This window comes from Pelodiscus sinensis, chromosome 29 (assembly GCF_052426305.1).
Source record: "Pelodiscus sinensis isolate ZL-2025 chromosome 29, ASM5242630v1, whole genome shotgun sequence".
Classification (NCBI taxonomy): domain Eukaryota; kingdom Metazoa; phylum Chordata; order Testudines; family Trionychidae; genus Pelodiscus; species Pelodiscus sinensis.
In genome coordinates this window covers 10,876,236-11,156,435 of record NC_143080.1, presented here as the reverse complement: position 1 = coordinate 11,156,435, position 280,200 = coordinate 10,876,236, and the positions used below count along the sequence as shown (strand labels likewise).

The following is a 280,200-nucleotide window of genomic DNA, read 5'->3' as shown; positions in this document are numbered from 1 at the left end:
GGACTGAGCCCCATGGAGGGGGAGGGGCAGGATGGGCCCTGGGGGGACTGAGCCCCATGGAGGTGGAGGGGCAGGATGGGCCCTGGGGGGACTGAGCACCATGGAGGTGGAGGGGCAGGATGGGCCCTGGGGGGACTGAGCCCCATGGAGTGGGAGGGGCAGGATGGGCCCTGGGGGGACTGAGCCCCATGGAGGGGGAGGGGCAGGATGGGCCCTGGGGGGACTGAGCCCCATGGAGGGGGAGGATGGGCCCTGGGGGGACTGAACCCCATGGAGGGGGAGGGGCAGGATGGGCCCTGGGGGGGCTGAGCCTCATGGAGGGGGAGGGGCAGGATGGGCCCTGGGAGGGCTGAGCCTCATGGAGGGGGAGGGGCAGGATGGGCCCTGGGAGGACTGAGCCCCAGAAAGGGGGAGGGGCAGCGTCTGCCCTGAGAAGACTGAGCCCCATGGATGGGGAGGGGCAGGATGAGTCATAGGGGCCCTTATCAGCTCCATGAATGGGGGACATGTTCGGCTCAATGAGGGAGGAAGCGTGTGGGGCGGGATGGGGGCAGGGTCCCTCACCCCAGCTCTGGAGTGGGGCTCGTGTCTGTCTGGTGGGGAGACTGTAGGAGACGCGGGGCCCTCCTGCAACGCCCCTTCCCGTCTGTGCAGGCGGGCAGTGGGGAGCGATGGGAAGGTCGTGTCCGGCGGGAGCCAGTGGTGAGTCCCACGCCGCGCGCTCTCCCTCCGCAGCCTACCACGTGCGCGGCGGCCTGGAGGCCCTGCTCGTCTTCCGGAGCCGGCTGTGCCAGGAGGCGCTGAAGCAGAGATTCCTGTGGTCCCTGCAGGAGGCCCTGAGCCGGGTGGCCTCCGCCCAGCACTGCCGGCTGGTGCTCAGCAAGTCCTCCTGCTTCCCCACCCTGCAGGAGCCCTGGGATGAGTTCAACCTCCAGGTACAATTCCAAGGTAGAAACCCAGAAGGAACCGTGCTGGCAGGGACCTCGGGAAGCGCCGCCTGGCAAGATGTGGCAGGGCCCCAGCCTGGGAGCCGGGACGCCCTGGGTTCTGGCCCCAGCTCTGGGAGAGGAGTGAGGTCTAGTGGGATATGTAGGGGGTACGGGGAGCCAGGACTCCTGGGTTCTTTCCATGGCTCTAGAAGGCGAGTGGGGCCTTGTGGGTTAGGCTGGGAACCAGGATGCTCTTCCTTGCTCTGGATGGGAAGTGGCATCTAGTGGTTAGAGCAGGCAGCGCTGGGAGCCAGGACTCCTGGGTTCTAGCCCCAGCTTCCTGCGCTCAGCAGAGTGTAACTACCCCACGGCACTGAGCAGGTCACAGGTCAGGTACCTCCGAGTTTTATGTGTAAGGGGCTAGTTCTGTGACCGGCTTGTCCTTGGGCTGGCCTGGGCCGCTCTGGCAGCTGGAGACAGTGGCTCAGCCCAGCCTCTGAGCTGCTTCTGGCCATCTCTGTGCTCTAGTCTCCCCCTTTGGGCCAGAGTGGGATAAATCCTGCAACCCCCACAACCAGACAACGGTGATAGACTGTTACCACACAGCCGTCAGGAACAACGTGCTGCAGGTGAGTTGCTGGGAGCAGGGGCAGTGTGGGGTGGTGGACACATACTCCAACCCCCGCCTGGGTGCTGCAGCTCCTGAATGTTACAGTATCCCCCACGGCAACCCCCCAGCAATGGTACCATATCCCCTGCCTGTGACCCCCAGCGATGCTACCCTCCCCTCCCACCTGGGCTCTTCCAGTGACATTACTGTATCTTCCATCTGCCCCCCCCCCCCCCCCCCCGGTGATGTTACTGTATTCCCCTGTCTGGGCCTTCCCCAGCGATGTTACCGCACCCACCACCTGGACCCTGGCAAAGCTACTGTACCCCCCCACCTCCGGGTCCCTCCAACGACATTACCATACTCCCCCCCGGTCCCTCCCCAGTGACATCACTGTACCCCCACCAGGCTGCCCCTGGTGACATCACTGTACCCCCCACCTGGGTGCCCCAGCAGTGTTTCCGTATCCCCCGCCAGGGCGCCCCGGTGACATTACCCTATCCCCCATCAGGGCCCCCACAATAACCTATCCTCTCTCTCTGCCCCCCTCAGTCTTGAAGGTATCCTCCCCAGTCATTACCCTATTCCTCCCCTTGGGTCTCCTCCCAGGGTCTCCTGCAGTCCCCTCACCTGGGCCCCCCGCCAAGCCACTGCCACATGCCCCCAGCTGGACTCCCCCTCACCATCTTCTCTGCTCCCTCTCAGGCCAAGCTCGCCATGACCAGGTTCCTTGGGGAGCACGGGCCCTTCCCCATCACCGGGGCCGGTGCCCCTCGCACCATCTTCACCAACCGCTTCACCAGCTTCCTGAAGATGGAGCGCTGTGCAAGAGGCTACGGGCTGTCCTTGAGGCTGGAGGCGTGTCCTGACTGCTGCAGTGAGCCCTGCAACCCCCCCCCCCCGGGCTGCCCTGCTGCACCCCCCCCCCCCCGGGATTGTCCTATGCCCTTGGCCCCTGTAGGAGCCCCGCTCAGGTTGCTCTTCCATCTGCGGCGCTCACGGGCCTGCTACATGGGGTTAATTCAGTATCTGCAGCTGCCAGGGCTGGGGGGAGGACCACTCAGAGTTCCTGGCACCCCAGGGGTGACCCCTCCTCAGGTACCCGGTGCCTGGCTGCTCTGAAACGCCCTTGTGCTTTCTCGCCCCTCCCAGTCCTGTGCCCACCAGGCACATTCAGCGCACCCCAGAGCAACGAGTGTACCACCTGCCCCGTCGGCACCTTCAACCCGCTCTACGGCATGGCGGCCTGCAGCACGTGCAAGCAGGGCCTGGAGACCAGGGCTGCGGGTGCCACCGCCGCGGGAGACTGTGTGGAGGCCGAGGGTGCGTACTGTATCTGGGCAGGCACTGGGAGGGGAGAGGCTTGGGGGGCTCTCCTCTGACGCCCCAGAGCAGCGCTGCAGTCAGACCTGACTGGCTGAAACCCTTCTCTGCGGATCCCATTCTGCACCCTCCAGGGTTACTGTGGCAACAGGCAACTCCGGTCTCCTCCCCCCCCACACACACACACCCTGGGGGCAGCTGATTCCCCAAGGGGGTCAGGGAACCCCAGCCCCCCTTGCTGTCACTACCCCCGGGTGAGGCCTCTGCTCTTTATTCACCCCCAGGAGCTCCAGTGTGATAACACCAGCCCTGCCCCCCATCTCTACCTGCCCCGTGCCAAGCGGATGAGGGGGCTGGGCTGGCTTGCAGCAGGGGGCTCGTGATGTTACTGTATCCTCTGACTGCTCCCCCTCCCCCCAAAATAGTTCTGGCCACCCCACCGACATTATTCATCCCAATGCTTATGAGTAGCAAAATCCCCCCCAGCTCATAGCATCAGTCAGGGATGAGCTGGTAGGTGCTTGGTCCTGCCGTGAGGGTAAGGGCTGGACTTGATGCCCTCTGGAGGTCCCTTCCCTGCTATGATTCTTTGGCTTTCCCCGCCCCTTCATGTCCCCCTCCCGAACCAGCTATTCTAGCATCACCCTGCACAGTCCCTCCCTCGCCGCCAACGAGCTCTCTTTGTCGCCCCTGCAGTCCCCCTCCCACTCCGGATCCCCGTCATGGTCCTGCTCATCCTCTTGCCTCCGCTCGGCTGCTCCTGCCTCATCATCCTGTGAGTCTGGGCGAGCCGGGGCGCCTTCTCCTGGCCCGTGTTCCCTGGGACAGGCCCAGACGGCCAGGGTGCCCCTCTGCGCAGGAGAGGGGCTGTGGGGCAGGGCCCTCAGCTGCCCCCGGGGGACCCATCTCCCTTTCACAGGGGGTGAGGGATGCTGTTCAGGGCAGAGGCACAGGGGGCCTGTTGGTGAGAAAATCTTGGGAGCTGCCTTGGCCATTGCAAGGGGGGAGGGAGGGAAGGAGAAGACTCTAGGAAGACGCTGCCAAGCCCTGAACCTTCAAGACTCCCTCCCAGCCACTCACCTGGGGCTGCCTCCTGCTGGCTGCCCCCCGCCAGTCCACCCGCTGCCCTGGCATGGCAGCCCATTCAGCCAGCAGCCACTGCAGGAGCGCAAAGCACCTGCATACTGGACCTGGGTCTCGTGGGCAGCCAGCTCAGAGCGGCCTGGGTCCCTGCTCCGTCTCGCTCCCCTGCTCGTGTGTGGGGTGCAGTGCATCGGGTGCTTGGGCGGAGCGTGGCTTGGGGATCCTGGCTCAGCCTGTGAAGCAGGGAGGTGATGTACAGGGGCTGGCCACAGTCTGTGTGCGGCTGGTTCCTTGCATCGTCTCCCCCCTCCCGCCCCCAACACAGTGCCCTGAGCTTCTCCCTCCTCGGAGCAGGGCCTGCTTCTGGTGCCATCGCTGCCGCCAGAAACGGAGACAGTCCCCGCGGGGCTTGGCCAGGACTGGAACTGCCACGGCGACGGCAGCAGCCGCGCGTGCACCCAGAGCCCCCTGTGCAGCCTGGCTCCACAAGGCTGCTGCGGCTGCCAGAAAGGCCTTCCGACGGGCCAGGCCTGCATCGGCTGGAGACGTCCTGCAGGACAGAGCCAGAGGCCCTGACATGGCTGCAGCCCTGGCCGGAAGCCCTTCCTACGTGAACGTGGGCCCTGCCGCTGCAGCACCTGCTGACAACACCTATTCCCTGGCCAGCAACCCATACGAATTGCCTGACAGTGTGGAAACACCCAGAGCTTCCTACATGACGATGGGCCCCGCCGCTGCTGCACCTGCTGGCAAGACCCTCTACCTGGCCAGCAGCCATTCCTATGCAACTGTGGGGCCCCCCACTGCTGCACCTGCTGGCAAGGCCCTCCCCCTGGCCGGAAGCCCTACCTACGTGAACATGGCCCCCAATGCTGCTGCACCTGCTGGCAAGGCCCTCCCCCTGGCCGGAAGCCCTACCTACGTGAACATGGCCCCCAATGCTGCTGCACCTGCTGGCAAGACCCTCCCCCTGGCCCGCAGCCCTTCCTATGCGGCTGTGGCCCCCGACGCTGCTGCCCCTACCAGCAAGACCCTGCCCCTGGCCAGCAGCCCATATGCGAGGCCTGGCAGGGTGGAGACACCCAGAGCTTTCTACACGGCTGCAGCTCCCCACGTTGCTGCATCTGCCAGTTGGCCTCTCCCCCCGGCTGCCATAGCAGGGGCTGGCATGGAGCAGGCACCCGGAGGCTCCTACGCAGCTGGTGCCCCTGACGCTGCAGCTTCCCGCGACACCCTCCCTCTGGGGGCCAGCGCCTCTGCCTTGGCTGGCGTGCTGGGCTCACCCGCCAGAGCCCCTGGCGCCGCAGCTGCCAGTGAGACCATCCCCCTGGGGGCCAGCCTGGAAGATCTTCCTCCTCCTCCCTCCCCTGCAAAGGAGCCCAGCGACCGGGAGTTTGTTTTCCCCTCTCCTCCTGCCTTCTCCCCAGCCGGCTCCAGGGGCAGCATGCGGCTCCCCTCCTGATTGGCTGTCCCAATACATGTCTGTCCCGGCCGATGGGGCTACTCCTGTCTCTTTGACTCCCTGGCTCCTAGGCAAGCTGGGAGATCACGCCTGGGTCAGCACATGCTCCCTGCCATGCAGAGAGCCAGGACCCATCTCCCCCTGCAGCTGGGACCCTGCCATCTCCATCCCACCCCAGCCAGAGGGGGCCAAGCGAGCGGGACACTCAGGTCCGGGGCTGAGGTTCCAGACGATGGGGAATTGGCATGGAAGGTGCAGACGGCTGGATCCCAGTGCCCGGTTTGGCTGAACCGTTCCCCCGGGCCTAGGAGCAGCATCTGAAAGTGAAAGTGTTCTCCAGTGAGGGTGTGAGGTCCAGCACCCCACAGCGTTACCATGGAAACGGGTGTGTCACCCTGCTGGGGCTCCCACAGCCCAGGTGTGAGTGTAGGGCTGTTCTTGAGGGTCAGGCGAGTGCACCTGGCAGGGTCCTTTTCCTGTAGCGAGTGGCACCAAGCAGGTCCTGCCTGCTCCCGTGGCTCTGGGCCCTGCAGCCAGCTCCTGGGGAGGAGGCAGGCCCTCTGGCCAAGACCCAGCTGTTTGGGTTTTCTGCACTGGTTGCAGGGCGGGGACTGGCGAAGGCAGCTAGGCCTTTGCCCTCCCACCGACTCAGCTGTGACAGCGCTCAGAAGGGCTTCCCACCTTCAGCTCTCCCATGAAGAATTCTTGCCTGGAAAGCAAATTCCACGGCCTGGTTCCCTGCAGTTTTCAAAGCGACCAGGAGGGGGCAGCAGATCAGCAGGACGGGACAGGGCTCAGAACAGTGCAAAGTTTGCTCCCAACTAGGGCCACTAAAAGTCAGGCCCTGTAAACACGGTTTGTCCCCACTCCTGCAGACCAAAGCTTCCGCCCCCTGGGAGCTGTGTGTGCTTTGCTGGCTGGAGAGCACTCCTGCTGAGGGAGCCCTGTTCACACTAGCACCTGCGGAGGCAAAGGGGAAGGGGGCTAAGTACCTGTGAAGACAAAATCTTTCTCCCTCAATTGCCGGTGCAGACAAAGTCCCATGCTGAGGTCTGTCTGCACTTGCACTTGATGGACAAAACTTTTGTCCTTCACAGATGCTTTAAAACCCCCATGAACGACACAGTTTTGCCCAAGTGCTAGCGTGAACGCTGCTTTGTTGGCTGACAACGTGAGACCCACCCTCCCGGGGGTGCAAGTGCTGACAAACAGCGTCCAGACAAACGGTTAGCGCCAGGGTCGACACAGCCTCGGCGCTAAGAGCCGTGCAGTGCAGATATACCCCGAGGACGGCAGAGGGCCACCCAGCCAACTTCTGATTTGTAGCAGAGAAGGCCCCAGTCTGCCCTGGGGGTCCAGATCCGAAAGGGGGGCTGGATTCCGTTCCTCTTGGGCGCGAGATTCTGAGGTGGCTCTGGGCAGTGGCTGACGGGTGCTGAGGGTGCAGGGAGGAACGCGGGGCAGGAGGCATGGGCTGGGTTCTGCGTGTGCTGCGTCCTACCCCAGCAATGGTCAGATAAGGAAGCGAGAAGGAGAGGCGCTAACGGGGGAGGGGGAGTGCAGATTAGTGGGAGAGGCTTGGGGGGGTGGAGATGGTGTATGAGGCGAGCTTGGGAGGGGTGTGAGTGTGGGGGAAGGGCTGGATCTGAACCAAAGACCTCTAGCAATTAGACACGTGCTTCCACCAAACACCAATTCCCACCCACATCCCCCGGCCTAACCAACCAAAGATCTGTTGGGTGGAACAAAATGTGGGTGACCTTTGAAGCCCCCCGTCACCGGGCCGTGCCGCACCACTAATGGAAACTCAGCTAACACCCCCTTTGTTCTGCTCGGCCTCGCCTCTCTGCCAGCCAAGGGTCATTTAGTGCAAGGGGGTGGGTGACTGTGAAAGCTGCACAGCTGCTGAGGAATCCCACCCATGCCGTGGCTTTCCCCGTGTGGCGTCTGAGAGCGCCGACACGCCAGCCAGGAGCAATAGGAAGCAAATGGCAGCTGCAGTGGCTCTAGGTCTCTGGCTGCTGGGCAAGCTCTGGAGGGAGCGTAGGAGGCTGAAGCTACACAGGGGCTGCCACCCACAGAGCTGCTGTGCCTGGGGCAGAAGCGCCTTGTCAAAGTTCCCCACCCGCAGGCCCCAGAAGCACAAGCCTGCTCAACCCAGGCGAGAGGCTTCCCTCCCCCGGCCCACCCTCGCCGGAGCTGCCACGGCCGGCAGAGAGGTGCCGCTCACCTGGTCCAGAGCTGCTGTGCTGAGAGAGGACTGGGGGGAGCCCTCATCCTCAGCCCTAGCCCAGATCTTGCACCCCCACTCATAGCCTTCACACCTGCACCCCAACCCTCTGCCCCAGCCCTGAGCCCCATCCAGCACCCCAAACCCCTCATTCTTAGCCCCGCCCCAGAGCCTGCCCCCCAACCCTGAGACCCCTCCCCCACTCCAAACCCCTTAGCCCCACCTCCACCACAGATTGTTCATGTGCAGAATGGAGTTAATTATGTGCACCAATACAGAGGTGCTGTGTCCCACACCAGCTCCATATTGGTGCAGGTAACAAAATTCATCCCACACTAGGGCTTAAAAAATTAGAAGGAAAACTGTAGGGCTATGTCTAGACTGGCATGATTTTCCGGAAATGCTTTTAATGGAAAAGTTTTCTGTTAAAAGCATTTTTGGAACAAAGCGTCTAGATTGGCACGGACGCTTTTCCGCAAAAGCACTTTTTGCAGAAAAGCGTCCGTGGCCAATCTAGATGCGCTTTTACGCAAAAAAAGCCCCAATCGCCATTTTTGCGATCGGGGCCTTTTTGTGCAAAACAAATCTCAGCTGTCTACACTGGCCCTTTTGCGCAAAAGGGACTTTTTCCCGAACGGGAGCAGCATAGTATTTCCGCAAAAGGCACTGATTTCTTACAGTAGGAAGTCAGTGCTTTTGCGGAAATTCAAGCGGCCAGTGTAGACAGCTGGCAAGTTTTTCCGGAAAAGCGGCTGATTTTCTGGAAAAACTGGCCAGTCTAGACACAGCCTAGGAGACCCCAATGGTCAGAAATTGCTGGAGCTGAAAATAACTGGAGATGGGATGGGAGGTTATCAGGGTAGGAAAGAAGCCAGCCTCAGTTCTGCTTTGATTCTCTAGCTCCTGAGGTTCCTGACCCTGAAGGTTGGGATGGGAATTTGCCGGGAGCTCCTGATGTGTATTTTAACTTCCACCATCTCTGTGGGCTGTCAGGGAACTGCTTGTAAGTGGAGTTAGCTGCAAAGAAACTGGAATTGCCAGACCTGAAGAGGCATCAGCGGCCCACTTTACAGATCAGCTGATCTCATTTTAAAATGAAAGTAAGCAAACCCTCCACAAGCCCCAGGGCCTGGGGGCCAATTTCAGCACTTGGACAGCTTCTCCCCACCTTCTGGGGAAGGGAGCGAAATGCCAGGCAGTTTATAGAAAAATTCTTTGGCTGAACTCCTGGGATTCCAGTGGATGAGAAGCTGGATATGAGTCAACAGTGTGCCCTTGGAGCCAAGAAAATTAAGGGCATATTGAGGTGCATTAGGAGAAGCATTGCGAGCAGATCTAGAGAAGTGATTATTCCCCTTTATTTGGCACTGGTGAGGCCACATCTGGAGTGTTGCGTCCAATTCTGGGCCCCGCATTGCAGAAAGGATGTGGACGCATTGGAGAAAGTCCAGTGGAGGGCAATGAAAATGCTCAGAGGGGCTGGAGCACATGACTTATGAGGAGAGGCTGAGGGATTTGAGTGTATTTAGCCTACAGAAGCGAAGAGAGAGGGGGGATTTGATAGCAGCCTTCAGCTACATGAAGGGGGGCTCCAAAGAGGACGGGGAAAGGCTGTTCATAGTAGTGACGGATGGCAGAACAAGGAGCAATGGTCTCAAGTTGCAGTGGGGGAGGTCTAGGTTGGATATTAGGGGAAACTATTTCCCTAGGCGGGTGGTGAAGCCCTGGGATGGTTCCTTAGGGAGGGGTGGAATCTCCATCCCTAGAGGGTTTTAGGTCCCAGCTGGACCAAGCCCTGGCTGGGCTGATTGAGTTGGGGCTGATCCTGCTCTGGGCAGGGGGCTGGACTCAATGACCCCTGAGGTCTGTTCCAGCCCTGGGGTTCTATGAAGTCACTCTGCTGCAGCACAACCATAGCAGCCAGCTGTGTCTCCTGGATTGCTGCACTGGGTGATCAGCTCAGCCAGGGATACCTGCATGTGGTTAGAGGCCACGTAAAGCCAGGCTTAATTTTAAACACACGAGCAGCCCCATTGATTGAAATGGGTTTACTCGCTTGTGGTACTGGATTGGGGCTGAGAGGTAGAAGTTTGCATGGGGGCTCACAGAAGTGGGACATTCATGCAGCTGCAGGGGTGCAATGAGAGAGGCAAAAAGGGTGAGGTAACGTCTTCATTGGTCCCTCCTCTGCTGGGGAGACAGACAAGCTTTCAGGCTCTGCTTCAGATCTGGGGATGGCACTCACTGCATGCAGCTAAATCCCAGATCAAGCAGACAGTCTGAGTCTATTCTAAAGGACCATTCAAGGGGAAGTGAGTGATCCATCAGCCAGCCCCCTGTAGACACGGGACACAGGGGGGTTAGTGGGCTACAGACTGTTGTAATAAACCGTTGACCCAGGGCCTTTATTTTCCCCCATGATGTTTAGTGTCTAGCAAAGCTCCCAGGCTCTGCTTTGGAAAGTGTTGTGTGTCGACTACAGAATTTTATAATGTTTTATGTAATGTGCTTAATGGGTAGTGTGAGAATAAATGTGAAACAATCATAACTCTGCCAGCCCCCTTCTCTGGTGAACGGAGAAGAAAAGCCTTTTAGGCCCTTAATAAAACTGCTGGTGTTTGTGCCTGATGTCAAGAGATCAGAAAGATCCTTGTGATTTGGCATAATCACACTGTTGCTTTTAGAAGTACTTGGAATATGGATTGTGTTATAAAGAAAATATGACAAGTTTGCACTAATAGAAACTGTTGTATATCTTTTGTATGGACAGTTACATCCCTTATCCCAGTGTGAAATAATTGTGTAGTTCGGGGGCGGAGGGGGGAGGGAGGGAGGGAGTGAATGAATGTGGAGTATGATTGTTTGGAGAGATAGCAGCTTGGAGATTCAGCAGTTTTAGTGTCAGGCAGTGGAAGAGGGGAGGGGACCAGAAGACTCAAAGGTGTCAAGGTACCATAAATTGAGGCCGGATACAAAGCAGACCGGCAGAGGGCATACGGATGGCTTTGGAGTGTTAAGGAGCAGGCGCCCTGATACAAAGAAGACAGCCTTGAAATAACACTGGGAAGAAGACACCAACCTACTGATGTCAGATGGCAAAGGAGAACAACTTCCAAATAAATAGATGTTAAAATGGTGATTGATTAAGAGCTGACTTGAGTGGGAGAAGACTCCTATAAAAGTTGAGGTGTCTTGCATTAATCTCTGGGTCTCGTCAACATTGGAGTGTTGGTCCAGACCGAAAAAAGCCCTGCTCTTCCCCATCGCATTTAACTTGTCTGTCTGTCTCTCTCTCTCTCTCTCTCGCTGTGTGTGTGTGTTCTCAATAAATGTGACATGTTGCCTTTTCCTCTGAAAAAGATCCCGTGTGCTTCTGACAAGCATAACACATGCCAGTTTCTTTGGAGGGCCTGGTAAATCAGCTGTAGAGTGATCACTGGGTGACAAGTGAGATGGGAGTTTGTGTCTGAGCTGTGCTTCCCCAAACCTTTTCGCACCCCTGACCACCCCAGGCTGGGGTCACACCTAGGGCTGCCAACTCTCCCAGACCAGATGGACTGGATGCCATTGCTGCTAATGGCCCCGGGTCTGGGAAAGTTGGCAACCCAGAGCCCTGGGCTAGCAGCAGCACCCAGGGCGGCAGTGCAGCCTGCAGGGCTGCTGGCCTGGATCCCATGGACAGCCAGCTGCAGAGCCCACGGGGACGGACGATGAGTGGCAGGACCTCAAGGGATGCTGAAGCTGGTGGAGCCAGTGGGACCCTATGGTCAGGGCCATGCAGAGGCCAACACATGGGGCTGGTAGAGCCCACAACGGAGCCAGCTCCTGGGCACAAGGAAACTGCATGAAAAACCTGCAGCTGCTGCAGCACCCGCCTCTATTTCTGCACCTCTGAGAGCGGAGGGAGTGCCTGGCAGCAGTTGGGGCTTTTGGTGCTCTGGCAGAGGTACAGAGATGCAATGTGTCCCATGTGGTGTCATAGAAATAATCTACAGTGGACCGGAGCTGGATCTAGCACTAGCACTTGCTGTGTACGCTGCCCTGGCCAGCCCACGCAGCTCTGCCATAATTCTGACCCGATGCCCTCTTTTATTAAGCCCATGCAACCTGGGTATAATTTGCCAAAGATTCTAACGGCTTGTGCAGGTGATGGCCACAGTACATGTTGCAGGAGTGAATAAGCACGACCTAACAGGTCTCACTCTATGTGCCCCATGCAGAACCTGCTGGTGAAGACCTAGGGTACGACTACACGGCAGAGCTAAAGTCGGAATAAGCTACGCAACTTCTGCTACGTCAATTGCGTAGCTTATGTCGAAATAGCTTACTTCGGCTTTTGGCCTACACAGCAGGAAGTCAAAGGAAGAGCTCTCTTCCTCCTCCTTCCCTTACTCCCTGTGAAATGAGGGTTACAGGAGTCCATTTGCAAGTGTAGAAATAAAGGCTTGCAGTGTAGACGAGCTCTGTTATTTCAGAATAACACTGCTGTGTAGACGTACCCTAAGGTACCTAGCACACACTGATGGAGACCTGTCTGAAATGGGATTACAGCAACATGAAATCTAAACCAGAATAAATAGGTGTAAATAGGTCAGGAATTTTTCAGCAAAAGTGTTTTTTTCATTGAAAAATGCTAATCTATCCAAAGTGAAACATCTCAGGAAAGGGACTATTTCAATGCATTTTTCACCTTGAAAATCTTCTCGACAAAAGTTGTCTCATTTTGAGATTTTTGAAATGAAAACTGTTGTTTTTCAAGTTCAAGGTGACTTTTTCTTTTAAAATGTAAACATAGGAAAGTATGGCTTTCTAGAGAAAAACAACTAAAAATGGTCAAAATCAATTAACTGATTTCTTTCCAGATATTTTGTTCAAAGAAAAACGTCCATATTTTACCTTTTCATAGGATTTGGGGTGGGGAAAATTTCCAAAATCTCAAAATCTTTCATGGGATGGGAAACCATCTGAAGATTTAAACCAATACAAGCATGTCCACACAGCAGTCTGCACCTGTTCAACTAATCCAGTTTAACGGAAATGGTTTCATGAACCCCTCGCAGGTTGGTGTGTAGAAACAGTCTGATGTGGCTTCCTTACCTCTTGGAATAACTTGGATCTAAGCCAGGGTTCAATTCATTTAAAAGCATCCACACAGGAAATGGATTAAAACCATTTTTAAAGGGGGCAACTTCTCTGTGCTGATAAAGGCCTCTGTCCCCAGCCACAGTCTGGCCATGGGGTTCAAGAATCAGTCCTGGGTGGCATCGATGGCTTCTCTCCCACTCCCCTTGCGTCTGGTCCCATCAGCCTTCAGCTTCTCTGGGAAGCTCATGCCCAGCAGTCCCTCCCAGGGTGGGGTTGACCATTGGTGCTGGGAAGGCTGGTGCAAGGGCTGGGCACTGAATGGAGCAGATCCTTTGGGAGCAGGGCTGTCACCGAGCGGGAGAGGGGAGCTCGCCCTGCCACCCTCTCTGGTGGAAGCTGCCCTCCGCGGGTCCAAAATGTGTTACATTTGGTGGGCACCTGTACAAGCAAATGGGAACCTGTCAGAGCACAAGGGCACCCAGGCAGGCCCCCCCACGCACACAGGCACTTGTGCAAACACATTTTTGGGAACGAGCCAGGAGCTGAATCTCCCTCCCCGTGCAAAGGGCCCGTTGGTTCTTGTTCTACCCAAAATGCATTGCTCCTCCACAGCCGCTGCCTCCTCCAAACCACGCGTTACTACTGCTGCAGGCCACACTGCTGGTGTAGACTGGCCATGCATGCACCCCTCCCCTCAGTGGAGCAAACACCAGACTGCACCAGGGCCAGAGGAACCAGCTGTGTCTCCCAGGGCAGTCTCCCTTCAGCTTTGTCCCCCACCATAGACCCTAGGGTCTCCTTTGGGGACTGCCGGTGGCCGTACAGGCCACATTCTGCTCTCACTTAGCCCATTGTGAATCTGAGGTCATGCCAGTGAAGTCCAAGTTGTTTGTCTGGATTTGTACTGGTGCAGAATCTGGCCCCATGGCACATGCAGGGCCACCAAGGCCACCCGGGGGGGGCAAGTGGGGCAATTTGCCCCGGGCTCCGCAGGGGCCCCCACGAGAATATCTGAAGTCTGAGGTCTGAGACAGGAAGTGCCAGGAAGGGGATCCCGAAATGGCTTTGCCCCAGGCCCCCTGAATCCTCTGGGAGGCCCTGAGGGCCACACACTTACCAATAAGGGTCTCCGCTGCCCAGCGTGGTCTGGCACTCGTGCAGGAAAGGGTGGAGCCCTGCAACAGACTGGCACGGCAGCTCTTCACTCCAGTGCCATGAGTGGTGAGCGCCGCAGAATCAGGTCCAAGATTGCAAGACCACGGGACCCGGGCTTGCCACAGTTCTGTGGAATTCGCCCTCTGCACAGGTGTCAGCGCCAGGCCGATGCTGAATGTTCATTGAGCTGTTCTCAGGGAGTTGAGACATGAGACAGAGGCAGGGGCGGGTGGGGGGGCGGGTGTGGAAATAAAATGGTCTCGTTTAAAAAAAAATAAACCGAGGAGACTGCCCGAGTGTCAAACTACCGTGAGCGGAAAAAGCCGCAGCAGCCTTACCTTGCAGCACAGCTGGCGCGCCGCAAAGCAAAGCCATGGAGCTCACAGAGCCCTCGTTTAGGAGGATTCATAAACTGGTTTTAAGCCTGCTCAATAAAGGAAACCCACTGAGGCCTGGGGGACAGGTTTGCCTGCAGCTGCCGAGAGAGGAAAGATGCTGTAATGGGTAAGGCACGAACCAGGCGCATAGAAGATGTGGGTTAAGTTCCAGCCTCAGCAGCAGATTGGGTAGGTCGGTCAGGCACTTTGTGCCTCTGTTTCTCCATCTGTAAAATGGACCCAATCATACTGTGCTGCCTCTTAGGGGCAGATTACGGGGGGTGCAGATATTCTAGAAACAGGGAGTGGTGTAAGTTCCTTACAGAGCTAGTGCCACCCCGCCCCCCCAGGCTGTGGGGCCAGAGATAACAGCGGCACCTCCCTAGGCTTCAAATTCTCCAGCTGGACAGCTCTGAAAATTTCCTGCTGAACCTGTGTGAACCTCGCCCCCCTCCCCCCCACCCCACACACACACTCAAACATACACATGTAGGCCCCTGTGCAATCAACCTGCCAGCCCTCGGGAGGCAGGTCCCCTGTGAGTCATCCCTCCCAAGCAGGGGCGCCCCATTTATACCCCCCAAGTAGGCATGCCCCCCTACAACACTTGTGCAAGCCCCCCCCAAGCAGGCAGCACTCCCTCGTGTGAGCCCTCCCCAGGCGCAGCCCCCAGGTGAATTTCTCCAGCGACTCTCCGCTCGGGGGGGACCCCGGCCTTGAGGACGTGCCCTGCGCCAGCGCTGGCAGCCCGGCCCTCGCCGAAGGGCTGCTTTTAACGATCCAGACGGGGCTTCGTTAGCGCAGAGCAAACAAGCAGCATCCTTTGAAGCCCGGCTCCATGTCAGGGGGATCGCTGGGCCCCTGCCGCGGCTCATTAGGGTGCTCCTCCAGACACACGATGCACCCCTGGGAGCGCGTGCGGAGGCTGCGCTAATGAGGTAAGTTGCTGCCTGAGCTCCTTTGAGGTTGGTGTCTGAGCTGGTTGGGCCCGGCAGCCTGACATGCATGAAAGACGCTCTCCGGGCCCCTCTTGGAGCACAGCCCCCACCCCTGGTCCCCAGGGAAGGGACAGATTTAAAGGGAGAAAACTAGTGTCTGCTGGCTTGGGCTCGGCGCCTGGCGGGGACAGGCGTTCAGAAGGGCGAGTGGCAGGCGGGTCTGATGGCCAGTGCGGTGAGAACCACACCTCCCCCTGGGAGAGCGGAGGCAGGTGCAGAGGAAAGAAACCCAGAGGCAGGGTGGGGGGACAGGCCCCTTTCCCCTTCCTAAATCTCACCAGGGGGGATTGTTCCAGCTGAGCCTTCAGCCCCATCCTGGTGCCTGAAAGCTGCACAGAAAGGCATGGCTGTGAAATGCAGAGACAGCCAAAGGGAACAATCGGGGCACTCGACATGTGGTTGATCTGTGGAACCCACTGCCTCAAGAGGTCAGACTCGAACACTAGGGCTCTGTGTCGCCACTGCTCCTGCGCCACGAGGCTCGGCACAAGCTGGTGTCAAACGTGACCCTTCTGAGCCGGGAGCATTTCCTACCTACTTGGTCTCGGTGTCTATGACCTCAGAGGGAGCGAGAAAACCCGGTCCTGTGGGTGGGTTTAACAAAAGGCTGGGTCCCTTCAAAACCAGCAAGCCCCCTAGAGCTGTGCTGTGTTTTAGGGCATCTGCAGGACAGCAGGTCAGACACAGGGGCTACGTTTACACTGGCATGTGTCACATTACCGAATTGGAGGGAAGCAGCCAGATCGCTGCTGCACCCCTAGGTGGGGGTGTTGGCCCCAGAAATCTGTATGAAAGGGAGCCATGTGGGGTATTGAATGGGAGCTTGTTGTTTTCTGATCCTGTGTACACTGTTTATGTGAGTATATAATGTCTGTGTGTGTAGATCTGCATGTGGTTAAGCATTGGGCAGGGCCGAGCCTGTGGACATGCTAATTACCTGTGGAACAATGGTTCTCAATGGGCCAAAGACACACCCAAAGAATGGGGGCTGTCCTGAGAGCAGCCAGCAGGGAACACAGAGAGGCTGAGGACCAGGTGACCTGCTACATACTAGAAGAGGCCAGGAAGGAGTATAAAGAGGCCATGTGGTCGATGCCATTTTGTTCTCAGCTCAGCACTTCATCCCAGAGGCAGCACTGCAGGGATTGAAGAGCCCGGAAGACCTGTGAACCCATCCTGATCGTAGGATGTGCAATAAGAACTTTTAAACCAGCAGCTGCAACATCTCTGCTAGAGCCTGCATCGAGTACTGGGAGATTCGGTGCATGTAACGTACTGTACTTTAATAACCTTACTCTCAGGCTTTTCTTTCTTGTAATAATAAACCTTTAGATATAGATTCTAAAGGATTGGCCCAGCGTGATTTGTGGGTAAGGTCCAGAGGGTAAATTGACCAGGGATCTGTGGCTGGTTTCTTGGAACCGGACAGAACTTGTTCGGGGTAGGTGGGATTGGGTGCTAGGACCCCCCACCTGTGTATGAGGCCTGGGACCATCTGGGGCACGGATATTGCTGGGGTGTCGGAGGGGTTTTGCTCGGGAGGCTTCAGGCAGGCAGCTGAAGCGCTCTGTGAGACTGGTTTGTGGCCTATTTGGAGAGGTCACCAGTCGGGGGCTGTAAGTAGCCCCGGATTTGAGCAATTCGCCCTGAGCGGACGCCCTCAGCTGTGCCCAGACACGGCCTGGTCCGTCACAGCATGATTTTCCGGAAATGCTTTTAACGGAAAAGTTTTCCGTTAAAAGCATTTTTGGAAAAGCGCATCTAGATTAGCAGGACGCTTTTCCGGAAAAGCACCTTTTGCGGAAAAGCGTCCGTGGCCAATCTAGACGCGCTTTTCCACAAAAAAGCCCCCATCGCCATTTTCGCCATCGGGGCTTTTTTGCGGAAAACACTACTGTGCTGTCTACATTGGCCCTTTTGCGCAAAAGTCTTTCGGAAAAAGACTTTTGCCTGAACGGGAGCAGCATAGTATTTCCGGAAAAGCACTGACGATCTTACAAGAGATCGTCAGTGTTCTTGCGGAAATTCAAGCGGCCAGTGTAGACAGCTGGCAAGTTTTTCTGGAAAAGCGGCTGATTTTCCGGAAAAACTTGCCAGTCTAGACACAGCCAGGGGGTTCAGCTGGCTACAAAGCAGCCCATTCGAATGCCGAACCTTAACCCTGGCCTCTCACATCCTCCTGTTCTGCCCCTGGGCACAGCTGGGACTCCAGGGCTTGGTGACACCAGGGGTGAGCAGCTGGCAGAAGTCACATGGGGGTGACTGAGTGGCACTCCATGGGGTGGCTTGGGGCTAGCACGGAGCACACTGGCTGGCAGGCTCAGCTGTCTCTTGTGGGCACAAGACAAGAGGTGGGGTGTGATGAGATGGTGCAGGGTGTGAATCCGGCCTGAACTAGTGGGTTTGTCTGGGGCTTGGGCAGTGAGCCCCAAACTCTGGGTGCATGGAGGGATGTTCCAGGGGATGCAGCAGGACCCAGGCCAGACCCCATGGGGGTGGGGAGGAAGCAGCACCTACCCCCCTCTGCCAATACCTTCCCTCCAGCCCCCAGCCCCTGCACTGGCTTCTGGCCTCACTTCCAGCCATGGCCTTGCTCCCGCTGCGGCCCCCAGCCCGCGGCCCCGCTCCCGCCAAGGCCCAGCTCCAGGGCCACCCCACAGCAGCCTGCAGCACTCGGCGCCTCTCCCAGCCCCAACTCCCAACCGTGGCTCCCGGGGAAGAGGAGGGCACAGACAATAAAGTTTGGGGCCCCACTGGGCTAGCGTTACAGATTCACTAAGATCCCTTTAGGGATCACGTCAGTCAATGCGCCGCACCACCCTGTATTGCTAGCGTAGCTGGGTTTCTCAGCCCAAGCTGTCCTGAGAGGCAGTGTGGCTCAGCGGTTAGGTCTCCCCGCACATACATGTTCAGCCTGAGGTTAGGGGTGTGAGCACTGTGCAGGGGACCAGACTCGATGGTCCTGGTGATCCCTGATGTCAGGTGCCGACACACTGGGTGTTGCACACTGTCCTCGCACGGCACGTGCTGGGCCCAGGTGGGGACATGTTACTCTCCCCTCTTTGAAAAGCTCTGCTGACAGAGTCACCCCCCAGGCAGGCCTGAGACAGCGCCAGAGCAAGCAGCCTTCCTGCTTACGCTGCCGAATCCCACCCGGCCACAACAGACGAATTCCAGTGTCATTGGAATCCCTGACGAATTCCTCAGGGATCAGGGAAGCAGCGGTGAAATTGGCAGGAATCTCAGCAGGCTACTGGCTCGGGGAGAGCCGTGAGCAACTGACGAGTTTGGTAATTATCAGTAACTGGCCACCACAGAGAGGTCTCAGCTTTCAGGAGCCCACGTCAGGTAAACAGGACTCACTCCATCAATGGATGGACGCAGGTTCCTCCTCCAGCGGGGGCAGAGAGCTGGGAGGCAGGGGAGGTTCCAGGAGGTAGGAAGGTCCAATGGGTAGAGGACATGGGGCCTTCTCTGTGACTTCACATCAGGGGTGTCACCACCTTGCATGTCATGGCTCTGTCAGCAATTAGAGACGGAGGCTTTTACTGGGCGGCGCCTCGTCCAAGAGAGACTGGATCTTGCCTGGAGCCTCTTGTCTGGCCACCCTGTGGTTTAAATAACCATCGGCTAAAATGAGGTAGAGGTGGGCGGAGAGGAAGTGTGATCCAATGGTTAGGGCAGAGGAGGGGAGATTCTGGAGTCAGACCCATTTGCACAGAGGGTCTGGCTCGGCTTTTGGCCTCAGTGCTCCAACCTGCCACTCTGGTGGAATTAGGGATTTTACACCCGCTGTGCTGAGGAGAGATGCTGCTTCCCACCCTGACGGAGCTCGGGGGAGGCCGGTCCCTGGTCCCAAGTCTGCACAGTGGGGTCCAATGGCGCCCACTTTGCCTCTGTGTAAATGATGGCGCAAGACGCCGGGCCACGGGGAATCCACCCATGGCTGAGCCCTCGGCAAACCCGCTCAGGCCTGCGCCGCCCCCAGCTGCTCCTCACAGCCGGCCCTCACTGCACCTCGGCGCGGGTCGCTCCCCCAATGCCCCAGCCCCACTCGGCCCCTTCCCCCCAATTGGCTGGCACCCTGGGCATGGGCCTTGTTCGCTGGGGGGTCCATGGGGCCACCCAGCCCTGCCGTGAGATGACAAAGGAACGGCAAAGCGCGGGGGCTGTCGACAGCTCTGGCCTTGCCCTCCGCCTGCCCGGCCCCGTGCACCAGCAGCTCCTCTCCCATCCCTGCCCCCAGCCTCAGTCCCTAGCCGGGGTTCCATTCTCGCCCCAGCCCTCAGCCCCCTTCCCTCAGTCCACGCCCCACCCCCGACTGCAGCCCCCTTACCTCAGTGCACGCCCCACCCCCGACTGCAGCCCCCTTACCTCAGTCCACGCCCCACCCCCGACTGCAGCCCCCTTACCTCAGTCCACGCCCCACCCCCGACTGCAGCCCCCTTACCTCAGTCCACGCCCCACCCCCGACTGCAGCCCCCTTACCTCAGTCCACGCCCCACCCCCACTGCAGCCCCCTTACCTCAGTCCACGCTGTGACGGACCGGGCCGTGTCTGGGCACAGCTGCGGGCATCCGCTCAGGGCGAATTGCTCAAATCCGGGGTTCCTTACAGCCCCCGACTGGCGACCTCTCCACACAGGCCACAAACCAGTCTCACAGAGCGCTTCAGCAGCCTGCCTGAAGCCTCCCGAGCAAAACCCCTCCGACACCTCAGCAATATCTGTGCCCCAGATGGCCCCGGGCCTCATACACGGGTGGGGGGTCCTAGCACCCAATCCCACCTACCCCGAACAAGTCCTGTCCGGTTCCAAGAAACCAGCCACAGATCCCTGGTCAATTTACCCTCTGGACCTTACCCACAAATCACGCTGGGCCAATCCTTTAGAATCTATATCTAAAGGTTTATTATTACAAGAAAGAAAAGCATGAGAGTGAGGTTATTAAAGTACAGTACATTACATGCACCAAATCTCCCAGTCCTCGATGCAGGCTCTAGCAGAGATGTTGCAGCTGCTGGTTTAAAAGTTCTTATTGCACATCCTACGATCAGGATGGGTTCACAGGTCTTCCGGGCTCTTCAATCCCTGCAATGCTGCCTCTGGGATGAAGTGCTGAGCTGAGAACAAAATGGCATCGACCACATGGCCTCTTTATACTCCTTCCTGGCCTCTTCTTGCATGCAGCAAGTCACCTGGTCAGAGGCCAATCTCTATGTTTCCTGCTGGCTGCCCTCAGGTGACACATCCCATTCTTTGGGTGTGTCCATAGCCTATTGAGAGCCATTGTTCCACAGGGCTTTGCTACTCAGCCTGTCCATAGCCATGCTTAAGCACATTCAGAGAAATATTCAGCTTCCACACAGATTATAGATTCCTACCTACACACACAGACATTATACACTCACATAAATAGCGTACATAAGATCAACAAACAACAATCTCCCATTCAACACCCCACATGGCTCCCCCCACACCAATTTCTGGGGCCAACACCCACACTTAGGGGTGCAGCAGCGATTTGGCTGCTTCCCTCCAATTCAGCAACGTGACACACGCCCCACCCCGACTGCAGCCCCCTTACCTCAGTCCACGCCCCACCCCCGACTGCAGCCCCCTTACCTCAGTCCACGCCCCACCCCCGACTGCAGCCCCCTTACCTCAGTCCACGCCCCACCCCCGACTGCAGCCCCCTTACCTCAGTCCACGCCCCACCCCGACTGCAGCCCCCTTACCTCAGTCCACGCCCCACCCCCGACTGCAGCCCCCTTACCTCAGTCCACGCCCCACCCCGACTGCAGCCCCCTTACCTCAGTCCACGCCCCACCCCCGACTGCAGCCCCCTTACCTCAGTCCACGCCCCACCCCGACTGCAGCCCCCTTACCTCAGTCCACGCCCCACCCCCGACTGCAGCCCCCTTACCTCAGTCCACGCCCCACCCCCGACTGCAGCCCCCTTACCTCAGTCCACGCCCCACCCCGACTGCAGCCCCCTTACCTCAGTCCACACCCCACCCCCCACTGCAGTCCTAGCCCTCAGCCCCCTTCCCTCAGTCCATGCCCCACCCCCGAATGCAGCCCCCTTACCTCAGTCCACGCCCCACCCCCCACTGCAGTCCTAGCCCTCAGCCCCCTTACCTCAGTCCATGCCCCACCCCCAACTGCAGCCCCCTTACCTCAGTCAATGCCCCCCCCCCCCCCGCTGTCCCCCTACCTCTGTCCACGCCCCACCCCCCATTGCAACCCCAGCTGCAGCCCCCTTACCTTGTCTACACTCCGCTACCCACCTGGTTCAGCTCTGGAGTGGGACACAGACATGGTCAAACGGGGGGCATGGCCATGAAAAGTGTGGGGACCCCTGGTGTGGATGTAGCTAGACCTGTGTTTGCATGTGGTTGGCCAGCCCGGCTGCCTGGATCCCGACCGCATCTGTGTCGGTGGCTCCTGTTCTTCCAGCTGCGCTGCGACCGAAGGCCCGGAGATGGAAAAGCACCTCCCGGGGGTCCCCAGCCCACCCGATCTGGCGGGAGCGGCTGGGCTGCCACCTGGCACGGGGCCGGGCAGGCGGCGGGCAAGGCCAGAGCTGTCGACAGCCTCCGCGCTTTGCCGTTCCTTTGTCATCCCGCCAATTACTGCAGCACTAGGAGGGAGATGTCGCCATTAAAATAACACCTATTCAAGGGAAAACGATCATTGCAGTGGGTTGATTATGCAAATTGGGCAGAGCAAATGACTGCTTAACAACAGCCCCCCCCGCCTCCCAGCTGAGCACTGTCCTCAGCTACCAGTCCCTCCTAGTTCCCAGCTCCCAGCGATGCCTTCTCCCGCCTCCTCTGCGCCTCTCTTCCTCTTCCTCCCCAGACTCTCCCCTGGGGGCTCACGGCGTGCTCAGAGCAGCAGCCAGGCCTGGCCTCTTTGGGTGTGGTTAGCAAATGTGGCTTTAAACATGGCGACCCTCTGGAACTACAAGCAGGAGGCCTGAGCTTGCTGGGAAGCAGGTGCTGACTCATCCACCATCCACACGCGGTCTAGCCGCTGCCGGAGGCAGGGAGCACGCGCCACCCCGGCCAGGAAGGACTGCGTGGCCACGGCAGACGGCTCGGGACAGGCACCTGCCTTCCGCCCGGTCTGTGCCTGTCCAGCTGGGAGGCCAGGGGTGCATGTGTCCATCACTGGGCCAAATCTGGCCCTTGGAAGAACTGGTTCTGCTGAAGCTGAGTCCACACTAGGAGCTGGGGCCTTCTCCTGCTACCGCAGGTCGCGCTGGCGCACTCGATACCGCGCGGGCCGCAGCTAGCAGTGCTGCGGATTAGCCGTGCTGTGGAGACTCACCCGGCCCCCGTGGGTGTGCACGCAGGGCAACCGGCGCGACCACTACGTGTCACTGCCTGCACCGCCGTGGGGCCCCTGCTCTCCTGAGCGTGCAAAGAACTTGTACGAGTCCATCACGTGAGCTGGGAATCAAAGCGCCAGCTGCAAGCGCAGCTATGGCCTAGGTCTTACGGCACTGAGCAGGCGGTGGGGGGAGTTGTCAGGTGGGGCTGGGAATAGACCTGCCTTCTGCTCCCTACTCTGCCACGGGTCTGCAAGTCTCGGTCCCTCTCCGTGCCTCAGTTTCCCTATCTAGCCGGCTCCACGGCCAGGCCGGCAAAGCCATTGAGATGGAATGGTGCTGGACCCTGCAGAGCAATTATGAGTGAGCAGCTACGAGCTCCCGTCATGGGCTAGGCACTGCACAGACACGTGAGAAGACAGGCCCTGCTCTCTTGCTGCCCGGCTTGGGAATGTCTCTGCCCCACACACGTCCACGAGCCAGCTAGGAGCTGCTGCATTGCCTCAGCTGGGTCCTGGGAAAGCTGCTGTAATGACAAGCCGCCAGTTTAAATGAGGCAGCAGATGCTCTGCTTCATGCCATCAGTGAGCGGGTGCTGGCGGGGGAGGTCTGCGGGACAGGCCGACAGGGTAGAACTACACGGCACAGGGGTGTGAAAAGTTCACACCAGGGCGGGACGGAGTTTTACCAACCTGCCCCGGGTGCAGACAGGGGAGTTGGTCCCATCCCCAGAGCATGGCAGGGGCGAATTAACCGACTGGGGGGAGTTAGGGGGGAAAAGCTCTCCCATGAACATAGGCACATCTTCACTAAAGCAACGGCGCTCTCTGGGCCGAGCCAGGTGCGAGAGGCCTGCACGGATTGCAGGCACTTTCCCCTCACTCCCTTAGCGCCCGGGGAACGGGATGAAAAGCCAGCCGCGTCCGGAGCGCACGGCTGCTGAGCCCCCCTCCCGAAATGGCCCCCTTGAGGGGAGACTGCTGCAGTGATGAGGGGAGGCCATGCCCTTTCGGGGGCCTGTCTCCTGCCTCCTGCCAGGCTCTGGGAGGGCTGTGGGGGGCTGGGTGTTGCTGGGGCCCCGTTCAGAGCCTGCCTCGTCTGCCCCGTGAATTCTGCGACTGGCCAGGGGCACAAGGACGTTATGTCCCCTGGAGCATCCCTTGTGGCAGGGAGCTGGGCGGGCGGGGCTGCTCTCCCCCACGTGCGCGCTCCGGGGAGATGGCTGCAGGCCCGCAGGGCTGCCCGTTAGCAGGGCTCTGGGTAATGAGCGGCGCTCGGGTAATGAGCTCGCGGCAGCCTCCACCGCATAACCGGCAGCTCACGTGTGGGAAGTGGGGTCCCCGGCTAAGGAGACAAGCGCGTCTGCGGGGGCTGACTGCCAGCAGCCTGCAGCTTGGCCCGGCTAATAGGCCTGGGGCCATGGGAGAAGGGAGGGATCAGAATAATAAAAATGCATGAGGCCTGATTGCACTTTGCCTTGCCCTGCAGCGGGGCACCACTGGACTGGCACCAGTGGGAGAGCTCCCCCTTCCAGGCCTGATTCCAGCAGGAGCCCCACACCCGTCTGGCTCTTGGGGCAGCTGCTCAGGACCCTGCAGGGACAGGCTGTTAAAACGCCCTTTGTGCTGGGACTGGCATACGATGGGCCCGACTGCCCCCTCTCTCCCTTCGTGTGCCCCTCCCCCAGCCCTCCTGCGTTGCCCCTTGTATCGCCATTCACGCCTCTGCCAAATGGGTGTCTCCTTGTGCCCTTTGGCACAGGACAGCGCCAGGCCCCCAGCTTGGCTCCTAGAACCCTAGGACTGGAAGGGACTTCGAGAGGTCGAATCCAGTCCCCTGCCCTCACGGCAGGACCAAATACTGTCTAGACCATCCCCGATAGACGTCTGTCCTTCCTACTATTAAATATCTCCAGAGATGGAGATTCCACAACCTTCCTTGGCAATTTAGTCCAGTGTTTAACCACCCTGACAGGCAGGAAGTTTTTCCTAATGTCCAACCTAAACCTCCCTTGCTACAGTTTAAGCCCATCGCTGCTTGTCCTGTCCTCAGAGGCCAAGGAGAACAACTTTCCCCCCTCCTCCTTGTAACACCCTTTTGGGCACTTGAAAACTGCAGTCACGTCCCCTCTCAATCTTCTCTTTTCCAAACTAAACAAGCCCAGTTCTTTCCGCCTTCCCTCATAGGCCATGTCTTCGTAAACCGTCGATCATTTTTGTTGCTCTTCTCTGGACCCTCTCCAATTTCTCCACATCTTTCTTGAAATATGGTGCCCAGAACTGGACACAGTACTCCAGAGCCGGTGCAAGGTACTGGCCAACGGGGCTACCGCCTGGGACGCCCCATTGTAGGGGGCGCCGCGCAGGGCTTCCAGGCCAGGCGGAGGTGGCACCACGCATGCTCCGTGCAGCCGGGACAGGGCCGCACATGCACTGGGCGCCCAGGGGCAGGGGGCGCCACGTGCCCGGGGCGGAGCCACACATGCGTTGCACCCCGAGGGGCAGCGCTGCGCTCCCAAGGCCCGGGGCACTCGAATGGCTTGGGCCAGCCCTGCGGAGCAGAGCGGAAGAACGACGTCTCCTGTCTTGCTCCCAACACTCCTGTTAGTAGAACCCAGAATGGCATTTGCTTTTTTTGCAGCAGTGTCACGCGGTTGACGCATATTTAGCTTGTGGGCCAATATGACCCCTAGATCCTTTCTGCAGATACTCACTGCTGCCGCTGCTGGGCTCACCTGGAACTGCATGAAGGACAATCGCGCCCACCCAGCAAACAGACTTTACAATGCAGCGGAAATTGCTCTCCCTGGAGAGTTCATCTGCCTCCCTGCTGCTTCCCTCTCTTACATCTGGGCGTTTAAAGCCAGATTCTGCTCTCTTGCCCTGTAAGTTCTGGAGGTGCTGTACGTGTGATGGTAGGAGAGGGAAAAGAAGAGGAAAATCTGGTCTGAATTCTGTCCCATCCTCCAGCAAGCTGGGCAAGTAAAAATTGTTCCCTGCCCTAAATGCTTGTGTGCTAGACCCAGGCCCAGTGTTCCCAGTAAGCTGAGTACCTGGGTGGCCACCCAGGAGAGATTCAGGTGCTGCCCAGCTGATTAGCAGAGCACCCACAGCCGGCAGGTATTTCTACAGGTGGTGCACATCTGCACATGCATTGGTGCAGATAACAAAAATTATTCCACACGCAGATGGAAAATATTAGAGGGAACACTGCCCAGGTCTAGTTCTAAATCTCGCCTGCTTTTCTAAAGAGCATCCCACAGTCTACCAGGCCCCACCATGCGACTCCTTTTCCCCCCCATGTTCTAGCTACATTCCTTTCCCTCTGTTTAGTCTTGTTCCTGTTAGATACGGGGAAGGTGAGGAGGTGAGGCAGCCTCTCCCAGCAGTAGCTGAAGAGCCAACGGGTCAGATTTTATTTGGAAATCAGCAGATGGAGCAGACAGATGGAGAAATGGAACTATATATATATTTTTATATTACACACAGACACACACACACCAAATAAGCAATAAGACGAAGATGAAGCCAGGTCCCACAATAACTCCGGCGCCGTAGCTATGGTAACATGCACACACGATTCCGGAGAGTTGCTGGAGAAGAAGCCTTTGTGCTCCGCCCGAGCTTTTTTTATCATTAATATTTAACGAAGTGATAATAACTGCGCCAGTGGGTGGATTTTCACCCGCCAAACCTGTGGCTTCCACCTGGCAGTGAAAGGGCAGGGCCAAAGGTTACCACAAGTGGCGGTGGGTGGCCTTCTTCATGGAGGCCTGGAGAGGTGACCCAGATGGTGGGGAGCCAGTGACAAGCCCTTCCAGCCTGGGTCTCACAAACTCATAGACTTTAAGGCCAGAAGGGAGCATCTGGACATCTGGTCTGACCTCCAGCGTGCGCAGGCCCCACTCACACCTGAGCAGGCTAGGAGCGATGGAGTACGACCCTGTGCCTTTGTGTCCTGCTGAATCAGGGCTGCCCCGGCGTGGCTCAGCCCCGGGAGTCGCGCATGCCGGCTTGAGGAGACGTACCCCTGCGAGCTCGGATCGGGAGCAGCATGCCCGGCAGGGGGCCAAGCTGCCCTGAGTGTGGGCCAGTCCACGGTGCTAGTTACAGATGTGGGGCGGCTGCGCTGAATTGGGGCCAAGCCTCCAGGTGCCCAGGCTGCCTGTCAATTTAGCCAGCGTCTTCAGGGCAACAGGAGCTGCTGGCCAGCCTGGGTAGGCAGCCTACCCCCAACCGGACCCATTGGCCTGGCTTGCAAGCAAGCACCACTCCAGTCGGGCTCTGCGTGCAGCTGGGAGGTGGGCTGCGGCCAGCGGTGAAAGTGTCTTCACATTTCTTACAGGTCCCGTCCTATCGAACCCGGGTCCCGCCAGCTCTTTCAATAGCTCCCGGCCAGTTTGCCGCAGCTCAGCCAGCTCTCGCCGGAGCTGGGCACCGGGGTGCCCCCGCCGACCATCACCTCTGCTGAGGCAACATCCAAGCACGAGCCTGGCACGCAGCAAAGACGCATCCACACGTGTCCACCCACATCTCCCACAGAAAACATGGGGAAGAGGGAGAGGGGCGGATAGGGCCCCTCGGGGAGATGGAACTGGGTGGGGAGAGTGGGGGGTTGGAGGTGGGATGGGTGGGGGGCAGTGGGGGCTGGAGGAAGCCGGTGCCTGCGGGTGTTGCCTGCGCAGCAGAAGACAGAGGGCTCCAATCGCTAACCCAGTGGGCGGTGGATCTTCTGAAAGCAAAACGCTTCCACCTGCCTGCCACCTCCCGCTGCCCTGCCCCTGGCTCTCGCCGGAGCCTCCCCAGGTGTAACTGCCCCCAAACCTCCTGGAGTAGGCGCCAGCTCCCCCCTGCCTGCGCCACACCAGAGGGAGGAAACGGCTGAGCCTGGAACAAGGGGGCTGGGCCTGAGTCACTGCTCCTCTGGGGGCTTAGATGTGGGGTACCACCTCCCTCCTCCCCCCCCCCCCGTGGCCCCCCTCAGATTAGTCCCACCGGGCCACGGGGTGGCTGCTGGGGGAGGGGGAGAGTCTAGACATTGGCGCCCTGATGCAGGAGGGGCTGGGCAGGAGCTGCAGTGACTGGGTGGGAGACCCAGGGCTATGCAGCACCTCACGGCCATGCAAGGGGGCTGGGCTCTGCAGGGGCAGCTCCGTGGGGTTCAGAGCCGCAGTCTGTGTTCCCCTGGGGGGCCGGGCTACTCCCCCCACAGACCAGCCCCTGATTTCAGGCTGTGCAACTGGCCCGGCCTGGTCTCCTCCCAGGGACGCTCACCTGTCCCAGGGAGCTCTGGGCAGGGATGTAGCCAGACGGCAGCTTGGCCTCGACGATGGCTGAGCTCTCCCCACTGAACCTGCAAGAGGAGCCTGCGCTGTGGCCGGGGTAGCCCTGGGTACAGACCCCTGGGGGATGGAGGGGCAGGGGAGGCCTCACATCGTCTCTGCCCTGCAAGCGACTCTAGTATCCGCTCTAGGCTGTGAACTCCACGTGTCCCCAGCCAGCCCTGAGCGCCCCAGGCAAAGGGCACCAGCCCCGGGAGCTGGGGGGGGGGGGAGTACAGTCGCCCCTTTGGCCCCAACAGCCTAGCCAATAGTCAGGGCCTAGCAGCGTTGATCCGGTTTGAAGGAGAAACTGAGGATATGCGTCAGGTCTGGGCTTGGGGAGATCGTGTGTGTAGAATGTCCCCAAAGCCCAGTTTCCCTGCATGCTGTGCAAACAGACAGTTAGGGTTGCCAGATGGTTTAACAAAAAATACTGAACACACCCACACACACACAAAAAACACTAGGAAAAAATTCTGTTGAGGGGGGGGAGCAAAAAAAAAAAAATAAGGATCCCAAGACCCCGAAAGTTGTTAAAAAAAACAAACAAAAAACCAGCGTGGCCCCTTTAAGAAACACTTTGCTTTTGAGGCTTTTCAGCCCTAACAAGCTGCCAGTGGCCACACACCATCCTACCTCCCTGCGCCCCTGCGGAACCCAGTAAGCCCCCGGGATGTTCGCCTCCTGGCCGGAAAAAATCAGAAAATCCCAGACTGTCCGGTTCAATACTGGACAGCCCTACACCCAAGCACCTTTGCTAAAGAGCTGCTGGTGCAACACTAACCCAAGCCCTGCTGTCAGACCCGAAGAAGAGCTCTGCGTGTAGCGTGGCTCTTCCCCTGCTCCCTGCCCATAGAAGGGAGCCTGGGTCACAAAGCCTGAGTCCGGCCCAGCTCCATTCCCCATGGCCCGATTACACTGCTCAGAGCGGGCGGGGGTCAGGCCCTGGCTGTGTGGCTACTACGAAAAGCCACCAAGATGGGAACGACGGGGCGGGGAGGGGGGGAGGCAGCAGACCCTGCTCTGCCAAGCAGCTGCCTGCTACCCAAAGCAGAGAGGCAGACCCCAGGGCAATGCAATGGCAGGGCTTGGGGGGCGGCCCCGGGGAACTCTGAACTCAGGCAGCAGGCGTGGGTAGGAAGGTGACTCCTCCATAGCCAGGTCTTTGGGTGGCCCAGTGGGAAGAGGCAGAAATTCTTCCCCAGTCAGTTTTGGCTGAGAGCCCGTGGAAGGCTGAGAGCCCGTGGAAGGCGCCTAAACGCAACCACAAAGCTCCTCAGGCTTCTCTCCCGGACTAAGGCTGCACAATGCGCTTGAACAGCGCTCAGGAGCACGGACAGGGCTCCTCCTCCTCCCCAAGGCGTAACTCCTACGTCAGGTGCAAAGAGACGCAACCAGCTGAGGGCTCCCAGTGCTGATCCTAGCCCCGTTTCCCCGCCACTCCCCCCGCCAGGCTTCTGTCAGGCGCCCAGCCGGAAAAGCAGAAAATACCGGACATTGCACATGTCCGGTATTTTCTGAATTTTTTTACGGGACAGAGGGTGCAAAAAATGGATTGTCTGGTTGAATACCGGACACCTGGCAACCCTACAGACAGAGGCAGGTAGCTTCTTCCTCATTCGGGAATGCCCACGCCTGCCCCTCCCGCGGGCTCTGTGCCCACACAGCCCTTCCTCTCAGGAGCATGCGCACAACACACCCAGCCTGCACCAGATAATCCGGCCCTGAGAAGCCCCTCGGTCCACACAGACCCTCTTTGTAGCCAGAGGTTGTCGCTCACATTGTCTTTACTGAGGCTTGCTTGATCCTTCTGGTGAGCCCGAAAGAGAGCGTGTGGCGACCCTGCAAGTTTTAACGAGGTCTGTGATTGTCAGTGCGTCTAAGTCTCAACTGCAGCAGCCATTAGTGCCTTTCAACCTGCCAGGCCATTGCTGCAAGCTCAGTAGGAGGGCCAAAGAAACGGGACTTGCTAATTGTTTCAAGAAAGCCCTGTAATACCAACACGCCTGAGCGCGCATCGACAGCAGCTTGCCTCAAGTCCAGCGATATTTCCCGATCGATGGTCCCCAGGCCACAGGGGTCGCTGGCTGATGAGCGAGCGGCCGGTTCTCACGCATGAAGCTATGTCCGTCATCAAACAACTGTGACTATTGGCATCAAATTTTAATTGGGAATTGGCAAGGGAGGGAGTGTTACTCACGATGGCCGTGTCCCAAAATAACACCAGGCCCAGCGTGCGTCAGCACCAAGAGCTGGGCACGCACACCATCTGTGGGGGAGGGCAGTCAGTCTGCAGGGAGCTGGACAGACAGACAGACACAAGGGAGAGACACAGAGGCAGCGCGAGGGGAGGGCTCTGGGGCAGGGGGTAGGGAAGTGCCCATTGCAGTAATTTTTAGAGGATGAGAGAGACAAGGCGGGCAAGGTGATAGATCTGTTATCAGACCAGCTTCTGTGGGGGGCACGGACGAGCTTTCAAGCTCCACACAGCTCTTCCCCGTTCGCCCCTTTGGCTCGCTCACATCCTTGGACCCCAAGAGCGACAACTCCGCACACGGCAGGAGAACATGTGTCCTGCGGACCCTTGGCAGAGTAGGGAGCAGAAGGCAGGTCTATTCCCAGCCCCACCTGACAACTCCCCCCACCGCCTGCTCAGTGCCGTAAGACCTAGGCCATAGCTGCGCTTGCAGCTGGCGCTTTGATTCCCAGCTCATGTGATGGACTCGTACAAGTTCTTTGAAAAATCAGAATGGGTGTGGGGTGTAATAGGGTGGGCGTCTGCCCCACATTGGCCCTTTAAGGGTTAAAACCCAGCCAGGGAAAGGGCTGGAGCAGAGGCGCTGGGGGCAGCAGCTGTGGCAGGTACAAGCTAATTAGGGCCCAGCTGAGGGGAGTATAAATACAGGCTCCTGGCGGGGAGGAGCCAGACTTGCTCTAGCTGGGGGTAGGGGTGTGAAATCAGGAAGCCTCCAGCTTCCTGACTTAGGGCAGGGCTGGCGAAGCTCTGGCCAGGTGAGCACCCAGGCTGTAGGGCCTGAAGTTACTAGAGCTTCAAGGAGGCAGCCAGGGCAGGAAAAGGCAGCAGGTCCACACCCCCTTGCCAAGGATGAGTGGCCATGTCAGACTGCAGTGTGCCCTGAGGCAGGGGCTAGATCAAGACTGGCTGTGGCTCACCAAGGCAAAGTGGGCATAGGGGGCTGGGCACCCCCCCGGGGGGGACACCAGGGCTATGTCTACACTGGCGGGTTCTTGTGCAAGAGCACGTCCACGCTACCATGTGCTTTTGCACAAGAGCATCCGTGGCAGTGTGGACACTCTTGAGCAAGCAAGCTCTGATGGGCATTTTATGGCTTTCTTGCACAAGAAACCCCTGCTGCCCGTCGATACTCTCCTCTTGCGCAAGGGAGCTTACACACGTTAGAAGAGAATGTAGCTCTTGTGCAAGAAGCCCTCTTCCCACGCAGGCGTGGCCCGAGGCCGGCTGTGGCAGCTGGCACCCCAGGCGGAAGGCGTAATCGGCGCCCCTTCCTGCATGGCCGTCAATGGCTGTGACATAATCATCGGGCGCCCTGGGCCGGCAGAACCCTAGGTGACTGCCTAGGCTCATGTGCCGCCCCTGTTCCCACGCTTTACTGTACAACTTCCTGCACAAGAGCGGGCGGGCAGTGTGGCTGCTCTGCGGAAGAACGGCCGTTCTTGTGTAAGAACCCACCAGTGTAGACATAGCTCAGAGGTGGAGAAACAGAAATAGGCAAGCATGGGTGAAACACTGGCCAAAAGGGGGCACTCCCGGGCTGAGCGAGCTAATTCCCAGAGTGTTAACTGACTGGCACCTATATAAGATAAAGCCCCAAACATCAGGCCTGTCCCCAATAAACTCCGAACATCTGGTTGCACTAGGAGAGGCAGTATGTCACTCCCTGGCCCCCATCTTGGGGAGAATTTTCTGAACTAGAAGGGGGATGGCATCTGCATCAACCATAGTTCTCAGAGCACTTCATAGAGGAGGGCAGGATCATCATCCCAGAAGGGGAAACTGAGGCACGAGGCAAGGATGTGACTTTCTGGATGCCAGGTCTCCTCTAGGTTCTATCCACTAGGTCACACTACCTCTCTTGAAAGGGAAGCAGCCGTAGTTGCTGGCTCAGGCTGGCACATGCTGGCTTAGGCTTGCACATCCTGGATGAGTGCGGACCCTGCAGCATTGGGGGAGGAAAGCTGAGCAAATAACCTGCTGGCATCTCAGATGCTCCCAGGAGCCCCAGAGGGGAGCATGCTCAGGGTATAACCTGGAGCTGCCCTGCATCACTTACGCCCGAAACACCTCCCGCCCGCCTGATTCCAGCACACGTCCCTCCCGCAGCACAGTGTGGGGGGCAGTGCTCAAGGCCAGTCTGAATTAGAGCTCAGGGGTCCAGCCCTGGATTTCAGTCCCGCTGGAGGCTGGTGCTAGTATCTGTGGGGGACAAGGGTTCAACCCCCGAGAGCCAGGAGCGGATGGAACTGTGCAGGGAGCTCTCTGCTGCAGGACTGCCACTCGCTTGACTTCCCCTTATCTGTGCTGACAGCTCCAGACTCTCCCGGCCTGCCAGTTACTTATTCACAAGCCCCAGTCCTGACTTCAAAGTACCTGGGCTCCTCTGCAGTTGCCCAATGACAAGGGCTGGTGGCATTAGCCATAGAATCACCCACCTGCTAGCTGTCACTTAACCCTTTCAGACCCCTCCTGCTGCAGGAGGCGGAGGCCTAGGCTGGGGGAACAAAACGGCACCTGGTTCTCCTCCCGCTCCCATGGGAACGAATCTGCTGGAGCTAACCCACGTGCACCAGCGCTGCGGCTGGACAAACCGGAGTCTGCAGAGTGTCTCGCCCAGCATCCTCGTGTCTCTGACAGAGACCAGCGCCAGCCGCTGCGGAGGCGGAAGAGCCCTGCAGGAGCAGAGGAGGGATAAGCCGTGTTCTTCCTTAGGCCTTCTCCTGATGATTAAGAGATTGATTTACAAGCTGACAGCCACCGCTGGATCAGGGTAATTTTTGGCAGAAGCATTTTTCTGGCCAAAAAAAAACATTAAAAAAACAAACAAAAAACCCACCAGCCCACAGAATCAGGGACACACACTTTTCGTGGCTCTGGGTCAATTTTGCAGAATTGTTTCAGGACGACACACAGAAAAAAATCAGAAAAAAACCCTGAAATGTTCCATTTTGACACTTTCAAACCAGAACGTTCCCATTGTTTGCTTCAGAATGACTCGATGTTTCCTACTGTCCCTGTAGTTGTATTTGTAAAAAGATCTAACACAGGCTTGGAATTAACAGGCACGGTTTTGGTTTGCAGGAGAGGGGCTGACTTTTCCATTTGAAAAAAAAAAGGTGTTTTCAGCTTGACCTGAAAAGGAGTTTTTTGGTTTTTGGTTTCGAGAATTGAAAACCATCCCTTGAGGGGCTCCATCCTTCCCCCATCCCCACCCCACCGCACTCAGTTAATGAGAAGGTAGGGCCAGGCAATGGAGAATCAGGCCTGGGAAATTTAATTGCCCTCCCCCCTTATTCCTAGAACCGCTGCTCTCTTGCCATGAGGTGCCAATGCCTTGTCAATTACACACACAGCTCTCTGGGGCGAGCAGCACCGGAGGGGGGGCAGCGCGTGGGAGGAAAGACCGCGCGGCAAGGCCAGGAAGTGCCTGGCTCTAAAGTGCCAAGCGCTTGGCTGATCTCACCGGAGCCACATTTATCCCGGCCTGTTGTGGCTGAATTAACAGGGGCGTTGCAGAGCACAGAAATGAGCCCAGGGGAGTCCAGCTCCCCCAGGACTGCAGGGCTCCTGCCCACTTGCAACACACTGAGCCAGCTTCGCTTAAGTGGACCAGAACAGGAAGGTGCCATTCAAAGCTCCGTGGCCCTGCTGGATGCGGAGCCTCGGACATGCTCAGTGCAGCTCTCCCCTCCGGCTGCCCATTCACACGGGCAGCAGGGAGCTGGCACAGGGCCGCTGCCAGGCTGCAATTGCAAACCAGCCGCCTTGAGACAGCCCAATTAGAGAGTCCCAGCTGCAAATTCCCTAGGCATGCTGGTGCCTGGAGCCTCGCCCCTCTCCTTCCCCCTGCCTTCGCGTGGGACACCCCTGCTCCGGCACACGCAGGGAGCCAGCTCTGGGCTCTGGGCTCTGGGCTCAGCTCCACAGGTGGGGCAGATGGGAAAACATGGGGTCTCTTGCCTCTCCCTTTGCAGCACAGCGGGGGCTGCAGCCAAACTGCTCTCCCCGAATCCCTGCATCTCCCCAGCGACCAGCTGGACACACAGAACATGGAAGCCCCATCTCTTGCCCCTCACACCGGCCTGAGGAGGCCCCTGCGCTCGGAGGTCAGGGCCCGGGCAGCTGCAGGTTGGGATAGCCAGGGAGGGACTTGTCGTAGGAGGCTAGTTCAGCAGGTCCCCGGGGCCTTGCTGGATCCTGCGTGTGCTGGCGATGGGGAAAGCTCCAATTCCTCCAACTTGCCAAGACTGTGGCCTTAACTGGAATGTTTTGTCACCAAAACCAGCCTATTGTTGGCAACAGCGAAGGTGCACATGCTACAATGCAACTTTTGTTGGGAAAAACACCCACTTTTAGCAACAAAAAACTTCCTCCCTGTGAAACTTTTGTCTTTTCCCCTCCCTTTATTGTCAACAAAGAGCCAGTGTGGACTCTGTTTGCTTTGTCAAGAAAACTGGCCTCCACCAGTATCCCACAATGGCTGTCCTGGTGGCTCTGCTCAGTGTTTTGTGATCTCTGCTGCCCTGCCGGCATGCACCCCTCCCCTTTCAAAGCTCCAGGAAGTATCTGGCAGCTGAGTGAGCTGCTCCCTCTGGGGAACAAACAAAATGAGCAAATCATTGGAATGCTCCTGTTCTTCCCTGCTAGGAACACAGCGGCAGGCAGGCTGTGGCAGCAGGAGGGCTGGCAAGACGGCTGTGCTTCTTTGAGATGCCTCAGCATGGAGAGTGCCCAGAGCTACTCATGATGCTGCTCCCAGCAGCTGAGGAGGCCATAGGAGAAGTCGGAAAGAATCCCAAGAAGCGCAGGGATCAGCTCCCCCTTCCCACAACACTGCAATGTGGGATGCTTCCCCACAATGCTTTGCTCCATCTGTCGCCAGGGGAGCTAGCAATGTGGCCATGAAATGTGGGCAATGAGAGGCAGAAAAAACAAGTTGGCCAGTTTTCACTTTTCCCAGCTTGTGCAGAGCTCTCTCGGTGAGGCCACATACAGCCCCTAGCCCTGCCATGGGGTGGCCGTGGCCATGTTACTTTCCCTCCACGTGCCTCAGTTTCTCCCTCTGTAAAATCATAAAATCTCTGAATCCTAGAACTCGAAGAGGCCTCGAGAGGTCATTGTGTCTGGTCCCCTGCCCTCACGGCAGGATCAAGTACCATCTAGATCATCCGCAGAAGGAAAGATCCTGGCCTGCTTCACAAAGCACTTGGCCATCCACCGGAGTGAGTGCTGGAGAAGAGGTAAGTATTACTGCTAGGTGGGACTCCCTCGCACCAAGCTCTGCCGCGTCGCTGCAGATCCTAGGGACAGCTGCTCACTGGCAACTCCCACCCCACTGGAGCACGGGGGTCAGCAAGGGCTGGGTTTGTTTAATCCTCATGTGGCTGGCAAGCTGCCCCCCAGGGCTCTGTGCTCTCCATCGGGGGTAGGGAGATCTGGGCTCTACCCCACCCCCTAGGCGGTGAGTGTCCGTGGGACAGAGGTGTCTCTGGCTGGGGACAGGAGTGAGGAGACCCAGCCTGTCTCCCTGTGGGAGTGGGAAGGCTGCTCATGGCACCTTAAATAGAAACCCATTTCCATCTCAATGCACCTGCAGCAGATTATTGTGCTCGGGCCAGGCTGCTCTGTGTAGCGATTTCCTTCCCTCCCACGCTCTGCCTGTCCGATTGTCCCTCCCATGCTCTGCCTGTGTCTAGACTACAATGCTCTATCAGAAAAAGATACGCAAATTGCTTTTCTTCCGAAGGAGGCTTTTCCAACAATTGGCCCATCTACACTGGGCCAAATGTTGGGAAAAAAGCCTCTTTCAGAACATCCCTTCTTCCTTGTAAAACAAGGTTTAGAGGGATGCCAAAAAAACACGTCTGCTTTTCCAAAAAATTTTCGGAAAAGCAGACACATTCCTTGGACGCAGCAGAGCTTCTCCAGGATACTGGAGATATCCCAGAAAAACTCCGCAATCTAGATGTACCCTCTGCCTGTCCGATTGTCCCTCCCACGCTCTGCCTGCCTGTTTGTCCTTCCCACACTCTGCATACCCATTTGTCTCTCCAACACTCTGCCTGTCAGATTGTCCCTCCCCCATGCTCCGAGCCCTGGACTTGCCTTTCCCTGTCTCCTCTCCCCTCGGCTGTGTCTAGACTGGCAAGTTTTTCCACAAAATCAAATGATTTTGCAGAAAAACTTGCCAGCTGTCTACACTGGCCGTTTGTATTTCCGGAAAAGTACTGACCATCTCATGTAAGATCGTCAGTGATTTTCCGGAAAAACTATGCTGCTCCCGTTTGGGCAAAAGTCTTTCGGAAAAAGGGCCAGTGTAGACAGCATAGTAGTGTTTTCCGCAAAAAAGCCCCGATCGCGAGAATGGCGAGTGCTTTTGCGGAAAAGCGTCCTGCCAATCTAGACGTGCTTTTCCGAAAGTGCTTTTAACGGAAAACTTCTCCGTTAAAAGCATTTTCGGAAATTCATGCCAGTGTAGATGTAGCCCTCAGGTTTTCCTTTTGGTCCATCTGTCTCGCACCTTCCCTCCAACTCTCCCTGTCTCTCCCTCTTGTCCGGGGTGATTCCCTGCCCCCGTTGCTCCTTCCTTCCCTGCCCAGGGCCTTATTCTGGAGGCAGGGACTGGAACTGACACTCCAGCATGTGCTGGGGAGCCCAGCGTGGTGGGCAAAAAGCTCCGAGTTCCCGTCTTTTAGTTGCTAAATCTTATCTGCTTGGCTCTGGTACTGTCCAGCCATCTGGCATTTCTCCTCCTGCATCTGGGGAGCATGGGCGCAGCCAGGCAGGGCTTCTGGGCAGCTCCCGGCCTGCGCCAGCACATGCCGAGGCTGAGAAAGGAACTGGAGGATCCGGGGGACAGAGCTGTCAGGCCTGTGAGTTTGGGGAGGGCTTTTGGCTCCTTTGGGCTGTTTGGCTCAGTCCTGAGAGAAAAGATCTGAGCCCCCCTTTTGATTGGGGGTGCTGGGGTGGTGGGACAGTATGGCCTAATGGCTAGAAGCTATGAAACAGGAGTCAAGGCACCAGCGGCTCTTTTAGTGATTCACATTGAGACCTTCACCAGGTCCCTCGACCTTTGTCCCCTCATACCCAATGAGAGAGCGATTGTGGAAAAGAGCCACTGGCAGCCGAGGGTGGCAGCTTTCCACCCTGCCTCACCTCGCAGCTGCACGTGGCTTCCTGGAGACGGGGGCAGAGAAATCTGCCCCTCCTCCCCCCACCTGGATTCCAGGAGAACCTCTGCTGGCTGCCCCCTGTATAGGGGCTCTGACGTGGAGCTGAGCAGTGCTGAGTCCTTCCAGCAGGGGGCAGTAGCCCATGAGTGCACACCAGCCAGCTCCTGGATTTACACCCAGCCCTGTCAGATGCTGGCAGGAAAGGGGGAGGTACAGGGAGCGCGCGGAATAGCTGAGTTGTGAAAGGGAGACAGATGCGCTGTGGGTTGAACTGAGACATCAGCTGTCCCCTTCCCACTGGGAGCAAAGCAGCTTTCTGGCAACTCCCCAGGTGGCGGTGAGCAATATCTCCCATGGAAACCAGAGAGGAGACAGGCTGGAGCTGAGCACGGGAGCGTGGCCTGGGGCTCCGTGCCTGCGTGGGGGGCTCCGCATGTGGCGGCAGCTGTTCTGGATGCCGCTGCGGCCGTACGGCCCCACCCAGCTGCTCTCCCCTCAGACACGCGTCTAGAATCCAGCCTACCCCGGGGAGTGCCCGGCCCTGTTCTGGGTCCTGCGACAGCTCCATTCAAACGGCCCCGGTGAGGCAGCGAGCCTGTCTATCTGCCTCTGATATTATCATTGTTTGTTACAGTGAGGCCTAATGGCCCACCAAGAGTGCGGCCCCACTGTCCTAGGTGCGGGGCAGGCAAAATACAGACCGGATCCCACCCCCCAAACATCTGGATCCGGCCCGCCACATCTTGTAGCCCAGCTTGACCCTCGGGCAGGCTCGCTGCCTGTCCCACCCCCACACACTGCTCAGAGAAGCACTGCGCTCCCCTCCACCCCCAGCACAATCCTCACTGCTCCCATTGGCCGCAAACCAGCCAATAGGAACTGTCTGGGCTGTGCTTGTGGAGCAGGCAGCTCGCAGCACCCTTCCGGCCAAGGGTGTGCAGTACGGAAATGCACATGGCCCCAGCAGCTGGCCTCTTTCAGCAGTGTGGAGGAGGAGGGAGGAGCAGGCTCCCACTGAGCTGCTGGCCAGGAGCCGCCTAGGGTAATGGGAGCTATGAAGCCAATGGGAGCTGAGAGGGTAAGTGCCTCCCAGCCAGAGCCTGCACCTGGCACCCCAGCCCCTCCCACAGCCCAACTTCCTGCCCCAGTCACAACCCAGACCCTCTGCACCCCTGCCCTGGTCACTGTTCCCTCTCAGACCCTGCACCCCCTCCCACACTCCTTCCCCAGATCTGAATCCTCTCCTGCACCAGGTCTCAACCCCCTCCTTCGCCCAACCTCCATCCCACACCCTGCACCCCTCCATTAGTATCATCAAAGCGTGTGGCCCTGGACCACTTACCAGCCCCCCCCCCCATCACAACTTATTGCCCACCTCTGTGCTAGGTGCTGTAGTAGATTGTGTTTCTCTGGCCCCTGTCACCTCCATATCTGAGAGCCTGCCAAGACTTAATGAATTTATTGTCCCATCCTCCTGTTGGGCAGGGTAATGGGGAAACTGAGGCACAGAGTACAGCAAAGTATGAGGCAGGAGCTCGAACCACTACTAGCCCATCCTTCCTGGCTCCTACAATGGACCCCGAGAGAAGACCCGAAATTGGATTTCGGCGCCCAGCCGAGTCAGACTGTCAGGAAGGAAGAGGCTGCATTTCTGTGCCCATTTGGCTCTGGATGGACATAGAGAACCTGTGGCAGCTCTGTGGTTCGTGGGAGGGGTGCCAATCTGCCACCCCACCTCTTTCCGTATCCTCAACTCGTCTGGCTGGCACTTGCCCCTTCGGAGGGTTTGCTCTTCAGTGCCTTTCTCTGGGTCCAGCCAGAGCTTCTGGATTGCCCCTCCCAGAGGACCGTGTGGCACTAGCAAGCAAAGGGAAGAGCATGTCTCAGTGACTGCCAGCCCCCACCTGCAGCCGCCCACTGTCTCTGGTTCCGGTGCCAGCCACGCACACACAGCACATGCCCGCTCTGAACGCCGCCGCCGGGGCAGACGGCAGCAGAGGTGACACACACAGCGCTTGCGTTCCTGACTATCTGTCACACCATGGCTGCTGCTTCCCCGTTGTTCCAGGCTCGGGGCCGGCTGCAAAGGAACGACGTGTATCTCAGTGCCTCTAGCATCCCTCACAGGCAGGGCCGAGTGAACGTCTCTCCTGGTACGTCACCGTGGCATCCTGGGTCTAAGCAGCATGGCTTCTGTGACGGACTGGGCCGTGTCTGGGCACAGCTGAGGGCGTCTGCTCAGGGCGAATTGCTCAAATCCAGGGCTCCTTACAGCCCCCAGACTGGTGACCTCTCCGAACAGGCCACAAACCAGTCCCACAGAGCGCTTCAGCTGCCTGCCTGAAGCCTCACCAGCAAAATCCCTCCGACACCCCAGCAATATCCGTGCCCCAGATGGCCCCGGGCCTATACACAGTGGGGGGTCCTAGCACCCAATCCCACCTACCCCAAACAAGTTCTGTCCAGTTCCAAGAAACCAGCCACAGATCCCTGGTCAATTTACCCTCTGGACCTTACCCACAAATCACACTGGGCCAATTCTTTAGAATCTATATCTAAAGGTTTATTATCACAAGAAAGAAAAGCATGAGAGTAAGGTTGTTAAAGATTAGTACGTTACATGCACCGAATCTCCCAGTTCTCGATGCAGGCTCTAGCAGAGATGTTACAGCTGCTGGTTTAAAAGTCCTTGTTGCACATCCTAGCACCAGGATGGGTTCACAGGTCTTCCGGGCTCTTCGATCCCTGCAGTGCTGCCTCTGGGATGAAGTGCTGAGCTGAGAACAAAATGGCATCGACCACATGGCCTCTTTATACCTCCTTCCTGGCCTCTTCTGGTATGCAGCAGGTCACCTGGCCCTCAGCCTCTCTCTGCTGGCCGCTCTTAGATGTCCGCCCTCATGCTTTAGGTGTGTCCTTGGCCCATTGAGTGCCATTGTCCCACAGGGCCTCGCTAATTAGCATGTCCACAGGCCCGGGCTCTGCCCAATGCTCAACCACATGCAAAGAAATATTCAGTATCCACACAGACTACAGATTCCTAACTACACACACAGACATTATACAATCACATGACTAGGGTACATAGGATTAGCAGACAGTGAGCTTCTATTCAGCACCCCACATGGCCCCCTTTTATACCATTTTCTGGGGCCAACACCCCCACCTATGGGTGCAGCATTGATCTGGCTGCTCCCCTCAAGATCCAGTAATGTGACAGCTACCTGCGGGATGGGAAAATCTTGCCTGAGGGTCCAGCCATAATGGTCCTCCAGAAATGAGAGATGCTAACGGCCCCCCATTGCCAGCCAAAGGCCGGGGCAGGGGCTGGGCGCAGCGAGGCCTTGCTGGCTCGTGTCTCCACCGCCAAGGAGGTTCTGCTGAAGATCGAGTCCCACCTTGAGCTGGTGTAAATTGGCCCTTAATCAAGGGAGCCGCACCGAATTGCATCAGCTGTGGATGCGGCCCGAGGCGACGAATGGTCCAGCAGCCTGGATGTTGTTTCACTGATGAGGCAGACTCAGGGGGTACTCGGACCTCTTGGACTGGACTTGTGGACTCAGTTTCCACCCCATGTCCGCACTGCACTGTAAACCTGGGTTTGAAGTTGCTGGGCCTGCGGAGAGCATGAGGGGTCGCGGGCCCCAAACGCTGTGGGTGGGAGAGGCCAGCCAGCAGCCTGTGTGAGAACTACTGTGGCCAGAGGGCTAGACTCAGCAGCAGAGGTCTGTCTCCCCCCCTCCCAACACACTGGCAATGGCGGGGAACATGGAGCAAGGCGGCCTCAGCTGCTTTGCTCTCCGAGCCATGCTGCCCAGGGAAGGGGGCAGACCCCCCCCCCCCGCCCCAGTGAGAGCAAAGCATCCTTGTTCCACTTCCCCTGCCAGAGAATGGGGGCAGGCCCCTCTGGGTGCATCTTTTGGGGGGACTGGTGGGACAGAGCGGGGCGGGAAGAGGGGCGGTGAGGCAGAGCCAGGTTGTCGCAGCCTTTGCCGGGTTTCCCCTCACCGGTCACCTCTCGGGCTTGGGACTCAGGCTGCGCCTTGCAAGGGCAGGGCCATCGCTGCTGCAGGGGCTCACTGGTGCTCTGGGACCACCTTGCAAGTGGGCTGGGGGGGAGCCCAGCCCTGCTCCCCCTCCCCCCGCAGGAGGTTAGAATGCCAGCGCCCGCTTCCCGCTGCAGGGAGGGGAAGCCCGGCCACCGGATCCGGCATGTGGGGGAAGGGAGCAGATCCACGCGCTGCCACTCCCCTCCCCAACTGAGGGAACTGCAGTGCAGGAAACTGCTCACCTGGAGGCTTTCCCTGCAGCTCCCATTGGCCGGAATCATGGCCAATGGGAGCAGCGGGGGGCAGTGCCTGGAAGCAGTGGGAGGCACGGAGACAGGTAAGCACCTCCCATCCCCCTCGTGTCCAGACTCCATTTCCCCTTCATCCTCATGCACCAACCTCTCATCAACCCCCCCCACCTCCACTCCACTCCTGCACCCAACCTCCCAGCCAGACCCCACCCCCACCCTGCTTCAGCACCTGACCTCCCACCCACACCCTCTACCCTCAGCCTGCTCCTGCACCCAACCTCCCACCCAGACCCCACACCCCCAGCCCACTCCTGCACTCTATCTCCCCCCCAGCCCCCATGTCCACCCCTCCTGCATCCATTTTGTCATCATGAGTGGTTGTCTGGGGGTCCACAGAAAGGTCTACATTGAATGGGGTGGTCTGCGGACCAAAAACTTCCAGAACTGCTGCTCTGTGGAGCCAAACCACCGTCTAGATGCTGTGGCCAGACCAGCAGCAAATGCCCATTGGCTGGAGTGAAATGTCTAAATACCTTTTGAGACGTGGGCCTCAGCCTCGCCTCTGTGGAGAAAGGCTCGTTAGCTGAGCTTTCAGCCCTGAACTAGCCAGCGCGGCTTCCAGGCGTTCCCTTTGCGGACTGGGCCGCTGGGCTGTGTGAAGCAAGCTGGCATTTGAGAGGGGCTCCCCTTGCACCCCATTCTCCAGATGCCTGCTCCCCCAGAGCAGACGTGTAGGAGGAAGACAGAGTTTTGACACATTTTTGAAAGGTGCATTAATAAAATGGAGCCAGAGGCTGCTCTGTTGGCGAACTCAATCTTGTGTGTCAGTCTCGCGTCGGAGGGCGACTGACTGCCACTCGGCACCCAGCTGCTCAGGTGCCTTTGAAATGGCTCCCACCTTCCCTGCCCTACTCAGAGCCTGTGGACTCCATAACATACCGAACAGAGCGGCCAGACTGGGTCAGACCAAAGGTCCATCTTGCCCAGTGTCCTGTCCCCCAACAGTGGCCAATGCTGGATGCCCCAGGGGAATGAACAGAAGAGGGAATCATCACATGATCCCGTTGCCAATTCCCAACTTCTGGCAAACAGAGGCCAGGGACACCATTCCTACCCATCCTGACAAATAGCCATTGATGGACCTAACCTCCGTGAACTTACCTAGCTCTTTTTTTAACCCCATTATAGTCTTGGCCTTCACAACATCCTCTTGCAAGGAGTTCCACAGGTTGTCTGGCATGTGTGAAGAAATACTTCCGTTTGTTTTAAATCTTGCTGCCTATTAATTTCATTCGGTGATCCCTAATGTTTTAATTACGAGGAGAAAGAACATTTCCTTATTTACTGTCTCCATAGCCATCATGATGTATAGACCTCTATCATGTCCTCCCCTTAATTGTCTCTTTTCCAGGTTGAAAAGTCCCAGTCTTATTAAACTCTCCTCCTACGGCTGCCAATCCAAACCCCTCATCATTGTTGTTGCCTTTTTCTGTGTCTTTTCCAGTTCTAATATCTTTTTTGAGCCGGGGTGACCAGAACTGCACTCAGTATTCAAGAAGTGGGAGTACCACGGATTTATGTAGCGGCAATATGATATTATCTGTCTCTTTCTTAATGATTCCCAACATTCGGGTTGCTTTTTTGACTGCCTCTGCGCACTGAGTGGATGTTTTCAGAGAATTATCCACACTGACTCCAAGAGCTCTCTCTAGAGTGGTAACAGCTAATTGAGATCCTAGCATTTTCCATGTCTAGCTGGGATGATGCATCACTTTGCATTTATCAACAGTGAATTCCATCTGCCATCGTGTTGCCCTGTCACCCAGACTCCCCTCCCCCTCCGCCCCCCCCCCCCTTGCTTTCTGCCAGATGTCCTGAGCTAGACTCTGGCCCTGGCACATTGCTTGGCTTGTTGTTCATGAAAGGTTTGTACTCCCACAACCCATCAGAACTGAGGACCACTGCTTCCCCCTGGACCAGGATCATTCTACGCAAGGGGCTGTACAAATGCGGAAGGCAAAGACCGCCCCTCCCCCACAGAGCAGTCAGTCTAAAGGGTACAGTTCTCTGGCATGTAGAGAGCTACAGCTTTGTCTTGCTGAAAACACCAGTGGAGCATGTGTGTGGCTCGGGAGCTGTCTCCAGGGCTGCTCTGGGCTCAAATGCCCAGTGCCCTGCTGTTGCTGGTAGCCTGGACCTGCTCCCTTGGAGAAGACAGGCTGGCTGCCTGGCGGCTGGAGCCCCGAGTCTGTTCCCCAGGGACAGTAGCATGGAGGTGACCCCTAGCTCCACTCCTGCGCTTGCTCCGTGCTGGAGCTAGCCAGCCTGGCAGCCTGCGGGAGGAGGAGTCAGAGCGCAAATGCACCTTGGCCTGGGCTTCCCCCCTGCAGGAAGCCTGCGTCCCCGGCCACATGGGCCGACAGGCATGGGCAAGTGCTGCTCGAGCGAGGATGGTAACAGCAGCAGCCCGGCTGGGAGAGCCTAGACGTGGGCTAGTTGCCTAAGTACACACTTGCCCGGCTTTCTGGGTACATACCAACAGCTAGCCACACACGCACATGTACACACTTACACACATAAACGCAGACACATACTACACACAGCACAGACAGCAGCGTGGGCTAGTTGCCTAAGTACACCCTTGCCTGGCCTCCTGGGTACGTACCACCAGCTAGCCACACACGCACATTTACACACTTACACACATAAACGCAGACACACACTACACACACAGCAGCATGGACTAGTCGCCTAAGTACATGCTTGCCTGGCCTCCCGGGTACGTACCAGCAGCTAGCCACACATGCCTACACACACTTAGGCTACGTCTACACTACAGGCTTCTTGCGCAAGAGTGCGTCCACACTGCATGGACGCTCTCTCGAAAGGACACTCTGATTGCTATTTATAGAATGGCCACCAGGGCGCCTCTGCTTTTTTCGATTGCCTCTTTTTGCGCAAAACCCCCCCGTTCCCTGTCCACACGCACCTTTTTGCGCAAGAGCTCCTTCCTCGTAGGAGGAGGAACACCGACACCGCCAAAAGCCCTCTGTTCTTTCGTTTTACGTGCACAAAAACGTGCTTGAGGTGTGGACGCGCTGCAAGTTTTTGCGCAAAAGCTCTGTAGTGTAGACCTAGCCTATTACACGTGCACATGCCCTGCTACCCCAGCCAAACCCCAACTGCAGCTGTGTCCGTTGAGTTACTGCAGCACAATTGACAAGTGCCGTTCACTCTGGTTAACCACGGCAGGGGAGCCAAGCCCTCAGAAAACCTGGGTTCTAGACTGAACCCTACCCTTCAATGGGTATGGGCAAGCAACTTCAGCAGCTTCCATGAGTCCCCCTCTCCCCCTCACTTATCTTCTCCGTTCAGCCCTTAGCTCTGTCTCTGACTGTTCAGTGTCAGGGCTCTCTCTTGGTTGGGCTCTAGGCCTCGCCTGGTCTGTGAGAGGAAACACAGTAACAGTGGACCGGGCCTGAATTCCCCCGTGGTCCAGTGATGAGTGTGTGGCTAAAGGGCTGGGGAGGAGGAGAATATGGTGCATTGGACACGCAGCTGTAGCTGGTTCTTCGGCACACTTCCTAGTGCCAGGCTGGCTCTTAGCTGTGCAGGGAAGGAGTTGACCATTGGCAAGTAGTCACCGGGCACGTGCTCACTGGGGATGGGAAGCGTGGATAGTCTGCTTGAGGTACTTACCCAAGTGGATTTCTACAGATGCACGTTGCAGCTTTAGCAAACCCCTAACCCATCGCCCACCCCCGGAGGCCTGTCCCCTCAGTTTTACAAAATGCCGGGAGAGACACGACAGTGACATTCAAGAGCTGATGTTTTGCTTCTCCAGTACCCTTTGTCCAAGGAATTTCAAGTCCCTTTGAAAGCATGAATGAATTAGGCCTCAGAATATCCAGGTGAGTTAGGTCAGAATTATTCCCATTGCACAGAGGGAAAAACTGAGGCTCAGAGACGTGAACTGTTGCACAGTAAATTGGCAAGCAGCACAAGGTGGCACCATTAGCATCTCCTGTGGAATACTGGCTGCAGAATTGCCTGGCATTTGCCAGTGCCTATCTCCAGTTTCAGAGAGCGTTAACCCTTTTGTTCCTAGGCTAAGCAGTGGGTTTCAGCCCTTTGACACACAACTCCAACCCTTCTGAGAAGTCAGCACAGCTGCTCCTGCCTCATCTCATCCTCCAGCCCAAGGCTACTCAACACGCTGCCTGAGGGCTGCTTGTGGCCGTTTGTTTGCGGCCCACGGTGCGGTTTGGGTTTACACGGGGCTCAACATGCAGCCCACGGGTGAGATCCTTTGAACCTCCACAGGGGACACGCTCCACAATGGCAAGGCATCTCCCAGGCAGGGTGAGCACTGAAAGACACAAGTGGATGGGCTGGCTGGAACTGACGGGTACAGGGTGTCGGTATTTCTAGCCCCCGGGAGGAGGTGCCGGGGCATTGTGGGAAGTGCTGGCTGCTTAGCCTTGTAGACAGAGCCTGAGAGGTGCTGACTGGCTCGCACTGGCCACGTTTGGGTCCGGTGGCTTAAGACTTTGTATTCATGCCTGTCAGTGTCAAAGAAGCTATGTGCATATATTTGCATATTTATTTGCATGTATATGCAACCACGCTTAAGTTGTGGCCCTCAGCATGTGCTGTGAGTATCATTGTGGCCCCCCAGGGCTTCCAAAGTTGAGTAGCCCCGGTCTACATAATCGCCCTCTTCTCACCAGGGTGCCTGCGTGCTGTTTCCCCCAGCTGCAGGTGGCAACTTCTGCCCCCCTCCCTACTTCTGGCACCACTTCCAGCTCACCCCTGCTAGTGCAGTGAAGGGGCTATGACACTACTTGGACGTCGGCTGTGTGATTCAGCTTGGTGGGAGTGCTGCCAGGCTGGGCAGTGGGCAAGCAGCTGGGAAGCGAAGAGAAGAAGCTACAAGTGTGACAGATTTCAAAGAGAGGAGGAATGCTCCAGGCTTGGTACAACAGGACTGGCTGGCAAATGCTGCAGATTCCGGGAACGGGGGAAGGAGGAGATGCTCTTAGTGTTACACCAGGGGGAAAGCCACCGCAGCTCACGTTTACATAGCCCAGGGACTGTGACCCTCTGGCCTGTCTGGTTGAAGGGAATTAAAGCAGAGTCGTAGAATCCCAGCGCTGGCAGAGACCTCAGAGTCATCGAGTCCAACCCCCTGCCCAAAGCAGAGCCAACCCCAACTCAACATCCCAGCCAGGGCTTTGTCAAGCCGGGACTTAAAAACCTCTAGGGATGGAGATTCCACCCCCTCCCGAGGGAACCCATCCCAGCGCTTCCCCACCCGCCTAGGGAAATAGTTTTTCCTCATATCCAACCTAGACCTTCCCCACTGCAACTTGAGCCCATTGCTCCTTGTTCTTCCATCTGCCACCACTGAAAACAGCCTCTCTCCATCCTCTTTGGAACCTCCCTTCAGGTAGCTGAAGGCTGCTCTCAAATCCCCCCTCACTCTTCACTTCTGCAGACTAAACAAACCCAAATCCCTCAGCCTCTCCTCGTAGGTCATGTGCTCCAGCCCCCGCAACATTTTGTTGCCCTCCGCAGGACCCTCTCCAATGCGTCCACATCCTCTCTATAGTGGACGCATGGGGGCCCAGAACTGGACACAATACTCCAGACGTGGCCTCACCAGAGCCAAATAAAGGGGAATAATCACTTCTCCAGATCTACTGGAAATGCTTCTCCTAATGCACCCCAATATGCCATTAGCTTTCTTGGCTACAAGGGCTCACTGTTGACTCATATCCAGCTTCTCATCCACTGTAATCTCCAGGTTCTTTTCTGCAGAACTGCTACTTAGCCAGCTGGTCCCCAGCCTGTAACAATGCTTGGGATTCTTCTGTCCCAAGTGTAGGACTCTACACTTGTTCTTGTTGAACCTCATCAGATTTCTTTTGGCCTAATCCTCCAATTTGTCTAGGTCACTCTGGACCCTATCCCTGCCCTCCAATGTAGGGATAGGGTCCAGAGCTTAGTGGACCGTATCCCTACATAGGCCCCTAAGCTTAGTGTCATCCACAAACTTGCTGAGGGTGCAATCCATCCCCTCATCAAGGTCATTAATAAAGATGTTGAACAAAACCAGCCCTAGAACCAGTCCTTGGGGCACTCCACTTGAAACCGACTACAAATCAGATATTGAGCCATTGATCACTACCCACTGGGCCCGACAATCTAGCCAGCTTTCTATACACCTTACTGTCCATTTATCCAATCCATACTTCCTTCACTTACTGACAAGAAAACCGTGAGAGACCATATCAAAAGCCAAGCTCTATCATAAAGTCAAGGTATATCACATCCACTGACTTCCCCATATCCACAGAGCCTGTTACCTCATCATAGAAGCTAATCAGATTGGTCAGGCACGACTTGCCCTTCGTGAATTCATGCTGGCTATTCCTGATCACTTTCCCCTCTTCCAAGTGCTTCAAAATGGATTCCTTGAGGATTCCCTCCATGATTTTTCCGGGGACTGAGGTGAGGCTGACTGGTCTGTAGTTCCCTGGATCGTCCTTCTTCCCTTTTTTAATGATGGGCACTACATTTGCCTTTTTCCAATTGCCCAGGACCTCCCCCAATCTCCAGGACCTTTCAAAGATAATGGCCAAAGGCTCTGCAATCACATCCCCCAACTCCCTCAGCACCCCCGGCTGCATTAGATCTGGCTCCATGGTTTTGTGTATGTCCAGCTTTTTAAAAAATATTTTAACCTGTTCTTTCTCCACTGAGGGCTGCCCATCTCCTTCCCATACTGTGTTGCCTAGTGCAGTAGTCTGGGAGCTGACCTTGTCTGCAAAGACAGAGGCAAAAAAGCATTGAGTCCCTCAGCTTTCCCCACGTCTGTCACTAGGTTACCTCCCTCCTCCAGTAAGGGCCCCACATCCTCCCTGATCACCTTCTTATTGCTGACATGCCTGTAGAAATCTTTCTTGTTACCCTTCAAATCCCTTGCTAGCTGCAATTCCAATTGTGCTTTGGCCTTCTCGATTACACCCCTGCGTGCTAAAGCAATAGATTTATACTCCTCCCTAGTCATCTGTCCAAGTTTCCATTTCTTGTCAGCTTCCTTTTTGTGTTTAAGCTCATCAAGGTTTCACTGCTAAGCCAAGCTGGTCGCCTTCCATATTTGCTTTTCTCACTGCGCATTGGGATGGTTTGTTCCTGTGCCTTTAATAAGGCTTCTTTAAAATCCAGCCAGCTCTCCTGGACTCCTTTCCCCTTCATGTTAGCATCGCAGGGGATCCTGCCTGTCAGTTCCCTGAGGGAGTCAAAGGCTGCTTTTCTGAATTCTAGGGTGTGTATTTTGCTGCTCTCCTTTCTTCCTTTGGTCAGGATCCTGAACTCGACCATCTCATGATCACTGCTGCCAGGTTGCCACCCACAGCTACTTCCCCTACGAGTTCCTCCCTGGTTGTGAGCAGCAGGTCAAGCTGAGCATGGCCCCAGGTTGGTTCCTTCAGCACTTGTACCAGGAAATTATCCCCAAATTCTCCAAAAACTTCCTGGATTATCTGTGTCCTGCTGTATTGGACTCCCAGCAGAGGTCAGGGTGTCAACTCCCCCATGCGAACCAGGGCCTGTGATCTGGAAGCTTCTGTTAGTGGCCTGAAGAACGACTCGTCTGCCGAATCCCCCTGAGCTGGTCTATAGCAGACACCCACCACGACATCGCCCCTGTTGCTCCCGCCTCTGCGCTTAACCCAAAGACTCTCAACGGGCTTTTCTCCCGCTTTATACTGGAGCTTGGAGCAATCTTGCTGCTCTCCTATTGGGATGGTTTGCAAGGGGAGGGTAGAGCTGAAAGACATAGGCAACTAGACCCCGCTCTCTGGTCACCTGCCCATTGTGCAGCAGCCAAGTAAACGCTGGGGGTTGCTCTCCTGGGACAGAGCCTGGTCCAGGCCAAGCTGCTGCCGGCAGCTCCCAGGCACAAGGGAAAGGGCTGTTCCCAGAGAGCTGGCCTGCGCACCCTCCCGAGCCACATATCCCCCTTCATTTCCACGTAGCGTGAGCAGACCACTGCTGGGAGGGAGCTAGAAAGAGAGTGCTGGCCACTTAGCCCAGTGCCCGGCTGCGCTCTTCCCACATGCTGTTGGCCAAGCGGCCAGGGAGCATTTATCACAGCCATCTGGTAAAGGGAGGCTTCTCAGAAAAGACGGGCTCTATTACTCAGACTGGAGGGTTGAAGTAAGACACCCACACCCAGCAGGGTGCTACTGGTTCAAGTTCTGGGGCAAGTGACACCTTAACCCATATACACTTGTACGGTTAACTCCGGCCATCCAGCTGCAGGAGAGTGCGCTGGAATATATTCTGGGTCATGCAGCAGCAGACTCGTTACCTCCCATTTCCACTGCCGAGTCTTGCTTGTTCCTAAAGTGTAAGCCAGAAAACCCAGGCATGACTCTCAGCTCCAAGGGCAGTTTGCAGGTCTGACTGTTTGGAAAGGCCTGGATCTGAGTCCTCATTCCCCTACTCCTTGTGCAAGCCGCTACACCAGCATGAAGTAAACGTGAGCACACGACTCTTCTGATTTACTAGCATTTATCCCTGTTTCACGTGGGGTTCGTTCTTGTAGGAGGAGCAGGTCGATGGAAGATCAGGAGCTATTCTAGGAAGCTGAGCAGGAGTCAGCTGAAGACAATAAACAAGGAGAGCCCAACGTGCCATTGCAGTCACTTTCCAGAGAAGAGCTGCACTTGGGACTGGAGTAGCCTGAGAATGGCGCTAGTAACCAAGAAGTGAAAGGCAAACGCAGGGAAGTGGGGGAGAAACCGCAAGCCCCAAGCATGGTGAAAAGCAAAACACCATCGGCAACACCCTTCCATCCCCTGGAAATACACTGAGGCTACGTCTACACTGGCATGATTTTCCGAAAAATGTGAGTGAGAGAGATGCCCAGTGGCTGCTTCTCCCCAGGTAACAATTACAGGCCATCCTCGCTAGAAGTCCAAGATGCGTTCCAAAAAACTTGGACTTCTAGCGAAACAACTTAAAGTGGAAAAAATTTTTCCCGCAGCTGACTTCCATTTAAGCAAATTGGGGGGAGTGTTTCGCACGACTCATAGCGAGGAATGGGAGCATCAGCTCCAGCAAACGTCAACGACCATAGTGTGGAACGGATGTATACCAGGCGACTTATAGTGGGGACGCCCTGTATTTACACTGGGCTTGATAACAAACAAAAGTGATTCAAGTGGTTGCAAGTGAAAACTGTCAGATCAAAGTCAGTTACCAAATTTAAATAAACAGAACATGTTTAGCCCATTCTAATCCACTAAGAAACATGTTGCATGCAAATTCAACAGCTGTTCTTATCTCAGGTAACAGAAGGCAGAGTTGATCTTCATTCTGGCCTGGGTCTGTAGCTTTTCAGAGTTCTCTCTTAGGGTAGGCCAGGCAGTTTCAAAGGCCAACAGAAGACAAAGGCTGATGGCTTCTCACTGCTTAAATAGACCTTCCCGCAGGGTGGGAATCCTTTGTTTGCCATCCACATGGGAAAATACCAGGTTCAAGAGATTCCGCCATGTCTTGCTTCCCCAGGCACTTTGTTAAAATACATAACGAAATGCAGCCAGCGGCACACAGCACGCTGCTTCTCCGTGGGAAAGAAGGAAACATTTGTCAGAGGACCCAGGCGAAACCCATCATCTCACCAGAAGAGGAAGGGAACACTTTGCTGCGCCATGGGTGCGGGACAGCATCTCGGGATGGCCGATACAGTACACGCTCAAAGTCACGACTGCTGTGGGAATAGAGGGTTGTTTGTAACTCCAAGCAAAGCGTTACGCTGGTTCTCTCTAAATTTTGCAACTGCGCATTGACTCAATACAGCTTTGATACTTTACTGTGCAGATGGAAAGTGCTGCTTTTAACCAGCGTCATGGAAATGAAATAGGGACAGAAACAGTTTCCTTACCTCGTCAACCCTTTTTAAACTCTCCCTCTCATTTTTAATAGCTGATGTTCAACACGGGAGGGCTTCGGGGAGGGGCGGGGTTGTTCTCTTTGGTCTCTGCGGCTGCCTGACTGCATAATTCCAGTTCCAAATGAGGTGTGAGGTTGAGCAGTCAGTTCGTAACTGACGTCTATGACTCTGAGGTTCAACTGTATGTATATTTCTGTCCCAAGCTGATCTCATCTGTTCTTGGCCTATTCCAATATGTTCCCTTCTCTCCCCAGATGATCCTATCTGCTCTTGTCCCCTCTCCACCTCCACGCAGCCTAGGCACTAGCAGGGGCATACACAAGAGGCACTCTCGCGGCTCGCAGTTCTAACACCCAGGGATAGGAGTCCAAAGACAGAAGGAATCATTGCAAGGGAGTTCAGACGCAGGCTGGAACACAGCGCAGATGGAATGTTCAGAGAATTTTGCCTCCAGCCTAAATCTCCTATTGAGCATGTGTGAACTGAGATTTTCAGAGGCTATTATCCTATTAAGCTTTGCCAAATGTTGGCTGATTTTCACAGGGTTGGCTAAAAACCAGTCACTAACATCAGGGCAACCTTTGTGCCAAATTTCAGTCTGCTTCAGTGTACTGAGGCAGTAGAGCTATTCAGTGAAATGGCTATGAACCTGTTTTAATACAGGCAAAACCATGGAGTTGGGGAGCCAGGGCTGATCATGAATTTTCCAGCTTCACGGCTTCTGGCAAACAGAGGCTAGGGACATCATCTTTGCCTATTCTGGCTAACAGCTGCCAGTGATGGACCTAGCCTCCATGAACATATCTAATTCTTTCTTGAGCCCTGTTATAGTCTTGACCTTCACAACATCCTCTGGCAAGGAGTTCCACAGGTTGATTGTGCTTTGTGTGAAGAAAAACTCCCTTTTGTTGTGTTTGCAACCTGCTGCCTATTAATTTCATTGGGTGACACCTAGTTCTTATGTTAGCAGAAGGGATAAATAACACTCCCTTATTTACTTTCTCCATGCCAGTCATGACTGTATAGACCTCTATGATACCCCTCCCTTAGCCGTCTCTTTTCCCAGCTGAAAGATCCCAGCTCCACATCTGCACACTATTGTCCTTTAATCAGGAAGCAGAGTGTTTTCAGGACTGTCCTGAGGGAGGGGCCTTTCCTTCCCCATCAGTGATTTCCTGGCAGGCTGCCGGTGCCCTCCATGGAGCAGTAAAGTGTCACTTGCATTTTGCTTCTGGGCACCATCCCTGTGCTGCCGGGGTGTGGGTGGCAATGCAAGCGGCAGGGCAGCATGGTGTGACTCTTGGTGCAGCGAGGGATGCGAGAGGGAGGGAGACGGTTTTGACGACACCAGCGTCCAGCAGGGGGCGAGGAACGGGGCTGCAGGACGTTGCCAATGGGAAAGGGGTACATCCTGCCACGGAGCCCCTCTCCCCCAGCTCCAGAGAGAGCTGGTGGCGGTGCAGACGTTCCTAGCAGCTGCAAGGCAGGGCTGAGGCCGGCCTGGCTGCAGCGGGAACTCATCGAAACCAATTAGTCCATTTTTCAATTATCTGGAAGAAAGAAACCAGCTAATTAAAGCCTAATTACATTTCGCCTGCTTCGTCAGCCATTTTATCCTATTAAACCCACAATCGGAGCCTCCGGGAGGCAGGAGGGATGCACTGACAGCTGCAGAGGGACCTGGAGGGTAGGACACGGATGGGCTTTCCAGAAGGGATGGCCGTGGATTTAACCCTGCGTGCACCTGTGGCAGGACAGCAAGCCAGGGTCCAGCACAGTCCAGCCTGCCCGTGCGGACGTGGCTGATGCAATCCACGCTACAGCCATGGCTACGGAAATCAAGGCGGGAAGGGAAGAGGACTGGAGCCATAGGCATGTACTCTCCAGCAAGAGAGGGCAATCATTTTTAGTAGGGGGGGCACTCTAAGATTTTGGTATGTGGTCAAGGGCTGCACTTCTTGGGAGGGTGCAGAGTCTGGAACAGCTGGTGGGGTGTAGAAGGGAGCTTGGGATAGAGGACTGGGGTGCAGGAGGGAGTGTGGGGTCTGAGAGGGAGTTTGGGTGAAGGAGGGGGTTGTGATCTGGGGCAGAGATTTGGGGTGCAGGGTCCAGGAGGGGTTATGGCTGCAGGAGAGGATTCTGGCCTGGGGGGTTGCAGGGTCTGGGAAGGAGCTGTGACTTGGGAGAAGGGCTGAAAGGGGTGCAGAGAGTTTGCGTGGTGACCTAGTGCAGGGGAATGGGGTGCCGGGTCCAGGAGGAGTTATGGGTGCAGGAGAGGATTCTGGCCTAGGGGAGAGGTGTAGGGGGGGGTGCAGGGTCTGGGCGGGAGTTGTGAGCTGGAGGACATGGGGAGAAGGAATACAGAGGGTTTGGGTGGTAGTCTGGGGCAGGAAGTTGTGGGAAGAAAAAGGGGAGAAGGAGGGGTGCCAGATGCAGGCTTTGGCTAGGTGGTGCTTACCTAGCCTCCTCCCAGCCAGAAGCCTAGCAGGAAGCTGAGATGGGCTCCATTCCTGTCGCCTGGGCTGGCTGCTCCATGTGGCTCTGCTCCAGCACAGGGATGGGGGAGGGAGGGAAGAGGCTTCACCCCTGCCTCCAGCAACATTTCTCAGCTCCTATTGTCCAGAAACTGGCCAATGGGAGCTGAGAGATTTTGCTAGGGGGCAGGAGCAGTGCGCAAAGACTCCTTCCTCTCTCCCCAGCGTCCCGAACAATTAGCAGCCAGCTGTTTAAAGCGGCGGCTTGGAGGACCGGATCTGGCCCGCCAGCCATGTCTTGCCCACACCTGCTCTAGAGCATCTGCAAAGCCTTGGTTGGCAACGGAAGAGCCCAGCTTCGGCAGGAGCTGAGCACCCAAATGCCGGCGGGACTTGAGGACGCTGTGCACCTTGCAGGGTGGTGCGCAGGGTAGTGACAACAATTTGTATAGGCTCTGTCAGTGGCTTTGCCAGGGTCCCCATGGTGCATCCTGAAATGTGGGACTTGTGAGCCCTGTGTCCCACCAACCCGGGCTCCCTGGGACATGCTACAAGCCTCAGCCGCTGGTCCTGCACTGACACAGCCACCCACCGGCAGGGACACACCTAGTGGAGTGACAGGAATGCTTTCCCCGGCAATAGAGAGGCTCTAGCCAGTTCCCCACAGCTACTCCGCCTTACCCCCAGCAGACACTGTCCTGCCCTGCTCAGGGTACGTGTATGCTCCAGTCCATCCCTCCCTCAATGTGGAGAGAGCACACACTAGCCTTTGTACCCTGAGTTCCTTTAAAAAAAGGAATAAGGGATCTTTCGGAAAAGGCTTTATTTTCCGAAAGATCCGCGTCTAGACTGGCATTTTTTGCCGGCAAAGCCCCGAGCCGGAAAAAAGCGGCAGCCATGTTTATGCAAATGAAGCGGGGAAGATTTAAATCCCCGCTTCATTTGCAATTGCGCTGTGTCTAATCTGCATCCCTTTTCCGCAAAAGGGGTGCAGTCTAGACACAGCCCAAAGGTATTGTATTGCTTAAGTTCTAGAAGGGAAATGGGCTTTGAATCAAGCAATGTCTCACTTGGTACAAGCTGAAGCATGGGCCTGGTGCGTGAACAAAGTAAGCAAGAGCTATACTCGGAGAAAGAGACAGGCCGTGTCAAAAGCAGATGTTTGCCGGCAAGTCAGTGTCTCTCGACACTAGAACTGCTGGCACGGATCGAAGCACATGAAGGGTGTAAATACATTCCACCAGGACAGTACAGGACACCCAGCTGAGCACGTGATAAAATAGTTTAAAACAAGAAGAGTAAAAGCAGAACAAGGGGCAGAGACTGCTTTGGAGGAAAGTCCAAGGGAAGGTACCAAACGTCATTAATGCGTAAGATGACACGTACAGTGGGAATCCTAGACTGTCTATAAATTTTGGGGTATTTCAACTTAATTCTTTAGCTAGCCTAGGGGGCGATAGTGAAATCCATACTATCAACTGAGCGTGTCCATTGTCATGGGTACCAATACACTGGGGCTCAAAGGCCATCTGGCTACCGATGGCTATTAATGTACTTCATTGGACAATGAACCTGACTCGGGTGCCTTTGTATCTTGGGGGCTCTCGTGAAGTCTATTATGCTGGCTACCTGCACAGAGCTGGCATGATGTACTGAGGGAAGATACGAAAACACACGCAGCCAAATGTTTATCGCCACTGACGGAGCAGGAGACCTGACACCACACCAGCGAATCCTGAATTTACGGTATCGCTGTCCTGAACTGCTACACAAGCAGTCACAGATCCCCAGCACACAGGATGAAACGCTCCGCTGGCCCGCAGCCAGGCTCCCCAGTCCAAAGTCTTTGTCCTCCAGATGTGTTTCTGGGTGTCGAGTTGTGAGTGGAGCGAGACCAAGGGTATGTCTACACTACAGAGTTTTGTTGGAAAACTGGCCATTTGCCCAACAAAACCTCAGTAACGTCCACACTGCGATTGTGTTCTTTCGAAAGTAAATCGAAAGAACAGAGGGGTTTTTCCGGCGTTGGTAATCCTCTTTCTACGAGGAAGAAGGCTTTTTCCGAAAGCTCTTTTGCAAAAAGGCATGTTTGGACAGGCAAGAGGGAGTTCTTTTGCAGTAAGAGGAAAAAGCACAGGTGCCCTGGTAGCCATTCTATCCATAATAATCACAGGTTAAATGTGAGAGAGAGTCCATTCAGTCTGGACGCTATCTTTTGAAAAAGCAGATCACTTTCTGGATGTGCTTTGGCAGTGTGGACGCTCTTTCCGGAAGATCTCTTCCGAAAGAAGCCTGCAGTCTAGACATAGCCCAAGTGACGATGTCGCCCCACCCCGCCCCTTGATAGTTTCTTCTGGCTTGCTGGGAAGATCTAAGCTTGTGATGGGGGGCAGGGTCCGTCCCATGGGTCACACAGCCTCCATTGTGTGCATGTTGTTTCTGAGATGTCTTAGGGGATGGCTGTTGGGAGAGTGGATTATGTGCTGGCTGCTCCAGTTTTGCACCTGAATGGGGGTTTCCAGCCTCACCACATCGCTAAGTAGCACACATAAGAACATAAGAGCGGCCATGCTGGGTCAGACCAATGGTCCATCCAGACCAGGGTCCTGTCTGCCGACAGTGGCCAATGCCAGATGTCCCCGAGGGAGGGAACACAACAGGGAATCCTCACGTGATCTCTCCCCCGTCTCCCAAAGCGTCAGAACTCCCCGCGCAACGAGACCTCACCCAGCCCAAGCAGGTATTAATGCTCCGCAGACTGAGACTTGGAAGCTGGTACCTCACAAGGCCAAACACGCAGGGATACGACCAGGAGCGGCCCTAGATGAGCTGCCGGCAAACCCCTCAACGGCCATTTAATTTGGCGCCCTTGGCGACCGCCTAGTTCGTGCCTATGGACGGGCTGTCACTGGATACAACAGCCGCCAACAGGGCGGGCCCCGGGTGCTGCTTTGAGGTACCAAGGGCCGCAGTGGTGTGTCATTCTGGCCTGTCAGGGCCATTGCGTGGGGGCATCGCAGGCGGGCGGGGTGGGTTAAGGAAGGATCCTTGCGATCTATGACCCAAGAGGGCACAGCACACAGCAGCAAGTTGGAGAGTTCGAGAAGGAGGAGCAGCAAGAACCCGCTGACATAGGGAGGCATCTGTGTGGGATGGTGGGTCTAAAACTTAATCCTCGTTTGGCGTTCATCCCCCCAGGTATCAGCTATCACCAGCCTGTCCAGGGCTAAATCTTCCCTTTGGCTAAGCTGGGTCCAGCCAGCCCCGAATTTGGCTCCATCACCACCCGCATTGACAGCTCAGGCCGCTCGACTGTTTCTGGTTGACATTTTGGCTTGATTTGTGTGTTTCACCCCTCCCCCACTCCAGGCAAGGTCCGTGTCCAGCCGGCGTCAGGTCGATAATCCCAGCAGCGGCCGAGGCGTGAGGCCCAGTTGGGGCTTCTGGGAAATTCCAGGCCACACCCACTGGATAGCCACTTCCTGGTGCAGCACATGGCGTAACAGCTGAGCCCGTCTCTGCAACACCTGTGCTCACCTTCCCGTATCCCAGCCCTTCAGTGCCTTGTCCTTGTGAAGTGGCCCATCTCTCCTGCGGCTGTGGGGGACACAAGCCACGGTGCCAGCCCAGAACACGGAAAAGGCCACTTTCTTTTTTTCACAACTGCATTCGATCTGGACTGAGGTTACAACCTGGGCAATGCCTCCCTGCCTCGAAAAAATTGCTGTTACCATAACAACCTGAGTCTGTGCTTCATTACCATGGCAATTTGCAGGAATTATGAAATACCGGGTGGCTTTTTTTATGCATGCGCCCTGCTACGTTTCAGTGCCAGACTCCAGCTGAGGTGAGTCCCCCTCCCCTTCATCTAGTTTGTCTCATTGTCTTTTGTTAACCATTTCGTCCCCCCGTCATTTTGTAGCTAGAGATGGGAGGAATTTGAATTTCACCTGCCATTTTGTCAGCCAGTCACCTGGTTTTGTGAGATTTTTGGCCGCCACCGTGCCACGTGCTCCGAGCTGGCTGGGGAAGGAGGGGATGTGGCATGATCCAGGTGGCACTGAGGTCTGGCTGCCTCTAGCCCCGCCCCTCCTGCCTCAGACCCCGCCCCTTATGGGAGCACAGAGCTGCCCTCCCCCACCTTGCCTAGGGACCTGGACAGGCTGTCGGCCCCCTTCTCTTCACAATCTGCTTTGGGCTGAACCATCTTGAGTAATTTTGCATCATCTGCAAAATGTGCCACCTCACTGTTCACCCCCTTTTTCCAATCATTTAAGAATAGCACGGAGCCCACTACAGATCCTTGGGGGACTCTGCTATTTACCTCTTTCCACTCCGGAAACTGACCATCTGTTTTCTCCCCTTTGTTTCCTATCCCCAGGCCCTCCCCCATTATCCCAGGACATCTTAATTTGCTTAAGAGCCTTTGGTGAGGGACCTTGTCAAAGGCTTTCTGAAAGTCCAAGTCCACCGTGTCAACTGGACCACCCTTGTCCACATGATTCTTGGTCCCCTCAAAGAAATCGAATAGCTTGGGGAGGTGCGATTCCTCTATACAAAAGCAGTCTAGTTCCTCCCCAACAAATCCTGTTCATCTATGTGTCTGCTCCTTCTGCTCTTACAGTTTCAACCAAAATGCCTGGCACTGAAGTTGGGCTTCCCAGCCTGTAGGTGCCAGGGTCACCTCTGGGGAGCCTTTTTAAAAACCAAAGTTACATCAGCGGACCTAGTGCAAAGGCTGTTCTGCAATTTCACATTTGAGTTGCTTGAAAACTCTGGCGTGAATCCCATCTGGCCCTTATTACGGTTTAATGTATCGATTTGTTTCAAAACCGCCTCTATTGACACCTCAATCTCGGACATTTCCTCCAATTTGTCACCTAAACAGGGGTGGGCATCTTCCTCACATTCTCTCCAGTGAAGACCGAGGCAAAGAATGAATTTAGCTTCTCTGAAACGGCCTTGTCTTCCTTGAGTGCTCCCTTGATCGGCCCAGACCCCGCTGCCTGTTCAGCAGGCTTCCTGCTTCAGATGCCTTTTTTAAAAACTGATGTTAGTTCTGAGTCTTTTGCTACTTGCTCTTCAAATTCCTTTTTGACTAATTATACTTTTGTTTTGACGTGCCAGAGTTTATTCTCCTTTCTATTTTCCTCATAGGATTTTGCCTCCTATTTTTAAAGGATGCCTTTTTCTCTCTAAAAATAGTTTTTACTTTGCTGTTTTACCATGGTGGCTCTTTTGTTTGTTTGTTTGTTGTTCTTACTGTATTTTTTATTTGGGTGCATATTTAGTCTGGTCCTCTATTATGGTGTTTTTAAACAGTTTCCATGCAGTTTGCAGGCATTTCACCTTTGCAACTGTTCCTTTTAATTTCCATTTAACTAGCTTCCTTCTTTTTGCATAGCTCCCCTGTTTGAAGTCAAGTGCTACTTCCATGAGTTACTTCCATTTTCCCCTGCAAAGATGTTAAATTGAATTACATGACGATTCAGATGCATTTATGTCTTAGATCAGATCCTGTGCACCACATAGGATTAAATCAAGAATTGCCTCTCCCCTTATGGGTTTCAGGACTAGCTTCTCCAAGAAGTTGTCATTAAATGGCATCTAGAAATTTTACCTCTGCATCCCAGTCTGGGGATAGTTGAAATCCTGTTTTATTGCATTTTCTGCCTGTGTTGCCTCACTAATCTTCCGAGGCATTTCGCAGTCACGATTGCCATCTTTTGTCTCTTCCCCTGTTCCCTTGTTGGTTTTGTTCCTAGGACACCAGAGGGAAATGACCCACGAATGCTGGGTTGTATTCCTGGCCCTCCACTGACCAATTTTGGATCAGCCACTTTACTTCCCTTTGTCAGTTCCCCTCCCATGCTCGGTCTGGCAGGTGAGCTCTCTTTGTACAGCACCTAGCACAACGAAACTCGGATCTCCGCTGGGGCCTTCATAGCATATAACAAACAATTAAAACGAATAGAACAATAATCAACTGGCTGGGTTAAAGCAATAGCTAAAAATGTCTTGAAAACAAGCAGCTGCCACTGAGTGTGAATTAAACACAAGGCTGCGAGGTGCGAAAGTCAAGAAAATGAAATAGAGGAAAAAAATAGCAATGGATATTGTTTGGGGAGGGTAACACAGGCCTCAGCCACCCCCCTCCTCTTGCTGTCTCAAAGGTCCCTGCCCCCCACCCACCTCCCCACTGCAGTTTGGAGCAAGATTTCCCCATGCTCAGAACCTTGCGTGGGGCCAGGTTCTCACATCAGTGCCGCAGGGAGGGTCCTGGCAGGGCTGCAATTGTGTCATTAAACACGGGGCTGCGGCGAAACCGAAGGGGACACTGCACCTGCCGCTCACAGCGGTGTCTGTCAATGGGCATCAGGGATCTTCACGACGGGCCCTGCCTGTGTTGAGTTATCTGCCGGGACCCTAGTGTCAGTATTGTACAGGCAGCGCCCACTCCCCGTAGCCCTGAGCTGCCTGTGTCCGTGGGCCTCTCACCCGCTGAGCGCCTGGCCCGGGGAGCCACTCACCGCCGGCAGCATTCACGCTCATTGGGCGTCAGCTAGTCAGAGCTCTGGGATGTGCTGGGAGGAAAGGGGCCTGCAGACGGAGTCGACATGGGTATCGCTTCCCTGTGGCATGCAGCTCCCTCAGCGGGGGCACACGGCCGCTCTGAACGCTCCACAGCCATGGGGGGTTTCAGCCTCCCCCCTCGGGCGGCAGTGTACTGTGGGCAGAGCAGCAGCCTGGAGACTACGGCCACGATCCTCCAAGGGATTTAGGTGCCCAACTCCCACTGAAACCTATCCAGTGGTATCAATGGGAATTAGGAACCCCTGAGGTCTAAGTGACTTGCCCCAGGGTGCACACGGTGTCAGTGGCAGAGCTGCGGATAGGAATCGGGGAGGGTCTGATTCTCTGCTGCCTGCGCCTCGTGTCCTCGCTGCTGCCAAAGCCCAGTGGGTGTAAAACGCTGCCAGGCCGGGGGGAAGAGGGGGGAGGGAGGGGCACTTCATGCTGGCCATGGAATCCCTGGGGGCTTCTGCCCCTGCTGTCATGGCCACTGCAGAGGGCAGAAGCCCTGGGGTATAAGTTCACCCCAGCTACATGTCCTCCTGCCCCGGACATCTCCCCTTCCTCCCCCTGCCCAGAGCACTGTCCGCACCAGAGGACCCGTGGGCCGGGGGAGGGGTGTACACGCCGTGCTGTGAGCCCTTTGCACCAGGGTTTGGAGGCCTGGTTCTCGGATGTGCCAGGTACCTGCACCTCCAGTTGCAGCCTAGCCCTGGGGGTTACTGGAGAGCTGTGCTGTTCCCCTGCCCTCCCCCCAGGCTGCCACCCGCTGCTCCCAGGGAGAGCGCCCCCACCAGCGGAGCACTGGCAGCACCTTGGCTCCAGGGCTGCAGCAGGGATCGGGACAGATCAAGGCCTGAATGAGCCGGAGCAGCTCGGGGGACTCACCTGCCAGCAGCCCTCGGCTGGCTGCTCCTCCCTGCGGCTCGGGGAGAGGCACCCAGGCCTTGCTCGTTACCCGCCCCGCCGATCCCGATCCCCCGCCGAGCCGGCAGCCAAGCGCCTTTCCCAGAATAGCTCTCCTGGGAAGGGGGTGATTAATCTTTCATTGTCAGCCTCGCCGGGGCTTTGTCTGGCGGCGTCTTAAACCGCCGTGAGCAAAACAAGCCCGCGGGGGTCCCCAGTGCCAGTCGCACGCCATGGGGCCTCCTCGGGGGGGGGGGCAGTAATTAAAGGCCAAGGAGAAGGGAGAGCATGGAGGTCAGGCAGACGGCCGCCTCCCCGAAAGCACCGAGGTTCCTGCGAGGGGGCTGTCTCCGCCCCGCCCCGTGGAACTCCTGGAGCCAGGCAGTGGTGTGTGTTTGTCAGAGCACGGAGGATGGAGGAATGAGACTTGGGGTGACTGGTGTACTCCAAACTGCATGGAGCTGTCACTTTAAATTGGGGGGGGGGTCCTAGTCCTGCTCGCAGGCGGGGGAGCTCAATAGGCAGGCATGCAGCCAGGCCCTGCGGCAGCCAGCCCAGAGCAGGGTGGGGTGACAGGAGGGGAGTTTAGCCAGGCAGGATGTAAGCAGGCCTGGTGTGAGGACGCCAGGCTGCCCAGGCGGGGTTAGCAGTCAGTCCTAGAGCAAGGGAGCCAGAGAGAACCACGGGGCTTCAATACAATATCCCCTTGCCACTGTGTGGCGGGCTGCATCTCCTCCCTGCCCAGCCCTGACGGGCCCCGCCCCAGGTCTTGCTAGGAATGGGGGGAGAAAACCAAAGGAGCAGGCTCAGCCGTGAGACGGAACCTGCCCTGGGCTCCCAAACCCGCTGCAGCCCCACTCAATCGCCCTGGCCCAGCTGGAAGCTGGAATGTCACACGACCCCTCGGCCGCGTCCCAGGGGCGACTCCCAGCTGCCTGGCTCCCACGGGTCCCGTTCCCGGCTCGTTTCCCTGCTCCATATCAAGCAGGGCCAGGGGAAATTCCCGACTCGGCCCTTGAGTGATTCCCTCCCTGCTCCCACCTCCAGTCCTGCCCCAAAACCCCAGAGGCCCTGCTGGTGGGCGCAGCTTCTGCCTCTGGGTTTGGGTAGCTGCATGGGCCAGGGGAGGCGGAGCCTACTCAAATAGCCAGATGTGGCCCCCCCCCCACTCCACCCCAGCCCCCCCCCCCCCCCCCGCTTCCTGCCCTGCCGGTGGCTGGCTCTTCCCTTGTGCCATTGTGGCGCTGCACCGCCTGCCCTCCCATGCCCTCTGGTGCCGGGGAGGCTGGGGTCGCACTGCCAGGCCTTCTGGTGCTCTGGGGAGGGAGCAGGGAGAGCTGGGGCACTAGCCTGGGGCAGGGGCCAGCAGCCTCAGTGGGGCTGGGGTTTGGCAGGCACGGAAGGGACGGGGCTCGGGCAGAATGGGGGGGCTAACCTCCCCGTGCCAGCGGTTCACCCAGCGGGCCTGCCACTGAGCTCGCTGCACCTCGAGGTATCCGGGACCCTTCCCTGGGAGACACTGAACTCCCCTGGTTTTCAGGGCTTCCCCAGCATCACTCCTAGCAAGCCGAGACCCCTGCGAGGAGGAAAGCAGGCCCAGCGGAGCTCTGGGCACGACCTCTCGAGTCGCTGTGGATCTCATCCACTCAGCGTCTGGCCAGCAGCTGGGGCAGGCCAAGAACGGGATCCACCGAGGCCTAATCCTCATGCCAAGGGAGTCGCTGGCCAAACTCCTGATGCCAAGTGGGGCAGGACCAGACAGCCCTTCGGACACCTCGGCAGGTGCCTTCCACGTGATGCCTTCGTTTTATTTCTGCCAGCGTCTAGAGGAAGGATCAGCGTCTGGCTACGGCTCCATCCCTGCCCCACACTCCCTGTGCGACTTCGGACACGTCGCTTAGGCTGAAACTTTGGCCTTATTCACATCAAAGGCCAAGCTCCCATTGACTTGAACAGGGGCTCAGATTTCAGCCTTTGCTCCTCGGGGTTTTAGCTCCTCTGGAAGAGACATAAATGCTCTGCGTGTCCCCTCCTAGCCTGGGTCTGTCCAGCCTGGGAGTCCTTGCGGGCAGTGCTGGTTTCATGTACAGCACCTAGCACAGTGAGGCCCTGATCTCACATGGAGCCTCTGGGCACCCCCGTAAGCCCTGGTCTACACTAGGGCTTATTTCGAAATAACCCCCCTTAGGTCGAAGTTATAAGTGGCGCGTCCACACTACCAAGCCGGTTATTTCAAAATAAGAGGCCACTTATTTCGAAATCTGTACCCCAGCTTTCCTCAGGGAATAACGCTAATTTCGAAATAGCGGTGGTGGGGACACGCCGGTGTCGCTGTTTCGAAATAGCTCCTCCCCAGAGTCATTCAACTAATGACTCCCCAGCGCTTCCTGGGGCCCTAACAGCGCCTGCCGCGGGCTCGTTTCGAGGCTTCCCTGTGGTGGCGACAGGCTAGTTCAGTCGTCTCCAACCTTTCTAAGCACGAGATCACTTTTTGAATGTAATTGCAATCCAAGACCTACCTCACACCCAAATATCCTGGCCCCGCCTCTTTGTGCCCCTTCTCCGAGGCTCCGCCCCTGCTCACTCCATCCACCGGCCCTCCCGCATCCTCCCTCCCTTTCAGCACACCGGAGCAGAGGGGCTCTGGTCTTAGAGGGAGTGTGAGGGGGGCTCTGAGCTGAGCTTGGGACAGCTCGCTGGGATGTAGGAGGGGGTTCTAGGTGCAGGCTCTGGGAGGGTGTTTGGATGCAGGGCTGCTCGGGACTGTGGCAGGGACTTGGGGTGCAGGAGGGGGTTCGTGCCTGGGGTAGGGTTTCGGGATGTGCTGGGCACTGCTTACCTCAGGTGACCCCTGGGTGGGGGTGCAATGGGGCTAAGGCAGGATCACCCCTGTCCTGACCCTGCACCACTCCCAAAAAGCAGCCAGCGAGCTCCATCCCAAATCCTGTTGTGCCCCCCACTCTGCTCTGTGGAGATAGGATCCAGGGTGGGAGAGGGCTGGGGGCGCCCTGACATCAGCACCCCTCTTCTCCCTCCCCTGCCCTGCACAGCAAGCGGGAGGCTCCTGGGGGGTGGGGAGAGGCAGCTCCAAGGCAAAGGGCAGGAGGTGCGCAGCAGTTGTGGGAGGGGCAGTTGAAGTGCCCACACTTGAGAGCCTCTTGGCCAAACCAGTCAGGACCCCCTGTCAGGGGCTCCAAGATCTCCCGGTAGATCCCGATCGACTGGTTGGTGACCACTGGCCTCGTCGGGTTTTGTAAAATCAGGAGTTATTAAGTCAAATTTAGTTATTGCAAAATAGTTTCCTCATGGGGGCATGGCCTAAGGCCGCTGTTAACCGCCGGTTTATGCTGCTGCTCCTTAGCACTGATCTCACCCAGCTGTTGTTAGCCATTTTGGCTCCCAGCTGGAGGAGCTCTCTGCTTGCTTGGAAGCGCTCGCGCACCAGGAGCGTGTGGCTCACAAGTGTCTCTCTGAAAGCTGTTGGATGTGGCTGACGTGCCGACCCTCGGACGGTCCCGGGGGCTTGTTTCTCTAGCAAATGCAGCTCAGCGGGGCCCGAAATGCCCCCAGCCAGCGCAGGCCGGCTCCGCTCCATCCCGATCCCGAACTCGTCTGATGGACACCGGGCGTGACCCACTGAGCGTCATCGGGCCTAGCCTTCCATGGATGAGCCCCTGAGTGACCCCTTAGCCCTTGGCACCTCTCCCCAGTGGCCACGAAATGCTGCCACGCTGACCGGGAGTGGGACAGTCACTTTGCACTGGGGGCTCATTTTTCCTCTCCCCGAGGCAGCCAGAGCACCGTGACTCCACACGGCCTCCTGCAGCGAGAAGGCTGCTTGCCCCCTAGGAGCCCTCTGCCCCCTTCAGACCCGGAGCACACATGTGGCCCCCAGCGCCTGTTGCCCGCAACTCGGCCCCTGTGTCAAGCGGAGCCAGGCTGAGCCCAGCACCGCACTGACGTCAGCCGGCGACAGCGGGAGCAGAGGTGCTGCCCACCGGAGGGACGGCACAAGGTGGAGGGCCACGGGGGAGCAGGCCTGGGGGGTCTGACCCAGCTCTGACCTCAGTGTGGGGGAAATCAGAATCCAGCCCTGGCTGCCCTCTGTACAGGGCATGGGCCCACTTGTCCCAGAGTGTGGGGTTATTCCAACCTGGGTGAGGAGTGGTCTCCGCGGCAACGCTTTCTTGGGAGTCCTTAACAGCGTGATCTGGGTATCGGTGGCTGATAACCACAGAGAGGCACTAACCCTGTGGCTAACGACCCTGACGCATGGAGTCGGACGACCCCCGGTCTTTGAGTGTGCCTGGTGTCGCCAGCGTCTCTCCGCAGAGCGCCGGGAATGCTGCCTTCCGCAGGCTACGTGGCTAATCAGGGATCTGAGGAATGATCTGATATGTGCCAGGTATCACCAGAAAAAGGCCCCCTCTCCCTCCAGCTAAGACGAGAATATGCTAGCTCCTTCAGCCAGTGACAAATTAACCAGGTTGTGAGGAGTTTCCAGCTTCATCAGGGCATCATGAGGGGTCAGAGTTAAGGTGGTTACGGAGCTTCATTTGGGAACGGCAAGCTCAGCTCAGCATTTCCAGTGTTTCTAACAGGGGAGAGGTTTTTAACTCCCAGTTCTACTCCCGCACCAGATTTCCCCATCCAGGTGGGAGGCTGATAGATTTTAGCAAAGGTACCAAATTCTGGCTTCAGATGGAAACTCAGTTGCAGCCACAGGGACCAATCCTGCAAACACCACGGACTTGCTTCACTTCACTGCCAAGAAGGAGTCCATATATACTCATAAGAACATAAGACCATAAGAACGGTCATACTGGGTCAGACCAACGGTCCACCTAGCCCAGTATCCTGTCTGCCGACAGTGGCCAATACAGATGCCCCAGAGGGAGGGAACACAACAGGTAATCCTCCCATGATCCCTCTCCTGTCATCCATTTCCAGACAAACAGAGGCTAGGGACACCAGTCCTGCCCATCCTGGCTAATAGCCATTGATGGACCTAACTTCCATGAATCTATCTTGCTCTTTTTTGAATCCTGTTAAAGTCCCAGACTTCACAACATCCTCTGGCAAGGAGTTCCACAGGTTGACTGTGCACTGAGTGAAGAAAAACTTCCTTTTGTTTGTTTTAAATCTGCTGCCTACTAATTTCATTTGGTGACCCCTCATTCTTACATTGTGGGAATAAGTAAATAACTTTTCTTTATTCACTTTTTCCACACCACTCATGATTTTATAGACCTCGATCATATCCCCCCTTAGTCTCCTCTTTTCTAAGCTGAAAAGGCCAAGTCTTTTTCATCTTCCTTCATACGGGACCCGTTCCAAACCCCTCATCATTTTTGTTGCCCTTTTCTGATCCTTTTCCAAGGCCAAGAGATCTTTTTTGAGATGAGGTGACCACTCCTGCACTCAGTATTCAAGATGTGGGTGCACCATGGTTTTATATAGAGGCAATAAGATATTCTCTGTCTTATTCTCTATCCCTTCATTCACAGTAGGGAGTGAAGCACATGGCAGAATCAGGCCTGAATATGCCTTGGTCTTACTTCCTCACTGCCCAGGACTGTCTGTCTCATTTACTGATCGGGCGCCTCCAGTTCGGAGTTTACTCCCGATTCACACTGCTATAATGGAGTTTAGTCTTACCCCACTTCACATTCCAGGACTGCATTCCCCCCACAGGAAATAGACGCTACGGGTGCAATATTATTCCCCTCCTCCACCCACTGGCACACAGCACAGGGGTAAATGGTAATGCAAGATACAAAGCAGAGGACAGAGCCTGATTCTGCCCACAACCGAGTCAGTGGAAATGAAGGCAAATGGGAGCATTTTCATTGAGTTCAATAGGAGAAGGATCCATTCCTGCCAGGCCTGGCTTCCACAGGTAGCCACTTGCTGCTGGGCAAAGTGGCTGTAAAACACTCTCCCATCAGAACAGCAGTTTATGGGAGGAGGCTGCCCAAATTGCAAGGGGGTTAGGCCCCTAGCGGTTAGTTTGGTTCATTGGGGCAGAGGGGTGTCAGAAGACAAACACCCTGGCCTCCCTGCCAGAGTGTCCTGGTCATCACAATCTCATTGCATCCTACAGGGCGGAGAGTGAGAACACTTAGCCCTGGGCGAGTCGTATTCACCTTATGTCTGTTCCACTAATATGCTTTGGAATCCTTGGGGGAAACACGCTCTTAACGGCCACTCTTCATCACTTCCAGCCCGGCTCTGATCTGAGCGACAGCTTGGGTGAATCCACAGTGGAGTTATTCCAGATTTACATGAGTGCCACAGATCCTAATTTTACTCCTCATCAGCTGTGATCGCATCTCCCCCACACAAGAGGGAAAATAACCAGCATATTGCAGACATTACTTTCGTCCTACACCCACACCCTGAGAAATCATTCCACCGAAGAGGAAAGGGCAGGAGGTCTCCTTTTTTGTCATCTATCCCCTTTCACTCACGTGTCTGGATTTTGACAGCTTTACAAGGATCACAGAGGATGCAGATTTCAACGCGGAGTTTTGCTTTGCAAGATGCCTTTGCTGAACCTTTACGCTTCAGTGCTTGGCAGCAATTTAGCAGCAGCCCTGAGTATTCAGTTTCTAGTTAACATATTAGCTAAGGGGACCCAAGAGTGGTATTTTTAGTTTCAATAGTATTTCTTAAAATGTTTGTTCAAATGCAAAGTAAGAGAATGGTATTTAATCCTCGGGAGCTATCACTGGGGAAAAAGTCCACACACACAAAAATGAAGACAACAGCAAAATCATTTGAAACAGGTTTTTTTGTTTTGTTTTGTTTTGGGGAGGGGGATTCTTCAACTTTCACTGGTTTTCAAAAACTACAAAAAAAAAACCAAGGACTTAACAATGTTGCATTCGAAAAAGGTTGTTGCATCCCCAAAACAAAGCCATGCTTTTGTTTTCTTTTACCATTTCTTTTTTCAATACTGGGCAAAAAAAAATCATTTAAAAAAAGAGAAACTCCTGGTACATTATTAAGGAGATCTCTGGCGTCTAAAAAACCCCAAAGAACATGCTTTTCCAGTTACAAAACTCTCGATTTACAAAATGACCCATGCTTGAGGTCCGAAATAGAAAGAGACAGGCACATTCATTAGCATGCAGTCTTGGCTTTACGACTCCAAGATCACCCCACTTTCCCTAGCCCCACAAACAATTTGTTTATTTGGCTTTCACGACACATTTTGCTTTTTTTTTTAAATTTGTTTTGTTGTTTTGTGAGGGTTTAAAAAAAGAAAAAAAGCTTAAAGAACAGAAACCAGTATCCAAGGTAACAACGGAACAGATGCCAAACCTTCACTTTGTTTTTGCAAGTTTTCATGCAAAGCATAAAACATTTCTGCATGCAACATCAGATGACAATTTTATTTGTGTGCTTCACACAGACCCGGAGAGATGTCTCCGTCCCCTTCGCCAGCCCGTTTTGCATTCAGCACAGCACAGAAGGGTGGATTTACCCGGTTCACCAGCACGTTGCAAGAAGTCCAGATTCCACACCCGGCACCCTGTTTCCATGGGATCACACCTCTCCACCGGAATTCCAGACCATTCTCTTGCCGAGAGAGACCCTCTCAGTACAGCCCCATGATGGCAGCGCCCACGTCCTTAGACGGTCTGCGGTCCTTGACCAAAAAGTTAATCATGCTCTCCGACTTGATGAGCAAGTTGCAGCCCAAAAAGAAGATCCCAAACACCACAGTCAAGGAGAGGACGCAGAGCACAGCAATCTGCACTACCCGTGTAATGTAGAGGCTCCTCTCGTCGGGCAGCAGGACGGAGGACCCGCCGTCGCTGGCCACCACCGAGCCGGTGCCATTGCAACAGCCCATCAACGTGCTCAGCTCCTGGGTCCTGTTGGAATACACCCCTTGCTCCATGACAGTCTGGTTGAAAAAGGTCCCGTTCATTTTGCCGTTTGAATCCAGAAGCTCCAGCCCCCGGAGGAGAGAACAGCCACTCCGGGGTTAGAGCCAAGAGAGGGTCAGGGAGAGGAGTGTCACCACCTCACTCTGCTCACCATGAAGCGCCAGGTATCGGAGAAACTTCCTCAAGGCAGCAAGGAACTCGGAAGCCAATTTGTGTGGCTGAGAGATGCTCACTCCCTGATTCCTCTGTGCAAGGACATCATCAACACGAGCCCCCACACAGAGCAGAGAGAGAAGGGAAGGGGGATACAGGGAGGGGAAATCGACAAGCAAACAGACAGGAGCTTGCAACTTACCCCGTCCCCGATCCCCCAGTGCTCTAGGGGAGCGAAGCAGAGACGCACATTTCCAGGAGTGGAATTAACACAGGAGGAAGATGCTGAAAACTGCCGGCTGGGAGCTCAACAAATGCAAGTTCCAATCGAAAGTCTAGGCGGTGTTAAAAAAATCATCTCATCAACTCCACCCCCTCCAGTCCCCCAGGACCGCCTCCCCCCCACTCACTGCCACCTCCCCCTCTCCCTGCTGCCCTACCCCACTCCTGACACCTCACCTCCACGGCTGCGATGCCCTCCACCCACACCTGGCCAGCTCCCGCTACCCTCCCCCACTGACAACTGCCCAGATGAGGCTAGCCTCTGTCTAACCTGACACATATGCCCATCGCTGTTACTGTCTCCCACCCACCTTGAGCCTCCATCCCCACGCCTGACCCTCGTCTTCACTCACTGAACATAAGAACGGCTGTACTGGGTCAGACCAAAGGTCCATCAGGCCCAGTAGCCCGTCTGCCGACAGTGGCCAACACCAGGTGCCCCAGAGAGGGTGGACTGAAGACAACGATCAAGCGATTTGTCTCCTGCCATCCCTCTCCAGCCTCTGACAGAGGCCAGGGGCACCATTTCTATCCCCTGCTCAATCACTCCTGCCTCCGCCCAGCTCAGCACTGCCTTCCCCGGGTCTCCCGGGCTTGGAGAGCAGCCTGCAGGGAATGTTGAGGCTGCCGAGTGGAGCCCTCAGAGGTTAGGAGGTTACATAATGAAGGTTGCTCTGTGCTCTCCTGCACATACCCTTAGCTCTGCCCCTTGGGCACGTGCATCATGATACCTGCTTTAACGACATGCCCACTGGTTACTTTGCTCAAAGGAGCCTCGCCCGTCCAGTGCCTGGGATGCACTGGAGACAGGGAGCAGAGACCACCCGAGGCCGGGGGAGAGCAGAAGGCAGAGGGATGAGAGGCTGACAGCTGACGGGGTTCTGTAGAAGCAAGAATTTGCAGGTGGGTCTCAGCAATGTCAAGACTCCCATTGACTGGGAAAGTAGCTTCCTAGCTACCCCCAAGCCCAGACCGCATCCCCACAAGGTCCTCCCATCCCGAGACAGTCCGGCCATGTATGGAGGAAACTCCCGCTCTGGTCTGTGCTGTTGGGAAGATACATTGGCCCATTGACTGGACTCTGCTGCTCCGTTGGCCCTGCTAGGGGCCTGCGATGTCTCACCTGCCCCAGGACAGGCTAAGTCACTGGAATACTGACCCACGGTTCAGAGACTGCTCCCCACCCCTGGAATCTGGGTAGGGACCAAACCCAGGCACAGCTGGCGCAGATGCTGGGGCAGCAGAGGAGAGCAGGGCCAGCCACGGCTAGAGCCTGATTTTATTATAACCTAATGAGAGAGGCTCCTTTGGCTTCCAGGATCCTGATCTAAAGTCAGCCCCTCTCCGACCTGCTTCTCTGCCTACTTCCCAGCGCCCCCCGTGCAGGGGTCCGGCAGGCGTGTGGGATGCTCACGCATGCACCAGCATCCCCTCGGGAGCGGGGACTCGGCGGGCTGGTTGCCAGTCGCTCTGAGCTCATCTCTCCAGCAGACAGACCTGCAGGGTTAATTTCCACGCTCTTGGCTCTGCTTCACAGAGCGCTTTGATCTCCCCTCCTGTCTGTTGCTGAGCCTTGAGAATGGTGCCTCTCAGGAACTGTGCTTTGATCCCTGGTTCCCGGCACGTCTACACTGCAGGAGACCCGCAGTCAACGGAGTCACTCCGGCTTCCCTCACTGGACTAGAAATTGCAGTCTAGACCAGGGCTACTCAACTTTGGAAGCCCTGGGGGGGCACAGTGATACTCACAGCGCATGCTGAGGGCCACAACTTAGTTGTGGTTGTATATACATGCAAATATATATGCAAATATATGCAAATAGCTTCTTTCACACTGCTGGGTGTGAATACAAAGATTAAGCCTTAAGCCGCGGCGCCGGACCCACACGTGGCCAGTGTGAGCCAGTCAGCACCTCTCAGGCTCTGCCCACAAGGCTAAGCAACCACAATGCCCCGGCGCTCCTGGCACCTCCTCCTGGGGGACTAGAAACGCCGATACCCTGTACCCATCTGTTCCAGCCAGGCGCTTGCATTTGTCAATGGTCGCCCTGCCTGCGAGACGCCTCGCCACTGTGGAGCGTGAGCCCAGGGGCGGCCATGTTCAAAGGATCCCACCCGTGGGTTGAGCCCCACGGAAACCCAGACCACACTGCGAGCTGCGTGTTGAGTAGCCCTGGTCTCAAGGTTCCTCGCAGTGTAGACATTCCCCCACCCCTGCCCCCGCCCTGGTAGGTTTCAGAGCCCAGACTCAAGCCTGAGCCAGAACCTCTGTGCTGCTATTTCCAGCCCCATGGCCCAGGCCCGGCGAGCCCCAGACAGTTGGCGAGGGCTCTGGACGTGCTGTGTTTTGCAGTGTAGACGTACCCTAAGGCACAGAGCCGTTTAAGGCCCGGATTGTCAGGTATGGCCACAGATTTGGGACATCTCTGTTTTTTAAGGACCCAACTTGGGGTCCCCATGTGGGCATCCAAAATGCCCGCCCCCCCCAATCACTGCCCACGTTTCAGCCTATGCCTGTGGCTCCAAGGTCATGCAGTGAGTAGAACAGAAGCCGGGGGGGCTCCTTTCCCCATGACCCAGCCCCCAGTGCTCTCGCTTCCACCAGCGCCAAGTGCCCCCAAATGAGACTGAGCAATTTGGTGCCAGTGCCAGTGGTGCGGGACTCCAGCCAATCGGGTCTCAGTGCTCCTGGCGCCCCGACCACTGATCCGACCCTGAAAAGCACATCTCTGCCGCATGCTTGGTCTAGAACCCAGGAGTCAGGCCTCTCGCTGCCAACCCGGCAACACGCCCTGTTCCTACGCGTCTCCCCCGTGCTGGCTGAGCTGAGCTGGCTGGTTAGCATTAGCCTATAGCTATCGGTGAACACGCTGTGGCACCATAAAAGGGGAGAATCCCTTCGGAGCCGTCGCTGGCTGGCTTTGTCGTCCTTTAGTTTCTATTTGCTTGGGGCTGGCAGACAAGTCTCTCTCGTTGCTCTAATTAGTGGATGTCTCTGCCGGGTGCAGAATGCAGGTGGCGATCGGAGCTGTGGGCTTTCAAATAGCATGAAATGGAAATGAATAGCGGGAGGGGCATTTGAGATGGGGCTGAAGCCGACTGGCTAAAGGAGAGTGAAGAATAACTTTGCAGCAAAACTGTACGCTGCTAAGGTGTGGGGGGGGGGGGGCTTTTCTTTGAATGGTGAATTGCAACCATGGGACTCAGTGTCCAGTTTTGCCTCTTTGTGGCAGGTAGTGAACGCCCCATTTTAAAAAGTCGATTTGTAATTGTTTGTTTTTCGGCATTAGCTCTCTGGGCTTCATCTATCTGAGGAACTGCCTGCTGGAGAACATGCAGGGTTGTGACTAGTGCTGGGCAAAGAACTCATGTTTCCATTCGCGGGCCGTAGCGAACCAAATCAGCCCAGGCTTTCGGTCCACCCCACCACAAAAGGTTTCATGTCATCTCTAGGGGCTTTTAGCTTTCAAGTAGAAGGAAAAAACACTGATGAGGTTCAACAAGGACAAGTGCAGAGTCCTGCACTTGGGACGGAAGAATCCCAAGTATTGTTACAGGCTGGGGACCAACCAGCTAAGTATCAGTTCTGCAGAAAAGGACCTGGGGGTTACAGTGGATGAGAAGCTGGATATGAGTCAACAGTGTGCCCTGGTAACCAAGAAGGCTAATGGCATATTAGGTTGCATTAAGAGGAGCATTGCCAGCAGAGCCAGAGATGTCATTATTCCCCTTTATTCGGCTTTGGTGAGGCCACATCTGGAGTATTGTGTCCAGTTCTGGGCCCCCCACTACAAAAAGGATGCGGACGCATTGGAGAGGGTCCAGCGGAGGGCAACCAAAATGATTAGGGGGCTGAAGCATATGACTTATAAGGAGAGGCTGAGGGAGTTGGGTCTGTTTAGTCTGCAGAAGCGAAGAGTGAGGGGGGATTTGAGAGCAGCCTTCAATTACCTGAAGGGAGGTTCCAAAGAGGATGGAGAGAGGCTGTTCACAGTAGTGACAGATGGCAGAACAAGGAGCAATGGGCTCAAGTTGTGGTGAGAGAGGTCCAGGTTGGATATTAGGAAAAACTATTTCACTAAGAGGGTGGGGAAGCACTGGAATGGGTTCCCTAGGGAAGTAGTGGAGTCTCCATCCCTAGAGGTGTTTAAGTCTCGGCTTGACAAAGCCCTGGCCAGGTTGATTTAGATGGGATTGGTCCTGCCTAGAGCAGGAGGCTGGACTTGACGACCTTCTGAGGTCTCTTCCAGCTCTATGGTTCTATGATTCTATGAAAGCACATTCCTATGATTCTATGAAAGCAACGTTGTGTTGCTGTGAAAATGCCAAAGCAAAACATTTTGATTTTCAAGAATTTTAAGTAGATTTTAGTAATTGAACAACTTGGGGACTTCAAAACAAATTCACCGAACTTTTCAGCTTGACCTGAGTTTACATTTTTCAGGGAAGAAAAGTTTCAGATAGAGAATGGTGCCAGGGATAGTTAGGATAGCACACGCACGCAGGGAATTAAGAAGCAGACTTCTTCCCCAGGGTTTCTGCACCAGTTTACATTTTCATGTGAGCAAAGTCCTATCCGCTCAGCTGGGGCTTCTCACAGGCATACCCAATGCAGATGTCCTAAATCTTTGCAGGATCCAGGTGTGATTGAGTCAAGTGATGTTTATTCTGATTCTCAGGAGGAAAGTTATGTTGGGGAAATAGCAAACTGCTGCTATGCATCTCTGAGTCTTCCAAGGAGACCTCCAATCAAAGTAGGAAATCCCAGTCTTGGCCTTCCCAACAGAAATAAACCCTTTTAAAAACCCCAACCTATCTCCCAGACGTCCCTATACTCTGTTAATCGGAGGGGGGGGGGGGGAGTGCAAGCTTTTTGCAAGTCACCTTTAAAGTACCAAGGGGGGAGTATTTTAAAGTTCATAGCAAAGTGTCTAATCTCAGAGCCTCATGAGCCATGCAGAGCAAGGACTTTCTTTGGTGTTTTTTATATGTTGTATAAAATGATGTGTGATCTGGGGAACCACAGACGGGCCAGCCTCACCTCAGCCCCCAGAAAAATCATGGAGGGGATCCTCAATCCATTTTGAAGCACTTGGAAGAGGGGAAAGTGATCAGGAACAGTCAACATAGATTCCCCAGGGGCTAGTCGTGCCTGACCAACCCGATTAGCTTCTATCATGAGCTAACTGGCTCTGTGGACATGGGGAAGTCAGTGGATGTGATATACTTTGACTTTATCAAAGCTTGTGATGTGGTCTCCCACAGTATTCTTGCCAGCAAGTGAAGGCCGTATGGATTGGATACATGGACTGTAAGGTGGATAGAAAGCTAGCTAGGTTGTCGGGCCCAACAGGTGATGATCAATGGCTCAATGTCTGGAGCGGTCGGTGTCAAGCGGAGTGCCCCAAGGGTCGGTTCTAGGGCCGGTTTTGTTCAACATGGGATGGACTGCACCCTCAGCACGTTCGCAGATGACACTAAGCAGGAGGCCAATCATAACTGGCAACGAGTTGCCCCCTGGTCTTAGAGACCTATCACAGCTTGCAATGCATTACCCCCCTGGCCTGGAGACCTATCATAGCTTGCAATGCATTACCCCCCTGGCCTGGAGACCTATCATAGCTTGCAATGCATTACCCCCCTGGCCTGGAGACCTATCATAGCTTGCAATGCATTACCCCCCTGGCCTGGAGACCTATCATAGCTTGCAATGCATTACCCCCCTGGCCTGGAGACCTATCACAGCTTGCAATGCATTACCCCCCTGGCCTGGAGACCTATCATAGCTTGCAATGCATTACCCCTCTGGCTGTAGACATCAGAGGAAGGTGACCTTGGAGAAGTGCACAAGGCAGCATGGGGGTGTCCCCGGCTCCAGTCTGGGCAGTGGGAAGAGCGGGGAGCACAGTGCAGGATCCCAGGAGGGCAGGGAAGGACAGGAACAGTGCCCAGAGGGTGAGCAGAGGAGTGCTTGAGTGAGATGAAAGAGGAGGGGTCCCTGGGAAGCCCTGAGCCCTACTGGTTACTGGGCAACAGCTTTGTGCGTTGCTTGCGTTGGATCCCCCGGCGGGGGGGGGGGGGGAGTTGTGTTAATGGCTTCCCCAGAGGGCGCAAGTCACTGCAGCAAAGCACCTCTCCAGCAGGAGGAGGCTGAAGCGGCATGTGGGGAAACTGAGGCAGGAGTACTCGTTAGGTCACACCTCTTCCCAGAAGGGGAGGACTTGGAGCCACTCCTGCACATCTGTGCAGCCCACCACTGACGGGCACACTGACGGGATGGAGCAAGGGCCCCTGGGCCCAGCCAGAGCCAGGCCACGGGGAATGGCAGAGTCCCTGCGCCCACCAGAGCGGAGACCCCAGGACCACAGGGTGTGCTCCCTTAGCAAGCCTGGTCCAAAATCCCCCCCTCCCTGGGCCAGGCGGAGCAGGCGGGTAAGTCCTGGGCGAGGCCGGAGCTGTCCCTGCGGAATCAGAGGAACTTTGGCTTCCCTGCCTTTCATTTCGCTCCCAATTTGAGAAGCTCTTGCCCCCTCTGGTGGCCGCAGCCTGGCACGTTCGTCCTTGTGTCTGCCAGGGAGCCGGCTGGTCAGATGAGCTGGTCCCCGGTCTCTGAACCGGGCTGGGGGGAGTGGAGAGCCCGAGTCCCTCACAGCTCCTGAGGGCAGAGGAAGGCCTCGCGCCAGCAGGCACTCAGGGACACCGGGCAGGGGGGCTCCTCCAGGGGGCCCCCAGGCAGGCAGAGGTCAATGCCAATCCAGGTGTTCCAGACTCGCGGTGTGCACCATCCCGCAACACCTGAATGAACAGCTCAGCATAAGGAGGGGACCTGCTGGTGGGGTGAAAGGGGGAGAGGAGTCTCTGGAGCTCTTGGCGCATGACTGGGTTGATTCTCCAGTGGCTATGCTCTAAATCAACCCCCAGGTTATTGGTGGGGCCATGAAATCTGGTCTCCCCCTGTGAAAGCTGCTCTTGTGTGTGCTTTCCCCTTATGCTGTACAGATTTCACAGGGGAGACCAGCATTTCTCACACTGGGGGGCCTGTCCCAAAAGGGAGTTACGAGGGCTCACAAGGTTATTTTAGGGGGGTCATGGTATTGCCACCCTTAATCCTCCTCTGATCTCAGAGCTGTGTGGCCACAGAGCGGCAGCTGTGGGCTAGGAGCCCGGCTCTGACAGCAGCGCCCAGCCAGCAGCAGTGCAGAAGTAAGGGTGGTGATACCGTACTGTGCCAGCCTTACTTCTGCACTGCACCCTACAGAGGTGGGCTGCTGCAGAGTGGCGGCTGCTGACTGGCAGCAATGCAGAATTACAGGTGCCTCGTGGGATGAGGTTTACCGGGACGGTCAACAAATGCCTTTGATGTCGACCGCGGAGCGTCCAGACTAGTACTCTGAGCTGACAAATAGCTAATCGGCTCAGCATAGCAGCCATTTTAATTTAAATGAAGCAGTGATTATTTAAATCGCCGCTTCATTAGGGTATGTCTAGAAAACTAATCTACATGGCTCTGGCGACAGAGCCATGTGTAGTCTAGACATACCCTTTCATATAACTTTGTATTAAGAGATTTTATATATATATCTTGTTCAATCCTTGTATTGAGAGAAACTTTGTACCCAGTCTTTTCCATAGAAACTTTGTATCAAGCTCTTTATGCTATAGGATTTAGGAATAGTTAAGGTAAAGAAAAATGTCTTTTGCTAGGAGTAGAATTGATCTCTCCCCTTTCCTTGTTTTCCCTGTTGAAATGAATGAGGTGTGACTGGAGACTGAAAGGTGAGCACCTCCAGCAGCAGTTGCAAGGGTGGAGAGGGTCTGGAAGCCAGATCCAAGACAATACCCGTGAAGTGAGCTCTTTGAAAAGAAGACTAGACATACAGATGCCTTGGGAGTCAAGCAGCAAGTGCCTGCCCTTGGAAGAACTCTCTTTGAAGCAGCATTAAGAAAGGCCAGGTGATGACTAATTGGCTGCATGAGAGGGATAAATATGAGGCATCTTGCAGAGGGACCCCAGGTTTTTCATCTCAACATTGGAGCATCGATCCAGATCGGCAGAAGCCCGGCTCCACCCCTCCCCCATCTAACTCACCTGGCCAGTGCAGTTAGGGGGAGCAACTATTGGTAACAACAAGATGGAGTGTGCTTGTGTGTGTGTGTGTGTGTGTGAATGAGGAGTGCATGCGTGTAATGTATCAGGTGCATATGATAAAGTATGGATTGATCTATGTATGTTCAATGAATGTGGCGTGTTGCTTTATCCCCCTGAAAAAGATCCCAGATGCTTCTTTTAAGCACAACAAGGCTTCAGGACAGGAAATGAAGCAACTGCTCTGCGACCAAATCAAGAAGAGGATGTGGAGGAGGCATTTCTAGAACAAATCACGAAAAGATCCAGACCACATGGCCCAGCAGTTCTGGGGGGCTTTAACTACGCAGGCCTCTGTTGGAAAAGCCACCTGGCAGAGCAGCGCTTGGAATGTATTGGGGATGACTTCCTGTTTTTGAAAGGGGAGGGAGTCACCAAGAGGGCGGCCATCTCAGACGTGGTTCTGACCAATAGGAAGCAAAAGGCAGTTTGGGGAATCCAGGATTCTAAGGAATGGGAGGTGCGAATACAGCAGGTTAAAGCCAAAGTACTACAAAAAAGCAGGTGTTTGCAAGCTCTGAGACCTTGCAAATGAAGCTTCGTGGGAAGAAAATCTAAGGGGGAAAGAGGCTCAGGATTGCTGGCAGCATCTCAGGGATACAATACGAAAGGCACAAGTGCAAACTATCCCCAGGCGCAGCAAAAATAGGAAGACCATGAAGCAGCTATGATGGTTCTATCAGAAGCTCTGGTAATCAAAAAGGAATTCTACAAGAAGGGAAACATGGGCAAATTGCTGCAAAGTACAAAATAATAGCAGAAGCATGTAGGGACCAGGAGGGCCATTCCAGATTGCGGGGTGACCTGGGCATACCATGATGTGGGAAGCGGGAAGAGAGTGAGAGCATGAAGAAGGCAGACTGAGGACAGAGGCGTCGGCAATGTTACTGAGCATGCTCAGTACAAGCCAAGCACCAAATGGGGGGACTAGCCCCATCTACACACACATCATCTCTATCCGGAGGGTACTAAGGCATTGGAAAACTCTACATTTTTTGGAAGCTTCAGGGGGTAGCCGAGTTAGTCTGTTGGGCTGTGTCTAGACTACATGCCTCTGTCGGCAGAGGCATGTAGATTAGACACATAGGCAAAGGCAAATGAAACCGGGATTTAAATGATCGCGGCTTCATTTACTTTTACATGGCTGCCGTGCTGAGCCGACAAACAGCTGATCAGCTGTTTGTCCGCTCAGCGCGCTAGTCTGGACGCTCCCCTGCTGACATCAAAGCCTTTGTCGGCAGCCCCGTTATTCCTTGTGGGATGAGGTTTACCGGGGCTGCCAACAAAGGGCTTTGATGTCGGCAGGGGAGCGTCCAGACTAGCGCGCTGAGCGGACAAACAGCTGATCAGCTGTTTGTCGGCTCAGCGCGGTAGCCATGTAAATGTAAATGAAGCCGCGATCATTTAAATTGCGGCTTCATTTGACTTTGCCAAACAAACAAATCGACATGGCTCCGTCGACGGAGCCATGTAGTTTAGACGTACCCTCCCAGAAAAAAACAACAAATAATCTGGTAGCACTTTATAGACTAACAAAACATGTAGATGGCATCATGAGCTTTTGTGGAAACAGCCCACGTCTTCAGATGACCGGAGTTTTGAGTTTAGTATATGCAGACCCAAAATAAATATGAGAAAAGGGGGGTTATTACCGATAGTCCACAACTCAGACCCCTCCAGCGCATTATACACAATCTACAACCCATCTTGGGAAATGATCCCTCACTCTCAGAGGCCTTGGGAGAAAAGCCTATTCTCGCTTACAGACAACTCCCCAACCTGAAACGAATTCTTTTCATTAACCATGCCACACAAACACATCATACGCATCCAGGAACCCAGCCCTGCAACCAAACACGATGCCAACTCTGCCCACATATCTATACTAGAGAATTCATCACTGGAGCCAACAACATACGCTTGTGGCGTAGTGGGGATGTCTTGCTGGTTGCTATGCTGGGCACTGGGATGTGGGTGGCTATTTGTAGCACGGCGCAGCAGGACAGCAGATGAGTCACTAGGCAAGGGGCTCCCAACCTGTCAGACCAGTTGCCTCCCAGGGAGAGAGACAAAGGGAGGAAGGCGGGGTCCAACCCTTGGTTGGGGAGCAGGGCTGGAAGAGAGTTTAGTTTCGGTCTGGGAAGCAGGGGAAAAGGGGCTAGGGAGGGGGCTGGGATTGTAGAGCCCAGCCACCCCCCATCTAAAGGGGGGGCCCTGAGGCCTCCTAGCCCCAGTTCCTGTAACCAGATTACATCTGTGCTGTGCTGTATCTTGGAGAAGCAATAAACTCCCTCAATCCTACTGGCTGGCAGAGTCTGTTTGTGTCACTACGGGCGTGCAGGAGTGAGGAAACCCCAACACGCCGTCACAACGCTACCAAATCAAAAGGTCATTTGACTGAACATCCAATAATTTGATCTATGCCATCAAATGCCAGCAATGCCCCACTGCTATATATATTGGACAAACTGGACAGTCTCTGCAGGAAAGAATCAATGGACACAAATCAGATATACGTAAAGGGAACATACAGGGGCCTGTTGGGGAACACTTTAATCTTCCTAATCACTGTTTAGAAGATCTTCAAGTGGCTGTCTTGTCACAACCCAATTCTACTAGCCGGATACACAGAGAAGCATTGGAATTAGAGTTCATCTGCAAATTCAATTCTCATGCTAATGGACTCAGTCGTGATGAAGGATGGTTGGGACACTATCAGCCTAATAGTCAATGAAGGTGCAAACAGCTCTTTGTGTGGATTCCTATGTCAGGAGGGATACTATCCATTGACTGATTCTTATCTGCTTCATTTTAACTACCCAAACTTCAGACACTTACTGAATTCCTCTGCCTTCCTGATTTTCTATACCCTCTGCTCTTTGTCACCCACCTGGATACATTTTTCCCCCCCGGATACATTTTTTGGCGGACAACTTAGCAGTTAGCTGACAGGAGCACTGTATCTAATTCCTATATAAAAGAAAAAAAATATTAAATCCACTCAGCTCTAACACTGATTGGCCTTAATATTGTAATGTATATTCTTACTTTGCTACTAACTCTGTGGAGGGAGAGAGATCCCGTCAGGACTCCTTCTCAGCTCTGGAAGGGAAGTGGGGTCTGGTGGGTTACAGCAGGGGGCAAATACATTTCAGCTCTATATAAGAACATCAGGATGGCCATACTGAGTCAGACCAATGGTCCGTCTAGCCCTGTGCCCTGTCTTCTGACAGTGGCCAATGCCAGGTGCTTCAGAAGGAATAAACAGAAGAGACCATCATCATGATCCATCTGCTGTTGCCTATTTTGTTTGAAATCTGTGCCTATACATGTAATTGGGTCATCTTCTTATGTTATGAGAGTGAAGGAATGAATAACATCTCTTTATTCTATTTTTCCACACCATTCATGATTTGCTAGACCTCGAACACATCTCCCCATCCTTTAGTCATTTCTTTTCCAAGCTGAAAAGTCCCAGTCTTGTTAATCTCTCCTCATATGGAAACTGTTTCTTAGCTCTAATCATACCTGTTGCCCTTCTCTGTGCCTTTTCCAAATCCAATACATCTTTTTTTAGATGAGGTGACCAGATCTGCATAGAATACTCAAGATGTGGGCATGCCATGACTTTAAAAACTAAACAGCTAACAGAATATTAGGAATCGTTAGGGAAGGAATAGATAATAAAGACAAAATGCCATGTTGCCTCTATATAGACTGCCACTGCATGTTGAGCAGATGTTTTCAAGGAACTATTCACCAGGATTCCAAGATCTCTTTCTTGAGTGGTAACAGCTACTTTAGATCCCCTCATTTTTGTATCTATAGTTAGGATTATATTTTTCCCATGTGCATTACTTTGTACTTATCAACACTAAATTCCATCTGCCCTTTTGTTGCCCAGTCTCCCGGTTTTGTGAGATCCCTTCGTAGCCCTTTGCAGTCAGCTTGGATTAGTCACTGTTCATCCCTTTTTCTAGAACATTTATGAGACGTGTAATGGCAGGGCTCCAAATGCAGATCCCTGCAGCCCCAAATGAAATGAATAGGCAGCAGGTTTAAAACAAACAAAAGGAAGTTTTTCTTCACTCAGCACATAGTCAACCTGTGGAACTCCTTGCCAGAGGATGCAGTGAAGACTAGGACTTTAGCAAGGTTCAAAAAGAGCTAGATAGATTCATGGAGGTTAGAGCCATCAATGGCTATTAGCAAGGATGGGTAGAAATGGTGTCCCTAACCTCTGTTTGTCTGGAAGTGGGAGACAGGGGAGGGATTATGTGAGGATTACCTGTTATGATCCCTCCCTCTGGGGCATCTAGTACTGACTACTGTCGGCAGGCAGGATACTGGGCTAGATGGTCCTTTGGTCTGACTCAGTATGGCTGTTCTTATGTACAACACTTATTCTTATGTGTGAACCCTGCACACCTCATTTTTTTTTTAGGAAGAAGGGTTCTTTCAAAAAAGAGGTTTTTTTTTAAAGAACCACGTCTAAACTGCTTTGTTTTGATAAAACCTCTTCCGATAATGCGATTGGAAGTAGATATGCAAATTAGCTCCAAATTAGCATATCTTCTTTCGGCAGAAGAAAGCAGTCTAGATGTAGCATTGCAGAGGGGGAACAAAGAAGACCCCAAGAATTATAGACCAGTCAGCAAGAGTTTGACACCTGGAAAGATACTGGAACAAATGATCAAACAATTTGTGAGCATCTAGAGGATAATGGAATTACACGTAATGTTGTCAAGGACAAATCATGCCAACCCATTCTAATTTCCTGCTTTGAGAGGGTTTCTAGCCCAGTGGCTGGAGGGAAGCAGTAGACGTGATATATCTTGATTTTAATAAGTTTTTGACAGTCCATGTGACATTCTCATAAGCAAATTGTGGAAATGCAGCTAGATGAAATTACTATGAGGTGGGTGGTTGAAAGACTGTAATCAGAGCCTAGTTATCAATGCTTTGCTGTCAGTCTGGGAATCTACGGGCGTCCCATGGGGGTCAGTCCTACGTCCGGTGCTATTAGTACCCTCATGTAATGTTTTGGATGATGGACTGGAGTGTGTGCTCCTAAAAGCTGCAGATGACACCAAGCTGGGAGGGGTTGCAAGCACTCTGGTGGAACAGATTCAAATTCAAAATGGCCTTGGCAACTTGAAGAAAGGGTCTGAACTCAACAAGATGAAATTCAATAAAAACACGTGCAAATTCCTTCACTTTAGTAAGGAAAAATCAAATGCACAAAATGGGGAACAGCTGGCTAGGTTAGTACTGCTGAAAAGGGTGTGGGAATTAGATCACACATTGAGCGTGAGTCAACAGTGTGATGCAGTTGCAAAAAAAAAAGCTCATACAATTGGGGGAGGATTAACGTGCGTGTCGTATGTCGAACACGAGAGGCTGGAGTCCTGTGTCCAGGTCTGGGCGCCTCACTCAGAAAGCTGTGGATAAATTGAAGAGAGTCCAGAGAAGAGCAGCAAACATGATAAAAGGGTTAAAAAATCTGACCTCGGAGAACAGGTTAAAAAAACTGGGCATGAGCTTGGAGTAAAGATGACAGAGGGGGGACCTGATAATCTTTGAATATCTGAAGGGACTATCCCAAGAGGGCAGCACTCCATTATTTCCCGGGTCCACTGAAGACAGGACAAGACGCAATGGGCTCAGTCTAGGGAGAGTCAGGTAAGACAGCAGAAGGGACTGTTCTAACTCTCCGGGCAGGCAAGCTATGGGCCAGGTTCCCCAGGGAGGCAGTGGAGCCCCCATCCCTGGAGGTATTTAAGGGCAGGCTGGAGAAACCCCTGCCTGGGTTAATTGGCCCTGCCTCAGCACAGAGTGCTGGACCTGAAGCCCTCTCGAGTTCCCATCCAGCCCGATAGTTCTATGATTCTGTGACCATGGGGACTGCCACGCTGAAGAAAGTTTGGCCAGGACCTCCCCAGTTCTTCAAACACAGGGGGATGGAGTCTTTAATGAGCCCTGGGAAGATACGGCAGAGAGGGGCAACCGAGGCTAGTGAGTGGGTCACATGAGTGTCCCTCCTTCTTCTCAGTGGCCCGCAAGATTGTCCTAGCCAAGGTGGTCTCCCAGGACGGGGTGGTTTTGCTAACGGAGCTTGCGTCCCTAGAATGTGCGGGCTGTGCCGACTAAACCCTAGCAGGGTTTTGACTGGCTGCAGAGGGCGCACACGGCTCTCAGTCAGTACTGTGTGCAATCCGCACGCCCCTCACTTCACAGGCCCTGGCTTTACGTGCATGTCGCTGTAGTAACACCCGCAGGGAAAAACCACCCCAAGAGAAACCAGCAGAATCTGCCAGCCCTGTGCGTGGACAACAGTCAACAAAGTCACATGGGCCACACGTGGAACCCACGTTGCCCTCCACTGGGCTAGGCCTCTGTGGGGCACGTCGGCCTAAAGACTCCACAGACACCAGCCCGCTGACACTGTTAAAGACTTTGCAGTGTTCAGGGCCTAGGGCAACCACCCCCCAATGCCCCAAGTGCAGACCTGGGGGCGGGGCAACATATCCTGCTGAAGGCCCCGCCCCTGCTCCATCCCTTCACCAAGCCCTGTCCCCACCTCGCCCCCTACTGCCACCATGCCAGGCCCCCATAATCCTCATGGTCCCTCCTATCCATTTGATGATTGAGGCGGTCACCATATGGCCCCCAAAAGCACAGCGGCTGCCCCGATTCATCCTAGGGCTCTGGCAGCGTTGCTGCTGCATGTAAGGAACTTTACCGTGATACTTGAAGGGTTCCCGTTTAGTGCTCGGAGCAAGGGAATTCAATGGAAAGGCCATGGCAGGCCGGCACTTGTTATAACCAACAGCGTGGTCAGCGACTTCTCCTCCACCTTCGCAGTTTGGTCTGTGCAGAAATCCAGGGCTGGGGTTCCCAGCTAATGCTGGGGCCAGGGGCTCCCACAGGATGGAAAGCAGGGAACAGGCTCCTGTCAGGCACTGGTGCCATTAGTGAAGCGGGGGGCATGAGTAATATCATAACTGTGACCCCCCAGAAGGCTGTTCTGTGGCCGGATCAGGTGAGCTTTACGACTCAGACTAGCCCAGGCCTGCACAGTCGTAGCTGGAGTATATGGGCTGGGCCTGAGGCAGGCACAGTGCCCTGAGATCCCAGGGGACAGAGCTGTGAGTGTGCGAGGTTTGTTTGCAGAGGGCAGGATGAAGCTAAAGCTGAGATCATGCCTCAGCTGAAGCCTTGTGTCCTGGGAGACCCAGGCGGGCCCTGATCAGACTCTGAAATGGGCCTTCTTCTCTCTTCCCTTGCACCAATGTGAATGCAGAGCAGTCGGTCAGGTGTGTCTACACTGCAGTGCTATTTCGGGATACTGGAGTATTCCAAAGCAGCTATCCCATGTCTTCACAGCAAGCCCGTTACTTGGGGCTCACTAGTCCGATGTCCCTTTACACCTCATCCCACGAGGAGTAGGGGATGTTTCAGAATAGCAGGTTATTTCAAAATTTGGTGCTGTGCAGACAGCACCAAATGATGAAATAAACTATTTTGAAATAAGCTATTTTGAAATAAGCTACGTAATTTGCATAGCATATCTTATTTCAAGCTATGATGCAACGTAGACACGCCCTCAGAGGGTACGTTTACACAGCAGTTATTTTGGAATAATGTCAGTTATTCTGAAATAACAAAATGCGCATCTACACTATATGCCTTTATTTCGAAATAGTGTCGAGCTGGAGGACGTCTTACTCTGACTCACTGTAAGCTTCATTTCATGAGGAGTAAGGGGAATTGTAGGAAGAGGGCTCTTCCTTTGACTTCCTGCTGTGTAGACAGGGCCAAAAGCCAAATTAAGCTATTTCGACTTCAGCTACACAATTGACATACTGAAGTTGTGTAGCTTATTCCGACTTTTGCCCTGCTGTGTAGAAGTACCCTCCGAGAGTGCCTCTACACTGCAGGGCTTAACTCGAAATAAGCTATGCAAATTGAGCTGTGTCAAATGCGTATCTTATTTCGAAATAGCTTATTTCAAAATAGAGCACTCTTCCTCCAACGTCCCTTACTCCTCGTGCAATTAGAGTTACAGGAGTTGGAGTAAGAAGTCCTCCAGCTTTACAGTATTTTGACACTATTTTGAAAAAAACTGCCTGCTGTGTAGATACGGACTAAGTTATTTCGAAATAGCGTTGCAGTGTAGATGTACCCTAAAGCTCCATCTAGGCTGCAGAGTTAAATCGGAAAAAGAAACGCAATTTGCAGTATGCAAATGGTGTATCTTTATCTGATTTACTTTCGCGAGAGCCTTTTCCGAAATTTGGCACGTCTACACAGCACCACATTTCAGAAAAGGTGCTCTTTCGACACATCCTTTATGCCTTGTAGAACGAGGTTTACAGGGATGGCGAAAGAGCAGTCCATTTTTTCGAACAGTTTTTCGGAAAAGCGGATGCATTCCTTGGACTTTTCCGAGATACCACCAGTGTCCGGGAAATGCAATTCAGTCTAGACGAAGCCTGAGAGAGAGAGCAGCATCCGGCCATGTGCCTTCCTGCTCAGCAGCAGTGTGCACATGTGGACACTAGGGGGCAGCACGAGCACACCATGGGAAGCACTGGGGGCAGCTGAGGGAACCAGGGAGGGCTGAGGACACCTATTTTGAAAGCTGGTGCCCCTGGAGAAGAGGCCAGGCCCCTGGGTAGCTCTGCCATGCACTTAGCTCCCACCATCCCCAGCTGTCGCAGGGGTCTGTGCATGCTACAAAGTGAGGAAGGTCAGGAGCAGGAACCACAAGGGGATGGGGCAGAGAGGTTTATAACCACTAGTCTGCACTGCCTTGCAGACCCTGGGCTAAAATGCAGGCCCCCTGAGTCTCTGCATCCATTGCCAGCTACTATCTGTGAGACCCACAGTCTCCTCCTCCAATGATGGGTCCACATAGAGGAGACCATCCCACGGGGCGACCGGTTACTCTGTTAGCTTAAAGGCCTGAGCATGCTGATAACCTTTGTGGGCACCAGTTGGGGTCTGCATGATGGACCTGTTGGAGGGGCCGCATTTTGCTTGTTTAAAATAGTTAGGAAAGGACCCACACAAACTCTGTGCAAGCTTAATTCATCCCCTTAGTCATACGCACTATGCCATGCATGAGAGACATGCATTGGCCGCTGTCGGCAGACAGGACACTATGTCTACACTGCAGGCTTCTTAAGCAAGAGCACATCCACACTGCAAAAGCACATCGGAAAAGCGATGCGCTTCTGCGAAAGAAAGCGTCCAGACTGAATGGACGAAAGGAAACTCGGATTGCTATGCACAGAATGGCTACCCGGGCACCTCTGCTTTTTTCGATTGCCTCTTTTTGTGCAAAGAAAACCCTATTTCCCATCCACACACCAAAAAGGAGTTAGTCCTGTTCTTTTGGGTTTTTGCACAAAAACGCGCTTGAGGTGGGGACGCTCTGTGAGTTTTTGAGCAAAAAGCTCTGTAGTCTAGACGTGGTTAGATGGATCTTTGGTCTGACCCAGTCTGGCCACGCTCATGTTCTTTAATTACATGAGTACACACTAGTTTTCCCACCGGATCCCTGCCTCATTCAGTGCGCAGGCAGGAGCTTCCCTGGGGAGAAAGCCGGGATGTGCAAGGATTGTCGGCGGAGGCCCTTGTTGCACAACCTGGAAGGCTGTAGGGAAGGAGGCAGGGGACTGCAGAATCACAAAGGACCGTCTCATGCAAAGGCAGCTGACAGCGGCTCTGGAGAACTGGGTTACGTCACCAGGTTCCTGGCTGCCTGGTGAGTCCCTCGCATCAGACGTTCCACGAATAGGGTGTTCTTTGCTGTCCAGGTGCCCAGCTTTGCACAACGGGGTCTGAGGTGCAGAAAGGCTGAACACTGCCAGCTGCAGATGAAGAGACGGGAGATGTACTGTAAAAACGCTGGCTCCCTGGCCCATATGGTCTCAAGTTGGATGCTCACCCTTAGTGGGCGCTTTTGACAATTATGGCCTTAATCTCTCGTTTTCCGTCGGAAAAATGGGGCTAACAGACACCCTCATGTGAAGAGGTTGTGAAGACAAGTTCCTTCGTGTTTGTGAAGCACTCGGCTGCTGTGGTGAGCCAGAGCCCCTGGGGGAAATGAAATTCGGCGTTCAGTGCAGGCTTGGAGAAAGGGGAGTGGAACAAGACCTGGGCTGCCCATTGAGTGAGGAGGCTCCCAAGAAATATCAAATAACCGTCTCTTCTGCGAGCTGTCTATTCTGTGCACTGAGCGAGGGAGGGCCCGTGGCCGACAAAACAGTGTGGCTGTGTCTAGACTGGCCAGTTTTTCCGGAAAATCAGCTGCTTCTCCAGAAAAACTTGCCAGCTGTCTACACTGGCCGCTTGAATTTCCACAAAAGCACTGACTTCCTACTGTAAGAAATCAGTGCTTTTTGCGGAAATACTATGCTGCTCCCGTTCGGGCAAAAGTCCCTTTTGTGCAAAACTTTTGCTCAAAAGGGCCAGTGTAGACAGCTCAGATTTGTTTTGCACAAAAAAGCCCCGATCGCGAAAATGGCGATCGGGGCTTTTTTGCGCAAAAGTGCATCTAGATTGGCCACAGATGCTTTTCTAAAAAAAGTGCTTTTGCGGAAAAGCGTCTGTGCCAATCTAGACGCTCTTTTCCACAAATGCTTTGAACGGAAAACTTTTCCGTAAACAGCATTTCCGGAAAATCATGCCAGTCTAGACGTAGCCTGCGTGTTCAGAACGGGTCGGTAAGGATTGAATCGTCGCCACTTTAAGTGCGTGTCTTTGCAACCTGGATTTGGATGCCAGTGTTGTTATGACACTGGGTCCTCGTCAGGGCAGGAGCGGGCTGGGTTCTGGATGGACAAAAGGGACCCCACAGGGCAGGTGGGGTGGGAGAGCAAATTCATACAGAGATTCTGACCTGTCGCAGGCAGGGGCCGGAGTGTCCGGCCCCACAGCTCTGGCTGAGCTAAGACATCCAGCTTTGATTACAGATTGAGTGATGGAGCATGCCTAGGGCCGTGTGCGCAGGGCTGCTCCCCAACGGAGACCCGCAAGGGTGGGCCAAGCTGCTGGGGGACCAGCCGATCTCCCTGTGGCTGAGCAGGGTGCTGAGTCCCTGCGCTAGAGCATTTCCGGGGTAAGGCCCTGCTAGCGGCTCATTTCCTTGTCCATGCTGAGGACAGGTAGGCTCCTGGCAGATCCCAAAGGTCAGAGACTCCCCAGATCAGACAAGCCCCCCCCCCTCCCGTTTAGATTCTTTCCCACAGCAGAGCTGGGTCTGCCACCCAACGGTCTGTCGCAACCGGGGCTGTAAAACGTTAACCATTAACCAGCAAACATCAGCCTTCCTCCTAGCCTATTCAGTTAACGTTCAAGAGGCTCCAGGAGGAGGGACCCAGAGCCGAGGCTGGGGCCACAACTGGGGGCAGGCATCAGGCCAGGAGTGGGAAAAAAAACCCGTGTAAAACAAGGGGTTTCTGCAGCACCTCCACACCTCTAGTTCCAGGCCTATGTTGCGAACTCGTTCACAATTAAACGGGTCACCAATATGCTCTTAAACACTTAAAGGGATGCTTTTCCAAAAGGCTGTCTACTTCCCTAGTCGCAGCAGTGTAAATCTGGAGTGACTCCGCTCTTGTCAACCAGGTAAAAGTGGTGCAGATAGGAGGAGAATCAGGCGCAAAGTTCAGAACTAGATCTAAACTTCTTGCAGCTTTGAGACAGCAGGATCCAACCCCAATCCCCCAACTGCAGCATCCTTCCATTCGCTCTCAGCAGCATCACTCCTGATTTACACCAGTATCTGCCAGAGAAGAACCAGAGTGACGGCTGATCTACACCAGTGTCAGTCAATGGTGAACCAGAATCACTCCTGATTTACACCAGTATCGGCCAGAGGTGAACCAGAGTCATTTGTGATTTACACAATTGTTAGACAGAAGTGAACTAGACTCACTCCAGCTGTACACCAGTATCAGCCAGAAGCAAACCAGAGTCACTCCAGATTTACACCAGTGTCAGCCAGAGGCGAACCAGAGTCATTCGTGATTTACACAATTGTCAGACAGAAGTGAACTAAACTCACTCCAGATGTACACCAGTATCAGCCAGAAGCGAACCAGAGTCACTCCAGATTTACACCAGTGTCAGCCAGAGGCGAACCGGAGTCACTCCTGATTTACACCAGTATCAGCCAGAAGCGAACCAGAGTCACTCCAGATTTACACCAGTGTCAGCCAGAGGCGAACCAGAGTCACTCCTAATTTACACTAGTGTCAGCCAGAGGTGAACCATTCATTCCTGATTTACACCAGTGTCAGCCAGAAGCCAACCAGAGTCACTCCTGATTTACACCAGTGTCAGCCAGAGGCGAACCAGAGTCTGTCTTGATTTACACCAGTGTCAGACAGGAGAACCAGAGTCATTCGTGATTTACACGAGTGTCAGACAGAGGTGAACTAGACTCACACCGGATGTACACCAGTATCAGCCAGAAGAGATCCAGAGTCACTCCTGATTTACACCATAAGAACATAAGAACGGCCGTACTGGGTCAGACCAAAGGTCCATCTAGCCCAGTATCCTGTCTACCGACAGTGGCCAGCACCAGGTGCCCCAGAGAGGGTGGACCGAAGACAATGATCAAGCGATTTGTCTCCTGCCATCCCTCTCCAGCCTCTGACAAACAGAGGCCAAGGACACCATTTTATCCCCTGGCTAATAGCCTTTTATGGACCTAACCTCCATGAAATTATCTAGCTTCTCTTTAAACTCTATTATAGTACTAGCCTTCACAGCCTCCTGTGGCAAGGAGTTCCACAGGTTGACTACACGCTGTGTGAAGAAGAACTTTCTTTTATTAGTTTTAAACCTGCTACCCATTAATTTCATTTGGTGTCCTCTAGTTCTTCTATTTAGGGAACTAATAAATAACTTTTCTTTATCGGCCCTCTCCACACCACTCATGATTTTATAGACCTCTATCATATCCCCCCTCAGTCTCCTCTTTTCTAAACTGAAAAGTCCCATTCGCTTTAACCTCTCCTCATATGGGACCCGTTCCAAACCCCTAATCATTTTAGTTGCCCTTTTCTGAACCCTTTCCAAGGCCAAAATATCTTTTTTGAGGTGAGGAGACCACATCTGTACACAGTATTCAAGATGTGGGCGTACCATAGTTTTATACAGGGGCAGTAAGATATTCTGGGTCTTATTTTCTATCCCTTTCTTAAAAATTCCTAGCATCCTATTTGCCTTTTTGCCCGCCGCTGCACACTGTGTGGAAGTTTTCCGAGAACTGTCCACGATAACTCCAAGATCTCTTTCCTGATTTGTCGTAGCTAAATTAGCCCCCATCATACTGTACGTATAGTTGGGGTTATAGTATAGTTGGTCAGCCAGAGGCGAACCAGAGTCATTCGTGATTTACACCAGTGTCAGCCAGAGGCGATCCAGAGTCACTCCTGATTTACACCAGTGTTGGCCAGAGGTGAACCAGAGTCACTCCTGATTTACACCAGTGTCAGCCGGAGGAGAACCAGAGTCACTCCTGATTTACACCAGTGTCAGCCGGAGGAGAACCAGAGTCACTCCTGATTTACACCAGTGTCAGACAGAGGTGAACCAGAGTCACTCCTGATTTACACCAGTGTCAGCCAGAGGCGAACCAGAGTCACTCCTGATTTACACCAGTGTTGGCCAGAGGTGAACCAGAGTCACTCCTGATTTACACCAGAGTCAGCCAGAGGCGATCCAGAGTCACTCCTGATTTACACCAGTGTCAGCCGGAGGAGAACCAGAGTCACTCCTGATTTACACCAGTGTCAGACAGAGGAGAACCAGAGTCACTCCTGATTTACACCAGTGTCAGCCAGAGGTGAACCAGAGTCACTCCTGATTTACACCAGTGTTGGCCAGAGGTGAACCAGAGTCACTCCTGATTTACACCAGTGTCAGCCAGAGGAGAACCAGAGTCACTCGTGATTTACACCAGTGTCAGACAGAGGCGAACCAGAGTCACTCCTGATTTACACCAGTGTCAGCCAGAGGCGAACCAGAGTCACTCCTGATTTACACCAGTGTCAGACAGAGGAGAACCAGAGTCACTCCTGATTTACACCAGTGTCAGCCAGAGGCGAACTGGAGTCACTCCTGATTTACGCCAGTGTCAGCCAGAGGTGAACCATTCATTCCTGATTTACACCAGTGTCAGCCAGAAGCCAACCAGAGTCACTCCTGATTTACATCAGTGTCAGCCAGAGGCGAACCAGAGTCACTCCTGATTTACACCAGTGTCAGACAGAGGAGAACCAGAGTCATTCGTGATTTACACCAGTGTCAGACAGAGGTGAACTAGACTCACACCAGATGTACACCAGTATCAGCCAGAAGAGATCCAGTCACTCCTGATTTACACCAGTGTCGGCCAGAGGTGAACCAGAGTCACTCCTGATTTACACCAGTGTCAGCCAGAGGCGAACCAGAGTCACTCCTGATTTATGCCAGTGTCGGCCAGAGGTGAACCAGAGTCACTCCTGATTTACACCAGTGTCAACTGGAGGAGAACCAGAGTCACTCCTGATTTACATCAGCGTCGGCCAGAGGTGAACCAGAGTCACTCCTGATTTACATCAGCGTCGGCCAGAGGCGAACCAGAGTCACTCCTGATTTACACCAGTGTCGGCCAGAGGCGAACCAGAGTCACCCCTGGTTTACGCCAGAGGAGAGCCAGATGGGCACTTCCCCGGAGTTGGGGCGGGGGTTAGACCAGCGGCAGACCCCCCCGGGAGCAAGCTGCGGAGAGGACCCCGGGGTCGAGGGCGGGCGCCCCGGGCCGGGAGGGGAGCGGAGCGGAGCGGAGCGGAGCAGACAGGCGGGGGCACGCTGTGACTCAGGCTGACGGAGGATTTCCCGTGCCGATCATGCCCTGCTCAGACTCATGATTCATCCCCCAGGCTGCTCAAAAGCGCGGGCCGCCCCAGCCGGGCCGGCAGCCGAGTCGCGACTGGGCGGAGATGGGGGGCGCCGGCCTGGCCCTGCGGACCCTGGCGCTGGCGCTGTGCGCGGCCGGACTCCACGGTGAGTGCCTGGACCACGCGGCTGCCGCGCGCTCGCGGGGGGGCAGGGATTTCTCGGGGGGGGGGGGAGGCATGGCCCGGGCTGTGTGCTCCCATCTCCGGGTGGGAGGGGGCATTGACACAGCCCGCACATTGGAGCCCTCCGGCTCGGGGGGTGTCCCTGGGGGTGGCTCTGAGCTGCCCTTGCTGGTGTGAATGGCCCCGACCCAGGACACGAGCTTGCGGTGAGCTGCCAAATACTGGGGGGGGGGGGTTACCCTGAGTCTTGTGACGTCCTGGGGCTTTCCTGTGCCTCCGGCCCCCTAGACTAAGGGCTGGCTGAGACTCGCTTTGAAAAGCCGGGGGCATGTCTGGCCCCAGGGGCAGCGGCTGCCTGGAAAAGGGGGCCCCTAAAGAGTGAACAAGAAAGAAGCGCCCCAGAATTGATTCTGGTTTTACAGTCTCACTACTTGAAAGCCAGTGGTTGGATTTTGGAAGGCTGGGGATTGGCCGAGCCGGGGCTACCAGCCTGTGCAATGGATTCCAGGGGTGTCCTAGGAGTCCCTGGGCTTGGGATGTTAAAAGGACGTGAGATCAAACAGTAATGGGGGCGGTGGGGTGTTACAGCCTGGACCCTGGTACGGACTGGGGGCCCGATACCTCATTTCCGTCCGTCTCCCAGCTCTAGGCTCCGGGAGTCCCTCTCTAGGTGTGTGCGTGATGGTGAGCGGCAGCATCCTGGGTGTGTGGGGAAGTGTGTGTCCGGATGTGTGTTGCAGCTGGGGTTAACAGATGTGTGTTTGGGGTGTGTGAAAGTGTGTGGGTGACATGTGCTTCCACCGCTGGTGTTAGTGTGGATGTGTGTTTGGTCTGCGACTGCACCCCCGGCATGCGTGTGGAAGTGTGTGGTTGATGATGTGTCGGGTTGCACTGTTGGTGTTAGTAGGTGTGAGGTGCTGTGCAATTGCACCAGCAGGGTGAGTTGGCTGTGCACTTGCACTGTGAGGGGCTGATGTCTGGGTTCATGTTTGGATGTTTGGGTGTGTCTCTGCCTAGCAGGAATATTTCCCAGGCTCAATCCTGGAAAGAAATGCACTAGGAAATGCCCAGTGCACATCCTGCACAGGCAGCTGAGATCCATGCCAACTTTGGGCTTGTCCTGGTGCAAGAAGCCAAAGTCACATGGAAGCTGAATCCAGAATCCCTGAGCTGCAAAGCTGTGTGCAGCAGGCTCAGCCATTCCTACGCCTGGTCTCTTCCAGCCAGCTGGCAAGGGACGGTCTCTCACACCAGAAGCCAGCTCTGCTGCTCCCCTGAGGTTACCCCCATCCTGTCAAGGCCTGGCAGGACTGGTACTGAGTTTCTTGCTGCTGACCCACCTCCCGTGACGCCACGCCTAGCACAAGGGGCCAGGTGCAGAGAGCAGGGCTGAGGGGATGTAACCTGCCCCTGCCAGCCCTAGGTGAACCTTCCACTTCAGCTGAGACTTGCTGCGGTGTTGGTGGATGGGTGTGAGTCAGTGAGACCAGCACCAGCCTGTCTGAATTCCGCCCCCTCCGGCTGTGACTTTTGCAGATGAAATAGACGATAGATGTTTTTATAATGTGTGTGTGTGTCTGTGTGTGTGTGAGTGTGTGTGTGAGAGAGAGAGAGAGAGAGAGAGAGAGAGAGAGAGAGAAATAGGAGGTGTTTTTTATAGGGTGTGTGTGACAACCGCCCAGGTCAGAACACAATGCCGCCGACACCCTTTTGTTTTATCCTGAGGCGAACTGGGCATGGGCAGCCGCAGACTGAGGGTTTACTGCTGACCTTGCCTGGCTATCAAGCAATAAAATTCCCCGGGTCTTGTCTCTCCTGAGAACAACTGTGTGTGTTAATTACTTGGCTGTAATAAACCCCCTTGATGTCTGCAAAGCCACAGCCTGAGCTTAAGGGTATGGCTAGGCGGGAGACACAGGCCCTGCTTTCAGATGCGTTGGCTGCCCTGGATTTTCAATGCAGCTTTGTGTGGAGCAAGCTGTGCCGCAGCTGGTCCTGTGGGCTGGGTGATTCTGAATTAGCCACGTTCTTTACAGGGTGTGTTTTGGTAGGTGCTGGGTGCTGTACAAACAGCACCGAACAATGGTCCCTACCCCCAAAGAGCAGCGTTTGGCACTGGGGGAGGTGGTGACGTGAGGTACACAGCAGCAGAGCATTGTGATGGGCTGGGGGCTCCCCTTGGTGGATGGTCGGTAGCAGTCTCTGCTGTGTGGACCAGGCCAGGCCACGACCTCAGGGAGACCACGTGTGCGGCAAGTGGGCAGTGCAGGCTGGGAGCTAGAGATCCAGGCAGAAGGCCGGGGGCTGTGTGTGTCCAGCAGCGGCTGTGAAGAACCCCCCTTTGCACTAGAACACGCTTTGCTAGAAACACGCTCAGGGAAGGTGGGAGTTCTGTACCATCTCGGGGTCTGCTAACATCTCAGACCTCTCCGACTTTGCTTCCTGGTGGGTGCACAAAGCGCACGGCCTCCCTGTATAGCGCAGCTGCTGCTAGCCGTCTTCTGCCTGGGCAGCGTTACAGAACCTGGCCGCAGCTGGGGGACGTGAGTCCTCTCTTGTGGGCAGCCCCTCAGTTAGCCCCCCTCAAACTCCTGTCCTCAGGCAGGCAGCAGCCGTGGCCTACGATACTGCCCCCGCCCCCGGCAAGCTGGCTGAGTTTGCCCTGGGGATAAAATGCCGCCAGCTGTGCCGGGAAGCGAGCAATGAGCACAGCCCGCCCGGCCCGGCTGGGAGAAGGGGCAGCTTGACAGCTCTGCGCTGCGGGCGCCCAGCTGGGGTCTGCTTGGATCCAGGCCTCAGAGAGGAGCGTGTGAAATGTGGGATGGTCACAGGAGCCTAACGGAGTTAGATGCCTGATTCTCACTGAGAGTCAACGGGATTTGTGCACCAACCCGTCCAAAAGGAGCCGGCACCAGGCACTTGGCACGGATGCCAGTTTCTCCCCACTCTCTGCCCGGCCCCTGGAGTTCCGCCAGCACCAGGGGCCGGAGACTCAGCACTCGGCGAAGGGAGACGCGGCTCTCGTAGGGTATGCTCTGCACAGTTGCTTGGGGGCCAGAGTTGCTGGGTCTGCCTCCTGCTCACTGTCCGCGTGTAGCCAGCCCTGAAGCCCCCGGCTGTGAGTGTTGCTGGAGTGACTCAAAAGGCAGCAGGCAGGGCTGAGTGGTAGCACAGGCTGGAAACCAGCTGGGCACTGCATGGGATTCATCTCTGCTTGTGTTTGACTTTCCCAATGGGACAGGGAAGGACGGTCGAGGGTGGTCGACCTCCAGCATTTAGCTACAGCTGGGCTCCCTGGCGCCATGCGCTGCCACGGCCAGCTCAGCCCCTCCCCTGGCGGAGGCTGATGAACAACCTCGTGGAGTTCCTAGCATGCGAACCTCCCAGAGGAGGCCTGACCACGCCAGGTCTCGGACGTGCAGTATGGCATCAACATGCAGAGGGGGAGTCGTTTGTCCTTATCTTCATTAGCCCAGCATGACCCCTCCCACAGCATATTAGAGCTTTGTGTCCGACCAACAGCACTTCCCCATCTCACGATGGCCTACAGCCTCGACAGGCACGGTGAGACTCGGGATAAGTGATTTGCCCAAGGTGGTGCAGGAAGCCTGTGGCAGAGCCAGCCTTGGCACCCACATCAACCTGGCCTAGGAGGCTCCTGTCCTTTACACAGCTGGGCGGGGCCAGGGAGCAGCCCCAGCTAGCCCAGTGTTGAGAACATCTGGGCAGAGCCCAACGTCCACCCCCGTCAACAGGCCCGCAACACGGAGGGGAGAAACCCTGCAGATCTGGCGCCCAAGGAGAACGAGGTGCCCCGAGCTCAGTGCCACACCGCAGGGACCGCAGCCCATGAGTCAGCGGGCGGATGTAGGGATGAGGAAGAGGAAGAGAGCACCTTCCCCTGCCTCCATCTCCGCAGCGAGACAGGCGGTGCTGGTTCAAACAAACGTTGAGTTACGGGACGGAGAGAGGCAAGCGAGAGGCATCAAACCCAGCCAGGCCCCAGCCAGTGGCCCTCTGCCGGGGCCAGGTTCTGCCTCTTGCACATGCTGCTTGCTGGGCACACTCGGTGCTGCGCGGCGGGGGCTGCGCTCAGCCAAGGGCCCAGCCCGAGACCAGGTCAGAATGGCCTCGTGAGGCCTACGCTGCTGAACGGCTCCTGCCTGGCTGTGGAAGCTGGCCGGAGCCTCGCTGAGCACAGCCCTGGCCACGCAGCGGGGAGAGGGGGGCCGACTGCACTCCGCACCTGGGCTGCCTCGCAGGCTTTGTTCTGGGGGGGCTGGACACAGGTGAGGCCTGAGCCTCCTTCGCTGTCTAAGACGCCCCCTGTGCTTTATGTATCTCCCATCAGCTCCGGTGCTTCGCGGCACCCGAACACTCAGGACTGCGCAATGGGGCTCCGCTTGGCCCCGCCGGCTGCCCAGCTGATACGCGCCCTGAGGTTCCCAGCACCTCGCTGCTCCCTGCGCCCCTTCCCGGCTGCATTCCCGAGGGGAACGGGGAATCCCATCCCGGGCCGGGAGGGCTGATGGGGGCGGGGGCGGCTGTACCCGTGTATCTATGCACAGGGGGCTGGACTGAATCGCGTGGTACGGACGCCTGTACCAGAGACAGGCGCTTGGTGATGTGTGCTCAGCAGAGACCATCCTGCTTCCGTAGGACGGGTGTCGGGCCTGATGGATGCACAGGGCTCTGGGCTCCAGCGAGCCCGGGTCCAGTCCCACTCATGCGGGGCAGGTTATTTCAGCCCTCGGGGCCCCGTCTGTGTCAGAGGGATGGTGCTTGTGACGCATGGGGGCTGTGGGTGGAAAGTGCTGCCGAGAGTACGTGGTATCGAGAGCCCTTCCCTCCCCCCGGGGCTGGGCACTGTCCCCCGCGCAGCGACTGCCCAGGGCTTGCTGGGCACAGGGGCGATGGCTTTCCTGGGCAGTGGAATCAGACTCTTCTCGTTAAACTGCCCCCAGGCACCCGCTGCCCTGTGGAAGTCCTGGCCCCTCCAGAGCGCTGGGAGCTGTTGCAGGGGCCTCCGCCTGTCCCCAGCGCCCCGGCCCTGCGTGGTGCCAGGCGGGGGTGCAGCCGTTGGCCCTGCTCTGCTCACTGGAGGCCCGTTGTGCCCTGGGCCAGTCCCCTGGCTGGGAGCCAGCAAGACACGGTGCAAGGGCAGGACCCCGGCAGGGCAGCCCGCTTGTTGCTCAAGCCACATCCCACCTGCCGTTGCTGCTGCACCCGGTCCCTTTCCTGTTCTGCATTCGCTTCCCTGCCTCCTCCCTCGCCCGCGGCTGCTGCTCAGAGACTGGCCCTTCCCCCTCCCCCCAGCTGCAATGCCCAGAGTTGGGCCAGGCCCGGGGCAGCGAGTCACAAGCTCGCTAGGCGGACCAGCCTCCGGCCTGTCATACCCATGGGGGGCGGGGGACCCCCGGGGAGTCACACACCCAGCTACCTCATCACAGCGCCTCGGGAAGCGCAGAGGGCGTCAGGTCCCGGGTCCCCGTCAGCTCCCGAGCCAGCAGCCTCCTCTGGCTCCTTCCCCGCAGCAAGACCCATTTACACGCAGCCTCGCCGCCTGGGGCCAGGCCCGCCAGCTAGTGCTGTCTGTATCGCACCAGCCCCGTCCGACCCTGCCCCGCGATTGTGCCAGGCGCTGTACGAACCCTGGCGAGAAGGGGCCTGACAACGGCAGCCTCTCTCCCAGGAAAGCGGGTGCACGCCGACCCACAGAGGGCCTGAGGCTGTTCCAGCCCCGCCTAGCAGGGTCTGGCTCCTTAGCTCACCGCAGCAGCTCAGGTTTCACACCGGAGATCGCTGGCTCTGTCCCCAGTGTGACACCAATCACCCGTGCTTGGCCACCTCGGCGCACGCGCACAAGCAGCCGTGCAACCCAGTGATTCAGGTCGAGCTTGCAAGTGTTGGCCCTGACTTGTCCCAGGTGGGGATGCGAGGCCATGAAGCTGCTTCAGAGCCAACTCGCGGCCCTAAGCAGAGGGTTTCCAGAGAGTAACCGCATCACACCCGCCGGCCAGTAACAGCGGCTGTCAGCCACTTGTACGCGCAGCTCCTCCAGGCTAAGGCGCCCACTGACACAAATGGCACAATGCAGAGGTCTTGGGGGGAAACTGAGGTGCAGAAAGAGGCCGTGGAGGGTAAGGCCAGAAAGGAGCACCAGATGATATAGTCTGACCTGTCTATCGCAGACCAGCAACACCCACCCCATCCCACAGTCCCCCTGTGACTGGCAGCCTGCCCCGTTAAGGGCTGGGACAATTAGCCATGTCGGGACATGTCCCACCACACCTCTACAGGGCGTGGGCCTTAAAAGGAAGAAAGCTCAGCTGGGAGGGGAGAAGAGATTAGATAAGTGTGGGGGGGTGGGGGAGGCAGAAGCAGAGAGTGAGAGAGATGGAGAAATTGCTCTGAAGCTTCTTCTAAGTTAGCAAGGTTAGTTTAAAAAGGATTTAAAAGCGGAATGGCAAGAATCAGTGACCGAGGAGAAAACGGTCATGAAATAAGCTCCAAAAGGGAGGCTAACGTGCTGCTCCAAAGTGTGCCCAGCTCAGGGAAGGGTTGAATAAATCGCCGGTAGCCTGGAGTCATGGCCCAGATACAGGAATTTCTGTGGGGGGGGGGATTTTTTGGTAAATGTGGAGTGCAAGGGTGTGAATGCACTCGCCTGTGGCCCCCAAGCAAGCGAGGAAGTCGGCCCAACCTTGCCCTGTCATGCTTACTTCAGGAACCATGGGGGGGGGGGGCTTTCACACCCTTCACACACCCCCACGTACGGGCTGGGAGTCGCACCACCGTGGGTTGTGGCTCACCCGTCAGGTCACAGAGACTGCTCCATGGATTCTAACTCACGGAGCGCGCCCAGAGCAGCAGGGTCTGGAGGAAGAGGTTTGGACAGAGACCGTCGGTGACGGGATACTCGAGTATCGGGAGAGGCGCGACACTGACAAGGCTTGACGGTGATTTTTAGCGGCTCTGGCGCAGGGGAAGGGAGCCCGGGGCAGGGCCGCCTGGGGAGTCTAGGAGGTGGCCGTGGTAGCCCCGTAGGTGAGCTCCCTTTCTGAGTCCTTAGGAGAGGGCTGGCTTGGGCCAAGAGCCGGGGCGGGCAGTCTGCGCTGGAGAAGCGAAGGGGAGAGGGGGTGGGTTAGGTCCCTGGTGGCCGGGCTGGAGGAAGGAGTCCGGGTGTGTACAGTGGGGGCACGAGAGCCATTGAACCAGCCTGCAAACCCTGCCTAGGAGGAAACGGCTTCAAACCGGGCTGCTGTAGCATTCCCCCTTCCCTGCACCCCTAGTTCCAGCACGGATGGCGTGAGGGCCCTGAAGCCAAGTTCAGAGGCTTCTTTACAGGCCCCAGTGAGAGGTGGAGAGGCGGGGGAAGGACTGTGGGAGCCGTGACACGGGAGGAAGAAGAACAGGAAGGTCTTGTCTGCACTGCAGAGTTGGGGCACTGCGAGGCGGCGGACGCTGTACAGCAACCCAGCTATGGGAGTGCCGCTTCCCGCAACGTAACTGCCCAGCTTCACCGCCTGAGGCCTGAAGGCACCGGTATCCTAGAAAGGGCAGTGCTGGATGTGGCTTAGCTGGAGGCCTAAGTCTTCGAAGTGGCCTGGAAGGTGTTGGAGGCTGGGTGGAGTCTTGGAAGACCCAGGGGAAACTGAGGCAAAGGTGTTGTGCCGCCCTATGATGTAGCAAGGCCGGGGGCTCCACAGCTGCGAGTTTAATACGTGCACTGGCTGTGTCTGCCCTAGCAAACGTACCCGCTGGTAGGAACAGTTGTTGGCCACCTTGCAGCTGGGCTGGTGCCAAAAGGGTTCCCACGCGCTCCGGCCGGCCCCTGGGGAAGTTTGCAACAGTTTCCCGTGTCTCTCGCGCCACTGCTGGGAGCCCTAGTGTAGACAGGCAGCAGCAAGCGTTTAAGCCCCATCTCATCAGACCCGATCCCACGCCCAGCATGGCTAATGCCCGAAGAGCGGAAGCCCCACCAGGATGTTTGCAAAGTCACCCTAGTGGAGACAGGACCGAGCAGCCTTCAGGTCTCTCGGCTCCTGGTGATGGAGGGCTCCGAAGGCGTGGCAGCGTGCGAGAGCTTGACAAGGATCCGGCTACACCAGGGCAGGCCGGGTCTGGCTGAGCAGGGGGGAAAGCTCTCCTGAGCCCCACTCGACAGACAGCCCTGCTGTGCCCCTCCGAGACTGCTCTTCCTTCTGCTCTCTACACGGCCGAAAGACCTGTTTGCGAGCCACGTCGCTCCCTGGGTCCAAGGGCAGTGAGATCACGGCAGCCCAGCTTGGAGCGTGAGTCAGCAGCGCACGTTCAACCCCAGGCTCGCCTAGGCTACGTCTACACTACGGCTGTGTCTAGACTGGCAAGTTTTTCCGCAAAATCATCTGCTTTTGCGGAAAAACTTGCCAGCTGTCTACACTGGCCGCTTGAATTTCCGCAAAAGCACTGACGATCTCATGTAAGATTGTCAGTGCTTTTCCGGAAATACTATGCTGCTCCTGTTCGGGCAAAAGTCTTTTTCTGAAAGACTTTTGCGCAAGAGGGCCAGTGTAGACAGCACAGTAGTGTTTTCCGCAAAAAAGCCCCGATCACGAAAATGGCGATCGGGGCTTTTTTGCGGAAAACCGCGTCTAGATTGGCCACGGACGCTTTTCCGCAAAAAGTGCTTTTGCGGAAAAGCGTCCTGCTAATGTAGACGTGCTTTTCCGAAAATGCTTTTAACGGAAAACTTTTCCATTAAAGGCATTTTCGGAAAATCATGCCAGTCTAGACGTAGCCTACGAGTTTTCTCGGCACAAAATATGCTACCGAGGGACTCATTTGCATGAGTCGCCATCTCATTTGCATATATTCTGCTGATCCGTTTTTGCGCAAAAACAAGCAGTGGGAATGTTTTCTTTTTGCGCAAAAACCCCCTTTTCTGCATAAGAATCTTGCGGGAAAAGGGGGTTTGTGCAAAAAGAAAACCTCCCCACTGCTTGGTTTTGCGCAAAAACGGATCAGCAGAATATATGCAAATGAGATGGCGACTCATGCAAATGAGTCCCTCGGTAGCATATTTTGTGCCAAGAAAACTCGTAGTGTAGACGTAGCCCGACAGGCTGGAACTGGCGCCGTTAACCCTGGCGGCTGGGCCCGCGCCGCGGTGGGCGGCCGAGCGACGGGCAGGCCTTTCTGCGCTCAGCAGAGGTGCCTGCTAGAGGCAGGCCCTGGATTAGGCGATTGCCGGGGCAGCTCTGAGGTTCTCCGGCTGGCTCTGCGAAGGCTTTGTCCATTGTTCTTTCCCGTGCGCGCTCTCAGGAATTCCTGCCCCCAGCTGCACTGAAAGCAGGGAAGGAATTTAAGAGCCCTGGTGCTATGTGCTGCGCATTCACCTGGGGATTAGACGCCTTGGAACCTGGCCAGGCTCTCTGCTCAGCTGGAAGTAGCCGGTTGTGCTTGCAGCCGGACCGGGCGCCCGGTTTTGGGGTGAGGAGGGCTGGGGGGCGGGCCAGGAAGCCTGACTGCTCATGTTCGCCGGTTGCTGTCGCTGTCAAACCTCTTCCCCGGCCGCGTGGGTGTGTGACTGTCAGCCCGGATTCCCAGGTGGTTTCCAGCTGCACAGCTCCACTGACTGCTGGAGGACCAGCGCTTTGCCCCAGCTAGCGTGTCGCTGCGGCCTGTTTCTGCCCCGCCTGCTCCTTGTCCAGCCACATGGCGAGGCTAAGGAGTGTTGGGGGTCACCCGCTTTGCAAGGGGGAATCGACCGCCTGAAGTGCAGGGTGGGCGAGCCAGGCCCTGCAGGCGTGTGGGTGCGCCTGTCCTCAGCTGGACCGGCAGGGGGGCGAGGGGAATCCGACCGGGCAAGCCTGCTGAGAGGCAGGGGCTATTTGGCACTGGGGACGGAGCCACCCATAGCTCACTGCTCTCCGCAAGGCTGTCTCGGCACACTGCCGGACAAAGTGCCCCTCCCCCTGCTTTGGTCACCAGCCCCTGGGTCCGGGAGCCACTGAACCTGCGGGATCCTTCAGCCGCAGGAGTTTGCCCCTCAGTTCACATCCTTGGAGTGCCTGCCCGGTTCTCTGCAGAGCTAGCCCAGCGTGGCTCGCTCGCCCCTTCTCCAGAGCCTTCCCTGAGGGGACCCCGGCACCATGGAAGACAGGACCAGGGCTGGCACAAACCTGCCCCAGGCGAGAGGGGTGCTGCATTTTCCTGGGCTGTTTCTCCAAACCTTAGGGCTCCCGCCAGCCAGGGCCCCCCTCCGGCTGGTCTGGGCCCCGGGGTGGGAGAGCATTGAAGAACGGGAGCCAGAGGGAGTGCCAGATGCTCCCTTCTGAAAATCAGGCCGTGACGCCCTTCAGCGTCTTTATTCCGGGCTCGCGGAGAGTCAGGCAGACCGGACTGCGGACTGCAACAGGGTCAGAGCAAAGCAGAGAGGCAGCGTGGCCTCGGGAGATGGTGCTAGACTGGCATGGAGGGGATGTGGCTTCTGGTCCTGCCAGCTGGCTCTGGGCAAGCCACTTCCCCTCTCTGTGGCTCTCCTTCCCATGGCTGAGTTTGACTGGACGCTGTGTGGGGCAGGGACAGTCTGCACAGCGCCTAGCACAATGGGGCCCTGATCTTGGCTGCGCCCTCCAGTTCGGACCAACAGTGACAGTGAGTGGCGGAGCCTTGTCGTGTCCTTGTGCCAGGAGAGCTGCGCCCTTCCTGACCAGCCGAGACCACGTCCACGCCGTGCGGCCCTGGAAGGCGCCTCTCCGCTCCCGCGCATCGGCATCTCGCTGCTGGGAGCAGGTTTTGAGCAGCGTCTGTCTCTCTCTCTCTTCCAGGGAGCAACATCTGTGCCACGCGTGGGGTGAACTCCTGTAAGCAGTGCCTGGCCGTGAGCCCACTGTGCGCATGGTGCTTCCAGGAGGTAAGGCGACATCTTGGGACCAGCCCGTCTGGTTCGTGCCTTTGCTTGTAGAGCTGCTGCTGCTCACAACCCTGCTCTTCCCGGGGAAGGAATTCAGCTCTGCAGCGGGGTCCTGGGTGCTTCTGACCCAGCCGTCATAGGTGCTGAGTGCTTTTCAGCCTGTGGCCGGGGGGCTGTGGACCACTGACGTGACGGTGTTCTCTGAGGAGCAGCGAGTGAGGATAAAAACATTGGCTGGGACGCGCAACCTCTGGCTCCGGGGTGAAGCTAAGCTCTGTCAGGGTCACACCCCAAGAGAAGGCCCACGTGCCAAGGCTGAGTCCAGGTCAATTGGCTCATAAGAATGGCCAGACTGGGTCAGCATCGTGTCCTGTGCGCCGACAGTGGCCAGTACCAGATGCCCCAGAGGTAATCCTCACGTGATCCCTCCCTGTCACACATTTCCAGACAAACAGAGGCTAGGAACCCCATTCCTACCCACCCTGGCTAATAGCCATTGATGGACCTAATCTCCATGAATCTATCTAGGTCTGTTTGGAATCCTCTTAAAAACGTAGTCTTTACCACATCCTCTGGCAAGGAGTTCCACAGGTTGACTGTGCACTCAGTGAAAAAAAACTTGGGCCACCGAGCTACAAATAGCAGGGTGGACATTCTGCAGGTTGGAGCGAGGGGGTGTCCCTGCGGCTGGGGTCTATGGAAGGGTTTTTTCTATCCAGGTAGTTAGTCCAGATGAGGCTGTCGCTCCAGACGCATCCACGCAGTCGGCCAAACCCCAGTGCTCAGTGTGAGACACTTTCCACAGCCCTGAGCCACCGCAGCTTGGTCAGTATAACATAGGCATGGAGCGGGGCCTCGGGGTTAGTGGGGCTGTTGAAATGCGTGTGCACGTGACATGCTTTGTGTGTGCTTGTATCTGTGCGTGTGTTCAGGGAGACGCCGTCAGGCTGGGTGTGTCTGGCTGGGTGTGTCTGGCTGTGTAGGAAAGGAAGCCGTTGTTAATGGGGCCCATCTGATAACGAAGGCGAGAGCCCTGATATGCTGGTGGTGATTAGTCAAGTTATCTCTGGTGGTGAGTGACAGCTCTTGGGGAAACGTGGCTTTTTTAACTGACTCCAGCACAAGCCTTCCCCTCCCCATTCCCAGGCCGCGGGGGCGGCTTGATGTGCAGTGGGGGCTGGGAGTTCTTTCCCCGGATCCAGCCAGAATTTCCAAACAAGGAAATATTCCCTGTTCCTGCTGGGGGCCGTGTTTACGGAGACGTGACAATTAGGGGGAGAACCGCCTGACTGCCAGCAGCCAGCCCCCGGCAGGCTGGCCTGCGCAAAGCCGGCTCTGCAGCCTCCCACATCTGGGCCACATTGCCTTAATTTAGCAAATGAGCCCCCGCACACCTCTGTCCCACGGCCCACGTTTTTAAAGGGACAGCACCTTTATTTATTTCCCTCCTTCCTGCTGCATTTCTCTCTGTCCCAGCTACTTTCATTGTAAACACAGTTCCCCAGCAATGTTCCCTCTCATTTTTTCCATCTGCGTGTGGAATAAATGTTGCTGTGTGCACCGAGCCATGTGCGGATGTGCACCACAAGGAGAAACACATGCTGCCGGCTGTGGGCGCGCTGCCAAACCAGCTGAGCAGCATTGGAATCTCAGCTGGGCAGCCCCTCAAGCGCTCAGCGAACACTGCTGCCCGGTCACACTTACTCAGGCCTGGCTTTGAACCAGCTTGTTCTGCCTCTGTCATTCATGCTGAGTAGCACAGCGCGTCGGGAGAGGCCCGTCGCGAGCAGCGTGAGAACCCGCTCCTCCGGGGAGCTCCTGCGCAGAGCTGCACCCCGGGACAGTCTCCGCAAGGGCCCGAGCAGAGGCAGGATTTGGTGGCTGCCGAATTTTGGCATGTTGCCGTTTCTTCTGCCCTGGCCCCTCTCGCACTGCCCGGGCGCCCGATGAAAAGCAGGGAGTGGGCACTGCAGTGAAGGGCAGGGACTTGCATGAAGATCCAGTCGAGGGAAACGCTGCGTCCTGCCCAGCCTGTGGCATCTGCTGCTGCAGGTCAGGGAGTCGCGTCTGGGGCCGGATGATTTCGATGGCCGTTGATAACATTGACAGGGACCAACCACAGGCTTCAGGGCGTAAGCTGGTCACTGGCAGCATCAGGACGAAACTCCCCTCCCTACGAGCCGCTGTGTTATGTGGGAAGGACGGGGCTTCTGAGGCTGCGGCTGAGGAAATGGTCTGACCATCATCCAGGAGCGGCTGAATGTTAAATCGCTCTTCTTAGCACCTTCATCCTACACATCCCGGGGGGGGGGGGGCATTTGAGGGGGGAACTGGAGTAGAGTGACAGGAATTAATACGGGATTCCATGTCAGCCTCCTGGCTCCCCAAATTGGGCCCTGCCCGTAGGAAGACATTGCTTTCAGTTAGCGCAGCACACTATGGAAGGCAGGCCGTTCCCGCTGGTCACCGTGGGTGTATGCTACAGAACCGCATCACCCATACAGCCCGGCTTCCCGAGATGCAGCAAGGATACTGGGGGAGACTGTATCAAAAGTCTTGCTAAAGCCAAGGTATATTCCGTCCATGGCCTTCCCCGTGTCACAGGGCCAGTTCATTCGTCATAGAAGGCAGTCAGGTTGGTTTCAGGTACGACTTGCCCTTGGGGGATCCGTGTTGACTATTCCTGATCACTTTCCCCTCTTCCAAGTGCTTCAAAATAGATTCCTTGAGGCTCCCCTCCATGATTCTTCCAGGGACTGAGGTGAGGCTGACTGGTCCGTAGTTCCCTGGATCGTCCTTCTTCCCTTTATTAAAGATGGGCAGTACCTTTGCCTTTACCTCCCCCCGATCGCCTCGAGTTTTTTAAGATAATAGCCAATTACTCTGCAATCACATCAGCCAACTCCCTCAGCACCCTCGGCTGCATTAAATCTGGACCCATGGATTTGTGTGTGTCTAGCTTTTCTAAATAGTTGTTCTTTCTCCACCGCGGGCTGGCCACCTCCTTCCCATACTGTGTTGCCTAGTGCAGTAGTCTGGGAGCTGACCTTGTCTGTGAAGACAGGCAAAAAAAGCATTGAGTGCTTCAGCTTTTCCCACATCGTCTGTCACTAGGGCTGTGTCCAGACTCCATGCCTCCGTCGACGGAGGCATGTAGATTAGCCAGCTCGGAAGAGGGAAATGAAGCCGCGATTAAAATAATCGCGGCTTCATTTAAATTTAAATGGCTGCCCCGATCTGCCGATCAGCTGTTTGTCGGCAGATCGGGAGAGTCTGGACGCGATGCCCCGACAAAGAAGCCTTTCTTCATCGACACAGGTAAGCCTCGTGAAACCAGGTTTACCTGTGTCGATGAAGAAAGGCTTCTTTGTCGGGGCTCCGCGTCCAGACTCTCCCGATCTGCCGACAAACAGCTGATCGGCAGATCGGGGCAGCCATTTAAATTTAAATGAAGCCGCGATTATTTTAATCGCGGCTTCATTTCCCTCTTCCGAGCTGGCTAATCTACATGCCTCCGTCGACGGAGGCATGGAGTCTGGACACAGCCTAGGTTACCTCCCTCCTCCAGTAAGGGCCCCCCACCCTCTCTGATCACCCTCTTATTGCTGACATGCCTGTAGAAACCTCTCTTGTTACCGTTCACATCCCTTGCTAGCTGCAATTCCAATTGTGCTTTGGCCTTCTCGATTACACCCCTGCGCGCTCCAGCAATCGATTGATACTCCTCCCTAGTCATCTGTCCAAGTTTCCACTTCTTGTCAGCTTCCTTTCTGTGTTTAAGCTCACCAGGGATTTCCCCCGTAAGCCGAGCTGGTCACCTACCACATTTGCTGTTCTTGCTGCACATCAGGATGGTTTGTTCCTGCTCCTTCCATAAGGCTTCTTTAAAATACTGCACTCCTGGACTCCTTTCCCCTTCATGTTAGCATCCCAGGTGCTCCTGCCCATCAGTTCTCTGCTGCTTTTCTGAAGTCCAGGGTGTGTATTTTACTACTCTCCTTTTTTCCTTTGGTCAGGATCCCAAAATCCACCATCTCATGATCACTGCTTCCCAGGTTGTCACCCACCTCTACTTCCCGTACTAGTTCCTCCCTGTTTGTGAGCAGCAGGTCAAGCTGTGCATGGCCCCTGGTCTGTTCCCTCAGCCCTTGTACCAAGAAGTTATCCCCAGCATTCTCCAAAATCTTCCTAGATTGTCTGTGTACTGGCGTATTGGTCTCCTAACAGATGTCAGGGGGTCTGTCTACACGACAGCACTAATTCAAACTAGTTAATTCGAACTAAGCTAATTCGAATTAGTGCATCTAGACCTAAGAACTAATTTGAATTAGCGTTTTGCTAATTCGAACTAGCATGTCCACATTGAGTGGACCCTGAACCGGGGTTAAGGCTGGCCAGAACCAGTGCCGGCAGGGCATCAGGTTAGGACTTAGAGCGTGGAGCTGCTGCCTCAGGCTAGCCGAGGGCTGTGCTTAAAGGGACCCGACCCCCATTCCGGACAGACAGTTCTCAGGGTTCCCCGCTTGCTTGTCTAACTCGATGGGGGACAGCAAAGCAGTCCTGTCTTGGAGTGCCCTGAGTGCCCGCACTCGGCACATCACAGCACTCGCCCATCAGCCTGGCTGCACTTGCCGCAGGCTGCCATCCGGGGGAGTCAATCGGGGGGCTGTCAGGATCCAGAGGCCCTGCAGAAGAGCTTCCACCCCGAGGAGACCGCAGAGTCACCCCAATCCGATGGGGCTCGTGCCCCATTCCTCCCTCACCTCCTTCCACTTACCCCTCCCTAGCCCCCCTTCCTGATGTAAAAAATAAAGGACACGTGTGTTCAAAAATAGAAACTCTCTTTATTTAACAAAACTGGGGAGGGAGGAATGAACCTCTGGGGAGACTGGGAAAAGGAGGTGGGAGAGGGGAAGAGAGAGGGTGAGAGAGGGGAGGGGGAAACCTGGGAGGAGGGAGCTGGAAGGGGGAAGCCAGGGGAAGAAGAAGAAGAGGAAGTATAAAACTATGGTACGCCGTATCTTCAGTACTGTGTACAGATGTGGTCTCCTAATCTTAAAAAAGATATTTTGGCCTTGGAAAGGGTTCAGAAAAGGGCAACTACAGTGATTAGGGGTTTGGAACAGGTCCCATATGAAGAGAGGCTAAAGAGACTGGGACGTTACAGTTTAGAAAAGAGGAGACTGAGGGGGGATATGATAGAGGTCTATAAAATCATGAGTGGTGTGGAGAGGGTGAATAAAGAAAAGCTCCTCTTTAGTTCCCATAATAGAAGGACTGGAGGACACCAAATGAAATTAATGGGTAGCAGGTTTAAAACTAATAAGCGAAAGTTCTTCTTCACACAGCGTGTAGTCAACCTGTGGAACTCCTTGCCACAGGAGGCTGTGAAGGCTAGAACTATAACAGGGTTTAAAGAGAAGTTAGATAAATTCATCGAGGTTGGGTCCATGGAGTGCTATTAGCCAGGGGGTAGGAACTGTGTCCCTGGCATCTATTTGTGGAAGGCTGGAGATGGATGGCACGAGACAAATCGCTTGATCATTGTCTTCGGTCCATCCCCTCCGGAGTACCTGGCTTTGGCCGCTGTCGGCAGACAGGCTACTGGTCTAGATGGACCTTTGGTCTGACCCAGTACGGCCATTCTTATGTTCTTATGTTCTAAGCTCAGGACTCAGGGTCAGGGATCTCACTGGACCAACTTGATTTTCATGCAAACCTGCTCCTGGGTTCGCATGTGGCCTTTGGTGGCCAGGCTGGCAGCTATCTTGCCCTAGACGGCCGCATTCCTGTGCCTAGTACAGTGGTCGTGGACATTGGAGACTTCCCTGCAAACTTCAATGAGGTCCATGATCTCCACACTAGACTAGGCGGGCACCCGCCTCTTGCGGCCCCAGCCTGGTCCTGGGAAGAGGCGGAGGGCTGGGTGGCAGCGGGTGGCTGGCTCATGTCATGCCAGGTCCAGGGTCTGCTGGCTGGGTGCTGGCAGGCTTGCAATTGGCACGAGCACTGTAGCCAGCCCGTGCCCCTTTAAGTGCTCCGGGGTCGGAAGGGGGGCAGAAAAGTTTCCCTGGTTTGGCCCAGAGTGGCCACCAGGGCAAGCTGGGAAGGGCTAGCCTCCCACTAGTTCGAATTAAGTGGCTACACAGCCCTTAATTCGAACTACTTAATTCATAATTGGCGTTACTCCTCATAGAAAGACGTTTACCTAGTTCGAATTAAGCGCTCCGCTAGTTCGAATTAAGTTTGAACTAGCGGTTTGCATGTGTAGACGCTATGAAAGTTAATTCGAACTAATGGCTGTTAGTCCGAATTAACTTTGTAGTGTAGACATACTCAGGGTGATTAAAGTCCCCCATGAGAACCAGGGCCTGCGATCTGGAAGCTTCTGTTAGTGGCCTGAAGAAAGCCTCGTCTACCTCATCCACCTGATCTGGTCTATATCAGACACCACCACAATATCACCTCTGTTGCTCCCTCCTCTAAACTTAACCCAAAGACCCTCAACGGGCTTTTCTCCCTCTATGTACTGGAGCTCTGAGCAATCCTACTGCTCTCCTACGTACAGTTCAACTCCTCCTCTTCTCCCGTCTGCCCTTCCTGAACCGTTTATACCCTCCCATGACAGCGCTCCAGTCATGTGAGTCATCCCACCAAGTCTCCTTATTCCAATCACATCATCGTTCTTGGTGCCAGGACTTCTCATTCTTCCTGCTTGTTTCCCAGGCTTCTTGCATTCGCAGGAATCAGGGGTCCTTCTTTGCTGCACCTGCCTCCTGGTGCTCCTTCCCAGTATCCCACCTCCCTGCTTACCTCAGGGCTTCAGTCACGGCCCCCCGAGAAGGGAGGGGATATATTATACAAGCAGAGGGAATATGGGATATCTGTGAGCATCCCAGTGGTCAAAGAGGCTCTGGTTTTCAGAAGGTGACGCCTGCGGATTCTTTTGGAAAGAGGGGCAGCGTTGCCCAGTGGGTAGAGGGGCTGCACTGGGACCGAGGAGACCTAGGTTTTACTCCTGGCTCTATTCCAGAGCCCTGCTGTGTGGCCTTGTGGCCGACATTTCACCTCTTGCTCTCCCAGCCCTTGCCGGCCTAGCGCCTCAGTGCTCTGTGGGTTTTAATCAAGGGGAGTTACTCTGGAGTCACTCGAGGAAGCAGACTAATTGGGAATCAGAGTATCCCTCCATGGCATTCAGCGGGATTAAGTTATTCTGCTATAAAGCCCCACCCCCACTTTATTCCGGGTTAATGTCCAGGTGTAGACAAGCCTGAGCTGCACAGCTGTGCACAGTGGTGCTGGAGCAATTGAGCCCTGCTGTGTGATAGAGCCAGGAATAGCCACCTTACCACTGTCTGCACCCTTCATCGCCCCCAGAGCTGCAGGTGGGGCCAGTGGCTGAATGGGACCTGGGACTGGAGGCCGAGCAGTACCCGGAGCCGACTGCAGGCCTGGTGTCTGGGACCCGCCTGCAGGCCTGGTGTCTGGGACCCCAAGCGGCTGGGCAGCCAGGACCCCAGGCAGCAGGAGCATGTGGCAGGATGCTCAAAACCTGGGTGCCCCCCCATTTCCACGCCTATGGCTGGACAGCCCCTAGCGCAGCACAGCCCCGGTGCTGTTGTTGTGCCAATGCAGCGGTGCCAATGCAGCTTGACAAGCCTGACTTTTGTCTCTAGCTGGCCCCCGGGCCTGGGAGGCAGGAGCTCCGTTACTGCACTAGCTCCTTCCTGAGACCCCATCTGCCAAGCCGGCAGCACCGGCCCCCGGCAGATTAGACACTGGCCCGGCAGGTTTCTCAGAAATGCCAGAGGGGCTGGAGACACGGTGACTTTGCCACTTACATGACTGGTTCCTGCTTGAGAAGGGAGGTTCGGGGGGGACAGCATTTCCTCCTGTGGCTCTTTCAGCTCCTTTGCTCCTTTTTTGGTTCTGTTCCCCCGCAGCCCGTGGGAGGCTGGTGTTTGGAGATTAGGCCGCGGTTTCCTCCGCGGTTTCCTCAGCCAGGAATTAACCTTGTCAATGTGACAGGCGCCCCACAAGTGGCTGGCTTGGCCCCGGGGGAATTTCCGGCAGGGGAATGGGAGGGGTTGATACTTTGGAAACCTTCCACTGCTGCTGCCCCTGGAATGGGTGGGGCCTGGCAGGTCAGAATCCCATTTGGCTGCTGCTCCAGCCCGACTTTGTGGCTGCCTCTTACCTTCTCCCAGCAAGCCCAGCTGCAGAGAGAGACCTGAGGCAGCAGCGCTTCTGGGTCCTTCTCAGCCCTGGGGACACGTCCCTCTAATTACAGGGGTCAGGAGCCTGGACTAGAGGGACCCTGATCCCAAGCAGAGTCAGAATTGCTCAGGACTCGAAAGCCAGCAGCGAAAGTCGACTGTCCCTTGCCCACAGGGAGCTGAAATCAGCACACACAGCCCATGGATTGCTGGGGATTTGAACCTGGACCCTTTGCATCTAAAGCACAGGCCCAAGCCCAGCCGAAGAGTCCGCAGGGCCAAGGCAGCATTCTGTGCTTGGCTGAGCCGCACGGCCCCGGGGCTACGTCTGCACTGCAGCGTTTTTGCGCAAAAAGTCTTTTGCGGAAGAGTCCTTGCGCAAAAGCGCGTCCACACCTCAAAGCACATCGCTTTTGCGATGCGCCTTTGCCCAAGAGAGCGTCCACACTGCATGGACGCTCTTGCGCTAGAGAGCTCTGATGGCCATTCTGTGAATGGTCATCAGAGCACCTGAGCTTTCTCGGACAGGCTCCTTTTGCACAAGAAACCCCTGTGGAGCATCCACACCTGCCTTTTTGCGCAAGAGCTGTAGCTCAAAAAGGAGTTATGGCTTGTAGAAGGGAGTTTACCTACACCGCCAAAAGCCCTCTGTTCTGCCGACTGATTGTAGATTTTCTTGCACAAAAATGTGCTTGAAATGTGGACGCGCCACGGTTTTTGTGCAAAAACCTCGTTGTGTGGACGTAGGGCAGGGCAGTGAGTGAGCGGCCGGGTGGGCGGTGCCCAGAGCTGGGCAGCCTAGGGACCTGAATGCGTGGGGCCGTGGGGCCATGAATACACAGGGCTGTGGGGCCCTGAATGCACGGGGCCCAAGGCAGCTGCCTCACTCACCTTGTCCCAAGGCCGGACCTGCACAGGCCTTTACCGCTCGAGCTCCAGGAGCAGCCCCCTTCGAGCTACCCGAGGAGCAGGCTGTTGTGGCAGGGGCGGGGGGCACAGTCACACTCCCTCAGGGCCAGGTTTGTGACAGAGCCGCCCCAGCCCCGAGCACCTCGGAAAGCTGAGCCCCTTCAGCACGTGCTGGAATGGGAGCGGGGCTTCTGGGGGTGTTGAACCTGTGCGGGGGAGAGGGGGGGCCTGGACTCTGGTGCCGGGCAGGCTGAGGGGAGCACAGGGCGGGAACAGGTGGGTGGGGCAGGGCCCTCGGTGAGCTCGCAGGCCGGAGAAGAGGGCGAAGGGTTTGTAATGGAGCCCATGACGGGCCTGCGAAGGGGCGGGAGGCGCTCAGGGGCGAGAGCGGCGTTTTGCACAGACTGGAGGGGAGGCCGGAGAGACGGCGACTGGGTCCCAACGGGCCTTGTTGTGCCTGGGCTCGCTGCCTCTGGGTCTCTGTATTGCTAACGGTCCCATCCCATCGCTCTCCCCACCTCTTCGCCTCCTGTCCTGAGCGAGGAGGCCTCTCTAGTGCCCCCGACTGGCCCCGCCCGGCTCACCCCCTTCTCTGTGCGAAGGGGTGTCAGCCACAGCGCCTGAGCCTCTGCCCCCACTTCTAGCCTAACCAGTCAGCGCCACTGGGACTTCGCTTCTATCGCCGCCTTCTTCCCCTCAGGACCTGGCGCAGGGAACCTCTCGCTGCGACCTGCGAGAGAAGCTCCTCCAGACTGGCTGCGATCCGGACTTCATCGAGTTCCCGGACAGCACCATGGAAATCCTAGAGAACAGGCCGCTCAGCGACACTGGCTCTGGGCAGACCGCCACCACCCAAATGAGTCCTCAGAGGATCAAGCTTCGCCTGCGGCCAGGTAGGAGCCAAAGAACCCGCCAGGGCCGGGGGGGATGAACTTCAAACCTCTGCTCTCAAACCGTGAGCCGCTACTGCCTGAGCTACCAGAGCCCCCTCTCCCGGCCGGCGGCAGGTTCATCGGGGACCGAGCCGCGCACCGGGGGTGGGTTACGTAGGTCGTGTGCCATCCCACCCTGCAGCCTTGCACTCGGGAAGGCTGTGTGTGTGACAGGAACCCAATGCTAGTCAATGGATGGGCCCTGCAGGCCGGGGGAGCTGTTGAGGCCTTGAAACTGGGTGGTTGGCTCCAGTCCAGACTAGACACCAGATAAAACCTTCCGGAGCACTTCACCGTCCGAGGGGCCTAAGTCCTCATTTCAAAAGCCAAGTCGGTGCTTGAGTCTAAGGGTCTGTCTACACTAGCCCCCGCGTTCGAACTAGGGAGGCTAATGCAGGCATTCGAACTTGCAAATGAAGCCCGGGATTTAAATATCCCTGCAACGAGGAGTAACGGTAGTTCGAATTAGGAGCTTTCATTTGAACTACCTAGCCTGTGCCGCATGTAGCCGTGGGCAGGGAGTTCGAACTACGGGGCATTTAAAAATGGCGGCGCCCAGGAACATGCAATTGACTCCATAAAAATAATAAGACCAAGCGCCTCTGCAGCACTTTTCGCTGGTAGCTCTCACCAGGGCTGGCCGAAGGGAAAATAGCCAAATGGGGCGGGGCAGCTCCCCGTACCATGACACCTCCACCACAGCTAGGGAGCAATGGGGGAAACTGGGGGGCAGAGCTTCCTACAGCCAGCGGGGATTCCCGGAGGAGGGTCTGAGCTAGCCCTGGGAATGGCCCAGGCAGGGGAAGGGGAAGTCCCATTCCTCCCTAGCCCGGGTGGGACTAGCAGCTGGAGCCCAGCACATGGCAAGAGACCCCCCGAGCCAGGGCACCCAGCAGTGCCACTCCCCAGCTCAGGGGGCTAAAGGAGCCTGGGGCTGGCTGGAGGATGGAGGGGGCTGACCATATTGCCAGGGGCAGTCACACTCCTGGACTTGGCAAAAGAGGTCAGTATCATTATTCCCATTTGACAGAAGGGGAAACTGAGGCACACAGCCTAGGTCAGCTGAACTGAAAGTTGGGTGTGAAATGGGGTGTAGACTCTTAAACCAATTGTCTGCACGTCTCACATTGTCTCCTTTGCTTGTGCGATGAAGAACCCGCCTGCCCCCTTACGGCCTGGGATTCTGGTTCTGAAGAGCTGGGAGGAGACTGCCAGGGACTGAGAGCGGGCAGGGGCCCAGCTGGTCTGTTTAGGTCTCGGGAGGGTCTAGTCTATGCAGGTTCGTGTCTCGCCGTAGTCACCCGAGCGCCATGACTAACACCTGTCATGTGTGGTTTGCTCGGTCTCCCGTCCTGGGGGTTTCCGATCCCTCCTGGGAGGAAAGTTCCCTAACGACATTTCCATCAGACTCGGAGAGGCTGAGTCTCCGTCCTGCCTGTGCCGCTGGGATGATTCAGCAGCGAGCGCTCCTTGTCGGGCAATCCGGACGAGTGAGTTCCCGGTCGGAGCGAGAGGCTCTGTGGCATTGGACGCCAGCGACCTGCTGTCTGCATGTGCAATGCCCCCCACCCTCCGGCCCGGGGCACGAATCCGTGCAGCCCCCGAACAAAATGGCATCTCCAGACAGCAGGACTTCGCACGGACCGGTCGTGCTGCTCACAGGGCCGGGAAGACGCCCGTTTTGCATTCCGACATCGAGCAGCGTGCCCGACAGAAGCTGGTGTGAGAGGCGCTTGCCTTTCGCCCCAGTTCAGTCCCCGCTCATGCCTACGCAGGGATCAAATCATTCGAGGTCGATTGCGCAGCCAAGGACTCCCTTGCATAATCCGTGCGGGAGCCATGCATGCAAGCTCCTTGCGCTGTTGCCAGTAGGGAGTTAGCCCAGCCAATAGTCACCTAGTCTGGCCCCTGTACATTGGCCGTGGGACACCCCTGCATTAATTCCTGTGTGATCCCAGGCACCGCGCTACGGTTTTGCCCCTTTTGTGTTTACCCTGGTCTGTCCCCCCACTGGGGTTTTCCCATCTCCTGCACCCCCGGAATGGCACGAACAGACTCCACCAGCCAGTGGAATAGAGGAAGTTTATTGCCTCTCCAGGATACAGCACAGCATCTGTCATCTGGTTACAGGAACTGCGGCTAAGAGGCCTCAGTGCCCCCCTTTGAGATGGGGGGTGGCTGGGCCCTACAATCCCAGCCCCTTCCCTAGGCTGTCTCCTCCCAGACCGAAACTAACTAACTCTCTTCCAGCCCTGCCCCCCCAGCCAGGGCGGCGTTCCACCTTCCTTTGATTCTCTCCTTGGGGGGTAGCTGGTCAGACAGGTTTGGAGCCCCCTTTGCATAATGACTCATCCCCTGTCCTGCTGGGTCGTGCTACAGACAGCAGAGGTCGCCCACAGCGCTAGCAAGTTACCCCCACTACGTCACAGTCTCACCGGTCAGCTCCACCTCCTTCATCCCACGGGGATCCATGGGAGCTCTCCTCTTCCTGTGCCTAACCCCACGGCCGTGTTCCCTTTCAGATGACTCCCAGACCTTCTCCGTGCAAGTGCGCCAGGTGGAGGACTACCCCGTGGACATCTACTACCTGATGGACCTGTCCAACTCCATGAAGGACGATCTCCTCAACATCCAGAACCTGGGCACCAAGCTAGCCACCGAGATGCGCAAGCTGACCAGCAACCTGCGGATCGGCTTCGGGGCCTTTGTGGACAAGCCCATCTCACCGTACATGTACATCTCTCCACCAGAAGCCATCAAAAACCCGTGCTATGGGTAAGTCCCAGCCCGGAGGAGCAGCAGTACTGGGGGCTCTGCTTTTTGTGGTACATTAGGGCACGAAGCCAACTGACTTTCTGGCACACGGCGCTTTGGGGTAGCCCTTCTGCCAGATCCCCAGCTGGCGTGAATCAAGGACTTGGCTGGTTCACGCCGGCTGAGGATCTAGTTGGTGGCAGAGAACCTGGACTCCTGGCAGTGCCGGCTGAAGCTCTTTGTGCAACATTTTTTCAGTGCAGATTGGGGTCGACTGAAATATTTCAAGAAAGATGGGGAGAAATTGAAGAAGGGCCAGAGAAAAGCAACAAAAATGATTAAAGGTCTAGAAGACATGGTCTGTGAGGGAAGACTGAAAGAACTGGGCTTGATTAGTTGAGAAAAGAGAAGCGTGAGAGGGGACAGTTTTCAAGTATCTAAGGGTACGTCAACACAGCAACATTATTTCGAAATAACTTAGTCCGTGTCTACACAGCAGGCAGCTATTTCAACATAGTGTCAAAATACTGTCAAGCGGGAGGACTTCTTACCTTGACTCCTGTAACTCTCATTGTACGAGGAGTAAGGGAAGTCGGAGGAAGAGTGCTCTGTTTCGAAATAAGTGCCATGTAGACACTCTCAATTTTGAAATAAGCTATGCAATTGACTTAGCTCAATTTGCATAGCTTATTTCAAGGTAAACCCTGCTGTGTAGCTTATTTTAAGGGTAAACCTTAAAAGAGTGTCACAAGGAGGAGGGAGAAAAATTGTTCTCCTTGGCCTATGAGGATAGGACAAGAAGCAATGGGCTTAAACTGCAGCAAGGGAGGTTTAGGTTGGACATTAGGAAAAAGTTCCTAATTGTCAGGGTGGTTAAACACTGGAATAAATTGCCTAGGGAGGTTGTGGAATCTCCATCTCTGGAGATATTTAAGAGCAGGTTAGACAGACACCTGTCAGAGATGATGGTGCTTGGCCCTGCCATGAGGGCAGGGACTGGACCTGATGACCTCTTGAGGTCCCTTCCAGTTCTAGGGCTCTAGGATTTATTGAACTCATTGCAAATTTGCCAAGTTATCTCAGTCAGGAGGGTAGGGGAGAAGGATTCTGAAAAAATCAAAAGGTTTCACTGTTTAAAATGTTACTTGTTTTCATGGCTCACCAGTTGTGTGTTTCTGCACGCTGTGCATGCGCCGACTGCACTGTGCATGCGCTGATCGTGCTGCGTGGTTCTGCACGCTGTGCATGCGCCGACCGCACTGTGCATGCGCTGATCGTGCTGCGTGGTTCTGCATGCTGTGCATGCGCCGACCGTGCTGTGCATGCACTGATCGTGCTGCGTGGTTCTGCATGCTGTGCATGCGCCGACTGCGCTGATGCGTGGCTGTGCCGGCTTGTAATCTGCTCGCCACGGGCGAGTAGATTACATTCATTGTTGAGCCCTGCTTGTTTTATTTTTTTAAAAACCCACTCAACCCCTTAAGTGAAACTTTTTGTTCCGGCTGAAGTGAAAATGTGTCAACACGTGTGGTTGACTGAAACCATCTTTTATAATTTGGTTCAGCCACTGAACCAAAAACTCAGCCATAGACACAGCTCAGCTCCTGGGTTGTGCTGTTCCCTCGCTGTGGGACCGTGGGTGAAAGTCTAAATCGTTCTGCCCTGCATCTCTCCATCTGGAGGTGGATAAAACACTTCAACATCATTTTTTACCTGTAGATGGCCAGGTACCCTTACAAGAACAAGCAATGTTGCTGCCTTTTGGTAGAACAACACTCTGGTTTTGACTAGTAATGTCTAGAGTTCAGAGCCAAGATGGGTCTCTCTTGGGCTGAGCACTATACAAACCCACTTAGCAAGTCACTATCAGGTGAGAGGACAGAACCCAGGAGTCCTGGCTCCCAAGTCAATGCTCTGTCACTCTTCCATACCGCTGACCTCAGAGGGTTAAGGAAGTGTTGATGGCATACTGCACTCAAACTCAGGAAACTAGGACTGTATTATGGGACCTGCCAGATGACTTTCCCTCCCTGTGCCTCAGTTTCCCCATCCCTAAGAAGGTAGTAATCAGATTGGGCTCTTGTGTAAAACACTTGGGGTGTGTCTAGACTACATCCCTCTGTCATAAAAAAATGTTATGGGTGTTTAAAGTAGATGGGTGTTTAAAAACGGCCAGGGAAGGGCACATGTTTGTGGTGTGTTACGCCGTAGTGACCCTGCAGTGGCAGACCCCCCTAAAGGGAGCTACATTCACTCAGTGGGGACGTGATGCCTAGCTTGTAGATGGGATGTGCCAAATTTTCCAAAGAGCTGAGGCCCAGCTGTTCCAGCCCTCTCCGCCCATAAAGAAGGCTTGATTCTCCAAAGAGCTCAGGTCTTGTTTTTCTCATCAGGTTCTTCTACCTGTGTCCATCACCATGGTATCTGGGCACTATCAAGGTGCTTTAAGCCATGTGACTATCTGGGTCTTTCTCCCTGCTGGCACCGAGGGGGATTTTCTGTGTAGATCCAATTTAGCACATGCACTCGGTGTGCCGTGTTTATATTGTGCCTTCCGCATGCAGCGCAGCACAATGCGACTGGGCACTGAGATGCTGCAGGAGTTTGCTCTGCAGCCTGGGACCAGCCCATTGCTCAATTGCTCTGTGTCCCTGAGGTGGGGTGGCCCTGCTTGTCCCCACTGCGACAGGGGAGCAGCCCCCACTAGTGGGGAGGGGAGTCCAGGATGGAGTGGGGGAGACAGATTTTTGCCCACAAAAGCTTATGCCCAAGTAAATTGGCCGGTCTCGAAGGTGGCACAGGACTCCTGGTGGCTCCAGACTCACACGGCCACCCCTCTGAGAGGGAACTGGCTGGGAAGGACACTGCAAGCCGCTCCGTGTGCTAGGCAGCAGAGGCGCTGCACTATCCAGGCACCTGAATGTCCTGCCTTCCCCGCAGGATCCAGCAAACTTGCCTGCCCATGTTCGGCTACAAGCACGTGCTGGCGCTCACAGACGAGGTGATCCGCTTCAACGAGGAGGTGCGCAAGCAGAGCGTCTCGCGGAATCGCGACGCGCCCGAAGGGGGCTTCGACGCCATCATGCAGGCGACCGTCTGCGACGTAAGGGCGCTGGCCCAGGGCGGGGGGTGTTGGAGGGTCCCCAGGAGGGATCCTATGGGTGGGGCCCTGCACAGTGCAGTGAGGCCGGTGGGACGGGCAGCGAGAGCACATGGGAGGTGCCGGGAGGTGAACGCTGCACGTAGGAATTGGGAGGCGGGGTCGGAACAGCCAGCCACCGGGTCCAGCCCCCGGGGCCTGTGCCAGACGCTTGGAGCAGAGGGCACAGAACCCCAGCGTGGACGATGGAACAACCTGCCCAAAATGGGAAATTCTTCCTGACCCCAGGCGGTCAGTGCTGCTTGGGCCCTGAAGCCTTATTCATTAGGAGAAGCCCAGACTTCTTCCGGTGCCCACCCCTTGCCAGGCACCACTTGCTGGCTTGCCCGCGGCATGGGTCCCACCTGGGTGCTCCCGGGTCAAGGCGGCCCCTGGGATTGTCCTGCAGCACTAGGCCTCGGGGCTCATCCTGCATCCGAGAAGGGCTGGGAACCCGCTCCCGTGTTCTGCTGCAGGAGCAGATCGGCTGGAGGAACGACGCCTCCCACCTGCTGGTCTTCACGACGGACGCCAAGACCCACATCGCGCTGGACGGGAGGCTGGCGGGGATTGTGGAGCCCAACGACGGGCAGTGCCACATGGGCCAGGATAACCTCTACTCGGCCTCCACCATGCTGGTAAAAGCAGGGCCCTGCGTGGGACCCCGGGATGCAGGAAAGCGGCTGGAGTCCAAAGCACCACGTGCGAACCTGGACACGGGCGTGGGAAGGGGGGACCTGGGGAATGTGGCCGGTGGGGCACACGCACACGAGAGCATGCGGGGGAGGGGGGTGCAAATGCAGGCGCTCTGGGTGCAGTTGTCCATACATGGACGGCCGTGGTCCGTGCAGGCGGGGGGGAGGGGGGGGGGGTGTGCAAACGCAGGCGCCCTGGGTGCAGTTGTCCATACATGGACGGCCATGGTCCGTGCAGGCGGGGGGGGGGGGTGCAAACGCAGGCGCCCTGGGTGCAGTTGTCCATACATGGACGGCCATGGTCCGTGCAGGCGGGGGGGGGGGGGTGCAAACGCAGGCGCCCTGGGTGCAGTTGTGGTCCGTGCAGGCGGGCGTGCGCGTCTGCACACGGCAGACAGGAAACCCTCGCTCCACTGGGAGGCCGTGCACTGACCGCAGGGGGCACGGCCAGTAGGTCTGTGATATCCCTGCCCCCATGAGGCAGTGGCAGGAGGAGATGCAGGCTGCTGAGGGCAGACAGAGCTCCTGCCCCCACGTAGGGCTCGTGGGGAGGGGAATATCAGCTGGGCCAACAGGCCTGGTGAGGCGTATCGTGCGGTGAGGTTGGACGGTCTCAGCAGCTGCGGAGGTGCCCGTCCTCAGGGTGCGACGGCTCGTTTCTCTCCCCAGGACTATCCCTCCCTGGGCCTGATGACGGAGAAACTCTCCCAGAAAAACATCAACTTGATCTTTGCCGTGACGCAAACCGTGGTCGGCCTCTACAAGGTGACTGCTCCTTGCTGGTATCCCGCCGTGGGCGGGGCCACAAAGGATGCCCTGCCCACAGCCTAGAAAGCTCCGCCCCCAATGGCAGGTCCCTCCCCTCCCCAACACCTGCGGTGCTCACCCTACCCGGAGCGACCCCGTGAGAGCTGGAGCTGGGAGCTGACCCTCTGGCACCTTCTTAGGCAGCCCCAAGAAACACTCCGGCTGATGATGAAAGACCCTGCATCTGCCCAGGTCTCCTCCCAGGTGGCTAGAAGCCCATTTTCTGGCCTTTCACGACCCTCATCATGCCCGTTCTGTAGCTAGGAGGGCGCCTGCCCAGTCGCCTTGCAGGGCAGCGGGTGAGCCGGGACAGGGCCCAGCTCTCCTGGCTCCTGGACCCGCGCTTCAGCCATGGCTTCAAACACTCTGGGGAGGCTTGGCCCCCGCCCTGGCACACGTGGGCAGAGCTCCGGGCCACGAGGCCCGTGCCAAGCGAGTGCCACGCTCCGGGAAGCTGGTGACGCGAGCTTAGCACCGGGCCTCGCGTGCCAGGCGGCCCAGGGCACCGCGTTCCCCCGAGCGCCTTGGCAACGCTGTGCGTTTTCTCGCCAGAACTACAGCGAGCTGATTCCGGGCACCACCGTGGGGACCCTCTCCGGTGACTCCAGCAACATCCTGCAGCTCATCATGGAGTCCTACGGGGTGAGCGCCTGCGGCACTTTGGGGGGCTCCTACAGAAAGCAGAGCCAAATGCCGCGGGGGCGGGGGGCTCCACAGAATCTCGGCCTTAAAGAGGCACCTGCACTTCGGCTGCTCCCCTGCGCCATCACCTCAGCATGGAGCAGCCCGGCCACACTTGCTGGCCATTTGTGCCCTGAGCAGCCTCGCGGGACCCTGCTGGGCCCATTGGCCTGAGCGCTGCCCAGGGGAGTGAAGTCACTGCATTCCCTGCCTTGGCCCCTGCCCCGTGGCCCCCATCTCTGCCCCTCCTCCCGGCCCACAGGCCGGCCCTCTGGCTGAGGGCTCTGCGGCCCAGGAAGGACCTGTGGCAAGCAAGCCCCTTCCCTAGCGCCCCTCAGAGACGTGCACGGCGCGAGCCTCCCCCTCGCCGGGCAGCAGCCGATCCAGCCCAGGCCGGTAGGGGAGACACGTTGCCACCGTGTGACAGCTGCGTGGTGAGCCCTGGGGAGGAGCCGGCTGGCCCTCTGGCGTTGCCGTAGGCCCGTGTCTCCATGCGGGGAACCCCCCATCCCGCTGCTCGGCTGCTCCCTCGCCAAGCCCTTTCCTAAGCCCCAGTCGTGCCTTGTTCCTCCCTCCCCCAGAAAATCCGCTCCAAGGTGGAGCTGGAGGTGCGCGAGCTGCCGGAGGAGCTGTCCCTCTCCTTCAACGCCACCTGCCTCAACAACGAGGTCATCCCGGGCCTCAAGTCCTGCATGGGACTCAAGATAGGCGACACGGTGAGTCCGGAGGGGAGGGGAGTGCCGGCGCGGGAGCTGCCCAGAGCTCGGGGGCTGGCCCAGGCACCAGCTTGGACACATGCCCCAGCCACTGCCCCTGCGGGAGAAGCTCACGCGCTGGCCGGGCTGAATGCAAGAGAGGGACGCTGTACGGACCGGGGCCATCCCTGAGCGCTCGCTGCCCCCCGTGCTGCCCCGTGTTGGCCTCCTGGTCCTGGCTGGGTGGAACGTGCCCGGAAGGGACTAGCCGAGGGCCCTGGGTCTCATGCTTGAGTCGAACCCCGGCGCTTCCCTCCCCAGGTGAGTTTCAGCATCGAGGCCAAGGTGCGCGGTTGCCCCCGGCAGCAGCAGAAATCCTTCACCATCAAGCCGGTGGGCTTCAAGGACAGCCTGACCGTGGTGGTGGACTTCGCCTGCGACTGCGCCTGCCAGCAGGACGCCGAGCCCGACAGCCCAGCCTGCAGCCAGGGCAACGGCACCTTCGAGTGCGGCGTGTGCCGCTGCTCCCAGGGCCGGCTGGGCTCCCGCTGCGAGTGCTCCGAGGAGGACTACAGCCCCTCGCAGCAGGACAACTGCAGCCCCGGCCCCGGGCAGCCCCTGTGCAGCCAGCGGGGCGAGTGCCTCTGCGGCCAGTGCGTCTGCCACGCCAGCGACTTCGGCAAGCTGACCGGCAAGTACTGCGAGTGCGACGACTTCTCCTGCGTCCGCTTCCGGGGCGAGATGTGCTCGGGTGAGTGGCGCTCTTCTCGGAGGGCTGGGGGTCCCTGGGCGGCGCGCGTCCGTCAGTATTGGCACCGCTCCACCATGCCGCATTCGCCCAGGTTCTGTGAGGAAACGGGGGTTCACGCTCGTCGACTTGATCATTCCCCTCGGCCTCCTCCCGCGCAGCTGGATGCAGGGTTTCTTGTGTTGTACGGGGCTGTGTCGCTGCTCCCAGGCCCCACCCCAGAGGCGGCTGCATTTCCTGGATGGGCGGCACGAGGAATGCCCGAGGAGACCCCTGGTGGCAGGGCAGGGGAGCCCCAGTCGCCCGGCTCCCGCCTGCTCCAGCCAGGCGGGTTAACGCTGCATCTGCTTGTGTCCCTTGGCGCCTGTCACGCAAACAGCCAAGCAAAGCTGTGCCGAGTTCAGGGAGGGAGCAGGCGGCGAGTCTGACTCAGAACAGCATGTCCTGAAAGGCGGCCAGCGAGCCCCTGCCCAGCTCCCCAGACTCCGCTCCGGCCTTCCCGCCCCATCGGAGAGGAGCCCTGGCCCCTTGCGCCAGCAGGTCCAAGCCCTTGACACAGGGAGGGTTTGGGGGGCAGGAGAGGCCCCCAAATCCCCCAAGAGGCCTTACCCCTTGCCAGCCCCTGTCCCGAGGGTGCAGACTTGGGGTTCCCATCAGGGCCCTGGGGGTGCAGCCAGCTCCCCGACTCCCCTTCGCAGCCCAGTGTTTGCCCCCAGATCGGAGCCCCGGCCGGGCCCCCCTTGCTCTCCGCGCCCGCCCAGCATTGCCTCACCTCCCCCGTCCCGCCCCCCGGGGGCCCCTCTGCCCTTCCTGTGCTGTCCCCGCCCAGCAGGGAGGCGGGACAGGCAGGCTTGCGTGACTCAGGACGATAAGGGCCATTGCGTGGGGCTGGAAGGAATCCCCCCCCCCATTCCCTGGGGGGCTGGCCTTGAGCCAGCTGCTCACGCGCTCCCCTGGCCGTTGTGCAATGCAGCTGCTCCCGACCTTTGGCGGGAGATGGGGAAGCTGGTTATCAGACGATGACAAATTGCAGCCCGGGGGGCGGGGAGCAGGCGCTTATCTCCCAGGGGTGGGTCTGTCCTTGCGAGGGAGGGAGGGACGGGGCGGCAGCATCAAAGACCCATGGGGGGGCCCTGCTAACACACCGCTGCCAATCACTCCAGAGGGTAAGGAGATGAGTCAGCACCCGCTGGGTGGGGCTGGGTCCTCCCCCCCCCCCTTCCCGGCCATGGAGCAATTCAGTCGCGGGCGAGAGGTTTATCGTAACGTCCTTTTCTCGAGTGCCGGGTGCCCTCAGGGTGCCGCTCGACCTTCCCACCTCCATCCTGCCCCGCAGCCCCTACGACTGCTCTGCAGCCCCCCGCCCGCACCTGGCTCTCCTGCTGCCTTTCTGGCCAGCGTCCCCCACCACTCACCCCTGGTTCCCCAGTCTCGTACAATCCCCTGTGCTGAGCCGCAGCGGTGGGCGGAAACGGCAGCCCCACGCAGTTTCCCAAGGCAAGCCTAGCCCAGGGCTGTGGTGCAGCTCCCAGCCACAGGCACCGGCACAATTCCCCACTGCTTCAGGCCCGGGCATCCCACGCCACCCTCCTTGTGCATCCAATACGCCCACTAGGTTCGCTGGGCTCCCCTGGGCCAGCCCCAGGCTCTCAGCTCACTGCGCCGGAGCCTGGCTGTTCCTAGGACTTCGGAGCCAGGGCAGGAAACGAGCGAGAGTCGGGATTTCCAGCCAAGCGCCTCTGTCCCTCTCCCGGCTGAGTCCAAACTGACAGAGAAACCAAACTCCAAGCCCCCTGACGGCTGCCTCCCGTGCAGCTGAGCCCAGGGGTGGCTTGTTTTACAAAGGGCTGGGGCGTGGGGCGACCGCGGGGTGGCAGGGGGCTCCCCCGGGTGGGATGAGCACGGGGCGCTGCAGGCCAGAGCTAGGGGGCAAAGCTGCTGGAATAGCAGAGGGCGGGGCAGGGGGCAGAGGGGACGGTCAGGGCTGCCGGGTACTGGGGCGGAGAGAAAGCGCAGGCTGCCGGCGGCTCAGCGCGGCGCCCGTCTCCTGACGCCTTGCGTTCGCCTGCAGGCCACGGGCAGTGCAGCTGCGGGGACTGCCTGTGCGACTCGGACTGGACCGGGGACTACTGCAACTGCACCACCCGCACCGACACCTGCATGTCGGGCAACGGGCTGGTGTGCAGCGGGCACGGCGTCTGCCAGTGCGGGAAATGCGAGTGCCTCCAGGCCGGCTCCTACGGGGACACCTGCGAGAAGTGCCCCACCTGCCCCGACGCCTGCACCATCAAGAAGTGAGGGGCCGAGTGCGCGGCCGGGACTCCAGGGACGCTGCTGCTGGCCGGTGGGGCAGGGCCAGAGCCGGCCCCCGGCTCAGACAGGCTCATCGGGGCCACGCCAGGCGGTGCTCCCAGGGCTCTGCCCAGGGGCTCTGTGGGATGCTCCGACCAGCCTGGCTGCGAGGCCAAGAGGCGGCCGATCTTGGGAGTGAAATAAGGGTGGGCAAAGGGGTCTCCATGCCCTGGGGGAGCCTCCTGCTCACTCATGGGCTTGGCAGGAGCAGGGTGGAGGCCAGTGCCCGTGTCCGGAGCCAGGTCCCGTTGGGTCGGCCCTGGAAATAGAGGTGCTGGGAAGCAGGAACCACAGGACGCAGGTCCAATGCGAAGCGGCTGAGGTCATGGGAGGAGCCCTTCCCCCTTTCTCCTGGGGGCTGGGGGAGCTGCCAGCTGCCAGTGATTTTAGGGGAGTCCCGGCCCTAATGGCTCCGCAGGGATCCCTGGAGCTGCCTGTAGCACCCCCGGAGCCTCCTTAACTGTGGTTCCTCCTCAGGGAGTGCGTGGAGTGTAAGAAATTTGAGCGGGGGACCCTGCTGGAGCAGCAAACCTGCAGCCGCACCTGCCGCGACGAGATCAAGGTGGTGGAGGAACTGGGTGAGCGAGGGAGGGGCCGGGCTCTCGCCGGGAACACGGAGCCGGGGGGGGGAGCTGTCGGGGGAGGGAGGGGCACATGGCAGAGAAACGAAGAGCAGGCGGAAAGGGCTGCAGGCTGGCGGCGAGCTCTCAGATCCGGAGCTTCCCCTGGAGTCGGAGCCAGAATCCGAACCTCCCTCTGTGCATGTCGCAGGCAGAGGCGCTAAGGGCCGTGTGTTCCCGGGGCGACGCGAATGGGCGTCTCCCTGGGGCTGTATGGAGACCCCCCACCCCACTGAGGGCTGCGTGCGGCCCGGCGGCTTCATGAGCCCACAGGCGCCGCCGAGCTGAGCTCAGGGCGGGCGTCCCACATCACCCGCGCCTGCACCACGTCTCAGCGCCGCCCCGAGGGCCGCCTCCCTTCCCTGGGCCCTGGCCTTGGAAGCCAGTGCAGGCAAGGGCCGATCCTGGTTCTGTTGCGCTCCACGGGAAGTGGGTCCCTGACCCCCATGACACCAGGATCAGGCCCTAACATGACTGAAACCAGGGGGGAACGTAAAACGGGCAGCAAGCCATCGAGCTGAGCTGCAAGCCCTGGGGCGAGCATGTGAGAGGAGTCTGGGGGCGCCCCATGGGATTTCATGCCTTGCTCTGACACACCGGGCAGGGCCAGGAGCCTGGGCCCCATGGAGCAGCAGCCGCTCTGGGCCGGGGGCTCTCGGTCAGACCCCCAAGGCAGAGGCCGAATGGCTGCCGACGGCACGGGACAGGGTCCCCAGCCCCGCTTAGCGCCTGGGCCCTAGACAAGCCTCTGGGAGAGCTCGCGGGCCCGGCCCGGCACAGCAGTGTCTGCTCGCCCCACGGGCCCCAGCGTTGGGCTGACGGCCGCTCCGCCCGCAGGCGACACGGGCAAAGACGCGGTGAACTGCACCTACAAGGACGAGAACGACTGCGTGGTGCGGTTCCAGTATTACGAGGACTCCAGCGGGAAATCCATCCTCTACGTCATCGAGGAGCCAGGTGAGGCAGGGCGCGAGTGCTGGCCACGGAGGGTTTGCCCTGGGCTTGCCCTGCGCCTGCCAGAGACGCGTCCCACCGGCGCACAGCCAGTTGGCACGGAGGTTAAGGCTGCACTTAGCCTGTCCGGGGGGGGCGGTTAAGGCTGCACTTAGCCTGTCCGGGGGGGCAGATAAGGCTGCACTTAGCCTGTCCGGGGGGGGCGGTTAAGGCTGCACTTAGCCTGTCCGGGGGGGGCAGATAAGGCTGCACTTAGCCTGTCCGGGGGGGCGGTTAAGGCTGCACTTATCCTGTCCGGGGGGGGGGCGGTTAAGGCTGCACTTAGCCTGTCCGGGGGGGGCGGTTAAGGCTGCACTTAGCCTGTCCGGGGGGGGCGGTTAAGGCTGCACTTAGCCTGTCCGGGGGGGGCGGTTAAGGCTGCACTTAGCCTGTCCGGGGGGGGCGGTTAAGGCTGCACTTAGCCTGTCCGGGGGGGGCGGTTAAGGCTGCACTTAGCCTGTCCGGGGGGGGCGGTTAAGGCTGCACTTAGCCTGTCCGGGGGGGCGGTTAAGGCTGCACTTAGCCTGTCCGGGGGGGGCGGTTAAGGCTGCACTTAGCCTGTCTGGGGGGGGCGGTTAAGGCTGCACTTAGCCTGTCTGGGGGGGGCGGTTAAGGCTGCACTTAGCCTGTCCGGGGGGGGCGGTTAAGGCTGCACTTATCCTGTCCAGGGGGGTGGTTAAGGCTGTACTTAGCCTGTCCGGGGGGGCGGTTAAGGCTGCACTTAGCCTGTCCGGGGGGGCAGATAAGGCTGCACTTATCCTGTCGGGGGGGGGGGGCGGTTAAGGCTGCACTTAGCCTGTCCGGGGGGGGGCGGTTAAGGCTGCACTTAGCCTGTCCGGGGGGGCGGTTAAGGCTGCACTTAGCCTGTCCGGGGGGGGCGGTTAAGGCTGCACTTAGCCTGTCCGGGGGGGGGCGGTTAAGGCTGCACTTAGCCTGTCCGGGGGGGGGAGGTTAAGGCTGCACTTAGCCTGTCCGGGGGGGCGGTTAAGGCTGCACTTAGCCTGTCCGGGGGGGGTGGTTAAGGCTGCACTTAGCCTGTCCGGGGGGGGTGGTTAAGGCTGCACTTAGCCTGTCCGGGGGGGGGCGGTTAAGGCTGCACTTAGCCTGTCCGGGGGGGGGAGGTTAAGGCTGCACTTAGCCTGTCCGGGGGGGGTGGTTAAGGCTGCACTTAGCCTGTCCGGGGGGGCGGTTAAGGCTGCACTTAGCCTGTCCGGGGGGGGCGGTTAAGGCTGCACTTAGCCTGTCCGGGGGGGGTGGTTAAGGCTGCACTTAGCCTGTCCGGGGGGGGTGGTTAAGGCTGCACTTAGCCTGTCCGGGGGGGGCGGTTAAGGCTGCACTTAGCCTGTCCGGGGGGGGGCGGTTAAGGCTGCACTTAGCCTGTCCGGGGGGGGGGGGGGCGGTTAAGGCTGCACTTAGCCTGTCCGGGGGGGGGCGGTTAAGGCTGCACTTAGCCTGTCCGGGGGGGGGCGGTTAAGGCTGCACTTAGCCTGTCCGGGGGGGGTGGTTAAGGCTGCACTTAGCCTGTCCGGGGGGGGCGGTTAAGGCTGCACTTAGCCTGTCCGGGGGGGGGCGGTTAAGGCTGCACTTAGCCTGTCCGGGGGGGGCGGTTAAGGCTGCACTTAGCCTGTCCGGGGGGGGGCGGTTAAGGCTGCACTTAGCCTGTCCGGGGGGGGCGGTTAAGGCTGCACTTAGCCTGTCCGGGGGGGGCGGTTAAGGCTGCACTTAGCCTGTCCGGGGGGGGCGGTTAAGGCTGTACTTAGCCTGTCCGGGGGGGGCGGTTAAGGCTGCACTTATCCTGTCCGGGGGGGGCGGTTAAGGCTGCACTTATCCTGTCCGGGGGGGGGGGCGGTTAAGGCTGCACTTAGCCTGTCCGGGGGGGGCGGTTAAGGCTGCACTTATCCTGTCCGGGGGGGGCGGTTAAGGCTGCACTTAGCCTGTCCGGGGGGGCAGATAAGGCTGCACTTATCCTGTCCAGGGGGGGGTTAAGGCTGTACTTAGCCTGTCCGGGGGTGGTGGTTAAGGCTGTACTTAGCCTGTCCGGGGGGGGGCGGTTAAGGCTGCACTTAGCCTGTCCGGGGGGGGCGGTTAAGGCTGTACTTAGCCTGTCCGGGGGGGGCGGTTAAGGCTGTACTTAGCCTGTCCGGGGGGGGCGGTTAAGGCTGTACTTAGCCTGTCCGGGGGGGGCGGTTAAGGCTGTACTTAGCCTGTCCGGGGGGGGGCGATTAAGGCTGCACTTAGCCTGTCTGGGGGCGATTAAGGCTGCACTTAGCCTGTCCGGGGGGGCAGATAAGGCTGCACTTATCCTGTCGGGGGGGGGGCGGTTAAGGCTGTACTTAGCCTGTCCGGGGGGGGGCGATTAAGGCTGCACTTAGCCTGTCTGGGGGGGCGATTAAGGCTGCACTTAGCCTGTCCGGGGGGGCAGATAAGGCTGCACTTATCCTGTCGGGGGGGGGCGGTTAAGGCTGTACTTAGCCTGTCCGGGGGGGGGCGATTAAGGCTGCACTTAGCCTGTCTGGGGGCGATTAAGGCTGCACTTAGCCTGTCCGGGGGGGCAGATAAGGCTGCACTTATCCTGTCGGGGGGGGGGGATTAAGGCTGCACTTAGCCTGTCCGGGGGGGCAGATAAGGCTGCACTTATCCTGTCGGGGGGGGCGGTTAAGGCTGCACTTAGCCTGTCCGGGGGGGGGCGGTTAAGGCTGTACTTAGCCTGTCCGGGGGGGCGGTTAAGGCTGCACTTAGCCTGTCCGGGGGGGGCGGTTAAGGCTGCACTTAGCCTGTCCGGGGGGGGCGGTTAAGGCTGCACTTAGCCTGTCCGGGGGGGGTGGTTAAGGCTGTACTTAGCCTGTCCGGGGGGGCAGATAAGGCTGCACTTATCCTGTCCGGGGGGGGCGGTTAAGGCTGCACTTAGCCTGTCCGGGGGGGGCGGTTAAGGCTGCACTTAGCCTGTCCGGGGGGGGCGGTTAAGGCTGCACTTAGCTTGTCCGGGGGGGCTAACGGCCATGCTTAGCCTGTCCAGCCCTCTGAGAGGCCGGCGGAGAACGCGCCTGATGGTTTCATGACATTCAGAGCAGACACTTCCTGTCTCTGTCTCGCTGCTTCGCTCAGCAGCTTCCCGGCTCCCCACGCCGGCCGCAGGGAGCAGACGTCTCCCCAGCCCGGCCCTGCCTCCTCCCCAGAGCTCGGCCCATCGGGTGCCTTCCCACGCGTGAGCAGCACGTCCCTCGCGGCGGGAACAGCCTGTCCGAGCGGAAGAGAGCCCCTGTCGCTCCACGCGCTGGCCGGGGGCGCTGAGAGCAAGGCGAGACCCGCGTTACCCGGCCCAGGCAGCCTGGCCCACTCACAGCACAAGAGCTCGGCTGTCTTCAGTGTCTGACCTGCGCAGCTTCCCAGCACCCTGCCCAAACAGTCTGGGAATCTCAGCCCTTTAAAACCCGGCCCCCGGACCCAGCCTGGATCGGCCTGGTCCGTCCTGCAGACATGGCCGGGGGCTCAGTGGAGCCAAAGGGAGGGAGGGTGCATTGCAGGGGGCTTTGGGTGCCAGGCTGCCTGCACAAGTACCTCGAGGGGCTTCAGTGCAGGGCCCAGCCTGCATGCCGGCACACGATGCTGCCCTCTAGTGGCACAGGATAACAGACCTGCTACTGCTGCTGGCGGAAGGAGCTCCCCTTCAGCATAGCTGCCCCGGGCAGGGTGCAGGAGCTAGAGCAGATGTGCTGGGTAAAGCAGAGAGTATCGGAGCACTGATTCCTTCTCTCCCTTGCCAGACTGTCCCAAGGGACCAGACGTCCTGGTGGTTCTGCTCTCGGTGGCTGGAGCCATCTTGCTCCTCGGCCTGGCCACACTGCTCATCTGGAAGCTCCTGGTCACCATCCACGACCGGCGGGAGTTCGCCAAGTTCGAGGAAGAGCGGGCGAGGGCTAAGTGGGACACGGTAAGAGGCGCTGGCCCCGGGGCTCCTCCATCACAGGGGGCCGGGGTGACTGTAATCAGCTGCCACGCCCTGCTCCCTTCTCGCGGGGGGGGGGGGGGCAGGACCCCAGAAGCCCTGGGTATCCGGGGCTGGCGGGTCAGAGGGGCTGTGGGCAGAGCCACGAGGTGCTGAGAAGCCAGGAGATACTCGGTCGGGGGTGCTGGGAGGGGAAAATCCAGGGCACTGGGGGGGGGGGGGGGGGGGGAGGGCCGTCCATAGACATGCCGGTCAGCAGGGTTGCACATGTGCAGGGGAAAGCGTCCCAGCCAGCGGCCTTTTCCTGTCCCCCCCTCCCCTGAGCACGTCTTTCTGACTCACACGCCTCCTGCTTTTCCATCCCCGAATGCCTGCCCGACGGTACAGCTGGAAAGGCTGAGACACGGGGGGCGGGGGGGACTGCGGAAGGCTCAGCCGCCTGCAGGATTCGAGGCTGCACTTCACTTCTCTGGGGCCCCCGGCAGGGCCCGAGCGTCAGCTGGGATCCTCAGGCCCCCTTCTGTGAAATGCAGCTGTCCCCTTGGCCGGACACTGCACAAAGCGCACAGTGCTGACCTGCTGGTGCCCCTCACTCCCGACCTGCAGCCCCTGCACCCCAGCCCTGGGCTCCCCACACCCAGCTCTGCCAGTGCCATTCCTGACCAATAGCTCCTTCCAGCCCAGTCCTGCCTCTAGCTCCCCTGGTGCCCCCCAATCCCGACCCACAGCTCCTGCCAGCCCAGCCCTGCTCCCCCGCCCCCAACTCCCAACCCACAGCCCCGTGCCAGCCCAGCCCTGCTCCCCCGCCCCCGACTCCCAACCCACAGCCCCGTGCCAGCCCAGCCCAGGACTCTCCCATCTCTGCCAGTGTCCCTCTCCCCCAGTTCCACCTCTGCCACTAACCCACTCTGTGTCCCTGGTCAAGTCACTCTGTGTCACAGTCTCCCCATCTGTAAAGGGGAGATGGTGCCATTTCTTCCTTGGTGCTTTGTGAGTGGCTGGCGAGCAGGCTGGGTGACACGATGTACATTGTGTTTCTGTTACAGACCAACAACCCCTTATACAAGGGTGCCACCTCGACCTTCACTAACATCACGTACCGCGGGAATTCATAAGGAGGCCTGACTTCCCCTCCCCCGGCACCGGCCATGGGCACCGCTCCAGAGCATGGGCAATTCATGTTTACAGAGGACCGGGCGTGTGTGTCCCCAACAGTGTGTGTCTGTAATTTAATGACGATCGCTCAGGCTGTCGCCAGGGACCTGGCGTCTGTGTCACTCCACTGTACCGCGGGGCTGGGCCTCTCTCCAGCCTCACCAGGGCCTGGCCGAGGGAGGCCTGCCTGGCGCTGGAATTGGCCTGCCCATCCGCACACGCTGTGGGCCGGCCTGCCGGGACTGTGAGCTCTACTGCAGGCAGGAGCCTTCGGGCTGAGTCGGACGCAGGATGGACAAGACGAGCGTCCGGCTCCAGCCCAGAAGGAAAAGCGCTGACCTGCGGCCGGGGCCAGGAGCCCAGGGGTCCCTGGAGACGTGCTGGACCCTCCCCACCACTGGCCAGCCCCACTGCTCCCTGCTGGCCAACAGCACAGCCCTGGTGGGATGCTGAACTGTCTCCCCCAATGGGCCACTGGCCCAGCCACTCCCCCTAGGAGCCACGTGGCCCCCAAGAAGGCCTAGGCCCTGCCGTGTGCAGCTCCCTCACCCCCCATCGCCCCGACTTTGTGCCACGAAGCAGATGATTGTAGCATTGGCCCTGCCATTGCCCCAGCTGCTCCCGGACCCCCGGGCAGGCTGGGTCGTGCTGGGCCAAGACCCCACTGACCACAGCTCTCACCTCTCCCGCATGACTGTGACGCAGGGGAGCGCAAAAGGATGTGACACCCGCTTCCCTGAGACCTGCTCAATCCCCAGCCAGCTCCACCAGGATCCCCAACCCGCAGGGAGTGGCCGACAGCCTGGGGCCCTAGAGCCCCTCCCTGTGCCTCAGTTTCCCCCTCTGTGCCATGATGCTGATGCGCCTTTGCAATCCAACGGCGGAAAGTGCTAGCCAGTGTAAATGCTAAGAAATGAATCAGGGGGCGCGCCAGCCACGGCGTGGGGCCAAATTCCCCCCGGTGTCACTGCAAGGGAGTGGGACACTGGGGCATTGGCCCCTTGGACACAGCCCCTTAGCTCTCTCCTGGGAACAGCAGCCGGAGATTTGGGGGAGCTTCCTGCCAAGGGGCCAGTGCAAGAGACGGGGGCTCAGGACTCCTGAGTTCTCCTCATTCTGCCACCATCTCCCTGCACAACCTGGGCTGAGCCACGCCAGGCCTCAGTTCCCCCCCCCCCCCCCCGCCTTGCACAGACTGGGTCTCAAGGGCCTGACCTACCTCCCGCGTGGCGTGCCGGGCTTTGTGAGTGGCGGTTCATGTGCTTGGAGCTCCTCAGCGGTGCTCTGGCCAGGCTAAGGAAGCATGTCACCCCTGACAGTGATTGGGGGAGCCTGGCAAGGGGGGCGTCGCTTCCCAGACCCACGCTGGGGAGCGAGTTCCCCTCTGCGCAGGACGGTGGCCAAGGCCTGTTTCCGGGCGGGGCCTGGAACCCCGCCCTGCGCGGACGTGTCGGGGGGACTCGGCCCTTGGGCTGCTCTGCGGATCTAACCACGGCCGAGCCAGGCGTGCTGCCTCCCGGGGGCCACCTGACCGGGCGGGCCACAGGAGAGCTGGGCAGGGCACCTTCCGGGCCTCCCTGGGATACCAGGCAGCACGGGCCCTGCCTCGCTGGCACAGCTGTTACTGAGCGTGGCTGGCTGGCATCCCCCGCAGTTTGGGCTTATGTCCAGTCCAGTGCCCCCAGCCCTCCCACGTGTTGGCTACAGCCCACCTCCAGCCCACGTTAGCTCCTGCGCGCTCCCAGGGGAGCCTCGGCCACACCAGCCACCCCCCACGGCGGCGCAGGATCCCCCCGTCCTCCCACAAGCACCTGCAGGGGCGTGGCGCGAGCTTCAGAAATGAGCCCTGGGCACGACTGAGATCGGCCCAACCTCCGACTTTTTATACAGCACCCAATAAAAAGGTTTTGCACTATCGAGGGCTTCGGAGCACGTCTGGTCTTTGGCTGCAGGGCAGCGCTCGGCCCCGGCTGGCCTCTCGGGGGCCGCTCCGGGCAGCAGCGGGTGCTGGGTGAATGGTGGATGTGGCAGGCCGCTGGCAAGTTTGGAAAATCAGAAGAAAACGTGTGTTGGGTCCGACGGTGAATGCTCGGGACATTTTTAGCGAATCGAAATGGGGAAGGGGCTTGGATCGGACACGGAGGTTTTGTTTCAACCAAATCGAAGCAATTGGGGCCGTTTTTAACACGATGTTTTTAGCTAAATGGAAGGGAAGTTGGAACTGAACAGTGGGGTTGGCGGGGGAGCGGGGTCTATCAGAGCCCGTCCGGGCATAGCAATGCATGGTAACAAGGGTGGCAAAGCTGCAGTCAGAGAGGAGGCTCCGTCTGGCCCTGGGCCAGATGAACAGAAAGCCCCGGGCTGTGAAGAGAAGCGCCAGATGGGAGGGGTCTGGCCTGCTCCTGCCCCAAGCCAGGGCACTCCTGGCCCCTCTGAGGCGTGACTCGCTTTGGGGCAGACCCACACGGTGCCTGGCAGCCGAGCGCTGGCCCGCTGGAGCTGGTATCGGGCTAGGACGCGGCGAGGCGTTCCACGTGCAGAACGACGGGGCCACGATGGGCAGGTCTGGAGACCACGTAGGAAATGACACTGAGGTCGGGGGCCTATCGCCTCGCGTATTTCAAGGACATTTCAGAAGAGCTTATTTCGTCATTGGCGCTGTCTACCCGGCGCCGAATTCCGAAGTAACCCGCTATTCCGGAACGCCCCCTGCTCTGCGTGGAGCGAGGTTACAGGGACGGCCGCGTAGCGAGCCCGTGATAGCCCGAAATACCGGGCTGGTTTCAAAGACGCAGAATAGCTATTTCGGGCTACTGGAAGTGTCCCCAGCTCGCGCTGCAGCGCAGACGTGCCCTGGGAGTTCCCATTCCCCGCCGGGGCGGAGCTAGGGGTGGCGTGACGTGGTTTCCATTCTAGGCAGAGTTTTGACCGTGTTCCCGGGGCGGGGGGAGAGGGAGGCCGTTCAAGAAAGCAGCCAGTGCCCGGCCCTCACAGCCCTGGCACAAAGGACGAGCCTGGGCCTTGCACAGGAGGGAGGCGTTTCCCGAGACGGAATCCAGGGCCGGATCGGGCCGCTGTCCGTTGGCAAAGGAGACTCTAGCTGAGGCCACTCGGAGACCCGTTTTCCTGGGGGTCCGGCAGAGAAGAGCTTGGCAGGGGCATAAGGCCCGGGCATGCCCTGTGGGGAGCATCTCAGCCCCCAGCCGGATGGGCTTGTGTATGCAGCAGAGCAGAGCAGCCGGTGCGGCGCCCTGGAGAATTCAAGCCCCGTTGCTGGCCACGGGAAACCGAACCTGGCCCAGGGCAGGGGCTGTTGCAGGGTTTATGAACCCTGGTGGGGGGCAGGGGAAATAGCCAGGCGCATGGAGAGAAGGGGAGAGGGAAGCCCCCCATCCACAGAGATCAAGTCAATGTCTGTGTCCCCTTAAACACCTCAGCACCACCTGGGCCCACCCCTCTCCTAGTGGGGGAGGGGATCGATCGATCAGACCCCCCCTCCTCTCCCCCCGCTCCTCATTGCCAGCTGGGGGTACTGAGCAGGGACAATGGGGAGCTAGGCAGGAAGATTCACGGCAATCGCACTCAGAGCCAGATCCAAGCCCCCCTACGGCGCCGTCGGTCTCCCTGCCGTGCAGAGCTGGCTGACCCCGGGAACGACACAGCAGGACCAGCGGCCAGGCTGACATGGGGGCACCGGCTGTTTGGGGGCTGGGCATGGGGTTAGGGGGCGTGGCCACAACCTGTCCATTGGGGTGATGTGGCAGCGAGGTGCAGCTAGGACAGCCCTGAGGCTGCTCTAACGTGCTCCCAGGCTCGGGCCAGCGCGAAGAGGGAAGAGCCCCAGGCTCTGGCGCCTGGCACACTGTGACATCAGCCGGAACAGTGACATCAGGGAGCCAGGCACGCGCTCCGGGCTGCACGTTCCTCCAGACCAGGACTGTCACAAGGCCCCGCCCGGGCCCAGAGCCCCCGCCCGGAGCCAAGGCCGAGGTCGTTTTCATGATCTGGTGGCGGGTGAGTAGTCCTGGGACACCCATCGAGCCCGGCCAGGTGGTGCCAACCCTGCCCCATCGCCTGCCTGGCCACCGTCCCAGGCGGGTCGTTCAGGAGCGTGGGTGCCAGGCGAAGATAGATCACAGTCTTGCTCCTAATCCCAGGGTGAGTTGGGTGCAAAACGTTCACACGAGGGCCCATGGATTTGGGTGGCAGGGCCTTGTCCGTTCTCCCATAGACAGCTGAGGATCTGAGTTCAAGTCAAGGGTAAGAGGCACCAGCGGGTTGGGTGTGGGACAAGCAGGGTGGGTAGCGGGGGGGTGAAGGTTAAAGTTCAGGGGCATTGGCAGAGCTGGTGGGCGCAGGGATAGGCTGGCAGGGGGCTGTGGGACAGGGGTGAAGGGAACCGAATCCTGGGGAGCGGATGGAGGCCGGGGTGGCACCCAAAATGGGCAGTTGTCATTGGCTCATCGCTGCTTTGCGCACTGGCTGGGGGAGGTGGCTTGAGAGCAGCCTTCTCGCTGTGTCAGGCCGGCCTCTCCGACCACAGCCCGGAGTCCCTGCCCTTGGTCTTGGGCAGGTGAGAGCCTGTTCCCCTCCTGCCAGGGTTTGCACGGGGGGGGGGGGGGTGCGTTCCTCAAACCGGGGCGACCAGCCAAACGCTCCTTGCGAACCTGGGTTTGCGTTGTGCTGGGGCCGCAGCAAACAGCCTGGCTCCATACATTTGACACGCTTGGTCCAGCTTTGACCTTCTCTCTCTTTTCCCTGCCCCTCTCTCCCTCGCATCGGCTTCGCTTTCTGCAAGCCAGAAACTCAGATTTGGTTTCCACTTGGAAGCTGGGGACGTGAAACTTTTTGGCAACTTTTGAAACTTTTTTGCCTCCCTCCACATTTGAACCGGGAAGTTCACCAAGCCCAGCTCTGGTTCGTGGGCACGTCCTGGTTTGACAAAACGCGGAAACGGTCCTGCGCCGTTAGGGCTGGTGTCAAGGGGCTCTGGGGACGGCCTGGCCAGGGCAGTTTCTCTAGAGCAGCCCGGGCACAGAAGGGCCCTCGGCGGGGAGAGGTTTATTCTGCAGCATTTACAGCAAGGTTTTCCTGCGGGTCCAGAACTCCAGCGAGCCCAGGGGTGGCCCTGTGACTTCCCCTAGCTGAGGATCTCTGCCCCGGCTTGCAGCTCATTGCTGGACCCAGAGCTGACCTCCTGCCGCGTCTACTTCCCGGAGCAATGAGCGATCCTGGAGCTGGAGGTGGCCTTGGCTTGTACTATCGCTTCCTAGAGGCCCACGCGGGCATCTCCTCTTGAAACGAGTGGGAAATGTGCCTCGCGGGTCCTCCGCCGTCGCAGCCAGCGCTAGGGATGTTAGATGCCAGTTGTTTCCGTAATCGTGTAGCCGCACCAATTGTTAGCGGTTACACGGTTATTAAAATACCCCCCCCCTCCCGGAGGTGGGGCTGGCGGCCAGTGTGCTCCCAGCTCCTGGCCCCACTCCCAGGGAGCCCTCGGCCCCCCCCACTGCTGTCTGTTTAAAAATCAGCTCTCCATGCACACTGGCTCCTGCCTGCTGCCCCGTCCTGCTGCCTTGGACAGAGGCAGCAGCGATTCCTGTCTGTGGGGGCCATCCTGAGCTTCCCACGGACTGAGGCTGGTCCCGCATCCCGCCTGCCGTGGCCTCCCCCACCTCCTGCACTGCTGTCTCCCGGGGGGGGGGGGCAGCTCTGTGGGAGCCGATAAAAGCCACTTCCCACATGTACTGGCTCCTGCCTACCCCCCTCACCCTTCACGCTGCTGCTTCTCTATGAGAGGCATCAGCGCCGGGGAGGGAGGGACAGGCGGCTCCGCAAGAGCTGGTGCTCGCGGGGAGCTGGCTTTTAAACCGGCTTCCCCCAGGCACTGGCTCCCCGCGCTGCTGCCTTTGCGGGAAGCAGCAGGGTGGGAGTAGGTGGCACCGTGAGAACCAGCACCCCACAGGCACCAGCTCCCACCTCCCCCCCACCCCGCTGACTCTAATACAGAGGCGCGGCGGGGGGGAGGGGAGTGCATGTCGTTTGGATTCATTGAGAAGCCCAGGCTTCTGGTTAATCGTTTCAATGTCTGTACGCTGACCTCCCTGGCCAGCACACACACCAGGGAACGCATTCCAGGGAGCAGCACAGATGCTGGCTTGCATTCCTGCCTGTCTCCACAGGGCTCCTCCTCCACTCCCCGCGCTTTGCATCATTAACCTTTCCTGGCCTGCCCAGCTCACCCAACTGTTGTTTAACCCCGGCTGACATTCCCAGCCGCTACGGTCAGCTGACGCTTTCTTCTCTAGCTTGGCCCACGATCAACCCAGGGCCCCCGGGGGCCACGGCAACCGGCCTTCCCTGACGGGCTTCTGTCTCCTTCGCCCTGCCAGGTGTCTGCAGGAGGAAAGCCTTCCTGATGGGCTTTGCGTCTCCTTTGTGTCTCCAGGGCTGTGTCTAGACGACACCTCTCTGTCGAAAAAGGGTTTATTTTTTGAAAGATCCGCGTCAAGACTGCCGGGGGGGGGGGGGGGGGGGGTTCGAAAAAGCTCCATTTCAAAAAAAAGCGGCGGCCATGTTTATGCTAATGAAGCTCGGGATATTTAAATCCCCACTTCATTAGCAATTTCGACGTGCCTAATCTACAGCTCTCTGTCGACAGAGAGGTATAGTCTAGATCAGGGGTTCGCAACCTTTTTCAGTCCCCGTACCTCCTTGGCTTTTAGTAAACCTTCCCGTACCCCCTATTCAATATGAAAGGAAATAAATTCTAGACTCTAGAATCCACAACTTTTTTCACTAACACGACTACTTTTGGAATATTTCAATTAGGATAATCTAGTTATTTACCAAATATTCCCCGTACCCCCTTGACAAGCTTCTCGTACCCCCTGGGGGTATGCGTACCCCAGGTTGGGAACCCCTGGTCTAGACGTACCCCAGGTGGCTGCTGGTGGAAAACCCTCACTCCTTCCCCTTTCAGGCCACTGGGGGAGAGTTCCCAGAGGTGAGGGAACCTTCCTCACTGAAGGCAGAAGAGAAGGATGGAGACCGGGACACACTAAGGCCGCTCGGGCCATAGCAGGGGACAGTGTCATTAGCAAAGGCCTGGCTCCGGCTATGAGCCTACCCGGGCGAGCCCCTCGCAAGCAGCCTCAGGCCTGGTGTGCCCTGCAGCGGAGCGAAGACGGGAGTGACTGTAACAACTCCCAGGAGGGATCCCTGGAGACGGACAGAGCCCTGGTTCTCTTTGGCTCAGCTTGTGCTCCCCAGTGTCACCGCCCAGGGGCCCGGAGTCAGCAGTCCCAGATGGGACTCTGGTGCCTGAAGCCCATGGGCTGTGTGACCAGACCCCCTTGGGGGGTTGCTCAGAAGGGATGTGAGAAATGGAAGAGTTGCCCTGACAGCAAAATAGCAGAGAGGTGATCCCCGTGACTGTGCTAATTAACTGAGCTCTAAGCAGGGTCGTTACACTGCCAGGCGCTGGCCTGGGGTGGTGGGGGTGGGGGTGGATTTGCAGGCATAGGCACCAGCATGTATGTGCACACGTGAGCCAACACTGCCCCCTACAGGATGGAAACAGTGCAGCAACCTGCCTTTGTGGGTGTCCATCGGTGAACGCAGGCCCCTGTATCCGCCTGTCTCCTCACATGGCTGCTAAGCAGCTCCAGGACAGGCTGCCCCCAGGAATGCTCTGCCATGGCCTACGAGCGAGACACCGCACCCTGCCCCACACCCTCCCCAAGGCTGCTGTGCTGTGGCACATCCCTGGGCGGAGGGTTCCCCAGTGTGCAGACACTGTCTAGCTGCAGGGTCGGCAGCAGACTCTTCTAGTCTGTAAACAAGAACCCTTGGTCTAGGAGAGTTTAGCTTAATGGCTAATATCAATAATGTTAGCCCTTATCTCAGGGCAGTACAGCCTATCAGAGTCAATGGGGTAGGGGTGGCTCCCCCGGTAGGGGGACCCAGGCCCACCCTACTCCATCTGGTCCCAACCAAGGGCCCTGTGAGCGGCAGAGCGTTCTACCACTCGCTCAGCGGGGACTCCGACCGAAACACGCCGAGCTCACCTGGGTGGGAGATGCCTTCCCTGGGTCACTCCCTACCAGTGCTAGGAGGGCGACGTCCCACATGGTCCCTGGGTCTTCTGGCTTCTCCCTGGGCTCCTCTGGTGCTAGGAACTCACAGCGGTCTCCTGGGTGCCCGCTGTCTATGTCGCTGGCTGGTGCAGCCCTGGCAGTCGTGGTCCCAGTCCTGGTCCTTCGGAGGCCAGCACAGACTGAGCTGCTCTCCTGCCTTTTATACTGCCCCAGCAGTTGGAGCATGCCCAGTCTGGGTAAAGGGGAGGGATTTCCTCCGCCAACCGGGTTTTAACCCCGCCTGCTTCCGTGGGGTGCGCTGAGGTGGGAGCGCGGGCAGCCACAGCCAGGGATGTTCGGTCCTTTCCCCTTTATGCAGCGTTGAAGCGGCCGGGGAGCAGGCCGAGGCAGCCATGGACCTCTGGGAGCCGCCGGACCAGCACATCCGGCGGGAGCCGCCCCTCTGCTCCGTCATGCAGGCTTGGCAGCAGCCCTCCGGCCATGGCGCAGCCGGGGGCAAGGACGAGCCGCCGCTCTCCCCCGCCACCGAGGCGCGGCAGCAGCCCCGAGGCTCTTGCCCACAAGCCAAGTAAGCGGGAGGAGCGCGCGGCACGGATCTGTCCCGTCATGGGCCTGGGCTGGCACCTCTCCCGTTCCCCTGCCGCAGCCATGCCCCGACCCGGGGTGCATCCATCGCACTGTACTGTGAACGCCAGGCCTGCGAGAGGCCGGGGGCGGGATGGGGGGGGTCACTCAATGAGATTCCTGTGGGGCAGGGTAGGGCCTGGCTCTGGGATCCCCTGCTGCAGCATCCTTCCCCGGAGGCGCCAGCTTGGGTCCCACCTCCGGCAGCTGGGGGTGAGGCGCAGGCAGCTAGAGACCGGCCCGGGAAATGGCCTTGAAGCCAGCGGGGCTTCCCTGTCCTTGAGGTGGGGCACCCTGAGGGGAGGGTAACCAAGCTCCTTCCCACACCCCCACCTTCCGATCTCTCTCACGCTTCCAGTGGCTGCGGGCTCGCTGGGGCTGCGACGGCCTTTCTCCCTGGGGCTCAGCCGGGGACGTGCCGCGAGCTGACACGCCGTACGCACAGCCCCCTGGCCATCTGTGGGGAGGGACCAGGGGGCCCCCAACCTGAATGCACCGGCCCCTCCCGCTGCAGCCGTGGCTGGAGTTCCCCATTGCCACCTGCGACCCCCCCAGGGGGCATCTGGCGATGTTCGGTCAGTCCGGCCTCCTCCCTCATCACCAGCCCTTCCGCTCTGCACCGCAGCATGGCTGGGCCGCTCAGGCGAGCGAACCCTGGGCCATCCTCCCCCGTTGCCCTGGGCCTGACTGAGCCCCCGCTTAGCTCTTTGCCCGGAGCGAGAGAGGGGGCTTGGGCTGTGCCCTGTGCGACGGGCCCCGGCTTCCTGTGCAAAGATGCATCTGCAGGAAAGCACGTTTGGGGGTGCAGGCGAAGCTCCCGCTGAGCCCAGGCTGGGATGTTCTGGCCAGAGCGGGATCCCGGGTGAAGTTCCCCAACCGCTCAGGCCTCTGGAGTCAGATTGGGGCTCAGCCTGTTACATGGACAGTCCCATGTCAGGGTCTTGCGCTCGGCCAGGCCCCAGGTTCAACAAGGCCAGATCCAGCATCCTTGCTTGGTCCCATCTCTGATAAAAAGCTGCCAGTCTCTAAAAGCAGAAGCAGAAAATAGCGCCCAGGCCCTAATCCCTGGGTGTGTCTCTGCAATTCAGGCCGTATTCTGCGCAGGCGTCGCCGAGGCTTGTGAAACGCAGGCAGCACGTCCCAAAGGCTGATAAAGCAACTGAGGTGAGACCGACACGCGTGTGAGCACACGTTTACACGGTGACGCACGTCGGGTTGCCAGGTGTCCAGTTTTCGCCCAGATTTCCTGTTTCCCTCGGACGGAAACTCAGCTGGAACAATTTTCCTCTGCCACATCTGTTGGGGGCGGAGGAGTGAGGAGTGCGGGGCTATTTAAAGGCACAGTGACCTTTTGTTGTTTTTGTTTAACAACTTTGGTGTCCCCCTTTTTTTTTCTCAACAAAATTTTTTCCCAGTGTTTTTTTTGGGGGGGGGGGGGTGCCTGGTATATTTTGTTAAACCATCTGGCAACCTTAGACTCATGCGCTCTTGCGGGCACATATGTGAAGGCTCCCTGCTGCACCCAGAATCTATTTCCAGCTTTGTTCTCCAAACACATGGTTCTCAGGCACTGCGCCTTCTAATTTTTTCCATCCCTGTGCGGAATAAATGTTTATGTGCACCCAGGTATGTGCAGATGTGCACCACCAGTAGAAACACATGCTCGGGTTGTGGGTGCTCGGTTAATCAGCTGGGGGGCTTTTGAATCCTTCCCGGGTGAGCCGCCCAAGTGCTCAGCTTACAGGGAACACTATTCTCAAGGGCTTTTCCCACTTGCCCCTCTCAGTTGGTGCTGCCAAGGGCCCCTCTTCCCTCGTCCTGAACCCTCCCTGCCTTTTTTGCGGTGGGGCGCCCACACCCGGGCGCAGGACTCGAGATGTGGGCATGCCACGGATTTTTATGAAGGCAACAGGATATTCTCTGTCCCTTTCTTCATGATTCCCCACGTTCTGGTCGCTTTTTTGACCGCCGTTGCCCAGGGCTTGGACGCGCTCAGAGGACTCTCCCCGGTGGCTCCAAGAGTGCTCTTGAGTGGTAACAGCTACCTTAGACCCCACCAGTTTGGACCTACAGTTGGGTGATGTGCTCCAACGGGCACCTCTTTGCAGCTATCGGCACTGAATTTCACTCCTCTGCCACTTTGCCACCCGAGTCCTGCACACGGGTGTGGGCGCCCCATCGCAAAAAAGTCATCTCGCAATTGGAAAGGGTTCAGAAAAGGGCACCAAAAATGATTAGGGGTCTGGAACAGCTTTCCTCTGGGGAGAACTTAATAAGACTGGGACTTGTCACCTCGGAAAAAGAGAAAGCTCAGGGGATAGAAGAGGTCTAAAATCATGACTAGTGCAGAGAAAGTAAACAAGGGCCACACGTGTAAAACAAGGAGAAGGAATTATGTCTTTCCACAGTTCACAGTCAACCTGGGGAACTCCTTGCCAGAGGATGTTGTGAAGGCCAAGACTAGAACGGTTCAACAAAGAATGAGATACGTCCATGGAGTCCATGGATGGGGTTGTGTCCCTGGCCTCTGTTGCCAGAAGCTGGGACCGAGTGACAGGGAGGGATCACTGGATGATTCCCTGTTCTGTTCACGCCCTCTGGGGCACCTGGCAGTGGCCACTGTGGGCAGACAGGACACTGGGCGAGACGGTCCTTTGGTCCGACCCAGTCTGGCTGCTCTTGTGTTCTAACGGGCCCTGCTCCAGCGGCTGGCTCATGCAGAGGCCACTGCGGTGCTGTAACTCCCCCTGGCAGTGGCTGGCCCCATAGGCACTGACTTCTGCTTTAGCCGGGGGGGGCCTGATCCCCCTCCGCCCTGGACCTCCCATGCACCTCCCTTCCCCCAAGCCTTGCCCCACCCTAGGCTGTAGCTCTTTGCAGCCCGCTGGGGACGGACCTGCCCTGAGTGGCTTTGTACCTAGATCACGCCCTCCTTCGAGGCAATGCTGAAGCGGCGGGCAGCGAGCCGGAGGAGGGAGAAGAGCGTGGACAAGGGGTACGGCCGGACTCGGCCGAGGAGGAGCACGGCCCACGCGCCCAGCTATCCCAAGCAGAGCTTCTCCCGGGCGCCCAGGTACCGAACGGCGGCTGTCCGCTCTCCCTCCCGGAGCAGGAGATGCTGGCGCGCTCGCTCTCTGGCTGGCCTTCAGGGCCAGTGCCTGGGCTGCAAGGGGGGGGAGGGTGGCGGCCAGGGAAGCGAAAGGCAAGAGAAAGGGGCAGAGACGGAGTGCTGCCACAGCCGTCTGCTGGCCTCTGTGCTGTGGGGCTTGGCCCTGCCCCCTGCAATGCGGCGCAGAATGGAACTCGCCGTCGGGGATTCTCCCTCCAGGCGGAGATTGGTGGTTCCCCAGCCCTGCTCCTGGCCCAGCAGGGAGGCCAAGGATTGGGTCCGCCTCCTTCCCACTCAGTCCCTTTGGCAGTAGTCTGGTGGGGGGAGCACACACTCCGGCTTTCACTGCTCCCTGCGGGTGCTCCGCATCAGCGCCCGGGGCTCGCCTGCCTTTGTCCCCTCCAGGCTGTGTGGGTCATGGCGACCAGGGGGGGCTGAGCATTGAGTCACCAGGACCGTTTGGCACCAGGACTCTGTGTGCATCTGATTCCTCAACAGGATGAGTAAAGCCTTGAACAACCTCTACATGCATCTGTACGAGGAGGTCGGGGAGCACGAGCCTTGGGCTGTGCAGAGAGTTGAAGGTAACCCAGATTCCCCCGCGCATGCCCCCGAAACGCAGAGGCCAAGTGCAGCTGGTCAGGAATTGGTTTCCCGGGTCCTCCCACACACGAACGTGCTCGGCGGAGTGGAAGGGTGTTTCAGGTTTTTGTTGCAAAATGAAATGGGAAGGGGAGGAGAGGGAAGGAGGGGAAGTTCACCGTTTTGCACAATAAGAGCTCTAGGTCCCCTGCTCGCAGGCAGTCCGCGCGCTCAGGCCTGCTCAGGAAGATGATCTGGGTCATGTGCGAGTTCCTAAGGGGCGGGGCAATTTGGGAAGAGCAAATGTTCTTAGAAAACCCCATGGCTGTGTCTAGACTGGCCAGTTTTTCCAGAAAATCAGCTGCTTTTCCGGAAAAACTTGCCAGCTGTCTACACTGGCCGCTTGAATTTCCGCAAAAGCACTGACTTCCTACTGTCTGAAATCAGTGCTTCTAGCAGAAATACTATGCTGCTCCCATTCAGGCAAAAGTCCTTTTACGCAAAGCTTTTGCGCAAAAGGGCCAGCGTAGAAAGCTCAGATTTGTTTTCCGCAAAAAAGCCCCGATTGCAAAAATGGCGATTGGGGCTTTTTTGCGGAAAAGCGCATCTAGATTGGCACGGACGCTTTTCCGCAAAAAGTGCTTTTCCGGAAAAGCGTCCATGCCAATCTAGATGCTCTGTTCCGAAAATCATGCCAGTCTAGAGGCAGCCCATGGTTATGGGAAGGGCTGGGTCACTCTAGGTAGGGAGGCATTTGGCCTCACAGATGGAGGCCTGGGTTCTATTCCCAGCTCTGCTGGGTGACGTGAACAAGTCACAGCCCTGCTCCGTGCCTCGGTTTCCTCATCCGTCAAATGGGACTAACGGCCCTTTGTAAAGTGCTTGCAGCTGGACCGAGCAAACGCCAGCCCTAGGGAAGTGCCAGGTATAAGCTTTGCACTGTTGCATTAAGTATCCCTGCTTGTAGCCTCCGGGGTCTGGCACATGGGTTCCTAGAGCCAGCCTTGTGCAGGTCCAAAGCCGGCCTTTCCCGTCACCGACCAGGGCTGCTGGGGGCAGAGTCTCAGTCCCCAGGGCTAGCACCAGAGCATGCGTTCCGGCCCAAAGCAGTGGGGTGCCCCTTGCCATGGGCATGTGGCACGGGGCCTGACCAGCTGTCCCCCGGCTTGCCTGCTCTAGGGTTGCCGAAAGCTTGCATGGTCTTCAGCGCCCTCCGCAACGGGAGGATCCACGTCAACGACCTGCTCCTGACCCTGCACGCGCTGGGGATCCTCGTGACCAGCACGGAGATGCGGCAAGTGCTCAAGGCCATTGACATTGATGGTGAGCGGCCCCGCCCAGCGTCCTGCCGGCTTTCTCAGCCCCTCCCCCTCTGACCCACGCCCCTCTCTTGCAGCAAACGGGAACCTGGTCTTCACCGATTTCCTGGACGTTTTGAAGGAGACCTCGCCCTTTGCCCAGACTGAGGGTGAGTGAGAGGGAGGGAGCCATGGCAGGCGGTGGAGGACCCAGATGTGGCTGTGGGACAGAGCGTTGCAATTATCCAGCCAGCCACCGCAGTAACCGTGCTCAGTTTTAAGGATGTTCTTTCCAGTACACCCAGTAACATTTCCTAGGGCGATCTGAACACAGCATGACCCCTGGATCTCAGTGGGGTCAGAATCCACTCGAGACCAGTTGGGCTCTCCCGTGGTCGCAGCTCTGGTGTCCAGTCTGGATCATACGCCAACTCTACAGGTCCAAAGAGCCAACAGACTTGCCAATCAAGGAGGAGGGGGTGGAATCTGGAGTTCACCTTCAAGGCCCCATGCAAAAAAGCACTGATTATATGTGTGCGCACATGGCCCCTCCCACAGTCCACACCAGAATTTAAATGCCCAGCGCGTGGAACTAAAACCCTCCGTTATGCAACTAGACTGGAGCTCAGCAGGAACCGGAATTTCATTGTGCAGGAAAATCCAGGATTTGGAATTGGTTTCCATTCTCATGCAGAACAAGAACCAACATTCTCAAGGTTTCCCCTGGGCTGTGACTCCGGAGAACAAAAATCCATTCCCAACCAATTGAAAAGTTTTGCTTTGGTAAAATCAAACTGTGTTGGCCTGAGTTTGATTTTTTTAACTGGCCGTCATATAATAATGTAAGGGGACTGTTAGCCCCTTACTAAAACTCTGTGGGAGTTTTTGGTTCGCCAGCTCCCTGTGTCAAAAGGGGAAGGGTCCATGAGAAATCAGGGCCCTGAGACTGACAGACCCCAGAGACAATGGAAAGCAGCCAACGCTCTAGCTCTGCCTGATTGACAGGTTGGACAGGCCAGTGAGGAAAGTGAGAGGCCAGGCCCCGTCCTCCCTGTGAGCTGGGATTTTCCTGGGTCTCTCTGAGCAAGGAGAGAGCTGAGAGACAGCTAAGAGGAGCAAGCTGTGTGGAGAAGCAGCCCTGCAGCAACAGAGCCAGGCACATACAGCCCAAGGAGTGCAAGCTGTGCTGAGGGGCAGTCCTGCAGCGACAGAGCCAGACACACACAGCCCAAGGAGTGCAAGCTGTGTGGAGAGGCAGTTTTGCAGCAACAGAGCCAGGCACACACAGCCCAAGGAGCGCAGACCCTGTGTTGAGCAGCAGACTGGCAGTTCTCAGAGAGCCAAAAGTGACAGAGAAGTAACGCAAGGAGCTGGAGACGGACAAGGCAGCACAGCCTGCAGCTGGGTGTGGTGAGCAGCTGGGACCAGCAAAGTGCAGGGAGAGGCTCTGGGCAGGGAGATATCACGAGCCAAGAGGCCCAGCAGGCCAGACTGGGAGAGGGGTCTGGCCACTTAGAGCTTGAGGCTGTGTGGTCACTGCCAGAGCAAGCGTGTCCAGCCTGCAGCCCCCCTGCAGCACATCCAGGGCCTCTAAGGGGCCTCTAAGGAAGAGACTGTGAACTGTCCTTACACTCTGCAGGCTGCTGTTTTGATGTCCCCGTGCTACAGAGCAGGGCTGTGTGTTCTCATTTAACCATTCTCATTGTTTCTTATTCTTTTCTCTTTAATCAGTTGATGTTTAATAAATTGTATTTGCTTTGAACCTGATAAAATGATCACTGGGCCAAGAAGGCCTGCAGTGTGAGGAGAGCACCTCGGAGTGGGGACACCCTAACTCCTGCCCCTAGTGACTACAAGGTCGGGGATTAAGCCCCAGGAAACCTGGGCCCAGCCTTGTTGGGGTTTCGAGGACTCTGCTACTCAGGAGAGTGGAGGGGGAGCCCTCAGGATCAGGGAGCCGTGGGGTAAAGGAAGTGGGAGCGGGGACTCAGATCCTTTCGCTGGTCCATTTCACCAGGGTGGTATAGAAGCCAGGAAAGTTCCCCACAATCGTGGGACCACTCCCCCGCTTACAATAAGATGACCACGTGCATTAAAAAGGGAACCAGAAAGTCTTTCCTCAGGGCAGGAAATCGAACCCCAAAGGAAGCTGAGATGCAGGTGTTCAGATTTTCTTTCTCAATCATCTCGCGTTGAAACTGACCCGCGTCTATTTGCCACTTAGCTCTCAACAGCTGGGCGTTTTCTGCTGTAAACTAGACGCTCGGCAGCAAGTTCCTCTGCCAGAGGAGCCACTGGAGGGGGGATCTTGCTGCTGCCCCTGCTTCCTGGGCTTAGTAACCTGTCGGTTTCCTGCCTTGCCTGCAGCCTTCCAGAACACCTACCAGGCTTTCAGCAAGATGCGGAAGGGTCTGATCGCCGTGGACGACTTGCAGCCCTCTCTGCTCTGCCTGGGCGTGGGGCTGAGCTTGGAGACGCTGCAGGAGGCGCTGAAACATGTTTACGTGACCAGTGAGTCTCAGCTGCTGGTGCAGGGACGTGCCCCTGGGTGGCAGAGCCTGTGATCCCTTTGCCGGCACCTAGGGCCAAATGCTGCCTTAGGCTGGAAGAGCAGCAGGGTCCTGCTTGCATGGTCCCTGATGGTGCCTGCTGGAGGGGCGAGCTAGACACGCACGTGCCAGCTGCAGTGGGGCAGGGTCCTCATCCAAGGGAGCAGGCCGGGATGCCCTGAGGGCTCGGACACAGCACGGGTCCCGGTGGCTTTCAGAGCCCCCTGCGTGTGCCGAGTAGCCAGCACACGGCCGGAGTGACTGAACCCTGCGCTCACTTACACCAGTGCAAACGGGGAGTGACTCCACGGGGATCCCTGGTGCGAAACCAGCGCTGGTGAGAAGAGACGCAAACACGAGTCCTGCTGCGTGTGGAGGCTCTGGGCCGGAAGGGGGCCGCCCCTCCCCACGCCCGGGGGCGGATGGGTGCAGACTGGACATTACCTCTAGAGGACAGAGTTCTGGGGCTCTCCCCGCCTGGCAGACGTGTCTGGGGAGGCCAAAGTCCCACGCTTAACGTGATCTGATAAAGCTGGGGGAGGGGTGGCAGCAGGTGTGGCAAGTCAGTGCCCGGCCTCCCTCTCTCAGCCCCCCAGCCTGGGTTTAGTTTTTGTGGGTTTGACTCTGGGACCCCCTGCACCCTCCCACACCCACTTATCACTCTGGCAGGGCTCCCAGCCCGGGTGTGGCTCCTGGACCCTCCTGTGCGATCTTTCCTAGCTGCCCGCTGGCGGGTGGGCATCGGGTTACCGTGCCACGTGCACTCTGGCCATTTGCCTTCATGCATCACCTGCCCTGGGTGTGTCTGGCTGCAATGCTCTGCTGCCTGGGCCCCCATATACCACCGGCCCCCCTTGATAGGCGGGGCCCTCGTGCAAGATGCCTGCTCCGCGCCTGACCGGCTGCCCCCTTGCAGAGGACAAGCAGCTGAACGTCTGGGATTTCCTGATGGCCGTGAGCGACCTCGAGCATCAGTACGAGGACGTGGGTGAGTGAGGCCCAGGCGGGCCATGATGTGGTGGATCGGCCCCGGGGCCTCTGGAGCTGCTGGAGAGCTCGGCGCTGCCACAGACTCATGTTGTGCCTGGCTCTGGTGCACAGAGGGGCACGTGGCCCACGCACCGACACGTGGGCCTGGCGTTGACGCTGCCGCGCTCCAGCTGGCGAGTCCACGCGCCCTGGCTGTGGGCGTCAGCCCGGGCCCAGGGGCGCTGGGAGTTCAGCTGCAGTTTGCAAATTCACTCAAATCCGGAACCAATTTCATGCACCACAGCATCCGGCCCGGTGCACCTTTTCACAAGGGTTCGGTGCAAACCCGGCTGAGACCCACTGGCTGTCACTCAGCCTCCTGTGGCTCTTAGGCATCGAGCACAGAGCAGACCGGGGCGAGGGGTGCTCAGGAGCTCAGCCCCAAAGCAGAGGCCTGCCAGTGCCCCTGCACAGTGCCTGTGACTCCCAGCCCCCACGCTGCCGGGATTTCACACCAGCCTGTTGATTTTCTTTCCCATCTGAAGTTTTCATCCCAGCTGCTCCACGTTGCCCTAGTTGCGTGGTCGTGCCCGAAGCAGGCAGACTGAGAAATCCGGGCTTGTGCCTGCGGTGGCCTGGGGTTCACGTCCCAAGCTGCAGAACGGCTCCGGGAGTTTGTGGTGGCTTCTGTGGTCTGCAGCTGCTCCCTGCGCTGCCGTGGCTGGTCCTGGCTGCTAGCGGATGGTCCGTGCACCAGGCCGGCCCTTCAAACAGGGTTGGGGGAGCCCATTGTTCTCCCACTGGCCAGAACCCGCTGCCTTCCAAGCCAGGCCAGGCCTCGTGGTCACTAGGTTCCTGGTTGCTAGGGTCCCCCACACCTCAGGCCAGGGTCGGGGGTCCCAGCTGCTAGTCAAGGTCACACCTGATGCTCTGCAACAATAACCCCTTCCCCTTGTTAAACAGGCAGCCCCTCAGGGAAACTGAGGCACACATAGCCGCGCACATACCAATCATGTACAGCTCTTCGGAAACCCCCACTTCATCACACTTGGGTCTCAGATTCCCTCCCTGCCAGTCCCACCCAGGCCTCCCCTCACCCCCAAAACCCCAAGGGGAGAACACCATCTGCCAGTCAGGGACTGTGTGGTGTGCTCTGCAGCCATTTCATTCCCCCCTCCCCCCACCCTCCGGGCTGTGGCTGACTCCTGCCTGCTGTCAAGCAACGAGGCCTTCACCCGTGCGCCCCCTTTGCCAGCGAGGCCGAGGGACTCACGTGAGACCCCGCCCTGTCTCCCCACAGAATCCCTGGGCCTCTACGACACTTTGAAACCCAAGAGGCCTGGGCGTGCGTTAGACTCTGACGCAAAGGCCAGGGCGAGGAGACGGACGCGGTTCTCCTTTGACGTCAAGTACCTGCAGAAAGCTGACGCGCCTCAGCTGGATTCCTCTTCAGCTCGCCCGCAGAAAGCGCCCCGGGCTGGTAAACAGCCGTCCTGCCCCCGGCCTCGGTTCCTGTCCTTCCAAGAGAAGCTTCCGTCTAGACTCGATGCGGAAGGCAGCCCCGAGGAGACTCCCCGGGCTCCCAAGAGGCGTCTGACCCGACAGAAGCCTCCTTGGAGCACTAGCATTGAGGAAGACATAGAGGAACCTCTGGAAGACACGGAGAGCCCTTTTGCCCAGGAGAGGAGCCACAAGACACGGCAATTCACAGCAGCCAAGGGTGAGCATTTCAGCCTGCCTGCACACGTGCTGAGGCTGCAGGCACATGCAGATGCACAAGCAGGTCCTCGTGCACAGGTGAACCACTTGTGCGAAACAAAGTCCGCTCTTTTGGCAACAAAATATTGTGTGGAAGCAATAGCCAGCTGGTTGGCTTGGAGTGGAGAATTGCCTAGTGCAGGGGTCTCCAACCTTTGTAGCCACAAGATCACTTTTTCAATGTAAGTGCAATGTAAGAGCTACCTCAAACCCAAATACCCTTCCCCGGCTTCCTTCCCCCCTTGTCTGAGGCCCCGCCCTTGCTCCACCCCTTCTCCCAGGCCTCACCCTGCTCACTCCATCCCCCTTCCTCCCCGAATCTCATTCACTTTCACCAGGCTGGGGCAGAGGGTTGGGGTGCAGGCTCTGGCCTTGGGCCAAGGGATGTGGAGTGTGGGAGGGGTCACCCTGAAGGTAGGGAGGTGGGGTGGGTTCTGGAGTGGACTAGAGGATAGGGTATTTGCCTGGGGAGCATAGGGTTGAGGGCTTGAGACCCTCTCCCCCCACTCTGGGAGCAGCTAGACAGCCAGCACAGGCTGCCCCAGGGATGGAGATGGCTCCTGCATTAGAAAGTTATTAGAAAAGCAGGATAAGGAGGCTGCTGAAGGTAGGGGGCTGGGTTCTGGAATGGACTAGGCAGATAAGGAATTTGCCTGGGGGAGCACAGGGTTCGGGGCTTGAGTCCTGCCCACCCTGGGAGTGACCAGAGAGCTGGCTCCCCCATTAGGAAGGGCAGGATATAGGACCCGAGGGAGGTGGAGTGGACTAGTGGATAGGACATTTGCCTCGAGAGTGCAGACTTGAGTCCTGCCCACCCTGGGAGTGACCAGACAGCAAACAGAGGATAAGGAGCCCTGAAGGTAGGAAGGCAGAGTGGGTTCCGGAATGCCCTAGGGTCACCTGGCATCAGTGCCTGGAGCACAGGGTGGTGGACTAGAGTTCCCTCCTGTCCTCCTGTCCCTGCTCCACCCGCCACGGTAGCAGCCTGGCAGCCAACCCCAGTTGCCCCAGGGATGGAGCTGGCTCCCATATTAGGAAGGCAGGAGAAGGGGTCCACTGAAGGTTGGGCAGCAGGGTGCATTCTTGAGTGGAGTAGGGGCTAGGGCATTGGCCTGCAGAAGGTAAGGTTGTGGGTTCAAGTCCCATCCACTGTGGGAGTGGCCAGACAGATGCCCCAGGAAAGGAGCAGCAGAGCCAAGACAGGCCTAGCACCACTCCGGAAAGTGACTGCCATGTACAGCACTGGCGCCATCTACCGGCAATTGAACCCACAGCCTCTACTTGCCACAATTCCCCATTACAGAGCTGCAGGTTCAGTGTCCGTAGGCAAGGACAGCATGTGGCTACAGGAGCGCAATTACCACAGGGATAATCACTCCAGACATGATACCTTCAGGGTTTTAGAACTCACCACTCAAAGCATTACATTCCATTCCATTTCAGCCTGAGAGAGAAATGCAAGTTATGAAACGCACAGACCGGTCAGAAACCAAAACCAACCCACTTTGCAAGCAGTGAAACTATAACAACCCCCCTGCACGTGTTGGGCCAGGAGACGAGAGGGAAGGACAGTGCGTGTTTGTGAGAAGGACAGACACACACACAGTGTGTGGGAGTGACAGAGATTTGCACTGCCAAGCTCCCTCCATCCCCTTCTCTCTGTGAGGAAATGGGGTACAGGAGTGGGGGAAGGAGGAACACCCTGACATCAGCCTCCTCCCCTTCTCGCTCCCATGCCCTGCACAGCAAGGGGCAGCTCCGAGGCGGGGAGCAGGAGCAGCATGACAGTGGGTGGAGGGGCAACTGAAGTGCCAGCACTTGAGAGCTTCCCAGCCAAACCAGTCAGGATCCCCTGTCAGAGGCTCCAAGACCTACTGGTAGATCCCGATCAACCGGTTGGTGACTGGCCTAGTGGTTAGGGAGGGAGTCGTGGCTTTGGGAAGCATTCCCAGCGCTGCTATTGCCTTGCGACGTGAGCTTGAGTGAGCCGCAGCTCGGGATCCCAGATCCCGGTGGCCTCATTCCGAGCCATGCTGACGACGTCGGGGATCCAGTCATGTCTGGCAGGAGGGGGGGGGAGGGCACAGAATCCAAGATGCAGCCCAGGCTGCTTGGGAGCTAGGAACCATCCCAACTGACTAGACCTGATGTTTATCTACAAACTGTGCCCAGCTGTGCTAGGCTAGGCAGGCAGAGCGTCCCGGCCAGGTCACCTCTGGAGTTAGTGATGGAAACACCCACTGAACCGGTCCATCCGTCTCTCTGCCCGATCTCGGCTGGGCTCGTCCCAGGCTCTGCTCCCATTGCTGATTTGGGTTGTGGCCGTGCTCCCATTGCTGATTTGGATTGCGGTCGTGCCTCGTTCTGCGTTTCGGCTGGGAGGGGGCCGGGGCGCGTCTTCCCAGAACTGACCTGTTCTCTGCTCTGCAGAACCAGCCGGGGTGAAAGAACCAGGGGTGGCTTCTGCTGGCGGCCAGCGTGTCCCCGACTCTGAAGGTAAGTAAAGGAGCAAAGGCTGAGGGAATTCTCATGTGTGTGATGGACAACGGCGGGGGGGGAGGGGAGGAGGGGGTTCTTTAAAGATGCCTCAACACAGCCTCCAGTTTTGTGAGAGCAGTTTTACACACACACACCCAAGGGCTGTGTCTACACTGGCAAGTTTTTCCGGAAAATCATCTGATTTTCCAGAAAAACTTGCCAGCTGTCTACACTGGCCGCTTGAATTTCCGGACGATCTACTGTAAAATCATCAGTGCTTTTCTGGAAAAACTATGCTGCTCCCGTTTGGGCAAAAGTCTTTTTCAGAAAGACTTTTGCCCGAAAGGGCCAGTGTAGACAGCATAGTTCTGTTTTCCGCAAAAAAGCCCCGATCACGAAAATAGTGATCGGGGCTTTTTTGCAAAAAAACGCGTCTAGATTGGCCACGGATGCTTTTCCGCAAAAAGTTCTTTTCCGGAAAAGCATCCGGCCAATCTAGACGTGCTTTTCCGAAAATCCCGGGCTTCATTTGCAAGTTCGAATGCCTACATTAGTCACCCTAGTTCGAACTAGGATGGCGGTGTAGACAGACCCTCAGTAGCTAAAGATCCTGCCAACCCGTGGGTTGTTACACCCTGAGCCCTAGGAATTGGGTAAGGGTGGGTGTGTGAATTCACAGGGTTGCACCTTGAGCCTCACACAGTAATGTCCTTATCCTCTATTTATTGACAATTCCCAAACTAGCAGAATGCACATGCTAAGCACACAGTGTCATGCTCACCAATCCTGATAAAGGCAGGCAGGCAGACTTCCCCTGTTGGCCAGGCAATATCAGTCTCTCTGGTCTTAGGCTGTGTCTCGGAGGTGAGTTCCTCTTTTCCGGGTCTTCCTCCCTCCTCCTGGTCCTCTTCCAGCCTTTTCTTCCTTCTGTTACTTCTGATCTTCTTCTTCTCCTTCTTGAACCCCAGTTTATATAATGAAACCTGGGTTTTGTTTAGCTAGACCTTAACCAATTATTTTAATATAATTTTACTAACCAATCATAACAAAATGACCTAACCAATCATACCCCACCACCTTAATTGATTTACACCTAGCAAAATTAATGATACAGGAGACAGAAACAGTTACAAGAGACAGAGATCACACAGTCAAACAATAGGGAAGTGTAGTGACAATGATCATAGGGTGAGGATTCCACAATATGCTCTATGGATAAGCAATTTCTTGCCAGACAGACTGGTGTTACTTAAGTTTTCTTTACCCATCTTGAGATCTGTTTCTTTATCTGGTGACAGTGGGGGAGCGATCCGGGCAAAGTCCCCTCCTCACAGCCAGGGGTGACACTTTGTAATACCATTTAGGTGGAAATGTGAGTATGTGACTCCAGGCCTTACAGGAATGGCTGCTACTCTTCAGTCTGGCTGCAGAAGGTGGCTTTGGTTCAGGCCTAGCACAGGCCTTCCAACATGGCTACAGAAAAGCCATATTGTTACACTGTGATTCCTCCGGGATTCCAAGAGGGCCTCGTAATCCTAGTGCACGTCTACTCTGCAATGTAAGCCCGGGGTTTGAATTCAGGTTCAAGCCGAATTCCCTTCCATCCACACACAAATTGTGCTAACCCAAGGATTGGGATTGGAGGAGCCAACCTGAGTCACGCCCTATTGCTATGCAATGCAGGTGCAGCCTCGCCGGCCTTGGGCTCCAGGAGTCCATCAAAAGGATCCCTCAATCCCAGGAGCCAACATCCTGTCTCCTCTGACCAGCCAAGTGTGGTGGACAGTCAAGTTTTCCCACATTGCACCACACACAAAGGACTCAAGCACGTAGGAGGGCACCAGGCAGTCTGGGATCTGGGTAGTTGGACTCGGGGCCCCATTAAGCAGTGTAGCTGTTGGACCCAAAGTTCAATCAGTCCTAACCTGGGTTACAAACGTGTCGCTGTCCAAGCACTAAGGCGATGTCTACACAATCGGTTTTTGCCAGAAGAGGTAATGCAAATGAAGCGCTGATTAGCATATTGTCGTGTTTCATTTGCATAGTCTATTCCGAGCCGGTTTTGCGCAAAAACGTGCAGTGTGGACATTTCCTTTTTGCGCAAAAACATGCAGTGTGGACGTTTCCTTTTTGCACAAAAAAACCCTTTTTGTGCGAGATCCTTACCCCTCTCCCAGAAGGGATAAAAGAATACAAGAAAAAGGGGGTTTTGCACAAAAAGGAAATGTCCACACTGCCTGTTTTGCGCAAAAACCCCCTTGCACAAAAAGGGCTCGGAATAGATTATGCAAATGAAGCATGACAATATGCTAATCAGTTCTTCATTTGCATTGCCTCTTCCGGCAAAAGCCATAGTGTAGACAAAGCCTAAGTTAACTAACCCAGAGTCTGCTGACTTGAGTCCTACTGACCCTGGGCTTACACTGTCTAACTCGAGACAGACCTGGGCTGTGTCTAGACTGGCAAGCTGCTTTTGCGGAAAAATTTGCCAGCTGTCTACACTGGCCGCAATGTAAGATTGTCAGTGTTCTTGCGGAAATGCTATGCTGCTCCCGTTCGGGCAAAAGCCCTCTTGCGCAAATGCTTTGCGCAAGAGGGCCAGTGTAGACAATGTGGTATTGTTTTGCGCAAAAAAGCCCCGATGGTGAAAATAGTGATCGGGGCTTTCTTGCACAAAACTGCATCTAGATTGGCACGGACGCTTTTTGTTTTTGTGGAAAAGCGTCCGTGCCAATCTAGACGCTCTTTTCCGCAAATGCTTTTAACGGAAAAACTTTTCCATTAAAAGCATTTATGGAAAATCCTGCCAGTCTAGACATAGCCCTGAGGTTTAAAGGCCAGGCAGAGCCATCCTGAGCTTAGTCTGACCCCCTGCAAAACACAAGCCAGAGAATCCACAGCCATGTCATTGTCCCCATCCTGGGCTCTGTCCTGTATCGGGGGCCTAGAATCCCGTTGTGGCAATGGAAAGAGTCCGTGGCAGTGTTCCAGGGGAGCATGGTCACTACTCTACACACACAAACTTTCTAAGGTAAAAGACTCTATAACTAGACGTGTTACAACTTCTTATTGCTAAAAACCAAAATTGGTAACTTCAGCCAGAGCTGATCAGAAAATGTCTGGGTTTGTTCGCATGAGAAATTTCAGTTGCTCAGCAAAAACCCAGAAGCTGAACTGTTTTACCCAAAACATGTTGATCCCAAAACACTGCGGCTGTGTCTACACTGGGCCACTTATTCCGGAAAAGCAGCCGCTTTTCCAGAATAACTTGCCAGCTGTCTACACTGGCTGCTTGCTTTTCCAGAAAAGCAAGGACGATCTACTGTAAAATGGTCAGTGTTTTTCTGGAAAAACTATGCTGCTCCCGTTCGGGCAAAAGTCCTTTTCCAGAAAAACTGTTCCGGAAAAGGGCCAGTGTAGACAGCACAGAAGTCTTTTCCACAAAAAAGCCCCGATCGTGAAAATGACGATCGGGGCTTTTTTCCGGAAAAGCGCGTCTTCATTGGCCACGGACGCTTTTCCAGGAAAAGTGCTTTTCCGGAAAAGCATCCTGCCAATGTAGACGCGCTTTTTCCGGAAATACTTACAACGGAAAACTGTTCCGTTTTAAGCATTTCCGGAAAAGGGTGCCAGTGTAGACGTAGCCTGCCATGGTACCTCATTGGAGCTGTGGTTCAGGAGCTTGCTGCTCCCATTCTCCTCTATAATCTGGGCTCCTGTGTCAGACTACACCTCCTGTGATGCATCATAGTCTCTCCTTGTGGTCCATCATGGGAGTCCTTGACTTTGGTGTATCATGGGAAATGTAGTCCAGCCTGGAAGTCTAGCCCATAGACAAGAATATGGCACAAGACAATGAGTGCACTGCGATGGGAGAGCTGAGGAGATATTATTTGGTTTGGGGACATGGTTTTTTTGGTGAAAACAGTCATTTTTCAGGCCAAGTTCAATGTAATCAACAGCCCGATTTTCTGTCACAGTAGAGTTGAGGCAGAACATTTTTGAGCAGCCTTGGAAAGCAGCTAGCGTGTAAACGAACCCCACCAGTGATGGACTGACCTGCTGTGCATTCTCCGCCCTGCAGCCCTACAGGATGCCTCTGAGATTGTCAACAAGATCAAAGCCGATACCGTGGAGGTTGCTGAACTGCGCGGCATTCTGCAGACCATGGGGATCCCTTTCACTGACCAGGAGTTCCAGGAAGTGCTGCAGAAAGTGACGCTGGAAAGTGAGCCTTTCAAAAGGCTGTCCGTCCGTCCGTCCGTCTGTCTGTTTTAGTGGTGCACGTGTAAGGAGGGGCACATACACAGGTCAGCATGTAGCCAGCTGGTGCATGCCAGGCTTCCAACCTCCATGGGACCCCTTTGACATGAGTCCCAGAGCTGAATGCTAATGTCAGGCTAGAGCGTTATCCCAATTGACAGCGGTGTCGCTGAGAGCAGGACTGGGCCTTGCCTGTTCACCCCCAGCTGCCATCGCTAAATTAAATGATCCATTAAAACATTGGCTCTACACACCGCCTGTTCCTCATGTGGACAGAATGCCTTAGGGGTGCGGGGACCGCCGGAGATTCGTGGGGGTCCTCCGGGGGGTCCGTGAGTCATGGTCAAGCCACTGATCTGGCCAATCAGATCCTCAACCCCCCCTGCCCTAGGTTTACAATAAGCAGTGGAGCCGACAACAACCACGGGCAACAACTCTGGGAAGGGGTGGAGCCCCGGGTTCCCTCTAAGCTGCACGCATGCACGGCCACGCACCAAGAAATCGTAGGCCTGCCCCGCTCACCTGCTCAGCAGCACGCCCGACCACGCACTTTCCTGCGGGACAGGAAGGTGAGTGGTGGCGGCGGGGGCAGCCTGGTGGGTTCTAGCAGGGCCGCGTGCGGAGAGCAGGGGGCCTGCTCCACCCCCATTTGCTCTGTCTGGAGCCAGGTCGCGGTGAAGCTGTCCCTGCTTAGGCAGCCTCAACGGACCCAGTTCCAGCTACTATGGGTGGGACACAACAGCCCGGCCGGGACCGGAGCCGCCGCATGGTGGGAGGTGATTGCTCGGGCAGCCCCGGCCCGTCTCGGAGCCAGTGCGTGGCCCCCAAGCCTATCCCCCTGGCACCCTTACCCCAGGAACAGCTGGCTGGGAGTTCTGGGCAGCGCCGCCCCAGCTCCCCCCTTGCCCACCGGTTGAGGGACCCAGGAAGCCCACCCCCCACTTCCCCTCCCAGTGAGCAGCTTCCTGGGGGGGGTTGGGCAGCCCAATCCTGGGCCAGCCTCCCCCAGCGAGGAGCTGTCACTTCCCCTACCTCTCAGCCCCCCCTACTGAGTTCCACTTGCCCTGAATCTTGCACCCCCTGAGCCACCCCATATCTCCCACCCTCTGCCCCCTTGATTCCTGTACTGCAGGGTCATTACCCCTTGTGAATTACCCCTTGTTTGGTATTTTTTTCTTGTGTAACAATTTAAATGTGTGTGTGTGTGTGTGTGTGTGTGTGTGTGTGTGTGTGTGTGTGTGTGTGTGTGTACATACATGTTGTCAGTAACTGGTTGGTGCCATGGTGGCACACATGATGTCAATGTTGATGGACAAGACAGAACTCACTCTGCTCATGGATGGGAAATCAGAGGGAACACTGGCAGAGGAGGCGGGACCTCAGTCAGAGGAGGCGGGACCTCAGTCAGAGGAGGCGGGACCTCCGAGCCACACAGAGCACCAGATGTGGAGCTCCAGCACCCCAGCAGCAACTCAAAGGGGCCCTGGGCTCCAGCTGGCGCCACTGGCAAATGCCACGACCCATGGCAATTGCCCCCCCACCCCCACCCCGTGGGCAAGCCTGACAGGAGGCCTCATGCACATGTAAAAAGCTGCACTTTATTATCAAAATCTGATCCCAGCACATTCCGCAGCCAACCCATCTGTTTCTCTCTTCCCTTGGCCCCGTGTCCTTCCCCGGCGCCTTGGCCTTTGGATCCTTCTTTACGCCGCAGAGGACGGGACGGTGAGCTTCGATCGCTTCCTGGCGGCTGCGGCCAACACGCGGCGCTTCTCCGAATTTTCAGGTGAGCGGGGGCCTGATAGGGCGGGAAGAGGACGAGTCAAACTGTGCTGGGCTCCAAAGCCCTGCCCCTCTTGCACTCGGTCACGCTGGTGCGAAGTATCACGCTCACTGTGCGCTGGTGAATGGTGCCACCCGGCACAGGTGCTAGCCGGCACTGGGTGCTAGCCGGCACTGCCTTCTTCTGAGCCTGCGTCCAGCCCCTGCGCAGCACGAGATTGTCACAGCTCCCAGCTCTCTGGGATTCACGGACAGGGTCATGGCTGGTCAGGCTCCATGGCCACTTGCATTCTCTCCCTGCAGCGTGACGGGTCCTCATTAGAGGGGCAGAAACTTGTTTTAAACAGTAACTGCGTTACCGCTAGTGACTGCAGGGTCACACGCTGCCTTGCACTGCAGAGCCTGCCGCCAAGTCTCCCCAGGAGCGGGCCCGCCTCCCAGGGAGTGGAGCCGGCAAGGGCGCCAGCCCCGCTGCCTGGGAGCCAGTATTGAATCTGTGATGGGGCCAGGCCAGGCCTGCCAGGGACAGGGATTACCCTGGCCAGCCTGCTGGTGCAGCCCCTGCCTGCAGTGGGCCCTGCAGGACTGGAGCAGGCCCTTGCCCGGGAGACACGGGGAGCTGCTCCAGCCCCTACCAGTTACCCAGAACCGATAAGCCTCGCCCATTTAGGTTAACCTTTCACATCCTGAGTCCCCACACCCAGGCTCTGGCAGGGAACGGGTTAAGCTCGGGGTCTCGATTCGCTGGCAGTCGGTGTCTGATTGCCTGTGGGCAGGGTGCTCTGGCTGGGGAGGAGGAGCCGGCGGGAAGCCGGAGGAAGAGGAGCTGGCTTAGGGACCGCTGGTCTCTCTTTGCTTCTCCCTTCGCTGGGCCCTAAGAAACGGGACTTTGCAGCCACTCCCCTTGGAGCATCACCCGCACCCAGGGATGCTTGAACTGAGCACGGAGGCATTGTCCTCTCCGCAGCCCGGGACTAGGATCCCGCTGCCAGATTGGGCAGAGCTCGGCTTCGGGGCCTTGTCTAAAGGCTGACGTGGCAGCCGAGCCCTTTGGGAAGCCCGGCCCCACCCGAACGCCGGGCGCTCTGTCCCTCCGTGTGTCTGCAGCGCTGAAAGGGGCCGTTGCCGCCGTCAGCAAGGTGCAAGGCGACAGGGTGGCTGCGAGCGACTTGCTGTCCTGGCTGCGGGACATGGGGATCCACGTCTCGGATGCAGAATTCCAGCAGGCGCTGGAGCAGGTGTCTGTGGATGGTGAGTGCGAGGGGTCAGACTCAGGAGCACAGTCCCACCTCCGCATGGGCAACTCTCGGGCTTCAAGTCCTGGGACCGGGTGAGACGCCGGGCGTCTGCTCACCTGGAGGCTTTCCCTGATGCTCCCATTGGCCGGATCACAGCCAATGAGAGCAGCCGGAGGCGGTACCCAGGAGCAGCAGGAGGCACTGAACCAGGTAAGTGCCTGCCCATCTCCCTCATCCCCCTCACACAGACCCCTCCTGCTGAGACCCCCACCCCACTCCTGCACCCTCCCTCTCAGTCCCCCCACTCATGCACCCAACTTCCCTCAGACCTTCCCACCCTCAGCCAGGGCCGGATTAAGACCTTTAGAGGCACTAAGCACTGAAAAGATTATGGTGCCCCCCCCCTTATGTAATTCAAAATAAAAACAACACTATACTGTCAAATCTCTCTCTTTTTTTTTTTTTTGTGCCCCTGCTTTGCTGGTGCCCTAAGCACGTGCTTAGTCTGCCTATTGGGTAATCCAGCCCCGCCCTCAGCCCGCTCCTGCACCCAAACTCCTGGCCAGACCCTACCCCCACCCCGCACCCATTTCTGGCTGGTGGTCCGCAGAAAGGTCTGCATTGAGCGGGGTGGGACGTGGACCAAAAACTTGGAGAACCACTGAGCTAGAGGCCTAGAACCCAGAGAGGACATTCAGACCCCGAGTGCCTCACCGGCGGTTGTGTGGAGGCCAGGAGAGGAGAGGAGTGAGGTGTGTGTGGCTTGTGCCACGGGGGGGAGACGTGCCTCGGTGTTCCGTACAGTGGGAGGGACTGCGCGCTGACCGGAGGGACACTGCCGGCTAGCTTCCTGTGAGCGAGCAGACGGCATTCGACAGGCCGGTTCTGTTCCAAACTCCGCCACGCTCCTGCATGGGGACCCTGCACGAGGCGCTCCCTCCGTTTCTTCTCCCACCCTTCGCTAGACTGTAGGCGACTCTCCCTCTTGCTGTGTGTCAGTGCAGGGGCACCAGCACGGCAGGGGCAGGGGACTGACCGGAAGGGTGAGCAACGGAGGGAGGGAGCCAAGACGAGCGAGCGAGCGAGCGGCAGACTCTTGAGGGAAAGAGGCAGCGCAGGAGGGCTGTGGGGGAAGGGGCAGTGTGAGAGCAGGGCCTCCGGTGGTTTGGTCAGCCTGGGAGAGGGGCTGTGAGGGGCAGGGCCACTGTTTGGACCCCTGTGGGCCACTTTTAGGGTGCTTCTTCTGCTCATGCGTCGGTCTAGCGCCTCGAGGTGCCTGGGGATCCACGCAGCTGACTGAGCGCTTCTCTCCACTGCAGCTAACGGAAAGGTGAACGTCAGAGCTTTCATGGAAGTCCTGTCCAAAAGTCCGCGGCTCTGCCAGCTGCTAGGTGAGTGGGGGCGGACGGGAAGTAACACCAGCCAGGAACGTGGGCTCGGACGCTGGCTTGATTAGCAGATCCATTTCCCGCACTTGGGCACACGCGAAGCCAATTCCGTTAGGTGCGTGAACCACCAGCAGGCTGGATTTCCCTGCGGGGCGCGCCGCACAATGAGCGGGGCTGAATTTGGCCATAAAAAACAGGTCGATTTTCAGACTGCGGATGCAATCTGATGGATGCTCCTGGGGCCAGAGCTCCAGCTGGGGGAGGTCGGTGTCGCTCCAGTCCGGTAAGTAGCACCACACCAATTTAGGCATGATTTACAACCTGCCTTGGGGCGTGTTCACGCCGCAGCATTATTTCAGAGTAACAAAATGCGCGTCTGCACTGCAAACCGTTATTTCGAAGTAATGGCGAGCTGGAGGAGTTCTTACTCTGACTCCGGTGACCCTCCTTTCACGAGAAGGAAGGGCAGGCGGACGGAGAGTGTTCTTCCTTCGACTTCCTGCTGCATAGACAGCGCCAAAAGTCGAGTGACACTATTTCCGCTTCAGCGATGCAGTTGACGAGCTGAAGTTCTGCAGCTTCGTTCAGCTTTTGCCCGGCTGTGTAGAGGTGCCCTGGGAGTTTAAGGGTGTCTGTTAGCCAGCAAAATGCTTCCTGCCCAGCCCCAGTTCCCCAGCAGGACAAGACAGACTGCGGAGCTCTGGGACCGCACGAGCAAAGGGAAGCGGGTGAGCAGAGGCACGTAACAGACCCGATGGTGCACTCAGTGACAAATCAGGCCTCACTTTACCAGAAATATCCCTGAGTCGCACCAGTGCACAATCCAAATCGGGCCCCTGGTTTCTGAGAGCACGAGGCGGTGGGAACTTTTATTGCTCTTCCGTTACATAGCCAAGCAGGGAAGGTTAAAAAGGTGGATGTCTTCGTCGGAGGAACCTGTGGTGTGTTTACTTGTCACTGACGACAAGCGGCGAGCTTTGGGCCTAATACAAAAATGGGCTCTGAACATTCCCAGCTCTCTGCTCCTGGGGTGACTGCCATGTGCATGTGGCGTGTACACGTGCCACTCGCCTTCTGCCAAATGGTGCAGCTTGTGTCTGTGTGTGTATGTGTGCGTTCGTGCACGTGCATGTGTGTGTGCACACGTGTAAGCATGCGTGCATGCAACAGTGCGTGTGTGTGAGCATCCGGGTGTTCTCAGTCCAGTCCCACTCAGGAATCCAGTGTCTTTTTCTTGGAGACCCAGGGTGGCTGTGATTGAGGCACTGACTAACTCATGTTCTCAACCATGACTTCAGCCCCATTTCACCCCTAGCAAATGTATCCAGCAAGGCTTCTCTCCACATACCCCAGAGGCAATATGGTAGCTAACACGGTGTCAGCCCCAACTCCCGTCCCCGGTCAAGACCAGGCCTGTACTGTGCGGCTGAGGACAATAAAGGCCGCATCAAGGGGCCAGATAAGAGCAGAGAACAGATTGGCCATAGTGAGCTCATTGGTGTGGCCCCGACACGGACACGCCTGTGGGGTATCGACTCTGGATTGCCTGCTACATTCTAGCTCCCACTCGAGGGGGGGAGCGGAGCCGTCGTGCCTTGACCCAGCCCCCCAGCAGAAGCACCCCACGAGGACTGGGGAGCGGCTGTGAGAACGTGCTGATTCAGCGCTCCCCACGGAGGGCCCTGTCCCCTCCCTCCTGCCCTTCCAGCAGCAAGGTGGGAAGAGGAGGCTGGTGTCTTGCCCCAAGGCATAGGTGTGCAGCCTGGGAGGTGTGACGGGTGCCAGCGAGGGGGGGTCTTGGGACAGGAGCCCTCACGTCTCTCCCATCCTGCGGCCTTGCAGCGGTGCAGGAGGCCCTCAGGGTCGTCAAGCATGTCAAGGAGGACGAGGTGGAGGCGAGCCGCCTGGACACCAGCCTGAGAACCCTGGGGCTGCGCCTGGCCAGCGACGTGATCGGGCAGGTGCTGCAGTCGGCTCACGTGGACGGTAAGCAGAGTGGGCAGGACCGGACCCGTGTCCGGGGGGCATCCCCTCCCGCAGCGACCTGCCCTCTGCCGTGTTACCCCCCCCCAGTGTGCCTGACTAAGGCTTGCACAGAGCATCTCTCACCAGAGGTTTGCAGACCCTGTGCTCACAAGGCAGGCGTCACCATCCCAGGTGGCCTGTTCTGCAAAGGGGCCAGTGGCATTGTTTGGCCTGGAGTCCAACCGGGCCATCTCCTGCCTTAACCTCGGCTCCCCGGAGTGCAGCTACGGCCGCGCTAATCAAGCCTCTCTGCAGCCTGTTTGCAGTCCCCGTGGAACGTTCCTTGGGCTAAGAATGGCAGCCGGCGTGGTAGAGACACCAAGTGATGTCAGGAGCAGGACCAGCGCCAGACTTCCCCTGGTGATCCCCGAATGTGAAGAGAAGGAATTGCGGGGGGCGGGTTGGAGATAAGCCAGGAAAGGACCTGAGTCAGGGCTGTACGCGTGGGAAAGTCTCCTAGCTGCCTGTAACGGTTCCTGGGAAAATTCTGAGAACAGAACTGCAGCGCCGGGCCACTAGGTTCTACTGCCAGCTTGCCACTGATTTCCCGTGCGACCCCAGTCAAGGCACCTCGCCCCAGATCCTCAAGGGTATTTAGGCACCTAACGCCCATTTGAAATCAATGGGAGTTAGGCACCTGAATACCTTTGAGGATCTAGGCCTCAGTTGCTCTGTGCCTCAGTTGCTCTGTCTGTATAATGGAGGGGATGATGCTGGCTGATCCCCCAGGGCGCCTCTGAAGTGTTACGCGGAATGGGAGCCCCTGGACTACAATGCAGGGGGGACCTTCAAATGTGTGAGGCTGTCGTTTGGCCTCCGGGGCCGGAGGGGGCTGAGAGTGTTATCAGACCGGCGGGACAAGGGTTTCCTGCTACAGAGCAGCATGGAAGAGGGTGCCTGGGGGAAAGGTTTGGCTCCACGGATAACTCGGGCAGCAGGACATTGTGGGAGATCGGCCAGGTTTGTTCTCTTGCTGATCCCGGGGACCCGATCTCCCTGCTTTCTATCCAGAGCTGCCTTTGGGCCTCCCCAAACTCGGGGGGGGGGGGGGGTCAGGATGCTCAGTGCAAGCACAGGCCAGGCAGGGCAATGCCTTCTCCCCAGACACCCTCCTTCACGAGCTAGTCCTTGTGCCTGTTGGCTGCGCTGCCGGGGCCCAGCCGGGGCTCCTGTGCTGGCAGCCTCTTCCTTGAGGCTCTGGCTGAAATTCCCAGCAGGGCAAGACAGGACTCCAAGCAACGTAAGTTCCAGCCAGGGCGATTGCAGCTCCCCCCAGCCTGGTGTGCTCGGCACTCGCTGGCTGGGGAGATACTGTAACTTAGTCCCTCCCACGAGACTAGGGCGGCTGCCAGCAGGCTGGGCACCCCTGGGTCACACCAGCCTTTCTGCTTGCAGAGGCCGGGAGGGTGAAATTCGCTGATTTCATGACGGCTCTGTCCAGGAGCCAGTATTTCATCCTACCTGCAGGTGAGTGCCGGTCTCCTAGTGAAGGGTGGGCAAAGGGCAGGGAGGAGAAAAGGGGCCAGGCGTGTTCCTGGAACCGCCCTGATTTTAGTACGGGCAAGTGTGTGCCACGTCCCTTCACTCTGCGGCACCAGGAGGGTGTGATCTCCACAGACCTCCAGCTGGCCAGGCAGAGACGGACGGGGGTCTGCAGCTCAGCCCTCCGTGCTCTGTGCTTTGAGTCTAGCACAGCTAGACAGGCCAGAAGGGACCATCTAATCTGCCCCTGGCTACTGCTGACCAGAGTATTCTGGGGCAGCGCCTACTCCCCCTAGAGCTAAGGTGGCAGCAAGAGGTAAGTCCTGGCCACTCGCCGACTCCCTCCGGCCCGTTCTCTGTGCCCGCAGCCCTGCAGGAGGCCTCCAGCATCCTCAGCAAGCTGGAGGGGGAGAAGATCAGCGTTCAGGACCTGCAGACCGTGCTGAGCCACTTGACCGTCCGTCTGTCCGGCGCAGAGCTCGCCGACGTGCTCCAGCTCTGTCCTGTGGATGGTGAGAATTGCCCCTGGGGCGGGGGCGGGGAGAACCGGCTGTGTCTGCTCTTCGACGTGGCCGTTCGGTGGCCTAGATCCCGCAATGCCGTGCGCTTCCCGACTTTACCATCCCCTCCCGTAATGGAACGCACTGGCAGCGGGCGGGGTCACTGCTGCAGAGAACAGCGCTGCCCTGTAGTGCCGGATGGGCTCTGCGCTGCTGAGGAGATTCCCCGGCAGTCCAGTGGCTGGGCTCTGAGTGTCTGATTTCCGTCGCTGCACTGCCATTCTGCGCTGCTGCAGTGCGCAGCCCAGCGCTGGCTGTGGATGCTGGGGAGCGGCCAGGATGGTACCATTGGAGCATTGGCACGTTTGCTAATCCCAGCCCCCACGTCCTTCTGTGCCTGTATCTCCCAGACAGCAGCAGGGTGAACCTGAGCGATTTCATCAGGGCAGTGACCTCCAGCCGGCGTTTCGCAGAATCGGTGGGTGAGTGAGCGCTGTGCTGCGCTGCGCTGTGCGGGGACCTTCGCTGGCTCGCCCTGCAAGGCAAAGCGGCCTGGAACGTGCTCCAGCTCCCAGCTGCTTGGTGAGGAGAAGCAGCCCAGAGCAGCAGGGGAATCCAGTGTCTGGACTGCGATGTCCGTGTCATGTCGTTGGGGCTGAGTTCGCACTGCCCCGCCCCCGCCTGCAGCAATATTTGTAGCCCGGCGCGCGCCTGGCAGGGTTTCCAGAGCCAGACTGAACAGCTGCCCTCTGACCAGGTGGCGAAGCCGCTGCTCCCCCGGAGGCCTGAATCGGCTTCTTTCCCTTTGAGGCCAATCCGGGAGGGCTCCTTTGGCAGGTGCAACGCCCTGACCATGGAGCCAGCCCCAACCCTGCCCTCTCTCCCCCTTTGAGTGTTGAGCCACTGCCGAACTAAGGGCCTGATCCGGCACTCGTGGGAATCTTGCCATTGACGTTTTCATGCAGCTGGCTTGTGGGGGAGGGAGGGAAGCTCATGCACCCTCGCTGGCTCCCCCATAGTCCAGGAGCCAAGGCCTGGCACCCCCTTGGGTACCTGGTTTCTGTGGGGCAATAATGTTTCAGTTACAGGTTCCTGGTAATTTGTAAGCATTGGCAGAAAACATGCTCTGTAGCATTCTTCGGGAAGCAGCCGGTTACAAAATTCCCAGCAACTTCGGCAATGCAGGGTCAGAGGCTCGGGGGGGATGCTCCCCCTGCACAGGGCCCAGCATGAGGGCTGTGCATCGCTTCACCCTCGGAAGCCCTCCTGTGTACACAGGCCTGTGCACAGGGTGAATCTCACCCGCACAGCAAGAGCCAGTCTTGGAGCCTTTCAGCAGAGCACCTGGGCATGAAAACCTCCTTAACGGTCAGGGTGATTAAGCACTGGGATAAATTGCCTAGGGAGGTTCTGGAAGCTCCATCACTGGGGATATTGAAGAGCAGGTTAGAAAGACACCTGGCAGGGATGATCCAGACCAGGGCTACTCAACACGTGGCCTTTGGGGCCCCATGCGGCCCACGGCCTGTTTGTAGCAGCCCCCGGTGCGGTTCGGGTTTACGTGGGGCTCAACACGCGGCCCGTGAGTGGGGTCCTTTGAACATGGCCTCCACTGGGAACACGCTCCACAACGGCGAGTCAATAGACTGGTCTTCTGTTGAGACGTGTTTTAGTAATTACATTCCTGGACTGTCATTGCTCATTTATGGTGCTGTCATATGAGTGGAAATTGGGTAGCTGTTGCATTTGATTAACATCAGCAGAACTGACTGAAATGGGACCTGTGTTGTGTCATCTTGCCGTAATCTTTGTACTCATGCCCGTCAGTGTGAAAGAAGCTATTTGCATATATTTGCATGTGTATGCAAGCACACTTAAGTTGCAGCCCTCGGCATGTGCTGTGAGTATCATTGTGGCCTCTGGGGCTTCCAGAGTTGAATAGCCCTGATGTAGACAGTGCTTGGTCTTGCCGTGGGGGCAGGACTGGACTCGATGACCTCTCGAGGTGCCTTCCACTTCTAGGGCTCTATGATTCTGTGTGCTTTCCGCATGGGACTCAAGCGCATGCTTACGCACCTCCACGGGGGCGTGTTGCTGATGCCAAGGGCTGACCAGATGAGAGTCGGAGGCTTTTCCACCCCCACGCCCCCCCCCCCCCCCCCGTGCAGACACAGAATCTCTCAGGACAGTGGATAAGAAGCTTCCTCTAGGCCTGGCCACCCCTTTCTCTTTGCTGGCCCTGAAGCCGGCGCAGTGACGTTTACTTGCCCCTCTCCGTGCGTCGGCTGTGTGTCCGCAGGGCTGCAGCTCTCCTGCCTGGCCATCAGCACGCTCCAGGATGACCACTTCGACCTCCACCACCTGGAGTCCACCCTGACCAACATGGGCCTGCGGCTAGCGAAGGAGACGCTGGCGGAGGTGATGAAGGTCGCCAGCGCGGACGGTGAGCATTCCAGGCAGCGGCCTCTGTGTGTCCCTAAGGTGCCACGGGGGGACTTCTCCTTGTGCCAGCAGCTACCAACTAGCAGGGCGACCCCTGCGGCTGTCACCAGGCAAGGCTCCACATGGAGCTGTCGGAAGTGGGATCCATCCTGTGTCTGTGCTTTCCACTCCGAGGCTACGTCTACACTGGCATGAATTTCCAAAAATGCTTTTAATGGAAAAGTTTTCCGTTAAAAGCATTTTCGGAAAAGCGCGTCTAGATTGGCAGGATGCTTTTCCGCAAAAAAGCCCCGATCGCCTTTTTCACGATTGGGGCTTTTTTGCGGAAAACAGTCCTATGCTGTCTACATTGGCCCTTTTGCGCAAAAGTCTTTCGGAAAAAGACTTTTGCCCAAATGGGAGCAGCATAGTATTTTCGGAAAAGCACTGATGATTTTACATGAGATCGTCAGTGCTTTTCTGGAAATTCAAGCAGCCAGTGTAAACAGCTGGCAAGTTTTTCCAGAAAAGTGGCTGATTTTCCGGAAAAACTGGCCAGTCTAGACACAGCCCGACTGTCTGACAGTGGGTTTTCACCTTCCGCCCCCATCAATCTGTGTCTCTGGGGGGCACAGGGCTTCTTGTTGTTCAAGCCTCAGTGGCATGTCTGCAGGTAAGTGCAGGCAGGTCCAGTCCCCTGGGGCTGCTGTGGACACTGGGGAGGCCACGTCTGGAGTTGTGTCCAGTTCTGGGGCCCCCACTATAGAAAGGATGTGGAGGGGCACCAGCGAGAGGCAACCAAAATGACTGGGGGGCTGGAGCACATGACGTGTGAGGAGAGACTGAGGGATTTGGGCTTGTTTAGTCTGCAGAAGAGAAGAGTGAGGGGGGATTTGAGAGCAGCCTTCAGCTCCCTGAAGGGAGGTTCCACGGTGGATGGAGAGCGGCTGTTCTCAATGGTCACAGGTGGCAGAACAAGGAGCAATGGTCTCACATTGCAATGGGGAAGGTCTAGGTTGGATATTCGGAAAAACTATTTCCCTTGGCGGGTGGGGAAGCGCTGGGCAGGGTTCCTTAGGGAGGGGGTGGAATCTCCATCCCTAGAGGTTTTTAAGTCCTGACAAAGCCCTGGCTGGGATGATTGAGTTGGGGTTGGTCCTGCTTTGGGCAGGGGGTTGGACTTAATGACTCCTGAGGTCTCTTCCAGCCCTGGGATTCTATGCATGGTCGTAGGCCGGGCCTACACACACACTGCATGTGTGAGACTGGGCTGAATTTCAGCCATATATATCTGCCATTATGTGTTTGGCCCTGTCTAACCGGAGAAGTCCTCTTGTGAGCTCTGCCCTTCTTAGCCCTGTGGGGTTTGCCCGTCCAGCTGTGTTCCCCAAATCACACCGATTGCAAGGCTGGAAAGAACACCTCGCCTGACCTCCCGCCTAACCCACACTGGAGCAGAATTTGACCCGCTGGGTCCTGACTGGGCCCTTCTCCTTCCAGAAAAGAGTGTGTTTTGGGGCCCAGGAACTCAGTGTTAATCAATGGGAACCACCCTGCAGGCCCGGAGGAATTTCCAGGCTACTGTGTAGTGCAGGGGAAGATTTTCAAAGGAGCCAGGAGCAATGAGGGGACCCAGTTCCCACTGAAAAGTGAAGGGGAGCCAGACACTGAACTCCGCCTGGCACACTGGAAAATCTCCCCCAAGCTCTTTAACATTCCCCCTCGTTCACTCTTTTCCTCTTGCTCCATCGCTCCAGTTTCTGTCCATTGGTTTCTGTCCATCGTTCTTCCCACATGTGAACTTGGCTTTGCCTTGCAGACCACGGGAAGGTGAATTTCAGAGAATTCATAGCAGTTTTAACCCAGCTGCCTCACTTTCCTGACACTACCGGTGAGTCAGAGTTTTCTCTAGAAAAGAAATCATTATCGGGACGGGAGGTCAGGCGTGGAATTTCGTTTCGATCGTTTGGGGCCAGATCCTGCTCCGTGGCCCCCAGTGTGGATCAGGAGTAATTCCCACAGTGGCAGCGGAGTGCGACAACTGAGTTCCCAAAACTCTCCCCTGTACGCTGTCAGCTGTGGCTGGTGCTGCTGGAAGAGGACTGAGCAGAACACGCTGACTCTCTGCAGAAGGAGAGGAGCGAGGGTGTGGGCTGAGCAGTCCTCTGGGAGGAGCCCAGGCAAACATGCAGGGAAGGCTGGAGCAGAACTTGATGAGTCTGACCCAAAGCCCTGAAGTCTTTCCATCTGCTTCAGTGGGCTTTACATCAGGCCCTTTTGTTCTTTTATGGCTGGTTTCTTTGTGGAAGGTTCTCCCAAGGGGCCGGTGACACCATAAAGGCTCCTGAATTTCAGCAAGTGCCAGGCCCCTGCCCTCTGATAATCAAAGAATCGGTTTTCTTCTGGACACCTTTCCCTAAAACCAGGCCTCAGGCCGGGGAGCCGTCCAGCCTCGGCGCAGCAAGTGGTGGGGGGTGAATGTGTCAGTCTGCGGGGGGGCCTGCACACATGGATCCGTCCCGATCCTCTCAAGAAAGGCCGCGCCGGTGCGGACAGGACTCTTAGCCCTCTCTGTGCGTGTGCGTTGCAGTGCTGAAGGAGACCTTCGATGCTCTGAGCAGCATGAAGGACGTGAGCGTCCATGTCGATGCGCTGGGCTCCACGCTGGCGAGCGTGGGGATTGTATTAACGGAGGAGGAGCTACGCGAATTGCTGGCATCCGTTGCCATCGCCGGTGAGTATGCCAGTTGGCTTTGCCCTGGTGAGCTGCGTGCTGGGGCCGGCTGGAAACGAGTGTTGGGATTTCCCGATGTCTGTGTGCGTGAGAGCTCGTGCCAGACCCTGAAAGGGCATTCCCGCCATAGATCTCGGAGCGCTTTACAAGGGACGTCAGTATCATTATCCTCATGTTATGGGGGCAGGACTGCGGCACACAGAGCTAAAGCGACTGTCCCACGGTCCTGTCGTAAGTCAGTAGCGGGGCTAATGCTCAGCACGCCTGAGTCGTAAGCCAGTCTGTCTCGCTAGAGGGCCGGCAGGACACATCTCCTGCTTATGGAGGTCTTCACTGTAGCGGTGACTGCACATTCACGCAGCCAGAATTCTGGGCCTGAGTCCCTCTCGCCATGAGCCAACTTTTATGCAGGTGCAAAAGGCAGCCATTCACTCGCACCCCCCTTCATACACCGCTAGCTGTCTTCAGCCCTCCTGCGCCCGGCCAGCTCACTGCTCAACAGAGCAGGTGATCACACAAGATCTGGGGCATGCATCAATGGGCCTGATTCTCCCTGGAATGAAGGCCCCTTGAGCTGCCCCTGGCAGCAGTAAAGGGAGATTTATTTGCACTCCCAGCTCCCTCTGCCCTCCAGGGTAGCCTGGAGGGACCTCCATGTCACTGGGACGTGAGCCCTGAGAGAGGCGAATCTGGACCTTCCCCCAGAAATTAGTGATGAGGATTCCAGTGCGGCGCGACCTGCATCTCTCTGCATCCCCCGGTAACGTCTGCACTGGGCTGTGCCTTGCAGGAGACGGGATGGTGCAGTTTAAAGACGTCCTGGTGTCCATGACGGGGACCCGGCGACTCACTGAGTTTGAAGGTGAGCCGAAGCGCACAGGCGCTGACAATGGATGGAGGGGGATGCTGAGCTGGGGGCTCTCCCAGAAGAAGCCCCGGGAGACTCCAGGTGGGGGATAGCAGCAGTGCTCTCCGAGCAAGACTAGATCTCTCTCTAATGGCTGGTTGTCGGCCATGCGCTGGCCTCCATCCACTACTGCAGGCTGGGATTTCCAAAGCCACTTGGAGGAATTTGGGGTCCAATTCCCATTCAAAATAAACGGGGATTCCAAATCCCAGAGCAGCTCCTCTGCAGTCAGGGTCGGGAGGCCAGGACAGACAACACATTGTGCTCCAGACCTAAAAGCGCACGGTCCCTCGTGGAGGCTGCAACTGACTCCGTGGCCCAGGTGTAGAGCTGGGAACCTGTAACACCAGCAGGTGAGGTGACACAGGGATGCAGTCGGAGGGGCATAGGACATGGTTTGCAGCCATCCAGACCCGTGGGGGTGAGATGAGTGTCACAGTGTTGCTGGTCATGCAGCCAAAAAATAAAGGTAGCACAGGAAAGGAGGGGAAAGCAGGGAAGAGGCAAAAAAGAGCAATGTCTCTGCTTCCAGCTGCTAAGAATTCACCAAAGGTTGCTAAGAGGGGAGGCCAAATCTCTGCAGATTAATCGTCTCCAATGCAGGACTCACTCTTGCTGCCAAGTCGCTGTGCCAAGCCGCTATCCCCGGCGGCTGTCTGCTCCTCCGACTAAGTAAGCAGAGCTAATTGGCTGCAAGCTCTGGTCTAGAGAACCACGCTTTCTGCTCGCTGGCACGCTTCCAGGAGGCGGGAAAAGCCAAACCACGGATCTGGGAAGCTGAGTCTTTCAGGAGGAACCCTTGACACTCTGTATTTGGAACCGTAGTGGGGTTGTCTGGCCCCATGTCTCTGTTGATGTAAGAGCAGAGGAATTCCCAGACTGGATTGGACCAAGCGTCTGTCTAGCCAAGTGTCCCGTCTCTTTCAGGACCTAGTATCTGATGCTTCAGAGAAAGATGCAAAAAAACCTAACAAAACCCATCATGAGTGACAAAGTCATCCAAGGCGTTCCTGCCTCGCCCTCTCACTCGGTGCTACCTTCTGCCTGCAGCAGGCGGAGATTTAGTGCTGAGACTAGGTGATCCTGTTTAATGGAAGAGTCAGTGTTCCCATCCACTCCCGGCTCGCATCCAGGACGTTTCTCACGTGGCTCATTCATTGTCTTATGGGCTCCGCTGTGCGGGGAGTAATTCCTGAATATGTTCCTGCTTAGCGCTGCCTGTGAACATTTTTGTTCCAGAATAAGAGCGTCCACACATGGAGTTAATCAAGAATAGTTAATCCACTTTAAAGTCACACCCCTACATTACTCCAGATTAAATTTCAGCTGTAAATACATGTGATGGCGCGTTGGGGTTTTCCCATCTCCTGCACCCCCGTAGTGGCACAGACAGACTCCACCAGCCAGTAGAATAGAGGGAGTTTATTGCTTCTCCAGGATACAGCACAGCACAGATGTCATCTGGTTACAGGAACCAGGCCTAGGATGCCTCAGACCCCTTCAGATGGGGGAGACTGGGCCCCTAAATCCCAGCCCCTTTCCCTAGGCTGTCTCCTCCATGATCCCAGACAGAAACTAACTCTCTTCCAGCCCTGCCCCCCAGCCAGGGGCGGCATTCCACCTTCCTTTGTTTCTCTCCCTGGGGGGTAGCTGGTCGGACAGGTTGAGAGACCCTTGCCTAGTGACTCATCCCCTGTCCTGCTGGGCCGTGCTACAGACAGCAGCCAGTGGGGGTCACCTACAGCCCCAGCATAGCAACCAGCAAGGTACCAACACTGCGTCACAGTACACCCTTACGTGGCTTTGGCTTTTCGAAACTGAGCCTATCACTGATTATCCTTTTTCTATACCAACCGTATCTCCGTAGTTAACAGAACCTTTCTTCTGGGGTCGTTTGCAGCTTGTGCCAAGCGAGTGTAAAACGCTGCCGGGCCGTTGCTGATCTAGTGACCTTCCAAGCCCACTGCATCAGCAACTGCCCCTGCCAGGCTAGCAGAGAGCCAGGCTCCGAGACGCACTAGCTGCCTCTCTGCTCGCGCAGCCTTGCAGGACGCGTTCACTGCCCTCAGCAAAATCAGCGGAGACAAGATCGAGGTGAGCAGCTTGCCGGCGGCGCTGAAAGCCTTGGGGATCCAGTTAACCCCTGAGGAGCTGCAAGAAGCCCTGCCCTCCTGTCCTGCTGACGGTGAGCGTCTCACGCACTCGGTTCTAGGGCTTGGCAGAGCACTGGGGGATGTTCTGCCCGGCCTGGGGGGATGCAGTACTGGCTGTGTGTGAGAGTGGGTGGAGGATGTAGGAACCTCTCATCTCCTGGTATGGCCAGGGGGAGGGCTGGGGGGTTTCTGGGACCCGAGGAGGAGGAGGAAAACCAGTGGGAAGCTTTGGAGCTGGGAGGTGCATCACTCTGGTTTGCTACGGAAAAGGCAGGACTGTGGGAGGCTTAGGGAAAGGCTAGTGCCGCTTTCGGAGGCAGGGGCTGGGAGCATGCACACCTGGGAGGGATCGGTGGATTCTGGGTCACTGTGGCAGGGCTCTGCAGCTGGCACAGCTGTTGCATGGGCTGCTTGTGGCAGAGATGGATTGTGGAGGGGTCTGGAATCTATGGGTCCATTCAGCACTGTCCTTTTAACCTGGGCCTGACCTTAAACTTGGGAATCCCCCGGGAGGGGCCTTAGACAGAGGCAGATCCCAGCAGCTATGTGGGCTTATTTTTCACGCCATCCTGCAGCTGTTAACAGGTTCCCTGTTGCCAGCCCTTGCTCCGCCCCCTGGAGAGGCAGAGGTTTCCGGCCATGCAATAGGGCTGTGAACGTGCTAGTCCAAGTGCCTGTCTGAGCTCTCCAAAGCGGGGTCAGACTCCCAGGGAGAATGGGACTTGGGTCGCTGCACCCGTCTTTCCGGAGGGAGGGGGGAGGGTATATCCAGACAAGACCCTCTGGGTCTGATTCTCTCCCCGGTAACACCAGGCCAGTGCTGCAGTAACTCCCCCAAAGGCCTGGGCCTTATTCCACCGGTGCGAGTCACCCCCGAAGGCGCCCACCTGTCTGTCAGTAGCGTTGCCCAGCGGTGTCTCTGTTTGTCTCTCTCCCTTCTGAGCCGTGCGCTGCCTTGCAGGATCGGGGAGGGTGAATGTGCAGGAATTCATGCGGCTGCTGAGCCGCACCCCGCGCGTCTCTGGAAGTGCAGGTGAGTGGCAGGGGATGGGAGAGGAAGCTCTGGGCTGGGGGGGTGACAAAGCGTAGGCCTGCCCCCGCTTGGCTCTGTTAGGATGAACTGTTTGCAAGAGCCCAACCCCTACTCCGTGGCAGGCGGGTTTATCAACGTGGGGCAGGAGAAACGTTCGCCACACAACTCGGCATCTCCCAGGAGCCATCGCTGGCCCCGGTGTGAATTCGCCTGATGCAGGAGGTGTGCTCCCCGGGTGACTTGCCGCCGATGATGATTTTACAGGTTACACCTCACTAAAGTGCAGCCCCCGGCTTGGGCCAGTGCCCCAAGCCATTGTCGTGTTCCCACCTTCTTTGTTCTGGATCCCGGCGTTCCAGGGCCCGCTCCTCGCTCGGACTAAAATGTAGAATCAGAGAATCCTGGGGTGGGAAGAGCCTTCAGGGTCATGGAGTCCAGGCCCCCGCCCAAAGCAGGACCTAGAATGAATCTATCTTTATTTTGACACGGGCGAGGTTTTCAAGCTGGAGAGGCATCTGGCCATCAGCCCTGGAAATCCATCCCTCTGTGGAAGGGACCCGGAGAAGCGGGAGGACCCCCAGGCCCTTGACGACCTTCGGGCCCGGGGCGCCTTTGTTCGTCCTCGCATCTATCTCCTGCGGGAGGTGGGTCGTGGCGCCTGCTTCTTTTACACCCTGGAGAAAAAGAGGGGAGCTAAAAAAAAGCACTTCAGCAAATGCCAGGAATTACGGGATACTCCGCCTCCGTCAACAGGATTATGGGAGAGGCCAATTCAGGCTTTCTCATTGTTGCCGGATTTGTGTTTGTGGTTATTGGCACTTGATGCATATTATAGATATGTGGTGCAGATAATACAATTACTATGAGATATATTTATGTGCTGGCAACACACGTCAGTCGTCTGACATAGGCTTAGGAGACCTGGGCTCTAAACCCAGCTCTGCCACTAGCCTGCTAGGTGTCTTTGGGCCAGTCACTGCCCTGCTTTGTGCCTCAGTTTCCCATTTGCCTTGTCTCGTTAGAGAGTAAGCTGCTCAAGGGAGGGACTCTCTTACTACCCTGCTGATTGTGTCTGGGAGCTCTAGACAAAACTGAAATGAATTCCTGTGGAGCAGTCGCTTGCCTAGTCAAGCTTGAAGCCAGTGTTTTATACCCACAGCCCTTTAAGTCCGTTGTTGTTTAACAGTTTCCTTTGGGCAGCCTTGCTTTCATCAGCCATTGGTACTGTGTGTCTGTGTGTGCAGCGCTGCAGGCGGCTTTGGAGACTGTCAACAGGATCAAAGAGGAGAAGGTCCCTGCTTCTCAGCTGGAGCAGATGCTCAACAGCTTGGGAGTGCACGTGGCCAAAGAGTCACTCCTGGAAGGGCTGAAGGCTGCGGATGGTGAGTATCTCCCACATCAGTCCTTCTGCGGGAAGGGAGCCGCTGCTCGGGGGTTCCACGTCTGTACACAGCTCCGCGCCCGTGTCCTCTTTTGCCACACCTGCCGTGATGCTGGGCCATATTCCTGCCAAAAGCTGAGCCCGCTGGGCCCCGATCCATCAACATGCATGTGCATGTGCTTGGTATTCAACACAGAAACATGAGTCCCACTGCTATTATCCAATCCATACACCGCGTGGGCTAGGGACCCAGTCACCCCTGCGTGACAGTCAGATGCCAGATGTTCCCAGCTAACACCCAAAGGTCAAGAATTGCCCGTAAAAAATAATCAGACCTGGTTTATTTGCCCAGCAATTGCTGAGGATGCTGTCTGCCTGGGACCTTCTCAAAGGCCATCTCTGAACCTCCCAAACAAAAACTGTCAATACATTAATTAGGAGGAAAATGTGGGGGTAATTCTATAACTACTGTATGGCAAAAAGAGGCATTATGGCCTGACTGGGAGCCAGGAGGGCCGAGATTTAATCTATTTGAGCTGTTGACCTTGGGCAAGTCATGGCACAGCTATGTGCCTCAGTTTCCCCATCTATAAAGTGAAGATCATTGTAGGTACTTCCTTTGAAAAGTGCTTGAAGATCAACCTGTGAAAAGTAGTGTAGAAGGAGAGAACCTGTCTCTCTTGCACACCAATTTCCACAGATGCTGTAGCCTCTTTAAGAAGCACTATGCAGTAAAAAGCTCTGTTATCCGGCATGTTGGGGCAACAGGAGGTGACAGTTAATCAAATATTCTGGCTAACTGAGAGTTTTTCCTTACCAACAGAATACCAGTGCTAAGAATTTGTAACGGGGCATCTGCCCATAGCCACACTGGCCCTTTAGGGGTTAAAGCCGAGCCCTAGGAAAGGACTGAGAGAGTGGAGCCTGCAGCTGAGGCAGATACAGACAATTAGGGCCCAGCTGGGGCTGTATAAATAAGGGCTCCTGGAGGGAGGATGGGAGACACACTCTTGCCCTAGCTGGGGGAGCAGTAGGGTTGTTAGGTGTCTGGTATTGACCTAGACAGTCCGGTATTTTTGCCTCCTGTCTGGTAAAAAAAAAAAATCAGAAAATACCAGACACCTAAAATGTCCAGTATTTTATGATGTTTTTTCCCAGAAAAAATACCAGACACCTGGCAACCCTATACACACTCAGCAACCGGGCCCAGCCCCCACATCCTCCTGCTTACCTGGTTCCACAGGGAAGCTGCCCTTTGGCTCCGATCAAGAAAACAAGATGGCCACCGGCAAAAAGCCTAAAGACTTTTCTTAAAGGGGCCATGCTGTTTTAATGCGGTTTTATTTTTTGTTTTTTGTTTTTTGTTTTTTTTTTGTTTTGTTTTTTTGCTTAACTCTTGGGGTCCTTTTTTTTTCCTCAACAGATTTTTTTCCTGGTGTTTTTTTTTTTTTTTAGGGTGTTTGGTATTTTTGGTTAAACCATCTGGCAACCCTAGGGAGCAGGAGGGACCTGGCTGCCAGGGAAGCTGGAGGCTTCTTGAGACAGAGCAGGGCTAGGGAAAGGCAGGCAGGGCTGGGGAGCTCTGGCCTGACCACACTCCCAGGCTGCAGGGCCTAAGGCAAGGCCCGAGGTGGTAGGGCTGCCGGGAGTGAGCCAAGGCAGGAAAAGGCAGCAGGTCCACACCCCCTTTCCAATGCTGAGTGGCCATGTCAGACTGCTAGATGATGACTGGCCATGGGTCACTGAGGCAAGGTGAGCACGGGGGCGGAGGCGGAGGTTGGGGATTCCCTGGGAGGGGAGAACCCCAGAGTGTAGGGGCCATGACACAGGGTTACACTAGGGGAAAGAGCACAGTGGGCAGGAAGGCGCACTGGGCTGAACCAGCAGAAGACCTGCCCCAGGGGCAGGGACACCGATCAGCAGAGGGCACACTGAGGTGGCAGAACTGATTGCCGAGTGACCGACCGGAGGCGCGGGGGGAGATGAGTTTCCGCCCCCGGCAGAATTAGAATTCAGTACGTGACTAACGTGTCAGCATGCAGGCACTCACCAGTCCAACAGCAGTGCAGCGCTACCGAGTGGCTGGTTTCTTAACCGCTCGGGTGGCCACAGTAGGTTGGCTACCGCTCTGGGCAGTGCGTGGCAGACTCCCCGATCACTACTGCACACTACTGAACACAAATTCATCTCTCTTCCTGTTTCAGGAGCCCCGAACGCAGGCTCTTGCAGTGTCTCAGGGTCATTATCAGCCTCCGTTCCCACTGGAGATGTGCAGGTGTAGGAGATGGGGCTGCAGCTATAATGCCCCCATGACACAACCTGGACGGTGCTTTTTTGAATAAATCGATAGCTGCTTGCTTACTTGTCCTCTGCCTCCTCTGCAGACAAGCAGAGTGGGCAATTGCATCCCTCCTGGGCAGTGTCCTAGTCCAAGTTATGAGATAGAAGATTTGTATTGGGAGCAACCAGAAATGCCAGTCAATTGCATTTTTTGGTAATTAGGTGCCAGGTAACAGGGCTTTTCCTCTATACGAGCCTGGCATTGTACCATCAACAACAGTAATAGCCGTCCATTAAAGTTTAAATTGTATTTTACAGGGGATGGAAAGGTGAATTTTGAAGACTTTCTGACCTCCTTGGCCAATCCCCAGAACATCTCTGAGCTGGAAGGTAAGTGAAGGCTTTAGAACAGTGTTTCTTCAACACTGGTGTGCCACGGAACACAGTTTAAGAAACACTGCTTTAGAAGAAAGGAGGGGGAGAGGCAAACTGTATAAATAGAAAATGATCCAGTCCATTCGCTCTGACAAAGAACATCTTCTACAATTGCCCATCTGCTACCAGCAGTTTACATCGGCAAAACTGTCTCCACTGTGAACTTCAGGAGCAAAATGTGAATCTGATTTTAAAAATCAGGCCCGTTGGATGCAATTCAGCGCCGCAAAGGCCAGCAGGCCACCAAAATCCCACTTCCATTCTCGAAATGGCACTTCAGCGGTGCACGGACCCTGTGTACAGGATGAATTTCTCCTACGAGTCACTTGGCAAGGAGCATTGAAACCTTCTCACCCCCTTCGACAACAAATCCAGTCACGGCCAGTGCCCTGACTCACAGGGTGTGTCTAGACTACAGGGTTATGTTGACAAAAGTGACTTTTGTCGACAAAACTAAACCTGCATCTACACTACCGCCGAGTTCTGTTGACATAACGTCGACAGAACTCGGCAGTTTTGTCGACGTATGTAAACCTCATTCTACAAGGAATAACGCCTTTTGTTGACAGAGTTCTGTCGACAGAAGGCGTTATTGCATCTACACTGTCCTTTGCGTCTACACTCTCGTGTCAACAAAGCGGCTTGCTTTGTCGACAGAACTGGATGCAGTCTAGACGCTGTTTGTCGGCAAAAGCCTGTAGTCTAGACGTACCCCCAGAGTCTGCTCTTCGTTATTACACACAGGAGCTGTGGCCATGTGTAATAAATCACTAGCACCTCGTGCGATGGCACAAGGTAGCTGGACCCCTTTGCCTGTTTAGCTGAGACAACGAACCTTCGTGTGCAGAAAGCTCCTTTGTCTGCACGGGAGATGTGGGACGAGTGAGAGGGGAGTGAACTTGGGGAGGAGAGCACCCAGCTTCCCAGTCACCCTCTGTGACGTAGTGGGGGTACTTGCTGGGCTGTGGTGACCTCTGCTGTCTGGAGCAAGACCCAGCAGGGAAAACCTTATTATGCAAAGGTGACTCCATACCGGTTGAACCAGCCAACCCCCCATGGGGAGAAACAAAGGGAGGTGGAATGCTGCCCTGGCTGGGGGCAGGGCTTGGAGAGGGGGAGTGAGTTCCTGGCTGGAAAGCACGGGAGAAGGAACTGGGGAGGGGGCTGGGATTCCCCTATCTCAAGGGGGGCACTGAGGCCTCTTAGCCCCCAGTTCCTGTAACCAGATTACATCTGTGCTGTGCTGTGTCCTGGAGGAGCAATAAACTCCCTCTATTCTACTGGCTGGTGGAGTCTGTTTGTGCCATTTCGGGGTGCAGGAGACGGGGGACCCCAACGCGCCGTCACACCCTCCTTCTTCCCAGGGGTAAAGCAGGGACCTTGCCGCCCCCCAAACTTTAACCCTCAGCTTGAGAATTCCCCTTCCCTGTGTCTGGAACTGCTCATACTGGTCAGAAAAGCCCACAAGAATTTCCATGGATCCGACTGTTTTATCCCACACACGCTGCTTTAGCTTCACATCATTAGCCATGTCCAGGAACTGTTCCTGAACAGCCAGCTCACACATGCCTCCCGAGCTTGTGATTCCTTTCCCCCTCACCTCCTTCTCTAGCAGATCTTTCATTTGGTTCATATAAGCCTCATTGCTTAGCCCAGCCCCCCATCTAAATTTCACCCTGTAAGTTACAGGTGTGATCCAAAACTGTTTTACACCAGATCCCTGCATTTACCATCATTTGATGCATCAGCAATCAGCATCAACTATGTCCACGGCTCACCCTTTCAGGTTTGCAACCAGAGTGGGCATTTTCCGAGTCAGGAACTGAATAGATGACGCACAGTCTCTCAAAGCGGAAGTATCTGGCGATGTCTGAGGATTCATTATAAACTGGGCACAGTCGATCCCACTCCCGGATTTTTGGAGGGAGGATCCTGTTGAGTCGGGGTGCTAACTCTTCCAGGCCAGTTCACGCAGTCTCTCTTGCTCCCTCTCCTCTTGAGCAGCGCGTTAGGCTGCTGCTTCTTTGTCCTTTTCAAGCTTTGTCAGTTCCAGGGCTCTCTCGGGGGCTTCTCCCTGGGCTTCTAGGGCTTCCTCGTGGGCAGCCTTTGGGCTCTCTCTTCTCTGTCTTTTTCAAGTCATTTCGCTCCATGGTGCTCTCATGGGCAGCCGTTGGCCCGGCAGCTTGCACTTCTGTTTTCAGCTTCTTTAATTCCATTTGTCTTTTCTGTTCAGCCTCCTTCCCTGCCACGTGGGCTCTGTGACGTGCCAGTTTCTTTTGACCCTCGCTCTCGCTCATTTTGTGGCTTTTCCTGCCTCTGTTTCCCTGACTTGAAATAAGCCAATAGAAAAAACCAACCCAGTAACGGCCCTGTCTGTCCTCTAACCACCACTGCAGGTAGAACTAGTCTGGCACTCTCTGGTCTGGCAACAGCCATGGGCAGCATGAGGTCCACTTATCATGGGTGTGGCCAAGTTTTCCATGGTCCCATAAGGTTTGTTTACAGCCACCAGTCCTGGCTCTTAGTGGTCTATTATTTAGCTCTAATTTACTCCTCAGAGCCCAGTAAGGAGGGAAATGTTGAGATATTCCTATCTCAGGGAGAGAGACAGGACCTTGAGAGGTCATCACGTCCAGTCCCCTGCCCTCATGGCAGGATTAAGTACCATCCCTGGCAGAGTTGCCCCAAACGGCCCCCCTCAATGATTGAGCCCACAACCCTGGGTTTAGTAGGCCACTGCTTAAAGCACTGTGCTACCCTTGGTTTGGCAAATTGCCCCTAGACAATATTGACCTCCTGTGGTTTGGCAAATTCTCTGGTTCAGCACCAGTCATATCCCAAGGGGGGAGGACTAGAGAGGTTCAACCTGTACTAGCATCCAGAGCACCCAGCTGTGCACATGCCCTGTTCGCTGCGCCGCTGTGATGGGGTGTGGTCACGAAAGTCCCCTTGGGATTGTTCCCCAGTGTGCTGATCTTGTTCTCTGGGACTCCCCATCACCTGGTCCTGCTGGGGCAGATCATTTAGTCTCCCCCAGACAAGGCACAGAGTTGGGGTTACAATCCCCCCGCAGAGCAGCATGGACACTGAACCACTTCAGCTTTGGGAAGACTCGAGTCTAAGGGCTCGGCATCCAGGAAACCGATCCCCAAATGGGACCAGCCCTCCCCGCGACACACACACACACACAAACACACACACACACACAAATCCATCTTTCTCCGTGAAAAAGTTCTGTACAGAAAAATCTCCTAAGGTGTCTATCCTCTATCAGTGAAAGGGAGAGATGCACAGTGGTTGCTCCCCACAGGTAACAATTATTTACACTGGGCCTGATAATAAACAAAAGTGGTTTTAGTAAGTGCAAAGTGTAGGATTTCAGTGTTTGTAAGTGAAAACAGTCAAATCAAAGTTACTAAATTAAAACATAGAAAATACATACCTAGTTCTAATCCACTCAGAAACATATTACATGCAAATTCTTACACTAAACTGCTGTTCTTATTTCATATATATGCTTCAAATCAGAGTGGATCTCTTACTCTGAGGCAATGTCTATACTGTCGTTTTTTTGGAAGAAGATACGCAAATCATGCTCTCATTTGCATATCTTCTGCCGATCCTTTTTGCAGAAGAGATTTTGCGGCTAAAAAGCTCCGTGTGGATGGGGCCATTTGTTGGGAAAAAAAAAAACCCTTTTTCGCAAGATCCTGTAAACCTCATTTTTTGAGGAATAAGGGATCTCGCGGAAAAGGTTTTTTTCCCAACAAGTGGCCCTGAGTACATGGGGCTTTTTAGTGTCAAAACCTCTTCTGCAAAAAGGATCGGCAGAATATGTGCAAATGAGAGCGCGATTTGCGCATCTTCTGCTGAAAAAAAATGCCAACGTAGACATAGCCTGAGTTGGGCCTACAAGTTCTTTAAAGATCTTTTGTATCTTCTTGGGGTGGGCCAGGCAGTTCCAAAAGCCAGCTGAGGACAAAAAGCTGATGGCTTCCCAACGCTTAAACAGACTTTCCCCCAGGGCAGGAATCCTTTGTTTTGCATCTCCCATCCCCATGGAAAATTACCGGGTCCAAGTTGGACTCCAGTACCAGGTGGCATGATCACATGTTTTCCTAGAACCAACCATCTTTTGGACTTACAGGACAAACAAGGCTATTTACAGTCATTGAGCTGATCATGGAGCCATTGGGATTCTGGGGCACCAGTAATGCCATTAGGGCTATAAATAGATCCACACGTCCTGTTTCTAACTTCACATACAAGAATGAGACAGGCACAAAAATAGGCTATACAGATCCAGCAGACTGTAACTGTAAAATTGACAGGTTACATAAGGTATCTTCGAGTTTTGCATATTCACATTCACATGCCAATTTTCATGAAGCATGGGGGGGAGGGTCACAATTTGCTCCATAATCTTTCCAGGAACTGAAGTTAAGCTGACTGGTCTGTAGATGGGTATTCTGTTTGCCCTTTTCCAGTCCTCTGGAATCTCTCCCATCTCCTATGACTTTTGAAAGATACTAGCTAATGGCTCCGATATCGCTTCAGTCAGCTCCTTGAGTATTCTCGGATGTAGTCCATCAGGCCCCGGGGACCTGAAGACATCTGACTTGTCGAACTAATTTTTAATGTGTTCTTTCTCTGCTAGCCTCTGATCCTACTTCATTTTCACTGCCACGGTAGGACGCACCCCCTTGTGCTGATGCAGAGACATGGACCAGTTAACGTTTTGCTTTTTATTCTCTGCGCATTTGCAGCGGTGCAGGGGGCCTTGGATGTCGTCAGTAGGGTTGAAGATGACAAAATGGAAGTTTCACACCTGGAGTCGGCTCTGGCTGGCATGGGCATCACGTTACCCAAGGGAGAGCTGGAGGAAGCCCTGAGACACGCTACCGTTGATGGTGAGCACCCTGTGTAGGGTGTCTGTGTTTGTAGGAGGCTGGCTGTGTGTATGGCACAATATGTGGGGTTGGATAATTTCTCTTTGGCTGGGGATATGTAACCGCTCAGGCCTAGGTATTGCCCAGCACCGGGGTCTGGAAAGGGATGTGTATGGGGCATGTTCCGCTGGGTCCTTTTGTAGCTGTGGGGAGATCGAGGAGCAAGCCTCCCCAGTATGCACGGCCAGCTCTCCCTAATGCTGGGTTCTGGGGCGCAAGGCACCTGCGGGGGGCCCTAGCCAATGAGCAAACGCAGCTTTGCTGGGGTACGAGTGGCAGGGCCAGTCCCTCTGTGTGGATCCGAGCACGGGCCTGGGGCCGGGTCTCTCTCTCGGCCATGCGGACGCTGTGCTCTGGCCAGTGCACAGTGAATGGAAAGCGGCTGGAGAGATGTGCTGAAGAACCCCCCCACGCAGGATCACTCTGTGATGGCACCAAGCTGGCGACGGCCCCTCCTGCCACCGCCACTTCCTGCCCCAGACTCCCCTTCACTCCCGCAGAACAGGTGGCCAGAGAAGGGACGTGTCCGTGGATCAAAGGGCGCAGTGAACAGCTGAGAACCAGAGAGCCCTGATCAACCCCCCCGTGTGCCCCGGCCCAGAGGACTATTGAGCCCTAGTCCTAGGTTCCAATGCTGCTGCTGTGGATGTGTGAGCAATCCCACTGAAACCCACGGCACTCACGGGGGAGTCAGCCGAGCGGGGGGCACGGCAGATCAGCTGTTCACCTGGACCTGGAGGGTCAGGAGACCTTCATTCTAGCCCGGATCTGACCTTGGCTGCATGCGACTTGCCCGTGCTCTCAACAGTGACCGTGATTTCGGGCACCTGACTTGAGACAATCTGGGTCCGTGTCTCAGAGGTTTGAACTGCCCGGGCTCCCGTGGGCGCTGCACTTTCAGAGGAGGTTCCTAAGAACAGAGAGCCACAGCGGTGAGCCGCTGGTGGGCGTGTCTCACAGGATCTTCTCCATAGCTGATCCACAGGGGATCTGAGTCTCTTACCACCCTGGGCCTTGTGGCTCTGTAGCTCAAGGATTTCGCTCTGGAGGTCTGTGAACGGGTTCAGTCCCGGGTGTGTTGGCTTAAATGGCAGCAATCCCACAAAGTCGGTCGCTGCTTCCGAGAATGAGCTTCCCTCCCGGAGCCTGTTTTCCCACCTCCTGTAACTGACAGGCCGCTGGGCTCTCTCCACATCTGACCTGCGCGTTTTCTTGCAGGAGACGGGAAGGTGAACTTTAATGACTTTCTGAAGGGTTTGACCAGCACCAAACGTTTCTCCAGAACCCTCGGTGAGTGAGGCGCTGAGGGCAGGGCAGAGATGGATGGAAGATGCTTTGTGTCGTGGAATCCAGGCTGGGTTTGCAAGGGTTCCCCAGGTCTCTAAAGCGTTGCATGTGCCCTGCTGTCATCTCCTGCAGCATTTGGGGCCAGATTAGAGACCGTTCAAGGACTCCTGTGCCCAGTAGATCCACGAGCGGCCAGTGCAACTGGTTCAGGGCTCTCCTGGTGGCTCCCTGGTGAATGAAATTTGCTTGCTATCTGACCAAGCGCCCAGGATGTGAAACCCGAGTGCCACACTGCTCTTCCAACTGGGACTGAGCACCAGGCCGGGGGCTTACAGAGCAACCTGTCTCACCCCTGGTTTCATATCGAGCTCCATTCGCCCACAGACAGCATGTGGCCCTCTGGGAGCTCAGCTCTCCCACAGGAGCATGTTGCAGACACCCGGCGCACCCAGAGCAGACTCCTGTTGGCAGACTGGACAGGCGGCCGGCGTTAGGGTGCTGGGCTGTTGTCAGGGTGCACACCCCACCGTGCCTCAGTGCCCCCTGACCGTCCTCATCTAGCCCCTCTCAGGGCAAGTTACAGTCTGTATGGGTTGGTCATCATTGGCATCGGGGTTATCTCTACTGCCCCGCTTACCTAGGCTGCATCGTGATCCGCCTCCAAACCCTGGGCCTTGCCTCCGGCCCCTAGCCGGGGAGAGTCTTGGCTGGCCCTCTCCCAGCCCTAGCTGGCTATCCCCAGCTGGTCTCCCTCCTGGGAGCTCCTGCTTCCCCTGCAGTCAGCCCTTCACTGGCTCTCCTCTCTAAGCAAACTGTGCTTCTCTAGCAGCCAGCTGGGCTCTCACTAGCCCTAACAGCTTCAGCTGGCCTCTCTGTTCCCAGTCCCGGCTCAGGGCCCGAGTCCTGGTCTTAAAGTGCTAGTGAAGGGCAGGCGCCCTGTCACAGCTGTTCTTAACCCAAGCGCTGCTCTGTGCCCAGCAGGCTGTGCTATTACAAGGCGCTGTGGCTCCTGGACATGCCAAAATTATTACTCAGGCCCACCCGCTAGGCTGGGCCTATGGCCAGGCAGGATGCATGGCCTTAACTCCATTCCCCGGTGACTGCTTCCTGAGAGCTGGACCCAGAGAAGAGTCAGTGAAGGAGAAAACGCACTGAGCCGAGTCACTCTGAGCTTCCCTACAGCCCAGAGTTCACCCATCTGGTCAGCACCCCTCCCTGCGTCAGGCCGGGCAGACTGGAGTTCCAGAGAGAGGATGGGGCTGAAAATGGGCAGGACTCCAGGCAGCATCTGGCTGTCTCCATTCGGAACATCTCCCAAGGGGACACGCCTGTTAGGCTTACGTAGACAGGTCTGCTTCCAGGGCCTGAACCAACGTCCCTTTGTACGTGTGGCCGTTGCCTTGGTCGGGACTGGCTCAGGCCTCTAGCATTCGGTGCCGCCTTTGGAGCTCCTGTTGCGTTCTCTTCGGAAGCTAAGAACTTGGGTCACATTTTCTTCTTCCCCAAGCAGCCTTCCCAACCAGCCCCCTCCTCTCTCCTGCCCAGGAGATGGCTGACTCTGCGGACCAGAGTCCTCACTGCACCTTCTTTTCACGCTCACAGAGATGGAAGGGGCTGTGAGAGCCATTGGTGCCATCAAAGAGGACACGGTGGACGTTCATCACCTGGAGTCCATCATGCGCAACATGGGAATTCATTTAACCCCCTCGGAGATTGAACTGGCCCTAAAGCACGTGGCCTGTGAGGGTGAGCATTTCAGTCGCCTCTTCCTTGCTGAGGCTGTAACTTTTGCCTGGGGGCAGAGGGGCTGTTTGTACGCTTGGGAGGATACCTAGGGCTACTCGTTCCGTTTAAAACTGGCCCCAGGGCTGTCATGAGACACATCCCTTCTCTCATCATATTAATCTTGGACCTCACGCCTGTGGCTCCAGCGGTCAGATGAGGTCTGCAATGACTGGCCTATGTGACACAGTTGTCCTGTCCCCGGCTCAAGGATTTTCATGGACATGCTGACATCAGGGGGAGGCCTTGTCTTCCTCAGGGTCAGATCTGGGGTTTGGAGAAAGGCCCTTCCATATCTCAGCCCCTCAGAGCTCCACGGTTGGGGGACCCAAAGAACATTCAACAGCTAATGAGCTGATTCACCACAGTGTAACTCCAAGGTGGTGTGGACAGAATTCCATTGATCACAACAGACCTAACTAGTGTAAAACCAGTGCAACACAATGCTGAATCCAACCTTAAACATTGACTGCGTTTGCCTCCCTTAGGGTGTGTCTATATAGCAAGGCTTATCTCGAAATGAGCTATGCAAATTGAACTACGTCAATTGTGTAGCTTATTTCAAAATAGCTTATTTTGAAATTGGGAGCATCTGCACAGCACTTATTTCGAAATAGAGCCCTCTTCCTCCGACTTCCCTTACTCCTTGTACAGTGAGGGTTCCCGGAGTCAGAGTGAGAAGTCCTCCAGCTTGACAGTATTTCGACACTATTTCAAAATAACTGCCTGCTGTGTAGATACGGACTAAGATATTTCAAAATAACATTGCTGCGTAGACGTACCCTCGGTGTTCATGAGCTAAACTTATCCCTGGTGTAATGCTGTCAAGCTCAATGAAGATGCCACAGGGATAAATTTGGTCCTATAATTTTAAGATTTTCAATAATTTAACTGAAGGTTTTCATCCAAAGCCCTTTGACAGCTTTGGAAACCTCCACTCCTACCCTGGCTCTGACTTTGCTCATCATTTTTGCCTTCTCCCTGACCCGGATATCTCCTCCAGAAGATGGGAAGGTGGATTTGAAAGATTTCATGACAGCTTTGACCAAAAGCCGGCGATTTTCCCAAGCTGAAAGTAAGTGGAAAATGTCATGTACAGCAGTGCCCAGCAGCAGGACTGAGATCCCACAGGACCTGCTGCCATAATAGCAGAAGCGGGTACTTTGGTGCAGGCGGGATTGGGTGGGCAAAAAAGCCAGTCTGTGGGAATTTGAGGGAAACTACTAAATCTCTTGGGAATTTGTCCTAAATAGAATTGCAGCAACATAAAGTAAGTTGTTTTTAAATTCAAAGTTTTAATACTTTTATCAGTGAGGGTTGGGGAAAGATTTGGATGTTTTTCTAGCAGGCATTCAAGGAAACCTTGATGTGGTTTGAGCGAGAGTTGCTTTATGCATTTTGAGGTAAAAATAGTGTCCAAATTCCATGCATGTGTGTATTAACTGACCCCTCCACCCTTTTCTTTTTTCAACAAAACCATGGGGCAATCTGTCTCCCTTGTGGGATTTGCAGAATCTAAGGTGTGAGTGGGATATAAATGCAAGAAACAATGCGGGAGGTGGGAGTGAGTATTGCAAGTATTTTGTAAAAAAATAGTGCGGTCCAGTGCTCTAGTGTGATGGTTCTCACCTCAGCTTACACACAACCCTGGGGGAATGCAAAGGTTTGCCTGGGGGGTACATCAATTCATCTAGAATAGATATTTGCCTAGTTTTACAACAGGCTACATTAAAAAGTGCTATAGTGACATCAGTACAGGCTTTCATATGAACAGTAACTTGTATAGCTCTATAGACTATAACTATATAACTCTAGTAACTTATATGCGTATATATATATATATATACAGGGCTCGACAAACTGCTGTTTTTACTCGCCCGTGGTGCGTAGATTTCAGCCAGTCACTCCGTGCACCCCATTCATCGGTGCTGCGCGCATGCACAGTGCTGGTCTGGCACATGCATGATGCGGGGTTGGCGAGTAGCTCTCGCTGCAATTTGTTGAGCCCTGTGCATAGATATATAAAACTCTAATAACTCTGTAGACTGTACACTGAAGCGTACGTGCAGTATTTGCATGCCAGTTGCTTTGTTCTATAATTATGTGGTCAAAGTAAAATGTTTTCAGTATCCGCGTGTTGAGACACTTTTGTATGTTTGTCTGATTTTGTAAGCAAGCAGTTTGTCAATGAGGGGAAACGCGGGGGTCTGCCATACAAATCCGACTCCTTTGTACGGTAGTCTGGAAGGGCTGAGAGTCACTGCTCCGGAATAAGGAATTATAGATGGGGAGCCCTCTAGTGGCTCTCACCATATTCTGTATTTCGAGACGCTGTAAAAGCACCAGGATGTATGTTGCTAAGTGGACGGCGGGAGGGGGGGGACAGAAACTTTTTTGGGGGTTGGGGGCCACACAAAAATGAGAAACAAAATTAAAAAACCTCACTGAAAAAAGACACTCCCCCATTCCCCTTGCACTCCAGTCCCGGCTCTGGGGTAGGGCCAAAAACGAGGGGTTCAGTGTGTGGGGAGGGCTGCTGGGAAACTGGCTGGGTGGTGCGGGGGCTGGGTGGGAGGGAGGGTGCAGGAGTGTGGTGGAGGTGCGGGGTCTGGGCAGGGGCGTTGTGGGAGGGAAACGGGGGCACTTACCTGCACAGCTTTTCGGGGACATATGTGGCTCTGTGCCCCCCCCCCCCCATCACTCCCAGGCACTGCCTCCTGCTGCTCCTTGTGGCCGCAATTCCAGCCAATGGGAGCAGCAGGGGAAAGCCTCCAGGCGAGCCGTTTCCTGCACTGCTGTTCTCCCAGCCAGCAGGGAGGATGAGCAACAGTGCACAGACCCGCCTCCTCCCCCTGCCAGGCAGAGCCCGCAGGCTGGATCTGGCCCTCATAGGCTGGAGTTAGGCAGTCGGGGCTCAGGGCAAACCCCCTCCTCACCCACAGCAGGGAGCCGGCGCTGACACTCCAGTCACACAGGGGAGGGCCCGCAGAGCTGGAGTGCCACTGGGCCTCCCTGATGCTGGGGGGAGGGGAACCCTGAGCCTCGCAGGCCGGAGCCAGGCAAACTGGGGCCAGATCCCACCCGTGGGCTGTCGGTCCCCACCCCTGAGCTGAGCCTTGTACGTTTGGGTTGTTGGTAAAGGACCCAACAAAGCCTTTATGGCTTCTGCATAGTATTGGAGCCCCAAGAATTGTTCTGGGGAAGTTTTCTGGCCTTTGTTCTGCAGTTGGGCAGGCAACTTATCACAGTGGTCCCCTCTGGCATTGGAATTGATGAGTCTGCTGGGGGATAAAAAGCAAAAGATTCAGTCAGCAGAAACTTTACTGTACACGGAGCTGCTTGAAAAACAGTTTGGGGGGAAATTTCCTCATGTGTGTGTGTGTGTGTGTGTGTGTGTGTGTGTGTGTCCATTGGGGGGAAATTTCCTCGTGTGTGTGTGTGTGTGTGTGTGTGTGTCCATTGGGGGGAAATTTCCGTGTGTGTGTGTGTGTCTGTGTGTGTGTGTGTGTGTGTGTGTGTCCATTGGGGGGAAATTTCCTTGTGTGTGTGTGTGTGTGTGTGTGTGTCCATTGGGGGGAAATTTCCTCGTGTGTGTTCATTGGAGGGAAATTTCCTCTCGTGTGTGTGTGTGTGTGTGTGTGTGTCCACTGGGGGAAATTTCCTCTCGTGTGTGTGTGTGTGTGTGTGTGTGTGTCCACTGGGGGAAATTTCCTCTCGTGTGTGTGTGTGTGTGTGTGTGTGTGTGCATTGGGGGGAAATTTCCTCGTGTGTGTTCATTGGGGGGAAATTTCCTCGTGTGTGTGTGTGTGTGTGTGTGTCCATTGGGGGGAAATTTCCTCGTGTGTGTTCATTGGAGGGAAATTTCCTCTCGTGTGTGTGTGTGTGTGTGTGTGTGTGTGTGTCCACTGGGGGAAATTTCCTCTCGTGTGTGTGTGTGTGTGTCCATTGGGGGGAAATTTCCTCGTGTGTGTTCATTGGGGGGAAATTTCCTCGTGTGTGTGTGTGTGTGTGTGTGTGTGTGTGTGTCCATTGGGGGGAAATTTCCTCGTGTGTGTTCATTGGGGGGAAATTTCCTCGTGTGTGTGTGTGTGTGTGTGTGTGTGTTCATTGGGGGGAAATTTCCTCTCGTGTGTGTGTGTGTGTGTGTGTGTGTGTTCATTGGGGGGAAATTTCCGTGTGTGTGTGTGTGTGTGGACATTTTCCGAACAGCTGCTATTGATGGCTGAAAACCAAGGAGAACAATTTTGAGAAGAAAGGGGTGGGATTTTTTTAGGCCATCCCTTTGAAATGTGGATGCGTTCAGGAATCGTCCACTCAGCGAGGTCAGGGGGTGGAAGCTAATAGACAGAGCCACGTCTCAGCATTTCAAATGGTGTTCTCAGCATGGTAGCTGTGGTGTTGGTTTTTTCAGTGCTATGGGGTTTTGTGTGTGGTTACCTGGAGCTGGCAGTCTTGTAGAGTTCGGGTGCTGTCCAGACACACAGCGAGAGGCAGGCCCTCCCTGCCAGCAAGGTGTCTGAGTAGACCCAGAGTGGAGGAGAAACAGAGGTGCAGAGAAGGCCTGGAACACAACTCAGCTCTCCAGAGCCCCATTTCATTGTCCAGCACTGACTCCTGGCTGCTCTGACTTCATTGGTGTGATGCAGGCTGGTCTGGATCCCTTGAGCTCAGAACATTAAAAACTGCCCAGACGTGAGGGCCGCCAGGCCAGATCCCATCTCACTAGCCACAAGGGTAAAGAAAATCCGGCCCAATCAATCTCCTCCCACCAGTTCTCCCTGTGCCAGACTTTCAGGCATCTCCTTCTACTGAGTCTACCCCTGTTTGATTTCCCTCTGCCCAGCCTGCCCTGTGCTTACATGAGCAGGTCTCTGTCTCTCTCTGTCTCTCTCTCTCTCTCGCTCTTACACACACACACACACACACACACACACACACACACACACACATGAGCAGGTCTCTGTCTCTCTCTGTCTCTCTCTCTCTCTCGCTCTTACACACACACACACACACACACACACACACACACACACACACACCCTTCTCTGCACAGTGCCAGGCTATGAGTTGGCTTCCCGGCCCGTGGCAAGAGCCAGCGGATTTTAGCTGAAGACTTGCTGACCCCTGCAGTCCCTTCTCACCCTGTGGTTCCAGGATTCTGTGCCGTTTGCTGACCCGTCTCTTTCCTTCCCCATCCAAGCGGACAGGGTCGATGTCCGGAACCTGGACTCCATCCTGGACAGCATGGGTATCTACCTGACGAACACGGAGCTGCAGGAGGTGCTGAAGCAGGTTGCGGTGGATGGTGAGTGTGGCAAACACTCTGGGGATGTTGGTGCAAGCGAGCCTACCCGGGGGCCTCTCTCTCATGACGGAGGAGCCGCAAGACCAAACCTGAGTGACCCCCGGGTGCCTCGTTCCACGGCCACTCACTCGTTTTGGCTCACAATGGGGAGCTATGGGGAAAACATGGCCAGTCAGTGGGGCACCCAGTGCTGCTGGTCCTCCTGCACCCAGGGGCCAGCCCGGCCTCATCCCACGTCTAGCAGCCCATGGTCCCTCACAAGGATGGAGAGTGACACTGTACCTGGGTGGGCCAGGCTGCAAGGCAGGGGCCGAGTGTGGCGTCGACTCAGTGGGCGAGGTGATAGGGCCAGTGGCTGCAGTAATGTTTGCACTGGGGGGAAAATCTGGGAGTGCCCCTGAGCTCCTATAGGTGGGGGGAGGTGTAGGGAAGTGGGTGTATCTGTGGGGGAGTGTCTGTGTGGGTCGGTATGTGTGCGTGTGGGGGAGTTGTGAGGAGGTGTCTTTCTGTGGGTCGATATGTGTGGGTGTGGGGGAGTTGCAAGGGGAAGTGTCTGTATGGGTCAGTATGTGTGGGTGTGTCTGTGGGGGTTGGTATGTGTGGATGCAGGGGGCTGTGTGTGTGTATCTGTGAGGGTGGGGAGGTTATGGGGGGTGTCTGTGTGGGTCATGTGTGGGTTTCAGGAGGGTGTGGGTGTGTGGGTCGGTATTTGTGGGTGCAGGGCATTGTGGGGGTATGTCTGTGTGGGTGTGGGGAGGCTGTGGGGTGGGTGTCTGTGTGGGTCAGTATGTATGGGTGTGGGAGGCTGTGGGGGTGTGGGTCGGTATGTATGTGGGGGGGTTGTGGGTGTTTATGTCTGTGTGGGTCAGTATGTTTGGGGGGCTGTGGGGATGTGGGTCGGTACGCGTGGGTGTGTGTGAGGTTGTGGGTGTTTGTGTCTGTGTGGGTCGGTATGTTTGGGTGTTGGGGGGCTGTGGGTATGTTTATGTGCGTTACAATATGCGCAACTGTTGGAAGAAAATAGGCAATCCATTTAAAACAACCCCTCCACAGCGCCCCCCTGTGGAACTGTGGGTGAGTCCATTGGAGCCACAGGGCACGTGCCCACAGACCGTTCTAGTCTGCAGCTCACCCGGCAGGTGACTCGCACCACCTGCGTGGTCCTGGAGTGGGCAGGGTGAGAGGGGCCATCCTGCAGGTACACGGTAATAATGCTGAATATCTCCTGTTTGCTGGGTTTGTAAACAGCTGCACGAAGGAGACGAGAGAGAAACGGGCGCTGCTCCTTCAAGAGCTGGGAATCCCAAATGAACAAAGTTTTCCTGGACAAGCTGTGTCTTGGGATTGAAAGTGTAGCCTCGCAAGTCAGGCTTTGAGCCAGTTTAGAGCCATCTCGGCCCCAGGGCACCCCACAATATGTTAATGTTAATGGCCATGCCCCCTGCCGCTCACTTCTGTGCACTCTGATAGGCACATGCAGTGGATCTGTCTGGTGGCTGCAAAGGCAAAATGCAGGTGAAAAAATGCCTTATTTGCACGTGTATCACCAGCAAGCAGATTTGAACATGGGACCTCTGGAGCTTAATGCACGAGTCTCTACTGCTCGAGCTAAAAGCTAGCTGGCTCGCAGCAAGGGCTGTAGAGCAAACTCATTCTTTCTCTGTAAGTGGTCTCTGTGCCAGTGCACGGGACTGTGAACCACACCCAGCAGGTGAGGAGGTTACACATGCACCGTTGAATGGTTCTCTTGTGCAGTTTAGAAGCATTTATTTAGAGATGCCAGCCACAGTGCCCCATCCCCTGGCATGTAACCCTGAGCTCTCTTCCTTGCACAGCGGACGGGAAGGTGTATCTGAGCAAGTTTCTGAAGGGCGTGAGGGCTCTCCGCAGATTCTCCCACGGTGAAGGTGAGCACCATGGACTCCCCATCAAAGAGGGACAGATCGCGATGCGTACAGCACCCTGCAGATGTACGTATTTTGAACAACAGTAGCCAGTCCTACAAGGTGTCCGCACCCTTAACTTCACTGGCAGCTGACGGCACCAGCACTTCACAGGATCAGGCCTATGTACTGGGGATCAGTTGCATGGTTGGTACAAAGAATCAGTAAAACCGGCCCCCTTTCCAATGGACCCTCCTGATCCCACCTCCTTCTCCGCCCTTTCCCTCCAGGTCCTGCCACATTCCCCACCTCTTATCCTTCAGATCCCGCCCCCTTCTCTGCCTCTTCCTTCAAGGTCCCACCCCCTTTCCCTTAAGGCCCCACCTCCTTCTCTACCTCCCCCCCCCCCCAAGGCCCCACCACACACAGTGGCAGCCTGTCAATACAGGCGAACTAGGCGGTTGCCTAGGGCGCCAGGATAAATGGCCATTGAGGGCTTTGGAGGCGGGGGCGCCGATCACGCGTTTCGCCTCGGGCTCCAGTTGCCGGCAGCTCGTCTAGGGCCGCTCCTGACCACACACCACTGTGAGCAACTCGAGCAGCCTGGCCCTTGAAGTGGGGGCAACTGCTGCTGCTCTGCCTCCTTCCTTCCGTTCAGGGTGTTGTTCCCTTTCGCACAGATCCAAAAGAGCAGCCATCAGGGCGTGTCAAACGGCACCCGGACACACAGGCCAAAGCCAGACTATCCGGGTGAAAACCAGGCAGGCAACAACCAGAGGTGGCACCTGCCCTCTGAGCCAGTAGCCCAGAAAGAAGACCTAAATCCAAGGTCCTGATGGGCCAGCGCTCCATGCCGGCTGCTATTTGAGATGCGGTGTCTGCTTTAGGGAGCCTGTACAGTTATGAGCAATACAATAGGTTCTAGTTTTTTAGGTGCAACTAGAGCGTGACCTTTCTATCTGCAAATTGCGGCTCCCCTGTTCTAGCGAAAGACGCCATTGGCTGTAGACAGCTCCTGATACACGGATGATATTCAGCATTTGTAAAGGATTACCCAAATGCTCTGGCCAAATTACACTCTGAGGCTACGTCTACACTGGCATGATTTTCCGTTTTCCGTTAAAAGCATTTTCGGAAAAGCGCATCTAGATTGGTCGTGGATGCTTTTCCGCAAAAAAGCCCCGATTGCCATTTTCACGATCGGGGTTTTTTGCGGAAAACAAATCTCTGCTGTCTACACTGGCCCTTTTGTGCAAAAGTTTTTTGGAAAAAGACTTTTGCCCGAACGGGAGCAGCATAGTATTTCCGCAAAAGCACTGACAATCTTACATGAGATCGTCAGTGCTTTTGCGGAAATTCAAGCGGCCAGTGTAGACAGCTGGCAAGTTTTTCCGCAAAAGCAGATGATTTTGCAGAAAAACTTGCCAGTCTAGACACAGCCTGACAGTCTACAAGTCCTTTCTGGTGGCCTCTGGGGAGAGCACTCCAGCTTTCTCCTATAGCTTGCACCCACCCTGGCTGCTGCAGGCTTGTATGGCCCAAGTGAGAGCAGAGTCGGGCTGTCTAATTCCTGTGCACATTTGCTACAGCAAAGAACAGGAGTTTCTGTTCTTACCCCACATTTGCACCTGGTCATATCTGCCTCAACCTTCCAGCTGCCCAGGAGAATATTTTGGAAAGGTCATACCAATGTAAAGTGACTGCCCAATGCAAGTAGAGCTTCCCCACTAAATTAAATGCTAAGCAGGTTTATTTGATTGTTAATTAGGGCTAATTAAACTTGCTAGGTTTGTGGGGGTGAATTATGCACAATTGTAAAATCATTCCTGAGGGTGCATTAGTGGCTTTGGCTGTGGCTTTTTGCAGGACTCGGTTAAGCCTTGACCCTTTGGTGACATTGTGGGTCGTTAGCCCTGCCCGTTTGACAGGAACAGGGGCTGCTGCTTGGACCCCTGGCATGATGGTGCAGAGCTATGGGGAGCCAGAAGCACAATGTAAAGGAATCAGAGAACCCCAGGGTTGGAAGAGACCTCCGGAGTCATTGAGTCCAGCTCCCTGCCCAAAGCAGGACCAGCCCCAACTCAGTCATCCCAGCCAGGGCTGTGTCCAGCCGGGACTTAAGAACCTCTAGGGATGGAGATTCCACCCCCTCCCTAGGGAACCCATCCCAGGGCTTCCCCACTCGCCTAGGGAAATAGTTTCCCCTAATATCCAACCTAGACCTCGCCCACTGCAACTTGGGACCATTGCACCTTGTTCTGCCATCTGTCACTACTGTGAACAGCCTCTCTCCATCCTCTTTGGAACCTTCCTTCAGGGAGTTGAAGGCTGCTCTCAAATCCCCCCTCACTCTTCTCTTCTGCAGACTAAATAAACCCAAATCCCTCAGCCTTTCCTCATAAGTCATGTACTCCAGCCCCCTAATCATTTTCATTGCCCTCTGCTGGACTCTCTGTAATGCATCCACATCCTTTCTGTAATGAGGGGCTCAGAATTGGATGCAATCCTCCAGATGTGGCCTCACCAGTGCTGAATAAAGGGGAATAATCACTTCTCTAGATCTGCTGGCAATGTGTAGTAGGTTTAAAACTAATAACAGAACATTCTTCTTCACACAGTGTGTAGTCAACCTGTGGAACTCCTTGCCAGAGGAGGCTGTGAAGGCTAGGACTAGAACAGAGTTTAAAGAGAAGCTAGATAATTTCATGGAGGTTAGGTCCATAAAAGGCTATTAGCCAGGGGATAAAATGGTGTCCTTGGCCTCTGTTTGTCAGAGGCTGGAGAGGGATGGCAGGAGACAAATCGCTTGATCATTGTCTTCGGTCCATCCTCTCTGGGGCACCTGGTGCTGGCCACTGTCGGTAGACAGGATACTGGGCTAGATGGACCTTTGGTCTGACCCAGTACAGCCGTTCTTATGTTCTTAACGCTCCTCCTAATGCAGCCCAATGTGCCATTGGCCTTCTTGGAGCATTAATGTTTATGAGGCTCTGGCCCTGTGACTCCATTTGTCCCTTTCAGTGTGTAGTCTGACTGCTGCCTTCATGTAAGTTTTGTGCTTTCAGTTCTTAGTACTGCCAAGCCTGCCAAAACCTGCCAGTGCAGCTACAGCCAATTGGTGATGCTTTCGGAGAAAAGCTGCAGGATTTAGTTCCACATTTGCAATGATGCAGAGTGACTCTGTTTCTAAACTCTTGGTGATTAAATCCAATGTCAAGCCACCCCCTTTCCAGAGTGGTACAAGCCAGAGCGTGAATTTCTAGACAACATGCTATGAGAATTCAGGCATTTTGCTATTATTTTCTGTGTTTCTCTCCATCTATCCCAGGGAAAAGGGTGGATGTCAGAGACCTGGATGCTCTTCTGGCTGAAATGGGGATGCACTTAACACAGGAGGAGCTCCAAGAGGTGTTGAAGCACGTCAGTGTGGATGGTGAGCTGTTTGGCACAGCAGTTTTCTCTGTACACCTGAACAATCGGATCCATGAGCTCCAAGATTTGGGGAGGGATTGTTCAAAATCAGCACAAGAAGCTGCAATTTTAAAGTCTCCCACAAAAGGAAAATTCAGAAAAATGTCAGTTTGGGACCATTGCAACATTTCATCTCAACATTCCCATTCTGGTTCACCTCATTTTTGCTCTTGCTCCAATAGCTGTAACACAGAGGCCCCTTCCAGTTCTATTCTGGGATGCTAGGAAACGTGTCCAATAACATTTACAGTCGCACTTTAATACCCCCGAAGTCGTAAGAAAAAACAACCCTCCGGCTCTTTCCCTTCCCATTAATACTCCTGTTGAAATTGACACATTGCCGTGAAAAGCTTTGATGTCAACAACCCCCGTTTGCGCTGTGGAAAGCCAGCTCAGAACAGACCACTGTCTCTTTCTGCCTGCCCGGCGCTTGCCCTTTGCAGGAGACGGCAAGGTGAGCGTGAGCGGCTTTACGAAGAGTGTGATAAGCACACGGCGGGCTTCCCAAGCTGAGAGTGAGTCAAGCCCTGGTGAGCCAGCTGGCTGAAACATTGGGGGACCCTATTTCCCAAAGGTCACCGCGTGAGGCTAGCTTGAGCCTTCACCACCCACCCATGGGCCTGGCTAAAGACACTCGCCTGAGGCCCCCCTCCCGTCACTCACTCGAACCCCATGCCTGCATGCGGGGCTGGCATTGCTGCTCGCCCAAGTCTTGCCTCCCTCCTGCCTGGGGCTGGCATCACCCCCCTTTTCTGTTTTGACAAGCGGGGGCATTTGTCCCACTGGCTCTTGCCAGCTGCCAAAGATCTCAGGATGGCCAGGAGATGGCTTCAAGGAAGGAGCTGTCCTGGGCAAAGCAGGACATAGGGTCACCCTAATGCAACACAGTAGCCCTCCACCTTCCTCGGATTTGTCTCAGCAGCGCGTCTGTAACCCTAGCTCGTTCACCGAGGCTTTGCCCATAGCCAGAGAGTTAGGATCTGCTGCAGCCGGGGAGCTAACAGATCTAACCCTTTAGCACGACTAGCGGAGGCTTTATGCCTTTAAATCGAACATTTCCAGGGTCACTAGTGCCGGACTAGTCACTTTCCTGGGTGCCCCGAATGTGACGCCTGTCTCAGTGCCCAGCACCAGGTCTGAGCAACAAGTACGTTCTATTTAACCCTCCACCGAGAAAGCCCCCTGTGTGCCCGGGGGGATTTCACCCACATCCTTGCGGGGAATCCTAGGGATGAATCAGCCCCGTCGCCCCATGGATTTACTGAGCCAGCAGCAGTTGCAGATCCCATAGCAGCCTATGTATGCTGCATTCCAGGTGTGACTGCCCTCCCGTAAGGATAGCAGAGCAGCTGCCGCAGTCACACTGTGGGTGGCAGAGCAGGGATTCCCTTCTCTCCCGTGTCAGTTTCCAGCCACGGGAAACCTCGCTAGGATCTTAGCACGTAATCCTTTGTCTCTGCCCATCCAAGGGGACAGGGTTGCGACGAGTCACCTGGACTCCATTCTGGGCAACCTGGGGATCTTTCTGACGGAAGAGGAGCTCCAGGCGGCGCTGAAGCACACGGAGATAGACGGTGACGGGCTTTTGTCCTGAGGCTTGCCCCAAGCGAGGGAGCTGGGGGCATCTGCGTGAAAGACCCTACTTCCCTTGCGAGTGCAGCCCGAGAGCCGGTTCCTGCTCACTGCACTCGCCCCGTTCCTGCTGGTTCAGCCAGATTTCCCCTTAAAGCCGTGCTAGGCACGTGTATCCTCTGCACTGTAGTGCAACGCACAAGTGAGTGCCCCTCTCCCCACGTGCGCCTTCACTCACAAGGGCACAGGTGAAATGGGCAGGAGTAAGCAGGAGCACCCAGGCTTATGCAGGATCCTCATCCTTGAGCAACATGGTCTCTGCTCAGGCTACCAGTCCATAGCTCTCGGTAACGCAGGATTTGTCCTTTGCATGTTTAACCTGCTGCAGAGTCCAGCCCAGAATGCCCAGGGCATGTGGTGGTGATGGAAATGCAGCTAAATCCCTTACAGCCATGGGCAGGGGTCAGAGGGTCTTTCCCGTCCCCGGCCTCTCATCCCAGGGACAAAGGGGAAAGAGAAGAGAAAATTCTAAACCACATGATTGAAATGTTTAATGCTAATTTCAATGGGCCCGACCCCCTTGCATTCCACCCCATGGAGCCATTCACACCAGTAATGCGTGAAGTGCTACCAGTTACTTCCAGCAGCTTGGCAAAGGAGAACTGGGATCAGTCACCTTCATTATTTGCACAAATGTAGGCCAAAAATTTCCACATTTTCCTTTCTGCGGGAAATTCCAGCATTTGACCAATGCAGGTTTATCCCAAACTGGGAGGAAGATTTGCAATTTGTTGCAGAACAGAAAATCTGAAAACATTCTATTCCAGAACTTTGGAACACTTTGAATGATAGAATCCTGGGGCTGGAAGAGACCTCAGGAGTCATCAAGTTCAGCCCCTTGCCCAAGGCAGGACCAACCCCAACTCAATCATCCCAGCCAGGGCTTTGTCAAGCCGGGACTTAAACTCCTCTAGGGATGGAGACTCCACTACTTCCCTAGGTAACCCATTCCAGTGCTTCACCACCCTCCTAGGGAAATAGCTTTTCCTAATATCCAACCTAGACCTCTCCCACCACAACTTGAGACCATTACTCCTTGTTCTGCCATCTGTCACTACTGAGAACAGCCTCTCTCCATCCTCTTTGGAACCTCCCTTCAGGTAGTTGAAGGCTGCTCTCAAATCCCCCCTCACTCTTCTCTTCTGCAGACTAATTAAGCCCAAATCCCTCAGCCTCTCTTCATAGATAAAACTTTGGTTTTATATCACTTGGTTTTACAATGTAAAAATGTTTTGGTATGGTAAAAATATTCACTTTGATAATGTCGGAACATTATCACATTAAATATACTGTGTCTATATATTGAATTAATATCTAAAACAATGTAAATGCCTAAAGAAAATGAACTGAAATGATGTCCAAGAAAAGTCTTAGCCTCACTGCTTTGAAATGTTTTGACAGCATCGAAACAAAAGGAGAGTTAAAATTATTTATTTAGATCAGTTTCCAAATAGAAAATGTCCTTGAAACTGACATGCTCTCATGAACTGTTTTGATTTTGACAAAACCACCTTTTCCACCGGGAAAACTGTTCCCTGTGAATGTGCCAACCCGCTCCCCCGGCCTTCATTCAACGTTCTCTCTGCCTGTTCTCCCTGCAGCGGAGGGGAAGGTGAATTTGAGTGACTTCATGAAGAGCGTCCAGCGCTTGACGGAGGCTGCAGGTGAGTGAGGACTTTCTGACGGAGATGGATGGCGGATGATGACCAGACGGTGTCACGTGCTAGTTAGGGTTAGTTGCCTTTCTCCGGGTGTATGTAAGAGAAATATATGGCACGCCATCTCCTGGGCCTTTTCTCTGTACGTAGCTGCAGAGCTGAGTGTAACCAGTGTAGGCCTTTTTATTTGCCAAAGTCACTTGATGGGTGGATGGCACAAAGGTTAGCTGGGCTACATCCTTCCCCCTTCGGGATATGTCTAAGCTGCAGTCCGAAGTGCAATTGCCGCCCTGGCAGACACATCCATGCTAGCAGTGTCAAGGGTGCAGCTTCAGCTGCAGCCAAGCTAGCACAAGCCCATCCAGGGTGCCAAAGCTTGTGCTGTTCGATCCGCACCCTGGTATTTAGCCGTGCTAGTGCACATACAGCTAGCACAGACCTGTCTAGCCAGACCACAATCCCCCCTCTACCAGCAGGGTGGACACACTGGAAACCAGGCCTGTCCTGATGTCTAAGCACCAGGCTCGGAAGAGATGCTGGGGATCTTTCCCAGGGATCTTGGCTTTGGCGGTGCACACAGCTCCGTGATGGAAACACCTCGGGGCCAAAACTGGAAGGGATGGGGCGATGCCTCGGATGCATGAGAACCGGAGCGGTCTGAGTCAGGAATGCTGAGCAACCACCACTTGAGCTAATATCACTGATGGGTCCTTTGGGCTTGATTCCAGTTTCCATCACAGTGGTTTTACACCACTCTGATGGGTCAGAAAGGCCTTGAAATGAATGTAAATGAAACAAACACCTGCCTGGATGCCCTTTTCTACCACCAGTGAGGTGTCAAGTGGCCTTTGGTCTCGTCTCCACACACTTCATGCACTAAGTTAACCTGTTTGGGAACGGATTAAGTAAAATTAGGGGGCTGGAGCATATGGCCTACTAGGAGAGGCTGAGGGAGTTGGGTCTGTTTAGTCTGCAGAAGCGAAGAGTGAGGGGGGATTTGATAGCAGCCTTCAACTTCCTGAAGGGAGGTTCCAAAGAGGATGGAGAGAGGCTGTTCTCAGTAGTGACAGATGGCAGAACAAGGAGCAATGGTCTCAAGTTGCGTTGGGAGAGGTCCAGGTTGGATATTAGGAAAAACTATTTCACTAGGATGATGGGGAAGCACTGGAATGGGTTACCTAGGGAAGTAGTGGAGTCTCCATCCCTAGAGGTGTTTAAGTCTCAGCTTGACAAAGCCCTGGCTGGGTTGATTTCGTTGGGATTGGTCCTGCCTTGGGCAGGGGGCTGGACTTGATGACCTTCTGAGGTCTCCTCCAGCTCTATGGTTCTATGATTCTATGATAAAATCAGGGCAGCTCCCGAGTGTGGACACTCTGAAATGGGACTGAGAGTCTCACAGTGGTTTAGCTTATGGGGGTATTTTTTATTGACTTATGTCCTGTTTCTATATAGCATTCTTAATCCAAAATAAGTGTCCATCCATGGGAGCTGCATCAGGTTAGGGTATGTCTACACAGCAGAGTTTTTTTCAGAAAAAACAGCCATTTTTCAGAAAAAACTTCACTTACGTCCACACTGCAATCGTGTTCTTTCAAAAGAAAATCGAAAGAACGGGGGCTTTTCCGACATTGGTAAACGTCTTTCTACAAGGAAGAAGCCTTTCTGCAAAAGAGCTCTTTCAGAATAAGGCGTGTGTGGACGGGGAAGAGGGAGTTCTTTTGGAAGAAGAGGGAAGAGGAAAAAGCACAGGTGGCCTAGTGGCCACTCCGCCCATAGCAACCACAGCTGAAATGCGAGATAGTGTCCATTCAGCGTGGACGCTATCTTTCGAAAAAGCAGATCACTTTTTCGATGCGCTTTGGCAGTGCGGACGCTCTCTTTCGGAAAAGGGTTTTTGGAAGATCTTTTCTGGAAAATCTTCTTCCGAAAGAAGCCTGCAGTCTAGACGTAGCTTTAGTTACGTCAATGCACAGATAGTGTCTTGCCACCCCTTGGATCTGCGATGTTTTGTGGCCATACAAACCATCACGTGCTAGAATAAGAGCATGCAGTGAGCTGGCCAACTCTGGGCTGGAAAAAGACTTTCCAAAGCCCTGGCAATTCCTACCGGTGCACTGAGAGAGAGGACGCTGGGTGATGCCTGTTTTTCCCCATCTCCAAAGGGGAAAAGGTTGATGTCAAGAACCTGAACTCCATTTTAGCCAGCATGGGCCTCCCTGTAACTGAGAAGGAGATTCAGAAGGCCCTGGGGAGCGTCGCTCGCAGTGGTGAGTAATGCGGCATGTCGCTCCGTGTGCTGGAGTCTCGGCTGGGGCTGGAGTGCGCGTACGCAGGTGCTCAGTGACCGGGACTGGCGCAGTCGGGCTCAGTGGTTGGGGCAGGAGTCAGGAATCAGAGCCCAGGGTCAAAGCCGGAATGAGACGTCAGGAGCCGGTGCCGAGGGGCGGGAGCAGGTCCTCTTGAGGACGCATCCCTGCAGATGAGGAACTGCTGCAATGAGTCCCACAGAGCCAGGGCAGGGTTTTGAAGCAAGGTTCCCTGGACGGCCGGTTTCATAGCGCAGCTCCCAGAACACAGAAGTCCTGCACTCTCTAGACCCAGCCACCACTGGAGGGGCTGCTGGACACAGACTCCCCCGACCAGCATGGAGCACAGCGTGGAGTCTCCACGAACACCAGGCTGGAGCGAGTCAAGGCTGGGACCATGGCAGGAGCAGGAGCAGGAACGGGAGCTATCACTGCCCTCAGCGAATGCTTTGGAGTCTGTGTCTTCTTCCACCCAGGCAGGCAGTAGCTGCTACAAGCCAACTGCACCTGTTGGTTGTCCAGAGCCTGGCTTGATCCCAGGGTTGTGTGCATGCATGAGTGTTCTGGCAAGTGCATACGTGTGTGCAGGGCGGGTGTGCACACACATGTGTGTCAGAACACGCAGGGCTGGTGTCAGTCTGCCTGCAGGATAGCTGAGCGTTTCAGCCCCTCGGTGATTGTTCACTCTTGCTGCGTTCCTCTTCCCCGGCACACGCTGCTGGCACTTTTCCTGCTTTTCAATACAGAGGGGAGCAGCCGTGTGACTCAATCCCTAACTCCCCCTGCACCAAGACGCAGAGAACTCGCCCTCCTTCCCAGCCCCACCTCCCTGTCTGGGAAAAGATCAAGGGGAAATGCCCAACAAATCATGCAAAATCCTGACTTCCCTTGGCAAATTCTCATGGGGTTAGTTCCAAATACCCCGAGGCTCCGAGTCGGCCATCACAGAGGCTGGGGCAAACCCTTCCTGCACTGACTGCGGCCGCGTCCCGCCTGGCTTGTCCTCCTCCGAAACGGGCCCACATCCTTGTGCTCCTTTGGCCGCTAAGGTCACCTTTGATGTGTCTGGGCTTTGGATCCGGCCCTTGGAGCCGCTGGCTGGGGTGGGGCCATGGCGAGCCCGTGCGAAGGGGCCCCAAAGTGAGTGTGAATTATATCGACACTCACTTTTATGCTGCCAGGCAATGTAAACGGGCCCTAGCTGTGGGCCTGGCTGCCCTGCGAGCTGAGCCGGGGTGTATCCCAGCTGGAGGGGAAGTTCTCACAGCAGCTCTCATGGAATGTGCAAGAAATACTCCCAGGCGCACTAACAGCAGTGCAGCCACGGGTGGGAGGTGCTAGCTCCCCGGGGACAGGCCTGGCGTTTCACAGGGTCACTCGGGGTGGCTGGCCTCGCCCGCTGGCTGTGCTGCTGTGGCCACGCTGTGTTTTCAGGGCACAAGCTCAATCCGCACTGGCTGAGCCTGTCCCCCAGACTGTCTCTCAGGGGGGTTTCCTCTTGCAGCGGATGGAAAGGTGGATTTGAAACACTTCCTGCAGAGCGTGCTGGGCTCCCGGCGGCCTTCCCAGTGTGAAAGTAAGTGCGGGCTCCTGGCCCCAGGCGGCTAGGGACAGGATGGGAGGGGCAAAGCAAAGCTGCGTGTCAGTGGAACCGCTCTGAGACCAGCCGGCGTGACATTCCACGCGAGTGGATGCCATGTGATTCCTGCTGTATGGCTGGCCGGAAACCCGGCCTCGGTGCTGAGACCCCTGCGGCTGGTGGCACAAAGATTCACCCTGGGATTTTCAAAGGGACCTAAGGGAGTTGTTGGCCATTGGCGTCTAACTCCCTTAGGCACATTTGAAAACCCAGGCCCAATAGCAGCCCCCAGGAGGCCGTTGGGAGCTGGGAGCGTTCGACACAGCGGGACGTGGCCCAGAGACAGCCCAGAATCAGTCCCGCAGCCTGGCTGTCAGGACCACTGAGCGCGCTGCCTGGGCCCATGTCTGGAAAGAGACATTTGAAGGACGGCCAGGCCCCGGCCCGAGAAGTCCCTGCTCTCCTCTTCCTCTGGCAAGCCTGCCCAGTGCTTAAATCTTTCCCACCTGTCCCAGGGGATAAGGTGGATCTCCAGAACCTGGACTCTATCCTGGACAGCGTGGGCGTCCATTTAACCAACGCGGAGCTGCAGGAGGCGCTGAAACAAGCTACTCTTGATGGTTGGTCTTTCAAATCTCACTCTGTTCTCGGGGCCGGCGGGGGCAGAGATCAGCAGAACTGACCGCGAGGACGGGAAATCCTGCGTGTGCATCGTGCCTGTCAAAACGCAGCCGTGTGATGGGTGCCTGGGAGCTCACCAGGACAACTGGGCCGTTTCAAATAAATCCGGGGCCCACTTTCTGCTCCAGCTCACGCAGGGGTAAATCGAGGCTACCTGCCTGCCACCAGCGGAAGGACTAACTCCCGTTAAGGCAGCTTTACTCCACCTTGGCTGTGGAAAGGAGCCTTACACCTGCATACGTTGATATTTGCACCCACAATTGGAGCAGTGTAAAGTGAGCATAGTGACAGTGTAAATGAGAATCTAGTTTCGTGGGGTTAATCTGGATTCACGCCCCTGGAAAGGGGAGTGTGAGTCTGACCCTTTTACATTTCAGACCCTTCCCTTTCCTGATCCTTGCGCTCTGACTCCTTTCAAAGCTTCCAGCTATTTGTCTTTTAGAAAGAAGAAAGTTCTTAGTCCCCTAGGGTGCGTCTACTCTGCACCCTTACCTCAAAATAAGCAATTCTGGAAGAAATACTCTGAAATAGCTTATTTCGAAATAGCTCGTCTACACTGCAGGGAAGCTGCAAAATTAGTCGAAGGCAGGTTTCCCTAATATGGACACACTACCTCGATTTAGAGCCCCAGGAGTAGTTACTTTGAATGGCCCTGGGAAGGGGCTATTTCAAAATAGCAGCAGTGAGCATCCACACTACGGCTCTTTCGAAATAACTATTTCGGAAGAGGCGTTATTCCTCATGGAATGAGGTTTTCAGAAGTCGGACTAAGCCATCCGTTATTTTGAAATTATTTCGAAATAACAGAATAGCTGTGTAGATGCTTGCATTAGAATAACGGCCGTTACTCCGAAATAACACTGCTGTGTAGACGCACTGTGTGGCCCACACTGAGAGGAAAAGTGAAGTCTGCTCTGCAGCCTTAGTTAAGGAGCAGCTGGCTTTTAGCTTGTGGGGTAGAGGCTCATGGTTTTAGCCCTTAAGGTCCCAGGTTCAGTCCTGACTGCCAACAACCCAGATCCATTGGCTTCATGTAGGGGAAAGTTGCTCCTTCTTCCAGTGCCAACTGACCTGATCTACAGCAATCTTGTCAATTCCCAGCTGTGCCCTTCAGTGTGTGTTATGCCCTCTGACTCCGAGCTCTTCTTTACCTTGCAGCTGATGGAAAGGTGAATTTGGGCGAATTTATGAAGGGGGTGAAGACTGTCCAAAAACTGCCCCCAAGTGAGGGTAAGTGGGGGTCTAATACTACAGCTGGATGGATGAGACAGATCTGGATGAGGCAGGAGATGCATGGGGAGAAGGGGGAAGTGCTATGTGATCAGGTAACTAACGACCATCCTATGAATCCACACAAGGGGGCAAAGTTAAGGCTGCCTCGGTGACCTCGGTTCCCCTTTCCTGACTCTAGAGTATCTGACTTAGTGCCCTTAAGCTTTGATGCTGCAAATACGCACAGGCTCCACTGTGACACAGTAGTGAGTTCTCCAGATACAAACCTAAGAGAAATGCACCGGCAGACAACTGCTTCTCTAAACGGGGAGCCTGAGCCATGGAACAACAGAGTGTGAACGAGCTTGGGAAAATTAGCCAGAAGAGCAGGGTTCGGCGTGGGGGGATTCTTTCCACTTCCGTTTTTATCATGAACGTTGAAAGTTCTTGCTCCGTTGGGTGCAATGACATGAGGTAAGTTCCCTGACTATTGGCAAAGACACAGAACGATTTCAACACGAGTCTCAAGAATTCTCCTGCCACGTGGCCACACCTAGTGAATGACCAACACCGAGCGCCGGAGTGCTTAAAAGCACAAGCTTATAAGGCGTCGGTATCACTTACCGTGTTGTGCAGACAGGAAAGATGGCTTGGAGCCAAATGCTAGACATAGAAGCTAGCATGCCAGATTTGTACCCGCCCTCTCTGCTGCAACCTTGGAGCCAATCACCTAAGGCCGTGTGATCTGGAACAAATCATTTAAAGCGCCCCTGTGCCTCAGTTTCCCTTCCCAGCGTGAGCGTGAGATTTAGTTGACCAATACACGTCTAGCCCCTCCCATGGCAGGTGCCGGAGAAAGACAAAGGGTGATTGTTGTTGTTTCTCTACCATCCAATCTCGCGCACATCCTGGCTGCCGAAGGGGAACAACGCTTGCTTAGCTGTTGGGGGTGGCTGTTAAATGTACTGATGCGGATCCCAGGGTTGTTTCCTCTCCCTTCCCAGGGGACAAAGTGGACGCGGGGAGCCTGGGCTCCGAGCTGGCCAACCTGGGGATCCATCTAACCCCGGAGGAGCTGCAGGAGGCGCTGCAGCGCAGCCCCGCTGACCGTGAGCATGTCCTCTCCCGCTCTGGCTCCAGGGTGTGGCCGGAGCCGTTGCAGGGCCCTGCGGTGTGGGGCCAGGCCTCCCGCTGCCAACGTGGCGGTGGGCAGAGGCAGCGGGGGATTCAGAGCCCAGAATCTGAGGCCCAGCACGTTCGGCTGCCCCGCTGCCCATGGCCATGTCCGGCCGCTGTCTGAGCGGTGCTTTCCCTCGCAGGAGACGGCAGAGTCAGCCTCGGTGCCTTTCTGAAGAGCGTGACAAGCGCGCGGAGGCCTTCCCAGGCCGAGAGTAAGCGAGACCAGACGCGCTCTTTGCATCCATTGCTGATGTGGCCTTATCGGGGACGGGCAGCGAGTCTCTCTCCGCTTTAGAGGACACAGCTTCTCCTGGAGCTGTGTGGTGGGCCGACCCCTCCATTCCCCGGGGCACAGGATGCTGGGAAAGAGCAGGAAGCACTGGGGTTGTGGGGGCCTGATTCAGCAAGAGCCGGCTCCCGGAAGCCGTGGGAGCGGAGCCTACAGGACAGAGCTCAGCCTTTGTCACCATGGACTAGTTTAAGAGCCAGATGCATCACTAACCATGAGCATGTGGCTCCCAGGGCCTGCCCAAACTCCTATTAAAACATGAGAACCAGCCCAGACTGGCTGGGTTTGAGTCCCCGTGGCATTAGCAGTCTTGTAGCTTTGCAGGAGAGGGAGGATGGTCCAGCGCTCAGGAGACCTGTGGTCAATTCCCTGCTCTGCCCCAGACTTCCTGTGTGACCTTGGTCAAGTCACTTATTGTCAGATTTTAGAGGTGTTTAGGAATCTAAAGAAGGAGACAGGCACCTATCAAGAGTTAAAAAAAACCTGCGAATCCCAATAGACCCCGGTGTGCATCTGTAAGGCCCTGAGTGCCTTGTAAAAATACTGATAGAAATGTAGCCGTGGTAGTCTGGGGTAGTTGAAGCAAAATGCAGGACAATGTAGCACTTTAAAGCCTAACAAGATGGTTTACTAGATGATGAGCTTACGTGGGCCAGACCCACTTCCTCAGATCAAATACTGGAAGAAAGTAGTCACAACCGTATATACCAAAGGATACAATTAAAAAAGAGAACAAATATGAAAAGGACAAATCACATTGCAGAACAGAAGGGGGATGCGGGGGGGGGGGGGGAGGGAACTGAAGTGGCACTCCGCCCTGGGACTGACTCTCTTCTCCGTCCGGGGCAAATCCCCCAATGCCTGCAGCATCTCCAGCCCAAGCCAAAAGGATCCTTCCCTTAATTCACTTCATTATTCATGTGTAGCAAGTCACCAGTGTGCATGGGTGGGAATCCTGTTCTCAGTTTCTCCAGCCACAGGGGTGTAGCTGAGAGCAGAACTGCGCTCAAGATGGGTGTGTTGGGGGCTGGGAGCGCAGTTACACTGGTGTTACGCCATTTTAATTCACTGACGCCAATGGAGCAACACTGGTTCTGGGGATGTGGCTTCAGCAGAGACTTCTAACCTGCACCGGTGTCCACAAGGGCCTTACGTGAGATTTTTTTACCTCTCAAAGAGGAGATGCCAAAAGGTCCCGATCTGCTTTGCGAAATTATGGGCTGCCGGGCAGCAAGGAGAAAAGTGCACGGGCTCAGAATTCGGAAGGGGTTGTCATAGCTACAAGAAGGAAAACAGTAACCCCCTCAATCCTTTTATCCACTTCAAGGGGATAGAGTTGATACCCGGAACCTGGACTGCATCCTGGCCCACATGGGCATCTACTTAACCAATGAGGAGCTGCAGGAGGCGCTTAAGTTGGCGACGGTGGATGGTGAGTCTGTCGGGCCCGCGGAAGCGTTCGCCTCAGTTCCACAACCCTGGGCAAACGCCTGAGCTGCGCTTTCCCTTACAGCCGACGGGAAGGTGAATTTGAGCGAGTTCATGCGCGGAGTGAGCGCTGCCCAGCCTTCCACCCAAGGATCCGGTGAGCGAGCGCCTTATTACCGTGCCTGTCTCCCTCGGTCTCTCTGGGCCGGGTCCCCCTCTAGCCCGATCTGAAACCAAGTGTGTCTATAACTGGGCCCTTCTCTGGCCCTCCGTGCTGTTGTGTCTCGAGCCGGACGGCTTAGGCTGCGCGGCGCTGTGAGGTGAACTCTCTCCAACAGGGCGCCATGCATAACATGTGACGCCCGAGCTGTAGCTTTAGTACATCGACGTTTGCTTCATCCTTAGAGGAGAAGGTTAATGTCCGTGAGCTGGACTCCATCCTGGCCAGCCTGGGGATCTGTGCCGCCGACGAGGAGCTGCAGGCGGCGTTGACGCACACTACAGTTAGCGGTGAGTGTTGGGAATCTCTCTCCATGGCGGCAGGCCCACCGACTGGGCAGGTGCCCTGGGGCCCGGCGATTCAAAAGGGTTCGAGGCTCCTGGACACCGCTGCTGCTACTGTGACAGCGGTCGGCACGCTGGGCCCTTTAAATCACGGCCGGAATGCCACATGGAGCGCTCCAGGAGGCTTTGAGGGCTGGGGGGGTGCGCCATGGGCTGGATGGTGGTCCCGCCCCTTCCGCCTGAGGCCCCGCCTTGTCCAGGAGCGCAGAGCTGGGAGCCAGCAGGCGAAGCTGTCGGCCACCCAGCACGGCAGCCCGCGGATACACTGTCCCAGCGGCGCTGTGTGCGCACGTGCCCAGGCGACTCCACCTGGATCCATTTGGAACTAAATCCTCAGGGGCGGGGCCTGGGCTCCGCTCTGTGGTCAATAGACTTGAAACCCGCCAGGGAGCAATTCTCCCGCGACAGCGCGTTTTTGGAGGGAGCGCGTCGCTGTGATTGTCTCCTCGCCCCATGCCCGTCCTCTGCTTCCCTCACAGCGGCCTGTGCACGGTGGGGCTCTGCTCACACACACACACACACACACACACACACACACACAGTGGGGCTCTGCTCACACACACACACACATGGTGGGGCTCTGCTCACACACACACACACGGTGGGGCTCTGCTCACACACACACACACACACACACACAGTGGGGCTCTGCTCACACACACACACATGGTGGGGCTCTGCTCACACACACACACACACACACACAGTGGGGCTCTGCTCACACACACAGACACACAGTGGGGCTCTGCTCACACACACACACACAGACACACAGTGGGGCTCTGCTCACACACACACACACAGACACACAGTGGGGCTCTGCTCACACACACACACATGGTGGGGCTCTGCTCACACACACACACACACAGTGGGGCTCTGCTCACACACACACACACACACACACACGGTGGGGCTCTGCTCACACACACACACACACGGTGGGGCTCTGCTCACACACACACACACACACACCGTGGGGCTCTGCTCACACACACACACACACACACGGTGGGGCTCTGCTCTCACACACACACACACACCGTGGGGCTCTGCTCACACACACACACACACACACGGTGGGGCTCTGCTCACACACACACACTGCCTGCATTCAGGGCCTGGTCACAAAGCCAAGAGAAACTGGCTTCCTCCACTGTATCCAAATGGAACGGCCCAAGCCCGTCCTCCGTGGGGAAGCCAGCACTGCCATCGGAGGTGCGATTCCACACCCGTAGGCATCCCCACGCTGGCTGCTAGCTAGGAGGGCTGAAAACCACAGCGAAGACGCAGCAGCAGCTGCTTCAAGCCAGGAACATGAATATGTACCTAGAGGCCCAGGCTGGCTCGTGCAGCCCACCCTGAAACTGAGCTGCTGCGACTTTGCTGCTGGCTTTCAAGCCATCCGGATGGATTGGAGCTAACATGGGGAGCGTGGGCTGCAGCCGCACCCCTTCCTCCAGCAGAGACGTACCCGGCGCTATCCCTGGCTTCTTCCCAGTGTGGCTGCTTCTGCTGGCGGGTAAATGCCCCACTCTGGGAGCTGTGCGGCGCCAAATGCATTGTCCGCGCTCGGCAAATGGTAAATAGCATCCGGGGCTCAAATCTGACTTGACCCGAAACATGGGACGTGCCAAAGTTATGGGACGGAAATTCCAGTCGGAATCCGCGACCTGACTGCGGTGGTTGAAATACCTCCACGTGGTCGAGGCCCCGGCTGCCTCCTGGTGGGGGAACCCAGCCTCTCTTTCCTTTCCCTGCCTGTCCCAAACGGTTCGGTGCTTTGCAGAAGCCGGAACAGTGAACCTGACGGACTTCCTGAGGGCGCTGAACGCCACACGGTGCCACGCCAAGGCTCGGAGTGAGTGGTAGACACCAGGGCTAGTGAGGGGGTCGCGCGAGTGGCCTTCCTTCATCTCCGTGGGCCACGAGATGGAAATCGGGCACGTGCCCTCACCATGACCCCAGAAATTAGCTAAAATATGGTGCACTTGAGTCTCCTTCTTTCTCAACACCAAGTGATCCGTTATTAGGGGCCAATTAAATTGCCGGCAACAGTAACACCAAGAAGTGGTGGGAGCACGTGGCGCTCACAGTGCTGGGTGCAATCAGCATGCACCTCACACTGGCCCTTGCTTTAAATGTGTGTCCTGTCTCATTTTGCCTCCATCCTCCTCTCTGCTGCAGGCCCTGCCCCCACGCCACCTCTTCCCTCAGACCCCCACCCGCCTCTTCCCTGCCTCCTCCCCCAAGCGCATCCCATCCCTTCCCCTTCCTCTCCCTCCTCCTCCCAGCATTTCCAGAGCAACACAAATTGGCCACTTCGCCCCCGTCCTGCTCCTCCTCCTCCCTCCCCAGAGCTTGACTCCACAACTCAGCTGATTCAGACACTGGAAGGACCCAGGTTTAACTCTTTACTCTGCCACAGCATTCCCGTGTGGCTGTGTCCATGTCACCCAGTTTCTCTGTCTGCATTCCCCATCTGTCCTTGCTGACCTCCCAGGGGCTGTGGGTGGCTCCGCTACCCCAGGGGTTGGGGGCAGCTAGATTGCAGCTAGAATCCACTAACAGTGGGCTCTGCACCCAGGAAGAGGAGGTGGTCCCAAGAGGACAGGGCCAGGACAGACCCTGCCTGGAAGCAGTGTTGCTGATGGGAAGGCTTAGAGTTCATCAATTCCCCTTGGCTCCAGGTTGGATTGGCAGAAAGCCTGGCGTGCTGTGGTCACAAAGGGCTTTGTCAGCCGCGGTTACCCTCACTGACGGCCTAATTCCCCTCCCAGCCCCACGGGCGCGAATCGGGAGTCGCTCCAGAGTCCGTGGGCTGACCCCAGTGCCAATCACATGCCAGCAAGATCAAAACCAGGCTCAGAAGCAGAAGGGAGAAGCTAACACTAAGCCCCCAGTCACACATGGGGGGGGGTGGTGACACGTGCTCCCCTCAACAGGTCACCTGCCCCCCACATTTTAATTGCTGACGCTGGGTGTCCTCACTCTGCACCCCTCACCCTCCGACCCGGGACGTTGTGCTCCGGCCGCGCTCTGGCAGTTCCCACGGTGACGTGCTTAGGGACGGGACCCTGCCAGGGGAGGGCGGTGTCTCTTGAATGGCTCCTGCTGCCCCCCAGCCAGCCTCCCTGGCTCACAAGGGTTGCTGGGGCTACAGACTGTTGGGGGCTGGGGTTAGGGATTGCCTGGACACCTGGTGTGGTGAGGTCACAATCCCTCGGTCTGAGCAGGGTCGGGAGCCGGTGAGTTGACTGAAGCTTGTGGCCGTCACCTCTTGCTGGGACACGTCAGCCGGGGTGGGCAGGACCTAGGCCTCTATTTCAGGTGCCTCATGCCAGGCTTAGATGCTTGGCAGACGCCCCAGGGAGGTCGATAGCTCATGGGGGGGAGTCAAGGCTCTGGAGAGCTCCGCGTGCCTCAGGCCCAGGGCGGTGGGAGCCTGCCGCAGGGGATGATTCGGGATGCCAGTCACAGCGCTGACGGCCCCAATTCATGAGGTGAGGTAGCTGGGGAAGAACAGGGAAGCTACGTCTCTTAGCTCAGTCTGCCCAGCAGTGCTTCTCTCGCCCCGCTGCCCAAGAATCTGGGCACCTCCCAATCCTTAATGCAGCCTTAATCCTTGGCCCACGGGCAATCTCCAGCCTGAGCATTTCCACAATCCGGCCGAGTCCCTGCGGCCCTGGGGGGGGCGTCGTACCCTTCCCTCAAGCCCTGCCCCAGCCGAGTCCCTGTGGCCTGGGGGGGGCGTCGTACCCTTCCCTCAAGCCCTGCCCCAGCCAAGTCCCTGCGGCCCTGGGGGGGCGACGTACCCTTCCCTCAAGCCCTGCCCCAGCCGAGTCCCCGTGGCCTGGGGGGGGGGGGTCGTACCCTTCCCTCAAGCCCTGCCCCAGCCAAGTCCCTGTGGCCCTGGGGGGGGCGTCGTACCCTTCCCTCAAGCCCTGTCCCAGCCGAGTCCCCGTGGCCTGGGGGGGGGGGTCGTACCCTTCCCTCAAGCCCTGCCCCAGCCAAGTCCCTGTGGCCCTGGGGGGGGCGTCGTACCATTCCCTCAAGCCCTGCCCCAGCCGAGTCCCCGTGGCCTGGGGGGGGGGTCGTACCCTTCCCTCAAGCCCTGCCCCAGCCGAGTCCCTGTGGCCTGGGGGGGGGGGGTCGTACCCTTCCCTCAAGCCCTGCCCCAGCCGAGTCCCTGTGGCCTGGGGGGGGGGGGTCGTACCCTTCCCTCAAGCTCTGCCCCAGCCGAGTCCCTGTGGCCTGGGGGGGGTCATACCCTTCCCTCAAGCCCTGTCCCAGCCGAGTCCCTGTGGCCCGGGGGGGGGGGGTCGTACCCTTCCCTCAAGCCCTGTCCCAGCACCTGCCTCTTCCCATCACTGCTCTGCCCTCTCCCTCACCCCCCCCCCCCGCCATTGCACCTCTTCCCTCAAGCCCCCTCCCCCAAGGGACACAGCCTTGGGGATTACCGGGGCGGGGCAGGCGTGGGGCAGCAGCAGGGGTTGAGCCCCCCCCATGCCCACACTCACTGCAGGAATTGCAGGGAAGCAGAGCAACCAGGCCGTGGGGAGTACGGGAGGGGCCTGACCCCTGCTGCTGGCCCCAGCCCACCCAGGGCCCCGTGGGCTAACCTGAGTCTGGGGGACCATCCTGTCCCTGCGGAGTCTCCCTCCCAAAGCGCAGGGCCCAGGGCGGCCACCCCAACCCGTCCTATGGAGGGGACAGCTCTACACACACGTCCCCCAGGCCGCAGGGACGTGCCGGCAGTGGCGTGGAGCTAGCAGCAGGGAGCCGCTCTAGCCCCGCTGTGCTGCTAGGGGGTGGTGGCCGTGTCGGCCCTTGGGGCATTTTAAACCAGCTGGGTGCAGCAGGCAGGGCCCGGGATGCCTGGGAGGGAGCCCGGGCTGGCAGGAGGCCACAGGAGATGCCTGGGGATCCCTGCCCCCCACCCCGCAGAGCCCTGCCAAAGGGGGTGCCTGCTGGCCCACTAGGAGGATTTGAGGACTGGCCCTAAAGTAAATTGAGTTTGAGAGCCCTGCACCAATGACCCCTTTGAGCGCCATTCTCGCCACTGTCCCCATGGGAACGGAGGCACAGAGCAGTGCCCCATTCTGGGGTTCCCCTGGCCGCCACCCGCCAGAATCTCTCTCTGGTCCCAAGTGCTGGGATCAAAGGTAAAGGGAGAGGAGCCTCTGACCCTCTGGGCATGTTTGTCTTCTACCCCAGAGGAACCTCAGACGACTGAAACCAGAATGACCCTGAAGTCCCTGCCCAAGAAGATGATACTGAAACCAGACCCCAAAAAGGCCAGCAGGTGAGTGTGGCGGTGCCAGGGCGACCATCGCTGTGGATTCCAGGTCTCCCCAGCAGGAGCCCGGCCTGCACTCCTGGGTAAAACACCCAGCACACTTGGGGCAACACTCCGCACTAATCAGCCACTTTGGAAACCGTGAACGTTCCAGCTGAAGGAGCTGGCTTCCTGGACTGTCCCGAGCCCCTGTGGCTGGGATGCTGAGAGCATGTCTTCCTTTCCCCCCTGCCCTTGGTTTTATAGAAAATCAAAACGCCCAATGGAGCCAGGCGCATGGAAATACACGCACACGCTAGAAGTAGCACGTCAGTCACAAAATTCAGCCTTTGTTATTTGCAAAACCTGGGGAGGCGGGGAGAGAATCCCAAACCCAATCAGGCCATGCAGGGAGCTGCTTAGTAAAGCAACAAAACAGATAAATAAGTGAGACCATAACCTATGAGTAACAGGAACTCCTAGATACTCAATTGCAAAAGTATGCGATCGTTTCACATGTGACCAGGCAGCCTCATATTTTTTCCAAGTGTTTCTTTTAAGCAGAGTCACTTTTTCCATGAACGCAGGGGCAGCGCTCAGGAAGGCAGTCTGTAAATGAGGGAGGGACTGCGAATTTCCATTTCTCAAAAGAATTCTTTTGGCCACCACAGTAGTTACTGCAGGCCTGTACGCGGGGGTGTGTGCGCGAAGGGTGTGAAAGCACCCCCAATGGACCTCCAAGTAAGCATGCTCCAGCCGGCCAGGGGAAGACAGGAGTGGCGCGCTGCCCGAGCCTCCCTCCCCCATGCTCTGGGCAGCCATGAAAAAGCTGGGGCTTATTTCCCCACTTACTTGAGGGACCGGGGGGAGGGGAGTACATTCACACCCTTGCAGTCACATTTACAGAAAAAATCACACCCAGAAATTCCTGCGTATGGGCCTGTACTGCTATCCCTTTCTTACAGGTAACACCAACTCATCCAGCACCCCTAAAACACACAAGCCATCGTGGATATTTGTTTAATCAAAGGAGGCTAGTCCATCATCTTGTATTACAGGTTTCATTTTTGTTAATCTGTTTCTATCTACTTTGTCTTAAACATGGCATTGGCTTTGATCCTGCTGCATAGCTTCTCCCATACCACAGAGGTAGGAGAAGAGAATTAATAAGACTGGATGCTTTAATTGTCTAAGTGCTTTGCAGGATGCAAAGATTGGGCTTTTCCTTAAAGGTGTGAGTAGCCTCTTCAGGTTTATAAAAGAACAGAGGGAACCACATGGCATAGCTACGCTTTTTTCTATCTTAAACCAGGCGGGTGTATACACAAAGCAACTGGAGAGAACCAACTTACACGAAGATGCATTTGGAATATAAATACAGATCTGACAATCCAAACGTTTCCTAGGATTTTTTTTAAGGATCTTAGGTTACAAGCGGGGGAGAGACCTTGAAAGGCAACAGACTAATGATATAATGTCAGTCTTGGGCAGATATTCATTCTGGCTATTTCTGTCTAAGCATACTGGGTGGAGACATCTCTACATTTTGGGCATTTGTTTTATTTATTGTCCATATTCACAGAAAAGATTAGGACAAGTCTTAACATCGAAATAAGTCATTTCCTGTTCTGTTGGAAATGGAAAACTCTGAGCCTCAGAAAGATCTGGTCTTTTGGATATGTTGGAGGCTTTGTGATTTATTCCGGTTATTGCAAAAACCAGAGGACTCCAGAAATGTAAGCTCCACGCAGTAACAATGAGATTCACGAGGATGGATTCTTCACTAGAAAAAAAATGACATCCTCAGCATACCACCTGATTTTGCATTCCTTCCTGAAAGGATGTTAAATTGCAGTTATCTGGCTAATTGTGTAGTCGATACATGATTAGTCCATAAGGACCACGCTGCAGGGCCACAGCCAGTGTAGCTCCCGGAGCCGGCTCGAGCTGGCACTGAGCAGTCCTGGCTCGTGCAGGCTCTGGGAGCCACCGGGCTCTCCCTCCATTTAAGATGCAGAGGCGCCGTGTCCCAGACCAGCGCGAGACGGGACTGCTCGGTCCCAGCTGATGCCGAGTCCAGCAGCTCCTGTTCGTGGCAGCCAGGGCTGGTTGCAGACGGGAGCTGCTCCAGCAACAGTCCCTGCCCACAGCTAGCTCGGGCTATGGGGAACGGGCTGCTTGACCACAGCTCTCCACTGAGACCCCTGACGACAGAGGCTGCTTCACAGCAGCTTCCCCTATCCCTTCCCTCCCCCACTGCTTCTGATAGAGGTGATGGTGGGGCAGGCAGCACCGTGGAGACGGTGCTGGGGGGAACCAGCTTTTAAGCGAGTCGTCGACTCTTCTCTAACATCCCTACTTCCCTGTTGATAGTCCCCTGCAGTGACTGTGGGCACATGTATTTTGCCAGTGGCTTGAGAGAGATTAAAAGGGCAAGTCAAGAGGGGACAGCCCTGTTGTGTCCCTCTTTCTAGTTGACACATAAGAGAAATAATTCCATTGGTTGGCAATGTGGTGCAGGGAGAGTTGTGGAATACATTCAGCCAGTTCAGGAATATTGGTCCAAAGTTTGTTTTGTTTTTTTAAGGACAGCCATTCAATAAGGCCATTCAACCCCATCAAAGGCCTTCTCGGCACCTAGCGATAAGGCTAGGGAGGGAACGTCTGACATCTTGAGCTTGCTGGATCAAGTGAGGGTACCACTATTGTGCTCGGAGTACTGGGTAATCGGGTCTGCCCTGATGTCTGTCTAGTACAGCGTTCCAGCCACTTGCCAGTATCATTGGCATGTCATTTTCATTAGAAAGAATGTCTGCAATGTCTCTGGAAAAAATCAGAATTACCTCCACTCGGCCATAAATGCTTCCCAGAATTAACTTTCTTTGAATTGGAACACCTTCAAGAACATTACCTCCTTCAGGATCAAACAAAGCCTATCCACATTGAAAAATGATTCTTTTACGAATTAAGATGAATGCGCCTCTGCTGTTAGGATTCGATTATGAATGATACTCAAGACCTATCCACATCTTCTTAATTCTATTGGCAACTATTTCTGCTACAGGAGTTTCCTGCACTAAATCTACTTGGTACTTTTTTTATCTGAACTCTCTCAGGATTTCAGTTCCTTTGGGAGGCCGATTAAGACCCCTCACATTCCAGAAGCACACTAAGAAAATTCATGGCAAAATGTAAAAGCCATATTAAAATGTATAACCTTATTTTAAAGATACATATTTCTCCATTGGTATTGTAAACTCACATCTCTAGGATATGGTCTATGTTTGTACATATTAGACACTGATTAGTTTTCAATGAATTTGTGCCTTCATTTCAGTCTCTAAAAGTGTCAAGTATACAAAAAAGATAATGGCTATGTCTAGACTACATCCCTTTTTTGGAAAAGGGATGTAAATTAGACGTATCGCAATTGCTAATGAAGCGGGGATTTAAATCTCCCGCGCTTCATTAGCATAAAAATGGCTGCCACTTTTTTTCGGCACGGAGCTTTGTCAGAGAAAAGCGCCAGTCTAGACGCTGATCTTTCGAAAAATAAAGCCTTTTCCGAAAGATCCCTTATCCCTCTTGAAATAAGGGTGTGTCTTACAGATATACAATGTGTCTTACAGATATACTTTGGCCAGAAAAGAAAAAGAAAATTAAGATTTAAAACAAGCCAATGTGGGCACGTTTAGTTCCTGATGGCTGCAGTTCTATGTCTCCTCCCCTCCCTGTATTATCTAATGATATCCTAAACATCTCTAAATGCAAATACATTTTAAGTCAAATCTTATCCTGTAATTACCCATTGGGTTCTAAAAACCTGTGTAGTGTATTCCTATGAATAGTTACTTAGGCCTATGTATCTGCAGACTCACCACATGAAAAGTTATAATTAGTTTGGTAAATCAATTAATACAAAATCTAAATCTGAAAAATACAGCATAAAAAGTTTCATATACATAGTATGTCAAATGCCCTGCACCAGTTGAATGCCTAGTGCTGTTTAAGGTTAGGTTATGGGCAGTTTCCTTTATTGGGCGTACTGACCGTTCCGCCAGGGACTTGTGCCCATCATAACGCCATCCATCAGAGGCAAAGCTTGTGAAGTGGTTCTGTCCGGCAGTGTGAGCTGGGATGATTAGCGCAGCCAATACATCAGGCCATAGATGGTGCTGTATTCCTCAGCTTAGTGTTCAAGTGTTACTCTGTGCGTTGTGGTGCTAGACACCTGGTATCATCAGCCCTAAAGGTGATCAGCCCAAGAGTTCAGCCGAGCTGAACTAAATTTTGTACAAACTGACTTGCCAAACCAATCGTATTTGCTAGGAGTCGGATGTTTATGTGACGATTACCATATTGGCAGGGATACCTAGAAAAACCAACTGATTTTTAAACCAGTTGAGGTTTGCTAAGTATTGGATTAAAAAAAATCTATTTTTGGTCAGATCTGATGTCAGGCTTTGAAGCATCTGCCAGGTTTTCGAAGGGATTTTGCCGTGCCTGCTGAATCCATACGGCAGGTGGATGGGTCTTTGAGGCTGTGTCTGACGTTGGTTCCTCTCAGGATTTGTTTTATGCCACTGAAGACAACCCTCTTTTTCATTAAACTCAGCTGGGAAGTCAGGAAGCAGAGATGCTGTGGCCTTGCTGCGCGAGGGCTTCCACTTCTCTGGCAGCATCGATTGATGTTAATTGATCGCGCCGCTTCAGTGGCTTGAAGACGATGGTCTTGGGCGGCTCGGATTCCTGCCCTCTAGTACCAGGCATCCAAGGGGCCCTGTCAGCATCCCGCAGGGGCAACTGAGGGTGCAATTTAAATACATCAGGAAGCAGCTTTTGAGGAGAGCGGATAATATCTGCCTCCTCCAGACACTCAGCAATAGCCGAACCTTTGTGTGTTCTCTTTCCTAAGTCATCCTGACTATCCAGACCAACGATCCAGAGGCACCGACAGCCTCTGGGGGCCTCTGGGCCAAGTCAGGGGAGGGCCCCGACTCCCACTTCTGGAAGGGGTGTGACTTTGGGGAGAAGGAACAGGGCCAGGGCAGCCCTGAGTGCCACCTGGAGTGCTCCATGCTGGCCCCCAGACAGCTCCGAGAACATGGTGCACCCTCCCCGCCCTGAGCACTGCCTGGAGTGCACGGCACCATGTTCCATCAGCAATTTAAAGGGCCAGGGTTCAATCTGCCGCCACTGCCGCAGTGAAGCAAGGGTGTCTGAGAGCCCGGAGTCTCTTTGAATCACAGGGCCCCGGGGCAACTGCTGTCTTTGTCCCCCGTTGATGGGCCTGAATGGCTCTCAGCCGGGGGGAACGCCTCCCCCAGAGTGCTCAGGGGGCTTCTAGATCAGTGTTTCTCAAGCAGTGGTACGAGTACCCTTAAGGGTACACGAGAGAAGTCGGGGGGGTACGTCCACACAACTGAAATTTGGAGAAAACTGAATTTTTCTTTTTAGATTTGACAGCGTTTTATTATTTTTGTACTTTTTACACCCAAAAATGTCATCGCCTGCCTGGCTCCGATTAAATTGTTTAAACAAATGCGCTGCAACAGTAGAAATAAATGTTGTGTGTCTGAAAACTGTAGGTACTGGAGGTACTTCTACAATTTTTTAAAAAGGGGTACTTTATAAATAAAGGTTTTGAAACACTGTTCTAGGGGGTACATCAACGCCTCTAGCTATGGCCTGGTTTTATGGGAGATGAGGTAAAAAGCCCTGCTGAAGTCAGGACAAAGTAAAACTTGGTACTTGTTAATACGGCTCTACGTACTGAAACATAAGGACAATATTTCTATTCCAATCGAATGCTTTTACCATTAGATGGCAAAAATGAGAAAGTCGGCCATTTTCCAGTCTTGGTGTGCGGTGGCACTTTTGTATTTTATGTCTGATTGTGTGAGCAAGTAGCTAAGTGAGGTGCCACCTAGGGCTGCACAAGATAAATTGGGGCACTGAAAGGGATCCAGGAGTCTGGAATAAGGATGTAAGCGATTACTCAGCCAGTCACTTCCCTCCCCCCATTGCTGCCTTTGTATCAGAGGCACCAAGGTGGGCAAGCAGGAGCTGGTACTTAAAAGCCATAGAATCATAGAGTGGGAAGAGACCTCAGGACCAATCCCAACTACCGTATTTTCCGGCGTATAGGGCGACTGGGCGTATAAGACGACCCCCTAATTTTTTAATTAAAAGATAGGGTTTCATCTTATACCCCAGCGCCCCTCCGCCTCCTTTGCTCCCGGTGTCCCTGGTCTGCTGGAGACGGTTCCCAGCAGACCAGAGGCACCGGGAGCAAAGCCGCAGCAGCTTTGCAAAGCCTCGGGGGAAGCCGGCGGGGGGGCAGCCCAGGCGCGCCTGGGATGTATACCCGGCGTACAAGACGACCCCCGATTTTTGGGGGATGTTTTTTAACATCAAAAGTCGTCTTGTACGCCGGAATATACGGTAAATCAACCCGGCCAGGGCTTTGTCAAGCCGAGACTTAAAAACCTCTAGGGATGGAGATTCCATCACCTCCCTAGGGAACCCCTCCCAGTGCTTCACCACCTTCCTAGTGAGGCAGAGGGCAGGGGAGGCAGAGGCGCAGCGGGGAAACGGCGCAAGTGGTGACCAAAGCAGTCCTCGCTCGCACAGGGTCCGGATTGCTGCGCCTCTTCCTTTTGAAATGGACAAGAACTGTGGGCCAGTGGGGACTGCTTCAGTCCCCCCTTGCACGAGTTCCCTTGCACAGTGGGCTAGCGAGTGCCCCCCCCTTATCTACTAATCAAGTAGCCGATGGAAATTCCATCGACTACTCGATTAGCTGATTAATTTCCCTGGTGTGGAAAGGTTGAGAACTGCTGGTCTGGTCTTAGGTTCAAGGAGACATTTCTTCTTTCACTTCCCTGGTTTCAGTGGGAGCCTTTCCAAGTGAGCCCTTTGGGATCTGACACCACCCCCAGCTGGAAAGAGGCTCCAGATAGCCTTGGAAACGGAATCCAAGTGGCCTGTGTCGCGATGTCGCCGGCTAGATTCTGCTGTGGCCTTCAAATCCCTCGGGCGCTGTTTGGGTTGGTGCAGGCCGCAGTCTTGTACTGCGTCTCATTCCTTCCTGGGGCTCCACATTCAGCAGTGTGACATGTATCTAGGGGAGGAGGACGGAACATATTGCCAATCTGCGAGTCCTTATGAGACATAGAGTGATGTGTGGAGAGGGAAGCAGCCCCTCACACAGGTCTCGTGGGACCCCCGAAGCTCATAGAATCCTAGAGCTGGAAGAGACCTAGAAGGTCATCAAGTCCAGCCCCCTGCTCTAGACAGGGCCAATCCCAAGCTCATTCTTTCTAACACTGTAACTTGGCTAAAGCTAAGGCTGCCCAGGTCCGTGCTAGCTGGTAACGGTGCTTTCTCCCCGCTGCCCGTAAAGTCTCTGTGCAGCCCTGAGGTAATTGCATAAGAGGGCAGGATCAGCCCCTAGAATTGGGGTGGGCAGGGGCGGCCCGTGACTATAGGCCGACTTGGCCGTCACCTAGGGCACCACCTTCAATGGGGCACCTGGGGCGCCCGATGATGATGTCACTCCATTGATGGCCGTGCAGGCGAGGGTGCCAATCGCACGTTCCGCCTGGGGCGCCGCTGCCACAGCCTGCCTTGGGCCGCTCCTGGTGGTGGGCAATAATATGGCGGCGATTTATGGCCAATAGAGCCTGCGGCCACGCAGGTAAATATAGTGGGGGGAGGGGTACCACTGGATCCAGCCCACGAGCCGGTGTTTGCCTACCCCTGCCCTAGAAGTGACTCTGGCGTGACTCCCTGGCATCTCACTGATGTTTACAACTGTGTGAAACTGATGTGAGAGCAGAATCAGATAACAAACTTTTCTTGGTTAAATTAATGCAACCCCGCTGAGCTCAGCATGGTTGCACGTGGGTCGCCGAGAGGCATTGGGCTGCCTGCACCATTGCCTGCCCTGAATCCACGCACTCGGCAGCTGGCCATCAGAGGTGAGAAGACTGTCCCTTTGCTCCTTTTAATTGTCCTTTCCATTCCGGACTGTTGTACGGCAGGGAGTTATCTGGCATCCTTCTAGACAGAAGCAAGTGCAAAACCGTGAAGAGCCTGACCAGAGACCAACTAGAAGGTAACAATGTCCCAGGTCTCGAGAAGCCGGCTGACGTCAGCCAGTTCAAAGTTTGTTCTTTCGCTTGTTAGATCCTGATTGCACCTGTGGGGACAGCCTGTGCTGTACAGACCCAGCTGCTGCCCCAAGCAGCTTGCAGTCTCAGCCCCCTCCCCCTTTTGCAGAACCAAGGTCATAGGCGCCCCATCACCACAAGAGCCGCCTGCCTCTCCTCGGGTTCCAGGGTTCTCCTACCATGCTGGCCATTGACCTGGGTAGAGTCTTTGCATTGGCATGAAGAAGCCCCCGTTGTTATGGCCCTGGGGTTCCAAACGCAGAGCACGAGACGCTCGTACATCCCACCCGACATCACTAGGGGCCCTTTTCCTCCCTGCCCACAGCTTTCCACCGTGCCTACAATTTCTTCAGCAAGGACGCAGATGGCAATATTGACCGGCAAGGCTTGAAGGCCACTGCAAAGAAGCTGGGGATTGATTTAACCGAACAAGAGGCCGATGATGAGCTGTTGTATGCTGATATAGACGGTGAGTGTCCACAGTGGCACGTTCCCAGGGGACGCGTCTGTGAGCGTGAGGAGTTGTGCTCCTTTGTGGAGCTCACAGCCTAACAGGCAAGACGAGGGGTGGGAGGCAGGAGGGAGCATGTCTGCATTTGCAGAGTTGCCGAAGGTGGTGACCATCTGGGACCTCGCACCAGATCTTCTGCGGTGCAGGCCAGTGACTTCATTCATTGTCTCCTGCAGCTCGTTGCAGAGTGTGACTGTTCTGGGGCGTACAAAGAAAGTGTATTGAGGCTAGCTCAGGGGTGAGACCCCATAACCCCAAAACACAAGTGCGATTCGGTACCGCATATGGCCATGTCCACCCAGTTACTAGATCAACATGGAGACAAGGAGGATTCCTTCCCAGGCACGGTTCCATCCTCAAAACATGTTCAGCAAGGAGATATGGGTGATCCCATGGGCCAAGATTTTGTTAAAAAAACAAAACAAGTGACTCCTGAGGTGCATGTAGGCTCCAGACGACACTAGCTCCTGGCAAGAGGGAGGCGTTCTGCCGTCAGGAACTAGCTGAGCTTCCTCCTAGGGCGCAACAACAAGGATTCTATTTTCAGAATTTCAGCAAAAGGTGCCAGAACACCTTGAGCTCTGCCCCGGAGGGGTGGGTTTTGGGCGGGGGCTTCCCATTGCTCGGTGCCGTGCTGTGGAGCCCCAAGGTCTGCTGCCGGAGACCTGGCGTGACGGGTGTGTTACGAAGGGAGGCCAAGTCAGGCTGGCAAGGAAAATGGGCGAAGTGATGGGCAGCTGTGTACAGGCTAGCTCCAGCATGGGTGGGCGGTGCTCCTGGCCGGCAACATGCTGATTCAAAGGGGTGGGGGCCAAGGGGGTGCACTATGCCCCACCGCAGGCAGCACAACCGAGGGCACCGTGGGAACAGGTGATGGGAGTTTGCCCTGTGCCTGCCCCCTGGAGGGATCCTGGCTGGGCCCGTAAGAATTCTTCCTTGGGCTGGCTGGTCAGTCCATGGCATGCACAGGCCATTCGCACATACAGACCAGGAGCCTGGCCGAGAGCCCCAGTTCTTCTGTATCCAAAGCACACCCCTCTTGGGTCTCTGGGGCACCTCTGAGTCACACAGAAAGACCCCTCCTCAGCCCTTCCCAGTGCAGCCAGTGGCTTAAAGCCACATTCGGGCCCCCAATGTACCAGCCCCTTAGGTTGATCTGGGTGTCAAACTGGGGCCTGGTCTGCACCGGGGGTTAGGTCGAAGTTAGGTGCATTAGGGTAATTTTATAACCAATGAGTCTACACCACCAAGCCCCTTCCACTGACTTTAAAGCCAGGTCTACACTAGGCCTGGCAGCTGGGCTTCGGGAACTCAACTGTGGCTATGTAGAATGCCTAGAATTCTATGCAGAATACGTAGCTGGCGTCGACGTGACTTAAGCTGAGCTTGGTGGCAGCGCCACAGTGGAAGATAGACAGGAACAAACGCTCTTGCCAGTTCCCTTCCTCCTCACAAAAAGATGAGTTCCGGATGCTGGTGGAGGTGCCCTCTGAGTTTGATTTACTGAGTCTTAACTAGATTCACTAAATCAAACTCCGGAGGATCAATTGCAGCAGTGAAGATCCCTGTAGTGAAGACAAGCTCTAAGGGCAGTTAGTCAATTTCAGTACTTTTCTTTGATGAGTGGAGTAGAGCTAAATTCAACCTTGCATGGTCATTCCACCCCGCCTCCCAACCCATGCACACAGGCCAGCCATGCAGCTGTCATTCTCTGGCCTGGCCTGAGAATATGGTCAGACCCATGCCGATGACAACCAGTGGAGTGGGGAGGTGCAGTTGCCTAGGATGGATCCTAGTAACAAAGCCCCCTCTCCACCAGCGCTCAGAGAAAGATGGCTGTAGCCGGACTGGCCTTGGAGGGCGGGGGGAAGTCACTTGACCAGCAGGAAATGCTGTTTACCTTGCAGGAGACGGGAAGGTGAACTTCTCTGATTTTCTGACCATTGTCAGCGACAACAAATGCTTCATCCAGGCTGTAGGTGAGTGTCCTGCCTAGCCAGTGGAACTGGCCGCTGTCCCCCCCCCCCCGGTCATGTGAGTGTGGCCAGAACCCCACCTCCCTAGAGGCACCAGTGTCACCGCAACCTTGGGGCAATCAGAAGTTCACGTGGCGTGGACTCAGACGTCAGTCTCTGGGGTTCCCCACAGATCAGCTTGCTCACAGCTGATGCAATCAGAAACAGCTGCACTAAGCCTGGACAGTCCAGCTCGGAGGGAGGAGGCAGCTGCCATGCTGCAGGCTGAGCGCCGAGGAGCACAGAAAAGAGGGGCTGCACTGACAGGATTCCCCAGGGGAGCCTGGCTCCTGGGGAGGAACCACCATGAAAGGGGTGTGATAATGGGGAGCCAGGGAACCCTGAAGCATAGGCCTGGGATTCAGACCGCCGGGGGGGGGGGGGGTTAGACCAAGCGGTGTCCCACATACTCAGCTGAGTCTCTCTGGCTGGGATGCCAGCACCAAGCTGCCTCTCAAAGCAGAGGAGGAGCAGCGCTATCTGGAGCGGTTATGCCAGTGAGAAGCGTCTCTGGCTATGCTGGAGCTAGCACTGCCCCAGAGGCCCCGGCAGGGGACATGGTTTCCCACACGCATACACTACAGTAGACTTCCGATCATCCGGAACCTTTGGGACCTCGGTGGTGCCGGATTATCGGATATGCCGGACTATCAGGAGGTACTATAAGCCGGTTATATATATATATTGTATACAGTATATACTGTATATAAAATGTTTTAACCCTTTTTATTGTACATACTGTATACAGTAGACTGTAATGTTTTAGTTTTTTAACCCTTTTTTACCCTTTTCGCTCGGTTCAGCTGCTGCCATTGCTGCCTTGTGACTTGTTTTTTGCTGAAGCTCACTCGCTAGGCTCTTGCCATTTTGATGCCGGACTATCAGGAGTGCCGTACAATTGGATGCCAGACTATTGGAGTTTTACTGTATATTGTGGCAGAATCCTGGGTTCCAGGCCCTTTTCTGCCCACTATCCCGCAGTGTAGGGGCCGTGGGACAAGTCCCACTTGCTCTTTCTCAGCATTTGGCCTTCTGTCCCTTGGCCTGAGACAGGGGAGTTGGGGGTGATGGTGAGGAGTAAACAGTCCTCAGCCACCAGCTGAAGTTTCTGGCCACCTCGGGGGAAGGGAGCCTCCAAACACTCCCTGTCAGAGTCCGGCACCTCCGGCAGTGCTGGTGTTGTTCTGCTCAGCTCCTCCGAGCCTCCTTCTCAGTTGTTCGTTCCTCTCCAAACTCCTTCTCCACTCTCCTCCCCCCGCCCCCACAGGGAAGGTTTTTAAAGAGGTCACCTGGTCCTTAATTGATGTATAGCCGCCCTGCCTCAGCTGCCCCTGATTAGCCAGGGCCACGGCTGCTTTGTTTGTTTAAGAGCTGCCCCTCTCCCCTTCCATCCTGCCCTTTCGCGATATTTTGCCCAGACAAACCCTTGCAGGAGGTCGCCAGCGCTGACTGGGGACTCTGAAGGAGACGGCGTGGTGAGGAAGATGGGCTTATTGCTCTGCTCCTCCTCCCCAGCCCCGGAGAAAGGCAGCACAGAGGATGTGGAGTCCATTGATGCCACAGGAATCTTGATGTTTGAGATCCTATCCAAGCTGGTGGAGCTGTCGGCTCTGCCGAGGAAGGCCATGCTTGAAATAGTCAGGTGAGCACCAAGCGCTCCACAAAGGGGAAGCCAGCTCTCCGTTTCACGGGCACACTCGTAAGCCAGGAGCCACACAGGGTCAGACCAAAGGTCCGTCTCGGCCAGTCTCCTGCCTGCCGGCAGCGGCCAATGTCAGATGCTTGAGAAGGAATGAACAGAACAGGGAATCATCCCTGTGGCCCACTCCCAGCTTCTGGCAACCAGAGTCTAGGGACATCATCCCTGCCCACTCCTGGGTCATAGCCATTGACGGACCTACCTCCAGGAATGTAGCTAGTTCTTTTTTGAAGGCCCGTTATAGACCTGGCCTTCACAACATCCTCTGGTAAAGAGCTTGGCAGGTTGACGGTGCAGGGTGAAGCAATATTTCCTTTTCTTTTAAACCTGCTACCTATTAGTTTCATTTGGCGACCCTCCAGCTCTTGTATTATGAGACCTAAATAACACCTTAGGCTGTGTCCAGACTCAGGGGTTTTTTCGAAAAAAGTAGCCTTTTTTCGAAAAAACTTCCCCTGCGTCCAGACTCAAGCCGCGTTCTTTTGAAATTAATTCGAAAGAACGCGGCTTTTCTTTCAATTGCGGTAAACCTCAATTTACGAGGAAGAACGCCTTCTTTCGAAAGTTCCTCTTTCGAAAGAAGGCGTTCTTCAATGTAAATAGGGCTTCTTCGAAAGAGAGCATCCAGACTCACTGGATGCTTTCTTTCGAAAAAGCAAGCCGCTTTTTCGAAATTTCTCCGTGCAGTCTAGACGCTCTCTTTCGAAAGAGCCTCTTTCGAAAGAGGCTTGCAGTCTAGACATAGCCTTATTGTCTCCACACCCATCAGCATTTTATAGACCTCTGTCCACCCTTGGTCGTCTCTTTTCCACGCTGAAAAATCCCAGCCTTCTTAACCGTGCCTCGGACAGAAGCTGTTCCCTACCCCTAAGCATTTTTGTTGGTTTTTTGTGTACTTTTCCCAGTTCCAGTCTGTCTATGTTAAGATGAGGTGACCGCTTCTCCAAGTGGTATTCAAGAGGCGGACATACGAGGACTTATGTAGCAGCAATGGGATATTCTTTCCCTTTCCTAATAACGCCCAACATTTCAGAGAGTCGTGGTATTGCCACCCTTACCTCTGTGCCGTGCGGCTGTTGGCCAAGTGCCTGGCTCTAAAGGCAGCTCCATACTAGCAGCAGTGAGGAAGTAATGGTGGCAAGACCATCCCATGCGCCCTTACTTCTGTGCTGCCTTCAGAGCTGGGCAGCTGGAGAGAGGCAGGTGCTGACGGAGGGCTCAGCTCTGCTGGCAGCAGGGCAGTAATAAGGGGGGGCGGTACCGGGGAAGCAGGTTCGCAGAAATGTTGGTTGGTGATGTCCAGAATCCCCAGAGCCCACAGCCCTCCCCCACTCAAACGTCCTTCCCCCTCCTCCCTGCCTCAGGCTCTGGGAGCAAGTCTGGGATGCAGGCTCTGGGCTGGAGCAGAGGGGTGCAAGATTTAGGAGTTTGGATGTGGGGGGAGGAGCGAGGGGTCAGGCTCTGGAAGGGAGTCTGGGTGCTGGGTGCAGGCTCTGGCCCGGGACATGGGATGGGGTGCAGGAGGAAATGAGGTTCAGGCTCTGGAAGGGAACTGGGGACTGAAGGGGGTGGAGGGGAGAGGGTGGGTAGCCTCTGGGAAGGAGAGGGAGATGCAAGAGGAGGAGGTGAGAGGTGCTGAACTTAGCTAAGGCACCCCCCTCTGGCAGATGCTCGTGGGGGGAATCTTTGCATGTCCCCAGCCCCACTTGCCCCTCCTGCACACTCCCCTCTGGTGTTCCACAGCCTGCCACCAGCCAGGCGATTTAAAACACCACTGGCAGCTCAGCAGGGCTACAGCAGCTGCCGGTCACTGGCTCCGCGCCACTGCTGGCATGTACATCCCGGCAGCCCCGCTCCGTGGAAAGCCTTTCCTGCCCACAGGGAGTCAGTGTCTGTAAACCGGAGATACCAGAGTTCTACCTGGTCTCCAGCTGCCCACAGGGTCTCTCAAGATACACAAGGGCTGAATTTATACTAAAGTAATAAGGGGGGGGGGCTTTAAAATCCCCTCGAGCCTCCTCTAAGCAACATAAAGCAGTCAAAGGACAGAAGCTCCATTCCCCTCCCCCTGAAAGACGCTGGTGAAAAGGCTGCTGGTTATAGCTGTCCCGTGTAACGCGTCCGGAGACACTGAGTCCTCTTTTGTCTTCTAGTTACTACCGGCAGAAGTTCATGGCATCTACTGGCAGGAGGGCCTTGATAGACGATAGCAATTTAATGGATCGTGGGAAGAGTCGCCACACGTTCAGACATGCCCCTCAGAAAGGCAAAGTCACTCCTCAGTCAGCCTTTGCAGGTGCAGCCCGCATCTCCGTGATGAACAACAAAGAGCTGGAAGCCTACGTGGAAACCCTCAAGGGTAAGAATTGCAAGTGACTCTGCCGCTTGTGTGTCTAAGCGGGAGTCTTGTTGACGGTGCCAAAGGGGCAGAGGGCAACCAAGTCGCAGGTCACCGCCATTCACTGCAGCGTGCTCTGTCCATGGCAAATAAGGAGAAGTCCTCTCTTTCTGCCTGACATTTGGGCCTTGGTTAGCGACTAAGTTTTTGCTTCTTGCAGATCATAAGCCCCTACACTCTCCAGGGGTTGCACCAAGCCGTGAGTAATCGGAGGAAGCATTGTCTTGTAGTGAAAGAGCAGGGCTCCTGGGTTTCCGTCACCTAGCGAGGCTGTGGCAAGCTGGGATCTTAGGCAAATCACTTCAGATTTACAGGGATGACCACTGATTTGGAATGCCTAGAACCCAGATTTGCAAGCTCCAGATCACCTATTCAATGAGGAATCAAATGGGGGAGGAGAGGACTAGTCCAAGCTGCACCCCTGTGAATCACCAGAGTGGTCCCATTCTAAATGATCAAAAATCTGATGGCACCGGGCACCTTGAATTTAGGCTTTGTTTACACTACCAAGTTTTGTCAACCAAACTTACGTTGACATCCCAAAGATCAGAACACACTGTTCACACTAGCTCCTCTGGTAACAGATCACATGCACATTGGGGCCACCATCATCGACAGTGTGAGCAACAAATGCACTGTGGGTAGGTAGCCCACAATGCAAGTTAATATGTTCTGTCGCTGGGAGTTGTGGGAAGTCGGAGTGGATTGCAGCACACCTTGGGACCATGCTAAATGTCCCATGATGCATTGCATTCTGTCCCAGTCCTCCATGGGCTTCCAACTTTCTTTTGCGCTATATTTTCACTGGCTAGTCTTTGCTGTGCACCCCAGCATCTTTAGAGAGAAGGGATGATCCTGCAGTTCTCTCATATGCTGTCATGAAAACATTGTGCATGGCAATACAGTTAAGTTCCTAACAGGGGAAGACATGTAAACGCCCAACGTTCTGCGTGATACAAATAGGAGCAATTTTGCATTGTTTTGGGCATTTCCAAAGCAGCTGCATAGGGTAAACTGTCGCTTTGGGGCTAAGGAAACAAGACCGAATGGTGGGATGGCATTGTCCTGCAGATATGCGATGAAGAGCAGCAGCTACAGAACTTCTGAATGCGGAAAATGACCTTCCAGGAACTGGGTTCAGAGCTGGCCCCAGACTTGTGGCACAAGGACACCAGAAAGAGAGCTGCCCTCCTGGGAGAGATGCAGGTGGCAATCATTGGAGTCACCAGATTCCAGACAGACTGCCACCGGTCAGTTACGAACCAGTTTGGAATGGGCAAGTCGAGCATTGGGGCTGCATCACTGCAAGTGAGCAGAGCAATAAATCGCATCCTGCTACAAAGGACCATGAGGAAAATGAGTGTGAAATAGTGGACATATTTGCAGAAATGGGTTGCCCTAACGGTGGAAGGGCGATAGATGGCACACACATTCCAATTTTACTATCAGACCACCCTACAACAGAGTAAATCAATAGGGAAGGGTACTTCTCCATGGTGTTGCAGGCGCTTATGGATTGCCATGGGTGTTTCACTGACATCAATGCAAGGTGGTCTGCAAATGCGCATGACACGCACATTTTCAGGAACACCACTTTGTTCAGAAAGCTGCAAGTGAGGACTTTCTTTCCAGACAACGCGGTTAAAGAGAGAGACATGGAAATGCCCAGAGCAATCCTGGGAGACCAGGTTACCCCTTAGAGCCCTGGCTTATGAATCCTTACACAGGACACCTGGACAGCAGTAAGGCTCAGTTCAACAGACTGAGTGGCGCCAGATGAGAATTGACTGTTCCTTTTGGCAGAATAAAGGCATGCCAGCATTGCCTTTATGGCAGGTTAGACTTAATGAGGACAATATGCTTGTGGTCATAGCTGCATGCTGCATTTTGCATAATCTCTGTGAAGCTAAGGATGAAATGCTCAGAAGTGGAGCACTGAAGCAGACCACTTGTCTGCGGAGGAGCCCAGAGGGTGGCAATTCAGATCAGGGAGGCTCTGAGGAAGCACTTTGATAATGAGCAGCAGTAATGTACATCTGTGTCATAGGTGCTTCAATTGTATAGTCCATGTAGTTTTCCTAGGAGGTTATGGTAACATTTGGGGGCACAGATCCCAGTGAGAAAATCTTTGAAATGACTGTTCAGGTGTGAGTAGTGCCTGCCATCTGAATTTGTAGAAAACAAAATAGAGATGAATTCCATTATAAAACTTTACCTTTATTGAACTGTATGCAGCTCACCTATATGCCGCTTAGGTCCCTGCACAGGTAGTTGCAGAATGGTGTGGGAAAGTGTCCTACATTGGGGAGAGGAACCAAGCTGCTTTGCCATCGAATCTGCAGCAAAGAACTAACACATGCCTCCAGGAACTCTCCTGGCAATTTCTCTGGAGGATTCCTGCGAGATATCGGCATGCACCAGCACTCTGTTCTGTCGCGTCAGCACCCTGTTCTATCACACCAATTAGCTACACAGGGAAATGTCCAGCCCCCAGAAACACATCCAGCCTCTCATATTTCTGTATCCTAAACCCATCTCTGCACTTCACAAGCCACAGCCACTCCCCACGGGTCTGATCTGCTTCCTGCTCCCCAGAGGACAACTGCCGAGACTGACTATGCACCACAGAAGAGAACAGTTCCTGGCTGCCTGCCCCATCAGGCAACCACACTGGGAGCTACGCATCCTTGTGTAACTCCATCTCATCCTCCAGGTTAGGTTTGCTTTCTGCCGCCTGTGCCCTCCAAAGTATCTACGGGGCTCTTTGTAATGGAGATAGCACCACACCAAGGATAGCATCCATCTCCTTATAGAGATGGCAGATCTTGGGTACAGCACCAGAGCAACTTTCCCTCCCTCACCTTATGTTATGCCTGCCTCAGCGTCTTTATCTTCAATCAACACTGCAGCTTATCCCAGTCACAGCCCTTTTCACACACCCCTCGAGAAATGTGTCCATAGGTTTCCCCATTCCTGTGGTTCAAGCACAGCTGGGACTGCATAGCCTCCTCTCCAAATGTACTGACCAGATCCAGCAGCTCCCCAGTGCTCCAAGCAAACAGCGTTTGGTGCAATAGCCGGACACGGTCCCGTGGGAAGATTCGATGAGATGCTCGGGTTTTCTTTTCTGAGGTTTTCTTTCCAATTGTAACAGTTAGGGAGTTACTTTAAAAAAATAAAAAGTTGAGATGCTAGAGAATGAGACACCAGCATCTCTCGCCAATTGCTACCCTATTCCATGTACCATCCCAGTTCAAGGGAAGAGCCCACTAGGCCATGCTGTCCTTCCAGGTTTCATTCAGACACAGTTTGCATTTTATCCAAAGCTCCAAAGTCTAGGGGGCTAGAATTTTCCCCTTTGCCATAGAGGACAGGACAGCAGTAAACTGTGTTTATGGGAATCAGGCCTTGCTTGTCTGAGAAGTGACAAGGCGATGTGATTGGGACAGGCTGCCTTACAGCACAAAGGTTACAATCGGCCCCATCCGAACCCATGACTGCGATGTCTGGTTGGGCAGAGCTGAAGATGGAAATCAAGTGGGGGGATCAGCCAGTGAATGAGGGTGGCTCTCATGCCAACCATGTCTGGAGTATGGTACATCAAGTCCCTTTCGGCTGGACTTGATCTGAGTCAAACTAAGGTTTATGAAAAGCTGCTATGGACTTGGCTAAGAGGGAAGTGCTCTCTGCTAATATGTAGGCTGTCCCCCCATGGGCTGTCACCATGTAGAATAAATAGAAAAGGAGAGAATTACAGCTAGTTTAAGTTTGGTTAAAGAAATTGGTGTTGCACAGAGAGCCCCTGAAAGTAATGAGTTATTAGGCTGGAAGTGGGCCGGGGGTGTGGGGGCTGTCTGGTTCAAAGAATCACTAATGAAGGTAAGAACTTCTGACCAATTGGGTAACAATCTGTTTTAAAAAGAGGCAGCAAGGCCTTTCCCACATGACATACCAGTGTTATCTCAAAAATAGAGCCAGGTACAAAGCGAAACTTGTGGGTCAGCAAGAAAGAGGGGGAAGAGATAAGGAGGAAAGGCCTTGGGGAGAAAGGTGTTAATCTTATCTACATCCCAGCTACGTCTACACTGGCATGATCTTGTGCAAGAACTCTTTTGCGGAAGAGTTCTTGTGCAAAAATTCTTCCAGAAGAGAGCGTCTACACTGGCATGTGCTTTTGCACAAGAGATGTGCTTTTGCACAAGAGCATCCGTACCAGTGTAGACACTCTCTTGCACAAGAAAGCTCCGATGGCCATTTTAACCATAGGGCTTTCTTGCACAAGAAATTCATGTTGCCTGTCTACACTGGCCTCTTGCACAAGAACAGTTGCACAAGAGGGCTTATTCCTGAGCGGGAGCATCAGAGTTCTTGTGCAAGAAGCCCTGATTTCATACATTAGAATGTCAGTTTACTTGTGCAAGAACTCGCGGTCAGTGTAGACAGGCAGCAAGTTTTTGCGCAAAAGCAGATGCTTTTGCGTAAGATCACGCCAATGTAGACACAGCTAAGACAGGAAACTGTCTCTAGTTGGCTTTTACCTGAAGTCAGTAATTGGCAATGACATCATTTGTTTGTTAAAGGGTATTAAAAAGTGAATTCTGAAAGGGTTCATTACTAATACCTGACCACATAGGAGCAAATTAACATGGGTCTAAGCAAACCATGGGTGTTTAGCCCATTTGTAAGTATCTTGGGGTATGTCTACACTACCACCCTAGTTCGAACTAGGGTGGTAATGTAGGCATACCTCACTTGCAAATGAAGCCCAGGATTTGAATTTCCCAGGCTTCATTTGCATAAGCCTTTTTTAAATGCCGGCTTGTTCGAACCCCGAGCCGCGCGGCTACATGCGGCACGGGCTAGATAGTTCGAACTAGCAAGCCATTCCGAACTATCTGTACACTACACGCGGCACGGGGTTCGAACAAGCCGGCATTTAAAAATGGCGCCAGCCGGCTTATGCAAATGAAGCCCGGGAAATTCAAATCCCGGGCTTCATTTGCAAGTGCGGTATGCCTACATTACCCCGCTAGTTCGAACTAGCGGGGTAGTGTAGACATACCCTTGATTGAATACTTTTTTACTGCTTGAATATAATCAATTGCTTATCAGTTAGGCTTTGTAGGCCTATTTAGAGCAATTGTATAAATGCCTTTCAGCCTCTGGCTTTAATAAAGGAATATTTGGTTAAATTACTGTTGTGACACTATCCTGTATAAATAATAACTTCAGCATATCACTTAGCCCAACGGAACCTTAATTAACTGATTCGTTCTTCTTGGTGGTTGCTCGAGGTATAACTCATGGCCTGTTTCTACATTGGCACTCCTTTCCAGAAAAGGGATGCTAATGAGACCAGTCGGAATTGCAAATGCCGCGGGGGATTTAAATATCCCCCACGGCATTTGCATGAACATGGCTGCCGCTTTTTTCTGGCTCGGGGTTTTGCCGGAGAAAAGCGCCAGTCTAGATGGGATCTTGTGGAAAATAAACCCTTTTCCAGAAGATCCCTTATTCCTACTTTCAAGGGATTCCTTGAAAGTAGGAATAAGGGATCTTCCGGAAAAGGGTTTATTTTCCGCAAGATCCCGTCTAGACTGCCGCTTTTCTCTGGCAAATCCCCGAGCCGGAAAAAAGCGGCAGCCATGTTCATGCAAATGCCGCGGGGGATATTTAAATCCCTCACGACATTTGCAATTCCGACTGGTCTCATTAGCATCCCTTTTCCGGAAAGGGGTGCCAATGTAGACACAGCCATGGGCTAACAAGGAGTCCGTCTCTCATTCTCAGAACGGATCACTAAGACCTGTGTTTGGATTATAGAGGTCCTGAGCACCCACGACGCTGCGGTTACTGAAAATGTGGGGACTCAACACTTCTGGGAATTAGGCCCTCGATCTGTAAAGTTGGGCATCCAAAACTTGAGGTTTCTGTGGCTCACGTTTCCAATGTGTTTTGTGGAAAGGAAGGTGGGAAAAAGAGGAAAAGTGACTAGGGGAGATCTCCGAACTTGTGTAGTGCTGCCTTGGTTGCATTGATCATAGACTGGGAAGGGGCAAGGGCTAGGAAACCAATGGTGGGTGCTGTGTCCAATCAGTGATATCTATTCTCCTTCTTCCACCTTTGCCAGCAAGCACTGCCCCCTCTGACAGTCCTTATGCTCAGGTCCCCATCTTCCCGTTGCTTCCCAACCGGGATGGAATGACCGAACCGAAGCCAAAAAAAGACTTGCAGAAGCTAGAGATGCAGAGAAGGAAAGAGCCTATATCCTCATTTGAAAACCACTTTTTCCACAAAAGAAACTGGCTGCGCAAGGTGAGATAAGGAGAAGTTGTTAATCAATGTAACAACAGATGATACACAAAAGGGCGAGTCTTGTTTCGCTGTAGACTCCTCCCTGTTGAAATATGTGGAGCCAGCACAATCTTATGACACTATATAGGCTACATCTACACTGCATCTCTCTTGTGGAAGAAGAAATGCAAATGAAGTGCTCATTAGCGACATCTCGCACTTCATTTGCATATTCTCTTCTGATGCTTTTTGTGGAAGAGGTTTTTGCACAAAAAAGCAGTGTAGACGTGTCCGTTTTATGCAAAAAAACCCTTTTGCGCAAGAACCTGTATACTTCATTTTTTGAGGAATAAGGGTTCTTGCGCAAAAGGGTTTTTTTGCACAAAACAAACCCTTCTACACTGCATTTTTTTGCTCAAAAACCTCTTGCGCAAAAAGCATCGGAAGAGACGTTGCTAATGAGCGCTTCGTTTGCATTTCCTCTTCCGCAAGAGGGATGCAGTGTAGACATAGCCTTTGTTTCCCTTAGACTTAGTGGGTCAAATTCAGTGATGCCAATGGGGTGACTCCAAGTAAGCTGGGAGTTGTCTAAGGTGGTGTAATGTACACATTGAGGGGGATGGAAGGAAGTGAAGTATGTGTGGTTTACGCTTCCTTCCATCCCCCTCAATGTGTACATCACAGCACACAATGTAAACCGCACAAACTTCACTTTCTTTTAGACTCAGCTCTGAATATGGCCACTGGAAAATTGTTCCTAGAAATGTTCATGAAATGAGTCCATGTACACTGCTTAGTTTAGCTTGCACTTGATGCAGCTGATATACAGGGGCTATGCGTTTGAGATTACATACAGTGGGGAACTGTGGCAGATTGTACGTTCACTTGTCTTTCCCTATAGGTATCATGGTTGGAATAGCTCTTCCCCCTACAGCCCAGAAAACCTAATACCCTGGGTGACTATTCCAGGGAAAAAGTCTCGGAGGGGTAGCTGTGTTAGCCTGTAACTTTAAAAACAAGTAGTCCTGTGGCACCTTAGAGACTAACACAAACATAGTGTCATGAGCTTTCATGGGAAAAACCCACTTCTTCACGAGCTGGAGCGAAAAAACCGTGAACATAGAATTTATAACAGAAAAAGAAGGAAGGGGGGGGGAGTACAATTCTAGTGCTGGTACGAATGCGGCTAACTGAGTGGGCTGGATGTCTCTCCTACTTAGCTTTAGACATAAATGAGGAGTTAAATGTACGGAAGGCTGGCTTTATAATGGGACATCCACTTAGTGTCCTTTGTTCAAGCCCAGGGAAAGAGAAACTCACTTTTACAAGGAAGAATTGTTCTTAGAGTTACTAGGCTGGCTGAAAAAGTTGTGGGTTTGATTCCTGTTCTAAAAGCTTTGAGGCAGGAGATTCTAGCTGAATTCCCCTGTTCCCATCTGCCACAGATATCAGGAATGTATAGCACTGGAAGACTTACCTGGCATTGCTCAGGTCCTTCAGGGCAGGTAGATAGAAGTAGAAGGGGGGAGGGGCTCAGGCGAGAGGGCTTAGAGCTGGGGGAAAGGCAGCTACTGTCTTCTCCCTGGAGCTGGCCCAGGGTGGGTGTGGGAGCTCAGGCTGCCCACCATGCTACTGCCTGGGGCCAGCCCAGGCAGGGGGTCATGCTCCTCAGGGGAGCTGGCCTGGGCTGTGCAGCACAGTTGCCTGGGGCCTGGTCCAAGACACCAGAGAGGAGGAGAGGGGAGCAAGGTTGCCTGAGGGCCAGCCTAAGGCCGCGGAGGCTGTGTGATGGCTAGCGGCTACTCCCCTGTGGTCATTTGTGAGTATAACAGTCCCCCATGCTTGCTGCCCTCCTGTGGTCATTTGTGAGTATAACTGTCCCTGCTATCACACCCCCGCTCTTTCTGCTTGATGTGAAACAATCCCATTCCACACACGTCCCATTGTCCTGGCACAACAAAACTCTCACCTTGCTTTAAGTTATGATAAGGGGAAACTGCGTACTGAATGCGGTGGTCCTAACGCTTACCATTTAGGAGGAGTTCTTGAACAAACAGACTCACAGACAGACAGCCGCACATTTCTAAAATATACGGTAGGATGGTAGTCTGCTCGGGTGTCTTGGTAGCAAGACTAAAGGCATGAACACTACCATGAGTGCAGCAGAAGATACCAGCCAGCAGAAGATGTCCCTTGGTCTCCCACTTCCCAATCGCAGGATATGATCAAGTGACCCAGCCCACACAAGACACTCACAGAGGATGTCTGCTTTCTCTGTTGTCCTCCACAACACACACACACCCGCCCCCCAAGGCATAAGGACGCCTGATGGGAAACTATGGTTGTACGTGACAACAGGGAAAGATCCTTTCTAAGCAGCAGGCTGTGCTTCCTCCTCTGGGGGGCAGCACTGGGAGATAGCAATACTGCAAGTAAGTGGGGCCAAACCCAGCTTTTGTGTATTGCAGTGTAATCAGATCTCATGCTTCAGCCTGACTCATGCAGGGTGGGATTTCCCCAAATGTGCTGGAGTAAATAACTGACCAGGTACATTAGAGTTTTGTCCCAGACAGCAATAAGTCACAGACACTGCCAAAGGCATGTCACGATGGCCTCTGTGGCTTTTTCAATTAGGCAGCTGCGTTCAAACCGCCTGGTGATTTCAAAGGTCAGAAAATCCCCCTTTCTCTCAGCCCTCACTTGATGGAGAGGCGTCACCAGCTCACCATAGACGACCTGCAGGAGATACGACTAGATGTGAGTACGGACACATGCACCCCTTCCAAAGAATTCCTCATTCTCCCCCGGCAAGCCCCTGGCAAGCCACAATGATTCCTCCCTTCTGTGTTTAGTGTTACACGAGAGAACCAGTTCTGCAATGTGTTAGATCCTTGTCACTCTTCTTCCAAGGACTGGCTGATCCAAGGCATTAAAAATACGGGGGCCCTTTCATCTCTAGGGTCCTGCTTTGGATGCTGGCTGGGTTGCTCGAGCTAGAAAGAGGGCTATTTTGTGGTGTTTATAAAAACAGTTCAGTCCTGGTGAACAAGGACTACGCCACACGAACCAGCATCCCAGGTGGCCTCATTGCTGCCCTTTTTGGGGGCCAAAGGAGAACCACAGCCACCTAATATTACCCTTTCACCTCCCCGCCTTCCATTCGGACAGGCCAAGATGTGACTGGGGGCAGCATCTGGATGTTTGCCTTGCTGAGATACAGCTCCCAGTGCTGTCGCTCTGTCTCCGCCCTTCAGCACGGGAAGACACAGAGTACGAGCTCCACGTGACTTCCTGAAACACAAAACTGGGACAAATGCAGACCTGGTGTAAGGAAATGCAACTGCCATTGCAATTGCAGGAAGTGCAGGGTGCTCACCATTAGAGATGTGGATGGGTTATCAGGTCAGCGTCCCCTTACTGGGTGCTGCTTATCGGGTACAGGTTAACCTGTGCTTGGGAGCAGCCCCCGGCCTGTGGCCTGCCATGGGCGGAGGGCTGCCCCATTGGGGTCAGGAGCCAGCAGCAGCCCCATCCCCAGGAGCTTCCTGCCCCCAGCCCCGAGACCAGGAGAGTCCAGCTGCCACCGGCAGCAGCAGCCCCAGTCCCAGGATCCTGTTTACTCAGTTAACTGGTTAAATATTGGGTTAAACGGATGAATCGGTATTTTACAGCCCCACTTAGCATATCTCAAGCTGGGGTCCCTTTAAGCAGCCTGGCAGCCCATTTTCACAGGTGATTAATCAGCCCCAGCCAGTCAGCTCCCTGCATGGAGCCCTGAGCCTCTGTCTGAGCGGGGCTGATTAATCACCTATGAAGCAGGGCTTAGAGGGAACACTGAGCTCAGGGCATGTCCCTTTACAACCCTTCATAACACAGTGGATTTCCCATGTAATTATAAGGTGTGATCCATCCAATTAACTTTCTGTTGAAAGAATTGTAACTGCCCATCTGTATAACTTCATAGTAATTTCAGGGAATTTCAGGAGGTATGAAACCAAAGTCAGTCAGTTAATTCTTTCAGTTACATGAGCTGGAGACATTTACTGGCATCTAAATGCAATGAATGACAAAGGGCATCCAGGCTCTGTCCTTTTTTTCCTTGTGAACATCTCCTGTCTGACTTCTGCAATAGCTGGTTTCCATTTGGGTGAAACTCTGGCTCCGTATTACTCTGCAGCCTCTTTCAAGCGCCATTTCTTCTTCACAGGTGAAGAGGGTAACTGAAATGTACAAGGAGGGGATGGCACTGAAGGAGAGGAACAGGATGTTGAGACTGTGGCAGAAGTTGCATGGGGGCCAGATTGGACTGAAGCCAAGGAACAACAGCTTCTACCACACTTTCTCCACCTACACTTGGTCATGGAACACCCGCCAGGAGCTGGTGACACCCAATCAACTTCAGGAGTATGATAATAAACTGTACCACAGAGAACAGTCCTCAGCCTGTTCAGATGACAGTGAAGTCAAGGATGGGACAAGGAATGGAAAAGAAGGAAATGAGAAGAAATAGGCATACTGCTTCTTTTTCTTAACATCACTACTGAATACTCACCTCTGCCCCATTATTTTCCCCTGTAACAGCCTCAGACCATCACACTGTCTGAGGCTAGGAAAGAGAACTGGTTCCCCTTTGAACCCTGGATAATACAATGAAAATTAAAACACCCTTTTTTTCTTCTATTGGTCTCAGCTCTCTCTCTATAACCACTGATTTCAGGAATATCACCACAGGGGTTAAATTTGGACAAGAGGATACATTTGGAAGGATGAGTGTCAAGATTCTTCTATTCTGTTTCTACTCTGCCACTGACTGTTCCTTGTTTTTTTCATCTCTGCGATGGGGCTCACACTAGAGATGTCAACATGTAGTCGACTACACGATTAACCGATAAATCTGGGCTTATCGGTTAATCCTGTGGACTACCCACACTCCCCCACCCTTGCAAAGGGGGTGCAGAAGCTGGTACCTGTGACAAGCCAGCTTCTAAGTAGGCTCCCCACAAGCACCAGATCCCATGGAGCTAGCTGCCTGCCCAGAGGCAGCAGGGTAGGGTGAGGAAGACTGCCTTGGAGCAGCCTCTGTCAGCCACAGACAGGGACAGGGACTGATGCCACCCTGAACTGAGGTAGCACTGTCATTCCACGGAGGCAGCAATGTGGGGTGACAGGCAGCTGGTCTGCGAGGGGAGCTGGTTTTTAAACTTTTAAACTGTTTTAAAATGCCCCCAGGGACTACTGACTAGCCGTGGAACCACTACAATTTGATGCAGTTAGACAATTATTTAATTTACGCTAACACCCCCAGCTCGCTGACCTCAGAGTGAAAGAATCTGCACAGGGTTCAGTGACATTACACATTGTACAAAGTATTATTTCCCATTCTTGCTTGTACACCTAGGAGGAATGGGGACAAATACAGACTTGTATCTACCTAAATCCCAGGAGATCTCTGCACCGTACCATGCTACAGCCTTTCAACTCCACTAACACACCCGCTACATCAGCCTTGGAAAAGGCATAACCCTTTATACTTTAGGACTTACGCCAAACTCTAACTGGTGGAGGTAGGAAGGAAATCCATCCATGGCCATGTTATTTCACTGTTGCCCACTTTGGAATGTCTTGTACCTTTCTCTGCAGTGATACATCACTAACATAGAGGATGTTAGTAGACATGGGGTCAGATTAGAAGCTAAAATAAAAGAGCAAGTTAAAAATTATTTAGAAAAGTTAAATGTCTATAAGTCACTAGGGCCTGATGAAATGCATCCTAGAATACTCAAGGAGCTGACAGAGGAAGTATCTGAGCCTATAGCTATCATCTTTGAAAAGTCATGGATGTTGGGAGAGATTCCAGAAGACTGGAAAAGGGCAAATATAGCACCCAGCTATAAAAAGGGAAATAAGAACCCAGGAAACTACTGACCAGTCAGTTTATCTTCTGTGCCAGGGAAAATAATGGAGCAAGTAATTAAGGAATCCATCTGCAAACATCTGGAAGCTAATAAGGTGATGAGTTACAGCCAGCATAGATTTATAAAGAACAAATTATGTCAAACCAATCTGATAGCTTACTTAGATAGGATACAAGCCTTCTAGATTAGGGTGAAGTGGTGGACATGATATACCTAGACTTTAGTAAAGCATTTGACACGGTCTCGCTAGGAAAATGCAACCTAGATGGGGCTACTATAAGGTGGGTGCATAACTGGCTGGATGACTGTTCTCAGAGAGTAGTTATTAATAGTTCACAATCATGGTGGAAGGGCATAACAAATGGAGTTCCACAAGGGTCTGTTTTGGCACCGGTTCTGTTCAATATCTTCATCAATGATTTAGATGATGGCATAGAGAGTACGCTTATTAAGTTTGCAGATGATACTTAGTGGGAGGGATTGCAAGTGCTTTGGCAGATAGGGTCAAAATTCAAAATGATCTGGACAAACTGGAGAAATGGTCTAAAGTAAACAGGATGGGCTGCGTCTAGACTGGCCGCTTGAATTTGCGCAAGAACACTGACGATCTGATGTAAGATTGTCAGTGTTCTTGCGCAAATACTATGCTGCTCCCGTTCAGGAAAAAGCCCTCTTGCGCAAATGTATTTGTGCAAGAGGGCCAGTGTAGACAGCTCAGGACTGTTTTGCGCAAAAAAGCCCCGATGGCAAAAATGGCAGTCAGGGCTTTCTTGTGCAAAACCGCGTCTAGATTGGCACGGACGCTTTTGCACAAAAGCGTCCGTGCCAATCTAGGCGCTCTTTTCCGCAAATGCTTTTAACGGAAAAACTTTTCCGTTAAAAGCATGTGCGGAAAACCATGCCAGTCTAGACGTAGCTGATGAAGTTTAGCAAGGACAAATGCAAAGTATTCCACTTAGGAAGGAATAATCAGTTTCACCTACACAGAATGGGAAGGAGTACTGCTGAAAGGATTTAGGGGTCATAGTGAACCACAAGTTAAACATGAGTCAACAGTGTGATGCTGTTACAAAAAAAAGCCAACATGATTCTGGGATGCATTAACAGGATTCAAAACAGAATCCCTGCCCTTCTCATAAATAAAGACAAAGCAGAAACTTTTTGTGTTTGACAGTATTTTATTTAAAAATTAAAAATTAAGCCTGGCCAACAAACCCCCAATTGGGGCCAAGCCCTCATCTGGCCGCAGCATTATAACACCGCTCCCGAGACCCTAGATCTGAGCCTATCATATACTGGAACTCCCTGCCCTGAGCCCCTCACATACCCCAACCCAAATTCCTGCACCCTCACAGCCACAAGCCCGGGGCTTGCTTAGTACCGCAACTCTCCATCTGACCCCAACACTACCCAGCCTGGAGCCCCCTCCCTGAGCCAGCGTCCCCTTCTCCACCTCCTCCTGCATCCAAATTTCCTTCCAGAGCTTGCACCTCTCACCCCTTCCCACACCCAAATCCCTCATTCCCACTCTAGAGCCTACACATCCTGTCTCAACTCATTGGGTGTGTCTAGACTACAGGGTTTTGTCGACAAAAGTGGACTTTTGTCGACAAAACTATACCTGCGTCCACACTGCCTTTGAGTTATGTCAACATAATGTCGACAAAACTCAGCCGTTTTGTCGACCTATGTAAACCTCATTCTACGAGGAATAACGCCTTTTGTCGACAGAGTTCTGTTGATAGAAGGCATTATTGCATCTACACTGTCCTTTGCGTCCACACTGTTATGTCGACAAAGCGGCTTGCTTTGTCGACAGAACTGGATGTAGTCTAGACGCTCTTTGTCAACAGAAGCTTTGTCAACTGTATCTGTCGACAAAACTTCTGTTGACAAAACCCTGTAGTCTAGACGTACCCATAGAGGCTATGGCTAGACTGCAGGAGTTTTTCCAGGATTCCAGAGAGATCCTGGAAAAACTCTTCCGCATCCAGGGATGCATTTGTTCTTCTGCTTTTTTTAGTGGAAGAGTAAACATGCTCTTTCGGTAACCCCTGTATTCCTCGTTCCACTAGGAATAAGGGGGATTCCAAAAATCAGGCTACGTCTACACTGGCATGATTTTCCAGAAATGCTTTTAACGGAAAAGTTTTCCGTTAAAAGCATTTTCGGAAAAGAGTGTCTAAATTGGCACAGATGCTTTTCCGCAAAAAGCACTTTTTGCGGAAAAGCGTCCGTGCCAATCTAGACGCGCTTTTGCGCAAAAAAGCCCCGATCGCCATGTTAGCCATCGGGGCTTTTTTGCGCAAAACAGTACTGTGCTGTCTACACTGGCCCTCTTGCGCAAATACATTTGCGCAAGAGGGCTTTTTCCCGAACGGGAGCAGCATAGTATTTCCACAAGAACACTGACAATCTTACATGAGATCGTCAGTGTTCTTGCGGAAATTCAAGGGGCCTGTGTAGACAGCTGGCAAGTTTTTCCGCAAGAGCAGCTGATTTTGCGGAAAAACTGGCCAGTCTATACACAACCAGGGGGTTTTCTAACATTTGGTCCAATCTAGACAGGGCAAATGTTGGAAAAACCTCTTCCTACATAAGAATTGGGGGAAAAAAGTGGCAGTGTAGAGCATATAAGAGCTTGGGATAGCAAGTGATGGAGAGAAGACTAGAGAGAGTGGGGCTTCAAGGAAGGGGTGGAGTCTTGGGGGAAGGATGGGGCGGTAGATCTTCACTTGTTCTGCGATTTAAAAAGTGAGCTTGGGTGTAAAACGTTTGGAGACCACTGATCTAGAGCATGACAAGGCGTGTGCCCACTGCATTCCTTTTCCAATGGGCTGTGTCCAGACTCAAAGGTTTTTTCGAAAAAAGTAGCTTTTTTTCGAAAAAACTTCACTTGCGTCTAGACTACAGCCGCGTTCTTTCGAAATTAAATCGAAAGAACGCAGCTTTTCTTTCGACGGCAGTAAACCTAATTTCACGAGGAAGAACGCCTTTTTCGGAAAGTGCTCTTTCGAAAAAAGGCATTCTTGAATGCAAACAGAGCGTTTTCGAAAGAGAGCATCCAGACTGCCTGGGTGCTTTCTTTCGAAAAAGCGGCTTGCTTTTTCGAAAGTACTGCTTGCAGTCTGGACACTCTTTTTCGAAAGAGGCTTTTTCGAAAGGCTTGCAGTCTAGACGTAGCCATGGGGGAGGGGGGAGCGGAGAAGTGCCTTGTGGACACGGGTGTAAAGAGGAGCCCTTGTCAGCACCCCATGACGTTTACTGGACCAAGCGGACACTGGGGCTATGTCTACACTGGTGGGTTCTTGCCCAAGAATCCGCAGAGCGGCCACGCTGCCCGCCCGCTCTTGCACAAGAAGATTTACGGCAGGCGTGGGAAGAGAGGGCTTCTTGCACGAGAGCTACGCTCTCTTCTAACAGGTGCAAGCTCTCTAGCGCGAGAGGCAGCGTTGACCCGGGGCAGGGTTTCTTGCACAAGAGGCAGCGTGGACCCGGGGCAGGGTTTCTTGCACAAGAGGCAGCGTGGTGCGGGGTTTCTTGCACAAGAGGCAGCGTGGTGCGGGGTTTCTTGCACAAGGGGCAGCGTGGTGCGGGGTTTCTTGCACAAGAGGCAGCGTGGTGCGGGGTTTCTTGCACAAGGGGCAGCGTGGTGCGGGGTTTCTTGCACAAGAGGCAGCGTGGTGCGGGGTTTCTTGCACAAGAGGCAGCGTGGACACGGGGCAGGGTTTCTTGCACAAGAGGCAGCGTGGTGCGGGGTTTCTTGCACAAGGGGCAGCGTGGTGCGGGGTTTCTTGCACAAGAGGCAGCGTGGTGCGGGGTTTCTTGCACAAGAGGCAGCGTGGACACGGGGCAGGGTTTCTTGCACAAGAGGCAGCGTGGTGCGGGGTTTCTTGCACAAGAGGCCCCATGGCTAACACAACCCTCCGCGCTGTTTGGCGCACGAGCGCCCACGCTGCCAGGGACGCACGTGGCAGTGCTGGGCGCGGCTCCGTGAACGTTCTCGCCCCGCTGAGGTCTCCCCCACCCGCTAGGCTTGCTCGCCAGGCGCGCGGCGGCTTCCGCTTCCGGGCCGGCGGCGGCTTCCGCTTCCGGGAAGGCCGTGGTGGTTGTTTCCGGTTCCGGATGGCTCGGCTTGTCATGGCGGCGCCCGGCGGGCCGGCGGCGGCGGCGGCGGCGCCTGGGAGGAGGCAGCCGTTCGGCACCCGCTTCCTGACCGACCCGAGCCGCCTCTTCCAGCACAACGCCTGGTGAGAGACCCCCCCCTCGCCGCGCGTGCGCAGCCTCCCCCCCCGAGGCACCGACCAACCGTCCCCCCCGCAACCCGATGCTGCCGCCCCCCCGCGTCTTTTGCGCGTCCGCGCAGCACTGCCCCCCCCCTCGGGAACCGCCCCCCCCCCCGTTTTCCATACGTTCCCTCCCCCGCGTGGCAGCCGCTCCTCGGGCCCTCCCGCTCCGGGTTTTGCCTCCTGTCCCTGCTGCCCCGTATCGGAAGAACAACCCCGCCCCCCCCCCGGGGGCCTGGCTAATCCTGCTGCCCCTGCGTCCTCCTTTGTCCTGTCCCCTTGCCGGGGCCGTGCGCTGCGCGGGTAGAACCCTCCCGTTCATGCCGGTGCAGCCCTGAGGGCGCCTTGAAACTGGCAACAGCGTCTTACAGTCTGGACGTTTCCCTCTGTCCAGCGCCCGCCCTGGCGCATTCGCCCCCGTCGTTCAGCATCGATGCTGTTTAGGAATGAAAGATGTTTTAGGATGTGACAGGAGAGTCATCTGCTTTGTCAGCAAAGGGCGCCTAGTCGTGTCGACTAGTACTCGAGATGCAGCCGTGCTAGTCTGGTCATGCTGAAACAAAAGACAGGACTATGCCGTACGTTAAAGACTAACAAGACGGTTGATGAGCTTACATGGGCCAGACCCACTTCCTCAGATCAAATTGTAGAAGAAAATTGGCCACCAACCAAAGGGATACAATCAAAAAAAGTGGACACTTATAAAATTGACAAATCAGATTTTAGAGTGGGCGTAAGAGTGTCTATGAGATAATGATATTAGGGATGATAATTGGGGAAGCTGTCTTTGTAATGGGTAAGATAACTAGCATCTCTTTTAGTCTTTAAAGTGCTGCATAGTCCTGTCTTTTTTTTTTTAGTCGTCTCAAATGTGAGAGTGATGTTTATGGTGTGGATTTGTGTCCATTAAAGCTGGATGGGCATTCAAAACAATTCACATACACCTCTGAACAGCCATTGTATGTTGATCAGCTTTAGATTACTACCTAGCTGGACTAAATTTGAACTGGAGACCTACAGATAAAACCTCTATTATTACCAGTTCAGTGAGTCATCTAATTTCCTCCTTTTGTTTGCTTATTAGAAGTGGTTTTGGTTTATAACGTACTGGATATTGAAATGCTGTTACACTGCCCAGCAGCTTTCTCCTCTTAGCTAAGTAGCTCATTTTATTTTCCCCAACAGGGATAATGTAGAATGGTCTGAAGAGCAGGAAACCAATGCAAGGAACAAAGTTCAAGAGAACAGCGGGCAGCTTGTGCCACAAGACAAACAAGGTACTTCTAGATGTCACTTTATTTCTTAGAAATCTTGATATGTCAGTACAATAGCTGACAATTCTAGCAAAAAAACCAACTTCATTTATTTCCCAAAATTTTTCTAAGATCATGTTTAATCAGAAAGAATTGATGTTTTTGATCAGACTCAGGATCTGTTTAGTATGTGCCACTAGATTATAGCCTTTAGAATTTTCCCCATAATTCACCTAATAAGATTTGATGTCATCTTGTATAGGAGGAGGATGTTGGCCTGGCATTACCATGTTGCTGTTTTATGTATGAATAGGAAATGCCAAAAATCATATAAACAAACTTCTTCCACTATAAGGGTACGTCTACACTGCAACATTATTTCGAAATACTGTCAAGCTGGAGGACTTCTTATTTCAATTCCTGTAACTCTCATTGGGAAGTCAGAGGAAGAGTGCTCTATTTCGAAATAAGTGCTGTGTAGATGCTCCCTATTTCGAAATAAGCCACACAATTGACGTGTAGATGCACCCCAAGACGAGAGTTCTGATCCTGTTCTGCCTTCACAGTTGTCTGTCTCTCTATCAGCTGAATGACTTCTAACATTTAATCTTGAAGTGCCTTTCATGATGTTACGCTGCTTATAAAATAAGCTTAATTTTTCTCTTATTAAACTATAGGCTATATTAAGGGTAGCCATAATTATTTACATTACATTAAAAAAAGAACAAAAAAACTAAGAAAACTGTGAGCTTATCCAGGCTAAGAAAAATGTGAGCTTATCCAGAACCTTGCATTGAATGTTTGGCATCAAATCATAGTAAAGTCGTACATTTAAGGCAGGACCAAGCGTTTTTAAAACCATCTATGACAGACATCTCTCCAACCTACTCTTAAAAATCTCCCATGATGGAGATTCCACAACCTCTCTAGGCAATTTTATTGCAGTGCTTAATTACCCTGTCAGGAACCTAAACAGCCCTTGTTGCAACTTAATCCCGTTGTTCCTTGTCCGATCCTCAGAAGTTAATGAGAACCATTTTTCTCCCTCATAGCAATATTTTATGTACGTGAAGAACATTCTGTCCTCCTTGTCTTCTTTTCTCTAGACTAAACAACCCCAGTTTATTCAGTCGTCCCTCATAGGTCATATTTTCTAAACCTTTAATCCTTTTTGTTGCTCTTCTTTGGACTTGCTCAAATTTTCCACGTATTTCCTGAAGTGTGGCACCCGGAACTGGACCCAGTGCTCTAGTAGAGGCCTAATCAGTGTGAACTAAAGGTCTAAGAACTTCTTTCAAATTCCCTTCATTTGCTCAAACCTTGGTGCAGGAAGTATTGGCATAGCCATCACTTCAACTCACGGTAATTATCAGGGCTCGACAAACAATGTAATCTAGTCGCCCGTGGTGGATAGATTACACCCTGGAAGAGCCAGCGCAGAGCGATCTGCGCATGCGCAGAGCGCAGAACCGCGCAGCTGGCAAGCAGGGCTCGCTGCCTCTCGGTGAACCCTGGTAATTATAAATCTGAATCAGGCTGGAGAAGCATAGCTGTGCAGCTAATGTTGGGTTAAAGCTGCTCTGAAGTTCACCCAGCACCTTTCCTCTCCTGCTCTGAGATCTCCTTCTACTGTATGAGAGACAGTGAAAGTGTTCTGCTGTCCTCTGGTATACCTTTCTCTCAAGAGCTAAGCTAGGGATTTGATTGATATTTCTTGTTATATTCCACTTCACTCTTGTATGTAGCTAAGTAAATGTTGGTATTTCTAAAGTAATCTGCTCCTGGGGATCAAACTGGACCTGCTTCTTGAATTAAAATTCAAGGGGCACGAGCCTATTACATCTATAAGACAGAAATGCTAATTCTGATGGAGCTATTCAGGCCTATTCCATGTAGCATTCCATGGTGTACACAATTGCGGGTTCTTTACTGCGTCTAAAACTAACCTTCCTAAACTCTTGGGTCTAGATTCTCAGAAGTGCTCAGTACCCAGCAGCAGCCATTGTGATATCTAACATGCTGAGTTCATCTGAAAATCGGGCCATTGAAGAAAACTGCCCAACTACCCACTAGCTTTGCTAACTCAGAGAGCAGGGGAAAGATGGTAAATGTGACACATCTGTGGGACCTTAGCTGCTATATATTTGAGACATGCATCTGTCTGTTCAAGAACTGCACCTAAACGGTAAGAGCTAGGCCCACCAAATTCAGTATATAGCTTGAAACTCTCCCCTGATTCTTATGGGAACATTTCTGGCTGTTCCCTTTCATCAGGGAGCAAGGGGAAAAGTGCACAGTTTGCTGCATTCCTCACTCTGGCTGGGGAGAGCAGGGGGTAGATGAACCTGAACCTGCCGTAGCCTGGGAACCTCCCCTCCCGGCTGTTCCTGCTGCAGCAGCCATAGAGAAGTGCTTCTTGCCTGTTCCCATACTGCTCCTGTGAGAGAGGGCTGGAGTAGTCCTCTCTTCCCAGGGCAGCCTGCATATGAACCCCTCATCCCCTTCCCACCCCAGAGCAATGATTTAAATAAAGAAAAACAAAAATTCATTGAGTTAAGGACCTGACCAACGACGGGTACATCTTCTAGCATTGCTATAATTCAGTGCATAGCACTCCATAGCCGTATTCTGCACAGAGTGGAATCCCCGGTGAAGAGCTTGTAATCTAAAGCATAGGCAGTTACAGTACAGAGCAGAACAATGCAGAGTAGGCTGTTGGTCGTTACAGCTGCAGCATCTTATAGCCTTTGGAATTTATTTTAAAGGAGAAAGGAAGGTGCTTGATGAATGCGGGTAGTGGAAGGATATTAACTAGCTAGAGACAGAAAAAGTAATCTGACTTTCACTCTTTCTCTTTGGAGGACAATAATTCATTGTGTCCATGGAGTCCCTGATTCCTTCCTCATCTTCTGTGGCCAGTAATTTTTGTTTGGGACCATACTTACTTCATCCAGGAGATTCTTCTAGTGGGAGGAGTGAGTATGGACTGAACTTCGGGGTAGTTCTCAGAAGCAAGAGCAGAGAGATCAGGACTTCCACTTAGGGATGTAAAATCTATTAAATGGGTTGGGCTGGAGTGGAACATCTGCCACAGGTGGGGGCTATTCTGGTTGGGCTGGAGCATCCCTGCCCACTGTGTGCCCAAGCTGGACCCACCCGCACACAGCGGGGCTGGAACAGCCCCCTACCCACAATGGGTGGGGGGCTGCTCCAGACCCATCAGTTAAGGGTAATCGGTAAGTCTCGCCTGTTAAGGGTGAGGCTTACTGGTTAACCATTAACATCCCTACTTCCAATCAAGGAAAGAGATCTGCATGAATTCAGCTCATACGTGGACATCCTTACACACTAGTGTTCTGACTAGAAGGAATATTTTTAATATTCCTGATCTTAAAGCAGGAATTATGGATGAAGATCATTGGGCTGCACTATGGAAAACATCAAATTACATAATTATAATGGACCTTTCTTGTCTTAAAATCTATTTTTTGAATGATATTTATCATCTGGTCCTTGATTTCTTGTTCTTACATTGCTACCAATACGCTGCGTGTACCTGAGGTCTTTGCTGTTTTACAAACAGTAAGTTCCACGACATCTCTGAGGTGACTAAGGCTAAATAATACAGGTATACCAGAAGGACAACCATACCTCTGCAATAGAAAATAGCTGGTGTTCAGTAATGCACAGCCCTACTGCACTGCTCTTCAGGCTAGAAAGTGCATAATATCTTATCCAGCAGTTCTCACCGGAGGAATTTCAGTCAGAAGTTCTCAGTAAGGAATGCACGGGTTCCTGGGGAACACAGAAGTATTCCAGGGTCTACATCAACTTATCTAGCTGTTTGTTGAGATTTACAGCAGCTACATAAAAAGCACTAGCAAAGTCAGTGCAAAATAAAATTTCAGGCAGGCAATGATTTGTTTATCCTGCTTTACATGCTATACACTGAGCTGTAAGTACAATGTTTACACTCCATTTGTTTTATTTTATTATATGGGAAAATAAGAAAAGATACAACTCTTCAGTAATAGCATGCTGTGACATTTTTGCATTTTAATGTCTGATTTTGTAAGCAAGGAGTGAGATGAAATTTGGAAGTACGCAGGACAAATGAGACTCCTTGAAAGGGGTACAGTAGTCTGGAAAGGTTGAGAGTCAATGATTTAGGGAATTAAAAGGTAGAGAGCTGAGTTGGAATCTTGCCAAGATGCCAAAGTTAGCATCCCCTGCTTGTATGAAAATGCTGTGGAATGTTATCAGCACCTGTGTTTTCTCTGAAAGATGGCACCCCTAGCACTGGACTTCCTGGCCTCCACATTAAGAAATTGGTTCCATGGAGCTGAAAAAAAGCACCAGCTACTGAACCAACAATACTACTTCCTCAGTGTTAGTGTTCCTTGAATGTCTCCTATGGAAATCCTAAATGGGCTTCCCCTGCTCAGTTTGAGATCTGATCAGATCACAGCTATGACTGCAGCCTACTGTCACATTAAAATCTCCCCTGACTTGGGTTCTGAAGTCATGGCTCTTTACAAGGCCCTTGTAGCTGGAATAAAGTTAGAGCAATTATTTCTATAGTTAGCACTTCATGCTTCAGGATGAATCCTGCTAAAAGTACACCCAGAACTAACTTTTCAGTTCTTTGCCAAAACAATTATTTTCTCTTTCACCCAAGCCGCCTTTTAGATGGAGATTGTATTTCTCCCTAGACATGTCCAGCCTTCTTTTCTTTGTCCTCCTTTGCCCATCTTTCAAACCATTAGAGAGATTCCGGCTGAATTTTCTGTGTCCTAGGCTGGCATAAGACTAAGTCCAATTTTAAAGCCTCCAGTCCTTGGTGGGTGTCAGAGAAATAGAGTGCCAAGTGTAGAAGAGGGTGAATAATCATCATTGTGGGTGTGAGTTCAATAAATAACCTATCGCTGTCCAAAGCTGTTTAAGGACTTGCATGTTGTTGAAATGCGGCTGGTGTCTATGGCTCAGGGCACTGAAATTAGTTCTCTATTCTCAGCACAATAGGGCAGGACTGCTCTTGCCAAAACCTCATTTGATAGAGAGACCCACCACACTTGGAAGATGCTAATCAGTTCCTCACACTGAGTCCGTTTCCCAAGAGGGGAAGCAACTCCAAGAACTGTACTGGGTCTCTCAAATCTGTGCAGCCAGGTGGTGGAAATTGTACCAGGCCATTTCTGATCTCAGTAGAAACACCATCTCACTCACCTCCACTCCACCTCCTCAACAGAGGGGAGTTCTTCCGGCTCTTGCTCTATACTGTGGTGGTCATCTCATGAAATTGATCCAGTAGGCCCAAGCGATTAGACTCCCCACTTACGTTTCTTTCTTTAATATATATATATATTAATCCAAGCCCTTAACCAGCATTGGGTGCATGGGGGAGCAGACAATGGTCTCCCTGGTCTCCTTTTCCTGTCAGCAATCTCAGGAACGTCTGATGCTCTATATTGTACCAAGCCGTGGAAATAAAGTACAATAGGCAGCAGTCCTGTACTGGCAGTCAGACTACATTATTATAATGTTTCTAAAGCACATTCCACTCCACAATTTCAAAACACAGTGTCAATACTAGCAAAGCCTTCAACAACCCCTGTGAGGTAAGTACATTCTATCCCATTTTTCAGATAGGGAAGCAAAAAGGCCTGATTCCAAAATATACTAAGCACCTTCATCTCTCGTTGACTTCACTGGGAGTGGTAGGTGTCCAGCACTTTTCAGGGCGAGGCCCTAAGTGACTTCCCTCAGGTCCCAGAGAGTCACTGGCAGAGATAGGGAACAGGATGATGCCGAAGTTAGCATCCCCTGCTAATAAAAAAATACTGTGAAATGTTATCAGCACCTGTGTTTTCTCCAGTTCTCTGCAAATAGGCCTCTTCTATCTCAAAGTTACCATGAAATCCAGACAACTTCTTTCTCAAACACTTTCCTTAATAAGTTGCTAACTTCAGCATGGAGCCTGACACACCTGTCTGGTTAAGCTGATCTTTGACTTGTCTTCTGTTGATCCTTCTTCTGTGTCTTTCCGTACAGATGAATATGAGCTCAATGCTAATGAATACTGGAATGATTTCTATAAAATCCATGAAAATGGCTTCTTCAAGGACAGACACTGGCTGTTCACTGAATTTCCTGAACTGGCCCCAAACCACAACCTAAGTCAACCTGAGGCTTCTGCATATGAAAATGATAGCACCAGACACGCCAGGCTGGGGAGCTGTGAAAATGGTCCTTGTTCATTGGAAACCAGAATACAAGAGCATCATCAACTGGACTTGATGAAAGACAGTAGCAATATCATCCACAGACTCAGCACAGATTGTGAAGCAAGACTAAAACTGGGTGACGTGAAACAAAGTGATGGTGACTTCCCGGGATCCTCTGCCACTTACCGTATACTAGAGGTAACTTCAGTGAATGGGGGACACTGAATCTTTCCCAGTTGAATCAAACTTGGCGTCTGAGTCTTTGGTCATCTAGGTGACTGACTTTAAACTGACAGGCTGACATGTACAACTTCACCAAATCCTACAGCACAATGCAACTTTCCATAAAGAACTATCTTGCATACAAATCGATCCCAAAGCTCTTAACAGAACTGAATAATAGGCGAGAAGCTGAAATATAGGCAAGGAGAGAGCTTCATTTTCAGGAAAGATTCAGGAAGGCTGCTACATGGGAGAAGGCTCCTATACCAGCAATAATGAGACTAAGCAAAGGGATGGGGGGTAGTCACAGAGTTGGAGGCTGGAAGGACTCCAGATCATCTCATTTGACCTCCCCCCAACCACAGATTTCACAGGCTACTACCCAGCAGCTGTATATTAAATCCAACAACTGAAATGAGACTGAAATATTACAGCCCATGGGTGACTATTATGTGCCACAGGTAGAGAATGGGATTGCCCAAGACCTGCAATGGAAATAAAATGATTGTGAGATTTGCTCAGATAATCCTGGAAAATGGTTTGTACAGATATACTTCAGAGGAAAGGGGGAAAACACAAGAGGCAAAGTATGGGGGGGAGGGTAGAGAGAGGATAACATTTTAGAGGTGAACAGGAACAACGCAGTGGAGAGTGTTTAAAACAGTGGTCCCCAACCCTTTGGAGCTGCTGCGGGGCCGGAGCTGCCCACGCGCCGCATGCCCAGGGCTGGTCCAGATCATTCGGCGGGCACACACAAATGCCCCGGCGGGCGCCATGGCACCCATGGGCACTACGTTGGGGACCACTGGTTTAAAAACAGAGAAGGCAACTTTGAACTGAATTAAACCTGTTGGGTTTTGGTTTAGATTGGTCTTTGTCACCAACTAGTTTTCAAAGTGGTCTGACATTATTCAGAAATAACAAACAGTGTGTCTACACTGCAAGCCACTACACTATTTCGACATAATGGCGAGCTGGAGTATTTCTTACTCCCAGCCCCTGTAACCATCATTTTACAAGGAGTAAGGGAAGTTGAAGGAAGAATGATCTTCCTTCGACTTCTTGCTGTGTAGACAGTGCCAAAAGCTGAATTAAACTATTTCAACTTAAGCTATGCAGTTGATGTATCTCAAGTTGCATAGCTTAATTTGACTTCTGCCCCGCTGTGTATACGTGCCCTTACTGTGCAAAGAGTTGGACTATGAACTGTGTTCAGAAAGCTTCCCTCTGTCCCTGACTTTGAGTTCTGACCCCGATTCTGTGTATGACTTGAGTGACGTACAGTTCTGAGAATCATATTGCAGATTTAAAGAAAAAAACCAATCCTGCTCAGTACAGCTAAGGAGTTCTCAGGAAGTTGTGAAGTTTCGAAATGGTGATGCTGCTGAAATCCCCTTAAGCATTCCTAGAATAGGTTCTATAACCTATCAGGCTAATAAACTATTAAAGCCAAATTATTTGTACTGTGTTTTCCCCCACAACTATTTGCACTGTGTTTTCCCCCCCACAACTTGTCACTGTGGACAATCTGTGAACATATATCTGTGGCTGGTTCAGTTTCTGTTGTGTCAGTAGTGGTGTTGGAGGTGAGTCAACATAAATAACTCTGGATCTTTCTGCAGGATCCTAGCACCTAAAACTGTATTAGAGGCAACTTTCCATACTATTAAACCATCTCTACTTTCATAATCCGCTTGTATTCTTTCTGCACCCGCTGTCATTTCAAACATCCACTAGTACATTCCACTCTGCTTACTTCAGTCCTTCCACAGAAGTCCCTAAACATTCAGAAACAAAAGCCGCTGAACTAAGTTGTGTGGCTTATCTTCTCTTCAAATGAGTAGTATTGCAGGCCCAATCATAACTAGGGATAGTAGGAGAATCATTTAGAAAAGGTGTCAGAAATAACAGGTTGCAGCTATAACAGAAAAAAAAAAAGAGCAAAGCAAATTTCCTTCTCCTCCCCCACTCTTCCTCATTGTCTCTGTATGGAAATGAAACTGACTAACCCCTGGCCTTTGAGACTGCTTGAGTGACTCATACTGGTTGTTATGCTTGCAATTCCAGCAGTAACAACTTTCAAGAATATCAGTGATCTTGGCAAGCTGTCGGACTGGTGGTAGAATTAGGTAGCTAGATCGGTGGCTTCCTGTGGATGCTTAGATGCAAGGCCTGATCCTGAAAGGTGCTGAACATCTTCATCTCTTGTTAATGGGAGTCACAGGTGTTCGTTGTTTGGGAATGGTCCCCTGTAGGTTGCTGGAACATCATTTTGTGGCTGAAGAGTGATGTTTTATAACATCTGCTAAGTGCAGACTAGAAAGCAGGAGTTGGTGAGGAAAGCGATACCAGTGTGTAACAGGCTGCTCTGTGTTTTGCAGGTTGGCTGTGGTGCTGGAAATACGGTCTTCCCGATTTTGCAAACTAACAAGTAAGCAACTCTCATTATTTACTTGTAGAGAAAAAATGAATGACTGGAAAGGATTTTGTGCTCTGCTCTTCTTTTTAATGCATAGACTCGTGGCATATAGAAGAGGCTAAAACACAAATACACCCACTTGTCAATTTTGTCCTTTGAATGATTGAATTGAGATTATAAGGTTGTTGAGGGTCCATAGAAAGCATTTGATGCTCATGAAATTCTCCACATCCACTCATCTGTGGCTTTCAAAGCACTCTACAGCCGTACTCTCCAATCTCCATTTTCCCTCCTCTCCTCCAGGACTATAAGGCTTACTAACCCCATCACTGTACAGATGGGGATGACAGAGGCATAAAGGTGCTAAGTGACTCATCCATGGTCACATGGCAAGTCATTGGTAGAGATGAGAATAAAGCCCAGTGCTCTTAACTCCCAGCTGCATGCTCTAACCATTAGCCCCACTTCTTCCTTAAAGTTACTCTGCAAGGTGAATTCATTTAAATTAGGGCTGTCAGGTGATTACAAAATGAATCGTGATGAGTTGCACTTTTAATAAGAGAATGCCATCTATAAAATATTTTTTGATGTTTTACATTTTCAAATGTACTGATTTCAGTTACAACAGACTACAAAGTGTATAGTGCTCACTTTTTATATTTTGTATTATAAACAGGGCTCGACAAATAACACAATCTACTCGCCTGTGGCGAGTAGATTGTATCCCAGAAGAGCCGGGTTTGGATGATCTGCGCATGTGCAGAACGATCTGCGCATGCGCAGATCGCTGGACAGCGCGGCTGGCGAGTGGGGCTCGCCGCGGTTCGGCGAGTCCTGATCATAAATATTTGCACTGTACAAATAAAAATAGTATTTTTCAATTTTTAATGTAGTGCAATCTGTTTATTATGAAAGTTGAACTTATACATGTAGAATTATGTCCAAAATAACTTTTATTTTTGAATGCAGTGTAAAACTTGAGAGCCTACAAGTCCACTCAGTCTTCCTCCTTGTTCAGTTAACTGCTCAGACAAACGAGGTTGTTTCCATTTGCTGCTCGCTTTTTGTTTACAACATCACCTGAAAGTGAAAGCAGGCATTCACATAGCACTGTTGTTGTCAGTCTTGCAAAATATTTACGTGCCAGATGTGGTAAAGATTCACACATCCCTTCATGCTTCAATCACCATTCCAGAGGACATGCATTTCTTCTGATGACGGATTCTGTTTTGATAACAATCCAAAGCAGGGCAGGCCAGTCCATCTTCATTTTCATCATCTGAGTCTGATGCCACAAGACAAGGTTGACTTTCTTTTGGGTGGTTTGGATTCTATAGTTTCCACATCAGAGTGTTGCTCTTTTAAGACTTCCAAAGCATGCTCCACTTCTCGTTCCTCTCAGATTTTGGAAGGCATTTATGATTCTAAATCTTGGGTCAATTGCTGTAGCTATCTTTAGCAATCTCACACTGATGCTTCCTTTCCACTTTGTCAAATCTGCTGTGAAAGTGTTCTTAAAACAAACAAAGTGTACAGGTCATCATCCAAGACTGTTGTTATATGAAATGGATGGAAGAATTTTTCCCCAAAGCGTTCAGTCACCAATTTATTTAATGATTATTTTTTAACACGCATTATCAGCATAGAAGCATGTCGTCTAGTGGGATATTTCCACTACATGCATCTGATGAAGTGGGTCTTTGCCCACGAAAGCTTATGCTCCTACACTTCAGTTAGTCTATAAGGTGCCACAGGACTCCTCGCTGCTTTTGCAGATTCAGACTAACATGGCTACCCCTCTGATTCTAGAACAGTGTTTCTCAATGTGGACTGTGGGCTGCTAACAGACCACTCTGGTTTGTTTACTTACCCGCTCCTCAGTCATGGAAGTGAGATGCTTAACACATTTAGTATATAAAACAAACTGATTTATTAAACATATTAAGTATTGTCTGTAACTAGTGAATTGAATGTTTCACCATTTCCTGAAGATTTTAGGACTAGTAGTTTTCACCAACTCTCACCTTGTTTTTAATCCCAGATCGGGAGATGAAAAAGCAGGAAACATTTTGTTTTATGGTTCCAATCAGTTTCTCAACTTTGAATGAACTAATCATTAAACAAAAATGGTTGAGTAAATTGAAATTGAAAAAAAAAATGTTTTCTCTGCACCTGCATAAGAAATTGCTGTTGTCAAAAGATAGTTTAGCACTTCAACAAAACCTACTTATAGGGGCTTAACCAGTGACTTCCACCAGTTTAGTGCTTTGATTTTCTTTAAAATTTTGGCAGCAGACATGTAGTGTGTGAATATTTTTGACTGAATATTTTAACAGATTATAGTAAGTGTAGGTCTTAATGTAGATTGTCATGATTACAAATTTAATTTTAAATAGGTCTTTTTAAAAAGATAAATGTATTTAAAAATTGAGGTTTCTTTATGATCATCAATTTTTATCAATGCAGACGACTATTTCCTGTTTCTTGTATATTTATTTCAGTGATCCAGGGCTCTTTGTTTATTGCTGTGATTTTTCCAACACTGCTGTGGATCTTGTCCAGGTAAACTAAATATTGAATAAGTTCTAGATGCTGTCACAGCTAGGGATGTTAAATATCGGTTAATTGAATAGTCGAGTAACCTCATGAAATTTTATCAGTTAGTCGACTATTCGGGGCGGGGCCAGCAGCCACTATATCAGAGGCAGCGGCACAGGGTGCCAGGTAGGAGCTGAATTGTGAGGGGAGCCAGTTTAAAAACCATCTCCCCTCATGGACTGGCTGCCTGTTGCCTTGTGCTGCTGCTTCTGAGAGAGAGGCAGCAGCATGGGGTGGCAGCAGTCCCTGTCTGGGGTTGGTCTGAGCTCCTGGACCCCATGCAAGCCAGAACTGAGCTGGGCTGCCTGCCCACCCTGGCTCTTACTGCACTTGAAATGCAGAGCTGAAATGGGGTAGTCCCAGACCCAGCATGAGCCAGGACTGAGCCGGGCTGCCTGCCTGCTTGGATCCTAATACACTTTGAATGCAGCTGTAGCAAGGGTAGATCTCAGACCAGTTGCAAGCAGCACTGAGCCAAGTTGCTGGCCAGCCTGCTAAAAATGTACTGGCAGAGAGAGGGGGAGAGGGAAATATGTATAGTCTATAGCATTAACCTGTATGCTTTTGCTTATCGCTTAATTGACTATACTGTTCCATCCCTAGTCACAGCTAAGTGCAGCTTATGGAAAGATCTACAATTAGCACTAGTTCAATTAGCATTAGTTCAATTCTTGATAGTTAGCTAGAACTGGACAGTACTTGCCTCATAGTGCAAGTAGATTGGGGATCTGACCATTGGAGGCTGCAGAAAGGAAGGGGACAGGATTGATTTTAAAAGGACAGTTTGACGGTGGTTCTGGAGAAGTGATTATTTCTTGCAGCCCCAATTCATTAATGTGATTCTTGATTCACTTGTATTAGAGCTATAACCACAGGTCTGGAACTAGTAGTTGATTGGGCTAGTGTGTCCTGATGGATGCTGGCTTTGTTATTTTGGCCATGGAGTAGCAGATGTTAACAAACAAAAACTGTAAAGAACAGAGTTTGGAAAACTTAGCTAGAGTGTTAAATTTGCCTGCCAGTTTGCTATGGGAACTCGTGAGGGGGGAGGAGGGTAGAGGCACGGGGCAGCTGTTCCAGTATCACTTCTGGTGCTCCCTTCCCCCTTCCCAAACAGTGACAGGGCAAAACTGACCAGAGTCTGCATATTAGAGGGAGCTGGGGCTGCTCCTCAGGTCTGTAAAACAGACCCCTTCTGTTTAGGAATCTAAATATGCTTTTAGGAGCCTGGCATTAGACTTCCTGGTTTGACCAGCAGGAGTTTTAACCATTGATTTGGCCCTTTGTTCTGCTATAAAGGGGAGAATTCCAACGTAATGGTGTAAATCAGCCATTTCTATTGATGGTTTGTGAGACGTTTGACCTTAAAGCTGTCATTGGTCCTGTAGCTTGGCACTGCTTTGTATGGCAGCAGTGAAGGACTGACTAGAACGAGGGGAGAACTCTTATAACTGACGTATCCATTCGATAATTTTCCATAGTTCCCCTCCACTGACTAGAGATGTTAAATTTTGATTAATCAGCTTATCAAGTAGTTCCATCAACTACTCAATTAGTCAGTAAGGGAGGCGCTCACAATCCCACTGCGCCTCTCCCTTTGGCTGTGGCTCTTGTACATTTCAGAGAACGAGACACAGTAGCAGGGATGCCTCTGCCTCCCCTGCTCTCCCCACCACCACGTGGAGGTGGTGTTGGCGGGAACCAGCTTTTAAGCCAGCTCCCCTCAGCGCCAGCCCCTTCTCCCCCCCCCTTGCTGCTTCTAGAGACAGCAAGGGGCATGTGTGTGAAGCGACTAGTCGAGGGACTACTTGACTATCCAATAAGCTGACGCTTCCATCACTACCACTGACATCACTCAACTATTCTAATTACATAACTGTACACACAGGTTATTTCAAGATGGACTCCTGGCCTTCGGGGGTATCTCTCTGATGCAGAAATGTGTGCGTCTCCCAGCCTAGGTACATGGACACATGCTAACGCCATTCGACCCAGTGCACTGAGTGTAAACGTTGCAGGATGGGCGATGGCTCAAGCTAGCTGGTCAAGGAGGCTTGGACTTGGATGGCTACCCCAATCCATTGCCCTTGCCACTCTGTCCACGGTGCTATTTTTAGCATGCTAGCTTGAGTGGAGCTACCGCGAGTCTGTCATAAGAACGGCCATATTGGGTCAAACCAACGGTCCATCCAGCCCAGTATCCTGTCTGCCGACAGTGGCTAATCCCAGATGCCCCAGAGGGAGGGAACACAATAGGTAATCCCTGTCCTGGGTTGAGTGTTGCTCAGCCTACTGTGTAGACGTGCATTGGCTCTTCCAGCTTTCCCTCGTGAAAACACAGTTTAGACAAGGCAACTAGGTAGCTTTGGTATTTATGTCTGCTGGTGTCTGTATCCTCTTGTGTGCCCCTCTTTTAACTACAGAGCAATGCAGAGTATGACTCTTCCCGCTGTTTTGCCTTTGTTCATGACCTGTGCAAGGACCAAAGCCCGTACCCCATGCCAGAGGAGAGCCTGGACATTGTTATTCTCATCTTTGTCCTGTCAGCCATTCGCCCGGAAAAGTAAGTCACCATCTACTCCAGCTCCAGCACTTCCCCTCCCACCCGCCTACCACAAAGGCAGCAGCATGGTAGGGAGGCCGGAGCAGTGCTCACAGGGAATTGGCTTAAAAGCTGGCTCCCTGTCAGTACCTGCTCCCATGGAGCTGTCTGCTGCCCGCACTGCTACCTCTGATACAGAGGCAGCAGCCTGGGGGGAGGAAATGGGAGCTGGTACTAGAGGGGAGCTAGCTTAAAATCTGGATCCCCCCCCCCTCTCGCTTATTAATGTCTAACTGCTAACAAATTCAGTGGTTACATGTTGAAACAACGACCCACCCGCCGAGTACTGACACTAGCCCTGGTCTGTTCTGCAGTAGAATACCGTGCCCTGGGTTGGAGCCCAATCCCACACACCAAAATTAACTTGGCTCTTCACATAATCTGTGGTACCCTCACATCCAGGCCCAGGCTACCAGGACTGGCTAACACTGAGCCAGCAAATACCTGCCAAGATGCCGTGACAGGGAATACAAAAAGCTCGTGGCAAATACCCCGTTCCCACTCTGCCCTGACCTAGCCCCTTGCCACCGACTAAACCAAGAAAACCCCGCTAGCCTCGTGCTGGAGCCTCCTTGCAGAAGATGGTCTATGAAGCCTGAGCAGCTGCAGACATGCCCAAAAAAATCGAAGGGATGACCCAGCTGTGGAAGTGCTGGGCTTCTCCTCCCCATGGTGCCCGTGCACACCTTCAAACTGCTCAGTCGCACGCACGGACCGTTTTTTAGTTCTGTGTTTATGCAATGCATCCCAGTCCATGACGGGGGCTCCTGGGTGCCATGATGACTGCAACTGGAACTGTGTACCCTTGGGATAACGTTCTTCTCTGATAACCAACATGGCAAAGCCTCCTTAAATGGCTCACGCTCTGGTGGAGATGTTGGGTTGGGTCCCGTGTAGCGGCGCCTGTGCCAGAGCATGTGGGGCTAAGACTAGCCAGCTTGAAGATAGGCTGATGTGAAAGCTAAATACACTGAGATGGGAAGGCCTCTTGTGCGTCTGGCCGGGCTGTGATTCACTCTTCTGAAGTGGGGGCTCTGCTCCCGAAAGATTGAGAGATCCTGCCTTGCACTAGAAGTATCAGGGCCAACCTCTGCTTTCTGACCTACCTACAAACCGCTGACACCAGGGTTGTAACAAAAATGCTGGATACTAGGGAGCCTTAGGTTTTGGGGCAGCACAGATCTGAGTTTCAGTCCATGTTGGCTGCAAGTGCTGAACGCGTCTGAAAAATCAGGCCCAAGGTGCCGCAGGTTGGGCACTCACAAAAACGTCATGGCCATGTCATAGGTTCTAAGGCCAGAGGGGAGAAACCTTATCTAACCTGGTCTCCTGTAAAACACAGGCAAGAGCACTTCACCCAGTAATTGCTATTGATACAGCCCATGTGGTTGAGCTGTGTAACAAATCCTTTCAAAAGGCCTTCAGCCCTGACCTTCAAGACTTCAATTAACGGAGAATCCGGTGTGTGTCTAAGCGCGTTGTTCCAAGGTTAATTGCCCTCTGCTAGAAAGGTTTGCCTCCTGTCTAGTCTGATTTGGTTTTGTGTGTAGGATTCCTGCTCAGGCTCTCGCAGGAAATCTGTGCAGAACCATGGATAGCACTTGAGGCTTGTGCGTTAAACCATGTGACCACTTTCTCTCATGTGATGCCATTTTACAAAGACTTTTTCAGATATTTGTACAACCTACAAATCTGTGTGTCCGGAGGCAGCCCCGTTTATAGAGACAACTGCTGACAAAACCACAGCATCTTCATATTCGCTATTACAACCCTCCGCCTTAAAAACCATGCAGCTACTGAACTGATTAAAATGAGAATTTTTCACACACATCATAAGTTGTAAATAAAGGTCTAATCAAAGGAGCATTGTCTCTGGTCAGCTCAACTCATTCTAATGAAGCATAACTTTGAAGGCTGATGAATTTGCCTAATTTGCCCTTTTCCAGGATGCAGTGCGCCATTAACAGACTGAGCCGGCTTCTGAAACCCGGGGGAATGATTCTGTTACGAGACTACGGCCGTTACGATCTGGCGCAGCTTCGGTTTAAGAAAGGTATTTCCTTCTGCCATGCGGAAGCCTTTGCCATATCAGTGATGGGTGATGTGAGAGTGTCTGCGTGGAAGCTGCCATGTCTAGAGACGGGCTGAAAACTCCCCCTTCAGCACGGTGTGCCATAGAGGGCAGGGAATTGCCATCTGGCTTGCCATGCAGCTGACTGGCTGATAGAAAATGAGTTAGGTGGGTAATGCTGTCCGAACCATTCTTGCCCTCAGGTCGGTGTCTGTCCGATAACTTCTACGTGAGAGGTGATGGGACTAGAGTTTACTTCTTTACACAAGGTAGGAGATTCGATATCGTATTCCCGACCTTCTCACCTTCCTCATTCCTGCCTCCCCCAGAGGCAAGCAACTGACTGGGCCTCTCCCCTCAACCGGCCTGACACCTTAGAGGTTTGTCAGTTACATGGAGAGCTGTGCCAGTTGAAGGTTGTGAAATAAGGTCTTCGTTTAGCGGGAAATCCTTTCCCGTCTCCCTTGCATGCAATGGAACTAGTGTGCTTGCTACCCCCGGGGTGGGGAGCAGGCTGTGGGGAGCTGGGGGGGAGGGGCGTTTCCTGGATACTGTTGCGTGGGGGAGGGTGCGTGGATATAGAGCCAGAGGAGACAGTGCTTTGAGGATCTTGTCTTCTACCTCCCCCAATCTGGCGGCACTGCAGACTCTTCTGGCTGCTGGGCAGGGGTAGCCTTAGCAAAACAGCTGTGCCACTGCTCCCTGGCACCTGTATTCTCCACCTGTCGCCCCTTGCCCTCCACATCCCCAACCAAATGAGTGTTGTCAGGCTTAGTATGAGCTAAAATGACCGGTGTATGTGGCAGAGGTACATTCGGTTCACTGCCCAGGGGGACCGGTCACAGTCCATACATCTAAAATGGGTGTTTGGAAGGAGGCAAATCGCTGTCTGGCAAAGGTTTCGGCATGGCGGGGATGAGATAAAAGAGCACAAGCTGGGACTTGTTAGCCCTCTGCTACAGAAACGCTGTAAAATCATGTGCTCCCAGGGCTGCAGTTACATGGGATCTCTCCCCGGCACTGCTAGGTTTCTAGCTTTACATGCAGCCGGCGTGTTGGGGCTCCCTGTCACCAAGGGCTTCCTGCAGCCCATCGCTTGTGTTTGGACCACTTGGCTGTAGCGTGGTTCTGGCCTGGAGGCACTCAGTGTCTCGCTCAGCCTCTCCTAGGTGTGGCTTTTCTGGACTGGCTTTGGATTAATAGTCCATATCAGACAGACAGGACTGTACCCCTAGAGCTTCACAGCACGGGCCTGATCCTGGTGGGTGTTGAGTGGCCTCCATTTCCAGGGACTTGGGGATTTGAGCATCTTGATCAAGCCCCAACACGTTCCTGCCTCAACTGTCCCGAGTCTCAGAAAGTCCCATCCCCGCTGACATTCGTGCAGGGACAGTGCCTTGCCTCTTCATTCTCGGGCTGCTGCTCTCTTCCCTTCCTCCTGCCCCTGGCTCTCCATGAGGCCTGTTGTCCAAGCACTTCCCTGCCCCCTCAGTCGGGCACAGCAGAATGTGTTCCCCAAGGCCAGCATTAGCTCTTGCCAGGAGATGACCGCAAGGGTTGGCAGGCAGTGCAGAGACCCTGACAGATCCAAAGCCAGGGATCACCTGATCCTTTCATTTGACTGGGGGATCAGAAGCACTGGACTTCCCTAGCTCTTCCTTGAACCTTCAGAGGAATCTTTGGGCCCCCCCTCAGAGCAGTTAGCTGAGAAATTACTTGCTTTTGCTACCTTAACCACCTCCTCCCCACTCCTCCTAGATGAACTGGATGCTCTTTTCACCACGGCGGGGTTGGAAAAAGTCCAGAATCTAGTGGATCGGCGCCTGCAGGTGAACCGAGGGAAGCAAGTGACGATGCATCGAGTGTGGATCCAGTGTAAATACCGCAAGCCCTTCCCCGCGGGTCATGGGGAGAATGGGCATGCTCGTTAGCCAGGCGGGCCGGGTGCACGTGCCAGATTTGGACATGCTGGGAACTCTGCTCCATGAGGGGTGTAGCACTGAGCCGACCAGCTGGGCGCTGAATTCCGGCGCCTTCTGGAAAGGCCAGACAGGTGTAAGTTCCCATGCGTTCCATGCAAGGTGGAGTTGTGCTCAGGACGACCCCGTGACGCTACCTAGTTCCTAGTCTGGTTTTAAAATGAACGGTGACGACCAGTTTACATGAGGCGCGAACTTGCTGTCTGCTGGTGAGTCTGAGCAAAATGAGCAACGGTTCCTCCGTCCGCTGAGCGTCTGCACGAAAAGGAGCAGGTTGGACCTTCTCGTCAGGTTGGGAAGTTGGCAGGACAGTGCGGTTCATTCCATCCACCCCACGGGCCTCTCATCCTCCTGCTGCATCACTGTTGGTCGCCTGCTGCTCTGGGCGTTGAAAACCAAAGTCACGTGACCCGCAGATCAGCTACATTGAGAGGTGGGTTGCTCTGACAGGTTTAAAAACGTCAGGCTGGCTAGTGAGTGCAGGTTCGTTCCAGCCCTGTGCCGCTCCGAGATCGCCTTCCGCCCTCCATAAGGTAATCAGCTGGCTCGCTGTGGCGGACAGTACCAAGTAGAAGCCAAGCACAGGGTTCAAAAGCTCCTCACTTTGGGAGCCGGGTTGTGTTGGTGTGCTTTTAACTCTGGAATCTGTTTTAAATTGAGTGCGAGGTAGCGTCTGTGTTCCAGTTGTACCGCACAGAACTGATTTTCAGAAAACCCTGCCGGCCATGGCTTACACCACCCCTGAAGCCTTTCCAGGCAAGCGAGTGTGCTGTACCGCAGCTGATCTCTGCTGTGAATATCAGTACAACCCATTCAGTCAAGCCGGGCGCATGGTGCGGTAGAACAGCACTCCCCAAAGGGAGCTACTCCCCGTCTATCTTCCACCACGACCGTTCCCCAGTGCCGACCCCTCGCGGGATCTGTGTTGGGGAAAGCTCAGCCTGACAACTTCCTACTGGCTTGTTTTGGCCAGCGTTGCTGGGGGACAGCTGCCCCCAGCAACGGTCACTTCCCTCTCCGTAGGGTGGTGTGTCCCAAGGCTGGGCCCGGGCGCAGAAATGACCCAGCACATCCCTGGAGCCGCTCTTTGGGTGCTGCACATGCTGATGCTGTTTTCATGTTTCGAGTCAGACTCTGAACCGGACCTTTGCCTGTAAGTGAAGAGCTGGAAGGGAAGCTCCTGTTACGTGTGCCACGGTCCTGCTCCTGCAGCTCAGGCTTGCAAGAGCTCTCAGCCCACGTGGGCGATGGAGGAGAAGCTGACTGGACTCCAAATGCCTGCTGTTTGTAAGGCCAAAATCATGGGGGGAGGCCCATCTTTCCTTCACAGGTATTTAGGTTTGCCAGAATCCATTTTTATATTTTACTAGGGGGCGGTGCCCCATGCTCGCTACGCTCGCCAACTCCCCACCCTGGTTCCCCCGGTTGCTGGGGAGGGGCAGGCCTAGGTGTGGCAGCCCTGGCTCTCCCCTTTCCCCTCCCCCGCCCCCCAAGGCCAGGCAAGCACCAGCTCTCCCACCCTCCCAGCCACCTCGAGTGTCAGGCCAGGCTGAGGCTGGCCCGGCTCTTTGGCTCTTTCCCTCTGGCCGTGGTGGGGTTGGGTCAGGCCGAGGCTCTCCCCCTGCCCCCAGGGAGGGTCCAAGGCTGCCTCAGCCTTAGCTCTCCCCCCAGCCCTGACCCCGCCCCACCACTCCTACTCTCTCCCCCCTCTCCCAGCCCAGCTCTTTCCCTCCCCACCCACCGGCCCTGGCTCTTTCCTCCCCCCAGCTGCCAGGGAGGGGTCCTCAGCAAGGCTGGCCTGGCTCTCCCCCAACCTAGGGTGTGTGTGAAGGTGCTGGGGTGCAGGAAGAGGGCATGGCTCCCCTGAAACACCGGAGAAGGGAAGGCCCCCTGGAGCACCGGGGGAGGGGGAAGGGAGAGACTGTGTGACTCCCAGTTCTTCCCCCCCCCCCCCAAACCCAGGAGAGTGGGGGAGGAGAGAGGCCACAGCTCCCAGGCTTTGTGGCTTGTTCCCCCCTCCCCGAAGCACTGGACGCGGGGGAGAGGAAAGGCCATGTGACTTGCGGCTTTGCCCCTCCTCCCCCCCCGAACACCAGGGAGGGGGATGCTCTGGGGCCTCCCTAGGCCCTGCGCAGCAGCCGAGCATTGGGGAGGGGAGGGGAGGGAAGGAGGGTGGAGGAAAAGGTTTTTTAATACAGAGAAATTATTTAGCTGGATATTGATGTTTTATGTGTTATCAGTTTTCGCAGTTGTGGATAATTGAAGGCGGTAAGATAATAGCAATTAAATGACAGCAGATGTTGAGATTAAAAAAGTTCAAGCTTTGTGTTACAACACAAATTGTCAACCTCACCTGTCAAAATATGCGGAGTAAATATTGTGAAATCAAACTCCTAAGTTCTCAAGCAGCATTTTTCTTTCTTTGTCTAGCTGTAAATGTCAGTTCTTATTGATGGAAGCATTTTTGTGTGTGTGTGTGTGTGTGTGTGTGTGTGTGTGTGTGTGTGTGTGTGTGTGTACACAGTGAAATCATTTGCCAACATTTACAGATCAAAATCTACTCCTTCCCAGCCTCCAGATGTTGTAAGAAGCAGAAAAAAGCCCCCGTGCAATTTGCCCTTTCCTGTATGGGTCCCCTTTGATGGGGTTGGGTTGCCCCTGGTACCATGCTGGCCGCATTGCCGATCCAGAGCCCAGAGAGAACTCAGTACTTCAGTTAGCCTTAAAAAAAGGCAGCCGGGCTTGGACGAGATTTTACTATTTATAGAGTTAGCGCTTCAGTCATTGAATAAACCTTGTCTCCGCCCCGAAGTGCTTGCAGGGGAATGGACAATGCCTAGACCTAAGGGTCTGCTTGAAACTGAGACTGGAAGAATGAACGTCTGCTTTTAAGGTACCATTGGGCACAGGCGCCCCTTTCTCTCTGAGTCCTGGTGATGCTGGGCTCAGCCAGGCGATCGAGTCAGCGCCGTGATTCTCCAGCATGACACCCCTTTGCTGTGCTTAGAGGTCTCCTTTCCAGAGACTGCTGGCACCTGAGCCCGTTCCCCTCAGTCCCTTCTCCCTGCTCCCCAGAGGCAGCTATCCCTTTCGGGGACAGTGTTCTCTCCCTTGAAGGAGAGTTATTTTTCTGAGGTAAACAAGCAGCATAATTGGGAGGAATTAAAATAATTAGAAAAATTCCTTATTAATCACCCCAGGATGTGTTGGGAGACAAGGCTGTTTCTTTATTTGTAACATATTCATTGAAAGCTGATGGAGCCCTTGAAAGCAGTTTTAAAAAGCAAAACAATGATGATGATGATTGTGCTTAGGTTTAACCTAGGCAAGAACTCACAACCCTTTAAACCTGCAGCCAGGAATGGAGCCGTATCTGTTTTAAAACCCTTGTTCCTTCTGCTTTGAGCATTTTAAGAGGCGCATAGAATAGAACCGTGCTGGGTGAACATGTTTTTGTTGTGGACATTACAGGCTTAATGGTCTTTGTTTGACCCAGGCCTGCTGGTGGGGGGACCTCAGAAAGCATCAGTCTCTAGGATCTTTGCTCCTGACCTGCACAACTTCCTGCATGTCTAGTCCTGTGTCCCCGCAGCTCTGCTTCTATGCGACAGTTCTTGGCCTATTCCAGTCTCATAGACTCATAGACTTTAAGGTCAGAAGGGACCATTATGATCATCTAGTCTGACCCCCTGCACAGTGCGGGCCACAGAATCTCACCCACCCCCTCCTGGAATAATCCTCTCACCTATATCTCAGATATTGAAATGATGGTTTAAAGACCCCAAGATGCAGAGAATCCTCCAGCAAGTGATCCGTGCCCCATGCTACAGAGGAAGGCGAAAAACCTCCAGGGCCTCTGTCAATCTACCCTGGAGGAAAATCCCTTCCCGACCCCAAATATGGCGATCAGCTGGACCCTGAGCATGTGGGCAAGACTCACCAGCCAGACGCCCAGGAAAAAGTTCTCTATAGTAACTCCTATCATCCCACCATTGGCCTATTTACCACTGATAGTCCTGGGCCTGCTGAGCAGAGAATGCTGATAGGACTAAATTGCATGGTGGTTTTCTGAGGCATAGAGACAAGATCACTGGAGTGGCTTGGAGGGTTAAATGCTAGGTTAGCTGCCCTCGATTGGGTAGGTTAGCAGCATCGCGTTGGCTTAAAACCATTCCAAATGTGATGGTGCTGCTGATGGTGTTGGGTTTTATTCCCAGGCCTCCAGTCCTTTGGCCTGTCAGTCATGGGTCACACTGCAGAGGTGCCACCTCCTGTCTCCCCAACAGAAGAGATGTCTTCATATCTCTTAATAGCTCTAGTCCTGGAGCCATCTACTGCTGTGCAGTAAAGAGTCTTTTCCCGTCTGCCACCAGCAAATTGATGGTGAACGTAGTTGGTTTCCTCAGAGATCAAATGGCAGAAGGGGCCATTCTTATCAACTCCTCTGTTCTCCTGCATAAGATAGGCCATTGAATGGCGTGATTCTTGCACTAAGACATAACTTAGAGCAGGGCTACTCAACACGCAGCCCGTTTGTTTGCGGCCCGTGGTGTGGTTTAGGTTTGCAGCCCAGGGGTGGGACCCTTTATTGAGGTGGGGGGAGTGTTTTAATTAATTTGGAACACGCTCCACAACAGCGAGGCATCTCCCAGGTGGGTGAGCACTGAAAGACGCAAGCGGACGGGCTGGCTGGAATAGACGGGTACAGAGTATCGGCATTTCTAGTCCCCTGGGATGAGGTGTCGGGAGCCCCAGGGGATTGGGGGAAGTACTTGTTGCTTAGCCTTGTGGGCAGAGCCTGAGAGGTGCTGACTGGCTCATAATGGCCACGTTTGGATTCGGCTTAAGGCTTAATTTTTATATGCGTGCACATCAGTGTGAAAAGCTATTTGCATACATTTGCATTAGGGATGTGAATGACAAGTCAACTATCCAATAAGCAAATACTTATAGGATAGTCAATTAGTCGCTTCCCCCCTCCTTGCTGCCCCTATCAGATAGAGGCAGCAAGGGGGGGAGGGGTTACTTCAAAGTGGCAGCGCCGCACGGAGCCCAGGGTCAGCTGCTCCGTGCAATGATGCCGCTTTGAATGCCAAGGGAGCCTGGCGTCAGGCTCCTTGCAGCATTTCGAAGTGGCAGCACCGCATGGAGCCCAGGATGAGCTGGGGAGCCCCAGGTGACCCCGGGCTCCACGTGGCGCTGCCACTTTGAAATGCCATGGGGAGCCCACATCAAAGCTATTGCTACACTTCAAAGGCGGAGGCGCCCTATCGACTAATTGAATAGTCGATGCAAAAATGCTTCAACTATTTGATTAGTCTATTACCTGATACTGAACATCCTTAATTTGCATATATATTTGCATGTACATGCGACCACACTTAAGTTGCAACCCTCTACAACAGGCCTCGACCCCACAGCCTCCACTGGCCACAGCTCTCCATCACTGATCAATGGGAGCTACAGGAGCCAGTGTCTGCAGGCAAGGACAGCACATGGAGACCCCCTGTGCTGACCCTCCCAGGGCCTGGAGGGACATGCCAGCCACCTCCAATGTGAGTATCATTGTGGCCTCTGGGGCTTCCAAAGTTGAGTAGCCCTGACGTAGAGCCTCCCGCCGGCATAGACCCACTACACAGGAGACCTTCTAGCAGCGCAGCCACAGCAGTACAGATTCATCCAATACTAGAACTGGAAGGGACCTCGAAAGATCATTGAGTCCAGTCCCCTGCCCTCAGATGTGCCACTGAATGGTCCATAGAAAAAGCCTTAGAAAGGCATCTGGTCTGGATTCAAACTGCAAGTGATCAAAAAGCCACCTCATCCCTAGGTCTGATCTGGTTGTTTATCCTCCACTCGGTGAATTTTGCGTGGAAAGTTGGTATGCAAAGCGGGGAAGAGAAGCGGATGTGCTGCTTTGTTGTTGTCTAAAGACAACCTGAAGGGTATGTTTTGTTTTGCTGCTTTTAAATGGGGTAGTATCATAAATGTTAAGCGTGGGCTTCCCGGAAAGATTCATTGGCACTCTTATCACATGTCGGTGCCTTCTCCACCCTTTATTGAAGTGGGGGGAGTGTTTTAATTAATATGGAGCTAACCAAATATTTCATCTTCATCAATCTAGCCTCACTTCCTTACTCTCTAGGCTGTCATAACCCTACCACTTCTCCGGTGGCCCCTAGACAGGGCCAACAAGACCAGTATTTCGGAAGTAACGAATAAAAATCAAAATTCACAAAAAAAAGCCCAGCAGTTTGAGGCGACTGTACCTAACGTAAAGAAACAAGACAAGACCCACCTTTCTTCTTTAGCCGGATGGATTGGGATAAGTCAGTAGCTGCTCCCAGGGAACATCATTGCAACAAATACAGCAATTAAACATTAAATTACTGGCAAAAAGATTGGCGTGGATGGAATTAAAACCGAGGGATCAGCAAAGAGCATCATGTTTGGGCTGCCACCGCTCAGGAACTGGAGGAGGAGCCCTGTGAAAGGACTGACAATGGAGGCACAGGGAGGTGGATGGAGGATACTCTCTTTTTATGCCTTTTTGCTACCTTAAGCAGCCATCTGGAAACCAAACTACAGCAGGGAAGGAGGCAAACCTGCGCTTGCTTCATACCTTTTTGAGGCATCCTGGTCCAATGGATTAAGTAGATGTGGGTTCTGTTTCCTGCTCGGCTACTGACCTCCAAGTGATCATGGCCAAAACACTTCCCCTCTCTGTGCCTCAGTTTCCCCACCAGCCTTGGGGCCTGTCTCCATCGGTAAACAGAAGTGTTCTGTACAGCAGGGGTTAGGTCCGCTTGACTCTGCCACTCAGGGGTGTGGTTTTCTCACATTCCTGCGTAATGTTGTTAGGCCAATCTCATTGTCAGACATAGGCCACGCCTGAGGCTACCTTCTCTATTCAGATGGTAGTTCTCTGGGGCAGGCTCCCAAACTCCTTGTCTCGCAATGTGCATCTGACAGTGACTAGCCCAATGGTGCCTCTGGACACAATTGTGATGCAAATAAATATTTAAAATCCTCACTCTAGTACAAACGTTGGTTTCAGAATGAATCTCACCCAGCAATAAATGCAATTGCAAAAAGCAGTTGCTGATTGGCTGGCAGACGGCTTCGTCCATCAAAGGCCAACTCCACAAGCCTCCTTGGACTACTATGGCTGTGGAAGGAACACGTAACATAGAACCAAAATGCACGTGCCTGGCTCCTGCAGGCCTCACTCTGACGAGCGGTCCCTGACACTCAGGGGCCTTGCATGTGTGCCTAAAGACGTGAGCTGAATGCAGCATAAACAAGAACAAACCACGTGCAGCTGCACTTGTTACCAGCAACTGTCCCAGTTTATAGTGTGGATGCGACTTTGAGTATTAGATCAACTCCTATGTAAAGTCTTTATTCTTTAAATTCTGCAGGTACTGCTGGGGAGGATTGGGATGAAAGTGTGCGTGTCAGTGTCCGTATATATGTATATTTGGCTTTGCAAAGACAGCTGCATACACAGTTTGTTGATTAGGGATGTGGGGTTTTTTTTTTTACAAGCACTGGTGTCAATGAAATTATGGTTTATTCCCTTTCCCACATCGGAAGAGCTGTACCTGTATAAGCACATTATGTGATATCACTGTGTTCACACTGGGGGGGTGGAGCAGTATCGTTACAGTGGCACAACTTTGGAGGAGGGGATGGAAGAAGTTACCAGAATGCTGGGAGGGAGCGACGAATGGCAGAGAAATATTGTGCCGAGTCAGGAGGCCTAGTGGAAAAGTGCCTCTAAACCATGCTCTGACTCAGCAAAGCATTTGAGCGTGACTTGAGTTTCACTGAAATCAGTAACTTTAAGCTCAGAGGGAAGCCCATGTTGAAGTGCTTAGCTGAACTGTGCATCCTGGAAAGGACAGAAGACACGTGTGAAACGTTACCAGTGAAGGCAGCCAGTTAGAAATAAGTGTGAGATGCCTCATTTGTTTCTGGAGCGAGAGTGTCTGGGCCAGTGACCTGCCCTATGATGGAGCATGGTTGAGGCAAGTGTGAAGGAAAGATGAAGAGAATCTCAATGTACTGGGCTACGTGGCCCATGCCTGCCTCCCCCTTTACCGCCATCCCAAAAGCCACGTTGTACATGTATCATTTCTTACATTCTGTAAAACCAACCTGTGGCACTCACTGGGCCTTGACAACAAGCTGAAAGTGGGTGTGTTTGAAAAGATGGGCTGGTTACAGAGACTGCGGCCATCGCATGGAAATGAACGCTGATTCCAATGCATCCGCTGCCCCTGGAACTTCGACTCTCGCTGTGATGCACGTTACAGCCACGCTGGCGAAAGGCAAGAACAAACTCAGATCCCGCTGAGGCTCCTCTGCTATGTAACCTAAAGGAGACTGTATTAACAAGGATCTGTACAGAACATGCGATACACAACTGAGCAGTTCCGTGGTGCTAGATTACATCAGGAGTGGGGAGCTGGTGGTGACTCCCCTATATTTAGGCTGCCCAACTTTCCACTATAATGCATGAGAAGGGATCCCACAGCAGACCTTTAGCAGGGTATCCTTGGGCCAGGAGAGTGCCTTTCTTTGGCCCATGAAATTCCATCTCAGAGGGAAACAGGCAGCTCACCAAAATCCTGGAGCGTTCCTAGGCTGTGCTCGGGTGTCTGCAGAAGCACACGCTGCCTTGAGAACACCATGGACCTGTTGGAGCAGCCGTAATGGAAAAGGGGAGGAGGCAGCTTTCAACCTGTTCCTCAGGAGCACTAGATGGGACTGGAACTGCCCCAACTCTCAGACAGAGGGGAAGTGAGAACAGGCCAGACTCTCCCAACAACCCCTGGATGCAGGAATAACGCACCAGCAACCAGGTCTTTCATGATACAATCGTTAATTACATGATCACTTACTATTTTACCACAGCTAGGCTATGTCTACATGTGACGTAGTGGGGGTAACTTGCTAGGGCTGTGGGCGACCTCTGCTGTCTGTAGCAAGACCCAGCAGGACAGGGGATGAGTCATTATGCAAAGGGGACTCCAAACCTGTCTGACCAGCTACCCCCCAAGGAGAGAATCGAAGGTGGAACGCCGCCCTGGCTGGGGGGCAGGGCTGGAAGAGAGTTAGTTAGTTTCTGTCTGGTAGCATGTAGGAGACAGCCTAGGGAAGGAGCTAGGGAGGGGGCTGGGATTGTAGGGTCCAGCCACCCCCCCATCTCAAAGGGGGACACTGAGGCCTCTTAGTCCCAGTTCCTGTAACCAGATGACATCTGTGCTGTGCTGTATCCTGGAGAAGCAATAAACTCCCTCTATTCTACTGGTTGGTGGAGTCTGTTCGTGCCATTTTGGGGGTGCAGGAGACGGGGGAACCCCAACGCGCCGTCACACTACACTACAGAGTTTTTCTAGGATGCTGGAGGTTTCCTGGAAAAACTCTGCCGCGTCCAGGGAACGCATCCGCTTTTTCAGATCAGATCAGACAATTTTATGAGGAATAAGGGCTCTTCCGAAAGAGGAGGATTTTCACACATTTGGCCCCGTGTAGATGGGCCAAATGTCGGAAAAGCCTCTTCCGAAAAAAGAATCAGAAAAAGGTATGCAAATTGCGGCTCACAATTTGCGTACCTTTTTCCAAAAAATAACTGCAGTGTAGACATAGCCTCAGTGTTCTCTGTAAGCTATGTGCTTGTGCGGCCACTCAGGAGAGAATCCAATATTGCCCGGCTGATTAGCAGAGTGCCCACTGCTTGCTGTTTATTTGCACAGACCTCTGTGCACATGGAAAAAAATATTTCCCACATGGAAAAAATGAAGAGGGAACATTGCACGGGACCGCTCCTTCGTTTAATGTATGCACAAAGCACTGAATTAAGGTTGTATGGGCAACTGTAAATCTGGTAGTTCCTAGCTTCTGAGTATAAACATCCACCGACTCTTGCAGTAACCTGGCTTTACAATAGGATTTAACTTACCATGTACATAAGAGCTTTTGATCAAAGGTCTAAGAAAATAAAAAGTTTAATTTAGCCTTCCCACGCTCTGCAGAATCGTAGGGTATTAATATACCCATTTCACAGGCATATATGGGATATATAGGATACCCTTCTCTGTGCCTAAGTGGAACTTAAGGACATAAGAATGGCCATACTGGGTCAGACCACATGTGAATCTAGCCCTATATCCTGTCTTCCAGCAGTGACCAATGCCAGGTACCCCAGAGGGAGTGAACAGAACAGAGAATCATAAGTGATCCCTTCTCTGTCACCCATTCCCAGCTTCTGACAACCAGAGTCTAGGAACAGCATTCCTGCCCATCGTGGCTAATAACCATCATAAGAACATAAGAACGGCCGTACTGGGTCAGACCAAAGGTCCATCTAGCCCAGTATCCTGTCTGCCAACAGTGGCCAGCGCCAGGTGCCCCGGAGGGGGTGGACCGAAGACAATGATCAAACAATTTGTCTCGTGCCGTCCTTCTCCAGCCTCTGACAAACAGAGGCCAAGGACTCCATTTCTATCCCCTGGCTAATAGCCTTTTATGGACCTAACCTCCATGAAATTATCTAGCTTCTCTTTAAACTCTGTTATAGTTTAAACAGAGCTGCCTCTGGCAAGGAGTTCCACGGGTTGACCATGCGTTGTGTGAAGAAGAACTTCCTTTTATTAGTTTTAAATCTGCTACCCATTAATTTCATTTGGTGTCCTCTAGTTCTTCTATTATGGGAACTAATAACTTCTTTATTCACTTTCTCCACACCACTCATGATTTTATATACCTCTATCATATCTTCCATCGATGGACCTATTCTCCATGTATCTATCTAGCTCTTTTTTGAACCATGTTAGTCTTGATCTTCACAATACCCTTCGACAATGAGTTCCACAGATTGTGCAGTGAATGAAGAAGTACTTCCTTTTGTTTGTTTTAAACCTATCTATTAATTTCATTAGACACAAAGATATTAAGTGATTTGCCCAACGGGTCACCGGAGACAGTAATATCCTCTTGTGGGGTCTGGGAGCCTAATAGTGAATGAGACGTTCTTTCACACAAAGGGCAGTTAGCACGCTTGACGTGTCTGTGCAGATGAGTAAATGAAAGCAGATGCATTCGCCATGTTCATATCCCTTGTTCATGCATCTTCTGAATCCCTATAGGAACTGGCCAGAGGCATGCTGAAGCTCCAGTGCATTTCTTTTGTATCAAAATTCAGGGCTGTCTCTGCCATCCAGAATAGAACAAGTGTTTGCTTGGATCACAGAACATTTTAGTGACGGTACATTGGGCAACAGTTGTGGTACGTCCCTGTGTGTGTAAGCTGGTGAATGAGAGGAAGCAACATAACTAAAAATCTCCATTGTGTAGGGGATTAGAGGCATCTCAGCCCTGGTCTACACTAGGGAGTTATTTCAAAATAACTTCCCTTATTTCAAATAACAAGCAGGGCGTCCACACTCCCAAAGCCCGTTATTTTGAATTAAGGGGCTGGTTATTTCAAAATAATAACTCCTGCTTTCCTTGGGAAATAAGCTTATTTCAAAATAGTGATAGAAATGTAGCCGTGTTAGTCTGGTGTAGCTGAAACAAAATACAGGACTATGTAGCACTTTAAAGACTAACAAGATGGTTTATTAGGTGATGAGCTTTCGTGGGCCAGACCCACTTCCTCTGATCAAAAACTTTTTGATCTGAGGAAGTGGGTCTGGCCCACGAAAGCTCATCATCTAATAAACCATCTTGTTAGTCTTTAAAGTGCTACATCGTCCTGTATTTTATTTCAAAGTAGTTATTTTGGGAGTTATTTCGAAATAATTTCCTAGTGTAGACGTGACCTCTGGAGAAAGTCATTTGTGGCCTATTTAGTACATCATGTGCTGGACTCAGAGTTCTTTTTATTCACAGTTCAGGCATGACATAAGTAGCAGCATATACATTTCTCCCCCCCCCCCCCCCCCGTCCCACCAGCAGCCTTGGTTCTGAACTGCGGGCATCCCTCAGAGTGGAGTCAAATGAATTTTGATTCTATAAGTTACCTATCTAGTCTCCTGGAATCATAGGGTTGGAAGAGGTCAGGAGGTCAAACACCCTGAAAGAGCATTGCTTAGTGCCAGTTGTACTGGGTCGTGATTTGGGTTTTTTTTGTGATTTGGCCCCTCTTCCCACTAGAATCTGCTGAGAGTGGAACTGTCAATGCTCAGACTTGTGATACTTGGTGTTTTTCTTAAAACTTCAGGGCTGTGTCTAGACTGCATCCCTCTTCCGTAAAAGGGATGCAAATTAGACACATCGCAATTGCAAATGAAGCGGGGATTTAAATTCTCCCCCCCCCCCACACACACACACACTTCATTTGCATAAACATGGCTGCCACTTTTTTCCAGCTCGGAGATTTGACGGAAAAAAGCGCCAGTCTAGACGGGGATCTTTCGGAAAATAAAGCCTTTTCCGAAAGATCCCTTATTCCTCTTTAAAAAAGGAATAAGGGATCTTTCAAAAAGGCTTTATTTTCCGAAAGATCCCCATCTAGACTGGCGCTTTTTTCCGGCAAAGCTCCGAGCCGGAAAAAAGCGGCAGCCATGTTTATGCAAATGAAACGGGGGGGGGGGAATTTAAATCCCCGCTTCATTTGCAATTGCGATGTGTCTAATTTGCATCCCTTTTACGGAAAAGGGATGCAGTCTAGACACAGCCCAGATGTTGGAAGCTTATTACTGGAAAATCTCTCTTTTTTTGGAGGGGGGGGGAAATGTTTCTATACCTTGTGGATGTGGAAAAATGATTGAAAAACTGAAACAAAAACATCAGAAGAAAAATAATTCAGTGAATGATTATACCTGACCCATGATTTTTGACAACTTGCAGTTGGGTACGATGAGAGCCACCAAACACATTTTACATGCCTCACCACACGGCCTTAA

General features: G+C 54.6%; 5 protein-coding genes across 19 annotated transcripts in view; 4 read left to right on the top strand and 1 right to left on the bottom strand.

Moving 5' to 3' along the window:
- The window catches only part of LOC112546236 (uncharacterized), a 7,955-nt gene extending 2,503 nt beyond the window's left edge, over positions 1 to 5,452 (top strand). For 2 of the 3 annotated variants that reach the window (XM_075911511.2, XM_075911513.2), the window contains exons 5-10: positions 655 to 948; positions 1,458 to 1,558; positions 2,245 to 2,416; positions 2,692 to 2,862; positions 3,559 to 3,637; positions 4,300 to 5,452. In XM_075911511.2, coding sequence (XP_075767626.2) covers positions 655 to 948; positions 1,458 to 1,558; positions 2,245 to 2,416; positions 2,692 to 2,862; positions 3,559 to 3,637; positions 4,300 to 5,407 — 1,925 coding nt within the window. In that variant the 3' untranslated portion in view covers positions 5,408 to 5,452. The remainder of the gene's footprint in view (positions 1 to 654; positions 949 to 1,457; positions 1,559 to 2,244; positions 2,417 to 2,691; positions 2,863 to 3,558; positions 3,638 to 4,299) is intronic. The other variant, XM_075911512.2, reaches the window with a different exon arrangement.
- Positions 5,453 to 68,327: 62,875 nt separating this feature from the next.
- RPRML (reprimo like) lies at positions 68,328 to 69,906 on the bottom strand. The gene has a single exon (XM_006125764.5). It carries the CDS (start codon positions 69,489 to 69,491, stop codon positions 69,156 to 69,158), a length of 336 nt encoding a protein of 111 aa, XP_006125826.2. The 5' UTR covers positions 69,492 to 69,906; the 3' UTR covers positions 68,328 to 69,155.
- A 22,982-nt stretch (positions 69,907 to 92,888) lies between these two features.
- Positions 92,889 to 134,572, top strand: ITGB3 (integrin subunit beta 3). The gene is made up of 15 exons (XM_075911709.2): positions 92,889 to 93,099; positions 103,928 to 104,013; positions 113,839 to 114,031; positions 116,593 to 116,845; positions 119,765 to 119,927; positions 120,440 to 120,601; positions 121,328 to 121,423; positions 122,018 to 122,107; positions 122,728 to 122,862; positions 123,163 to 123,592; positions 125,661 to 125,883; positions 126,419 to 126,519; positions 127,399 to 127,518; positions 131,319 to 131,485; positions 132,547 to 134,572. The coding sequence occupies exons 1-15, from the start codon at positions 93,036 to 93,038 to the stop codon at positions 132,613 to 132,615; spliced, it is 2,352 nt and encodes a 783-aa protein (XP_075767824.2). The 5' UTR covers positions 92,889 to 93,035; the 3' UTR covers positions 132,616 to 134,572.
- Positions 134,573 to 134,712: 140 nt separating this feature from the next.
- EFCAB3 (EF-hand calcium binding domain 3) lies at positions 134,713 to 242,397 on the top strand. Of its 12 annotated transcripts, none has more exons than XM_075911697.2 (56): positions 134,713 to 136,669; positions 141,113 to 141,322; positions 142,467 to 142,542; positions 144,300 to 144,451; positions 144,986 to 145,071; positions 146,249 to 146,392; positions 146,466 to 146,537; positions 148,735 to 148,878; positions 149,833 to 149,904; positions 151,186 to 151,605; positions 154,074 to 154,139; positions 158,206 to 158,349; positions 160,099 to 160,170; positions 161,274 to 161,417; positions 162,724 to 162,795; positions 164,635 to 164,778; positions 166,213 to 166,284; positions 166,668 to 166,811; positions 167,210 to 167,281; positions 169,099 to 169,242; positions 171,040 to 171,111; positions 171,811 to 171,954; positions 172,745 to 172,816; positions 174,903 to 175,046; positions 175,976 to 176,047; positions 177,292 to 177,429; positions 180,027 to 180,098; positions 184,910 to 185,053; positions 186,311 to 186,382; positions 187,982 to 188,125; positions 189,168 to 189,236; positions 193,362 to 193,466; positions 195,302 to 195,373; positions 198,678 to 198,782; positions 199,264 to 199,350; positions 200,290 to 200,394; positions 202,054 to 202,116; positions 204,273 to 204,377; positions 205,921 to 205,992; positions 206,511 to 206,615; positions 207,835 to 207,906; positions 208,893 to 208,997; positions 209,208 to 209,279; positions 210,684 to 210,788; positions 210,870 to 210,941; positions 211,190 to 211,294; positions 213,138 to 213,209; positions 216,566 to 216,653; positions 224,672 to 224,745; positions 225,126 to 225,269; positions 227,219 to 227,290; positions 228,842 to 228,968; positions 231,179 to 231,384; positions 237,554 to 237,738; positions 240,352 to 240,474; positions 241,925 to 242,397. In XM_075911697.2, exons 2-56 carry the CDS (start codon positions 141,147 to 141,149, stop codon positions 242,225 to 242,227), a joined length of 6,303 nt encoding a protein of 2,100 aa, XP_075767812.2. In that variant the 5' UTR covers positions 134,713 to 136,669; positions 141,113 to 141,146; the 3' UTR covers positions 242,228 to 242,397. The 12 variants fall into 12 exon arrangements, 11 of the variants coding, with proteins under 11 accessions (XP_075767812.2, XP_075767813.2, XP_075767810.2 ...); XM_075911698.2 differs by having other exon boundaries at positions 189,165 to 189,236; positions 199,264 to 199,335; XM_075911695.2 differs by having other exon boundaries at positions 189,165 to 189,236.
- Positions 242,398 to 247,717: 5,320 nt separating this feature from the next.
- METTL2A (methyltransferase 2A, tRNA N3-cytidine) lies at positions 247,718 to 268,977 on the top strand. 2 transcript variants are annotated; one of them, XM_075911377.2, is made up of 9 exons: positions 247,718 to 247,882; positions 249,104 to 249,195; positions 255,223 to 255,593; positions 257,999 to 258,048; positions 260,538 to 260,598; positions 263,058 to 263,197; positions 265,183 to 265,289; positions 265,511 to 265,576; positions 267,066 to 268,977. In XM_075911377.2, the coding sequence occupies exons 1-9, from the start codon at positions 247,758 to 247,760 to the stop codon at positions 267,236 to 267,238; spliced, it is 1,185 nt and encodes a 394-aa protein (XP_075767492.2). In that variant the 5' UTR covers positions 247,718 to 247,757; the 3' UTR covers positions 267,239 to 268,977. The 2 variants fall into 2 exon arrangements, with proteins under 2 accessions (XP_075767492.2, XP_075767491.2); XM_075911376.2 differs by lacking the exons at positions 260,538 to 260,598; positions 263,058 to 263,197 and having other exon boundaries at positions 247,758 to 247,882.
- The last annotated feature ends 11,223 nt before the right edge of the window (positions 268,978 to 280,200 follow it).

Bases quoted from the DNA above. Each gene is read 5' to 3' on its own strand.
- EFCAB3 (XM_075911695.2), top strand. From the start codon at position 141,147: ATGGACCTCTGGGAGCCGCCGGACCAGCACATCCGGCGGGAGCCGCCC. The intron at 202,117-204,272 runs GTGAGTGAGGAC...CCATCTCCAAAG, and splicing joins GCGCTTGACGGAGGCTGCAG to GGGAAAAGGTTGATGTCAAG. The intron at 228,969-231,178 runs GTGAGCACCAAG...TTTGTCTTCTAG, and splicing joins GCCATGCTTGAAATAGTCAG to TTACTACCGGCAGAAGTTCA.
- ITGB3 (XM_075911709.2), top strand. From the start codon at position 93,036: ATGGGGGGCGCCGGCCTGGCCCTGCGGACCCTGGCGCTGGCGCTGTGC. The intron at 127,519-131,318 runs GTGAGGCAGGGC...CTCCCTTGCCAG, and splicing joins CTACGTCATCGAGGAGCCAG to ACTGTCCCAAGGGACCAGAC. The intron at 131,486-132,546 runs GTAAGAGGCGCT...TTTCTGTTACAG, and splicing joins CGAGGGCTAAGTGGGACACG to ACCAACAACCCCTTATACAA.
- METTL2A (XM_075911377.2), top strand. From the start codon at position 247,758: ATGGCTCGGCTTGTCATGGCGGCGCCCGGCGGGCCGGCGGCGGCGGCG. The intron at 263,198-265,182 runs GTAAGTCACCAT...GCCCTTTTCCAG, and splicing joins TCAGCCATTCGCCCGGAAAA to GATGCAGTGCGCCATTAACA. The intron at 265,290-265,510 runs GTATTTCCTTCT...TCTTGCCCTCAG, and splicing joins GCAGCTTCGGTTTAAGAAAG to GTCGGTGTCTGTCCGATAAC.
- RPRML (XM_006125764.5), bottom strand. From the start codon at position 69,491: ATGAACGGGACCTTTTTCAACCAGACTGTCATGGAGCAAGGGGTGTAT.